This window comes from Arachis hypogaea, chromosome 6 (genome assembly GCF_003086295.3).
Source record: "Arachis hypogaea cultivar Tifrunner chromosome 6, arahy.Tifrunner.gnm2.J5K5, whole genome shotgun sequence".
Taxonomy (NCBI): domain Eukaryota; kingdom Viridiplantae; phylum Streptophyta; class Magnoliopsida; order Fabales; family Fabaceae; genus Arachis; species Arachis hypogaea.
In genome coordinates this window covers 50,577,376-50,865,733 of record NC_092041.1, presented here as the reverse complement: position 1 = coordinate 50,865,733, position 288,358 = coordinate 50,577,376, and positions in this window count along the sequence as shown.

Below are 288,358 nucleotides of genomic sequence, written 5' to 3'. Positions count from 1 at the left end.
GAGTGGCATAAGATTTATGCCTGACCCCAGGTCACACAGAGCCTTGTTAAAGGTCATGGTGCCTATGGTACAGGGTATTAAGAATTTAACAGGATCTTGTCTCTTTTGAGGTAAAGTTTTTTGAACCCATGTAACTAGTTCACTAATGAGCAAGGGAGGTTCACCTTCCCAAGTCTCATTACCAAACAACTTGGCATTTAACTTCATGATGGCTCCTAGATATTGAGCAACTTGCTCCACAGTCACATCTTCATCCTCTTCTGAGGAAGAATAGTCTTCAGAGCTCATGAATGGCAGAAGGAGATTTAGTGAAATCTCTATGGTCTCTATATGAGCCTCAGATTCCTTTATGTCCTCAATAGGGAACTCCTTCTTGTTTGAGAGACGTCCCAGGAGGTCTTCCTCACTAGGATTTTCGTCCTTCTCCTCCCTTCTGCATTCGGCCATATTGATTACATCAATGGCCTTGCACTCTCTTTTTGGATTTTCTTCTGTATTGCTTGGGAGAATACTAGGAGGAGTTTCAATGACTTTCTTACTCAGCTGGCCCACTTGTGTCTCCAAATTTCTGATGGAGGACCTTGTTTCACTCATGAAGCTTAAAGTGGCCTTAGACAGATCAGAGACTAAATTTGCTAAATTAGAGGGGCTCTGCTCAGAATTCTCTGTCTGTTGCTAAGAAGATGATGGAAAAGGCTTGTTATTGCTTAGCCTGTTTCTTCCACCATTATTAAAGCCTTGTTGAGGCTTTTGTTGATCCTTCCATGAGAAATTTGGATGATTTCTCCATGATGAATTATAGGTGTTTCCATAAGGTTCACCCATGTAATTTACCTCTGCTATTACAGGGTTCTCAGGATCATAAGCTTCTTCAGAAGCTGCCTCTTTAGTACTGTTGGATGCATTTTGCCATTCATTCAGACTTTGAGAAATCATGTTGACTTGCTGAGTCAATACTTTGTTCTGAGCCAATATGGCATTCAGAGCATCAATTTCAAGAACTCCCTTCCTCTGAGGCGCCCATTATTCACGGAATTCCTCTCAGAAGTGTACATGAATTGGTTATTTGCAACCATGTCAATAAGTTCTTGAGCTTCTGCAAGCATTTTCTTTAAGTGAATGGATCCACCTGCAGAATGGTCCAATGACATTTTGAAAAACTCAGATAGACCATAATAGAATATATCTAATATGGTCCATTCTGAAAACATGTCAGAAGGACACTTTTTGGTCATCTGTTTGTATCTTTCCCAAGCTTCATAGAGGCATTCACCATCTTTTTGCTTGATGGTCTGAACATCCACTCTAAGCTTGCTCAACTTTTGAGGAGGAAAGAATTTATCCAAGATGGTCGTGACCAGCTTATCCCAGGAGTCCAGGCTATCTTTAGGTTGTGAGTCCAACCATGTTCTAGCTCTGTCTCTTACAGCAAAAAGGAAAAGCATGAGCCTGTAGACTTTAAGATCTACTCCATTTGTCTTGACAGTCTCACAAATCTGTAAGAACTCAGTTAAAAACTGATAAGGATCTTCAGATGGAAGTCCATGAAACTTGCAGTTCTGTTGCATCAAAGCAACTAATTAAGGTTTCAGCTCAAAATTGTTTGCTCCAATGGCAGGAATTGAGATGCTTCTTCCATCAAACTTGGACGTTGGTTTAGTGAAATCACCAAGCATCCTCCTTGCATTATTGTTGTTAGGTTCGGCTGCCATCTCCTTCTCTTGTTCGAAAATTTCAGAAAGGTTGCCTCTGGATTGTTGTAATTTAGCTTCTCTTAGTTTCCTCTTTAGAGTCCTTTCAGATTCAGGATCAGCTTCAACAAGAGTGCATTTTTCTTTGTTCCTGCTCATATGAAAGAGAAGAGAACAAGAAAAGAAGAGGAATCCTCTATGTCACACTAAAGAGGATCCTTATTATTAGTAGAAGAAGAATAGAATGAAGAAAGAGAAAAGAAAAATTCAAACACAGAGGAGAAGAGGGGGTTCGAATTTTAAGATGAAGAGGAGTGTTAGTAGATAATTAAAATAAATAGAAGGAGATGAGGGGAGAAAAATTCGAAAACAATTTTGAAAAATGGGTTAGTAATTTCGAAAATTAAAGATGAGATAGAATTAAAATTAAAATTTAAAACAATTAGTTAATTTAAAAAGAATTTTGAAAAAGGGATGAGATATTTTCAAAAATTAGAGAGGAAAAAGTTGTTAGGTGGTTTTGAAAAAGATAAGAAACAAACAAAAAGTCAAAGAGTTAGTTGAAAAAGATATTAAAGTAAAATTTGAAAAGATAAGAAGATAAGAAGTTGGATAAGATATTTTGAAATCAAATTTTTGAAAAAGATAAAATTTTGAAAAAGATATGATAAAAAGATAAGATAAAAAGATATGATAAAAAGATATGGTTGAAAAAGATTTAATTTTTTTTAAAATTAAAATTAATTACTTAACTAACAAGAAACTAAATATAAGATTCTAGAATTTAAAGATTGAACATTTCTTAACAAGAAAGTAACAAACTTCAAATATTTGAATCAATCATATTAATTGTTAGCATAATTTTCTAAATTAAAGATAAAATTAAGAAAAAGATTTTTGAAAAAAATTTTAAAGAATTTTTTGAAAATTAATAAGAAAAATGATAAAGTTTTAATTTTTGAACAAGTTTTAAAAGATAAGATTTTTAAAATTGAAAATTTGACTTGACTTGTAAGCAACAACTGATTTTAAAAATTTTTGACTAAGTCAACTCAAATTTTCGAAAATTATGAGAAAATTAAGGAAAAGATATTTTTTGATTTTTGAATTTTTAATTATGAGAGAGAAAAACACAAATATGACCCAAAACATAAAAATTTTGGATCAAAACACAAGATGCATGCAAGAACACTATGAATGTCAAGATGAACACCAAGAACACTTTGAAGATCATGATGAACATCAAGAACATATTTTTGAAAAATTTTTTATGCAAAGAAAACATGCAAGACACCAAACTTAGAAATCTTTAATGCATGGACTCTAACAAACGAAAAATTCATATGAAAAACAACAAAAGGTACAAAAGAAGAAAATATCAAGATCAAACAAGAAGACTTACCAAGAACAACTTGAAGATCATGAAGAACACTATGAATGCATGAATTTTTCGAAAAATAATGCATAAATTTTTAAAAACATGCAATTGACAACAAACTTAAAAATTGACTCAAGACTCAAACAAGAATCACAAAATATTTTTTATTTTTATGATTTTATTATTTATTTTTTTTATTTTCTTACTAAATTTTTCGAAAACATATTTTGGAAAAAGGAAGTAATGAATTCATAGTCCTCAATCAAAATCCTATGAGTTAGACATGGCTTAATAGCCAGCCAAGCTAAAACATGTTTCATGAAACACTAGAATTCATTCTTAAAAAATTTTGAAAAATTTTCGAAAACAAAGGGAAAAATTTTACAAAATATTTTTTTGAAAACTTTTTGAAAAGAAAAATAAAAAGAAAATTACCTAATCTGAGCAACAAGATGAACCGTCAGTTGTCTATACTTGAACAATCCCCGGCAACGGCGCCAAAAACTTGGTGGACGAAATTGTGATCATCAACAATGGCTCCAAAGGCTTGGTGCTATCAAACGTAAATCACACTTTGTCACAACTCCGCACAACTAACCAGCAAGTGTACTGGGTCGTCCAAGTAATACCTTACGTGAGTAAAGGTCGATCCCACAGAGATTGTTGGTATGAAGCAAGCTATGGTCATCTTGTAAATCCCAATCAAGCGGATTTAAATGGATTAAGAGATTATTGGTTTAAATAATGATAATAAAATAAATAGAAAATAAAGATAAAGTTACTCATGTAATCCAATGGTGGGAATTTCGGATAGGTGTATGGAGGTGCTGTGTTCCTTCTGAATCTCTGCTTTCCTACTTCTTCCTTCTAGTTTTTCATCACTCCTTTCTATGGCAAGCTGTATGTAGGGCATCACTGTTGTCAATGGCTACATCCCATCCTCTCAATGAAAAAGGTCCAAATGCTCTGTCACAGCACGGCTAATCATCTGTCAATTCTCAATCAGGTTGGAATAGAATCCAGTGATTCTTTTGCATCTGTCACTAATGCCCAGCCTTCAGGAGTTTGAAGCTCGTCACAGTCATTCAATCCTGGAATCCTACTCGGAATACCACAGACAAGGTTAGACTTTTCAGATTCCCATGAATGCCGCCATCAAATCTAGCTTATACCACGAAGATTCTGATCAAGGAATCCAAGAAATATGCGCCCGGTCTAAGGTAGAACGGAAGTGGTTGTCAGTCACGCGCGTTCATAGGTGAGAATGATGATGAGTGTCACGGATCATCACATTCATCAAGTTGAAGTGCAACGAATATCTTAGAATAGGAATAAATCGAATTGGATAGAAGATAGTAGTAATTGCATTAAAACTTGAGGTACAGCAGAGCTCCACACCCTTAATCTATGGTGTGTAGAAACTCCACCGTTGAAAATACATAAGTGAAAGGTCCAGGCATGGCCGAATGGCCAGCCCCCAGATCTAAGAAATAAACATCCAAAGATTGAATAATACAATCAAAGATATATAATAAACTAGTAAAAAGTTCTATTTATACTAAACTAGCTACTAGGGTTTACAGAGGTAAGTAATTGATGCATAAATTCACTTTCTGGACCCATTTGATGTGTGCTTGTGCTGAGCTTGATCTATCCACGAGCTGAGGCTTCTCTTGGAGTTGAACGCCAAGTTGTAATGTGTTTTGGGCGTTCAACTCTGGTTCGTGACGTGTTTTTGGCTTTTGACTCCAGAATGCAGCATGGAACTGGCATTGAGCGCCAGTTTACATTGTCAAATCTCAAATAAAGTATGAACTATTATATATTTCTGGAAAGCTCTGGATGTATACTTTCCAACTCCGTTGAGAGCGCACCATTTGGAGTTCTGTAGCTCCAGAAAATCTATTTTGAGTGCAGGAAGGTCAGATTCCAACAGCATCAGCAGTCCTTTGTCAGCCTCCTATCAGAGTTTTGCTCAGGTCCCTCAATTTCAGCCAGAAAATACCTGAAATCACAGAAAAACACACAAACTCATAGTAAAGTCCAGAAATGTGAATTTAGCATAAAAACTAATGAAAACATCCCTAAAAGTAACTAGATCATACTAAAAACTACCTAAAAATAATGCCAAAAACCGTATAAATTATCCGCTCATCATCTACCTCATTAAACTATAAAATTTTATTTTCTAAACTTTTAGATTAATAATTAAATTTTTGGCTGATCATTTACTAATTTCGTAGGTTTTACAAATTTCATTTCCTTGGTTCCATATTTTTGTAGGAAAATGTTAGAAAAAGAGAAGCAAAAGCACAAGGAGGAACCAATAATTGAAGACAAGTGCAAAGAAAATTCATGGATGCTATCAACCCTGACCTCTTCACACTCTAATGAGCATAACATAAGCTATAGAGGTCCAAAAGATGTGTTTTTAGAGGCATTAGAAAGCCAACTGCCAGCGTTTTCCAATGATATATAATAGTTCATGCTTGCTCTTTGGAATCATGGTACTATACGTCGTGACATTGGTGTTTAGCGCCAAACCGCATCCCACTCACCATTCCATGTGAGAGTCTCGGTGCCACACGCCAGAAATTGACACTAAACGCCAGACGGGCAGTAAGGAGTGCACGAATTACATCAAAACTGGCACCAAACACTACCTAGCCGGCGTTTAGCACTGGCAGCGTATCTAGGGTGGTCCCCATGTGTTCAACAAGTATCACGGGAGTTTCTATTGGAATTTTTTTATCAAAAAAATTATTAGAAAATATACTCTTAAGTTTTGAATCAATTAGGATTAGAACTATAAATAGGGAGGAGATTTATCCTAAAGGATTTACTTAATTTCTTTTCTCCTAATTTTCATTCTACACTTTTACAGTTTTCTCTACTAGTTTTTTTTCACACCATGAGCAACTAAACCTCCATTGTTAAGGTTAGGAGCTCTGTTTACTTTGATGGATTAATAATTATTCATTCTTCTACTCTTGATTAAGGCATTGATTTACGTTTAAGAATTGGCTTCGTTCTTTATTCTACGAATTAGTGTGTATTAGAAAAGAACTCTAATCTAACTTGAATTCTATTAAATCTTGGAAAATCTATATCATTAAATTACAGCTTGAAACCACTTTCTCACAAATTCTTAATTATCTAGATTTAATGTGGTATATGACGTATAACTACATCATTATTGGGTTTTTAGGATTTGTGTGGCTTTAAAATCAAAAATTGCACTTAACTCTTTAATAAAACTGATTGATCAAGGAATTGACGGTTGGTTAGATTAGAGGAGATTGGATTGCATAGGAATAGGAATTCAAGTACTAGGTTTTGCCATAAACTTAATCTTTTCATGATCAAAGTAGCAATAATAGTTAAACCTGAAATTTGAATATCTCTTACACCGTAGCTATCTTTACCATATTATTTCCTTAATCAATTTTAGTTTGCTTTTATTTGTTTCTCTTTTTTCATGTTATATACTATTCAAACACTTAATTTTGATTGTCTGACTAGAATAATTAATTGACCATCGTTTGCTTAATCCGTTAATCCTCGTGGGATCGATACTCACTTATCGTGAGTTTATTACTTGGTATGACCGGGTGCACTTGCCGGTAAGCTGTGGTTTGAAATTCTGCACCAATGTTTTGGTGGCGTTACCGGGGATTAATTGTGATTAACAATTACTAGTTGATTGATTACCGAGATTATACTTTTTTTCATTTTTTTTGTTTTCTGATGCGTGAGCATGATTTCTTTATTTCCTTATTATTTTAGGTACGAATTTATTAAGTTTTACTGAGATTTTAGTGTTTGAAGCCTGTTTGGATACTACTTTGAGGCACAATGTGGTTTTATTTGTTTCAGAAAAAATCTAGGCAATTTTGGCAGAGTTTGTGCAGAAGAAAAAGAAGAAAAAGTGAAGCTGCCAAGCTGACGCCAAATGCTGAGCCTGGCGTTTAGCGCCATGCGTCTCGTGATGTGATGCATTCGCATTTTTATTTAGATTAGCTAGTCAGTTTAAGTAGTTTTAGCTTAATTTCATGCATTTTATTCAAATAAATAGGCACTTGAATAGAGTTCTCATTATACTTTAATATGTTACATGCTAAGTGTTTTTATGGTTGATTCTATGCAAATGACAAAAGAAGAGTGTTGAATACTCAAATTATGGATGCAGAGCTTTGACGAGATGTTGTTTTGTGATTATGGCAGGGGAGAAGAGTGCTATGCTCATTTGGAGAATGCTACGTTCTCCTTCAGCATGACTGGCGTTACGCTCTATTTGAAAGAATGCTACGCTCTTCAGCGACACGTACGCGTATATGACGCGTACGCGTGGAACATGCATCTTCAGCATTCTTCAGCCACGAGCGTTATGCTTTCTTTCAACGAGCGCTTGCAACAACTCTCAAAGTTGGAATCAAAGTTTTGCTATCGACGCATACGCATCCATTACGCGTACGCGTGGATGTGACATTTGGGAAAAGGCATGCAAACGCGTGGATGGAGCAGCAGCGCGGAAGTGACATATTGTAATCCACGCGTACACGTGAATGACCGGTACGCATGGAAGAGCACTCTTAACACGAACGCTACACTTTCAAAGAGAGCGTTGCAAAGGACGTGTACACGTATAGCACATGCACGTGTAGAAGCGCAAAAAGCCCAAGGACACGTACGCGTAGGAGACGTGTACGCGTTGGTATACGAGCGCTCCGTTCTCCTGGAGTGGGGCATCTTTTTCCAGGTACATACTGAAAAGCCCAATTGAAGCAATATGCAATTACACCTTAAGCAGCCACTTTACTAGTATAAATAGTTGGCACAATGAATCATTAGGGGACTTTTTGACACTTTTAGAATTGAGACTTCTTCTAGATCTTCCACTTTTATTTTCTTTTTGTACTTTGGCAATTTTAGATTCTAATTTCTCTACACTTTTTCTTTTCTATTTACTGGAGCAATGATAAACTAAACCCCACTTTCATTAGGGGGAGGAGCTCTATTGTAATAATAATGAATCAATAAAATTCTTCTTATTCTCAATTTATTTAGGTAGCTATTGGATATCTTCTATTTTGTTTGTGAATTATTCACAATAGAAGGAGGTTTAACTCAATTGAATGCTTGTGTGAGCCTCTGAAGGGGAATCACTTGCATTAGAATTGGAGCTCTATCCTTCACTACGCTCTTGATCAACACTATTCGGAAGGAATTGAGATCTTGAGAGTTAGTGTGGCTTATGGATGAGAGACTTGCACTTAACATCTTATGACAATTAGATCAAGAAATTGGCATGATTGATTGTGATTAGAGAGATTGGATTGCCAAGGAATTGGGATCCAATCAATTTCAATCTGCCATAGATCTACTCACATGATTGAGAAAGGAGTTGAGACCCACTTGATTCATGATGGATTATGATATCTCCAATCCTTGATGAATCATTCTCTTTAATTTTCTTCACTTTAGATTTCTTTAATTTAACTTCAATTTAAATTTGTTCATTACTGTTTTGATTTCCTGCACCCACCTCTCTTTATAATTCATGCAATTTCAGTTTTCCTACAATTTAAATTATGCAGTTTTATTTCCGTGCACTTTAAGATTCAGTTATCTACAATTTTTGCAATTTAAGATTCAGTTCTTTTAATTTCATGCTCTTTAGAATTCTTGCAATTTATTTTCTATGATCTAATTTCACTCAAATCATAAATTTTCACTTAACTAGATTAATTACTTATCTAAAAATTGCTTGATCCATCAATCCCTGTGAGATCAACCTCACTCCGGTGAGTTTTACTACTTGATGCGACCCGGTATACTTGCCGATTAATTTGAGCGGAATTCAATTTTCCCTCATAAAGTTTTTGGCGCCGTTGTTGGGGATTGATTTAGATTGACAATGATTAAGTAGGTGATAATCTAGATTAAGCATTTTTTTGTTTTTGTTTTTGCCCACTAACTGATTGAGATTTTGTCTCTGCTAACATTAACTTCAATCTAGCAATAGAGTGCTCTGCTTGTGTTTTTGGTTTGTTTGTGTTGTATGTCAAGAGCAAGGAGAGAAGCATCCACCTCTTTTGACTCTGAGCGTGAAAGAGCCCTCCGGAGACTTAGAAGAGAGGCAAGAGGGAAGGGGGTAGTTGGTGAAGAGAATTCAGAAGAGGAAAATCAAGTAATGGAGGACAATATGCCCAATCCACCAGAGGATGTGGCCCATAACAATGGCCAATCTCAAAGGAGAGTTCTAGCTTCTTACACCATCCCCAATCCAAGAAACTGTGGGAGTAGTATCCTAACTCCTAATGTCCATGCTAATAATTTTGAACTCAAACCCCAACTAATCACTCTAGTTCAAAATAATTGCCAATGTGGAGAGAGTGTTGCTGAAGATCCAAACCAACATCTCTCAGTATTCTTGAGAATTTGTGACACTGTCAAAACCAATAGAGTCCATCCTGACATCTATAAGTTGTTGCTGTTCCCATTTTCACTAAGGGACAAGGCCACCCATTGGCTAGAAACCTTCCATAAAGAAAGCATCACCAATTGGGATGATTTGGTTATCAAATTCCTAGCCAAATTTTGCCTTCTCAAAGAGTCATTAAGCTGAAAACTAATGTGCAAACTTTCAGACAACTAGAGGGAGAATCATTGTATGAATCCTGGGAGAGGTATAAAGCTTTGATTAGAAGATGTCCAGAGGGAATGATCAGTGAATAGGTTGAGCTCCAAAATTTCTATGAAGGCTTATCCATGAGTTCAAGGAAAGCCTTAGATTATTCTTCAGGAGGATCATTGCAGATGATGAAGACTGCTCAAGAAGCACATGATCTTATAGACATGGTGGCCAATAATGAGTATTTCTACTCCTATGAAAGATAAGTAGGCCCAAGAGAGGAGTATTTGATCTTGAAGGAGTTGATACAATCTTAGCTCAAAACAAGATGATGCATCAGCAATTACAACAACAAATAGAGTTGATGTTAAAAAGGATAGATGGACTACAACTTGCTGCTGTGAGCACATCCAATCAGCCACATATTGTGTGGGGTCAACAAGAAGAAAACTATGAAGAGCAACAACCTGAACAGGTTCAGTATATGCACAACCAAGGTGCTGGACAGAATGAGTTCCATAGAAACACTTACAATTCATCATGGAGGAACCACCCAATTTGAAGTGGGGAGAAAACCAGCATTCTTGCTAAAGAAACTCCAACCAAAGCACTTCTCGCAACATAAACCACCAAAACCATCAGAACACTAACCAAAATCCATACAGAAAACCGTAAAATAATCATCCTCCATCCACATACTATCCACCAAATAACCTATCAACTAACCACAATAATCGTCATCCACCATCTACATTCCACACTCAACCACAACCACCCCAAGAATCACAAAGAATCTCCAACTTGGAGATGATGATGGAGAAAATGATAAAGCACCAAGAATTGGCCAATAAGAATCATGAGGCCTCACTGAGAAACCTGGAAAGACAAATTGGGCAATTATCCAAGCAGACAGCTAAAAGACCAAACAATGCTTTCCCAAGTGATACTATTCCCAATCCCAACGAAGAATGCAATGCCATTCAATTAAGGAGTGGAAAGACTTTGGAGAATGACAAAGGTGCTAACAAGAAACAAGTAGAGGAGGACAAGCATGACAAAAAAGAGCCAAAGAAAGAGGAGGAACCACAAACCTCAAAGAAAGGAAAGCAAGTCATGGAAGAGCAACCACAAAAGCAGAAAAAAGAGGTGATTCCTTATATCCCTCCTCTTCCATACCCTCATAGGCTACAAAAAGAGCTCAATGACCAGTAATTTCCCAAGATCCTAGAGGTTTTCAAGAAGCTAGAAATTAACCTCCCACTTGCTGAAGCATTGGAGCAAATGCCTTTATATGCAAAATTTCTCAAGGAACCCATTAACAAGAAGAGAAGCTGGAATTAAAAGGAGACCGTGATCTTAACCTAAGAGTGTAGTATAGTAATTCAAAGAGGCATTCTACCAAAACTCAAAGACCCAGCAGGGAGCTTCATCATATCATGCACCATAGGAAACATGACCTTGGAAAGAGTCCAGTGTGATTTGGGTGCTAGCATCAATTTGATGCCTCTTTCAATGATGAAAAAGCTTGCAATAGAGGAGGTTAAGCCCACTAGGATGTCACTTCAAATGGCGGATAGATCACTCAAGATACCCAATGGGGTTGTGGAGAACTTATTGGTGAAGGTTGGGGAATTCATCTTTCCTGCCGATTTTGTCATTTTGGATATGGAAGAAATGGGACACAACTCAATTATCTTGGGGCCACCTTTCTTAGCCACAGCAAGGGCCATTATTAATGTGGAAAAAGGTGAGATGATCCTCAGGGTGCATCATGAGCAGATGATCATAAATGTTTTTAAAGCAATACAATATCCCCCTGAGAAAAAAAAGCCTTAGTGGAAATGATAGAAGACTTAGTGGAAGAAGTGCTTGAAACCAACGGTCAGGAAGAACAAGAAGAAGAAATAGAAGCTGGTCAAGAAGTCACAGAGGAACAAGTAATTGAAATCTCCTTTGAAAGCAAGACAAAGGAGGTGCCAAAGCAAGAATTGAAACCCCTTCCCCCTCATCTCAAATATTCATTCCTAGGTGGGGAGGATAGCCTTCCAGTAATCATCAATTCATCCTTGAGCACACAAAATGAAGCCAAACTGATTGAGGTGCTAAAAACTCACAAGACAGCTTTAGGATGGACAATTGATGACATCAAGGGAATGAGCCCCGCTATTTGCATGCATAAGATCCTACTGGAGGAGGACTCAAGACCTGTGGTGTAACTTCAAAGAAGGCTTAATCCAACCATGAAGGAAGTAGTTCAAAAGGAGGTAATGAAGTTGTGGAATGCTTGAATGATATACCCAATTTCTAACAGCCCTTGGGTGAGTCTAGTTCAAGTAGTACCAAAAAAAAGGGGCATGACTATCATCTTCAATGAGAAAAATGAACTCATCCCTACAAGGATAGTGACCAGATGGAGGATGTGCATTGATTATAGAAGATTGAATGAGGCTACAAGGAAAGACCACTTTCCTCTCCCTTTTATTGATCAGATGCTAGAAAGATTGGCTGGCCATGCTTACTACTGCTTCTTAGATGGGTATTCTGGATAAAACTTCCTTCACATGTCCATTTAGAGTCTTTTCCTATAGGAGGATGCCCTTTGGGCTATGTAATTCCTCAGCAACATTCTAAAGGTGTATGCTCTCCATCTTCTCTGACATGGTAGAAAAATTTTTAGAGGTTTTTATGGATGATTTTTCTGTCTTTGGTAACTCTTTTGATACTTGTCTGCATCATCTAACCCTTGTTTTGAAAAGATGTCAAGAAACGAATTTGGTTTTAAATTGGAAAAAATGTCATTTCATGGTACCAGAAGGAATTGTTCTTGGGCATAAGGTTTCAAGCTAGGGTATAGAAGTTGACGGAGTTAAGATAGAGATCATAGAAAAATTGCCTATGCCAGTCAATGTGAAGGCAATGAGAAGCTTTCCTGGGTATGCTGGTTTTTATAGGAGATTCATCAAAAAGTTTTCAAAAATAGCTAAACCACTAAGCAACTTGCTAGTGGTTGACAATCCTTTTGTCTTTGATGAAAATTTCAAGCATGCTTTTGAGACCTTAAAAAATAAACTCAGTGTAGCACCAATCATCACACCCCCAGAATGGAGACTTCCTCTTGAACTCATGTGTGATGCAAGTGATGTTGCAATTGGTGCTGTACTAGGACAAAAAAAAGATAAGTTGCATCATGTTATATACTATGCAAGCAAAGTGCTAAATGAGACACAGAAAAATTATACCACCACAGAAAAAGAACTCTTGGCAATTGTGTATGCATTTGATAAATTTAGACAAAACTTGATTGGTTCAAAAGTTATAGTATATACTGATCATGTTGCTCTCAAGTATCTAATGTCTAAATAGGATGCCAAGCCAAGACTTATCAGGTGGGTGTTGTTGCTACAAGAATTTAATGTTGAAGTGAGGGATAGAAAAGGAAACGAGAACCAAGTTGCAGACCATTTGTCAAGATTACCACAAGAGACCAACCAAGCGGAACCACAACCAGTAAATGGTGGTGGTAATTTTTCAATTACCTCTACCTTAGCTTGATCCACCTCTATTCCTCTGTTCGAGATTTTGTGCCCAAGGACAATTCCTTCAGTCACCATAAAGTGACATTTCTCCCAGTTTAAAACTAGGTTGGTTTCTTGGCATCTCTTTAGAACAAGTGCTAGATGGTCAAGACAGGAGCTGAATGAGTCTCAAAATACTGAAAAGTCATCCATGAAGACTTCTAGAAATGTTTCCACCATATCAGAGAAAATTGAAAGCATGCACCTTTGAAAGGTTGCAAGTGCATTGCACAAGCCAAATGGCATCCTTCTGTATGCAAATACTCCGGATGGACATGTGAATGCCGTTTTCTCTTGATCTTTTGGATCTACTGCAATTTGATTATAACCTGAATATCCATCCAGGAAGCAGTAGTATTCATGACCTGCTAGTCTTTCTAGCATCTGGTCTATGAATGGTAAAGGAAAATGATCCTTTCTGGTAGCTGTATTGAGCCTTCTATAATCAATACACATATGCCACCCTGTAACTGTTCTTGTAGGAACCAGTTCATTTTTTTCATTATGAACCACTGTCATGCCACCTTTCTTAGGGACGACTTGGACAGGGCTTACCCAGGGGCTATCAGAAATAGGATAAATAATCCCAGCCTCTAGTAATTTAGTGACCTCTTTCTGCACCACTTGCTTCATGGCTGGATTCAGCCGCCTTTGTGGTTGAACCACTGGCTTGGTGTCACCCTCCAGTAAGATCTTGTGCGCATCTGGCTGGGCTAATGCCCTTGAGATCACTGATGGACCACCCAAGAGCTGTCTTGTGTGTCCTTAGCACTTGGATTAGTGCTTCCTCTTCCTGTGGCTCTAAGGTAGAGCTTATGATTACAGGAAAGGTATCACCTTCTCCCAGAAATGCATATTTCAGGGATGGTGGTAATGGTTTAAGCTCGGGTTTGGGAGGTTTCTCCTCTTCCTGAGGGATTTTCAGAGGTTCTATTATTTTCCCTGGTTCCTCTAGATCAGGCTCAACATCTTTAAAAATATCCTCTAGCTCTGATTTGAGATTCTCAGCCATATTGACTTCTTTTACCAGAGAGTCAATAATATCAACGCTCATGCAGTCGTTTTGGGTGTCTGGATGCTGCATGGCTTTGACAACATTCAACTTAAACTCATCCTCATTGACTCTCAGGGTTACTTCCCCTTTTTGAACATCAATGAGGGTTCGGCCAGTTGCTAGAAAAGGTCTTCCCAGAATGAGAGTTGCACTCTCGTGCTCCTCCATTTCCAGCACCACAAAGTCAGTGGGAAAGGCAAATGGCCCAACTTTGACAATCATGTCTTCAATCATGCCTGATGGGTATTTAATGGAGCCATCAGCAAGTTGAAGACATATCCGGGTTGGTTTAACTTCATCAGTCAAACCAAGCTTTTCGATAGTAGCTGCAGGTATTAGATTAATACTTGCCCCAAGATCACATAGAGCTTGCTTGGTACAAGTACCTTCTAATGTGCATGGTATCATAAAGCTTCCCGGATCTTTAAGCTTCTCAGGTAAGCTTTTCAGAATGATTGCACTACATTCTTCAGTGAGGTAAACTTTCTCAGTTTTCCTCCAATCCTTCTTATGACTTAAGATCTCTTTCATGAACTTGGCATAAGAGGGTATTTGCTCAAGTGCCTCTGCAAACAGAATCTTTATTTCAAGAGTCCTGAGATAGTCTACAAAGCGGGCAAATTGCTTATCCTGTTCCGCTTGGCAGAGTTTCTGAGGATAAGGCATTTTGGCTTTATATTCCTCAACCTTAGTTGCTGTAGGTTTATTGCCTACAGATGTAGGTTGAGAAGCCTTTTTAGAGGGGTTGTTATCAGCACTTGTATGTGTCTGATCTCCCACTGGCGTTTGAATGCCAGGGGTGGAAGCAGGAGTGGCGTTAGATGCCAGCTCCTTATCTGTTTCTGGCATTTGAACGCCAGAACTGTGCTTCTTTTGGGCGTTCAACGCCGATTCATTGCTTGTTTCTGGCGTTGAACGCCAGAACTGAGCATGGTCTGGGCGTTCAGTGCCAGCTTTCCACCCATTTTCTAGCTTTTGAACGCCAGAGTTATTCCTCTCTGGGCTTTGACTATCTTCAGATGGATTTTGGGTGGTTTGCTCATTTCTTAGCTTCGTGCTACCTTGAAGTGAGGTATTTAATATATTTCCACTTCTTAATTGAACTGCTTGACATTCTTCTGTTATTTGTTTTGATAACTGCTGTTCTGTTTGCTTCAACTGTACTTCCATATTTTTGTTAGCCATTCTTGTTTCTTGTAGTATCTCCTTGAATTCGGCTAACTGTTTTGTTAGAAAATCTAATTGCTGATTGAATTCAGCAGCTTGATCTGCAGGACTGAGTTCAGCAGTTACTGTTTTAGCTTCTTTGTTGATGGAAGATTCCCTGCTTAGGTACAGATGCTGATTTCTGGCAACTGTATCAATGAGCTCTTGAGTTTCTTCTATTGTCTTCCTCATGTGTATAGATCCACCAGCTGAGTAGTCTAGAGAAATCTGAGCTCTTTCTGTAAGCCCATAGTGGAAGATGTCTAATTGCACCCATTCTGAAAATATTTCAGAGGGGCATTTTCTTAGCATATCTCTGTATCTCTCCCAGGTATCATAAAGGGATTCATTATCTCCTTGTTTGAAGCCTTGGCTGCTTAGCCTTAGCTGTGTCATCTGTTTTGGAGGAAAATAGTGATTCAGGAATTTTTCTAACAGCTGTTTTCATGTCTTTATGCTGTCCTTAGGTTGGTTATTTAACCACCTCTTAGCTTGGTCTTTTACAGCAAATGGGAACAGTAATAGCCTGTAGACATCCTGATCTACCTCCTTATCATGTACTGTGTCAGCAATTTGTAAAAACTATGCCAGAAACTCTGTAGGTTCTTCTTGTGGAAGACCGGAATACTGGCAACTTTGCTGCACCATGATAATGAGCTGAGGATTCAACTCAAAACTACTAACTCCAATAGAGGGTATACATATACTAATCCCATATGAAGTAGTAGTAGGGTTAGCATATGACCCCAGAGTTCTTCTGGACTGTTCCTTTCCACTTAGTTCCATGATGGAGCAAGGGAGATGATATGTATGTTGATATTATTTATTTTATTAAAAATAAAAATTTATTTTCGAAATAATAAAACAAAATAAAAGGAAATAAATAAAAAAAAAAGAAATTGAAAATGTTTTGTGAACATTTTCAACAAATTTGAGAAAAAAGAGAAAGTGGTTAGGATATTTTTGAAAAAGATAATAAAATATATATATATATTAAAAATATTTTTATTTATTTATTATTTTTTTAAAAAAAAATCTTAGGAGGATAAGATTTGAAAAAAAAATTAAAATTGAAATCTGAATTTTTATAAAAAATTTCGAAAAAGTAGCTTAAAAATAGTTAGAAAAGATTTTTTTTTGAATTTTGAATTGTATGATGGAGGAAAACACATAAAAGACACAAGACTTAAAATTTTTGGATCTAATGCTCCTTGTTTTCGAAAATTTTGGAGGGAAAACACCAAGGAACACCAAACTTAAAAATTTTAGGATCAAAACACAAAGAAGACTCAAGAACACTTTGAAGATTAACAAGAACACCAAGAACAAAAGAAAGAACACCAAACTTAAAAATTTTAGAAAATCAAAGTAATTTTCGAAAATTATATTAAAATTAACAAGAAAACACCAAACTTAAAGTTTGGCACAAGATTAAATCAAGAAAAATTATTTTTGTAAAAGATTTTAAAAAGAAGATACCCAATTACCAAGAACATAGACCAACGCTCTAGCCAATTGGGCAGTAAATGTAACACTTGTTCTGAATAGGTATATTCCTTTTGGAAGACTAATGTTTTGGAAAAACACAAGTGAAACAAGAAAAGACACAGAACAAGAAAAATTAAAGATCAACAAGAAAAATCAACAAGAACAACTTGAAGCTCAACGAGCACAAATTCGAAAATTTAAAGGGAAAATATAAAATATGTAATTGACACCAAACTTAGAACAAAACACTAAACTCACGAAAAATTAAAATTGTGATAAAGGAAAATAATTTTTTTGAAATTTTTTTTTTGAAAAGGGAATAAAGGACTCAGAATTTAATAACTCTATAGCAAAAAAATAAATTATTCCTAATCTAAGCAATAAAATAAACCTTTAGTTGTTCAAACTCGAACAATCCCCGACAACGGCGCCAAAAACATGGTGCATGAAATTTTAATCCCAATATCAAAATCAAGATTTCTTATGATCTCGTACCGCTAACCAGCAAGTGCACTGGGTCTTCCAAGTAATACCTTACGTGAGTAAGGGTCAATCCCACGGAGATTATTGGTTTGAAGCAAGCTATGTTTATTTTATTATTCTTAGTCAGGATATCAATTAAAATTATCAGTTTGACTTATTAGAAAAATAAAAGAGCATAAAATAAATAATTGTTACTTTAATAATGGAGAATATGTTGGAGTTTTTGGAGATGCTTTGTCTGCTTTATTTCAGCTTTTCTTTTGTAATCCTCTTCCCACACGCAAGGCTCCTTCCATGGCAAGCTATATGTAGGGTGTCACTGTTGTCAATGGCTACTTCCCATCCTCTCAGTGAAAATGGTCCAAATGCTCTGTCACAGCACGGCTAATCAGCTGTTGGTTCTCGATCATGTCGGAATAGAATCCATTGATTCTTTTGCGTTTGTCATCACGCCCAACACTCGCGAGTTTGAAGCTCATCACAGTCATCCAATCCCAGAATCCTACTCGGAATACCACAGACAAGGTTTAGACTTCCCGGATTCTCATGAATGCCGCCATCAATTCCAGCTTATACCACGAAGATTCTGATTAAGGAATCTAAGAGATACTCATTCAATCTGATGTAGAACGGAGGTTGTTGTCAAGCACACGTTCATGGAATGAGGAAGGTGATGAGTGTCATGGATCATCACCTTTTTCATAGTTAAGTGCGAATGAACATCTTAGATAAGAACAAGCGTGTTTGAATGAAAAACAGAAGTAATTGCATTAATTCATTGAGACGCTGCAGAGCTCCTCACCCCCAACAATGGAGTTTAGAGACTCATGCCGTCAAAGAGTATATAATTCAGGTCTGAAAATGTCATGAGATACAAAATAAGTCTCTAAAAGTTGTTTTTATAGTAAACTAGTAACCTAGGTTTACAGAAAATGAGTAAACTAAGATAATTGGTGCAGAAATCCACTTCTGGGGTCCACTTGGTGTGTGCTGGGGCTGAGACTTAAGCCTCTCACGTGCTTAGGCTGTTTCTGGAGTTGAACGCTAGGTTGTAACGTGTTTTGGGCGTTGAACTCCAACTTGTAACCTGTTTCTGGCGCTGGACGCCAGACTGCAACATGGAACTGGCGTTGAACGCCAGTTTACGTCATCTATCTTTGCGCAAAGTATGGACTATTATATATTGCTGGAAAGTCCTGGATGTCTACTTTCCAACCCAATTAAGAGCGCGTTAATTGGACTTCCGTAGCTCCAAAAAATCCATTCCGAGTGTAGGGAGGTCAGGATCCAACAGCATCAGCAATCCTTTTTCAGCCTAACTCAGATTTTTGCTCAGCTCCCTCAATTTCAGCCAGAAAATACTTGAAATCACAGAAAAATATACAAACTCATAGTAAAGTCCAGAAATATGATTTTTGCCTAAAAACTAATAAAATTCTATTAAAAACTAATTAAAACATACTAAAATCTACATGAAATTACCCCCAAAAAGCATATAAAATATCTGCTCATCAATACACATCCTCCACCCTGTCACTATCCTTGTGGGAATGAGTTCATTCTTCTCATGAATTGATCTGGATTCACCCAACGGCTGTCAGAGATTGGATATATAATTCCAACATTCCACAACTTCATCACCTCCTTTTGAATCACTTCCTTCATGGTTGGGTTAAGCCTTCTTTGAGGTTGCACCACTGGTCTTGAGTCCTCTTCTAGTAGGATCTTATGCATGCAAATGGCAGGGCTTATGCCCTTAATATCATCAATTGTCCATCCTAAAGCTGTCTTGTGAGCTTTCAACACTTCAATAAGCTTTAATTCATCTTCCATATTCAAGGATGAATTGATAATTACTGGCAGGGTCTCCTCTCCTCCAAGAAATGCATACTTGATATGAGGAGGGAGAGGCTTCAATTCTTTCTTTGGCACCTCTTCTTTCTCGCCTACAAAAGAGATTTCAGCTACTCTTTCTCTTATGACAACTTCTTCTGCTTCCATTTCTTCTTCTTGTTCCTCCTGACCTTGGGCTTCAAGTACTTCCACCAAGTCTTCTACCATTTTCACTCTCATATGCTTTTCCTTCTCAGGGGGGGTATTGCATGGCTTTAAAAATATTGATGATCATTTGCTCATCATGCACCCTGAGGATCATTTTACCCTTCTCTACATCAATGATGGTCCTTGCTATGGCTAGAAAAGTTCTTCCCAATATGATGGAATCATTCCATTCTTCATCTAAATCTAGGATCACAAAATCTGCTGGAAATATGAAATTTTCTGCCTTAACTAGGAGATTCTCTACCACTCCACTGGGTCTGATAAGTGACCTATCGGCTAGTTGCGAAGACATTCTTGTAGGCTTCACCTCTTCAATGGATAGCCTTCTCATCATGGAGAGTAGCATTAAGTTGATGCTTGAGCCTAAATCGCACAAGGCCTTACCAATTGACATGTTGCCAATGGTACATGATAGAAAGAAACTTCCAGGATCCTTAAGTTTTGGTGGTAGGCTGTGTACGAAATTGTAAATCACACTTTTCACAACTCGTACAACTAACCAGCAAGTGCACTGGGTCATCCAAGTAATACCTTACGTGAGTAGGGGTCGATCCCACGGAGATTGCCGGCTTAAAGCAAGCTATGGTTATCTTGTAACTCTTAGTCAGGAGATTAATGATAAAAAGGGTTTTGTTTGCAGAAAGTAAAAGAGCATGAAAAGAATTATACTTGTTAATCAATGATGGAGAACATGTTGAGATTTTAGAGATGCTCTGTCTTCTAAATCTCTGCTTTCTTACTGTCTTCTTCTCCCAAATACGCAAGTTCCCTTCCATGGCAAGCTATATGTTGGTGGATCACCGTTGTCAATGAAAATGGTGGAAAATGGTCAAAGTACAGTTTCTATACGGCTAATCATCTGTCGGTTCTCACTTGTGTCGGAACAGGATCCCTTGATCCTTTTGCGCACTGTCACTGTGCCCAACATTCGTGAGTTTGAAGCTCGTCGCAGTCATTCTGTCCCAGATCCTACTCGGAATACCACAGACAAGGTTTAGACTTTTCAAATCTCAGGAATGCCACCAATTGGTTCTAACCTATACCACGAATTTTCGGATCTCACGGATTCGAATGATCTATTGTCAAGAGATGCATTTCAAACTCGTGGATCGAAAACCTAAGAGATACACACTCAAGCTGTCGCCCAATGACTACGTTGAGCTCATATAGAATGGAAGTGGGTGTCAGTCACGCCTTCATAGATTTGAGAATGATAATAAGTGTCATGGAACATCACATTCTTCATATTAGAGTACGAATGAGTATCTTAGAACAGAAACAAGCGTGATTGAATAGAAAACAGTAGTAATTGCATTAATCCATTGAAACACAGCAGAGCTCCTCACCCCCAACCATGGAGTTTAGAGACTCATGCTGTAGAGAATACAATAAGAGATGTGAAATGTCATAAGTCCCTAAATGAATCTCTAAAAGTAGTTTTTATACTAAACTAGTAACCTAGGTTTACAAAAAATGAGTAACTAAGTGCAGATAGTGCAGAAATCCACTTCTGGGGTCCACTTGGTGAGTGTTTGGGCTGAGCTTTGAAGCTTTCATGTGCATAGGCCATTCTTGGAGTTAAACGCCAGCTTTGGTGCTAGTTTGGTCGTTTAACTCTAGTTTTAGTGCCAGTTCAGGCGTTTTACGCCAGAAAAGGGTTTCTGGCTGGCGTTAAATGCCAGTTTGGGCCATCAAATCTCAGGCAAAGTATGAACTATTATACATTGCTGGAAATCCCAAGATGTCTACTTTTCAACGCAATTGAGGGCACACCAATTGAGCTTCTGTAGCTCTGAAAATTCCATTTCGAGTGAAGGAGGATCAGAATCTAACAACATCTCCAGTCCTTTCTCAGCCTCTGAATCAAATTTTTACTTAGGTCCCTCAATTTCAGCCAGAAATACCTGAAATTATAGAAAAATACATAAACCCATAATGCAGTCCTGAATTGTGATTTTTGAATAAAAATTAATAAAAACACAACAAAAAGTGAATAACACATGCTAAAAACTATATGAAAACACTAGCAAAAGGCGTATAAAATATCCGCTCATCACAACACCAAACATAAACTGTTGCTTGTCCCCAAGCAACTAGACAAATAAAATAGGATAAAAAAAGAAGATTATGGTGTAGTAACATCTCAGAGACTTTAACGAAGCTCAAATTCAACTTAGATGAGCGGGGCTTAGAGCTTTTTGCTTCTGAATAGTTTTAACATCTCATTTTATCCTTTGAAGTTCAGAATGATTGGCATCCATAGAAACTCAGAATTCAGATAGTGTTATTGATTCTCCTAGTTAAGTATGTTGATTCTTGAACACATCTACTTATGAGTCTTGGCTGTGACCCTAAACATCTTATTTTCCAGTATTACCACCGGATACATAAATGCCACAGACACATAACTGAGTGAACCTTTTCAGATTGTGACTCAGCTTTGCTAGAGTCCCCAGCTAGAGGTGTCTAGAGTTCTTAATCACACTCTTTTTCTTTGGATCACGACTTTAACCACACAGTCCCAAGCTTTTCACTTGGGCCTTCATCACACAAGCACATGGTTAAGGACAGCTTGAATTAGTAGCTTAGGCCAGGATTTTATTCCTTTGGGCCCTCCTATCCACTGATGCTCAAAGCCTTGGATCCTCTTTACCCTTGCCTTTTAGTTTAAAGGGTTACTGGCTTTTTCTACTTGCTTTTTCTTTTTCTTTCTTTTCTTTTCACCTATTTTGTATTTGTTCACTGCTTTTTCTTGCTTCAAGAATCAATTTATGATTTTTTTAGATTATCAATAACATTTCTCTTTTTTCATTATTCTTTCAAGAGCCAACAATTTTAACATTCATAAACTTCACTATAAAATGTGCACTGTTCAAGCATTCATTCAGAGAGCTAAAGTAATGCCACCACATATAAATAATTTGAATTGTTCTTATTTTGTACTCAAAATATTTGCACCGTTGCTCTTCTAAAAAATATACTATTTTAGTCATGTTTGATGATTATAAGAGGAGTAAATTATACCCAAATTGATAAAAATAATACTAATACTCATGCAACTCTAATACTAATACTCATGCAATCCTAAAATAGGTCTCTAATAACAGAAGTTATCACAGAGTTAGGACTCAACAACCTTTATTTTGAGAGAGAGGTGCTCCCTCAATCTGTGGGACGGCTAGCTCATCACAGGACAACTTCTGGCGCTTTAGCTCCTGTATCTCACTCCCTTGCTTCTCCTGTTCTTTGAGCAGTTTGCAAAGCATGCTGTTCTGATTCTGTTACTCTTCTTTAAGTTGATCCATTATTTCTTGTAGCTTGGTGACAGATGCTTCTAAGCGGGCCCAATAGTCAAATTAAGGAATTTCTGGGAGGAGCTCATGTGCCCTCCTCTTGATGAGGTTGTCTTGAACTTGAGGTCCATCCATTACCTTTTTGGTTATTAGGTGTTCAACTGAGATATACTCATCCGCACCTATGTTTACCGCTGCATCTTTACATAACAGACTAATCAAGCTTGGGTAGGCCAATCTGGCCTTAATGGATTCCTTGTTCGCAAATATGTAAATTTCACAAGGAATCAGCTGATGAACCTCTACTTCTTTCCCCAACATAATACAATGAATCATCACTACTCTTTTGACAGTGACTTCAGAGTGGTTACTGGGGGGAATTATAGAATGCCCAATGAAATCCAGACAGCCTCTAGCAACTGGTTTGAGATCTCCTCTCTTTAGTTGGTTTGGAACACCTTTTATATTAGTTATCCACTTGGTTCCAGGGAGGCAAATGCCCTCTATAACTTGGTCTAACCTTTTATCTTTGGCCATTCTCCTATTAAAGGATTCTAGATCATCTTGTAGTTGAGGAAGCTTGAGAACTTCTCTCACTTTGTCAAAGTGGAAGTTAATCTTCTTCCCTCTAACCATAGTCTGAAAGGAGTAGAAAGCATTTCCTTATTTTCTTTGCTTATCCGTCATCCACAGATTTGCATAGAATTCTTGGATCATGTTTCTTCCAACATGTATCTCAGGATTAGCCAGGACTTCCCAGCTCCTGTTTTGAATCTACTCTTGGATCTCCGGGTATTCGTCTTCTTTCAAATTGAACATAACTTCTGGGATCACTGATCTTCTGCACACAACTTTTAAGAAGTGGTCTGTATATTCTTAGGTTAAGAACCTCTCATGTATCCAAGCTGGTTTCAGATTGTTTTCTTTCTTGCCTCTTGAAGTGGGTTATTTTCCTTTAGGGGCCATGATCTCAGCCTGTTTTAGCTCAGTGATCACGGAAAATCACACCAAACTTAGAGGTTTGCTTGTCCTCAAGAAAACGAAAAGAAAGAAGAGGAATAGAGGGAGAGAAAGATTCGAATGATGGTTCAAGGATGGAGGCCGAAGGTCTATTTAAAAGGGAGGGGGAATGGGTTTCAAATTCTTTTGAAAAAAGATAAGATAGAAAGATATGATTGATAAAAGATAAACATGATATGAAAAAAGATAAGATTTTAAAATTTTTTAAAAGAATGAAAGAGATATTAGGAAGTTAAATCTGAATTTTTGTTAATGCATCTAAGAAAGAAAAGATAATATAGATGAATGAAAAAAGATTTGAAAAGAAATTGGAAGGATAAATAAGTTTTAAAAATGTTTTAAAAAGGAATTGAAAAAGAATTAAAAATAATTTATAAGATTATTAATTTTTTAAAATGGAAATTGAAAGATGACTATTTATAACATTTTTATGTAGAAAATTATGAATTAAAACATGAAAATTCGGAAAAAATTGAATTGGAAAGAAGATTACCTCCCCCTTGCTGTTCTGGTGTTAACGCCCAGAATGCTGTCCATTCTAGTGTTTAATGCCCAGAAAGATACCTTTACTGGCGTTAAACGCATAGAATGATAGCCATTCTGGCGGTTAGGGTTTAACACCCAGATTGGCTCTTTACTAGCGTTTTCACACCTGCGAGCTCTGTTTCTTTGTGATTCTTCCGCTTTTATGTTCTGAGCCTTCATTTCTCTGAATTATTTACTGAAATGTATTATCAAGTATAAATCACAAAATTAAATAAACTCATATAATTGTTATAAACATCTAATTTTTTCTAATGGCTGGGTTGCCTCCCAGCAAGCGTTTCTTTACTGTCTTTAGTTGGACTTTACTGAGCTTTAATCTAGTCTCAGTCTTGAGCATTCTTGCTCATCATGGCCTTTAAGATAATGTTTGACTCTCTGTCCATTAAAAATGAACTTTTTGTCAGAGTCAATATCTTGAAGCTCTACATATCCATATGGTGACACACTTGTAATCACATATGGTCCCCTCTACCAGGATTTCAATTTCTCAGGGAACAATCTGAGCCTAGAGTTGAACAGTAAAACCTTCTGTCCTGGCTCAAAGACTCAAGAGGCCAGCTTTCTGTCATGCCACCTTCTTACTTTCTCCTTGTAAATTTTAGCATTTTCAAAAGCATTGAGTCTGAACTCCTCTAGCTCATTCAACTGGAGTAATTGTTTCTCTCCAGCTACCTTAGCATCAAGGTTTAGGAATCTGGTTGCCCAGTAAGCCTGGTGTTCCAGTTCCACTTGCAAATGGTAGGCTTTTCTATACACAAGCTGGTATGGAGATGTCCCTATATGAAACTCGAATGCGGTTATGTATGCCCACAGAGCATCATCCAGACTTCTTGCCCAATCCCTTCTACGGGTACTTACAGTCCGTTCCAGGATTCGTTTTAGTTCTCTATTTGAGACTTCAGCCTGCCCATTTGTCTGTGGATTATATGGAGTTGCCACCTTATGGTTAATTCCATATCAGACCAGAGCAGAGTCAAGCTATTTATTGCAGAAATGAGTGCCTCTATCACTGATCAGTATCCTAGGGACACCGAACCTACTGAAGATATGATTCTAGAGGAACTTTATCACTGTCTTAGTATCATTAGTGGGTGTTGCAATTGCCTCTACCCATTTAGTTACATAGTCTACTGCCACCAGAATATAAGTGTTTGAATATGATGGTGGGAAAGACCCCATGAAGTCAATACCCCATACATCAAACAACTCAATCTCTAAGATCTCTTGCTGAGGCATGGCATAACCGTGAGGCAGATTACCAGCTCTCTGGCAACTGTCACAGTTACGTACAAACTCTCAAGAGTCTCTATAAAGAATAAGTCAATAGAAGCCACATTGGAAAACCTTTGTGGCTGTTCACTTACCTCCGAAATGTCCTCCATGTTGTGATCCATGGCAATGCCATAGGATCTTCTGTGCCTCTTCTCTAGGCACACATCTACGGATTATTCCATCTACACGTCTCTTAAAGAGATATGGTTCATCCTAAAGGTAGTACTTTGCATCAGAAACCAATTTTTTGTTTGCTGCTTACTGTACTCTTTGGGTATGAATCTCACAGCTTTATAGTTTACAATGTCTACAAACTACGGTACTTCCTGAATGGCAAAGAGTTGCTCATCCAAAAAGGTTTCAGAGATCTCAGTAGGATGGAAGGATGCTCCTGTTACTGGTTCTATCCGGGACAGGTGATCAGTTACTTGGTTCTCTATCTCTTTTCTGTCTCTTATTTCTATATCAAACTCTTACAGAAGCATCGCACATCTTATGAGTCTGGATTTTGAATCCTGCTTTGTGAGGAGATATTTTAGAGTAGCATGGTCAGTTTACACAATCACTTTTGATCCTACTAAATAAGATCTGAACTTGTCAATGGCATAAACCACTACAAGCAACTCCTTTTCTGTGGTTGTGTAATTCTTCTACACGTCATTTAAAACACGACTAGCATAATAAATGACATGCAGAAGCTTGTCATGCCTCTGTCCCAGTACTGCACCAATGGCATGGTCACTGGCATCACACATTAGTTCAAATGGTAATGTCCAGTCTTGTGCAGAAATAACTGGTGATGTGACCAGTTTAGCTTTCAGAGTCTCAAACGCCTGTAGACACTCTGTGTCAAAGACAAATGGTATATCAGCAGCTAGCAGATTGCTCAGAGGTTTTGCAATTTTTGAAAAATCCTTTATAAACCTCCTATAGAATCATGCATGCCCCAGAAAGCTTCTGATTGCCTTAACATTGGCAGGTGGTGGTAATTTTTCAATTACCTTTACCTTAGCTTGATCCACCTCTATTCCTTTGTTCGAAATTCTGTGCCCAAGGACAATTCCTTCAGTCACCATAAAGTGACATTTCTCCTAGTTTAAAACCAGGTTAGTCTCTTGGCACCTTTTAAGAACAAGTGCTAGATTGTCAAGACAGGAGTTGAATGAGTTTCCAAATACTAAGAAGTCATCCATGAAGACTTTCAGAAATTTCTCTACCATATCAGAGAAGATGGAGAGCATGCATCTCTAAAAGGTTGCAAGTTCATTGCACAGACCAAATGGCATCCTTCTATAGGCAAATACTCAGATGGACATGTGAATGTTATTTTCTCTTGGTCCTGGGGATCTACTGCAATTTGGTTGTAACCTGAATAGCCATCCAAAAAGCAGTAGTATTTATGACCTGCTAGTCTCTATAGCATCTGGTCTATGAATGGTAAAGGAAAATGATCCTTTCTAGTGGCTGTATTGAGCCTTCTGTAGTCAATACACATACGCCACCCTGTAACTGTTCTTGTAGGAACCCGTTTATTCTTTTCATTGTGAACCATTGTCATGCCTCCCTTTTTGGGGATAACTTGGACTGGACTCACCCAGGGGCTATCAGAAATAGGATAAATAATCCCAGCCTCTAGTAACTTAGTGACCTTTTTCTGCACCACCTCCTTCATGGCTGGATTCAGCCGCCTTTGTGGTTGAACCACTGGCTTAGCATCGTCCTCCAACAGGATCTTGTGCATGCATCTGGCTAGGCTAATGCCCTTAAGATCACTTTAATCCACCCAAGAGCTGTCTTGTGCGTCCTTAGCACTTGATTTAATGCTTTCTTTTCCGGTGGCTCTAAGGCAGAGTTTATGATTACCCAAAAAGTGTCATCTTCTCCCAAAAATGCATATTTCAGGGATGGTGGTAGTGGTTTAAGCTCGGGTTTAAGAGGCTTCTCCTCTTCCTGAGGAATTTTTAGAGATCCTTCTACTTTCTCTGGTTCCTCCAGATTAGGCTGGACATCCTTAAAAATGTCCTCTAGATCTGATTCGAGACTTTCAGTCATATTGACCTCTTCCACCAGGGAGTCAATAATATCAACGCTCATGCAGTCTTCAGATGTGTATGGATGCTGCATAGCTTTGACAGCATTCAACTTAAACTCATCCTCATTGACTTTCAGGGTTACCTTCCCTTTTTGGACGTCGATGAAAGTTCATCTAGTTGCTAGGAAAGGACTTCTTAGAATGAGAGTTGCACTCTTGTGCTCCTCCATTTCCAGCACTACAAAGTTAGTGGCAAAGGCGAATGGCCCAACCTTGACAATCATGTCCTCAATTACGCCTGATGGAAATTTAATAGAGCCATCAGCAAGTTGGAGACATATTCAGGTTGGTTTGACTTCTTCAGTCAAACCAAGCTTTTTGATAGTGGATGCAGGTATCAGGTTGATACTTGCTCCAAGATCACATAAAGCTGTCTTTGTACAAGCATCCTCTAATGTGCATGGTATCATAAAGCTCCCAGGATCTTTAAGCTTCTCTGGTAAGCTTTTTAAAATGACTGCACTGCATTCTTCATTAAGAAAAACTTTTTCAGTCTCTCTCTAATCCTTCTTATGATTTAAGATCTCTTTCATGAACTTAGCATAAGAGGGTATTTGCTCAAGTGCCTCTGCAAATGGAATCTTTATTTCAAGAGTCCTGAGATAGTCTGCAAAGCAGACAAATTGTTTATCCTATTTCACTTGGCAGAGTTTCTGAGGATAAGGCATCTTGGCTTTATATTCTTCAACCTTAGTTGCTGCAGGTTTATTTCCTACAGAAGTGGTTGGAGAAGCCTGCTTAAGGGGGTTGTTATCAGCACTTGCAAGTGTTTGATCCCTCATTGGCATCTGAACACCAGAATGGGGTGCTGTATGGGCGTTTAATGCCAGGTTGCCACCCTTTTTTGGTGTTTGAACGCCAGAATTGGCTGCAGTGTGGGCGTTTAACGCCGACTTCTTACTCTTTTCTGGCATTTGAACGCCAGAATCATTCTTCTCTGGGCTCTTACTGTCGTCAGAGGGATTTTGGGCAGTGAATTGGTCATCTTCTTTCAGTTGTTCCTTTCTTGGCTTTTTGTTGCTTTGAGTTAAAACATTCAATGTCTTCCCAGTCCTTAATTGAACAACTTGACACTCTTCTATTTTTTGTTTAGATAACTGCTATCTTGTCTGATCCAATTGTGCTTCCATATTCTTGTTAGCAACTATTGTATCTTGTAGCATCTCTTTAAATTCCCCTAACTGTTTTATTGGAAAAATCAATTGCTGATTGAGTTCAGCAACTTGTTCTAGAGGACTAGGTTCAGTGGATACTGCCTCAGCCTCTTCTTTTATGGAGGACTCACTACTTAAGTACAGATGCTGATTTCTAGCAACTGTATCAATAAGCTTTTGAGCCTCTTCAATTGTTTTTCTCATGTGTATAGATCTACCAGCTGAGTGGTCTAGGGATATCTGGGCTTTTTCTGTAAGCCCGTAGTAGAAGATGTCTAACTGCACCCATTCTGAAAATATTTCAGAGGGGTATTTCCTTAGCATCTCTCTGTATCTCTCCCAGGCATTATAAAGAGATTCATTATCCTCTTGTTTAAAGCCTTGGATGTCCAGCCTTAGTTGTGTCATCCTTTTTGGAGGGAAATATTGATTCAGGAATTTGTCTGATAGTTGTTTTCATGTTCTTATGCTGGCTTTGGGTTGATTGTTTAACCACCTTTTAGCTTGATCTTTTACACCAAATGGAAACAGTAATAATTTGTAGACATCTTGATCTACTTCCTTATCATGCATTGTGTTAGCAATTTGCAAGAACTGTGCTAGAAACTCAGTAGGTTCTTCCTGTGGAAGACCGAAATTCTGGCAACTTTGCTTCACCATGATAATGAGCTGAGGGTTTAGCTCAAAATTGTTGGCTCTGATGGGGGGTATACAGATACTACTCCCATATGAAGTAGTAGTGGGATTTGCATATGACCCTAGAGTCCTTCTGGACTGTTCATTTCCACTTAGATCCATAATGGAGAAAGGGAGATGATGTGGATTGTAGATAAAAAATAATTTATTCCCCTTCCCTCATTTATTTTGAAATTAAAGGAATTAAAATAAAGTAAGTAAAAAAAATTTATACAAGTTTCGAAAATTAAGAAAAGAAAAGGGAATAAAAGAAATTAGAAAACTAAATTAATTAATTAATTAAAAAGATTTTGAAAAATTTTATAAAAAAAAGATTTTCAAAAAATATATAAAAAAATTGAAAAAGAATTTGTTTTGAAAGAGATTTAAAAATATAAATTTTAAAATTGAAATTTTGACTTGACTAACAAGAAACTAACAAATTTAAAAATTTTGACTAAGTCAACTTAAGGAACAAAACAAAAGACACCAAACTTAAAACATGAAGCTAAACTCAAACAGAAGACTCAAAGAAAAATTGAAGATTAATAAAGAAAAATAAGATTTTTGAAAAGGAAACAAAAGACTCAAATTTAGTGACTCTAAACCAAAAAGATAAATTCTTCCTAATCTAAGTAACAAGATGAACCGTGAGTTGTTGAAACTCGAACAATCCCCGGCAACTGTGCCAAAAACTTGGTGTACGAAATTGTAAATCACACTTTTCACAACTCGTACAACTAACCAGCAAGTGTACTGGGTCTTCCAAGTAATACCTTATGTGAGTAAGGGTCGATCCCACGGAGATTGTCGGCTTGAAGCAAGCTATAGTTATAATGTAACTCTTAGTCAGGAGATTAATGATAAAAAGGGTTTTGTTTGCAGAAAGTAAAAGAGCATGAAAGAATGATACTTGTTATTCAATGATGGAGAACAGGTTGAGATTTCGGAGATGCTCTGTCTTCTGAATCTCTGCTTTCCTACTGTCTTCTGAATCTCTGCTTTCCTACTGTCTTCTTCTACCAAACACGTAAGTTCCCTTCCATGGTAAGCTATATGTTGGTGGATTACCGTTGTCAATGGCTACCATCCGTCCTCTTAGTAAAAATAGTCCAAGTACAGTTTCTGTACGGCTAATCATCTGTCGGTTCTCACTTGTGTCGGAATAGGATCCCTTGATCCCTTTGTGCACTGTCACTACACCCAACATTCATGAGTTTGAAGCTCGTCATAGTCATCCCATCCTAGATCCTTCTCGGAATAGCACAGACAAGGTTTAGACTTTCCGAATCTTAGGATTGCCGCCAATTAGTTCTAGCCTCTACCACGAAGGTTCTGATCTCACGGATTCAAATGATCTGTTATCAGGAGATGCAATTCGAACTCGTGGATCGAAAACCCAAGAGATACGGACTCAAGCTATCGCCCAATGACTACGTTGAGCTCATATAGAATGGAAGTGGGTGTCAGGCACACGTTCATAGATTTGAGAATGATAATGAGTGTCACGGATCATCACATTCATCATATTAGAGTACGAATGAGAATCTTAGAGCTAAAACAAGCATGACTTAATAGAAAATAGTAGTAATTGCATTAATCCATTGAAACACAGTAGAGCTCCTCACCCCTAACCATGGAGTTTAGAGACTCATGCCGTAGAGGATAGAATAAGAGATGTGAAATGTCATAAGTCCCTAAATGAATCTCTAAAAGTAGTTTTTATGCTAAACTAGTAACCTATGTTTACAAAAAATGAGTAACTAAGTGCAGATAGTGCAGAAATCCACTTCCGGGGTCCACTTGGTGAGTGTTTGGGCTAAGCTTTGAAGCTTTCACGTGCATAGGCCATTCTTGGAGTTAAACGCCAGCTCTGGTGCCAGTTTGGGCCTTTAACTCCAGTTTTGGTGCCAGTTCTGGCATTTTATGCTAGAAAAGGGTTTCTGGCTAGCGTTAAACGCCAATTTGGGCCATCAAATCTCGGGCAAAGTATGAACTATTACATATTGTTGGAAAGCCCAAGAGGTCTACTTTCCAACGCAATTGAGAATACGTCAATTTGGCTCATATAGCTCTAGAAAATCCATTTGATTTGAAGGAGGGTCAGAATCCAACAACATCTGTAGTCCTTTCTCAGCCTCTGAATCAGATTTTTGCTCAGGTCCCTCAATTTCAGCCAGAAAATACCTGAAATTACAGAAAAACACACAAACCCATAGTGAAGTCCAAAAATATGATTTTAGAATAAAAATTAATAAAAAACAACAAAAAGTGAATAAAACATGCTAAAAACTATATGAAAACACTACCAAAAAGCGTATAAAATATCTGCTCAACACAGGCCTTTCTGAATCACAGCATTGCACTCTTGGGTTAGGAACACAGTTTCTTTTTCATCCTAGTTTCTCTTCTTGTTGATGAGTTCCTTTAGAAATTTTGCATATAGAGGCATCTGGTCTAATGCTTTAGCAAGTGGAAGATTGATTTACAGCTTCTTGAAAATCTCTAGGAACTTGGAAAATTGCTGATCCTTGAGCTCTTTCTGAGCATTTGAGGATATGGCAGATAAGGAGTATAAGGCTTCACCTCCTTCTTCTGCGACTGTGGTTGCTCTTTGGTGCACGAAAATGCAATCACACCTAACCAGCAAGTGCACTGGGTCGTCCAAGTAATACCTTACGTGAGTAAGGGTCGAATCCCACGGAGATTGTTGGCTTGAAGCACGCTATGGTTATCTTATTATTCTTAGTCAGGATATAATATCAATAATAATTTTTAGTTTTAATTGTAAAAAGTAAAAGAGCATAAAATAAATACTTATTATGCAGTAATGGAGAATATGTTGGTGTTTTAGAGATGCTTTGTCCTCTGAATTCCTGCAACATAATGGTTTCTCACTTTCATAAATGCAATGCTTCTTCCATGGCAAGCTGTATGTAGGGAATCACCGTGGTCACTGGCTACTTCCCATCTTCTCAGTGAAAATGGTCCAAATGCTTTGTCACAGTACGGCTAATCATCTGTCGGTTCTCGATCATTTCAGAATAAGATCCAATGATCCTTTTGCGTCTGTCACTACGCCCAACACTCGCGAGTTTGAAGCTCGTCACAGTCATCCAATCCTTGAATCCTACTTAGAATACCACAGACAAGGTTTAGACCTTCCGGATTCTCAAGGATGCTGCCAATGGATTCTAGCTTATACCACGAAGATTCTAATTAAGGAGTCTAAGAGATATTCATTCAATCTAATGTAGAACGGAGGTGATTGTCAGGCACACGTTCATGGATTGAGGAAGTTGATGAGTGTCACGGATCATCACCTTCTTCATAGTGAAGCACGAATGAACATCTTAGATAGGAACAAACATGTTTGAATGGAAAACAGAAATAATTGCATTAATTCATCGAGACGCTGCAGAGCTACTCACCCCCAACAATGGAGTTTAGAGACTCATGCCGTTAAAAGGTACAAAGTTCAGATCTAAAAATGTCATGAGATACAAAATAAGTCTCTAAAAGTTGTTTAAATACTAAACTAGTAACCTAGGTTTACAGAAAATGAGGAAACTAAGATGGATAATGCAAAAATCTACTTCTGGGGCCTACTTGGTGCGTGCTGGGGCTGAGACTTAAGCTTCTGACGTGCCTAGGCTGTTTCTGGAGTTGAACGCCAGGTTGTAACCTGTTTCTGGCATTGAACTCCAACATGCATCCTGTTTCTGGCGCTGAACGCCAGACTACAACATAGAACTGGTGTTGAACGCCAGTTTACGTCATCTATCTTCGCGCAAAGTATGAACTATTATATATTGCTGGAAATCCCTGGATGTCTACTTTCCAACCCAATTGAGAGCGCGCCAATTGGACTGCTGTAGTTCCAAAAAATCTATTCCGAGTGCAGGGAGGTCAGAATCCAACAACATCAGCAGTCCTTTTTCAGCCTGAATCAGATTTTTGCTCAACTCCCTCAATTTCAGCCAGAAAATACCTGAAATCACAGAAAAGCACACAAACTCATAGTAAAGTCTAGAAATATGATTTTTGCCGAAAAACTAATAAAAATCTACTAAAAACTAACTAAAACATACTAAAATCTACATGAAATTACCCCTAAAAAGCGTATAAAATATCCGCTCATCATAACACCAAACTTAAACTTTTGCTTGCCCCAAGCAACTAGATAAATAAAATAGGATAAAAAGAAATTAAGAAGCAATGATATCTCAGAGTTTTAAGTGAAGCTTAGATTCCAATTAGATGAGCGGGACTAGTAGCTTTTTGCTTCCAAACAGTTTTGGCATCTCACTTTATACTTTGAATTCAGAATGATTGGCATCCATAGGAACTCAGAATTCAGATAGTATTATTGATTCTCTTAGTTTAGTATGTTGATTATTGAACACAACTATTTTATGAGTCTTGGCCGTGGCCCTAAGCACTTTGTTTTCCAGTATTACCACCGGATACATAAATGCCACAGACACATAACTGGGTGAACCTTTTCAGATTGTGACTTAGCTTTGCTAGAGTCCCCAATTAGAGGTGTCCAGAGTTCTTAAGCACACTCCTTTATTTTGTATCACGACTTTAACCACTCAGTCTCAAGCTTTTCACTTGGACCTGCATGCCACAAGCACATGGTTAGGGACAGCTTGATTTAGCCGCTTAAGCCTGAATTTATTTCCTTGGGCCCTCCTATCCATTGATGCTCAAAGCTTTGGATCCTTTTCACCCTTGCCTTTTGGTTTTAAGGGTTGTTGGCTTTTTCTTTTTCTTTATCCAATTATTCCTCTTTGTTTTTTTTTTCTTTTTTTTGCTTTTTCTTGTTTCAAGAATCAATTTCATGATTTTTCAGATCATCAGTAATATTTCTCTTGTTCATCATTCTTTCAGGAGCCAATACTTTTAACATTCATGAAATTCAATATAAAAAATATGCTTTGTTTAGGCATTCATTCAGAAAACAAAAAGTATTGCCACCACATCTAAATAATTAGAGTTTTTTTTATTAAGAACTCGAAAATAAATTGCCTCTTTATTCTAGAAATCTACTATTTTATTCATGTTTGATGATGATGAGAAAAATAAATTATAACTTAATTGGAAATAAAAATCAAAATAAATATACTAATTACTACTACTCATATATAACTTTTAAGGTAAATTCCTATAAGAACAATTATCACAAAGTTAAAGCTAAGATTAGGACTCAACAACCTTTATTTTGGGAAGTGGATGGTCCTCTAGTCTGTGGGGTGCTTGGTCCTTCAAGAGATAATTTCTGACGCTTCAGTTCCTTCAAGTCATGCCTTTGCTCTTCTTGTTCCCCAAGCAATTTGCAAAGCATGCTATTTTGATTATTCTGCTCTTCCTTTATTTGGTACATAGCTTCTTGCAACTTGGTAATAGATGCTTCAAGGTGCTCCCAGTATTCAATTTGATGGATTTCCGGGAGGAATTCATGTGCTTTCCTCTTGATGGGGTTATCCTGCACTTGTTGTTTTTCCATTGATATTTTAGTGACAGGTCGCTCAACTGAGATGTACTCAGTTATTCCCATCTTCACTCCAGCATCTTTACATAGCATAGAGATTAAGCTTGGATAAACCAATTTGGCATCTTTGGAGTTCTTGTTTGCAATTTTGTAAAGTTCACACGAAATCAGCTGATGAACTTCCACTTCTCTTCCCAACATAATGCAGTGGATCATCACTGCTTTTTTAATGGTGACTTCAGAGCGGTTGCTAGTGGGCAGTATAGAATGCCCAATGAAGTCCAGCCAGCCTCTGGCGACTGGTTTGAGATCTTCTCTCTTGAGTTGATTGGGGACGCCCTTGGTGCTGGTGGTCCACCTGGTTCAAGGGAGGCATATGTCCTCTAGAATCTTGTCCATGCCCTTATTTGTTCTCATCATTATCCTATTAAAGTTGTGTGGGTCATCTTTCAGCTAGGATAGCTTAAAGATCTCCCTCATTTTGTCAGGGTGGATGTGAACAATCTTTCATCTGACCAAGGTTCGATAGTCATAGAGGGCAGCTCCAGATATTCTCTGCCTGTCTTTTTGCCACAGATTAGCATAGAATTCTTGAACCATGTTTCTTCCCACCTTTGTTTCAGGATTAGCTAGGACTTCCCAGTTTCTATTTCGAATTTGCTCTTGGATCTCGGGATATTCGTCTTCTTTCAGATCAAATTTAACTTTTGGGATCACTGATCTTAGACCCATTATTTTGTAGTAATGGTTTGAATGTTCTTTGGTTAAGAACTTCCCTTGATTCCAAAGTGGTTTTGGAATACTCTCTTTCTTGCCTCTTGGAGTGGGTTGTTTTCCTTTAGGAGCCATGATCTTAGTGGGTATGGTTTAGTGATCACGGATAAACACACCAAACTTAGAAGTTTGCTTGTCCTCAAGAAAAAAGAAGGAAAAAGAGGGATAGAAGGAGAGCTAGTATCAAATGGTAGATGAGAGGAGGGAGGCCGAATGTGCATTTAAAGGGAGGGGGCAGGTTTTTTGAAAATCTTGAGGAAAGATAAGATAGAAGATATGATTTGTAAAAGATAAATATGATAGGAAAAAGATATAAGCTAAAATTAAAAAGTTGTGAAAGATATTTGAAAAGGATAAATCTGAATTTTTATTTTGAAAAAGATTGAAGATGAATTTGAAAAAGATAATTGAGTTTTGAAAAAAATTGTTGAAAAGAAGTGGATGGGATTTGAAAAGGATTTGTGTTTATGAATTAAGAAACATGTGTTTGTCCGTGATCAATTTCTTTGATTGCTGCCTACTGTACTCTTTGGGTATGAATCTCACTGCCTTGTAGTTTGCAATGTCTACAAACCATGGCACTTTCTGGATGGTAAAGAGTTGCTCATCCGGAAAGTGTTCAGAGATCTCAGTAAGAGGGAGGGACGCCCCTTCTACTGGTTCTATTTAGGATAGGTGATCTGCTACTTGATTCTCTGTCCCTTTTCTGTCTCTTATTTCTATATCAAACTCTTGCAGAAGCAACACCTATCTTATGAGTCTGGGTTTTGAATCCTGCTTCATGAGTAGATATTTAAGAGCAGTATGGTCAGTGTACACAATCACTTTTGATCCTACTAAGTAGGATCTGAACTTGTCAACAACGTAAACCACTGCAAGTAACTCTTTTTCCGTGGTTGTGTAGTTCTTCTGTGCGTCATTTAGAACACGACTGGCATAGTAAATGACGTGCAGAAGCTTGTCATGCCTTTGTCCCAACACTGCACCAATGGCATGGTCACTGGCATCACACATTAGTTCAAATGGTAATGTCCAGTCTGGTGCAGAGATGATTGGTGTTGTGACCAATTTAGATTTCAGAGTCTCAAACGCCTGCAGACACTCCTTATCAACGATAAATGGGGTGTCAGCAACTAGCAGATTACTGAGAGGTTTGGCAATTTTTGAAAAATCTTTTATAAACCTCCTATAGAATCCTGCATGCCCAAGAAAGCTTCTGATTGCCTTAACGTTGGCAGGTGGTGGTAATTTTTCAATTATCTCTACCTTAGCTTGATCCACCTCTATTCCCTTGTTTGAAATGTTGTGCCCAAGGACAATTCCTTCAATCACCATAAAGTGACATTTCTCCCAGTTTAAATCCATGTTAGTCTCTTGGCACCTCTTTAGAACAAGTGCTAGATGGTCAAGACAGGAGCTGAATGAATCTCCAAATACTGAAAAGTCATCCATGAAGACTTCCATAAATTTTTCCACCATATCAGAGAAAATAGAGAGCATGCACCTTTGAAAGGTTGTAGGTGCATTGCACAGACCAAGTGGCATCTTTCTGTATGCAAATACTCCGGATGGACATGTGAATGTTGTTTTCTCTTGATCTTGGGGATCTACTACAATTTGATTATAACTTGAGTATCCATCCAGGAAGCAGTAGTATTCATGACCTGCTAGTCTTTTTAGCATCTGGTCTATGAATGGTAAAGGAAAATGATCCTTTCTGGTGGCTGTATTGATCCTTCTATAATCAATACACATACGCCACCCTGTAACTGTTCTCGTAGGAATCAGTTCATTTTTTCATTATGGACCACTATCATGCCACCTTTCTTAGGGACGACTTGGACAGGGGCTTACCCAGTGGCTATCAGAAATATGATAAATAATCCCAGCCTCTAGTAATTTAGTGACCTCCTTCTGCACCACCTCCTTCATGGCTGGATTCAGCCGCCTCTGTGGTTGAACCACTGGCTTAGCGTCACCCTCCAATAGGATCTTGTGCATGCATCTGGCTAGGCTAATACCCTTAAGATCACTGATGGACCACCTAAGAGCTGTCTTGTGTGTTCTTAGCACTTGAATTAGTGCTTCCTCTTCCAGTGGCTCTAAGGTAGAGCTTATGATTACAGGAAAGGTATCAACTTCTCCCAGAAATGTGTATTTCAGGGATGGTGGTAACGGTTTGAGCTCGGGTTTGGGAGGTTTCTCCTCTTCCTGGGGGATTTTCAGAAGTTCTATTATTCTCTCTGGTTCCTCCAGATCAGGCTGAACATCTTTAAGGATATCCTCTAGCTCTGATTCAAGACTCTCAGCCATATTGACCTCCTTTACCCGAGAGTCAATAATATCAACGCTCATGCAGTCATTTTGGGTGTCTGGATGTTGCATAGCTTTGACAACATTCAACTTAAACTCGTCCTCATTGACTCTCAGGGTCACTTCCCCTTTTTGGACGTCAATGAGGGTTCGTCCAGTTGATAGGAAAGGTCTTCCTAGAATGAGAGTTGCACTCTTGTGCTCCTCCATTTCCAACACCACAAAGTCAGTGGGAAAGGCAAATGGCCCAACCTTGACATCATGTCTTCAATTACGCCTGATGGGTATTTAATGGAGCCATCAGCAAGTTGGAGACATATCTGGGTTGGCTTAACTTCATCAGTCAACCCAAGCTTTTTGATAGTAGCTGCAGGTATTAGGTTAATACTTGCCCTAAGATCACATAGAGCTTACTTGGTACAAGTACCTTCTAATGTGCATGGTATCATAAAGCTTCCTGGATCCTTAAGCTTCTCAGATAAGCTTTTCAGAATGATTGCACTACATTCTTCAGTGAGGTAAACTTTCTCAGTTTCCCTCCAATCCTTCTTATGACTTAAGATCTCTTTAATGAACTTAGCATAAGAGGGTATTTGCTCAAGTGCCTCTGCAAACGGAATCTTTATGTCAAGAGTCCTGAGATAGTCTGCAAAGCGGGCAAATTGCTTATCCTGTTCCGCTTGGCAGAGTCTCTGAGGATAAGGCATTTTGGCTTTGTATTCCTCAACTTTAGTTGCTGCAGGTTTATTGCTTACAGCCGTAGGTTGAGAAGCCTTTTTAGAGGAGTTTCTATCAGCACTTGTATGTTTCTGATCCCCCACTGGTGTTTGAATACCAGGGGTGGAAGCTGGAGTGGCGTTAGACACCAGCTCCTTGCCTGTTTCTGGCATTTGAACGCCAGAACTGTACTTTCTTTGGGCATTCAACGTCAATTCCTTGCCTGTTTCTGGTGTTGAACGCCAGGACTAAGCATGGGTTGGGCATTCAATGCCAGTTTTTCACCCCTTTTCTGGCGTTTGAGCGCCAGAATTATTCCTCTCTGGGCTCTGACTTTCCTCAGAGGGATTTTGGGTAGCAGTTTGTTCATTTCTTGGCTTCCTTCTGCCTTGTAGTGAGGTATTTAATGTTTTCCCACTTCTTAATTGAACTGCTTGGCATTCTTCTGTTATTTGTTTTGATAACTGCTGTTCTGTTTGCTTCAACTGCACTTCCATATTCTTATTAGCCATTCTTATTTCTTGTAATATCTCCTTGAATTTGGCTAGCTGTTTTGTTAGAAAATCTAATTGCTGATTGAATTTTGTAAATTGTTCTGCAAGACTGAGTTCAGCAGTTACTGTTTTAGCCTCTTCTTTCTTGGAAGATTCACTGCTTAGGCACATATGTTGATTCCTGGCAACTTTATCAATGAGCTCTTGAGCTTCTTCAATTGTTTTTCTCATGTGGATAGATCCACCAGTTGAGTGGTCTAGAAAAATCTGAGCTCTCTCTATAACCCCATAATAGAAGATGTCTAACTGCACCCACTCTGAAAACATTTCAGATGGGCATTTTCTTAGCATCTCTCTCTATCTCTCCCAAGCATCATAAAGGAATTCATTATCTCCTTGTTTGAAGCCTTGGATGCTCAGCCTTAGCTGTGTCATCCGTTTTGGAGGAAAATAGTGATTCAGGAATTTTTCTGACAGCTGTTTCCATGTCTTTATGCTATCCTTAGGTTGGTTATTTAACCACCTCTTAGCTTGGTCCTTTATAGAGAATGGAAATAGTAATAATCTGTAGACATCCTGATCTACTTCCTTATCATGTACTGTGTCAGCAATTTTTTAAAAACTGTGCTAGAAACTCTATAGGTTCTTCTTGTGGAAGACTGGAATACTAGCAACTTTGCTGCACCATGATAATGAGCTGAGGATTTAACTCAAAGCTACTGACTCCTATGGAGGGTATACAGATACTACTCCCGTATGAAGCAGTATTGGGATTAGCATATGACCCCAGAGTCCTTCTGGACTGTTCATTTCCACTTAGGTCCATGATGGAGAAGGGGAGATGATGTGGATTTATTTTATAAAGAGAAAAATTATTTTCAAAATAATAAAATAAAATAAAATAAAAACCGAAATGAAAATAAAAATAAAAATTTGAAAATATTTTATGAGGATTTTTGAAAAAGTGAGGAGAGAGAAAGTGGTTAGGATATTTTTGAAAAAGATGTGATTTGAAAAATTTTGACCAAGTCAACCCAAGTAATTCAAAAATTATGAGAAATTTGAGGAGAGGATAATAAATTTTTTTTTTGAATTTTATGATGAAAGAGAAAAACACATAAAAAACACATGATTTAAAATTTTTAAATCTAATGCTCCTTGTTTTCGAAAATTTTGGAGGGAAAACACCAAGGAACACCAAACTTAAAAATTTTAAGATCAAAACACAAAGAAGACTCAAGAACACTTTGAAGACTCACAAGAATAACAAGAACAAAAGATAAAACACCAAACTTAAAATTTTTAGAAACCACAATAAATTTTTGAAAATTAAAGAAAATTAACAAAAGAACAACAAACTTAAAGTTTGGCACAAGATTTAATCAAAGAAAAATTATTTTTGAAAAATTTTAAAAAGAAGATACCCAATTGCCAAGAACATAAACCAACGCTCTAGCCAATTGAGCTATAATTTTAACGTGTTTTAATATTGTATAAAAATTAATATTTTTGAAAACTGATATTTTGAAAAAGCACAAGGAGAACACGAAAACACACAGAACAGGAAAAACCAAAGATCAAACAAGAAAAATTGACAAGAACAATTTGGAGATCAAGAGAAAAATAAAGAACATGCAATTCGAAAATTGAGAGACAAAGAAAAGCTTGCAATTGACACCAAACTTAGAACATGACACTGATCTCATAAAAAAAATGAAAATTCAATTAAAGAAAAATAATATTTTTGAAAAATTTTTAAAAGGAATAATAGAAGATACAATCCTAGTGACTCTAAACCAAAAAGACAAATTTTTCCTAATCTAAGTAACAATCCCCAGCAACGGTGCCAAAAACTTGGTGCACGAAATTACAATCACACTTTTGCAATCCGCACAACTAACCAGCAAGTGCACTGGGTCGTCCATGTAATACCTTACGTGAGTAAGGGTCGAATCCCACAGAAATTGTTGGCTTGAAGCACGCTATGGTTATCTTATTATTCTTAGTCAGGATATAATATCAGTAATAATTTTTAGTTTTAATTGTAAAAAGTAAAAGAGCATAAAATAAATACTTATTATGCAGTAATGGAGAATATGTTGGTGTTTTGGAGATGCTTTGTCCTATGAATTCCTACAACATAATGCTTTTTCACTTTCATAAATGCAATGCTTCTTCCATGGCAAGATGTATGTAGGGAATCACCGTTGTCAATGGCTACTTCCCATCCTCTTAGTGAAAATGGTCCAAATGCTCTGTCACAGCACGGCTAATCATCTGTCGGTTCTCGATCATGTCGGAATAAGATCCATTGATCCTTTTACGTCTGTCACTACGCCCAACACTCGCGAGTTTGAAGCTTGTCACAGTCATCCAATTCTTGAATCCTACTTGGAATACCACAGACAAGGTTTAGACCTTCCGGATTCTCAAGGATGCCGCCAATGGATTCTAGCTTATACCACGAAGATTCTGATTAAGGAGTCTAAGAGATATTCATTCAATATAATGTAGTACGGAGGTGATTGTCAGGCACACGTTCATGGATTGAGGAAGGTGATGAGTGTCATGGATCATCACCTTCTTCATAGTGAAGCACGAATGAACATCTTAGATAGGAACAAGTATGTTTGAATGGAAAACAAAAATAATTGTATTAATTCATCGAGACGCTGTTGAGCTCATCACCCCCAACAATGGAGTTTAGAGACTCATGCCGTCAAAAGGTACAAAGTTCAGATCTAAAAATGTCATGAGATACAAAATAAGTCTCTAAAAGTTGTTTAAATACTAAACTAGTAACCTAGGTTTACAGAAAATGAGTAAACTAAGATGGATAGTGCAGAAATCCACTTCTGGGGCCCACTTGGTGCATGATGGGGCTGAGACTTAAGCTTCTCACGTGCCTGGGCTGTTTTTGGAGTTGAACGCCAAGTTGTGAACTATTTCTGGTGTTGAACTCCAACTTGCAACCTGTTTCTGGCGCTGATCGCGAGACTGCAACATGGAACTAGCGTTGAACGCCAGTTTACGTCATTTATCTTCGCACAAAGTATGAATTATTATATATTGCTGGAAATCCCTGGATGTCTACTTTCCAACCCAATTGAAAGCGCACAAATTGGACTGCTGTAGCTCCAAAAAATCTATTCTGAGTGCAGGGAGGTCAGAATCCAACAGCATCAGCAGTCGTTTTTCAGCCTAAATCAGATTTTTGCTCAGCTCCCTCAATTTCAGCCAAAAAATACCTGAAATCACAAAAAAGCACATAAACTCATAGTAGAGTCCAGAAATATGAGTTTTGCCTAAAAACTAATGAAAATCTACTAAAAACTAACTAAAACATACTAAAATCTACATGAAATTACCCGCAAAAAGCGTATAAAATATCCGCTCATCACTCTTCCATGACTTGTTTTCCCTTCTTTGAAGCTTGTGATTCCTCCTCATTGGACGTCTCTTGATCATGCTTGTCTGATAAACCCCGATTTTGTGGTTTATTTTGTGCTTATTTTGAGGGATTTATTCACCTTTTCCCACATTTATTCAATGAAATAGCATGGTTTTGTAATTCTCTCTTGAATTGTGCTTGAATGTAAAAACATGCTTTTTAGGCCTTAAATTGGTGATTTTAATTCACTTTAATCCCATTCGATGCCTTGATGTGTTTGTTAAGTAATTTCAGGTCCATAAGGCAAGTATTGGATGGAAAAAAATGAAGAGAAAAGCATGCTAAAAGGAGAATGCATGAAGAAACAAAGATTTGGAATGCACCAAAGGACGCGCACGCGTACATACCGCTTCTGCACGGATGAGGATTTGCCAATCGATGCGCACGCGCACATGGCGCGCGCGCGCCGATACTCTTACTTGGCCCACTTATAGGCAAATCGCTGGGGACGATTTCTGAGCAGCCCAGGCCCAATTCCAACTTGTTTCTGAGTGTATTTCATGCAAAATTGAAGTCAAAGCAAAGGGGGAGCAATTATTTTAGCCAACATGAGCCTTTAGTTAGTTTTCTAGAGAGAGAAGGTCCCTCTTCTCTCTAGAATTAGGTTAGGTTAATTTTCATCTTAGATCTAGGTTTAATTCATGCTTTGATTTACTTTTCTTTTATAATTCCTTGTTCCTCTACTCTTTCTCTCTTTAATTTTGTATCTCATTCATGTAATTCTCTACTTTTATGTTGATGCATTTTTGTTCTTCTATTTTCAATTCAATGCAATTTATGATTCATGTTCCTTTATTGTTGATTTGGATTTTTTGTTGTTTAATTCATTGCAATTGAGTAGTGTAGATTTACATTCCTTGCAATTTTACTATGCTTTCCTTGTATGCCTTCCAAGTGTTTGATAAAATGCTTGGTAGGATGTTAGAGTAGATTTTGAGCATTCTTGGCTTGGAAAGAGTAATTGGGCAATCTTGAGTCATGAAAACCCAACTTATGTTGGTGATCTAGAGTTGTTAGCTAATATTGTTTCCATTGACGCTAATCTTTTGCTAATTAAATTAGTGAATTGGTTAGGACTTTTGGAATATTGTTTCCATTGACGCTAATCTTTTGCTAGTTTAATTAGTAAGTCGATTAGGACTTTTGGATTGAGATTAGCTAGTCTCGTTAGACTTTCTCCCTATTTGTTGGAGTTGACGTAATGAGATAAATTCTTGTTTATCATTGTGATATGATTGATCATCTTGTTTGACATTCTCCCTATTTGTTAGAGTTGACTAAATAAGATGAATTAATCATGCATGACTAGGATAGAAAGCCTATGATCTCAATCCATTGCCATGAATATCTCTCTTTATTAATTGATTTCTTTAATTACTTGCTCAATTTACTTTTCTCGTCTTTTTTTTTATTTTAGTTGCCCCTCTAATCAACCAAAACCTCCTATACCCCTCATAGCCAATAAGCATACACTTCATTGCAATTCCTCGTGAGACGACCCGGAGTCCAAATACTCCGGTTAATTCTTATTGGGGTTTGTACATGTGACAACTCAAAATTTTTGCATCAGAGGACTCTTTGTTGGTGTAGAACTATACTTACAACGAGAATTCATTCATTTGAAAAAAATTCTATACCACACAAAAAGTCGTCTCATCATTGTCCTCCTTTATTTGCTTCTTCCTGCTAATGTCATTCTCCAATGTTCTTCCACTTCTAAGTTGAATTACTTTAAATTCTTCCTTGGGAATTGGAATGGTATCACTTGGTAATGCATTGGTTGGTCTGTCAGCTACTAGTTGCTTAGACAATTGTCTAATTTTTCTCTCCATGTTCCTCAGTGAAGCTTCATGGATCTTATTGGCCAATTCTTGATGCTTTATCATGTTCTCCATTATCATCTCCAAGTTGGAGATTCTTTGGGATTCTTGGGGTGGTTGTGGTTGAGTGTAGGATGTAGATGGTAGATGATAGTTATTTTGGTTATTTGATGGATTATTGGGTGGATAGTAAGTTGATGCAGGGTGATTATTTTGTGGTTTTCTGTATTGGTTTTGGTTAGTGTTTTGATGGTTTTGATGGTTTGCATTTTGGGAGTTATTTTGGTTGGAGTTTCTCTGCCAATGCTGCTGGTTTTGGTTCTCTCCCCACCTTAAATTGGGATGGTTCCTCCAAGATGAGTTATAGGTGTCTCCATGGAACTCATTCTGTCCAGCTCCTTGATTATGCATGTATTGCACTTGTTTAGGCTGCTACTCCTCAAAGCTCTCTTCTTGTTGTCCCCACACCACTGATGGTTGATTTGTAGTGCTCACTGTTGAAAGTTGTAGTCCATCCATTCTCTTTGACATCATTCCTATTTGTTGTTGAAGTTGCTGATGCATAATCTTGTTTTGAGCCATGATTGTATCAACTCTTTCAAGCTCAAATACACCTCTCTTTGGAGCTGCTTGCCTTTTAGAGGAGTAGAAGTACTCATTGTTGGCCACCATGATATAAAATTTGTCATATGTTGCTTCGCGTGTAGGGGCGCGTACGCGCCATTTACGCGTGTGTGCCGATTGAGCACGTGGTTCACTAAAGTGAAATCGTGGCCAGTGATTTCTAGAGCTTTTTGGGTCCAACCCAACTCATTTCCGATGCTATTTCATGCAGAATTCAAGCTCGGGCAAGGGGAGAGCAATTGTTTTATGTTTTGGCATCATGTAGGTTAGTTTCTATAGAGAGAAGCTCCCTCTTCTCTCTAGAATTAGGTTAGGTTAGGTTAATCCATCTTAGATCTAGGCATGATTTCTTGATTTCATCTTGTTTCCTTTACAATTTATTGTTTCTACTACTCTATTTTTCTTAGTTCTCTTGTCAATTTTACTTTTATGTCTCTTTTATGTTTATGAATTCTCATGTTGGATTTTGTTTAGATTTAATGAAATTTGATGATTGATGTTCTTTTATTGATGATTTGAGTTGTGGTTTTACTTACCTTGCAATTGGTTGTTGGTAGATTTATTATTCTTGCATATTTACCATTCTTTCCATTTACACCCACCAAGTGTTCGACAAAATGCTTGGTGGGGCTTTAGAGTAGATTTTGAGCATTCTTGGCTTGGAGAGAGTAATTAGGTAATCTTGAGTTATGAAAACCCAACTCATGTTGGTGATCTAGAATTGTTAGCTAATATTATTTTCATTGACTCTAATCTTTTGCTAATTTAATTAGTGAGTTGATTGGGACATTAGGATTGAGATTAGCTAGTCTTGTTAGACTTTCTTCGAGTGTGAAGATAATATGATACCTTCTTCCATCTTCGAGGATGACGTAATGAGATAGACTCTTGTTATTATTGTGATATGATTGATTAGTCTTTTTTGACATTCTCCCTATGTGAAGATAACATGATACCTTCTTCCATTTGTTGGAGTTGACTAAATAAGATGAGTTAATCATTATATGACTAGGATAGAAAGCATATGATCTCAATTCTTGCCATGAATGTCTCTCATTATTACTTGCTTTCTTTAGTTATTTTCTTGATTTACTTTTATTGTCATTTAATTTCTTGCCCTCTTATCAATCAAAACACCCCTTACATCCTTTATAGCCAATAATTATACACTTCATTGCAATTCCTTGAGAGACGACCCGGAGTCATAATACTTCGGTTAATTCTTATTTGGGGTTTGTTACTTGTGACAACCAAATTTTAATTTGATTCGAGGATTGATTATTGGTTTGGACTATACTAACAACGGAATTATTTTGTGAAATTCCGAACTGGTACCAATTCTCGCTATCAAATTAATGGCGTTGTTGCCGGGGAGTTGCAATGGTGTTATATTATTGGCTATTGTGAATATGTGAATATGCTTGCCTTTTGCTTATTTGTTAGTTTTTGTTAGGCTTAGGACTTGTTGCTTATTTTTGTAGCTTTTGTTTTTATTTGCTATTATGAATTGTCATCCTCACTTTGGCTATGAGTTTGGCTCAAATTATGTTATAGGAAATGGGAGCTACCATGACAATATGCATCAGGGATGGAACAATCAAAGGTGGAAGGAGCCTCAAAGGATTGATCACCCTTCTTGGCAACAACAACCTCTGGATTCTTATGGGTATAACTCTCATCCTAATGCATATCAATCTAATGGATGTGGTGACCCTTATTGTGATTGTCAACAACCACCACCACATGCCTTTGAAAAACCTTCTCAACATGATTTTGAACCACCTTACTCACAAGCCCCATACCAGCAAACACCTCATTATGACCCTAATCCTTACCCACCATACCAACCACCTTATGAGCCATATGAACCATGTGTAGAACCACCCCAATTCCACCACCAATACCCTTAAGAACCACCACATCCATACTATTACCAAGATGAATCACCTCCCATGTACGATGACTTTCAACCACAAAATGAATTTCCCTTTTCACCACAAACCTTCATGGAAGAACACCCATATCCATCCATCCAAGAGCAATATGATCCTACTTATAATAGCCAAGTGGAACAAATGGATCGTCTCAAGGAAGAAATGGATCGGCTTAAAGCAATCATCCGTCAAAAGGAGCAAGAGGAAGCCCAAAAGAGACATGAAGCTATCGAGGCTAACATTGCCAAAATTAAAGCCACCTTGGACTCATGGGACTCATGCAACAAGCAAAGCATCTCCACGGATGAATGTGAGAAATCAACCGAAGAAAGGAGCACGAAGGAGATTTTAGAATCTCAACATGAGGACAAGGAGTGGGGCATGTCTTGCAACAAGTCGAGGAGGAAGAGATTGTTAAAGAAGAAGAAGTGGTTGAAGAGCTATGCGAAATTGAACAAGAGGTAGATTTTAAGCTTGAAGACATTTCCACACCAAGTGATGTTGTTGATGACTTTGTGGAAGTTGTTGAACTTTCTTCCGTTGAATTTGAAGATGATGTTAAGGAGTGTAATGCACAACCTCCTAAGCATATAATGAATGATGAAGAATTAGAAGAAGGTGAGCAAACAACAAATCTTCCTTTTAAAGATGATCCTACACCAACACATGATCCTTTGGTATTTGAGGAACCTTCTCTTATTGATATTGGGATAAATGTTGAGATAAGTTCCACATTACCTCCATGTTGTGACATGAAGAGTGGGGAAGAGCTAGAAGAAGTTGGTGAAGAAGTGGTTGAATGTGAAGAACTTTGTCAAGAGGAAGAGGTTGAAGTTGAAGAAACTTGCCAAGAGGTAGTCAATGAAGAGCACAAGGGAGTGGAACTTGCAAGATCATTAGGACCATCCCTTCCTAAGTCACCGTCCAACACAACATTCAAGTGAGTAAAATTTTTATCCCTAAGCTTTAATTTCTCACTTGAATATGGTTTGCTTGAGACGGATGGGAAACTTAGAGCTCTTTGTGGAGTCAAGAGTAGGAAAGAATTGGTTAGTGGGTGAAAATGCCAATCAAGGTTCCCTATGGTTAGAAACTCAAAGTCTAAGTATAATGGTTGGTATAGTTCTCAATTGAAAGGGTCTAGGACGATGCTTTGTTGTTTACTTGAGAATTTGAATCACTTGTCACCCAAATGGAATTATCTTGATCAACTTGAAGATGGGTGTAGAAACAAGATTTGGGATCCGGGTACATATATGAGGATCAACTTTGGGAACCCTTAACTTGTGAAGGACTCCATCAAGATTTGGTGAAACTTATTGGAAATCATGGAGCACAATGGAGAACCAAGCATTAGTGGGAGTTCCAAGATGAGTTCAAGCATAAGCCACCAAGACAAGGAGCTTCCCAAATATCCAACTTAAGGACTTAAAATAAAAGTGCTAGGTGGGAGACACCCCACCATGGTAAATTCCTTTCATTTTTCCCTTTTGTACATATTGGTAATTAGTTAATTTCGTGTTTTGTTGAGTTTGTTGAATATAATTGGTAGTTTAGTAGGTTAAATAAGGTTTATAGCGTTTCGGTAGCTGTTTGGAGGTTAAGAATGCTTAGATTGGTGCGAAAACATAGAAAAAATTTGAAAAACAGAGCACCATCCACGCGTACGCGTGGATTAAGCATTTTAACCCCTCCACGCGCACGCGCCATGTGCGCGTATACGTGGATTGAAAAATTTCATCCCTCTATACATTGACCCGAGAGTTGTGCCTACATTGCCCAGCACCATACCTGAGGCACAATTCAACCTGCGTGTACACGCACCTCGTGTGTACGCGTCCTTGATGCTGATTGCGCAATGCATGCGCCCGCACGCTGTGCACGTGCGCGCTGATAGTGCCACCCGCCCTCCTGGTACATGTTCCAGAGAGTTGGGCCAACCTTGGGCCAACACTGTGCCCCGCACATAAACTCACCCACGTGTGCGCGCACCTGGCGCGTATGCATCCTTCGGCCAAAATGCACATCGGCGCGTAAGCGTGCATGACGCATCCGCACCGGTATAACAAAAGAGTTTTTTTTCTCATCTTCCATTTTCTTTGTTCCATTGCATTCGCACACTTTTATTCTTTGCATTTTCATTTTGTTTTTATAGCTTGTTTTTACTTTCTTTTTTGAGACTCTTATTTGAATAATGGTGTTGACATTTCCTCACTCAATTGTTGAGAATTTCTTGGTTAATCTTGGTGCTTCTTGACTTGTTTGATATTGTTAGGTGATGAAACTTTTAAATCAATGCTTAATCTTGTATGACTCTTATACTCTTTGTGCATTGATATGAACTTGCATGTCTTTCATGACCCATTATTTCTAGTCGAACTTGATGCTTTTGAATGCTCTTCATGCTTTGACTATACTCTTGCATCAAGTATTAGTTAGTATGCCTTTGCTTGAATTGCTTTCTCACTCACATGCGTAGCTAACATGTAGTGAGAACCCTACTCTTATTTGGCAATAGCCCCCGCCTATGTTCTATATGCTTTGCTATCTTTGTTTTAGGCTTAATTTTCTTTCTTTTTCTCTCCTTTGATGTTGGCCATCAAGAAGAAAAGGAATGGAAAAGCTTCAAATGGGGCAACAAACAAGTTCACCCACACAACCCTTTGAAGAAACTCATCAATTGTAGCTACCCATCCACCTTGTTCTTCTTTGCATGCACCGAGGACGGTGTAAATTTCTAAGTGTGGGGAGGTCGTCTGACTGACCTCCATGGGTAACAACTTCCTTTTTCAACACCAATTTTTAATTTTTGTCTTTGTTAGTTAGTTGTTGCATTGCAAGATAGGTTGCATGTTAGTTATAATTTGTATATATTCTATCATTTCTTTTTATGTTAGGACTACTTGGTTAGGGTAATGATTTCTTTTCCAATAAACTGATTTTAGGCCACCCTACCAATTTTAAAAAAATTCTGTTGAACTTGCTTGAAGAATTTATTTTGGAACATGGTTTTTGAGCTAAGAACACAAGCATGTGAGTTTTGAGCCTAATTGCGTGGTTACATCTTATAACCACTTATTTTCTATTCTTGTGTGCATTGTTCTCTTTCTATGATTATAATCTTTGATTTGTTTGATTCTTTATGTCCATAATTCCATGTATACATGCATTTATATGATTGAGGGCATCATTTTATTTAGCTCACTTAGCCAATTAGCCTACCTTTTATCAACCATTGTTAGCTAAATTTGAGCCTATTTAATCCCTTTTGTTCATAATTTTAGCACATCACTACCCCTAAGTGAAAAATAATAAATGTCCTTAATTTAGATCTTTGATTAGCTTAGGCTAGTGAGGATGTATCATTTGGGTATGGGAAACTTGGGGCATTGGTTGAGATAAAAGTGTAATTTTTATTTTTGTTAAAAATATTGGGAATTGGGTACATATTCATCCACTATATGTAAAACCATATGCATTGATACGTTTGTATATATTTTTGAAAAAAACAAAAAAATGTGAAAAAAATGATAAAGAAAAAAAAAATATATATATATATAGAAAAAGAAAAAAAGAAAAAAAGAAATAAAAAGGGGACAAAAATGCCCCAAAGTAAAGTTCAATAAAAGTCAATGCATATAGAATGTGAATTAAAAAGAATGCATGAGTATGTGAAAAAGTGGGAATCATGGGTAGCTAGGTTATGTATTAGAGTTGTATAGGTTGTTATATGTGTTTGGTGAGAGCTTAGGTTAATCAAAGATTCAAATTCTAAACTCACTTGATCATATGCATCCTACCTTGACCCTAGCCCCATTACAACCTATGAATAAGTCCTCATGATGAATGTATGCATGCATTGAATAATTGTTGATTGTTAGATGAAAAACAAATCTTGGAAAGCATGAGTAGAAGAGAATTGAGTGGATCAACCCTATACACTAGAGCGACTAGAGCGGATATACTTCCGGTGAGGGTTTGATGCTCAATTCCTTGTTCCCGGCTTTCATGAGCTTTCTTCTTGCAAGTCTATTTGAACCTCATTTTGATATTTGAATTGGTAGGATTCATGAATCATTATATAATCTTAGCCCAACTTGTTCATACATGCTCCTGGAGATTGATTTGCTTTTGACCAAGTAGGTAGAATCATTTTGCATTTAGTTGCATTCATATAGATAGGTGCATATAGTTTCTTTGCATTGAATAAATGTTCATACCCTTTTCTTGTCCTTCTTTATTCTTAGCATGAGGACATGATTGGTTTACGTGTGGGAAGATTTGATAAACCCTAATTTTGTGGTTTATCTTGTGCTTATTTTGGGGGATTTTATCACTTTTTCTCACATTTATTCAATGAAATAGCATGGTTTTGCAATTCTCCCTTGATTTGTGCTTAAATGTGAAAACATGCTTTTTAGGCCCTGGAATAGCTAAATTTAATTCACTTTAATTCCATTCGATGCCTTGATATGTTTGTGATGTGTGGAAAACAATCCAACACAAAACTCACCGACAAGTGTACCGGGTCGCATCAAGTAATAAAACTCACGGGAGTGAGGTCGATCCCACAGGGATTGAAGGATTGAGCAATTTTAGTTTAGTGGTTGATTTAGTCAAGCGAATCAATTATTGATTGAGTGATTTTGTATCCAAGAGTAAGTAAATAGCAGGAAATGTAAAGGGAGAGGATAATTTGCAGAAATTAAAGAGACTTGAAAGTAAAGGCACTGAATCTTAAAGAACAAGAAACTAAATGACTGAAACTTAAAGTGCAAGAAATGTAAATTGCAGTAACTTAAAGTGCAAGAAATATAAATTTCTTGAATGGAAAAGGGAATTGAGGACTGGGAATTCAAAATTTAAGCAAGGGAAATTAAATTGCAACAATTAACTAAACAAGAGATAAATTGAAATTGACTAGATCTTCAAACAAACATGGAAATTTGAATACAGCAGTGGTTCAGCAGAAGAACCTAAAAGAGAAAATCAGATCTCAAGACTTCAGAGACTAGATAGTAGAGTCTAGATCTCAATTTCCTTCCCAGATCCAAGTTCACAAAGTAATTAAAGAGAAATTAAAGATTGCAGCAGTGAAGGAAATGGAATTTAACTCAATTATGCAGTAAGAAAAATCAAAGAGATCTTGGATGGAGATTGAGAAAGAAGTTCCTCAATTCTTCACACTCAAGACTCAACAAAACCCAGTAAAGAAAACAAAACGAGCAGAGGAAGAAGAAGTGAATTCTCTCCTCCAATTCTCAAGACAAGTTTGCAGAAAAATAGAAAAAAATGGAAAGTGCTCTCAAGTGACTAAGGATGAAAATTCAAAATGAAATAAGCTCACAAAACACCCCAGAACTCCCATCTAATCCTAACTAACACCTATTTATACACTTTATATTTTGGATCTAAGAATTTTGAGTGGGCTTTTTTATTTGGTGAAGAAATGAATTTAGTTGGATTTTTGAGTGAAATTCAGCCCATGTTGCTCCCAGGAGGCTGCCCTGCCCTTGTGGAGGGCAGAGCAGAAAAATTGTGTGATGAGGCAATCAGGATGCTGCCCTGCCCTTGTGGAGGGCAGGGCAATATTGCCATGGTGCGCCTTGCCTCCCTGCCCGTGCGTACAAGCTGCGCGCGCCCAAGATTCTGGCCGTGCCAATTTGTGTGCCATGCACCAAGAAATGCTGCCCTGCCCTCCACAAGGGCAGGGCAGCGCAGGCTTTCCTTGTCCTTGGGTGAGGTCCCAGGTTCGAACCTTGCTGGATGGCTTTTTGTTGCATTTCTTCCTTGGGTTCCTTGGCACCAAAGTAGCGCCTAGTTCTTTGCTTCCTCAAGGTGCTATGTTCGATCTTTGGAGGTTGAAAACAAACCAATTTTTGCTTGTTTTCCTTGTATTTGAGCGCTACTTCTTTCCTTCTTGTTCTTGGGTTCGAAACCCATGGATGGCACTTGGAGACAATCTCCCTTGATTTATTTTGGTGATAGCCCGATATTGCTCTTGAGGGGGGCAGGGCAGAATTTTTCCTTTCTTTGTTTCTTGGCCTAGAATTGTGCTCCGCCCTCAAGGAGGGCAGGGCAGTGAAGCCTTGAATGCTTGGTTCATTGTTGTGCTCCCTTGGAGGGCAGTGTGCTCTCGTGGAGGGCAATGTGGCTTCCTCCCTTCTATGCGCTACATTCTTTTCTTCCTTGGGCCACGCTTTCTTAGACCACGCTTCCTTCTTTTCTTTTTTTTCTTCACCTACAAATAATCAAATCAACCAATCAAAGTATCACTAAATTCACAAGGTTTATAAATCAATTAAAATTTAATTAAATTTAGCTTAAACCTCATGATTTAGCATCAATTAAGTGGTGGTTGATTGATTCAAATAAAACATGCAATTCCACTCTAAATTGCTTACTTATGGTGCAAGAAAGTGCATAAAAACTAGTGAAATAAGTGAAATTAGCTTGAGAAATGGGTATATGATGACTTGTTATCACAACACCAAACTTAAATCTTGCTTGTCCCCTAGCAAGCATCAAAATTAAGAGGAAATGAAATGAAAATAAAGAAAAGCATGCATATCCTTATTAGGCATATAGCAGAACTTGGTTCATGGAGTTTTTATGCAGACAATGATAACTCAGTTATTGTTTGCTGTTACATAATGTACACTTTTCCTCAAAGGCTTACTAAACTTGCTGTTGTAAGGTTTACTTTTTACTTGCTCCCTTGCTAACTTTTCTTTTCTTATTTTGCTTAACAAGCTTATTATTCTTTGAAGGCTTGGTGTCAAATGTTGTAGTAGCCTTTGGCTTTATTTTTACTCAACATCTCTTTACCACAGACACATGGCTCACTATTTCCTCCTAGGATCATTGATGCCCAGCATCTCTTTGGATAACTAAATGTTCTGTAGCTAGGTTGCTCTTTATTGTGGACTTTCAATTGGCCATCCCAAATCAGTTGATCTAAGTGGTCAAGTTTTGAAATACCCCTTAGAATTTACTTATCCAAGCATATCCTAGTACAAGAACACCACAGGCACGTGTCCTAGGGTCCAAGCTATTGGTGCCCAGCCTTTATTCTTTGTTTTTCTTGCCACATTGGCTTTTTCTTCTTCTTTTTCTTTCTGTTTTATTTTGTTCTCAAGGGATTTTTTTCTTTACTGATAGGAACCTTTATGACAGCAAGCTAGCTCACACTTCAATGAAAATGACATTATGCAGCAATTATTTCATGAATTATGCATTTAATCAAACACATATACCACCATTAACTTCCATTCTAACTTATGCAACATTGGATATTTACTTTCTAATTCAAACATTTCTCTTTTATTCAAGCATATGGGAAACAAAACAAAATCTAAAGCTAAGTGATGAATGACAAGCATTATGCAGACTAACATACTTAATCAAACAACTCCACTTGCAACTAGATAAACACTTTAGCAAGATATATAAGGGTTCCCAGATTCAAAACAATTTATAGCAGCAAGGATTAAGTCTAGATACAACCTTTGAAGTTGTAGCCCTTTGATTCTTCCTTCTGTTGTATCCCTTTTGAGTCACAATGCAAATTGTCTTCAATTGTTGGCTGATTTCCTGCATATTTCTCAAAAGTTGCTTGCTTCTAAAGCCTTTGTGCAATTGGTTAGTCTAAAAATGATTATGGCTTTTTGAACTTACTTTGATATGTGAACACCAAACTTAGTTCCTTGCCACTATTTTTCATGCATCAACTTAACCATATGTGAAACCTTGTGTCCTTGCTAAAGGTTATGGAATTAAAACTAGAAAGCAGTTAAGTAGTTGAATAATCTGTCTGCTTGCTTGGAGCTAGTATTGTTCAGGAAGTGAGAATGTGCTTTTAAATGAGATTTTGGTGGGACACCAAACTTAGAATCTTTCATTCCCCCTTAAATTGTTTTGATGTGCAACACCAAACTTAGCTCCTTACAATGCATACCAATTATTCAACAAATTTTTTTTATTGAAAAAGCTATGAAAAGAAAACTACCTCAGGTTGGGTTGCCTCCCAATAAGCGCTCTTTTAATGTCACTAGCTTGACATCTTTCATTTTTACTTCAAGAAGGCTGTAAGTTCTGAACCTCCTTTTCCTTGTCCCATTGTCCTCCTAGGTACAGCTTTGCTCTGTGACCATTTGCTGTGAATTGATTCTTTGTTGCTTCGTCTAGTAATTCAATACTCCCATAAGGAAAAACCTTAGTTACCAAATATGGGCCAGTCCACTTAGATTTAAGCTTGCCAGGGAACATCTTGAGTCGTGAATTGTACAAGAGTACTTGTTGCCCAGGTTTGAATTCTTTCTTCAAAATCCTCCTGTCATGCCACCTTTTGGCTTTTTCCTTGTATATCTTGGCATTTTCATAGGCTTCTAGCCTAAATTCATCCAGCTCATTTAGCTGCAACAATCTTTTATCCCCTACTGTTTCAGAGTCAAGGTTCAAGTGTTTGGTAGCCCAAAAAGCTTTGTGTTCAAGCTCTACAGGGAGGTGACAAGATTTGCCATACAATAGCTGAAAGGGGGACTTCCCAATGGGAGTTTTGAAAGCTGTCCTGTATGCCCAGAGTGCATCTTCCAACTTCCTAGCCCAATCCTTTCTTGTGCTTCCTACTGTCTTCTCTAGGATCTTCTTCAATTCTCTGTTTTCTAGTTCAGCTTGCCCATTAGTCTGAGGGTGGTATGGTGTGGCTACTTTATGAATAACTCCATATTTATGAAGTAGTTTCTCCATTTGTTTGTTACAAAAATGACTACCACCATCACTAATAAGACCTTTGGGTACTCCATATCTAGTGAAAATGTGCTTCTTGAGGAATTGGAGGACAATTTGTGCATCACAGGTAGTTGTAGCTATGGCTTCCACCCACTTTGAGACATACTCCACTGCTACTAAGATATATCTGAAAGAATAGGAAGGGGGGAAGGGTCCCATGAAGTCAATTCCCCATAGATCAAATAATTCTAATTCCAAAATGAAATTCTGCGGCATCTCATTTCTTCTTGTCAATCCTCCTGCTCTCTGGCATTCATTACATTGGTGAACAAATTCTCTGGCATCTTTGAAGATAGTTGGCCAATAGAAGCCACTCTGCAGTATCTTTGCAGCTGTTCTTTCTGGACCAAAGTGTCCACCATAAGCTGAACCATGGCAATGCCACAATATATCCCTTATTTCACTCTCAGGGACACACCTTCTAATTACTCCATCAGAACATCTCTTGAACAGGAAGGGTTCATCCCACAAGAATTTCCTTGCTTCATTGATTAACTTCTTCACTTGTTGCTTAGAGAACTCTTGAGGTATCTTCCTCCCCACTTTGTAGTTTGCTATGTCAGCAAACCAAGGTACTTGCTGGATCTGCAAGAGGTGTTCATCTGGGAAGCTTTCATTCACGGGTTGGGAGGTTTTTTAAATTGTTTCTTGTGGTAGCCTCGACAAATGATCAGCAACTTGGCTTTCAATGCCCTTCCTATCCTTTACTTCAATGTCAAACTCTTGTAGGAGCAATATCCACCTGATAAGTCTTGGTTTAGCATCCTGCTTTGACATCAAATACTTAAGGGCAGCATGGTCAGTATAAACCATAATTTTGGATCCTATCAAGTATGATCTAAACTTATCAAATGCATAAACTACAGCTAATAATTCCTTCTCTGTTGTGGTGTAATTTTTTTTAGCCTCATTCAGCACCTTACTTGCATAATATATGACATGATGCAAGCTTCCCTTCTTTTGTCCAAGCACAGCACCAATTGCAATATCACTTGCATCACACATGAGTTCAAAAGGGAGTCCCCAATCCGGGGTTGTAATGATTGGTGCTGTTGTGAGTTTGTTTTTTAAAGTTTCAAAGGCATGCTGGCAGTTCGCATCAAAAGCAAAAGGATTATCAATCATTAACAGATTACTCAAAGGTTTGGCTATTTTAGAAAAATCCTTAATAAACCTTCTATAAAATCCTGTATGCCCCAAGAAACTTCTAACAGATTTCACATTAGTTGGTGGAGGGAGCTTCTCTATGATCTCCACTTTTCCCTTATCAACCTCTATCCCTTTTCTTGAAACTTTGTGACCAAGAACAATCCCCTCGGGCACCATGAAATGGCACTTTTCCCAGTTTAAAACCAAATTAGTTTCTTGGCACCGTTTCAAGACAAGAGTTAGATGTTTCAGGCAAGCATTGAAATTGTCACCAAAAACAGAAAAGTCGTCCATGAAAACCTCTAAAAACTTTTCGACCATATTTGAAAAAATGGAGAGCATACGCCTTTGAAAGGTGGCTGGGGCATTGCATAGCCCAAACAGCATCCTTCTATAGGCAAAAACTCCAAATGGACATGTGAATGAGGTCTTTTCTTGGTCCTTTGGATCTACCACTATCTGATTATACCCAGAATAGCCGTCCAGGAAGTAATAGTAAGCATGGCCGGCCAATCTTTCAAGCATCTGGTCAATGAAGGGAAGTGGAAAATGATCTTTGCGTGTGGCGTCATTCAGCCTCCTATAGTCGATACACATCCTCTATCCTGTCACAGTTCTTGTGGGAATGAGTTCATTTCTCTCATTAACAATGACTGTCATCCCACCCTTCTTTGGTACCACTTGAACTGGGCTTGTCCATGAGCTACCAGAGATAGGATAAATTATCCCTGCATTCCATAACTTCATTACTTCCTTCTGGATAACTTCCTTCATTGTGGGATTTAGCCTTCTCTGAGGTTGAACCACTGGTTTGAAATTGTCCTCCAAGAGGATTTTATGCATACACACTGCAGGGCTAATGCCTTTCAGGTCATCAATGGCCCATCCTAAAGCATCCTTGTGAGCTCTGAGTACATCAAGAAGTTCTCCTTCTTCCTTTTTTGTCAGGGATGAATTGATGATTACTGGGCATCTTTCTAATGTGCCAAGGAATGCATATTTGAGATGGGTGGGTAATGACTTCAGTTCTTGTTTTTGTACTTCTTCCTTCTTCCTTGGTTTCACCTCCTTGTCAATAGAGATTTCAGCTGCTTGTTCCTCCATTGTATCTTGGTTATTAGTGTCTAACATTTCTTCCACCAGGCTCTCTATCATGTCCACTCTCAGGTAATCCTCTTGCTCATGAGGGTGTTGCATTGACTTGAAAACATTTATGACCATTTGCTCATTGTATACTCTGAAGATCATCTCTCCCTTTTCCACATCGATAATAGCTCTTGCAGTTGCTAGAAATGGTCTTCCCAGGATGATTAAATTATTTTCTTCCTCTTCAGTGTCCAAGATCACAAAATCCACAGGGAAGATAAACTCCCCAACCTTTACTAACAGATTCTCCATTATTCCATTAGGTGTCTTAATTGATCTATCAGCCATAACTAGTGACATCCTAGTAGGTTTGAGTTATTCTATTGCAAGCTTCCTCATCATGGACACGGGCATTAAGTTGATACTAGCTCCAAGATCACAAAGAGCCTTGTCTAATGTTATTTTGCCTATGGTGCAAGCAGCTACAAAACTCCCTGGATCTTTAAGCTTTGGTGGGATTCCCTTTTGAAGCACAGCGCTACATTCTTCAGTGAGCAGCACAGTCTCCTTCTCCAGCCAACTTCTTTTCTTGTTGATGAGCTCCTTTAAGAACTTGGCATACAAAGGCATTTGCTCCAATGCCTCAGCCAAGGGTATGTTGATCTCTAGCTTCTTGAAAGTCTCAAGGAATTTGTGGAAATGTTGATCCTTTGCTTCTTTGTGGAATCTCTGTGGATAAGGTAGTGGAGGTATAAGACTCTTCTCCACTTGCTGCTGTCTTGGACTTGGTTCTTCCATGATCTGCTTTCCCTTCTTTACATTCTGTGGTTGGTTGTTCTCTTCTGTGAGCGCTTTTGGGACATTCTTACTTGTTATGTCCTTGTTGTTAGCTCCATCTTTCTCTGTTGGCTCTTTGTCACTCTCCATGAGCTTCTTGGTTGCCCCTTTGTTACTATCTACCAATGTCTTCCCACTCCTTAGTTGTACAGCTTTGCATTCTTCTTTTGGATTAGGAATGGTGTCGCTTGGTAGTGAGCTTGAAGGTCTCTCAATAGAAATCTGCTTGGAGATTTGCCCAATTTGCCTCTCTAGGCTCCTCATGGATGCTTCTTGGTTCTCTGTTGTCATTTCTTGGTTCTTCATCATCTTTTCCATGAGCATCTCCAGATTAGTAATTCTCTGAGCGTCTTGTGAGGTTGGCTGGTTTTGGGGTGTTGATGGATGATGGTAAGTTTTTTGGTTAGTTGGTTGGTTATTGGATGGATAATGGTTGGAGTTGGGGTAATTGTTTTGGGGTTTTCTGTAAGGATTTTGGTTAGTTGGCTGCTGGTTGTGATTTTGGTTGTTTCTTGGAGTGTTTTGAGCTGAGTTCCTTTGCCATGGTTGTTGGTTTTGATTATGATTGTCTCCCCACCTAAGGTTTGGGTGGTTCTTCCAAGATGGATTGTAGGTGTCACCATACACCTCATTTGATCCAGAAGTTTGGTTGTGCATATAGTGCACTAGCTCTTGTTGCTGTTCTTCTTGGTTCTCTTCATTTTGCCCCCAAGGAGTCGATGGTTGGCTTGTGGCACTCACTGATGCAACCTGAAGGCTATCAATTCTCTTGGCCATTTGCTCAAATTGTTGCTGAATCTGTTGCTGCATCACTTTATGTTGAGCCAGAATTGTATCCACTCCTTCCAATTCTAACACTCCTTTCCTCTGTAATGGTTGGCGTTGCCTTTGGTGAGCAAAGAAGTATTGGTTGTCGGCCACCTTATCAATGAGGTTTTGAGCTTCCTCTGCAGTTTTCATCAATTGCAATGATCCTCCAGCTGAGTGATCAAGTGCCTCTTGAGCCTTCAGAGTAAGTCCTTCATAGAAGTTCTGTAGCTTGTCCCACTCAGTGAACATCTCTGGTGGACATTTCCTCAACAGAGCTTTATATCTTTCCCATGCTTCATATAGATTTTCAGCATCCATTTGGGTGAATGTCTACACCTCAGTCTTCAACCTTATGATCCTTTGAGGGGGATAAAATTTGGCAAGAAACTTGCTCACCAAATAATCCCAACTGTTGATGCTCTCCTTTGGAAATGTTTCTAGCCATTGAGTGGCTTTGTCCCTGAGAGAAAATGGGAATAACAGCAGCTTGTATATGTCAGGGTGCACTCCATTGCTTTTAACTGTGTCACAGATCCTCAAGAAAGTGGATAGATGTTGGTTCGGGTCCTCCAATGGTCCTCCTCCAAAAGAGCAGTTGTTTTGGATCAATGTGATGAGTTGTGGCTTTAGTTCGAAGTTGTTTGCATTGACATTAGGGGTAAGAATGCTACTTTCACAATGTCTAGCATTTGCAAATGTATAGGAGGCCAGTACTCTCCTCTATTGTGGGTTATTGTTGACCCCTCCTTCTGGCTGATTGAGATTAGATGGATTTCCTTCCATCTCTTAGAATTCTTCCTCAGATTCTTCCTCTCCAACAATGTTTTTCCCTCTTTCAACTCTTCTTAATCTCCTGATGGTTCGTTCGTCTTGTTCATGAAAGGTGGGTATAGCTCTTCTTGTACCTGACATACAAACACACAACAAGAAACACTCAGAACCAGAAAACCAGTGAAACTTCAATCTATTGCTAGAATGAAGTTTTAGTTAGCTTAAGCAAAAATTCAAACAGTTAGTGGTTAATTAAAAATTAAAGAAACAGAAAAGAAAAAAGTGCTTGATCTAGACCTCCACTTCACTTAATCATTGTCAATCTATTTCAATCCCCAGCAACGGCGCCAAAAACTTGATGTGTGGAAAACGATTCAACACAAAACTCACCGGCAAGTGTACCGGGTTGCATCAAGTAATAAAACTCACAGGAGTGAGGTCGATCCCACAGGGATTGAAAGATTGAGCAATTTTAGTTTAGTGGTTGATTTAGTCAAGCGAATCAAGTATTGGTTGAGTGATTTTGTATCCAACAGTAAGTAAATAGTAGGAAATGTAAAGGGAGAGGGATAATTTGCAGAAATTAAAGAGACTTGAAAGTAAAGGCACTGAATCTTAAAGAACAAGAAACTAAATGACTGAAACTTAAAGTGTAAGAAATGTAAATTGCAGTAACTTAAAGTGCAAGAAATATAAATTGCTTGAATGGAAAAGGGAATTGACGACTGGGAATTCAAAATTTAAGCAAGGGAAATTAAATTGCAACAATTAACTAAATAAGAGATAAATTGAAATTGACTAGATCTTCAAACAGAAATAGAAATTTGAATGCAGCAGTGGTTCAGCAGAAGAACCTAAAAGAGAAAATCAGATCTCAAGACTTCAGAGACTAGATAGCAGAGTCTAGATCTCAATTGCTTCCCAGATCCAAGTTCACAAAGTAATTAAAGAGAAATTGAAGATTGCAGTAGTGAAGGAAATGGAATTTAACTCAATTATGCAGTAAGAAAAATCAAAGAGATCTTGGATGGAGATTGAGACAGAAGTTCCTCAATTCTTCACACTCAAGACTCAACAAAACCCAGTAAAGAAAACAAAACGAGCAGAGGAAGAAGAAGTGAATTCTCTCCTCCAATTCTCAAGACAAGTTTGCAGAAAAACAGAGAAAAATGGAAAGTGCTCTCAAGTGACTAAGGATGAAAATTCAAAATGAAATAAGCTCTCAAAAACACCCCAAAACTCCCATCTAATCCTCACTAACACCTATTTATACACTTTCTATTTTGGATCTATGAATTTTGGGTGGGCTTTTTGATTTGGTGAAGAAATGAATTAAGTTGGATTTTTGAGTGAAATTCAGCCCATGTTGCTCCCAGAAGGCTGCCCTACCCTTGTGGAGGGCAGAGCAGGAAAATTGTGTGATGAAGCATGTTGTGTGCTAAGTGTGGGTGAGGCAATCAGGATGCTGCCCTGCCCTTATGGAGGGCAGGGCAATGTCGCCATGGTGCGCCTTGCCTCCCTGCCCGTGCGTCCAAACTGTGCGCGCCCAAGCTTCTGGCCGTGCCAATTTGTGTGCCATGCACCAAGAAATGCTGCCCTGCCCTCCACAAGGGCAGGGCAGCGCAGGCTTTCCTTGTCCTTGGGTGAGGTCCCAGGTTTGAACCTTGCTAGATGGCCTTTTGTTGCATTTCTTCCTTGGGTTCCTTGGCACCAAAGTAGCGCCTAGTTCTTTGCTTCCTCAAGGTGCTATGTTCGATCCTTGGAGGTTGAAAACAAACCAATTTTTGCTTGTTTTCCTTGTATTTGAGCGCTACTTCTTTCCTTCTTGTTCTTGGGTTCGAAACCCATGGGTGGCACTTGGAGACAATTTCCCTTGATTTATTTTGGTGAGAGCCTGATATTGCTCTTGAGGGGGGCAGGGCAGAATTTTTCCTTCCTTTGTTTCTTGGCCTAGAATTGTGCTCCACCCTCAAGGAGGGCAGGGTAGTGAAGCCTTGAATGCTTCGTTCATTGTTGTGCTCCCTTGGAGGGCAGTGTGCTCTCGTGGAGGGCAATGTGGCTTCCTCCCTTCCATGTGCTACATTCGTTTCTTCCTTGGGCCATGCTTTCTTAGGCCATGCTTCTTTCTTTTCTTCTTTTCTTCACCTACAAATAATCAAATCAACCAATCAAAGTATCACTAAATTCACAAGGTTTATAAATCAATTAAAATTCAATTAAATTTAGCTTAAACCTCATGATTTAGCATCAATTAAATGGTGGTTGATTGATTCAAATAAAACATGCAATTCCACTCTAAATTGCTTACTTATGGTGCAAGAAAGTGCATAAAAACTAGTGAAACAAGTGAAATTAGCTTGAGAAATGGGTATATGATGACTTGTCATCAGTTTGTTGAGTGACCTCAGGTTCATAAGGCAAGTATTGGATGGAAGAAGTGAGGAGAAAAGCATGCAAAGTGGGAGAACTCATGAAGAAATGAAGGAACCGTAAAGCTATCAAGCCTGACCTCTTCGCACTTAGTTGACCATAACTTGAGCTACAGAGGTCCAAATGAGGTGATTCTTCTTGTGTTGGAAAGATAACATCTGGGGCTTTGAAATGATAGAAAATTTGCCATATGTTGCTTCGCGTTTAGGGGCGCGCACGTGCCATGTACGCGTCAATGCCGATTGAGCATGTGGTTCACTAAAGTGAAATCATGGCCAGTGATTTCTAGAGCATTTTGAGCCCAACCCAACTCATTTCCAATGCTATTTCATGCAGAATTCAAGCTTGGGCAAGGGGGAGCAATCGTTTTGTGTTTTGGCATCATGTAGGTTAGTTTCTAGAGAGAGAAGCTCCCTCTTCTCTCTAGAATTAGGTTAGGTTATGTTAATCCATCTTAAATCTAGGCATAATTTCTTGATTTCATATTGTTTCCATTACAATTTCTTGTTTCTACTACTCTATTTTTCTTAGTTCTCTTGTCAATTTTACTTTTATGTCTCTTTTATGTTTATGAATGCTCATGTTGGATTTTGTTTACATTTAATGAAATTCGATGATTGATGTTCTTTTATTGATGATTTGAGTTGTGGTTTTACTTTCCTTGCAATTGGTAGTTGGTTGATTTATTATTCTTGCATATTTACCATGCTTTCCATTTACACCCACCAAGTATTTGACAAAATGCTTGGTGGGGCTTTAGAGTAGATTTTGAGCATTCTTGGCTTGGAGAGAGTAATTAGGTAATATTGAGTCATGAAAACCCAACTCATGTTAGTGATCTAGAATTGTTAGCTAATATTATTTTCATTGACTCTTATCTTTTGCTAATTTAATTAGTGAGTTGATTGGGACATTTGGATTGAGATTAGCTAGTCTTGTTAGACTTTCTTCGAGTGTGAAGATAATATGATACCTTCTTCCATCTTCGAGGATGACGTAATGAGATAGACTCTTGTTATTATCGTGATATGACTGATTAGTCTTATTTGATATTCTCCCTATGTGAAGATAACATGATACCTTCTTCCATTTGTTGGAGTTGACTAAATAAGATGAATTAATCATTATATGACTTGGATAGAAAGCCTATGATCTCAATTCTTGCCATGAATGTCTCTCCTTATTACTTGCTTTCTTTAGTTATTTGCTTGATTTACTTTCCTTATCATTTAATTTCTTGCCCTCTTATCAATCAAAACACCCCTTACATCCTTCATAGCCAATAATCATACACTTCATTGCAATTCCTTGTGAGACGACCCGGAGTCTTAATATTTCGGTTAATTCTTATTTGGGGTTTGTTACTTGTGACAACCAAGTTTTAATTTGATTCAAGGATTGATTATCGGTTTGGACTATACTAACAACGGAATTATTTTGTGGAATTTCAAACCGGTACCAATTTTCGCTATCTGTGATATTGTTAAGACCAATGGGGTTGATTCTGAGGTCTACGGACTTATGCTTTTCTCCTTTGCTATAAGAGACAAAGCTAGGACATGGTTGGACTCACAACCTAGTGAAAGCCTGAACTCTTGGGATAAGCTGGTCAATGCTTTCTTGACTAAATTCTTTCCACCTCAAAAGATGATTAAGCTCAGAGTGGACGTCCAAATCTTCAGACAGATGGAAGGTGAATCCCTCTATGAAGCTTGGAAAAGATACAAGCAATTAACCAAAAGGTGTCCTTCTGACATGTTTCCAAAATGGAGCATCATATGTATATTCTATGATGGTCTGTCTGAAATGTCAAAGATGTCATTGGACCACTCTGCTGGTGGATCCCTTCATCTAAAAACACCTATAGAAGCCCAAGAACTCATTGAAATGGTTCCAAATAACCAATTCATGTATACTTCTGAAAGAAATCCTGTGAATAATGGGGTGACTCAAAAGAAAGGAGTTCTTGAGATTGATACTCTGAATGCCATATTGGCTCAGAATAAAATATTGACTCACCAAGTCAATATGATTTCTCAGAATCTAACTGGATTGCAAGCTGCATCCGGCAGTGCTAAAGAAGCCTCCTCTGAAGGAGAAGCTTATGACCTTGAGAATCCTGCAATGGAAGAGGTGAATTACATGGGAGAATCCTATGGAAACGCCTATAATCCTTCATGGAGGAATCATCCAAATTTCTCATGGAAGGATCAACAGAAGCCTCAACAAGGCTTCAATAACAATAATGGTGGGAGAAACAGGTTTGCCAATAGCAAACCTTTTCCATCATCTTCTCAGCAACAGACAGAGAATTCTAAGCAGAGCATCTCTGGCTTAGCAAATGTAATCTCTGATCTATCTAAGACTACTCTGAGTTTCATGATTGAGGCACGATCCTCCATCAGAAATTTGGAGGCATAAGTGGGTCAGCTGAGTAAAAGAGTTACTGAAACTCCTCCAAGTACTCTCCTAAGCAATACAGAAGAGAATCCAAAAAGAGAGTGCAAGGCCATTACTATAACCAACATGGCCGAACCTATAGAGGAGGAAAAGGCAGTGATTCACAGTGAGGAAGCCCTCATGGGACATCCACTGGCTAATAAGGAATTCCCTATTGAGGAACCAAAGGAGTCTGAGGCTCATACAGAGACCATAGAGATTCCACTAAACTTCCAATTACCATTCATGAGCTCTGATGAGTATCCTTCCTCTGAAGAAGATGAAGTTATTGCTGAAGAGCAAGTTGCTCAGTATCTAGGAGCAATCATGAAGCTAAATGCCAACTTATTTGGTAATGAGACTTTGGAGGATGAACCTCCATTGCTCATCAATGAACTAAATGCTTTGGTTCAACTGAAGTTACCTTAGAAGAAAGAGGATCCTGGAAGGTTCTTAATACCTTGCACCATAGGCACCATGACCTTTGAGAAGGCTTTGTGTGACCTAGGGTCAGGTGTAAACCTCATGCCACTCTCTGTAATGGAGAAACTAGGGATTTTTGAGGTACAAGCTACAAGAATCTCACTAGAGATGACAGACAAATCAAAGAGACAGGCTTATAAACTTGTAAAAGACATCTTGGTAAAGGTTGAAAGCCTTTACATCCCTGCTGACTTCATAATCCTAGACACTAGGAAGGATGAGGATGAATCCATCATCCTTGGAAGACCCTTCCTAGCCATAGCAAAGGTTGTGATTGATGACAGAGGAGAGTTAGTCCTTCAAGTGAATGAGGACTACCTTGTGTTTAAGGCTCGAGGATCTTCCTCTGTAAATATGGAGAAAAAGCATGAAAAGCTTCATCCAATTCTCTCCATGAAGAGTCAAGAAAAGCCCCCACATTCAAACTCTAAGTTTGGTGTTGGAAGGCCACAATCATGCTCTGAGCATCTGTGAAGCTCTGTAAGAGCTTCCTGTCAAGCTATTGACATTAAAGAAGCGCTTATTGGGAGGCAACCCAATTTCATTTATCTATATTAATTACTCTTTCATTTTATTTTCCATTGTTATTATATGTCTTCTTTAGGTTGATGATCATGTGGAGTCACAAAAACAGCTCCAGAATTAAAGCAGAAATCAAAAACAGCAAAAAAAATTAACACACCCTGGAGGGTGAGCTTAGTCGCGTTTAAACGCCAGTAAGGCTAGCAAAGTGGGCGTTTAACGCCCAATCTGGCACCATTCTGGGCATTAAACGCCAAAAATGGCACACAGACTGGCATTTAACACCAGAAAAGAGTGTCTGGCATCTGGCTGCCGTTAAACGCCAGTAAGGGTAGTAGAATGGGCGTTTAACGCCCAGTCTAGCAGCATTCTGGGTGTTAAACGGCAGAACTGGCAGCCGGACTGGCGTTTAAACGCCAGAAAAGGGCAGCAGACAGGCGTTTAATGCCAGAAATGCCACGCATAGGGTGTTTGAACGCCAGAAAGGTGCAGGGATGAGAAATCCTTGACACCTCAGGATCTGTGGACCCCACAGGATCCCTACCTACCCTAACTCATTCTCACAACTCTTCATACCTTTCCATAACACCCTTCTCCAAACACCATTCATCTATCAAATCCTACCCTCTTCCCCATAACCTCTTCACCACTCACATCCATCTACTATTTCCCATCTTACAACCTACCTACCCCCTCCCACTCAATTCAAATATTTCCCTCCCAAACCCACCTCTTCTCACACGAATAAACTCCCCCTCTTACCATATAAATACCCCTCCTTACTCCTTCATTTTCACACATCACATACACTCAAAACCACCCTTGGCCGAACCACTCCTCCACATCCATCTCCTCTATTTTTTATTCTACTCCTTTCTTTCTTCTTTTGCTCGAGGACGAGCAAACATTTTATGTTTGGTGTTGGAAAAAGCTTTGCTTTTTTATTTCAATAACCATTAATGGCACCTAAGGCCGGAGAAAGCTCTAGAAAGAGGAAAAGAAAGGCAATTACTTCCACCTTGGAGTCATGGAAGATGGAGAGATTCATCTCAAAGGTCCATCAAGACCACTTTTATGAAGTTGTAGCCAAGAAGAAGGTGATCCCCGAGGTCCCCTTCAAGTTCAAAAAGGGCAAATATCCGGAGATCCGACAAGAGATTTGGAGAAGAGGTTAGGAAGCTCTCACCAACCCCATCCAATAAGTCAGAATCTTAATGGTTCAAGAATTCTATGCTAATGCATGGATCACTAAGAACCATAATCAAAGTATGAACCCGAACCCAAAGAATTGGCTCACCATGGTTCGGGGGAAATACTTAGATTTTAGTCCGAAAAATGTAAGTTGGAATTTAACTTGCCAATGATGCAAGGAGATCTTCATCCTTTCACAAGAAGGGTCAACTTTGATCAAAGGTTTGACGAAGTCCTCATAGACATCTGTGTGGAAGGAGCTCCGTGGAAGAGAGACTCCAAAGGCAAGCTGGTTCAACTGAGAAGGCTTGACCTCAAACCAACAGCTAGAGGATGGTTAGAGTTCATCTAATGCTCTATTATACCTACTAGCAATCGATCTGAAGTAACTGTGGATCGCGCTATCATGATCCATAGCATCATGATTAGAGAGGAAGTGGAAGTTCATGAGATCATACCTCTAGAACTGTACAAAATGGCTGAGAAGCCCTCCACTTTGGCAAGGTTAGCCTTCCTTCATCTCATTTGTCACCTATGCAGTTTAGTGATGACAAGTCATCATATACCCATTTTTCAAGCTAATTTCACTTGTTTCACTAGTATTTATGCACTTTCTTGCATCCTAAGTAAGTAATTTGGAATGAAAATGCATGACTTCTTTAAATCAAACAACCACTATTAAATTGATGCTAAATCATGAGGTTTGAACTAAAATTAATTGATTTTTAATGAATTATAAACCTTATGAGTTTGGAGATACTTTGATTGGTTGCTTTGGTTTCTTGTAGGTGAAGAAAGGAAGAAAGGAAGAACAGAAGAAAAACGTGGCTTAAGAAGTGTGGCCATGGAAGGAGAAGTGTGGTGCAACATAGAAGGAGGAAGCAAACACTGCTCTCCACAAGAGCACATTGCTCTCCAAGAGAGCAGCATAATAAACCAAGCCTCCAAAATATCACTGCCCTGCCCACAATAAGAGCGGAGCACAATTCTATGCCAAAGACCAAAGGAAGCAAAAATTCTGCCCTGCCCTCCTCAAGAGCAATATCGGGCTTCATCCAAGAAAAATTCAAAGGAAATTGCTCTCCTAGTGTTACCCATGGGTTTCGAACCCAAGAACAAGGAGGAAAGGAGTAGCGCTCAAGTGCAAGGGAAACAAGCAAAATTTGGCTTGTTTTCAATCTCCAAGAATCGAACACAAGACCTTGGGGAAGCAAGGAACTCGGCGTTACTTTGGTGCCAAGAAAACCAAGGAAAAAGGGGGCAGCGTGTGCTTCCACCCGGTTTCGAACCTGGGACCTCACCTTTGGTTGCCTTGCTGCGCTGCCCACAAGAAGAGCAGAGCAGCAATTCTTGGCACGGGCAGCGATTCATGGTGCACGGCCAGCGCACAAATTGGCACGGGCATGAGCACTTGTCACGCAGCAAGCACGCACGGAAGGCAAGCATGCATGCACACTGCCCTGCTCTCTGCAAGGGCAGGGCAGCATCTTGAACGCCCATCACACACAGCACGAGTACGCAATGAGGCCGCATGCTCCATTTCCCTGCTCTGCTCTCCACAAGAGCAGAGCAGCCTCCTGGAAGCTAAATTCTTCATGGGCTGAAAATTGGATTAAAAATCCAATTTAATTCATTTCTTCACCAAATCAAAAGCCCATCCAAAATCCAAAATCCAAGAATAGAAAGTGTATAAATAGGAGATAGTTTGATGTAATTGGGACCTTTCTTTTGATTTTGGAATTCTTACATTTGGGAGACTTCATTTTCTTTGAGAGCTTGGAACTGAGATCTGAGAGAATTGGGAAGGAGAATTGATCTCTCTTCTTCCTTGTTCTTGCTTGAGCATTTTTACTTTTCTTGTTTGAGTCTTGGGTGTGAAAGATTGAGCAATTTCTGTCTCAATCTCCATTTAAGATCTCTTGGATTTTTCCTACTTTATAAATTGAGCTAAATTTCATTTCCTCACTGCTGCAATCTTTAATTTCTTGTTAATTGCTTTGTGAACTTGGATCTGGGAAGGCAATTGAGGTCTAGACTTTGCTATCTAGTCTTTGGAGTCCTGAGATCCACTTTTCCTTTTGGTTCTTCTGATGAACCACTGCTGCAATTTGAATTTCCATTTGCTGTTTGAGATCTAGTCAATTTCAATTCATCTCTTGTTTAGTTAATTGTTGCAATTTAATTTCCCTTGCTTAAATTCTGAATTCCCAGTCCTCAAATCCCTTTTTCTATTCAAGCAATTTATATTTCTTGCACTTTAAGTTACTACAATTTACATTTCTTGCATTTTAAGTTTCAGTCATTTAATTTCTTGTTCTTTAAGATTCAGCACCTTTACTTTCAGTTCTCTTTAATTTCTGCAATTTATCCCTCTCCCTTTACATTTTCTGCTATTTACTTACTGTTGGATACAAAATCACTCAACCAATACTTGATTCGCTTAACTAAATCAACCACTGAACTAAAATTGCTCAATCCTTCAATCCCTGTGGGATCGACCTCACTCCCGTGAGTTTTATTACTTGATGCGACCCGGTACACTTGCCGGTGAGTTTTGTGTTGGATCGTTTTCTACACATTAATTTTTTGGCGCCGTTGCTGGGGATTGAAATAGATTTACAATGATTAAGTGAAGTGGTGGTCTAGATTAAGCATTTTTTCTTTATTTTTCTTTATTTTTACCATGCGCATTAACTGTTTGACACATTGAGTCACCTAACCCTCTAACCACATTCTGGCACTAGAATGTCCATGTTTCATTTGGTTTATTTGTGATTTTTGCAAGTCATGGAGGCTGAGGTGCGTGAAGAGGGAGTGAGCAACAATACCCAGCCTGTAAGAAGGTTGTTGGCCTCTTACACTATCCCCAATACCAGACATTATGGGAGCAGCATCCTCACCCCAAACGTTCAGGCAAATGACTTTGAGTTGAAGCCTCAACTAATCACCTTGGTACAGAACAATTGTGCTTATGGAGGTGGCCCTCTTGAAGACCCCAACCAACATTTGTCCGTTTTCTTAAGGATTTGTGAAACGGTCAAGACAAATGGGGTTCATCCTGAAATTTACAAATTACTTCTGTTCCCATTTTCCTTGAGGGGCAATGCTACTCAATGGCTGGAAACCTTTCCCAAAGAGAGCATCAACAATTGGGATGAATTGGTGAGCAAATTCCTAGCAAAGTTTTACCCACCTCAGAGGGTCATCAAGCTAAAAACAGAGGCGCAAACATTCATTCAAGTGGATGGAGAGTCGCTGTATGATGCCTGGGAGAGATATAAGGACTTAATCAGGAAGTGTCCCCTAGAAATGTTTAGTGAGTGGGATAGACTCCAAAACTTCTATGAAGGGTTGACCCAGAAAGCTCAAGAAGCATTAAATCATTCAGCAGGAGGCTCATTACAGCTAATGAAGACAGCAGAGGAAGCCCAAAACCTTATAGAGATGGTGGCAAACAATCAATACTTCTTTGTTCATCAAAGACAACGCCAACCAACCCAGAGAAGGGGTGTACTGGAGTTGGAAAGTGTGGATACCATCTTCAAAGTGATGGCTCAACAAATTCAGCAACAATTTGAGCAGATGGCTAAAAAAATTGATGGACTGCAAATCGCTGCAGTAAATACACAAAGCCAATCTCAAACCTCACATGGGTGGAAGCAATCTGAAGAAAGTTTTGGGACATTCAATTATGAGCAACAAAGCCCTGAGCAGGTGCAATGCATGAATAACACCTCAAGTTCATCTCAACACAATTTTTATGGTGATGCACACAAGACACCCTGGAAGACTCATTCTAATTCAAGGTGGGGTGAGCATAAGAATCAAGGACAAAGGGACTTCAACTCTGGCAGCCTCAGCAACACAAACAACCATAACCATTCATCCAATAATACTAATCAAATCAAAAATTCACAAAACACATATCACCAACCCCATAACATCTCACAAAATCACCAGAACAACTTTTCCACATCCACATTCCACCTACAAAGTACCCCCACAATTAATTCAAATAACTTCCAGCAACAACCATCTCATTTCACACAACCACAACCAAATCTAGACTCTCAAAGAATCTCAAGTCTAGAGAAAATGATAGAGAAACTCATGAAAAATCAAGAGATGGCTAGACAAGATCAGGAAGCTGCAAGGAAAGACCAGGCCCTGGCATTCAAAAACCAAGAGACCTCAATCAGAAACCTTGAGAGACACATGGGTCAAATGGCTAAGTGATGGTGTTTTTGTGGAAAAATGAATTTCCAACACACAAATCCAACCGGCAAGTATACCGGGTCGCATCAAGTAGTAATAACTCACTTAGAGTGAGGTCGATCCCACAGGGATTGATGGATCAAGCAACTTTAGTGGGTGATTAGTTTAGTCAAGCTAACATTGAGTGAATTGTGTGAAGTTGATCAACAGAAAGTAAATTGCAAGGAATTTAAAAGATGCAAAAAATAAAATTGCAAGTAACTTAAATAACAAGAAAGTAAAATAGCTGAAACTTATATTGCAAGAAATATAAATTGCATCAAATGTAAAGGGGGGCTGGGGTGCTAGAAATTAAATGAAAGCAGTAGATCCAAGCTTAGAACAATTGCAAGGAAATTAAATTGCAGGAAAAGTAAATTCAAGGTCACAGTAGCTTAAATGTAAATTGCAGAAGAACACAAGTGCAGGAAAATTAAATTGGGAGCAATGGGATGCAACAAAGAGACATAGATCATTTTTCAAGTCTCAAGGTGAAACTAACAATTTCAATGAAACAGTAAAAACAGAAGGAAAGCCAAGAGCTCAATTGCTCACTTGACCAAGACAGAAACAAAATTCAACTCAATTGTGAAACTCAGAAAAGAAATTCAAGATCTCAGGGAATCAATGAGACTAGAGAACAAGTCTAGATCTCAAGCCCTTCCTTGATCAATTCAGAGAACAATTTGCAGAAGAAAGAAGAAAAATGAATTGCAGAATTAAAGAGAAGATGAAGCAGTATGTGAATTTCAATTATGCAGAAAAAGTAAACAAGAGATCTCAAGGTGAGATTGAAACAGAATTTCTTCAATTCTCTACCCAAGATTTAAAGCAGAAAGGAAAACTTAAAGGAGAGAGCTCTCAAATCCTAATATTCCCTAGTGGGTCTCGCCTCCTTTACAAAGATGGAAATGATGCCTTATATAGGCTTTACAAAATGAAAAATGAAAATGAAATTAAAACAAATTACAAAAATAAAAATCCTAATTTAATTGATCCATGTGCCTTTGAGTCATGTTGAGTGGGCTTTGCTTGCTTTGGATTTGAGGGAAATGGGTCTTGAATGGCCTTGGTTCAATTGGTGAAGATTTGAGTTCAAAGGGAATTTGAATTGAATTTTGGCCCATGGGTGTTCCCAGGAGGCTGCCCTGCCCTTGTGGAGGGCAGGGCAGAAAATTGTGCATATGGTGTGTGCGTGTGGTGCATTGATGTGTGCAGGACGCTGCCCTGCCCTTGTGGAGGGCAGGGCAGAAATTTTTGGTGCACCAGATTTTGCTTGTGCGTGCGTGTTGATGCTGCCGAAGCTTCCTTGGTGCGCCAATCTGGTGTGCTGGCCGTGCACCACAAAATGCTGCCCTGCCCTCGCGGAGGGCAGGGCAGTGTTTCCAAAAGATGAAGTTCCAAGTTCGAAACTTGGTGGATGCACACGCTACTCCTTTTCCTTGGTTTATTTTCGCTTATTTTTGGCCCTTAAAGATGACTCTCGTTCCTGCCTCAATTGTACGCCAAATATGGATTGCTATATATCGTTGGAAAGCTCTGAATGTCAGCTTTCCAACGCAACTGGAAGCACATCAATCGGACGTCTGTAGCTCAAGTTATAGCCCTTTGAAGTAGGCATGGTCATGGTGTGAGCAGCCAGATTTTAACTTAGCGAAAATTTGCTCCAACCTCACTTTGTTTCATCATGATTCTGTCCTGGCAGTGTGCGTGCTGGTGGTTTTCTCCTTTGATTTGGTCATGGGCCACGCTTTTAAAAGCGTGGCCTAAGGCTCCAAAGTGTACCCCAACTTCAAAGTGTACCCCAAAGCTCTTTTTTTCTCCTTTTTTTGTGCTTCTTTGCTTCTTTTTCTTCTTATTTCCTACAAGATTTATAAAATTAAAAGATCAAGGAAATCTTCCAATTAAGTACACAAGAGGACAATATTTAAGCACTAATCATCAATTTCTTGTATGAAAAAGCATAGAAAAATAGGTATATGATGACTTGTCATCACTAAGCAAGTTTCATAGTTGAGCGAGAAGCAACAAAATGCATCCCCCAGTACCACTGAAGACTATCCAAGGAACAAAGGAAAAGCCACGAAATGGGAGGAGTGCAAAGCAATTATAGTGGAAAGTGAAGAGACTAGGGAGAAGGAAGCCATCAATCAAGAAGAACACAACAGAGAAGTTCCACAAGAAGAAATAGAGGAGAAAAGTGAAAAGGATCAGACAACTAAGAAGGCACAAATCTCAAAGGGAGACAAGAACATCCTTGAATCACAACTACAAGAGAAGTGGGAAGAAGTGAATCCTTGTGTCCCCAAACTTCCATACCCTCAGAGGTTTAAAAAAGAAAATGAGGATAAGAAATACTCAAAATTCCTGGACATATTCAAGACGCTCAGCATCAATATTCCTTTCTTGGAAGTACTTGAACATATGCCACTATATGCCAAATTCATGAAGGAAGTGCTGACAAAGAAAAAACCCCTAAAGGAAGGACAGATTGTTGAGATGATAAAGGAATGTAGTGCTATCCTCCAAAGAGAGTTGCCAGAGAAGAAAGATGATCCTGGGAGTTTTTACATACCTTGCACCATAGGAAACATAACAATTGAGAAGTCATTCTGTGATCTCGGTGCAAGCATAAACTTGATGCCTTTGTCTCTAATGAGGAAACTTCAAATTTCTGAGCTGAAGTCCACACGAATATTTCTCCAAATGGCTGACAAATCCATTAAACAAGCACTGGGAGTTGTGGAGAATGTGTTGGTAAAAGTGGAAAAATTCTTTCTCCCTGTTGACTTCGTTATCTCAGATATAGAAGAGGACCCTAACACTCCCATCATCCTGGGGAGGCCTTTCCTAGCTACGGGCAGAGCATTGATAGATGTTGAAAAAGGGGAATTGTTGCTGAGAGTGCATGATGAGCACCTAGCATTCCATGTTTTTGAAACCCTGCATGAGCCTACTTAAGAAGAAGATTGTATGAAGGATAAGGCCAGAAATCAAAGCCTGAAGGAGGCAGTCAATGAGTTAACTCCAAGACTTCTAAATCCATGCTTGAAAGCAGTAGAGATGGTGCAAAAAACCAAAGAAATTAAGGAGGAACAAGATCCAAAGCCCCCAGATGAGAAATTTAACATCCCAGATAAAGAACCACCAAGGCAGGGAATATCTTTTGAGAAAGAAAAAAAGAAGAGGCCAAGAGGGTGGAGAAACAAGAAGATTCCCACTGAAGGCTTCTCACCAGGGGATAAAGTGATGTTAAACACCCAACCAATAAAGGTGTCTCCACAAGTGTCTAAATACTACACTGTGAACCGGGTCCTTTCACTTGAATACCTAGAGATCATCAAAGAGGAGACCGGAAGGAAGTTCACAGTAAGAGGTGAAAAGCTGAGGCACTATGATTTTCAGCCTCCATGATCAAAGAATGGAGGATGTCAAGCTAATGACAATAAAGAAGCGCTTGTTGGGAGGCAACCCAACCGGAGGTAGTTTTCTTTTCATAAGCTTTTTCAATAAAAAGGTTGTATGATTGGTATGTATTACAAGAAGCTAAGTTTGGTGTTCCACACCAAAACAAATTAAGAGAGAATGAAGCATTCTAAGTTTGGTGTTCCATCAAAATTTGATCTAAAAACACGTTCTCACTTTCTGCCTAATGCTAGCTCCAAGAAATCAGACAAATCATTTAACCATTTAGCTGTTTTCTAGTTCATAGTTACATAACCTTTGGCAAGGCTAAGAGAATCTATAATTGGTTAACTTGTTGCATCAGAGGCAGTGGCAAGCAATTAAGTTTGGTGTTTCTACACCAAAATTAATCCAAAAGACACACTCAATCTATGCATACTAACCATTTATTTAAGGGCTTGAGAAGCAAACAACTTTTGAGAATTATTCAAGAAATTAGCCAACAATTGAAGACAATTTGCATTGTAACTCAAAAAGGATACAACAAGAGGAAGAATGAAAAGCTGCAACCCAAAAGGTTGTATCTACACTTGATCCTTGTTGTTGTGAAAAGTTTTAATTCAGGAATTCTTGTATGTCTTGCTAAAGTGTTCATCTAGTTGCAAGTGAAGTTGTTTGATTAAGTATGTTGATCTGCATAATGCTTGTCATTCATCACTTAGCTTTAAATTTTGTTTTGTTTCCCATATGCTTAAATAAAAGAGAAATGGTTGAATTAGAAAGTAAATATCCAAAGTTGCATAAGTTAGAATGGAAGTTAATGGTGCTATATGCGTTTGATTAAATGCATAACTCATGAAATAATTGCTGCATAATGTCATTTTCATTGAAGTGTGAGCTAGCTTGCTGACATAAAGGTTCCTATCAGTAAAAAAAATAATATCCCTTGAGAACAAAATAAAACAGAAAGAAAAGGAAGAAGCAAAAGCCAACGTGGCAAGAAAAACAAAGAATAAAGGCTGGACACCAATAGCTTGGACCCTAGGACACATGCCTGTGGTGTTCTTGTACTGGGATATGCTTAGACAAGTAAATTATGAGGGGTATCTCAAAACCCGGTCACTTAGATCAACTGATTTGGGATGGCCAATTGAAAATCCATAATAAAGAGCAACTTAGATACAGAACATTTAGTTATCCAAAGAGATGCTGGGCATCAATGATCCTAGGAGGAAATAGTGAGCCATGTGTCTGTGGTGGAAAGATGTTGAGTAAAAATAAAGCCAAAGGCTACTGCAACATTGGACACCAAGCCTTCATAGAAGAATAACCTTGTTAAGCAAAATGAGAAAAGAAAATAAAGAGTAAACCTTATAAAAGCAAGTTTAGTAAGCCGTTGAGGAAAAGTGTATATTATGTAACAGCAACCAATAACTGAGTTATCATTGTCTGCATAAAAACTCCATGAATCAAATTCTGCTATATGCCTAATAAGGATATGTATGCTTTTCTTTTTTCATTTCATTTCCTCTTAATTTTGATGCTTGCTTGGGGATAAGCAAGATTTAAGTTTGGTGTTGTGATGACAAGTCATCATATACCCATTTTTCAAGCTAATTTCACTTGTTTCACTAGTATTTATGCACTTTCTTGCATCCGAAGTAAGTAATTTGGAATGAAAATGTATGACTTCTTTAAATCAAACAACCACCATTAAATTGATGCTAAATCATGAGGTTTGAACTAAACTTAATTGATTTTTAATGAATTATAAACCTTATGAGTTTGGAGATACTTTGATTGGTTGCTTTGGTTTCTTGTAGGTGAAGAAAGGAAGAAAAGAAGAAAAACGTGGCTTAAGAAGTGTGGCCATGGAAGGAGAAGTGTGGTGCAACATAGAAGGAGGAAGCAAACACTGCTCTCCACAAGAGCACGCTGCTCTCCAACAGAGCAGCATAATAAACCAAGCCTCCAAAATATCACTGCCCTGCCCACAATAAGAGCGGAGCACAATTCTATGCCAAAGACCAACGGAAGCAAAAATTCTGCCCTGCCCTCCTCAAGAGCAATATCGGGCTTCATCCAAGAAAAATTCAAAGGAAATTGCTCTCCTAGTGTTACCCATGGGTTTCGAACCCAAGAACAAGGAGGAAAGGAGTAGCGCTCAAGTACAAGGGAAACAAGCAAAATTTGGCTTGTTTTCAATCTCCAAGAATCGAACACAAGACCTTGGGGAAGCAAGGACTAGGCGTTACTTTGGAGCTAAGAAAACCAAGGAAAAAGGGGGCAGCGTGTGCTTCCACCAGGTTTCGAACCTGGGACCTCACCTTTGGTTGCCTTGCTGCGCTGCCCACAAGGAGAGCAGAGCAGCAATTCTTGGCACGGGCAGCGATTCTTGGTGCACGGCCAGCGCACAAATTGGCATGGGCATGAGCACTTGGCACACAACAAGCACGCACGGAAGGCAAGCATGCATGCACACTGCCCTGCTCTCCGCAAGGGCAGGGCAGCATCTTGAACGCCCATCACACGCAGCACAAGTACGCAATGAGGCCGCATGCACCATTTCCCTGCTCTGCTCTCCACAAGAGCAGAGCAGCCTCCTGGAAGCTAAATTCTTCATGGGCTGAAAATTGGATTAAAAATCCAATTTAATTCATTTCTTCACCAAATCAAAAGACCATCCAAAATCCAAAATTCAAGAATAGAAAGTGTATAAATAGGAGATAGTTTGATGTAATTAGGACCTTTCTTTTGATTTTGGAATTCTTACATTTGGGAGACTTCATTTTCTTTGAGAGCTTGGAACTGAGATCTGAGAGAATTGGGAAGGAGAATTGATCTCTCTTCTTCCTTGTTCTTGCTTGAGCATTTTTACTTTTCTTGTTTGAGTCTTGGGTGTGAAGGATTGAGCAATTTCTGTCTCAATCTCCATTTAAGATCTCTTGGATTTTTCCTACTTTATAAATTGAGCTAAATTTCATTTCCTCACTGCTGCAATCTTTAATTTCTTGTTAATTGCTTTGTGAACTTGGATCTGGGAAGGCAATTGAGGTCTAGACTTTGCTATCCAGTCTCTGGAGTCCTGAGATCCACTTTTCCTTTTGATTCTTCTGATGAACCACTACTGCAATTTGAATTTCCATTTGCTGTTTGAGATCTAGTCAATTTCAATTCATCTCTTGTTTAGTTAATTGTTGCAATTTAATTTCCCTTGCTTAAATTCTGAATTCCCAATCCTCAAATCCCTTTTTCTATTCAAGCAATTTATATTTCTTGCACTTTAAGTTACTACAATTTACATTTCTTGCATTTTAAGTTTTAGTCATTTAATTTCTTGTTCTTTAAGATTCAGCACCTTTACTTTCAATTCTCTTTAATTTCTGCAATTTATCCCTCTCCCTTTACATTTTCTGCTATTTACTTACTGTTGAATACAAAATCACTCAACCAATACTTGATTCGCTTGACTCAATCAACCACTGAACTAAAATTGCTCAATCCTTCAATCCCTGTGGGATCGACCTCACTCCCGTGAGTTTTATTACTTGATGCGACCCGGTACACTTGCCGGTGAGTTTTGTGTTGGATCGTTTTCCACACATCATTTAGCTGGAATTGTCATAGAGGAAGACATCCTCATTGAAGAGGTCAAGCCCATCACTAAAAAAAGGATGGAGCAAACAAGAGAGCCCACTGATGGACCTCAATAAGCGCATGAGGAAGTCTCTCATCAAGAAATCCCTGAGATACCTCAAGGGATGCATTTTCTTCCACACAACTATTGGGAGAAACTCAACACCTCTTTAGTGGATTTGAGTTCCAATATGGATCAACTAAGGATGGAGCACCAAGAGCATTCCATCATCCTCTATGAAATTAGAGAGGACCAAAGAGCCATGAGGGTGTAGCAACAAAGGCAAGGAACAGACATTGAGGATCTCAAGCACTCCATATGATCTTTATGAGGAAGAACTAGCCGCCATCACTAAGGTGGACCCGTTCTTTAATTTCCTTGCTCTTATCTCTCTGTTTTTCTATTTTTATGCTTTATGTTTTGTCTATGTTTATGTCTTTACTACATGATTATTAGTGTCTAATGTCTATGCCTTGAAGCTATGAATGTCCCATAAATCCTTCACCTTTCTTAAATGAAAAATATTTCTATATGCAAAAGAACAAGAAGTACATGAATTTTGAATTCCATTTTGAAATTAGTTTAATTATTTTGATGTGGAGACAATAATTTTGTTTTCTAAATGAATGCTTGAACAGTGCATATTTTTTATAGTGAAGTTTATGAATGTTAAAATTGTTGACTCTTGAAAGAATGATGAACAAGGAGAAATGTTATTGATAATCTAAAAAATCATAAAATTGATTCTTGAAGCAAGAAAAAGAAGTGAAAAATACAAAGCTTGCAAAAAAATGGCAAAAAAATAAAGAAATAAAGAAAGAAAAAGAAAAACCAAGCAGAAAAAGCCAATAGCCCTTTAACCCAAAAGGCAAGGGTAAAAAGGATCCAAGGCTTTGAGCATTAATGGATAGGAAGGCCCAAGGGAATAAAATCCTGGCTTAAGCGGCTAAATCAAGTTGTCCCTAACCATGTGCTTGTGTCATGAAGGTCCAAGTGAAAAGCTTGAGATTGAGTGGTTAAAGTCGTGATCCAAGGCAAAAGAGTATGCTTAAGAACTCTGGACACCTCTAACTGGGGACTCTAGCAAAGCTGAGTCACAATTTGAAAGGGTTCACCCAGTTATGTGTCTATGCCATTTATGTATCCAGTGGTAATACTGGAAAACAAGATGCTTAGGGTCACGACCAAGACTCATAGGTAGCTGTGTTCAAGAATCAACATATTGAACTAGGAGAATCAATAACACTATCTAAATTCTGAGTTCCTATGGATGCCAATCATTCTGAACTTCAAAGGATAAAGTGAGATGCCAAAACTGTTCAGACGCAAAAGGCTACTAGCCCCGCTCATCTAATTGGGACTAAGTTTCATTGATATTTTGAGATTTATTGTATCTTCTCTTCTTTTTATCCTATTTTGTTTTCAGTTGCTTGGGGACAAGCAACAATTTAAGTTTGGTGTTGTGATGAGCGGATAATTTATACACTTTTTGGCATTGTTTTTACATAATTTTTAGTATGTTTTAGTTACTTTTTAGTATATTTTTATTAGTTTTTATGAAAAATTCACAATTTTGGACTTTACTATGAGTTTGTGTGTTTTTCTGTGATTTTAGGTATTTTCTGGCTGAAATTGAGGGACCTGAGCAAAAATCTGATTCAGAGGCTGACAAAGGACTGAAGATGCTGTTGGATTCTGACCTTCCTGCACTCAAAGTAGATTTTCTGGAGCTACAGAAGCCCAATTTGTGCGCTTTCAATTGCGTTGGAAAGTAGAAATCATGGGCTTTCCAGCAATGTTTAATAGTCTACACTTTGCTCGAGATTTGATGGCCCAAACTGGCATCCAAACGCCCATCAGAGACCCTTTTCTGGCGTAAAACGCAAGAACTAGCACCCAAGCTGGCGTTTAAACTCCAAGAAGAGCCTATACACGTGAAAGCTTCAACGCTCAGCCCAAGCATACACCAAGTGGGCTCCAGAAGTGGATTTCTACACTATCTACACTTAGTTACTCATTTTCTGTAAACCTAATTTACTAGTTTAGTTACTCATTTTCTGTAAACCTAATTTACTAGTTTAGTATAATTTCTACACTATCTTTAGACTTATCTTTAGATCATTTTGCATGTCTGGGAGGCTGGCCATTCGGCCATGCCTAGACCTTTTGTTCTTATGTATTTTCAACAGTGGAGTTTCTACACCTCATAGATTAAGGTGAGGAGCTCTACTGTTCCTCATGAATTAATGCAAGTACTATTGTTTTTCCTTCAATTTACACCTACTTCTTCTCCAAGATATACTCTTGTACTTAATTCAGTTAAGCCAGACTGAAGGGGTGACCCGTGGCAATCACCCACTATCTTCAGTACTCGCTTAGCCAAGATCAGAACCTTCGTAGTATAGGTTAGAACAATTGACAGCATTCTTGAGATCCGAAAAGTCTAAACCTTGGCTGTGGTATTTCGAGTAGGATCTGGGAGGGGATGATTGTGATGAGCTTCAAACTCATGACTGTTGCGCGTAGTGACAGTGCATAAAAGGATCAATGGATCTTATTCCGACACAAGTGAGAACCGACAGATGATTAACCCTGTGGTGAGAACTATAGCCAGACCATTTTCACTGAGAGGACGGATGGTAGCCATTGACAACAGTGATCCAACAACTTACAGCTTGCCATGGAAGGGAGGATGCATGATTGGAGAAAGACAATAGGAAAGCAGAGATTCAGAAGCAACAAAGCATCTCCAAATGCTTACCTGAAATTCCCACCAATGAATTACATAAGTATCTTTATCTTATTTTATGTTTTATTTATATGTTAATTATTAAAACCTCATAACCATTTGAATCCGCCTGACTGAGATTTACAAGATGACCATAGCTTGCTTCAAGCCAACAATCTCCCTGGGATCGACCCTTACTCATGTAAGGTATTACTTGGATGACCCTGTGCACTTACTGGTTAGTTGTGCGGAGTTGTGAAAAGTGTGAATCACAATTTTGTGCACCACCACCTAAAAGTCTAACCGAATTAGGAGCAGCAAAACCCTGTAGGGTGTGACAAAATTAATCTTGATTATATGTGTTTAAGTTGTGTGAATGTTGTATGATTTGGCTGTACTAAAAATTGGTTGCATATATGATTGATTCTTGGTAAAAAATTGGTGAAATTTTGATGAAATTTAATTAAATTCAACCTGAGTTCATGTTTTTGAAGCTGTTGGAAAATGAAACCCTAACCCTTAAATTGGGGTTCAATTTGTGTTAAAATCATGTAGAAAAGATGGGGTTTTAGTTGCTACTAATTTATTTTGAATTATGGTAAAAATCAGTTGCTGAAAAAACTGAAAAATGGGTAAAAATAGAGAAAGAATCTGAAGAATTTATAAAGAACACGAAGAACACTTTGAGTGTGATGAAGAAAAATGAAGAATAGGCTTTAGATCTTTAAAAGGGCAAGGAAGTAAAATTTTTGGAGTTTAAGGGGTTATTTGGTAATTTCTGAAAGTTAGGGAGGTTAAAGTAGAAATATTAAAAGTTACGGGTGGTAAAAAGTAAATTTTAAAGGTTAAAGGTTAAAGTGGGGTAATTTTCGAAAATAGAGTAATAAAATAATAAATAATAATAAAATATTAAATAATAATATTTAATTAAAAATAATATTTTAATAAAAATAAGAAAATAATGCGGAAAAGGCAGTTTTCTGTAAAAGCCTTAGAAAGACAATTTTAGGCACAAAATCTCATAATTACCTTCACAAAACACTTAGGTAGTGGTAAGAACATATTAGAGAGGCAAAGATAAAAGAAAGATAAAAAGCTAAAGAAAAGATAAAAACCAAAGAAAAGTCGGTAAAGTCTTAACAACAAAAAAATAGACAAAGACTAGCGAACGAACTAGGGCAACATAGTTAGTCCTTGAGTTGCGACTAATGCTAGGTACAATATGAAAAGTTAAACTGTTTCAGTATAGACTTAATGAACCTATACTTGGGATAGGCTAACTATTCATACTGAAATTTACATAGCTTTAAATACACATGTTAAACAGAGAAATCAGAGCAGAGAAAAGGGACTAAGAGCAGAGGACTTATTGAAAAGTTATTTGTTGCTTGAGGCAACCCAAGAGATATTGTTCGCTTATTTGTTGCTTAATGCAACCCAAGAGATAATGTTTATTTATCTGTTGCTTAAAGCAACCCAAGAGCTTCTGTATGGAAACTAGGATACCTACAGCAATTTTTCATTCCCAAGAGTATATTTCCTGCTAGTAGAAAGCAGAGGATGTCTCAATTGAGCTACTAATAATTATATGCGCATTTATTTGAACGGAAAATCATATCCGGGAAATCGTGAACTCGTGACCGGATAAATGTCGGGTATGCAGGTGCTAACCGACACATGAGCTCTTGCCTATACTAGGGCTAGACATGATCGTATCCGGGAAATTGGGAACTAGTGACCGGATAAATGTCGGGAATGCAGGTGCTAACCGACACATGAGCTTGTGGCCTTTACTAGGGCTAGACATGCATCATTCTTGTCTGTGTATCATTCTCTATTATATTCCATCTTGTTTATGATCTATTCCTTTATGTTTGTCTGCTTGTGTGCCATATATGTGCTTTATTTTCTTGTATTTTTCTGTTTGTGTTCCACTTTCTATTTTTCTATCTATTTTTAACTTCTGTTTACTACTTTACTGTATTCCATTATTCCTCTGCTAATTGAAACCAAATAAATGAATGTAACTACTAACCTCGGCCCTACTAAGGACTCCCCAGTTCTAAACTCCTTTTCTCCCTTTCTCCCCTTCAAATGGAGACGGGCGTGATATTCTATGAGTTCGAGGACCCTTACGTCTACGAGGATCCAGTACATCACAGTTACTTCATTATGGGATTGGAGCCTCATATTAGACAATATGCGGTACCTAATCGAGCTTTTCAACATCCTCTGTCTAGCCCTCATTTTGACCCCGATGCTCCTTACGACTTTCCCTTTTCCTAGTTACATCCTGATGCAACTAGGCATCCTTTTCCTGATGGTCCCGGACACCCTATACCAGCTCAACCTTTGAATGTGGTGGAACCTGAGCCTATCATTCCTGATGAGCTCGAGTTAGCTGGTGACTACGTACCTGTGATACCACTAGAGTTGGACTTTTCGCCTGAGCTGATCCCTGACTTTCCATAGCCTGAAGGGCCGGCACTACCAGACAATGGGATAGCTCCTATATACATGAACGGACCTGTGCTGGCGAATGGTTTTGTACATAGTGACAGAAGTGTTTCTGGTGGATCTGAGGGTACAGCTGTAGCTGCGGACGAGGAGGAGGAGGATCCTAAGATAGAGATAGAGCAGGATGAGGAGATGGATGAGTCTCACGACGATTCTCCGAATGGTCACGAGTAGATATAGTTTCATAGCAGTAGCGGTATTCTTTTAATGACACTCTAGTCTGATATTATCTGTTAGTTAGTTTCTCATTTGTGTTAGTACACCCGAGAGCTAGGAGCTATAGAGTGGTTAGGCTAGCCTGGGCGCCAATTTAGCGGCTTTCTGTTTGGGCCTAGCCCTGGGAGTGTTGTGTATATATTAGCTACGTAGGATGACGAGGATGTAAACTGACTTGATCTTGTGTAAACGCTACATGTTTTGTTATAGTGTACATGATGTATATTATCAGTTGTATTCTATGTTTCTTTATGCTTCCTTTTTATTTCTCTTAATGTATGCCTGTTTATTTTACCTTATCGTCTGCAACGTATAAAAAAAAGTTACTCGTAAAACTGGCATCGCTCTAACAAGGAACAGGCTCATATACTAAATAATAGTTAATAATTAGGAGGGATAAGTTAGTAACACTTAGCTTCTTGTATGACCATTGCATACTAGGAGTTGAGTCATTACAATTTGGTATCAAAGCAGTTCGTTCCCAATAGAGCCTGGGGAGTGGACTGATTGTGCTTCATTATATACTCTGCTGTGTGTCTCATGCTTATAGGATATCTATATGATATGTGTTGCATGATTGTCACTGTGTTTTCATTCTGGGAATGTTCACACTTGACTTGAAGTGTTAAGACTTATCACCTTAATAATGATTATTTGGTGTGAATAGGACAATAATGGGTTCACAGAGACGAGGCGTACGGGAAGGAATTCCTAATGCTAACCACGAGAGGGAACAGGAAACATTTATGACTACCATGAACACTGTGACTGAGGAAGTGCGTGAGGCTGCAGTAGCAGCGACTAGGGCTGTTGAACGTCTTGGGGTGAGAAACGGGAATGATAATGAACATGGAGAAGATAATGGGAATGATGAGAATAACTTGGGGCATCTTGAAAGACCTATGACCCTTGTGACTTTTCTGAAGGTTAAACCGCCTAAGTTTAAAGGTACACTCGTTGCGACCGATGCTGACAATTGGTTTCGAGGTATCGAATGATCACTGCAAGCGCAGCATGTTTCAGAAGGCCAACACGTGGAGTTCACTACTTATATGCTGGAAGGAGAAGCTGAGCATTGGTGGCAGGGGATATAGTGACTGTTGCAACAAGATGAAGGCGATAATCCTTGGGATACTTTTAAAGATGAATTTTATAAGAAGTATTTTCCAAGGGCAGCTCGTGATGCTAATGAAATGGAACTTATGCAGCTGAAACAGGGTAACACAACTATTGCAGAATATGCCCGTAAGGTTGATTACTTGAGCCGTTTCTCCAAGATTTGTCAAGGGAATCCTGTTGACTTTGAGAAATGGAAGTGCTTGAAGTTCGAAGGGGGTCTTCGTGAGGATCTGATGAGTTTGGTAGTTCCATTGGAGATACAAAATTTTGCTGAGCTGGTTAATAAGTCTAAGTTAGTGGAAGAATGCGCTAAGAAGGTAACTGCATCTAAAGCAAGTCGTCAAGGATTTCTACCAAGGAACTACAATAGTTATAATTGGCAACCATGAAGGACAAACTTCAAGACACCTGGTGTGCCACAACGAAGGGATCCACAAGCTGGTAACGTTCTTGCTGATGTGTGGAAAACGATCTAACACAAAACTCACCGGCAAGTGTACCGGGTCACATCAAGTAATAAAACTCACGGGAGCGTGGTCGATCCCACAGGGATTGAAGGATTGAGCAATTTTAGTTTAGTGGATGATTTAGTCAAGCAAACAGAGATTGAATTGCGTGATTTTGTATCCAACAATAAGTAAATAGCAGGAAATGTAAAGGGAGAGGGATGTTTTGCAGAAATTAAAGAGAATTGAAAGTAAAGGTACTGAATCTCAAAGAACAAGAAATTAAATGACTAAAACTTAAAGTACAAGAAATGTAAATTGCAGTAACTTAAAGTGCAAGAAATATAAATTGCTTGAATGGAAAAGGGATTTGAGGACTGGAAATTCAGAATTTAAGCAAGGGAAATTAAATTGCAGCAATTAACAAAGCAATAGATGAATTGAAAGTAACTAGAATTCAAACAGAAAGTGAAAATGTGATTGCAGCAGTGGTTCAGTCGAAGAACCAAAAAGAAAATCAGATCTCAGGATTCTAAAGACTAGATAGCAGAGTCTAGATCTCAATTGCCTTCCTAGATCCAAGTTCACAAAACAATTAAAGAGAAATTAAAGATTGTAGCAGTAAAGGAAATGGAATTTAACTCAATTATGCAGTAGGAGAATTCAAGAGATCTTAAATGGAGATTGAGACAGAAGTTCCTTAATTCTTCACACTCAAGACTCAAACAAAACCCAGTAGAGAAAACAAAAAGATCAGAGGAGGAAGAAGTGAATTCTCTCCTCCAATTCTCAAGCTAATTGCAGTCCAAAAATAAAAATTCAAGATCAAAAGTTCTAAAGCAGAAAAATGGAAAGTGAGCTCTCAAGTTGACTAAGGATGAAAATTAAAAATGAAAGCTCCCTTCTAATTCTAACTATCACCTATTTATACACTTTCTATTTTAGATCTAAGAATTTTGAGTGGGCTTGAAAGATGGGTGAAGAATTGAATTAAATTGGATTTTTAATTGAGTTTCAGCCCATGTTGCTCGCAGAAGGCTGCTCTGCTCTTGTGGAGAGCAGAGCAATGAAGCCTTGCATGGGGATCCAATTAGCGCGCCATGTGTGGAAAGGGCACCAGGGGATTGCCCTGCCCTTGTGGAGAGCGGGGCAGCAGTGTCATGGTGCGTCCTTTAAATATTTTTCTGTGCCAAGTCTTGGACATCATCAGGGTAGCGCTCAAGTGGTGCTAAGAGCACAGCTTCCTTGCTTTGTTAGTGAAGCCTCCGTGTTCAAGACTTGCTGGGAGCATTTTGGCCAATTTTTGGTTTATTTTCCTTTGTGAGTAGCGCATAATGCTTTCAAGGAGGGTAGGACAGAATTTTTCCTTCCCTTGTTTCTAGGCCTAGAATTGTGCTCCACTCTCAAGGAGGGCAGGGCAGTGAAGCCTTGAATGCTTGGTTCATTGTTGTGCTCCCTTAGAGGGCAGTGTGCTCTTGTGGAGAGCAGTGTGGCTTCCTTCCTTCATTGTGTCACACTCTTTTCTTCCTTTGGCCATGCTTTCTTAGGCCACACTTTCTTTTTTTCTTCTTTTCTTTACCTAAAAATAATCAAAACAACCAATCAAAGTATCACTAAATTCACAAGGTTTATAAATCAATTAAAAATCAATTAAATTTAGCTTAAACCTCATGATTTAGCATCAATTAAATGGTGGTTGTTTGATTCAAATAAAACATGCATTTTCACTCTAAATTACTTACTTATAGTGCAAGAAAGTGCATAAAACCTAGTGAAACAAGTGAAATTAGCTTGAAAATGGGTATATGATGACTTGTCATCACCTGCTCGCCCTACGGGTGGAAACGGAGGTAGAATAAGGCAGGATAATGGTAAACGACCTCAATAGGCACAAGTGAATACTGAATGTAGGCAGTGTGGGAAAGGTCATGGTAATAGACCCTGCTTGTTTGGAACATTCAAGTGTTATATTTGTAATGAACCAAGGCATATGGCTAAGAATTGCCTAAAGAGGTTTACTCAGAATTTAACGTGAACCCAGCAACAAGGTCGAGTGTTTGCGATGACTGCTGATGATGCTATGCAATCAGACGCCTGATCCAAGGTCAGTGTTATGTTAAAAATCGATTTCTAACTGTACTATATGAGTCGAGTGAATCACATTCCTTTATATCTTTAACTGTTGCTCGTGAGTTGGGACTAAATTTCTCTGAGTTAAACTTTGATCTAATTGTTTATACACCTGCATCCCAAAATGCTTTGACTAGTTTAGTATGCCTGCAAGTACCATTCACTATTAGGAACAGGACTTTTATACATGATCTAATCTGTTTGCCTCTATGTGGTTTAGAAGTTATTCTATGATTAGATTGGTTATCTAAGTATCATATTTTCCTTGATTGCCATGAAAGAACTATTGTTATTCCATCCGATTGTTTAGATATTAAACCATTTCTGTCTCATACTTTATATCTGAATTTCATAAGAGATACCTTAGACGGGAGTGATTGTGAAGGGTACGTTCTGTTAGCGGCAAGCTAGAATGACGGTGAACTAAGCTTAGATCAAATCCGAGTGGTGAAGGAATTTCCTGATGTTTTCCCGGATGACATACCTGAGTTTCCTCCTCAGCAAGAGATAGAATTCAGCATTGAACTAGTACTTGGAACCAGACCGATTTCCATAGCACCGTACCGGATGTCACCACTGGAACTTGCAGAGTTGAAGAAGCATTTGGATGAGCTACTTGGAAAGAAATTTATTCGTCCCAGTGCATCACCTTGGGGAGCTCCAGTACTGCTAGTAAAGAAGAAGGATGGTGGAATAAGACTTTGCATAGATCATTGACAGCTAAATAAAGTCACTATCACGAACAAGTATCCACTTCCACGGATAGATGATTTGATGGATCAGTTGAAAGGAGCAACTGTGTTCTCGAAGATTGTTTTGCGATCAGGCTATCACCAGATTCGAGTGAAAGAGTCAGATATACCAAAGACTGCATTTAGAACTTGATATGGTCACTATGAGTATACGGTTATGTCATTTGGAATAACTAATGCTCCTGCGGTTTTCATGGATTACATGAATCGTATTTTCCATTCGTACCTTGATCAGTTTGTAGTAGTTTTCATAGACGATATTCTCATCTATTTGAAGACAGAAAGAGAGCATGAAGAGCATCTAAGGACTGTATTGCAGATACTGAGGACTCGGAAGTTATATGCTAAACTATCAAAGTGTGAATTCTTGACAGAGAAGGTAGCATTTTTGGGACATGTTATATCACAGGGAGAAATTGCAGTGGATCCTTCAAAAATTGAATAAGTAGTGTAATGGGAACCACCTACGACCGTTACAGAAGTTCAGAGTTTTCTTGGACTTGCTGGCTATTACCGGAGGTTTATCAAAGGGTTTTCACATATAGCCTTACCTTTGACTTACCTTACACGAAAGGAAGTTCCGTTTATCTGGACAGCGGAGTGTGATAGAAGCTTCAGGATGCTTAAGGAAAAGCTAATAACTGCACATGTATTAGTACTACCCGACCCGTAGAAACCTTTTGAAGTATATTGTAATGCCTCACATAAAGGACTTGGGTGTGTGCTGATGCAAAACAAAAATGTGGTGGCTTATGCTTCCCGGCAGCTAAGATCTCATGAACAAAATTATCCGACGCATGACCTGGAGTTGGCTGCAGTGGTGTTTGCTCTGAAGATCTGGAGGCACTATTTGTATGGCGCTCAACTAGAAGTTTTCTCCGATCACAAAAGTTTAAAGTATATCTTTGACCAGAAGGATCTTAATATGCGACAGCGAAGGTGGATGGAATTCCTGAAGAACTATGATTTCAAGTTAAGTTATCACCCAGGGGAAAGCGAACGTGGTAGCAGACGCCTTGAGCAGGAAGAATCTGAGTATCTCTTGGATTATGATAAAAGAAGAAAAGCTACTCGCAGAATTTAAGGACCTTAAGTTGGACATGACTGAGACGTCAAGTGGAGTTCATTTGGCGCAGTTGCATATAACACTAGAATTTAGATTAGTATTTAGCAAGCACAAGCACAGGACTTAGAAATGATGATGCTGAGACAGATGAAAGCAGAGGAACCAGAAGCTGTAAGACAAGATCGTAGTGGTCTCTGGAGATACAAGAATAGAATTTGTGTGTCCAGCTCTGGAGATTTGCGACAAAGGATTCTTGCAGAAGCCCATCAAAGTAGATTTTCTATGCATCTTGGAGTGACAAAGATGTATCAAGATTTGAAACAAATATTTTGGTGTCTGGGTTTAAAGAAAGAGGTAGCTGATTATATTTCAAAATGTTTAACCTGCCAGAAGGTGAAGGTGGAACATCAGAAACCGTCAGGAACCCTACAACCCTTAGAAATACCACAATCGAAACGAGAGCGGATTATTATGGATTTTGTTACGGGATTGCCAAAGACCTCAACAGGACACGATGTCATCTGGGTAATTGTGGACAGGTTAACAAAGTCAGCGCACTTACTTCCGATTCGAGTTGATTATACATTAGAAAGGCTGGCGTAGATATATATTCAAGAAATCGTACGATTGCACGGGATACCTTCGTCAATTATTTCAGATCGAGATCCGAGGTTTACTTCCAGATTCTGGGGAGCTTTTCAAAAAGCTTTGGGAACAGAGCTGCATATGAGTACAGCATACCATCCTCAGACAGACAGACAATCAGAGCAGACAATCCAGACCTTAGAGGACATGCTAAGATCTTGTGTGATAGATAACCAAGGCAGTTAGGATAAATATTTACCGTTGATCAAGTTCGTCTACAACAACAGTTACCAACAAAGTATCGGGATGGCACCATATGAAGCTCCTACGGAAGAAGATGTCAGACACCATTGTGTTGGAATGACGATGGAGAAGCTAGTGTCTTAGGTCTAGACATGGTGCAAGAAACTACTGAGAAGATAAAGGGGATCCGTCAGAAGATCCAGACAGCACAACGCCATCAAAAGAGCTATGTCGGTAATAGACGTAGACACTTAGAGTTTAGTGAGGGAAACCATGTCTTTCTAAAAGTATCCCCGACTACTGGGATAGGAAAAGCCCTTAAGACTAAAAAGCTTAACCCTCGATACATAGGACCTTTCCAAATACTTAAAAAAGTCGGTCTAGTAGCTTAACAAGTAGCCCTTCCTCCATATCTGTCAAACCTTCATGATGTTTTTCATTTCTCACAACTTAAGAAATATATTCCCAACAAGAGTCACATTTTTCAACCAGAAACAATACAGTCATGAAATGATTTGACATATCAAGCATCACTAGTTCAAATCATAGAAATAAGTAATAAGCAGCTAAGAGGCAAGATTGTTCGTTTATTCAAAGTTGTTTGGGGACAGAAAGGAGAAGAAGAGCACACATGGGAACTGGAAGATAAGATGAAAGCTGATTACCCGCATCTATTCTCAGGTAACTGAAATTTTGAGGACAAAATTTTCTTTTAGGAGGGTAGAATGTAACAACCCCGGTTTTCGAGTACGCGAAATCTTTTCTGAAAGTATGGATTTCTCCGAAAGATCATCAAGTATCTCAATCCTCATTGTCATTATGACATCTCTAAGCTAGAACCTTTTTTGAGGCAAGCTCGATAACGCAGTCACGGAGAACCTAGTTTTTAAACCGTATCGGTTAGGAGTTTTGATTCTGATTTTCGTAAATAGTCTCAGTTTAATTAACCAGACTCGGTTCATGAGAGAAGAGAGATAATAGGATAATATTATCATTATATTAGTATTAGAAGCTTCTTGAATGATATTATAAGGTTACCTGGTTAGTTTTAGTTAAAAATAGAAAATCGGTTTAACTAGGTTCACAGTTTACTGGTGCAGCTTAGCACCAGCACTCTCTGATGACTTTAGCAATACTAAGGCCTCATTATACATCTTTTATTCTCATGATAAATATTTTACTAGTGTCAATTATTCTAGTAGCTCAGAAAATAATTTTTAGGGATGTTTTTACAAGTGTTCTGATACATCTAGTTTTAGTAGTTATACACCTGAGATATTTTAAATTATTTTAACCGACCTCCAAGCCAACCAATCACAACACACCCTACATCCCCAAAATCCCCAAGGCTGGTTCATTTTCACTCTGTGGCCCAAATTTCCAAGAGAGAAAAAGAGAGAAAAGTTCTTAGTTCCAAATCTTCAAAACTTGATTTCTGCTGAACTAAAACTTAAATCAAAATTCCAATCCAACCAAAATGATTCTCTCTTCTTTCTCTACATGATCATATGACTTATCAAGGCTGGAATCAAGGTGAGTTGGCTGCACCATCTCCCTTTTGATCCGGTTTCAAGGAAACATGCTTAAACATGTGTTTTCTTGATGTTCTTCCTTAGGAATCATGCTTAACTTGACTTGATGGCCAAGAAGCATTAATTTCCAAAAAGTCTAAGGTGAGAAATCCCTTCCTAACATGCTGAGAGATATTCGGTCAGTTGAGGATTTTTGGATTTAAAGTTGTTCTTGATGTGATTTAGGAGGAAAAAGTGCTTAAGGACCACCTAAAAGTCTAACAGAATTACGAGTAGCAAAACCAGGTAGGGTGTGATGATATTAATCTTGATTATATGTCCTTAAGTTGTGTGAATGTTGTATGATTTGGCTTTGCTAAAAATTGGTTGCATATATGATTGATTCTTGGTGAAAATTTGGTGAAATTTTGATGAAATTTGATGAAATTCAAGCTTTGAGTTCATGATCTTGAAGCTTCTGGAAGATGAAACCATAATCCTTAAATTGGGGTTTAATTTGTGTTAAAATCATGTTGAAAAGAAGGAGTTTTAGTGGCTGCTAATTTATTTTGAATTATGGAAAAAATCGGTTGCTAAAAAGACTGAAAAACAGGTAAAAATATAGAAAGAATCTAAAGAATTTACGAAGAACACGAAGAACACTTTGCGTGTGATGAAGAACAATGAAGAACAGGCTTTAGATCTTTAAAAGGGCAAGGAAGTAAAATTTTTGGTGTTTAAGGGGTTATTTGGTAATTTCTGAAAGTTAGGGTGATTAAAGTAGAAATATTAAAAGTTACGGGTGGTAAAAAGTAAATTTTAAAGGTTAAAGATTAAAGTGGGGTAATTTTCGAAAATTTAATTAATAAAATAGTAAATAATAATAAAATGTTAAATAATAATATTTAATTAAAAATAATATTATAATAAAAATAATAAAATAATGCGGAAAAAGGTAGTTTTCTGTAAAAGTTTTAGAAAGATAACTTTAAGTGCAGAATTTCATAATTACCTTCATAAAACACTTAGGGAGTGGTAAGAATATATTAGAGAGGCAAAGACAAAAGAAGGATAAAAAGCTAAAGAAAAGATAAAAACCAAAGAAAAGTCGGTAAAGTCTTAACAACCGAAAAATAGACAAAGTATAGCGAACGAACTAGGGCAACATAGTTAGTCCTTGAGTTGCGACTAAGGCTAAGTACAATATGAAAAGTTAAACTATTTCAGTATAGACTTAATGAACCTATACTTGGGACAGGCTAACTATTCATATCGAAATTTACATAAGCTTTAAATACACATGTTAAACAGAGAAATCAGAGCAGAGAAAAGGGACTAAGAGCAGAGGACTTAGTGAAAAGTTATTTGTTACTTGAGGCAACCCAAGAGATATTGTTTACTTATTTGTTGCTTAATGAAACCCAAGAGATAATCTTAATTTATCTGTTGCTTAAAGTAACCCAAGAGCTTCTGTATGGGAAACTAGGATATCTACAGTAATTTTCCGTTCTCAAGAGTATATTTCATGCGAGTAGAAAGCAGAGGCTGTCTCAATAGAGCTACTAATAATTATATGTGTGTTTATTTGAACGGAAAATCGTATCCAGGAAATCGTGAACTCGTGACCAAATAAATTTCGGGAATGCAGGTGCTAACCCATACATGAGCTCATGGCCTGTACTAGGGCTAGACATGTATCATTCTTGTCTGTGCATCATTCTCTCTTTCATTCCTTTTTGTGTATGATCTATTTCTTTATGTTTGTCTGCTTGTGTGCTATATCTGTGCTTTATTTTCTTGTATTCTTCTATTTGTGTTCTGTTTTCTGTTTTCCTATCTATTTTTAAATTTTGTTTACTACTTTATTGTATTCTATTATTCATCTGCTAATCAAAACCAAATAAATAAATATAACTAATAACCCCGACCCTACTAAGAACTCCCCAGTTCTTATCCCCCTTCTCTCCCTTCCTTCCCTTTAGATGGAGACGGGCGTGATATTCCATGAGTTCGAGGACCCTTACATCAACGAGAATCCGGTATATCACAGTTACTTCATTATGAGATTGGAGCCTCATATTAGATGATATGCGTTACCTAATCTAGCTTTTCAACATCCTTTGTCTTGCCCGCATTTTGACCCTGATGCTCCGTACGACTTTCCCTTATCCTGGTTACATCCTAACGCACCTGGACATCCTTTTCCTGATGGTCTCGGACACCCTATACCAGCTCAACCTTTGAATGTGGTGGAACCTGAGCCTATCATTCCTGACGAGCCCGAGTTAGCTGGTGACTACGTACCTGTGATACCACCAGAGTGGAACTTTCCCCCTGAGCCGATCCCTGACTTTCCACAGCCTGAGGGGCTGGCACTACCGGACAATGGGATAGCTCCTATATACATGAACGGACCTGTGCTCACGAATGGTTTTGTAAATATTGACAGCAGTGCTTCTGGTGGATCTGAGGGTATAGCTGTAGCTGCTGACGAGGAGGAGGAGGATTCTGAGATAGAGATAGAGCAGGATGAGGATATGGATGAGCCTCACGACGATTCTCTGAATGGTCCCGAGTAGATATAGTTAGACAGCAGTAGGGGTATTCTTTTGATAACACTCTAGTCTGACATTATCTGTTAGTTAGTCTCACATTTATGTTAGTACAGCCGAGAGCTAGGAGCTATAGAGTGGTTAGGCTAGCCTGGGAGTGTCGTGTATATATTAGCTACGTAAGATGACGAGGATGTAAACTGACTTGATCTTGTGTAAACACTATATGTTTTGTTATAGTATACATGATGTATATTATTAGCTGTATTTCTATGTTTCTTTATGCTTCCTTTCTATTTCTCTCAATGTATGCCTGTTTATTTTACCTTATCATCCGTAACGTATAAAAAAAAGTTACTCGTAAAACTGGCATTGCTCTAACAAGGAACATGCCCATATACTAAATAATAGTTAATAATTAGGAGGGATAAGTTAGTTGAGGTTGAGATAGTAAGGTTTTGGTTTGTTTTAAAAGGGTTTGAAAGTGTATGATTGAAAATTGGAGATTTTGTGAATTTTTGTGAAAAATGAATTTTTGATGAACTTCAACGAATCATATCTCAAGCTATTTTTTTGGAATTTGATGATTTTTATGACAAAAGAAAGATAATTTCATAAGCTTTAAAATGGTTTAAATTTGGTGGAAATCTAATTTTTATGGAAGGAGATATGATCGTTGGAAGTTTGGGCCAAAAATCTGAATTCTGCAAATTCTCCAGAATTTGTGATTTCTGGTTTGTGTGCGCATGCATAGCCCTGTGCGCACGCACACCTGGCGGGATTTTGAACCTGTGCACACACACACCCTTGTGCGTATGCACACGCGGGGACATGGTTACTGATGGGAGCGCTAGCATGCCATGTGCGCACACACAACCAACGAAGGTTTGCGAGCTGTGCGTACGCACAGGCCTGTGCTCATGCACACGTTGGGAATGGCATTCGGTTGACGGCGCTAGCACCCCTTGTGCACGTACTCATCCTTGGAACCTTAACTTTCTATGTGTATGTACAAGCCTGTGCGCACGCGCATGCACACTTTCTAAAAATGCTTCTGGGCGTGCGCACGCACACCCCTATGCGTACGCACGCGACCCAATTCTTTTCTAAAGATTTTGTTTTCAAGTCTTTCGCATTCCCAACAAGCTTGTAACCTTCCGAAGTGTTATTTCACACTTATAAACCCCCAATTTCATCCCTTAATTGTTAAATCAAAGTAGAATGCTGGTAGGCAAAATTGTTATCACCAGGCATGGCTCCAGAAACTTGGTGCACAATACCATGATTCACATGCCTCTTCACAACTTCACACAGCTGACCAGCAAGTGCACTGGGTCGTCCGAGTAATACCTTACGTGAGTAAGGGTCCATCCCATGGATATTGTCGGCTTGAAGCAAGCTATAGTCATCTTGTAAATCTCAGTTAGGCGGATTCAAATGGTTATGGGATTTTGATAATTAAAAGATAAATAAACATAAAACAAAGATAGAGATACTTATGTAATTTATTGGTGGGAATTTCAGATAAGCGTATGAAGATGCGTTATTCCTTCTGAATCTCTGCTTTCCTACTGTCTTCATTCAATCATTCATACTCCTTTCCATGGAAAGCTGTATGTTGGGGATCACCATTGTCAATGGCTACCTTCTATCCTCTCAACGAAAATGGTCCTCTAAGGTTTCTGTACGGCTAATCAACTGTCGGATTTCTCGTCTCGGATGAAAAATACCAGGCATAGCTACCGCATGGATAATCAGCTGTCAGTTCTCGATCGTGTCGGAATAAGATCCAATGATCCTTTTGCGTCTGTCACTATGCCCCACATTCGCGAGTTTGAAGCTCGTCACAGTCATCCCTTCCCAGATCCTACTCGGAATACCACAGACAAGGTTTAGACTTTCCGGATCTCAGGAATGCTACCAATTGTTTCTAGCCTATACCACGAAGATTCTATTCTCGGATTCAGATGCCCCATTGTCAGAGGGGAAACGATGTGAATCGTTGATCAGAGACCCAAGAGATATACATTCAAGCTTGTTTTCATGAAGAACGGAAGTGTTTGTCAGGCACGCGTTCATAAGTGAGAATGGTGATGAGTGTCGCATGATCATCACATTCATCATGTTCTTGTATGTGAATGAATATCTTAGAATAAGAATAAGCTTGTATTGAATAGAAGAACAATATTACTTTGCATTAATACTTGAGAAACAGCAGAGCTCTACACCTTAATCTATGGGGTTTAGAAACTCCACTGTTGAAGATACATAAGTGATGATGGTCCAGGCATGGCCGTGAGGCCAGCCCCCAATGTCTAAGGACTAAAAATGATCTAAAGATATTCTCAAAAATGATCTTGAGATAATCCAAGGATGTCTAATACAATAGTAAAAGGTCCTACTTATACTAGACTAGTACTAAGGTTTACAGAAATAAGTAAATGATGCAAAAATCTACTTCCGGGCCCACTTGGTGTGTGCTTGGGCTGAGCATTGAAGATTTCATGTGTAGAGACTTTTCTTGCAGTTAAACGCTAGCTTTTATGCCAGTTTGGGCGTTTAACTCTAGCTTCTATCCTGTTTATGGCGTTTAATGCAAGAATAGGACAGGAAGTTGGCCTTTGAACGCCAGTTTGCGTCATCAAAACTCAAGCAAAGTATGGACTATTATATATTTCTGGAAAGCTCTGGATGTCCACTTTTCAACGCAATTAAGAGCGCCCCATTTGGGTTTCTGTAGCTCCAAAAATTTCATTTCGAGTGCAGGGAGGTCAGAATCCAACAGCATCAGCAGTCCTTTTTCAGCCTCTAAATCAGATTTTTGCTCAGGTCCCTCAATTTCAGCCAGAAAATACCTGAAATCATAGAAAAACACACAAACTCATAGTAAAGTCCAGAAATGTGAATTTTTCTTAAAAACTAATAAGTATTTACTAAAAACTAACTAAATCCTACTAAAAACTACCTAAAAATAATGCCAAAAAGCGTATAAATTATCCGCTCATCACAACACCAAACGTAAATTGTTGCTTGTCCCCAAGAAACTGAAAACAAAATAGAATAAAAAGAAGATAATATACAATGAATCTCACAATATCAGTGAAACTTAGTCCCAATTAGATGAGCGGGGCTAGTAGTTTTTTTCTTCTGAACAGTTTTGGCATCTCACTTTATCCTTTGAAACTCAGAATGATTGGCAACTATAGGAACTTAGAATTTTAGATAGTGTTATTGATTATCCTAGTTCATTATGTTGATTCTTGAACACAGCTACTTTATGAGTCTTGGTCGTGGCCCTAAGCACTTTGTTTTCCAGTATTACCACCAGATACATAAATGCCACAGACACATAATTGGGTGAACCTTTTCTGATTGTGACTCAGCTTTGCTAAAGCCCCCTATTAGAGGTGTCTAAAGTTCTTAAGCACACTCTTTTGCTTTGGATCACGACTTTAACCACTCAATCTCAAGCTTTTCACTTGGCCATTCATGACACAAGCACATGGTTAGGGACAACTTGATTTAGCCGCTTAGGCCTGGATTTTATTTCCTTTGGAGATGCTCCATCTTCTGAATCTCTGCTTTCCTACTGTCGTCTTCTTCAAGCACGCAAGTCTCCTTCCATGGCAAGCTGTATGTAGGGTTTCACCGTTGTCAATGGCTACCTCCCATCCTCTCAGTGAAAACGATTGCTAATGCTCTGTCACAGCATGCGGAATTCATTTGTCGGTTCTCGGTCAGGCCGGAATAGAATCCAGTGATTCTTTTGCGTCTGTCACTAACGCCCCGCCTGCTAGGAGTTTGAAGCACGTCACAGTCATTCAATCATTGAATCCTACTCAGAATACCACAGACAAGGTTTAGACCTTCCGGATTCTCTTGAATGCCGCCATCAATTCTAGCTTATACCACGAAGATTCCGGTTAAAGAACCCAAGAGATAACTACTTAATCTAAGGTAGAACGGAGGTGGTTGTTAAGCACGCGTTCATAGTTGAGAATGATGATGATTGTCACGGATCATCACATTCATCCGGTTTAAGAACAAGTATTATCTTGGAATGGAAGCAAACATGATTGAATGAGAAACAGTAGTAGTTGCATTAATCCATCAAGACACAGCAGAGCTCCTCACCCCCAACCATGGGGTTTAGAGACTCATGCGGTGGAAAGTACACAAAGAAAACGTGTAAAGTGTCATGAGGTACAGATACAATGTCAAAAGATCCTATTAATAGTAAACTAGTAGCCTAGGGTCTACAGAAATGAGTAAATGACTTAAAAATCCACTTCTGGGTCCACTTGGTGTGTGTTTAGGCTGAGCAATGAAGCATTTTCATGTAGAGAACTTTTCTGGAGTTAAACGCCAGCTTTCATGCCAGTTTGGGCGTTTAACTCCAAGTTTTATGCCAGTTCCGGCGTTTAACGCTGGAATTTCTGAGGGAGACTTTGAGCGCCGGTTTGGGCCATCAAATCTTGGGCAAAGTATGAACTTTCCCAGGATGTCTACTTTCCAACGCCGTTGAGAGCGCGCCAATTGGGCTTCTGTAGCTCTAGAAAATCCACTTCGAGTGCAGGGAGGTCAGAATCCAACAACATCTGCAGTCCTTTTTGGTCTCAGAATCAGATTTTTGCTCAGGACCCTCAATTTCAGCCAGAAAATACCTGAAATCACAGAAAAACACACAAACTCATAGTAAAGTCCAGAAAAGTGAATTTTAACTAAAAACTAATAAAAATATACTAAAAACTAACTAGATTATACTAAAAACATACCAAAAACAATGCCAAAAAGCATACAAATTATCCGCTCATCATAACACCAAACTTAAATTGTTGCTTGTCCCCAAGCAACTAAAAATCAAAATAGGATAAAAAGAAGAGAATATACTATAGACTCCAAAATATCAAGGAAACATAGCTCCAATTAGATGAGCGGGACTAGTAGCTTTTTGCCTCCGAACAGTTTTGGCATCTCACTCTATCCCTTGAAGTTCAGAATGATTGGCATCTATAAGAACTCAGAACTCAGATAGTGTTATTGATTCTCTTAGTTGAGCATAATGATTCTTGAACACAGCTAGTGTATGAGTCTTGGCTGTGGCCCAAAGCACTCTGTCTTCTAGTATTACCACCGGATACATACATGCCACAGACACATAATTGGGTGAACCTTTTCAGATTGTGACCCAGCTTTGCTAAAGTCCCCAATTAGAGGTGTCCAGGGTTCTTAAGCACACTCTTTTTGCCTTGGATCACAACTTTATTTCTTTCTTTTTCTTTTTCTTTTCTTCTTCTCTTTCTTTTTTTTTCGAAATTTTTTTTTGTATCCACTGCTTTTTCTTGCTTCAAGAATCAATCTAGTAATTTTTAGATCCTCAATAACAGTTCTCTTTTTCCTCATTCTTTCAAGAGTCAACAATTTTAACATTCTCAAAACAACAAATTCAAGAGACATATGCACTGTTCAAGCATTCATTCAGAAAGCAAAAAGTATTGTCACCACATCAAACTAATTCAACTAGTTTCAATGATAAATTTCAAAATCCTGTACTTCTTGTTCTTTTGTGATTAAAGCATTTTTCCTTTAAGAGAGGTGATGGATTCATAGGACATTCATATCTTTAAGGCATAAAATTTCAATTTTATTAATTATGAATTAAGAACAAGACTCAAAAATAGATATAAGACTAAAAAATAAAAATAGAAAACAAAACAAAAGAAAAAAGAAAAAACGCAAAAACATAGGCTCCTAATGATAGAGATTTTCACAGAGTTAGGACTCAACAACCTTGATTTTGAGAAGTGGATGCTCCCTCAGCTTGAGAGGAGAGCTTTTGGCGTTTCAACTCTTGGAGTTCACGCCCCTGCTTCTCTTGTTCCTTCAGCAATTTGCAGAGCATGCAGTTCTGATTCTGCTGTTCTTCCTTCAGTTGCTCCATAGTCTCTTGCAACTTGGTGATAGATGCTTCTAGGCTGGTCCAGTAGTCAATTCTTGGAAATTCAGGGAGGAATTCCTGCGCCCTCCTCTTGATAGAGTTGTCTTGCACTTGTCCTTCCATTGACTTCTTGGTGATTGGGTGTTCAATGGGTATGAACTCATCTACTCCCATCTTCACCCCAGCCTCTTTACAGAGCAAGGAGATCAGGCTTGGATAAGCCAATTTGGCTTCAGTAGAATTCTTATTTGCAATTGTGTAGATCTCACAAGCAATCACATGATGGACCTCCACTTCTTTTCCAAGCATAATGCAATGAATCATCATTGCTCTCTTGATGGTGACCTCAGAACGGTTGCTAGTGGGCAATATGGAACGCCCAATAAAGTCTAGCCAACCTCTTGCAATTGGTTTGAGGTCTCCCCTCTTGAGTTGGTTTGGGACACCCTTTGAATTGGTTATCCACTTAGTCCCAGGGAGGCATATGTCCTCTAGAACTTGATCCAACCCTTTATCTACTCTCACCATCCTCCTATTGAAGGAATCAGGATCATCTTGCAGTTGAGGTAGTTTGAAGATTTCTCTTATTTTGTCCAGATGGAAGTACATAACTTTCCCTCTGACCATGGTTCTGTAGGTATGGTAAGCAGTTCCAGTCATTCTTTGCTTATCTGTTAGCCACAGATTAGAGTAGAATTCTTGAACCATGTTCCTTCCAACCTTTATTTCAGGATTGGTCAGAACTTCCCATCCTCTGTTTCGAATTTGCTCTTGGATCCCCGGATATTCATCTTCTTTCAGATCAAATTTAACTTCCGGGATCACTGACCTCAGACCCATTATTTTGTGATAATGGTCTTCATGTTCTTTGGTTAAGAACTTCTCTTGATTCCAAAGATTCTTTGGATTATTCTCTTTCTTTCCTCTTAAATTGGTTTGCTTTCCTTTAGCAAAAAGAAAAGAAAGAAGAGAAGAGAGAGAGGAGAAGAGGAAATTCGAATGGTATGGGGAATGAGGGGTGGCAAATGTTTATTTATTGAGTGGGGGGGAGAGAGGAGATATGGAAAGAAATTGAAAGAAGGGTGAGTTTTTGAACAAAATTTGGGAATGATTTGAAATTTTTGAAAATTTGAAAGTGAATGATGAGAGATTGAAATGTATTTTTGTAGAAAAATATGGGTGAGAAAAGGAAAGTTTGAAAAAATCTGATTTGAAAACAAAATTGTGGTCCCCCCACCTTTCTGGCGTTAAACGCCCAGAATGGCACTCATTCTGGCGTTTAACGCCCAATTGGCACCCCTTTTGGGCGTTTAACGCCCAGCCAGGTGCCCTGGCTGGCGTTAAACGCCAGAAATCCTTTAGCACTGGGCGTTTTTCTGAACGCCCAGGATGCGGCACACCTGGCGTTAAACGCCCAGAATGGTGCCCATTCTGGCCTTTAACGCCCAAAATGGCACCATTCCTGGCGTTAAACGCCCAGAATGGTACCCATTCTGGCGTTTAACGCCCAAAATGCCCCTTACTGGCGTTTTTTCGCCAGTAAGCTCTTTTTCTCTGCTTTTTGAGCTGAATCCTTCTGTAACTCTGTGAATTCCTTCATTTTTGATACTTGCCTCTGTAAAAACAAATCATACAACCTACTAATGACTGGGTTGCCTCCCAGCAAGCGCTTCTTTACTGTCTTTAGCTGGACCTTCACTGAGAATCACTCAAGTCTCAGTTTTGAGCATTCCTGCTCAAAGTTTCCTTCAAGATAATGCTTGATTCTCTGTCCATTAACAATGAACCTTTTGTCGGAATCAGTATCCTGAAGCTCAACATATCCATATGGTGACACTCCTGTAATCACATACGGACCCCTCCACCGGGATTTGAGTTTTCCTGGAAACAGTCTGAGCCTAGAGTTGAAGAGCAGGACTTTTTGTCCTGGCTCAAAGACTCTGGTTGACAACTTCTTGTCATGCCATTTCTTTGCCTTTTCCTTATAAATTTTTGCATTTTCAAAGGCATTAAGTCTGAACTCCTCTAGCTCATTTAGCTGGAGCAATCTTTTTTCACCAGCTAACTGTGCATCCATGTTTAGGAATCTGGTTGCCCAGTAGGCTTTATGTTCCAGTTCCACAGGCAAATGACAGGCCTTCCCATACACCAATTGGTATGGAGAGGTTCCTATAGGAGTCTTGAATGCTGTTCTGTATGCCCACAGAGCATCATCCAAGCTCTTTGCCCAATCCTTTCTTCGGGCCATCACAGTCCGTTCCAGGATTCTCTTTAGTTCTCTATTAGAGACTTCAGCTTGCCCATTTGTCTGTGGATGATACGGAGTTGCCACTTTGTGGCTAATTTCATATCTAACCATAGCAGAATATAGCTGTTTGTTGCAGAAATGAGTGCCTCCATCACTGATTAGTATTCTGGGAACGCCAAACCTGCTGAAATTGTTTTTCTGGAGGAATTTCAGCACGGTCTTAGTATCATTAGTGGGTGTAGCAATTGCTTCTACCCACTTAGATACATAGTCCACCGCTACCAGAATGTAAGTGTTTGAGTATGATGGTGGGAATGGCCCCATGAAATCAATTCCCCATACATCAAACAATTCTATCTCTAGTATCCCTTGTTGAGGCATGGCGTATCCATGAGGCAAGTTACCAGCTCTTTGGCAACTGTCACAGTTACGCACAAACTCTCGGGAATCTTTATAGAGAGTAGGCCAGTAGAAGCCACATTGGAGGACTTTAGTGGCTGTTCGCTCACTTCCAAAATGTCCTCCATACTGTGATCCATGGCAGTGCCATAGGATCCTTTGTGCTTCTTCTCTGGGTACACATCTGCGGATCACTCCGTCAGCACATCTCTTAAAGAGATATGGTTCATCCCAGAGGTAGTACTTGGCATCTGAAATTAATTTCTTTCTCTGCACGTAGCTGTACTCCTTGGGAATGAACCTCACAGCTTTATAATTTGCAATATCTGCAAACCATGGAGCTTCCTGAATGGCAAAGAGTTGCTCATCTGGGAAAGTCTCAGAAATCTCAGTAGAAGGGAGGGACGCCCCAGCTACTGGTTCTATTCGGGACAGATGATCAGCTACTTGGTTCTCTGTCCCTTTTCTGTCTCTTATTTCTATATCAAACTCTTGCAGAAGCAACACCCATCTTATAAGCCTGGGTTTTGAATCCTGCTTTGTGAGTAAGTATTTAAGAGCAGCATGGTCAGTGTACACAACCACTTTGGACCCCACTAGATAGGATCTAAACTTGTCAATGGCATAGACCACTGCAAGTAACTCTTTTTCTGTGGTTGTGTAGTTCTTTTGTGCGTCATTTAGAACACGGCTGACATAGTAAATGACGTGCAGAAGCTTGTTATGCCTCTGTCCCAACACTGCACCAATGGCATGGTCACTGGCATCACACATTAGTTCAAATGGTAATGTCCAATCTGGTGCAGAGATGACTGGTGCTGTGACCAGCTTAGCTTTCAGGGTCTCAAATGCTTGCAGACACTGTGTGTCAAACACAAATGGTGTGTCTGCAGCTAACAGGTTACTCAGAGGTTTTGCAATTTTCGAAAAATCCTTTATAAACCTTCTGTAGAATCCTGCATGCCCCAGAAAACTTCTGATTGCCTTAACATTGGCAGGTGGTGGTAATTTTTCAATTACCTCTACCATTGCCTTATCCACCTCTATCCCCCTGCTTGAAATTTTGTGCCCAAGGACAATCCCTTCAGTCACCATAAAGTGACATTTATCCCAGTTTAAAACCAGGTTAGTCTCTTGGCATCTTTTCAGGACAAGGGCTAGGTGATTAAGACAGGAGCTGAATGAGTCTCCATATACTGAGAAGTCATCCATGAAGACTTCCAGAAATTTCTCTACCATATCTGAGAAGATAGAGAGCATGCACCTCTGAAAGGTTGCAGGTGCATTGCACAGACCAAAAGGCATCCTCCTATAGGCAAACACGCCAGAAGGGCAAGTGAATGCTGTTTTCTCTTGGTCCTGAGGGTCCACTGCAATTTGGTTGTAGCCTGAATAGCCATCCAAAAAGCAGTAATAATCATGGCCAGCTAGTCTTTCTAGCATTTGGTCTATGAATGGTAAAGGAAAATGATCCTTTCTGGTGGCTGTATTGAGCCTTCTGTAGTCAATACACATGCGCCACCCTGTGACTGTCCTAGTAGGAACCAGTTCATTTTTTTCATTATGAACCACTGTCATGCCTCCCTTTTTGGGAACAACTTGGACAGGGCTCACCCAGGGGCTATCAGAAATAGGATAAATAATCCCAGCCTCTAGTAATTTAGTGACTTCTTTCTGCACCACCTCCTTCATGGCAGGATTTAGCCTCCTCTGTGGTTGGACCACTGGTTTGGCATTATCCTCCAATAGGATCTTGTGCATGCATCTAGCTGGGCTAACGCCCTTAAGATCACTTATGGACCACCCAAGAGCTGTCTTGTGTGTCCTTAGCACTTGAATCAGTGCTTCCTCTTCCTGTGAATTTAAAGCAGAGCTTATAATCACTGGAAAAGTGTCACCCTTTCCCAGAAATGCATATTTCAGGGATGGTGGTAGTGGTTTGAGTTCAGGCTTGGGAGGCTTATCCTCCTCCTGAGGAATTTTCGAAAATTCCTTTGCCTCCTCTAGTTCTTCTTGATCAGGTTGAGCATCTTTGAAGATGTCCTCAAGCTCTGATTCTAGGCTTTCAGCCATATTGATCTCTTCTACCAGAGAGTCAATAATGTCAGTGCCCATGCAGTCATTTGGTGTGTCTGGATGCTGCATAGCTTTTACAGCATTCAACTTGAACTCATCCTCATTGACTCTTAAGGTTACTTCCCCTTTTTGTACATCAATGAGAGTTCGTCCAGTTGCTAGGAAAGGTCTTCCTAGAATGAGGGTTGCACTCTTGTGCTCCTCCATTTCCAGCACTACAAAGTCAGTGGGAAAGGCGAATGGCCCAACCTTGACAATCATGTCCTCAATTATTCCTGATGGGTATTTAATGGAGCCATCAGCAAGTTGGAGGCATATCCGGGTTGGTTTGACTTCTCCAGTCAACCCAAGCTTTCTGATAGTGGATGCAGGTATTAGATTGATGCTTGCTCCAAGGTCACATAGAGCTGTCTTGGTGCAAGCACCTTCTAATGTGCATGGTATCATAAAGCTCCCTGGATCTTGAAGCTTTTCTGGTAAGCTCTTTAATATGACTGCACTGCATTCTTCAGTGAGAAACACTTTTTTAGTTTCTCTCCAATCCTTCTTATGACTTAAGATTTCTTTCATGAATTTAGCATAAGAAGGTATTTGCTCAAGTGCCTCTGCAAACGGAATCTTTATTTCAAGAGTCCTTAGATAGTCTGCAAAGCGGGCAAATTGCTTATCCTGTTCCGCTTGGCGGAGTTTTTGAGGATAAGGCATTTTGACTTTATATTCTTCAACCTTAGATGCTGCAGGTTTATTCCTTACAGAAGTGGTTGAAGAAGCCTTGTCAGAGGGATTACTGTCAGTACTCTCAGGTGTCTGATTCTCCCCAGGCGTCTGAACGCCAGGATTGGGTGGAAATTGGGCGTTTAACGCCAATTTTTCCCCCTTTTCTGGCGTTTGAACGCCAGAACTGGGCAAGGAATGGGCGTTTAACGCCAGCTTTCCTTCCCTTTCTGGCGTCTGAACACCAATGACATTCCTCTCTGGGCTCTTACTGTCCTCAGAGGGATTTTGAACAGTGGTTTGGTTGTCCTCTATCAATTGTTCCTTGTTTGGCTTTTTATTCTTTTGAGCAGTGTTATTCAGGGTCTTCCCACTCCTCAATTGAACTGCTTGACATTCCTCTGTTATCTGTTTAGATATTTGCTGTTTTGCTTGATTTACCTGCAGTTCTATGCTCTTGTTAGCAACTTTAGTTTCATGGAGCATCTCTTTAAAGTCTGCTAACTGTTCTGTCATCAGGAGCAATTGTTGATTAAGCTCGGTTATCTGTTCTTGAGGACTAGGGTCAGTGACTACTGCCATGACTTCCTCTTTTGGAGAGAACTCATCGCTAGAGTACAAATATTGGTTTCTAGCAACAGTGTCTATAAGCTCTTGAGCTTCTTCAATTGTCTTCCTCATGTGTATAGATCCATCAGCTGAGTGGTCTAAAGACATCTGAGCTTTTTCTGTAAGCCCATAGTAGAAAATGTCTAACTGTACCCACTCTGAAAACATTTCAGAGGGACATTTCCTTAGCATACCTCTATACCTCTCCCAGGCATTATAAAGGGATTCATTATCCTCTTGTTTAAAGCCTTGGATGTCCAGCCTTAGCTGTGTCATCCTCTTTGGAGGGTAAAAATGATTCAGGAATTTGTCTGACAACTGTTTCCATGTCTTTATGCTTGCTGTAGGTTGGTTATTCAACCACCTTTTAGCTTGATCTTTTACAGCAAATGGAAATAATAATAATCTGTAGACATCCTGATCTACCTCTTTATCATGTACTGTGTCAGCAATTTGTAAAAACTGTGCCAGAAACTCAGTGGGTTCTTCCTGTGGAAGACCAGAATATTGGCAGTTTTGCTGCACTATGATAATGAGTTGAGGGTTTAGTTCAAAGCTGCTTGCTTTGATGGGAGGTGTACAGATGCTACTCCCATATGCAGCTGTAATGGGGTTAGCATATGACCCCAGAGTCCTTTTGGACTGATTAATCCCACTTAGGTCCATAATGGACAAAAGGGAAATGATAATGATTGCAAGGGGATAAATTTTGTTTTTTTTTTTTTTTGAATTTACGAAAAAAATAGAATAAAACAAAATAAAATTAAAATAAAAATTTGAAAATCAAAAAGAAAATAAGATCAAAGCAAATTGAAAACTGAATCAATGAGTTAATCAAAAAGATTTTGAAAACAGCAATTAAAAAGATATGATTGAAAAATTTTTATGAAAAAGATTTGATTTTGGAAAGAGGAAAGAGAAAAACACAAAAAGACACCAAACTTAAAATTTGTAGAAAATCAAACACACAGTTTTCGAAAATTTTTAAGGGAAAAACACAAAGAGGAAACCAAACTTAGAATTTTTATAAATCAAAAAGGGACTAAGAACATGCAAAAATCGAAAATTAAAAGAAAAAATAAAAGCATGCAATTGACACCAAACTTAGAATATGAGACTAGACTCAACTAAAAGACTCTAAACCAACAAAAATAAAACAGTCCTAATCTAAGCAACAAGATAAGCCGTCAGTTGTCCAAACTCAACAATCCCCGGCAACGGCGCCAAAAACTTGGTGCACGAAATTGCAATCAAACTTTTGCAACTCCGCACAACTAACCAGCAAGTGCACTGGGTCGTCCAAGTAATACCTTGCGTGAGCAAGGGTCGATCCCACGGAGATTGTCGGCTTGAAGCAAGCTATGGTTATCTTGTAAATCTTAGTCAGGATATCAGAAATTATCAGGATTGATTGTGAAAAGCAAAAGAACATGAAATGATTACTTGTTTTGCAGTAATGGAGAATAGGTTGAGGTTTGGAGATGCTCCATCTTCTGAATCTCTGCTTTCCTACTGTCTTCTTCTTCAAGCACGCAAGTCTCCTTCCATGGCAAGCTGTATGTAGGGTTTCACCGTTGTCAATGGCTACCTCCCATCCTCTCAGTGAAAACGATTGCTAATGCTCTGCCACAGCATGCGGAATTCATCTGTCGGTTCTCGGTCAGGCCGGAATAGAATCCAGTGATTCTTTTGCGTCTGTCACTAACGCCCTGCCTGCTAGGAGTTTGAAGCACGTCACAGTCATTCAATCATTGAATCCTACTCAGAATACCACAGACAAGGTTTAGACCTTCCGGATTCTCTTGAATGCCGCCATCAATTCTAGCTTATACCACGAAGATTCCGGTTAAAGAACCCAAGAGATAACTACTTAATCTAAGGTAGAACGGAGGTGGTTGTCAAGCACGCGTTCATAGTTGAGAATGATGATAATTGTCACGGATCATCACATTCATCCGGTTTAAGAACAAGTATTATCTTGGAATGGAAGCAAACATGATTGAATGAGAAACAGTAGTAGTTGCATTAATCCATCAAGACACAGCAGAGCTCCTCACCCCCAACCATGGGGTTTAGAGACTCATGCCATGGAAAGTACACAAAGAAAACGTGTAAAGTGTCATGAGGTACATATACAATGTCAAAAGATCCTATTAATAGTAAACTAGTAGCCTAGGGTCTACAGAAATGAGTAAATGACTTAAAAATCCACTTCTGGGTCCACTTGGTGTGTGTTTGGGCTGAGCAATGAAGCATTTTCGTGTAGAGACCTTTTCTGGAGTTAAACGCCAGCTTTCATGCCAGTTTGGGCGTTTAACTCCAAGTTTTATGCCAGTTCCGGCGTTTAACGCTGGAATTTCTGAGGGAGATGTTGAGCGCCGGTTTGGGCCATCAAATCTTGGGCAAAGTATGGACTATCATATATTGCTGGAAAGCCCAGGATGTCTACTTTCCAACGCCGTTGAGAGCGCGCCAATTAGGCTTCTGTAGCTCCAGAAAATCCACTTCGAGTGCAGGGAGGTCAGAATCCAACAGCATCTGCAGTCCTTTTTGGTCTCGGAATCAGATTTTTGCTCAGGACCCTCAATTTCAGCCAGAAAATACCTGAAATCACAGAAAAACACACAAACTCATAGTAAAGTCCAGAAAAGTGAATTTTAACTAAAAACTAATAAAAATATACTAAAAACTAACTAGATTATACTAAAAACATACCAAAAACAATGCCAAAAAGCATACAAATTATCCGCTCATCAACTTCCCATGAGGTCTTTCTCACTGGGATTCACGTCCTCCTCTTCCCCTCTAGATTTGGCCACGCCAAGTAAGGTTATGGCCATGCACTCTCTTTTTGGATTCTCTTCTGTATTGCTTGGGAGAGTACTAGGAGGAGTTTCAGTGACTCTTTTACTCAGCTGGCCCACTTGTGCCTCCAAACTTCTAATGGAGGACCTTGTTTCATTCATGAAACTTAGAGTGGCCTTTGATAGATCAGAGACTATGATTGCTAAGCTAGAGGGGCTCTGCTCAGAATTCTCTATCTGTTGCTGAGAGGATGACAGAAAAGGCTTGCTATTGCTAAACCTGTTTCTTCCACCATTATTAAAGCCGTATTGAGGCTTTTTTTGATCCTTCCATGAGAGATTTGGATGATTCCTCCATGATGGATTATAGATGTTTCCATAGGCTTCACCCATGTAATTCACTTCTGCCATTGCAGGGTTCTCAGGATCATAAGCTTCTTCTTCAGAAGATGCTTCTTTAGTACTATTGGATGCATTTTGCAATCCATTCAGACTCTAAGAAATCATATTGACTTGCGGAGTCAACATTTTGTTCTGAGCCAATATGGCATTCAGAGCATCAATTTCAAGAACTCCCTTCCTCTGAGGCGTCCCATTATTCACAGGATTCCTTTCAGAGGTGTACATGAACTGGTTATTTGCAACTATTTCAATGAGTTCCTGAGCTTTTGCAGGCATTTTCTTCAGGTGAATAGATCCACCTGCAGAATGGTCCAATGACATCTTAGACAATTCAGACAGACCATCATATAATATATCCAGGATGGTCCATTCTTAGAGCATGTCAGAATGACACTTTTTGGTTAGTTGCTTGTATCTTTCCCAAGCTTCATAGAGGGATTCACCTTCTTTCTGCCTAAAGGTTTGAACATCCACTCTAAGCTTGCTCAGCTTTTGAGGAGGAAAAAATTTGGCTAAGAAAGTTGTGACCAGCTTATCCCAAGAGTTTAGGCTATCTCTAGGTTGAAAGTCCAACCATATTTTAGCTCTGTCTCTTACAGCAAAAGGAAAAAGCATAAGCTTATAGACCTCAGGATCAACTCCATTGGTCTTAACAGTATCACAGATCTACAAAACTTCAGTTAAGAACTGAAAAGGATCTTCTGATGGAAGTCCATGAAACTTGCAATTCTGTTGCATCAGAGAAACTAATTGAGGCTTTAGCTCAAAGTTGTTTGCTACAATGGCAGAGATTGAGATGATTCTTCCATGGAAATTGGAATCTGATGGAGAGAAGTCACCAAGCATCTTCCTTGCATTATTGTTCGGCTCGGCCATTACTTCTTTTTCGAGATTCTCTGTAAGGTTTTCTCTTGATTGTTGTGCTTTAGCTTCTCTTAGCTTCTTCTTCAGAGTCCTTTCAGGTTTAGGGTCAGCTTCAACAAGAATGTCCTTGTCCTTGTTCCTGCTCATATGAAAAAGAAGAGAACAAAAAAGAAGAAAAATCCTCTATGTCACAGTATAGAGATTCCTTTTTGTAAGTAGAAGAACAGAAGAATAAGAATGAAAAAAAATTCAAACATAGAGAGAGAAGAGAAGAGGGTTCGATTTATGAGAAGAAGAGAAGAGTGTTAGTTGATAAACAAATAGAAAGAGAAGAGAGAGAGAGAGTTTTCGAAAATAATTAAAAGAAAGAGGAAAATATTTTTGTTTTTATTTTAAAATTTAGTTAGAATTAAAAAATTAAGAAAGGGAATGAAATTAAAAGTTAAAACAATTAGTTAAATAAAAAGATTGTTTAAAAAAAGGAAGGTGATTTTCGAAAATTAGAGAGAGAAAAGTAGTTAGGTGGTTTTGAAAAAGATAAGAAATAGTAAAACAAACAAAAAGTCAATTATTTAGTTGAAAAAGATTTGAAAATCAATTTTGAAAAGATAAGAAGTTAGAAAAGATTTTGAAATTGATTTTGAAAAAGATATGTTTGAAATTTATTTTGAAAAAGATTTGAAAATGAAATTTAGAAAGATTTGATTTTGAAAATAAAGTTAATGACTTGACTAACAAGAAACTAAAAGATATGATTCTAGAATTTAAAGGTTGAACCTTTCTTAACAAGAAAGTAACAAACTTGAAATTGTTGAATCAATCACATTAATTGTTAGTAAAGTTTTTGAAAATTTGAAATGAAATTAAGAAAAAGATTTTGAAAAACAATTTTTTAAAATTTTCAAAAAACATGAAAGAAAAGATGAAAAAGGTTTGATTTAAGAAAAAGTTTTGAAAAGATAGGATTTTTGAAAACTTGGTAGGCGAAATTGTTATCACCAGGCATGGCTCCATAAACTTGGTGCACAATACCATGATTCACACGTCTCTTCACAACTTCGCATAGCTGACCAGCAAGTTGGAGCGCGAAATTGTGATCATCAACAATGGCGCCAAAAACTTGGTAGCGCTTTCAAACGTGAATCACACTTAGTCACAACTCTGCACAACTAACCAGCAAGTGCACTGGGTCATCCAAGTAATACCTTACGTGAGTAAGGGTCGATCCCACGGAGATTGTTGGTATGAAGAAAGCTATGGTCATCTTGTAAATCTCAGTCAGGCGGATAATAAATGGTCATGGAGTTTTCAAATAATAATAATAATAAATAAACAGAAAATAAAGATAGAGATACTTATATAGATCATCGATGGAAATTTCAGATAGGCGTATGAAGATGTTATGCTCCTTCTGAATCTCTGCTTTCCTACTACCTTCATCCAGTCCTTCTTACTCCTTTCCATGGCAAGCTGTATGTAGGGCATCACTGTTGTCAATGGCTACATCCCATCCTCTCAGTCAAAAAGGTCCAAATGCTCTGTCACGGCACGGCTAATCATCTGTCGGTTCTCGATCATGCTGGAATAGAATCCATTGATTCTTTTGCGTTTTTCATCACGCCCAACAATCGCGAGTTTGAAGCTCGTCACAGTCATTCAATCCCGGAATCCTTCTCGGAATACCACAGACAAGGTTTAGACTTTCCGGATTCTCATGAATGCCGCCATCAATTCTAGCTTATACCACGAAGACTCTGATCTCACAGAATGGAAAGCTCGGTTGTCAGGCGAGGGCAACCATGCGTCGTGCATCAGGAATCCAAGAGATATACACTCTAGCTTTCACTTGTAGAATGGAAGTGGTTGTCAGGCACGCGTTCATAAGGATGGATGATGATGAGTGTCACGGATCATCACATCCATCAGGTTGAAGTACGAATGGTATCTTAGAACATGAATAAATCGAATTGAATAGAAAATAGTAGTAATTGCATTAAAACTTGAGGTACAGCAGAGCTCCACACCATTAATCTATGGTGTGTAGAAACTCCACCGTTGAAAATACATAAGTGAAGGTCCAGGCATGGCCAAATGGCCAGCCCCCAAAATGTGATATGAATTCGAAAATAGGGAGAAGGACTGAAGAGCTGAAGATTGATGGTTCAGAAGTTATAGTAAACTCTCGTTGTAAGTATAGTTACTAAACCAAGCAATCAACCTTTCTTACAAACATTTTGGTTGTCACAAGTAACAAATCCCTAAATAAATTGATAACTGAAGTATTCAAACCGCGGGTCGTCTTCTCAAGGAATTGCAGGGAGGTATGTTCTTATTATTGGTTATGAGTCTTGTAAATTGGGGGTTTTGAAAGTAAGAAAGAAGTAAATTAAATGACAAATAAAATAAATAATTAACTATAAAATAAACTCTTGGCAAGATATGAAAATTCGGAAGTCCTATCCTAGTTACTCCTATGAGAATGGAAGTTAATCCCACTTAGTTAACCTTTGCGTAAGCAAGGGAAAGTCAAATGAACCAATTGGTTGATTTCCCAAGTCCTAGCCAACTCCTAAGGAAAGACTAGAGTTAGTGGAATTTCAATTAATCAGCCGACATAATAATCAATCCTGAATAGTTGATAACTCAAGAGCTTCCAGTTAATCAATTAAAGCCAATAATATAAAAAGCTAAATAAGAATTATAAATATCTGGAATACCTCAAATAACATTCATTCAAAGCAGTCAAATCTAACATGGAAAATATTCATAAGCCAATTGGGCAGTATAAATCAAACATAAATAAAAGCATTAAAGTATCTCAAAGTAGAAGAGAGATAAAAAGTAAAAGGAATATTGAACATGTGATGAAGAAGAAAAATTGGGAGTTGAAATAATAAAAATTCCTAATTTCTAAAAATCCTAATCCTAATCCTAAGAGAGAGGAGAGAACCTTTCTCACTAAAAACTACATCTAAAATTACAAATTATGAGCTGATGATTATGAATGAATGGATTCTCCCACTTTGTATTTTATGGGCCGCAAACTGGGTCAAAAACAGCCCAGAAATCGCTGGAGAAGAAATCTGCCACGCTGATTTTCGTCACTGCGACGCGCCCGCGTGGAGCACGCGTTCGCGTCACCTATCTGTACGGCCACTATAGCAAATTATATATCAAATCGAAGCCCCAGACGTTAGCTTTCCAACGCAAGTAGAACCGCATCATTTGGATCTTTGTAGCTCATGTTATGATCGTTTTAGTACGAGAGGGTCAGGCTGACAGCTTTGCAGTTCCTTCAACTTCTTGTATTCTTTCCACTTTTGCATGCTTCCTTTCCATCCTCCAAGCCATTCCTACCCTGTAATATCTGAAAACACTTAACACACATATCAAGGCATCTAATGGTAATAAGAGAGGATTGAAGTTAGTAATTTAAAGGTCAAAGAAGCATGTTTTCAATCATAGCACAAAATCAGGAAGGAAAACGTAAAACATGCGAATAGTATGAATAAGTGCGTGAAGAGTTGATAAAAACCACTCAATTGAGCACAAGATAAACCATGAAATAGTGGTTTATCAACCTCCCCACACTTAAACATTAGCATGTCCTCATGCTAAGCTCAAGAGAAGCTATAAAAGTGAAGAGGAATGGTAGAATGCATGAAATGCAACCTATGAATGTAACTACATGCTAAATGCTTTTACTTACTTGGTTAAGAGTAAATAAGTTCTTCAAGACAAAAGTAATTCAAATTCCACTAATTCAAATCATACAATAAAAAGCAAGTAAACTTGTAAGAAGATAGCTCATGAAAGCAGGGGACATAGAATCAAGCACTGAACCCTCACTGGTAGTGTATATGCACTCTAATCTCTCAAGTGTATAGGGTAATTCACTTTACTCTTCTCTAATCATGCTTTCTAAACATTGTTCTTCATTTAACCAATCAACATGTATTTAATGTACCAATGCAAACATCATGAGGTCTTTTCAAGGTTATAATGGGGCTAAGGTAAGGGTGAGGACATATGTATGGCCAAGTGAGCTATAATATGAATCTTTAATTAACCTAAACTTCCACCTAACATACGTATACTCTATATAATTCTAATTCATGCCTAGCTACCCATAATTTTCCCACTTTTGCATATTTCACATACTCATGTATCAACTTTTCTCTTAACTTGTATCACATATGCATTGATTTTTCATTAGACTTAACATTGGGGTAATTTTGTCCCCTTATTTATTTATTGAATATATATATATATATATATATATATATATATATATTCTCTCTCTTTTTTTTTCTTCTTTTTTTTTTGAAAAGTAAAAACTGAAATATCATATCAATGCATATGAAATTTTTGATTTTCTGTTTTGCATGAGTAGGTTTCCAAATTTCTCAATCTTCAAAATTAGCAACATGATACATTTCCTTTATTAACCCATGTTCCCACAGTTTTCCCACACTTAGTTGATACATAATCTCTATCTTAAGCTAACCAAAGATTCAATTTGGGATTTTTACTTTTGTTTTTCTGCTTAAGGCTAGTGATGTGGTTATAGAACAGCAGGGGATTAAAAGGATCAAGGTGGCTAACAAGGGTGATGTAAAGGGTAGGCTTATTTGGGATAAGTGAGCTAAAATCAAATAATGACCTCAATCATATGCAAACATGTAAATACACAAAATATTGGACATATAGAATGGAACAAAATAAAGTTTGCAATCATAGAGAAGTAAAACACACAAGAATAAAATATCATGGTTAAATAATGTAACCATATAAATAAGCTCAAAATCTCACGGGTTGTGTGTTCTTTGGCTCAAAAACCATGTTTCAAATACAACTTCAAACAAATTTAACAAAAAAATTTCAATTTAAATTAGTGAAATACTATAAAAATTTCTTGAAAAAGAAAATATTACTTCAACCAAGTAGTGACTAAATGCATAAAATCAAACAAACATGCAGATGCAACAATTAACAAATTAACATTGGTGTTGCGAAGGGACTAACTAACACGTGGAGATTGGTATCGACCTCCCCACACTTAAAGATTGCACCATCCTCGGTGCATGCTGAGATGTGCAGGTGGATGGGGGTTGTGGTTCCTCAGCTGATGCTCTTTTTTGTTTCTTTCCTTGCCGGTGGTTTGGGAGTAGCTTTCTCTCTACCCTTCTTGGTGGCCATCCTAAAAAAGGGAAGAAAAAGTAAATTAAATCTAAAGAGATAGAGCAAGGAAGAGGATTTGAATGAGTGATAATCAGTGCACGGTAAAGATGAATGAAGTGAACACATGGTCATGACAACATGTGAAAAGTTCATCAAAGGGAATAGAACAAGTGCACGATAGGGTAAGTAGATGCAAGATGTTTATTGGCATGCTGGCAAGGGCATGAGTAGCATAGATCAAGCATCACCTCGTAACAAATTATCACGTTTGTATTGACAATTAAATTCAATTAATACAATAGTAAAGGAAATTTGTGAAAAGCAGGCATTGAATAGTAGAATAGAATAATGTAGAAAAGTGCATGATGCCATATGGGCTTTTTCACAGACACATAGTATGCATGGTAAATAATCCAATGAAAATAATAAATTGAACAGGCAAGCAACCCTTAAAAAATATAATTGCCAAACAATTTTGCAACAATCCACAATGACCAAATAAATTTCCAACACCAACATAAAAATGCATGAAAATAAAAAAAAAGGAAGGAGAAAGAAGAAAGAAGGAGGAAGGGAGAAAATAAGAAAGGAAAAGAAAAACTAGGATTTGGGGAAGAAAAAGATAAGATATTTTGGCAGAGTAAGATAAGTTGTGCGCCGCCGGTAATGCGGACGTGTGCGTGACACGGTCGCATGGGGCGCGGTGTTCTCAAGTGACGCGGACGCGAGTGTAACTCCGCGTTCGCACAACTCTCTGTTTAAATGCATATTTGCCAAAACTTTGGGTGACGCGGTCACGTGGGTGACGCGATCGTGTGGATGGCCTATTTGAAAAATGACACGGACGCGTGGGGCACGCATTCGCGTGGTAGGGCTTGTGCTTCTAGCACGAGTCCAGCCCAATTCTAGCTCAACTTTCGGCCATACACCCTTTTTACGTCGAATTCGAGGCACGCGTTCGCGTGGGTGACGCGGACGCGTGGGAGGCATTTTTCCCACATGATGCGGATGCATCAGCGACGCGGTCGCGTGGATCAATTTGTGCCAAAGGCATGCCTCCAGCCATGCTCTCGCGTGACTCTCTGTTCAATTATCCTTTCTTCAAAACGCACTGGTGATGCGGATGCGTCAGCGACGCTCGCGTCGCATGCGGATTTTTTTTTTGCAGTATGCAGAATGAAAAATGCAATGAATGATATGCAAAAATTCCAGGTTCAATCAAAATTCAAAAATAGACAAAAATTCAAACTGAAGAAATAACGATCATACCATGGTGGGTTGTCTCCCACCCAGCACTTTTAGTTAAAGTCATTAAGTTGGACATTTGGCGAGCTTCTTGTTATGGCGGCTTGTGCTTGTATTCATCCAAGAATCTCAACCAGTGTTTGGAATTCCAACAGTCTCCGGGGTCCCAAACTAGGCGCAGAGAGCCTTCAAGCAAGCTAAAGCAAGTAACAAGGCCCCAAGAGTATTGATTTCTAGATTGAATCCCGGGGTCCCAAACCTTGCTTTTGCACCCGTCTTCTTGTTGAGCAATATTGTTCCATCTGGGTGGTAAGCAGTCTGAATTCTCACTGAAGTAGCTAAACAACTTCTAGACCTATTCAGCTGAGCTCTATACCAACCTTTGCATTTAAACTTTGAGCTTCCAACCATAATGAACCTTGCAGGACAATTCTTACCACTGACCATCTTCCTCTTACTCTTAATGCCACAAAGAGCTCTAAGTTGACCATCCATCTCCAGTAGCCCATATTCAAGTGGAATTAGAAAGCTAAGGGATATGAATTTTACCCACTTGAATGTTGTGAAGGATGATGGCAACTTAGGGGGAGGTGTTTCTAATGAACGTGTGATGCATTTGCATATCTGCTATATTAGCTAGTTAGTTTAGTTGGTTTTAGCTTAGTTTCACTCATTTTCTCTAAATAAACAAGTATTTTTATGAGTTTTGTCTTCATGCATGAGAACACCAAGGATCATGTTGATTGTAGCCAAATTCATGCAAATGATTTAAGGAATACATAAATGAATGAGTATGAATGAATCTTATGAAATTGATTACATGGATTGGTAAGACTTTGAAGCAATTTCCCTTGTTAATGATAGGTGATGAAACAAGAAAGCATTGAAGCAAGAATGAAGCAAGCAAGTGGCTAACAACTCTTTCAAGAATAACAAGATGCACGTTGCTAACTTGGGATTCAAGTTGGCAACGCCATTGGAACCTTACTTCAGGAAGAGAACAAACAACCTTGCAAGAAAGTGGTCTTCTGTGAGAACTATGCACGTTGCTAACTTGGAGCTACAATGGAGTGCTTGGCAGCAACGCCAAGAAGCAAACTGGGCAAGAAGAAGAGGAGTTGTTGGCATTGCCAACTTGGAGAAAGGGTGAGTGTTTGAAGGCAACGCCAAGCTACATTGGAATGCACATTTGGGCGTTGCCAACTTGGAGAAAGGGTGAGTGTTTGAAGGCAATGCCAGGCTACATTGGAGTGCACTTTTGGGCGTTGCCAACTTGGGCCAGGGAGGAGCTTCGACGGCGTTGCCAACGTGGGGAGTATAGGCGTTGTTCAAGGCAATGCTGAGCTAGAAGAACTTGCCCAGGGAAGAAGCTCGAGCACGTTGACAACGTGCAACTTCATTGGAGTGTTCCTTGGCAACGCAGACAAGCAAGGCTTGTCCCAGGAAGGGGAGACGTTGGCGTTGCCAATGCCAAGAATTAGACTTCATGGGACCTTTCCCTCCATCCTACACATTCAAATACATTTTGGTAGCAGTGGAGTATGTCTCAAAATGGGTAGAAGCGATAGCCACCACCACATGTGATACCAACGTGGTTTTGCAATTCCTAAAGAAGAACATCTTCACTAGATTTGGAGTGCCTAAAGGACTTATAAGTGATGGGGGAAGCCACTTCTGCAACAAGTAACTGAATTCCCTACTCCACAAATATGGTGTTACTCATAAAGTGGCCACACCGTATCACCCACAAACCAATGGACAAGCTGAACTTGCCAACAGAGAGCTAAAGAGGATTTTGGAGAAAACTGTGGGGACAATAAGAAAGGATTGGGTTAGGAAGCTGGATGATGCACTTTGGGCATACAGGACAGCCTTCAAGACACCCATAGGAAAATCTCCATTTCAGCTGGTGTATGGAAAGGCATGCCACCTCCCTGTGGAGCTTGAACATAAGGCCTTTTGGGCTACCAAACTTCTGAATTTAGATGCTCAAGCAGCAGGAGAAAAGAGGTTGTTACAACTCAATGAATTGGAGGAGTTCATATTGGAGGCATATGAAAATGCTAGAATATACAAAGAAAGAGCAAAAAAGTGGCATGACAAGAGGATCTCCCAAAGAACATTCGAACCAGGCCAAAAGGTGTTGCTATTCAACTCGAGATTGAAGATTTTTCCTGGGAAGCTGAGGTCTAGATGGATTGGTCCATACACCATCACCAAAGTATCCCCTCATGGCTATGTAGAATTATTTGATGAAGCCTCAAAACAAACCTTCACAGCCAATGGACATAGGGTGAAGCATTATCTTGGTGGTCCCTGGAGCAAGGAAGAGAGTGTGCAAATGCTAACATGAGCAAGGAAGTTGCATTGTCAAGCTAAGGACAATAAACAAGCGCTTCATGGGAGGCAACCCATGCACAGGAGTTTTCTTTTATTTTCATGCTCTAGTAGTAAAAAAAAAACGAGAAAAAGAGATTCAAATAGCATACAATGTAGGTAAGACACTAAGTTTGGTGTGGCCATCTTTGGAGTAGATGGAAAATGTTAACTTCATAGAACACTTAGTCATAAACTAAGTTTGGTGTCTTCACATACATAAATAATGCTAGATAAAGTAAGAGAGTGTAGTTGTTGGTATAGAATAGGGAATCAATTCATAAATTTTAATTTTTGCCTAGTCAACTTTACATAAGAATATCATCATAAGTTGCTAGCTAGTAAGGTCACTTTAAGAATCTCAAGATTTTGGAATTTTGTTGCAGGGAAGTGAAAGAAAGAAGTGATGGGGAATCTTAGAAGAGAAGTCACGGACACAAGGAAGAGGAAGTCACATGAGTCTTGAACTTTGTGCATTGGAAAAAAGCAACTCAACATGCATTGGGCACGAAGAAGCATGCTCCCCATGCTATGACCGAACCATCACTTAACCATGCCCCCACCACAAACATCACTTTAAATACTTCAACCATATTCATCAAATCTCACTTTATCCTCACTCATATTTACACCTCTCCATCACCCCATTTCATCAACCGAATTCACACTCAACTTCCAAATCATTCTTGCTTTACAAATTCTAGCTTTGGACCTATGTTTTGCTCAACAAAACTCATGATGCACCACTTCTCCCAACATACCTGAACCACCCCCTTCCCTCTCACCATCATTTTCTAGCTTGTCTAATTTACCTTGTCATCATATCTCTCTACACCCCCTTCATAAACATTTTCTTTATGCTTGAGGACAAGCATTCATCTAAGTTTGGTGTGGGAGATTCGACCCTTGCAAGTGAATCTCAATGGCCTCATCATCAAGAGATAGGAGGGACAAGCAACCCATAGAAGATGAAGGACAAAACACCTTTGATCGAAGAAGATTCAAATCCAAACACAATGAGCGCATCTTTAGTTGGATGTCAGGCAAAGATGTTGTTCCGGAGTTACCTTTCAAGCTAAGAAAGGAAGAATACTTTGAGATACAAAAAAAAATCAGGAAGAGGGGATGGGAGCTTCTTTGTAACCAACCTCAAGAAGTGAGCATGCTTCTCATTCATGAGTTCTACACTAATGTGATAAGAGAATTTGAGGATGAAGAGCCATACATGAGCTATGTAAGAGGGGTGACTGTTGACTTTAGTCCAAACGCCATCAACAGGGTGCTAAAGGTCAAACCAAAACGGTTCAAACAAGCTAGCTATGAGGAAAGGGTTGAAAATGACCCAAGATATATGGATGTGTTAAGTGACTTATGCAGAGTAGGCACGGATTGGGTGTTGGATTCACATGGACAACCTCTCAAACTTCAGAGAGGTGATCTCATACCTCAATCAAAAGGATGGCATGACATAGTGAGGAGATCATTGATCTCTACTTCAAATAATTCTGAAGTAACAGTGAATAGAGCAATAATGATCCACTGCATAATGAAGGGAGGGGAGATCAATGTTGGAGAAATTATAGCCAACAACATCATTGACATAGCTCAAAAGGTCAAACAGGACAGCTGGCAAGGATATCCTAGTACTATTCTTCGCTTATGTGAAGAAGCTAGAGTGCCTCTGGAAGAATTTGAAGAAACTGACGTGGTCTCTATTGGAAAACCTCTCACCAGGGAAAGGTTGGAATTTGTCACCACAACCCAATTGGAAAGGCAACCTTTAGCAAGAAGAAAGAAAAGGAAAGAAGCAAGACAAGAGGAGGAGCCTCAAGAAATGGAAGAACCCCATTCCTTAAACATGAATCAACTCCAAGCCGCCTTGGAAGGAATCTCTGGGCAATATTCACAAATTCAAAGAAGCCAAGAGGAACAAGCTCAGCAACAAAGGGACCTTTGGCAGTTGATGGATCAACAAAGAGGGGTTCAAGTTCAATGGATGAGCCAACAAAATGAATACCAAACACACATGATGGAACTACAATAAGAACAATATGCCAAGATGCATGAAGCCATCAACAATTCAACTGCTGAATATGAAAAAGCCATGGAGAAAGTAATACAAGAACAAGCTCAACTAAGGAAAGAGCAAGCTCAGCAAAGGGAGCTTCTCCATAGGTTGGATGCTAGACATGATACATTTCACAGAGAATTCAATGAAAGCAGAATGTTCAGGGAAGCCATGCATAAGGACAGACTCGACTATGATATATGCACCCAAGAAAAGCTCAGTTACCTTTGTGGAGCACCTCCATTACTCAACCCACAAATCAAAAGTTTTAATGAAGCTCGCAAGATATTTGAAGAGCAGGAACTTGCAAGGGTGAGATTCAATGCTCAGAGGCTAAAGGAAACAATGATAAGCTCAGGAGTATGGCAAAGAGAAGAGGGGACTCAACAACAAAACAACAAGGAGAACTGAGAAGGAAAAGAAAGAAGATCCAAAGGGGACTCAACAACAAAACAACAAGGAGAACTGAGAAAGAAAAAGAAAGAAGATCCAAAGGGCAAAGGAAAGCAAGGAGAATCGAGCAAAGAAAAAGGGACATGAAGACTAAAGGTGGTGAAGTTCCTTTGTTTTTCTTTATGCTTTATTAAATAAAGAAGATGTATGTCTGAAATATGGTATACCTTCTAGGTCGCTCTCTTGTATGCATTTTCTTTTATGTTTCCCATTCCATGCATCACCACTCACAGGTTTGGAATGGTTGCTTGTCTTAAGTACTTTCACTTGTCAATGGAATAAAAGATGTAGATTGAGCAAGAACAGAGAGAAATCTAGCTTAGAAAGAAGCATGTTGTCCCATAGAAAAGTGCTAGTATTTATACATTCATTGTAAAAGAATCAGGGCTCAAGAAATTCAAAAGAATGCTTGCTTATACAAGACTAGTCGGTTAAGGGTTACAAGACTTTAGAAGTAAAAGCACAAATAACCTTGACAACAAAGAAAACAAAGAACAAAGAATGAAAGGCTAGGCATCAATGACAAAATTTGGATATGTGTCTGTGGTGATTGGTGTTAAGAGACATACTTGGGCTAGTAAATCCGAGGGGTGCTTCATCACCCGATAACTTGAGTTAACTAACTCGGGATTATCGATTGAAAACTCACAATCAAGAGTAGCTCTATAACAGAACATTTAGCAACCCAAAGAGGTGCTGGACACCACTATCCAAACAAAATTTCAATGTTATATGCTGATTGAATGTGTTAAGGAGAGAGGCTTGAGTTAGTAAATCTTTAAGAGTGTCTCAACACTTAACAACTTAAACCAACTGGTTTGGGATTGTTGATTGAAAGCTTATGCTAAAGAGCTGCCTTAAGACAAGATTTCGAGCTCAATTGAAATAAAAGAAATATGAAAAAAAAGAGAATCAAAGAAAAGAATGGTTCAAGGATTATGTGCTAAGGTATAGAAAAAGAAGTCTAGCGAAGTTAACCAATTTACTATTGAAGCAAGCATTTTGATTGAAAATGTTGGTTAGCCGTGTTCATTTGCAATAAATTGATGGCTATACAAATGAGGATGATATGTTCAATGAAAGAATTCTTCTCTGGTAAAACATTCAAGTTTTGCATCTTAGATTCTTGTGACAAAGTCTTTTATCTTTTGCTTGAGGACAAGCAACACTTCAAGTTTGGTGTTGTGATGCATTTGCATATTTGCTATATTAGCTAGTTAGTTTAGTTGGTTTTAGCTTAGTTTCACTCATTTTCTCTAAATAAACAAGTATTTTTATGAGTTTTGTCTTCATGCATGAGAACACCAAGGATCATGTTGATTGTAGCCAAATTCATGCAAATGATTTAAGGAATACATAAATGAATGAGTATGAATGAATCTTATGAAATTGATTGCATGGATTGGTAAGACTTTGAAGCAATTTCCCTTGTTAATGATAGGTGATGAAACAAGAAAGCATTGAAGCAAGAATGAAGCAAGCAAGTGGCTAACAACTCTTTCAAGAATAACAAGATGCACGTTGCTAACTTGGGATTCAAGTTGGCAACGCCATTGGAACCTTACTTCAGGAAGAAAACAAACAACCGTGCAAGAAAGTGGTCTCCTATGAGAACTATGCACGTTGCTAACTTGGAGCTACAATGGAGTGCTTGGCAGCAACGCCAAGAAGCAAACTGGGCAAGAAGAAGAGGAGTTGTTGGCGTTGCCAACTTGGAGAAGGGGTGAGTGTTTGAAGGCAACGCCAAGCTACATTGGAATGCACATTTGGGCGTTGCCAACTTGGAGAAAGGGTGAGTGTTTGAAGGCAACGCCAGGCTACATTGGAGTGCACTTTTGGGCGTTGCCAACTTGGGCCAGGGAGGAGCTTCGAGGGCGTTGCCAACGTGGGGAGTATAGGCGTTGTTCAAGGCAACGCTGAGCTAGAAGAAATTGCCTAGGGAAGAAGCTCGAGCACGTTGCCAACGTGCAGGTTCATTGGAGTGTTCCTTGGCAACACAGACAAGCAAGGCTTGGCCCAGGAAGGGGAGACGTTGGCGTTGCCAACGCCAGGAATTAGAGGCGTGTTCCAAGGCAACGCAGCAAGCCTTGGATCTCTAACCACGTTGCCAACGCCAGGAAACATAGGCGTGTTCAAGGACAACGCCAAGCAACAAAATTGGAGCCTTGAGGAAGGCTCGAGCACGTTGCCAATGCCAGCTTCCAAAGGTGTGTTTGGGGGCAACGTAGCAAGCAAAGCCAAGCTAGGATGCAGCCCTGGAGAGACTCACTCGAGCACGTTGCCAAATTGAGGATGTATTGGCATGTCCAATGCCAACGCTAGGCAAGAAAGCTTGCCCAGGGGAAGAAGCATGCACGTTGCCAATGCCAGCTTCCAAAGGCGTGTCCCAAGGCAACGTGACAAGCAATTTTGAGAAGCAATCCATTTACTCGAGCACGTTGCCAACGCCAGCTTCTAGAGGCGTGTTCCAAGGCAACGTGACAAGCAAAATTGAAGGCTAGAAAGCAGCCCTGGAGGGGAGCACGGGCACGTTGCCAACGTGCCAACAAAGGGGCGTGTTTGAGGACAACGCCAGCCCCATGTTTTAGCCTTGGGAGGCATGGCACGTTGCCAACTTGAGAAGAAAGGGGCGTGTTCGACAACAACTTGGCAGCCTGACCTTACCTTCTTTGAGGAAGCATAACTTGAGCTACAAAGCTTCAATTAAGATGATTCCAAATGCATTAGAAAGAAGACACTCTGAGCTTTCCAATGATGTATGATAGTCCATATTGAAGCAGAGGATTGATACTCAATTTTTGGGAAACATTAAGCATGAATGTAGAGTCAAGAAGAAGGAAAACAAGTTGTTAGCAACAACTTGGGCTAGCAACGCCCAAGTCTCAAAGCTCACTCCGAGGAAAACACAATGCACATTGCCAACATGCATTAAGGCTAGCGTTATTGGTAAAAATGCCAAGCCATTGGGCCAGAAGCATCATGAATGAACTCCTCCTTCCATGTCTAGCAACACTTCTTCCATTGAGCCAAGAATTCAACAAAGAGGAAGCCCACATTGCTAGCCCAATTGAAGATCTTTGAAGGAGTTTTAGGACTAATATAAATAGAGAAGGAGTTTGTACTTAGGGGGACATTTTTTGGACACTTAGATTTCTAGACTTTTAACACTTACTAGCACTTTTACTTGAAGAACTCTCTAGCATTTCTGGGAGGATACCCGGAGAGCTATTTTGGTTCTTCTTGGAACTTTTCCTCTTGATTTTGGAGTTTTTAAGCATTTTATTCTTCTTCTTCATCCTTCTTGACACTTAGTTGAATTTTCATTTTATGGCAATTGTTGTTGAAATTGGAGCTATGATTCACTAAACCCCACTTTCATTAGGGGGAAGAGCTCTGCTTGTTTGAATGCATTGATAAATCATCTTTTCCTTCTCAATTCAAGTGGTTAATCCAAGAGGAAATTCTTGTTCTTCAAAGATTCAACCACCATCGAGAGAGGGGTTAATCTATATGAATTATGTGGTGAATTTGAGAAATGAACCACATAATTCAGTTTAGAGTTCATCCTTTCATAATCTCCTTAATCAATACACTTTGGTTGGTATGTGAGATGTAACCTCCCTAAGTTGAGATTCTGGAAATTGTGTGGCTTGGATTAGAAATTGAGCTTCATCTCTTCTCATGAACAATTAGATCACGAGAGTGGCAATTGGTTATGTTGAGAGAAATTGGATCACCAAGAGATTGGGATTCAATTACCCACTTGCCATGGATCTATACCCATGATTGAGAAGGAATTGATCAACATCAATTCATGAGAATTTGCATCTCTGATCCCTAATGATTCTCTCTATCATTAATTTTCATTTCTTTTGCTCTTAGTGTTTTAATACCCACTGCCCAATTCCCTTCTACACTCTTGCAATTTATTATTCTTGTCATTTACATTCTGTTTCTCTATTTCTTGCTATTTACTCTTTTGCTCTTTAGAATTCAGCACTTTACTTTCTTGCAATTTACTTTTGATGTCATTTAAGTTTCTTGCAATTTAAGTTTCCATTATTTACTTTCGGTCATTTTAATTGCTTTCCTTACTTTAGCTCTTAAATTTTCTTGTCATTTAATTCCTTGCAATTTCCTTTAAGCATTCAAAACTCATGAAATCAAAACCATGTTTGTTTAACTAAATCTATCATTTAACTAAAGTTGCTTAATCTACCAATCTCCGTGGGATCGACCTCACTCTTAGTGAGTCTTATTACTTGATACGATCCGGTATACTTGCCGGTTATACGTAGAATCAAATTTTTACGTATCAACGTGCAAGCTCCATTCCCTTGTGCTCTTCTTTGACATCTTCTACCTCTTTTCAAGCTTCTTCAATATCATCCTCTTTCTCTTGGTAGATTTCTTCTGATTTAATTTCTTCTTCATTGTTCACCAAGGGCATGGGAGGTTGTGCCTCTTCTTGAATCTTTATCTCTTGATCAACCTCTTCCAAGTCTTCAACCATGACATGCCTTGGGGGTTGTACACCCTCCTTAACAATAAATTCAAACTCCTTAGAAGAGGGTTCTGTGACTCGAGGTTCCCGTGGAGGTTCTTCATTTCCTAAATCTTCAACCACTTCTTCCTCTGTAACTATTATGGTTTTCTCCACTTGTTCCAGTACAAAGTCATGCTCCTTATTGTCCACTGAAGTCTCTAGTGTCTCCTTCATGCTACGTTCTTCATTAGATTCTTCAAATGAAGCCATGGGGGTTCCTTGAGTGTCCGAACATCTAGAAGGTAATTGATTTATTGCTTGCTCCAATTGATGAAGGGTTGCATGAAATTGATCTACTGTTTCCTTGAAATGACCCCTTGACTCTTGTTCCTCCTTGATGATTACCTTTCCATGACAACTCCCTTCAATTACTCCTTCATCTTCAAGGGTCTCTTCTACCTTCACCTTTAGTGCCTCCTCTAGCTCCTTATGAAGTATGGATTCGCGAAGATGATCCCTTCTCTCTTGTTCCATGTCAATAACATCATTGGGATCATGTTGCTCTTGGATTGATGGATGTGGGTGCTCTTCCATGGATGGTGGTGATGGGATGGGTGGATCATTATGTGGTTGAGATAGAAGTGCATTGGAGCTTGAGGGTTGAATATTGAAGGTATTTGGTGGTTCGATTTGGTTGACGAGAGCTTGTATAGTAGAGTTTAGATCGGCAAATGCTTTCTCCATGGAGGTTTAGGGTGGATAGGACGGTTCATTTGTTGGGAGAAAGGGTTCATGGTAGGAAGGTGGTTCATCTTGATACTGATAAGGAGATGGTGTATATTGAGGTGGTGGTTCTGTGTATGGTTCATTTGGCTCATAAGGTGGTTGGTAAGGTGGATATGGGTTAGGGTCATATGGAGGTGAATGGTGGGAAGGGGCTTGTGAGTATGGTGGTTCAAAATTATATTAAGGAGGAGGGGGTTCATAGGCATATGGTGGGTCTTGTTGGTAACTACAAGGAAGTCCACCATATCTATCATCTTGGTATGCATTGTAGAATGGTCTTTGTCCATGATATCCTGGAAGGTGTTGTTGCCTAAAGGGTTGATCAGATCCTCTTGGCGCCGTCCATCTTTGATTGCTTTGACCTTGATGCATATTCCTGTTATAGCTTCCTCTTCCTGCAATATAGTTGTAACCAGACTCATAGCCAGAGGGGTGAGAGTTCATAGTAGTAGGAGAAAATAGAAACAAAAACTAACAAAAAGAAAATATTTTGAAAAAGATAAGATTTTGAAAAAGATAAGATAGGATTTTGAAAAAGATATGATTTTTGAAAAAAGATTTGAATTTTGAAAAATAAGATAAGATAAGATAAAAAAATTTTAAAATCCGAATCTTTTTTTTTTGAAAAATATTTACAATAACCAATAATAAGGCACACGTTTGCGATTCCCGGCAACGACGCCTTTTTGAAGAATTGAAGATTGATGGTCCAGAAGTTATAGTAAACTCTCGTTGTAAGTATAGTTACTAAACCAAGAAATCAACTTTTCTTACAAACGTTTTGGTTGTCACAAGTAACAAATCCCTAAATAAATTGATAACCAAAGTATTCAAACCTCGGGTCGTCTTCTCAAGGAATTTTAGGGAGGTATGTTCTTATTATTGGTTATGAGTCTTGTAAATTGGGGGTTTTGAAAGTAAGAAAGAAGTACATTAAATGACAAATAAAATAAATAGTTAACTATAAAATAAACTCTTGGCAAGATAAGAAAATTCGGAAGTCCTATCCTAGTTACTCCTATGAGAATGGAAGTTAATCCCACTTAGTTAACCTTTGCGTAAGCAAGGGAAAGTCAAGTGAACCAATTGGTTAGATTTCCCAAGTCCTAGCCAACTCCTAAGGAAAGACTAGAGTTAGTGGAATTCCAATTAATCAGCCGACATAATAATCAATCCTGGATAGTTGATAACTCAAGAGCTTCCAGTTAATCAATTAAAGCCAATAATATAAAAAGCTAAATAAGAATTATAAATATCTGGAATACCTCAAATAACATTCATTCAAAGCAGTCAAATCTAACATGGAAAATATTCATCAGCCAATTGGGCAGTGATGAGCGGATAATTTGTACGCTTTTTGGCATTGTTTTTAGTATGTTTTTAGTATGATCTAGTTAGTTTTTAGTATATTTTTATTAGTTTTTAGTTAAAATTCACTTTTCTGGACTTTACTATGAGTTTGTGTGTTTTTCTGTGATTTCAGGTATCTTCTGGCTGAAATTGAGGGACCTGAGCAAAAATCTGATTCAGAGACTGAAAAGGACTGCAGATGCTGTTGGATTCTGACCTCCCTGCACTCGAAGTGGATTTTCTGGAGCTACAGAAGCCCAATTGGCGCGCTCTCAACGGCGTTGGAAAGTAGACATCCTGGGCTTTCCAGCAATATATGATAGTTCATACTTTGCCCAAGATTTGATGGCCCAAACCGGCGTTTAAAGTCACCCTCAGGAATTCCAGCGTTAAACGCCGGAACTGGCACCAAAATGGGAGTTAAACGCCCAAACTGGCATAAAAGCTGGCGTTTAACTCCAAGAAGAGTCTCTACACGAAAATGCTTCATTGCTCAGCCCAAGCACACACCAAGTGGGCCCGGAAGTGGATTTTTATGTCTTTTACTCATCTCTGTACACCCTAGGCTACTAGTTTTCTATAAGTAGGACCTTTTACTATTGTATTGAGATAATCCTGGTAGCTATCTTCATTTTTATGCTATCTTAGATCATTGGGAGGCTAGCCATTCGGCCATGCCTAGACCTTGTTCTTATGTATTTTCAACGGTGGAGTTTCTACACACCATAGATTAAGGTGTGGAGCTCTGCTGTACCTCGAGTATTAATGCAATTACTATTGTTCTTCTATTCAATTCCGCTTGTTCTTGTTCTAAGATATCACTTGTTCTTCAACCTGATGAATGTGACGATCCGTGACACTCATCATCATTCTCACCTATGAACGTGTGACTGACAACCACCTCCGTTCTACCTTCGATTGGGTGAATATCTCTTGGATTCTTTAACCGGAATCTTCGTGGTATAGGCTAGAACTGATGGCAGCATTCAAGAGAATCCGGAAGGTCTAACCTTGTCTGTGGTATTCTGAGTAGGATTCAATGATTGAATGACTGTGACGTGCTTCAAACTCCTGAAGGCGGGGCGTTAGTGACAGACGCAAAAGAATCACTGGATTCTATTCCGGCCTGATCGAGAACCGACAGATGGATAGCCGTGCCGTGACAGGGTGCGTTGAACATTTCCACTGAGAGGATGGGAGGTAGCCACTGACAACGGTGAAACCCTTGCTTAAGCTTGCCATGGAAAGGAGTAAGAAGGATTGGATGAAGACAGTAGGAAAGCAGAGAGACGGAAGGGAAGGCATCTTCATACGCTTATCTGAAATTCCTACCAATGAATTACATAAGTATCTCTATCTTTATCTTTATGTTTTATGCGTTTATCACTATACCCATTTGAGTCTGCCTGACTAAGATTTACAAGGTGACCATAGCTTGCTTCATACCAACAATCTCTGTGGGATCGACCCTTACTCGCGTAAGGTTTATTACTTGGACGACCCAGTACACTTGCTGGTTAGTTGTGCGAAGTTGTGTTTATGCCATGGTATTGAACACCAAGTTTTTGGGTTCATTACCGGGGATTATTTGATTTGTGAAAATTATTGATCACAATTTCGCATACCATGTTTTTGGCGCCGTTGCCGGGGATTGTTGAATTTGGACAACTGACGGTTCATCTTGTTGCTTAGATTAGGTACTTTTCTTTAGAGTTCTTAAGAATGAATTCTAGTGTTTCAAGGTGATGTTCTTATCATCACCAAAGCTGATTGGTCTTCATCAATTTAACTCTTGAATGCAATGTTTTGCTGAAGCTTGGCTAGCCATGTCTAATTCCTTTAGACTAAAGCTTTAGACTAACATTGCATGATTCCTGGGATTCTCATTAAGAATTTTGATACCTTTATTTTCTTTTTCCACTTAATTTTCGAAAAAAGCACAAAAAAAAGTTACAAAACCATAAAATCCAAAAATTTCTTGTTTGAGTCTAGTGTCTCATGTTAAGTTTGGTGTCAATTGCATGCATTCATTCATGTGTCTTAGTGATCTTCAAGATGTTCTTGATGATTTCTTACTCTAATATTTAAATTCTCTTGACTTGAGTGTTTTGTGTGTCTCATATGCATTCTCATTAGTGTCAGTAGTATACAAACTGCTAAGTTTGGTGTCTTGCATGCATTGTTATTTGATTCTTGTTGAATTTTGACTTTTCCTTATTATTAAAAATCTAAAAATATTTTTAATTTGTGTCTTTTCAAGTCAATAATACAGAGAATTGAAGATTCAGAACATACAGCAGAGGAATTGCACAGAAAAAGCTGGGCGTTCAAAACGCCCAGTGAAGAATGACAGACTGGCGTTTAAACGCCAGCCAGGGTACCTGACGCCCAAAAGGGTATAGTTTTGGGCGTTAAACGCCAGAATGTGCACCATTCTGGGCGTTTAACGCCAAGATGGCACAAGAGGGAAGATTCTGTTTTCAATGCAAATTTTTTTTCAAGTTTTCAAAGTTTTTCAAAATCAAATCTTTTTCAAATCATATCTTTTCAATCATATGTTTTCAAAATCAATTTCTTTCTATTTTTTAAAAAAAATACTTGCTATCAATTAATGATTTGATTCAACATTTCAAGTATGTTGCCTTTTCTGTTGAGAAAGGTTTAATGTTTGAATCATATCTTTTCTTGTTAGCCAAGTTTTTAATTTTCAAAATCAAATCTTTTTAAAATGTTTTTCAAATCATATCTTCTCAATCACATCTTTTTAAAACTAATCATATCTTCTTAACCACATCTTTTTCAAAATAGTTTTCAATCAAATCTTTTTGATTTCTAATTTCAAAATCTTTTTCAAAAATCACTTGATTTCTTTTCCACTTTCATTTTCGAAAATCAATTAGTGTTTTTCAAAAATGTTTTCAAACTCTTTTACTAAATTTTCGAAAATTACTTCCCTTCTTCTCACATCCTTCTATTTATGGACTAACACTATCTTCGAACTCCATCTTCTTTGATAAGTTCGAATTTTCTACTTCTGTCTTCTACTTTTCTTTTCCTCTGACACCTAAAGGAATCTCTATACTGTGACATAGAGGATTCCACATTTTCTTGTTCTCTTCTCCTTCTTATGAGCAGGAGCAAGGACAAAAGCATTCTTGTTGAGGCTGATCCTGAACCTGAAAGGACCTTGAAGAGAAAGCTAAGAGAAGTCAAAGCACAACTCTCTGTAGAGGACCTAACAGAAATCTTCAAAGAAGAAGAACAAATGGCAGCCGAAAACAACAACAATGCCAACAATGCAAGGAAGGTGCTGGGTGACTTTACTGCACCTACTCCCGACTTTTATGGGAGAAGCATCTCTATCCCTGCCATTGGAGCAAACAACTTTGAGCTTAAGCCTCAATTATTTTCTCTAATGCAACAGAATTGCAAGTTCCATGGACTTCCATTGGAAGATCCTCATCAATTTTTAGCTGAGTTCTTGCAAATCTGTGACACTGTCAAGACTAATGGGGTTGACCCTGAGGTCTACAGACTTATGCTATTCCCTTTTGCTGTAAGAGACAGAGCTAGAACATGGTTGGACTCTCAACCTAAAGAAAGCCTGGACTCTTGGGAAAAGCTAGTCAATGCCTTCTTGGCAAAGTTCTTTCCACCTCAAAAATTGAGTAAGCTTAGAGTGGAAGTTCAAACCTTCAGACAGAAGGAAGGAGAATCCCTCTATGAAGCTTGGGAAAGATACAAACAATTAATCAGAAAGTGTCCCTCTGACATGCTTTCTGAATGGAGCATCATAGGTATTTTCTATGATGGTCTCTCTGAACTGCCCAAGATGTCTTTGGATAGCTCTGCTGGAGGATCTCTTCATCTGAAGAAGACGCCTACAGAAGCTCAAGAGCTAATTGAAATGGTTGCAAATAACCAATTCATGTACACTTCTGAAAGAAATCCTGTGAACAATGGGACTAGTCAGAAGAAAGGAGTTCTTGAGATTGACACTCTGAATGCCATATTGGCTCAGAACAAAATATTGACCCAACAAGTCAATATGATTTCTCAAAGTCTGTTTGGAATGCAAAATGCACCAAGCAGTACTAAGGAGGCTTCATCTGAGGAAGAAGCCTATGATCCTGAGAACCCTTCAATAGAAGAGGTAAATTACATGGGAGAATCCTATGGAAACACCTATAATCCTTCATGGAGATATCATCCAAATCTCTCATGGAAGGATCAACAGAGACCTCAACAAGGTTTCAACAACAATAATGGTGGAAGAAACAGGTTTAGCAATAGCAAGCCTTTTCCATCATCTTCTCAGCAACAGACAGAGAGTTCTAAGCAGAATACCTCTGACTTAGCAACCATGGTCTCTGATCTAATCAAAATCACTCAAAGTTTCATGACTGTAACAAGGTCCTCCATTAGAAACTTGGAGGCACAAGTGGGTCAGCTGAGCAAGAAATTTACTGAACTCCCCCCTAGTACTCTCCCAAGCAATACAGAAGAAAATCCAAAAGGAGAGTGCAAGGCCATCAACATGGCCGAATTTTGGGAGGAAGGAGAGGCAGTGAACGCCACTGACGAAGGCCTCAATGGACGTCCACTGGCCTCCAATGAGTTCCCTAATGAGGAACCGTGGGAATCTGAGGCTCAAAATGAGACCATAGAGATTCCATTGGACTTACTTCTGCCATTCATGAGCTCTGATGAGTATTCTTCCTCTGAAGAGGATGAGTATGTCACTGAAGAGCAAGTTGCTAAATACCTTGGAGCAATCATGAAGCTAAATAACAAGTTATTTGGAAATGAGACATGGGAGGATGAACCCCCTTTGCTCACCAAGGAACTAGATGACTTGTCTTGGCAGAAACTGCCTCAAAAGAGACAGGATCCTGGGAAGTTTTCAATACCTTGTACCATAGGCACCGTGACCTTCAAGAAGGCCTTGTGTGACTTAGGGTCAAGTGTAAACCTCATGCCTCTCTCTGTAATGGAGAAGTTAGGGATCTCTGAGGTGCAAGCTGCAAAAATCTCACTAGAGATGGCAGACAATTCAAGAAAACAAGCCTATGGACTTGTAAAGGATGTTCTGGTTAAAGTTGAAGACCATTACATCCCTACTGATTTCATAGTCCTAGAGACTGGGAAGTGCATGGATGAATCCATCATCCTTGGCAGACCCTTCCTAGCCACAGCAAGGGCTGTGATTGATGTTGATAGAGGAGAGTTGATCATTCAAGTGAATGAAGAATCCTTGGTGTTTAAGGCTCAAGGATATCCCTCTGTCATCATGGAGAGGAAGCATGAAGAGCTTCCCTCAAAACAGAGCCAAACAGAGCCCCCACAGTCAAACTCTAAGTTTGGTGTTGGGAGGCCACAACCAAACTCTAAGTTTGGTGTTGAACCCCCACATTCAAACTCTAAGTTTGGTGTTGGGAGGTTCCAACATGGCTCTGAGCATTTCTGAGGCTCCATGAGAGTCCTCTGTCAAGCTAATGACATCAAAGAAGCGCTTGTTGGGAGGCAACCCAATGTTTTATAATTAACTATTTTCCTTTGTTATTTTATGTCTTTTGTAGGTTGATGATCATGAGAAGTCACAAAATCAATGAAAAAAGCAAAAACAGAATGAAAAACAGGAAGAAAAACAGCACACCCTGGAGGACGCACCTACTGGCGTTTAAACGCCAGTAAGGTTAGCAGATGGGCGTTTAACGCCCAGTCTGGCACCATTCTGGGCGTTTAACGCCAGAAAGGGGCACCAGACTGGCGTTAAAACGCCAGAAAAGGGCAAGAAGCTGGCATTAAACGCCAGAAATGGGCACCAGCCCGGCGTTTAACGCCAGAATTGGCACAAAACGAGATTTTGTTTGCCATTTGGTGCAGGGATGACTTTTCCTTGACACCTCAAGATCTGTGGACCCCACAGGATCCCCACCTACCTCACCACTCTCTCTCTTCTTCACCCATTCACCAATCACCTCAACACCTCTTCCCCAAAAACCCTTCACCTATCAAATCCCATCTTTCTCTTCACCACTCACATCCATCCTTCATAAAATCCCACCTACCTCACCATTCAAATTCAAACCACTTTCCCACCCAAACCCACCCTCACTTGACCGAACCCTACCCTTCCCCCTCTCCTATATAAACCCATCTTCACTCCTTCATTTTCACACAACATACACACCACTTCTCCCCCTTTTGGCCGAACACAAAGCCATTCCCTTCTTCCTCATTTCTTCTTTTTCTACTCTCTTCTTCCTTCTTTTGCTCGAGGACGAGCAAACCTTTTAAGTTTGGTGTGGTAAAAGCATTGCTTTTAGTTTTTCCATAACCATTTATGGCATCCAAGGCCGGAGAAACCTCTAGAAAGAGGAAAGGGAAGGCAAAAGCTTCCACCTCCGAGTCATGGGAGATGGAAAGATTCATCTCAAGGGTGCATTAAGACCACTTCTATGAAGTTGTGGCCTTGAAGAAGGTGATCCCCGAGGTCCCTTTTTCACTCAAAAAGAGTGAATATCCGGAGATCAGACATGAGATCCGAAGAAGAGGTTGGGAAGTTCTTACCAACCCCATTCAACAAGTCGGAATCTTAATGGTTCAAGAGTTCTATGCCAATGCATGGATCACCAAGAACCATGATCAAAGTGTGAACCCGGATCTCAAGAATTATCTTACTATGGTTCGGGGGAAATACTTGGATTTTAGTCCGGAAAGTGTAAGGTTGGCATTCAATTTTCCCATGATGCAAGGAGATGAACATCCTTACACTAGAAGGGTCAACTTTGATCAAAGGTTGGACCAAGTCCTCACAGTCATATGTGAAGAGGGCGCCCAATGGAAGAGAGATTCAAGAGGGAAGCCGGTTCAATTGAGAAGGCATGACCTCAAACCTGTGGCTAGGGGATGGTTGGAGTTTATCCAACGCTCAATCATTCCCACTAGCAACCGGTCCGAAGTTACCATAGACCGGGCTATCATGATTCATAGCATCATGATTGGAGAAGGAATAGAAGTTCATGAGGTTATAGCTCAAGATATCATGGTTCAGTTTATGATTGTTTCTTTTTATTATCCCCAATCTGAAGATATTGTTATTCTAGTAGATTTAGTTTTTTCCCTTTTGGCCTTGGTTAAATAATTGGTGACTCTTGAGTTATCAAACTCATTGTTAGTTGAGAATTAGAATTAATTCATCCACTTAACTTAACTTCATAGTTAGAGGTTAACAAAATGGGAGAAAAATCCAATTCTCATCACAATTGATAAGGATAACTAGGATAGGACTTCCAGTTCTTACACCTTGCCAAGAGTTTATTTTACAGTCATTCATTTACTTTTATTACTTTGAAAATATACCTGTGCCCATTGCCCAACTAACCTTTTTCCTTAATCCAAAAACCCCAAACACACTTTTTCATAACCAATAATAAGAACATACCTCCCTGCAATTCCTTGAGAAGACGACCCGAGGTTTAAATACTTCGGTTATCAATTTATTTAAGGGTTTGTTATTGTGACAACCAAAACGTTTGTACGAAGGGATTTCTGTCGGTTTAGAGACTATATCTACAACGTGACTGTTTTTATGAAATTCTTTACTGGCAAAAATCCTAACGTCAAAATGGCGCCGTTGCCGGGGACTTGCAAACGTGTGCCTTATTATTGGTTATTGTAAATATTTTTCAAAAAAAAATAATATATATATTTTTCTTTTACTTGTTTATTTGTTTTCTCTTTTTCCCCCTTATTTCTGATAGCTATTATGAATTCCCACCCCTCTCGCTTTGAGTTTAGTTCTAACTTTGTTGAAGGAAATAGAAACCACAGCAGGAATATGCATCAAGGTCAGACCAATCAAGGATGGATGGAGTCAAGAGGATCTAATCAACCCTTTAGGCAACAACACCCTCCAAGATGTCATGGACAACGACCATTCTACAATGCATACCTAGCTGAAAGATATGGTGGACAACCTTGTAACTACCAACAAGCCCCACCCCCGTGCCTATAGACCATCCTCTCAACATGACCTCAAACCACCACACTCACAAGCTTCTTTTCGTTATTCGCCACCATACGATCCTTATCCGCCCCAATACCAATCCAATTACTCCCAAGAACCACCACTCCCCCATACACATAACCCATATCCATCAAAGTCAGAATCACGGGTCAGCCTCGAAGAATCAATGAAACAATGTACCGCACTCCTTCATCAACTGGAGCAAGCAATGGTGGAGAAGTTAAAACAATTATCTTCCAGACACTCAGCCCCTCAACAGACTCCCATGGCTTTATGTAGAGAACCCAATGAAAAACTCAGTACAAAGGAGATGCTGGAAGCTCCAGTGAACAGCATAGAGCATAACTTCATACTAGAACAAGCAGAGAAAGCTGTCGTTGCAGAAGAAGAAGAGTCGGTTGTCGTGGAGAACTCCGTCAAGGATGTTACAATTGACGCTGAGGAGGATTTTGCACCGCCTCCAATGCAAATATCTTATGAAGAACTGAACAGAATAACCCAGGACACAGGTTTCCTTGATGATGATGATCACGAGTCCTGTTCTCTTAGCGGTGAACTTGCATCCACAAGTGATTTCTTTGAGACAGAAGAATCTTCCCTGAGTGAATATGAAGATGATGCTAAGGTAGATCTTTCTCAACCTCCAATATATGACTTGAGCGATGATGAGGGAGAAATTGATGGCTCTGATCAAGAGATGGTTGAAGTGGAAGAATTCACAGAAGCTTATAAGGGAGTAGAACTTACAGAACCACTGGAAACACTATCCCAAGGCCGTTACCGCCCACCACAAACTACAAGTGGGTAAAATCCTTGTCTTTTATCTTCAATATTCTACTTGAATATGGTTTGCTTGAAACAGATGGCCAGCTTAGAGCTCTCTGCGGCTTCAAGGGTAAAAGGGAAATGGCTCATACTCAGAGCCGGTGCACAAGGTTCAATAAGGTTCCACGCTTCAACTCGAAGTGCAAGGATTGGTATCATGCTCAATTGAGTGGATCACGGAGAATGTTTGGTCACCGTGGTGAGAATCTAATTTCCAAACTGCCCAAATGGAAAAGTATAGATCAAAACGAAAGCGGATTTGGAACCAAAGTTTGGGATCCCGAAAAATATTCTGATATTCATGACCCCGGGAGCCTGAAAATCTGTTTGAAGCTGCTCAGAATCTTCACATGCCTAGTTTGGGACCCCGGAGGCTATTGGCATTCCAAGCATTGGTGGAGATTCCTGGATCAATACAAGCACAAGCCACCCTAGCAAGAAGCTCATCAAATGTCCAACTTAAGGACTATAACTAAAAGTGCTAGATGGGAGACAACCCACCATGGTATGATCGTTCATTTTTCATTTTTATTTAGTTTTATTTGCTTTTGAGTTTTATTTTATTTTATTATATTGAACCTGGAGTTTTGCATAACATTCATATTAGCATTGCATACTGCATACTTGCATATATATATATATATATATATATATATATATATATATATATATATATATGTATATATATAAAGGGGCCACGCGACGCGACCGCATCAGCGACGCGTCCGCGTAGCAAGGAGATGGGAGAAAATAAAAACGAATAAAGAGTCACGCTAGAGCGTGGAAGAAGGCGTGCCAATGGCATAAATCACCCCAAGCGACCGCGTCGCTGATGCGACTGCGTCATATGGGAATAATGGCTTCCTACGCGACCGCGTGACCAAGATTTCGACGTAAAAGGGTACACAACCAATTATTGTGCTAGAGTGGTGCCGGATTGGTGCTGAACGCACAATTCTATCCACGCGGCCGCGTGACCCACGCGACCGCGTCACATTCTTCTAGAGGCATGCGATCGCGTCACTTAAAATTTGGAACTAACAATAATTTGAACAGAGAGTTGTGCGAGCGCGAGGCTGCTCTCGCGCCAGTAGCATGAATTGTGTCACGCGACTGCGTGACTGACGCGATCGCGTCAATCAATATCAGCGCCAGTCACACGATCGCGTGTTCCACGCGTCCGCGTCGCTTGCGACGCACAGCTTATCCTAATTTTCCAAATATCTTATCTTTTCTTCCCAATCCTAATTTCTTCTATCTTTTCTTCTTTCTTCTTTCTTTCTTACTTTACTTCTTTCCCTTCTCATTCTTCTTATCTTTTATTTTATTTTACTTAATTTATTTGCATATCTCATTCATCGCATCTTAATTTTGTGCATATTGTTTTTATTTTCTTTTCTGAATTTTTTTTATTTTTCTATTGGTGTTAAAAAAAATTTCTTATTCTACTGTTGCATCTTTTCTTAAATTTATTTTGGTAACTTGTTTTACACTGTGGGATGATATTAATTATCTACCAATGCCAATCTTTTATGATACTTGCACTCCATTTGCATTGGCATGAACTTGTATTGATACTTCCATTTCCCACTCTCCTCCCCTATGTTACAAATTTTATACCACTGGTATGCCATGACTTCTATTGTTTTCTCACGTACATGTTGAAGCTTCCATGTAAATGAGACCCTTATCATTTGGCATTAACCCACCCATACTTTATTTATTTTCTTATCTTTATTTCTGGGTTACTTTTCTTCCCTTTTTCTTTCAGGATGGCCACCCGGAGGGGAACCGGAAGACGTTTACATGGGGAGACAGACAAGTCCATCTGCAAAATCTTGAAGAAAAGCATCAGTTGGAACAACCCATCCACCTGCACATCTCAGCATGCACCGAGGACGGTGCAATCTTTAAGTGTGGGGAGGTCGATACCGATCTCCATGGGTTAGTACTTTCTTGTCTCAAACACCAATGTTTAAATTTTCTTTGTAGATTAGTTGTTGCATTTGCATACTTGTTTGATTTTTGCATATTTTACCACTTGGTTAAAGTAATATTTTCTTTTTCAAGAAATCTTTTAGAGCATTTCGCTAATTTGAATAAAATTTAATGTTACACTTGTTTGAAGAAATATTATTTTGGAACATGGTTTAGAGTTCGGACACACAAAACCTGTGAGATTTTGAGCCTATTTGAATTGGTTGCATTTTATCAACCAAAATTTTGTTTTAGTGTGTATTTTTCTCTCTAAAATTGTGATCTTTGTCTTGCTTAATTCTATATTTCCATTATTTGATGTATGCATGCACTTACATGATTGAGGCATTTGTTTCACTGAGCTTACATACCCATATGGCCTTACCTTTCATTATCCCTTGCAAACCAATGTTGAGCGTATTATACCCCTTTATTCTTTACTTTAGCACATCATTAACTCTAAGCGGAAAACAATAATATCCTTAATTTGAATCCTTGGTTAGCTTAGACTAGTGAGAGTGCTCATTAATTGTGGGGAAGTGAATTTGGAAACATTTGGTTTGAGAATTGAGTATGTTAGAATTTTCTGAAAATGTGAAAGAAATGTTTAGGACATGATTCATGCATCCAATAATTTAATCATATGCATTGAAAAAAAAAGAAGATAAGAAGAGCAAATAAGAAAAAGGGGACAAAATGCCCCAAAGTAAGTAGTAAAGGCAATGCATATGTACTGTACTTGAAATTGGAATGCATGAATATGTGGAAAACATGGTTAATGGATGGTTAGATGTTGTATTATGATTACATGGATTGTTTAAGTTAGGTGGGAAAGTTTCAGTTAATTAAGGATTCAGATTTTAGTCCACTTGGCCAAATACAATCCTACCTTGACCCTAACCCCATTACAACCCTTAAAAGACCTCTTGATATGTGCATTTATGCATTAAATTTTTGTTGATTGGTAGAAGAAAAACAAGCCTTAGAAACCAAGGTTAGTAGAGAATTGAGAGAATCGAACCTTAAACACTTGAGTGATTAGAGTGTATACACTACCAGTGAGGGTTCGATGCTTAATCCCTTGTTCCCGGCTTTCATGAGCTATTTTCTCCCTGCAAGTCCACTTGTACTTCATTTTTATGATTTGAATTAGTGAAATCCAGTTCATATATGTTCTTAAAAGAATTGTTTACTTTTAACCAAGTAGGTAGAAGCATGTTGCATTTAGTTGCATTCATAGGTTGCATCTCATACATTCTATCATTCCTCTTCATCTCTTTATAGTTTCTCTTGAGCTTAGCATGAGGACATGCTATTGTTTAAGTGTGGGGATGTTGATAAACCACTATTTTATGGTTTATCTTATGCTCAATTGAGTAGTTTTTATCAACTCTTTACTCACTTATTCATACAATTCGCATGTTTTACATTTTCCTTCCTGATTTTATGCTATGATTGAAAACATGCTTCTTTGATCTTATATTTGCTTATTATTAATCCTCTCTTATGACCATTAGATACCTTGATATGTGTGTTAAGTGTTTTCAGATATTATAGGGCAGGAATGGCTTGGAAGATGGAAAGGAAGCATGCAAAAGTGGAAGGAATACAAGAAGTTGGAGAAACTGCAAAGTTGTCAGCCTAACCCTCTCGCACTAAAACGACCATAACTTGAGCTACAGAGGTCCAAATGACGCGGTTCCAGTTGCGTTGAAAAGCCAACGTCCGGGGCTTCGATTTGATATATAATATGCCATAGTAGCCCTGACGCTAGGTGACGCGACCGCGTGCTCCAGGTTTAATGTTCCTTTCTATTTAATTTTGTTTCTATTTTTATTCACCTTGGTACTTTAATTGAAATTTATCTTTTGAATTTGGCTTGTGACTTTCATGTTAGGATTTTCTTAATTAATGTTATTCGAGATATTTCAGTATGATTGTTTCTTTTTATTATCCCCAATCTGAAGATATTGTTATTCTAGTAGATTTAGTTTTTTCCCTTTTGGCCTTGGTTAAATAATTGGTGACTATTGAGTTATCAAACTCATTGTTAGTTGAGAATTAGAATTAATTCATCCACTTAACTTACCTTCATAGTTAGAAGTTAACAAAATGGGAGAAAAATCCAATTCTCATCACAATTGATAAGGATAACTAGGATAGGACTTCCAGTTCTTACACCTTGCCAAGAGTTTATTTTACAGTCATTCATTTACTTTTATTACTTTGAAAATATACCTGTGCCCATTGCCCAACTAACCTTTTACCTTAATCCAAAAATCCCAAACACACTTTTTCATAACCAATAATAAGAACATACCTCCCTGCAATTCCTTGAGAAGACGACCCGAGGTTTAAATACTTCGGTTATCAATTTATTTAGGGGTTTGTTACTTGTGACAACCAAAACGTTTGTACGAAGGGATTTCTGTCGGTTTAGAGACTATATCTACAACGCGACTGTTTTTATGAAATTCTTTACTGGCAAAAATCCTAACGTCAGTATCGCTCTCAAACGTGAATCACACTTAGTCACAACTCCGCACAACTAACCAGCAAGTGCACTGGGTCGTCCAAGTAATACCTTACGTAAGTAAGGGTCGATCCCACGGAGATTGTTGCTATGAAGCAAGCTATGGTCATCTTGTAAATCTTAGTCAGGCGGATAATAAATGGTTATGGAGTTTTCGAATAATAATAATAAAATAAACAGAAAATAAAGATAGAGATACTTTTGTAGATCATCGATGGGAATTTCAGATAGGTGTATGAAGATGATGTGCTCCTTCTGAATCTCTGTTTTCCTACTGCCTTCATCCAATCCTTGTTACTCCTTTCCATGGCAAGCTGTATGTAGGGCATCACCGTTGTCAATGGCTACATCCCATCCTCTCAGTGAAAAAGGTCCAAATGCTCTATCACGACACGGCTAATCATCTGTCGGTTCTCGATCATGCTGGAATAGAATCCATTATTTCTTTTGCATTTTTCATCACGCCCAACAATCGTGAGTTTGAAGCTCATCAAATCAATTCTAGCTTATACCACGAAGACTCTGATCTCACGGAATGGAAGGCTCGGTTGTCAGGCGAGGGCAACCATGCATCGTGCATCAGGAATCCAAGAGATACACACTCTAGCTTTCGATTGTAGAACAGAAGTGGTTGTCAGGCACGCGTTCATAAGGATGGATGATGATGAGTGTCACGGATCATCACATCCATCTGGTTGAAGTATGAATGGTATCTTAGAACAGGAATAAATCGAATTGAATAAAAAATAATAGTAATTGCATTAAAACTTGAGGTATAGCAGAGCTCCACACCCTTAATCTATGGTGTGTAGAAACTCCACCGTTGAAAATACATAAGTGAAGGTCCAAGCATGGCCGAATGGCCAGTCCCCAAAATGTGATATGAATTCGAAAATAGGGAGAAGGACCAATGGTCAAAATACGACGAATACAATAGTAAAATGTCCTATTTATACTAGACTAGCTACTAGGGTTTACAGAAGTAAGTAATTGATGCAGAAATCCACTTCTGGGGCCCACTTGGTGTGTGCTTGGGCTGAGCTTGAGCTTTACACGTGTAGAGGCTTCTTTTGGAGTTGAACGCCAAGTTGTAACGTGTTTTTGGCGTTCAACTCTGGTTCATGACGTGTTTCTGGTGTTTGACTCCAGAATGCAGCATGGAACTGGAGTTGAGCGCCAGTTTACGTCGTCTAATCACGAATAAAGTATGGACAAAGATTCTAATCTCGGATTCAGATGCCCCATTTTCAGTGGGGAAACGATGTGAATCATTGATCAGAGACCCAAGAGATATACATTCAAGCTTGTTTTCATGAAGAACGGAAGTGTTTGTCAGGCACGCGTTCATAAGTGAGAATGGTGATAAGTGTCACATGATCATCACATTCATCATGTTCTTGTATGTGAATGAATATCTTAGAATAAGAATAAGCTTGTATTGAATAGAAGAACAATAGTACTTTGCATTAATACTCGATGAATAGCAGAGCTCCACACCTTAATCTATGGGGTGTAGAAACTCCACCGTTGAAGATACATAGGTGATGATGATCTAGGCATGGCCGTGAGGCCAGCCTCCAATGTCTAAGGACTAAAAATGATCCAAAGAAATTCTCAAAAATGATCTCGAGATAATCCAAGTATGTCTAATACAATAATAAAAGGTCCTATTTATACTAGACTAGTTACTAGGGTTTATAGAAATAAGTAAATGATGCAGAAATCCACTTCCGGGCCCACTTGGTGTGTGCTTGGGCTGAGCATTGAAGCTTTCATATGTAGAGACTTTTCTTGGAGTTAAACGCCAGCTTTTATGCCAGTTTGGGTGTTTAACTCCAGCTTCTATCCTGTTTCTGGCGTTTAACGCCAGAAAAGGGCAGGAAGTTGGCATTTGAACGCTAGTTTGCATTGTCAAAACACGAGCAAAGTATGAACTATTATATATGGCTGGAAAGCCCTGGATGTCTACTTTCCAAAGAAATTGAGATCACGCCATTTGAGTTTCTGTAGCTCTAAAAATTACATTTTGAGATCAAGGAGGTCAGAATCCAACAACATCAGCAGTCCTTTTTCAGCCTCTGCATTAGATTTTTTCTCAAGGCCCTCAATTTCAATCAGAAAATACCTGAAATCACAGAAAAACACAGAAACTCATAGTAAATTCTAGAAATGTGAATTTTGTTTAAAAACTAATAATTATTTACTAAAAGCTAACTAAATCCTACTAAAAACTACCTAAAAACAATGCCAAAAAGCGTATAAATTATCCGCTCATCAAATTCCTAGTGAATGAGAGTAAGCTAGGGGAGAGGATAACTTGTGGATGAAGAAAGGGGATGTTATGATGAGTTATGAGGAAAGATGATGACATTATGAGTTGTTGAGGAGGATAGTGGAGTGCTGTGTATATGAAATGTTCTGAATGGCTGTGTAAATGATATGAGTCGAATGGCTACATGTGATGATGGTTTATGGCTAGTTATGAATTGTTCTTTCAAGTGGGATGGCTATGATAAATTGTAATTTATGGCTGGAAATGAAAATATGTATTTGAATGATTGTCGTATCTAGAGCTCTCTTTCTCGAAAGTGCGACCCCAGAGAGATGGTGGAAGGTGAGGATCCCCTTTCTTGTTCCTCCTAGTATTGTAAAATCGCCCCCAGCGAGATGGTGGGAGGTTAGGATCCCCTCCTTGGTTCCTCCTGGGCATATGAGAACGTACCTCCTGGGTAGATGCAAGGGTTGTGGTTTCGCCTACTTCTTCCAGTTTGGTTAGCATAGAGGCTCCCCGGGTGGACGCAAGGGTTGTGGCTTCATCCCACTTGCCCCGGGTTATGATGAGTGATGATATGGTCATAAGGAATGATTATGGAATGTGTATGGATGGATGTGAAATGATTATCTGAAAAATGAGTTTCCCTAGATGAAAGCAGTGACTAGCCACCACATGCTCCAGGTTGAGACTCGATACTCTGCTGACCCTATGTCGTATGTTTGGCCGGACACTATGAAAGGTTTGGATGAGCTCACCCCCTTGATAAATACCAAGAGTGGATATTGTATGATTATGATTATGATTATGATTGTGGTTATGAATATGTTATGATTGAGAATTACTCAAGTCGGGGATGCACGATAGAGGGACCGTCCAATGGTTAGCTACCAGGACTTGTCGGGTTGGCTCTATAACCGACAGATGAGAATTACCCCCTTGATAGGCATGCATCATATGCATCTATATGTCTTGTTTGGATTGCCTAAGTGATTGCATAATTAAATGCTACTTGATTATCTGCTATACTTGAATCCTATTTGTAATTTATCTGTTTGTAATAACTGTGTTTGTTGCATTTGGTTCCGCTGGTGGTTGGGAGGTTTGGAGGAGTTGGAATGAGGAGTTTTAGATAGTTCTAAAGACCCTTAGCTAGTAGTCTGTTTTATCCTTATGGTTTAGTTATGTTTTAAGCTTTATTTACCTGTTGGAAGTTCTAGGATTGCCTTCAGCTTTCCCAGGAAATTGTATGTTAGATATGTGGGCACTGTTACCATGCTGAGAACCTTTGGTTCTCACCTATGTAGATTTTGTGATTTTCAGATGCAGGACAGGCAGCACCTCGTTGAGGCATGTTAGAAGCTTCTGATATTGCGAAGATCTTCATCTTTTGGGTTTATTTTGGTTATTTGTATTTACTTAGATAATTATTGTCTCCACCTTATATATATATATATATATATATATATATATATATATATATATATATATATATATATATATATATATTGCTGTATTAATTCCTCTTTGAGGTGATTTTGGAGACTCGGGTTTTGTAACTCTGTATTTTGGGCTTTCTTTTGGGGTTTTCCTATATATCTATATATGTATAACTATGTAGTTAAATGGTAGATTTAGTCAAGCAAACATAGTTTTGATTTCATGAGCATTTTGATTTTTGAGCATAATGGCAAGAATTTAAATGGCAAGAATGTAAATGATACAGAATGTAAAGAGCTAGAAGATAGAAATAAAGTGAAAGTAAATAACGGAAACTTAAATTGCAAGAAACTTAAATGACATCAAAAGTAAATTGCAATAAAATAAAGTGCTGAATTCTAAGGAGCAAGAGAGTAAGAAATAAAGAAACAGAATGTAAATGACAAGAATAATAAATTGCAAGAATGTAAAAGGGAATTGGGTTGTGGGGAATTAAACAACTAGAGGCAATAGAAATAAAAATTGATGGTAGAGAAGATCATTAGGGATCAGAGATGCTAGTTTTCATGAATTGATGTTAGTCAAAATCCTTCTCAATCATGGGTATAGATCCATGGCATGTGGGTAATTGAATCCCAATCTCTTGGTGATTCAATTTCTCTCAACATAACCAATTGCCACTCTCGTGATCTAATTGTTCATGAGAAGAGTTGAAGCTCAATTTTAATCCAGCCACACAATTACCAAAATCTCAACCATGGAAAGTTACATCTCACATACTAACCAAGGTATATTGATTGAGGGAATCATGAAAGGATGAACTCTAAACTGAATCATGTGGCTCATTCCTCAAATTCACCACATAATTCTCATAGATTAACCCATCTCTCGATGGTGGTTGAATCTTTGAAGAACAAGAGCTTCCTCTTTGGATCAACCACATGAATTGAGGAGGAAAAGAGGGGTTCATCAATCCATTGTAACAAGCAGAGCTCTTCCCCCTAATGAAAGTGGGGTTTAGTGAGTCATTGCTCCAATTTCAACAACAATTGCCATAAACAAAAGTTAAACTAAATTGCAAAGAAGGATGAAGAAGAAAAATGAAATGCTTAAACCTTAAGGAAAAATGAAGAAGAGAAGTTCCAAGATGAACCAAAATTAGCTCCCCGGGTCTCCTCTCGGAAGTCCCAAAAGAGTTCTCCAATACAAGTGCTAAAAAGTGTAAAAATGTCTAAGTGTCAAAAAGTAAAGTAAAAAAAAAGTCCTCTAAAGTACAAACTCAATCTCTATTTATACTAGTCCTAAAACTCTTTCAAAGATCTTCAAGTGGGCTAGCAATGTGGGCTTTCTCATTGTTGCATTCTTGGTTCAATTGAAGAAGTTTTGGCCTTTGTGATGAATAGGGGAAGTAGAGCAAGTTGGCACCAATTCTGGCCCATTGAGGGGCGTTGTTGGCAATAACTCCAGGCATAATGCACGTTGGCAATGTGCATGGCATTTTCCTGGGAGGTGAGCTTTGAGATTTGGGCGTTGCTAGCCCAAGTTGTTGCTAACAACTTGCTATTCCTCTTCTTGGCTCTATTTTCATGCTAAATATAGCCCAGAATTTGAGTGTCAATCCTCTGCTTCAATATGGACTATTATACATCATTGGAAAGCTCTTGATGTCTTCTTTCTAATGCCACTGGAATCACCTCATTTGGACTTTCCTAGCTCAAGTTATGCTTCCTCAAAGAAGGTAAGGTTAAGCTGCCAAGTTGTTGCCAAAAACGCACCTTCAATCCCAAGTTGGCAACGTGCTCGTGCCTAGCCTCCCAAGGCAGGGGCTTGGGGCTGGCGTTGTTGCAAAACACGCCCCCTTAATGCACGTTGGCAACGTGCTCGTGCCCCCCCTCCAGGGCTCATCTCTAGCTCCCTTGAATTTCACTTCATGTTCTTGTTTTTAGGGTCTAAAGATGACTCTGGTTTGGCTTCAATTTTGTGCTCCACTATAGACTATTATATATGGTTGGAAAGCTCTGAATGTCAGCTTTCCAACGCAACTGGAAGCACTCAATTTGGATCTCTGTAGCTCAAGATATCTTCCATTGAAGTGGACATGGTCAGGCTGCCTTGTTGGAGTTGTTGTGAACAACGCCCCATATATTCCAAGTTAGCAACGTGCATTACAATTTCCTGGCGTTGTTGATGAACACTCCTTCTCTTCAGCACGTTGGCAACGTGCTCGAGCCTTTCTCAAGGCTCCAAGTTTGCTTCCTGGCGTTGGCAACGTGCATAGCAAGGCTAATGGGCGTTGGCAACGTGCATGGTGCCTTTCCTGGCGTTGGCAACTTGAATGGTGCCTTTCCTGGCATTGGCAACTTGAATGGTGCCTCTCCCTGGCGTTGGCAACGTGAATGGTGCGGCTCATGGGCATTGGCAACTTGGCTGGCACCAAGACTTGGTGCCTAGCCAAGCAACCATTCCTGGCGTTGTTGCCAAACACGCCAATGCTTCCTAGCTCAAACAACGTGCTCGAGCTCCCCTTTGGTGCCAAAATTGCTTGTGTGTGGCGTTGGCAACGCCCTCCTCAAGTTGGCAACGCCAGCTCCTTTTCTTCCAGGGCCAAGCTTGATTGTGTGGCGTTGTTAGCCTGCGTTGTCCTCAAACACGCCCCTTATCTCTAGGCTGGCAACGTGCTCGAGGCTCCAAATTAGCTCCCCAAGATTGCTTGGGTGGGCGTTGGCAACGCCCATCTAGAGTTGGCAACGCCAGCTCTTCCTCCAGGGCCAAGTTCCTTGTGTGGGCGTTGGCAACGTGGTTCTAGAGTTGGCAACGTGCTTCACTTCATCCAGGGCCAAGCTCCTTGCTTGTGTGGGCGTTGGCAACGTGGTTCTAGAGTTGGCAACGTGCTTCACTTCATCCAGGGCCAAGCTCCTTGCTTGTGTGGGCGTTGCCTTCAACAACTCAGCCTATTCTTCAAGTTGGCAACGCCAACTTTGCTTCTTGGTTGCCTGGCGTTATGCTCAACAACGCACCACATTCCTCAAGTTGGCAACGCCAACTTTGCTTCTTGGTTGCCTGGCGTTGTCCATAAAAACGCCCCCTTTTCCCAAGTTGGCAACGCCAACTTCTTGCCTCCATGCTTCCTTGTTTCATCACCTATCATCAACAAAGGAAATAGCTTCAAAGTTTTACCAATTCATGCAATAAATTCCATGAGATTCATTCATACTCATTCATGTATATATTCCTTATATCATTTGCATGAATTTGGCTAGAATCAACATGTTCCTTAGTATTCTTATGCATGAAAACAAACTCATAAAAGGACTTGTTTATTTAGAGAAAATGAGTAAAATCAAGCTAAAATCAACTAAACTAACTAGCTAATATATCAAATATGCAATTGCATCACAACACCAAACTTAAAGTGTTGCTTGTCCTCAAGCAAAATATAAAAGCTTTGTCTCAAGAATCTAAGATGTAAGACTTGAATGTTCTACCAGAGAGTAATTTTTCATTGAGCATGTCATCCTCACTTGTGTGATCATTAATTTATTGTAATTGAACACAGCTACTCAACTTTCTCAATTAAGATGCTTGCTTCAATACTAAATTGGTTAACTTCACTAGACCTTTTCTATTATCACAGCACATGATCCTTGAACCATTCTTTACTTGATGCTTTTTTCCTCTTTTTTATATTCCTTCTCATTTCAAACAAGCTCGAAATCTTGTCTTAAGGCGGCTCTTTAGCATAAGTTTTCAATCAACAATCCCAAACCAGTTGGTTCAAGTTGTTAAGTGTTGAGACACTCTTAAAGATTTACTAACTCAAGCCTCTCTCCTTAACACATTCAATCACAGGCATATAACATTGAAATTTTATTTGGATAGTGGTGTCCAGCACCTCTTTGGGTTGCTAAATGTTCTGTTATAGAGCTACTCTTGATTGTGAGTTTTCAATCGATAATCCCGAGTTAGTTAACTCAAGTTATCGGGTGATGAAGCACCCCTCGGATATACTAGCCCAAGTATGTCTCTTAACATCAATCACCACAGACACATATCCAAATTTGTCATTGATGCCTAGCCTTTCATTCTTTGTTTTGTGTTTTCTTTATTGTCAAGGTTATTTGTGCTTTTACTTATAAGGTCTTTGTGATCCTCAACCAAACTAGTCTTGTATAAACAAGCATTCTTTTGAATTTCTTGAGCCTTGGTTCTTTCACAATAAAAGGACTAGCACTTTTCTTATGGGACAACATGATCCTTCTTAAGCTAGATTTCTCTCTGTTCTTGCTCAAACTACATCTTTTATTCCATTGACAAGTAAAAGTACTTAAGACAAGCAACCATTCCAAACTTGTGAGTGGTGATGCATGGAATGGATAACATAAAAGAAAATGCTTCAAAAAGAAAAAAAAATGCATCTTAGAAGGTATACCATATTTCAGACATACATCTTCTTTATTCAATAAAACATAAAGAAAAACAAAGGAACTTCACCACCTTTAGTCTTCATGTCCCTTTTCCCTTGCTTGATTCTCCTTGCTTTCCTTTGCCCTTTGGATCTTCTTTCTTTTTCTTTCTCAACTCTCCTTGTTGCTTTGTTGTTGCATCTCCCTTTGGATCTTCTTTCTTTTTGCTTCTCCGTTCTCCTTGTTGTTGTGTTGTTGCATCCCTCTCTTCTCTTTGCCACACTCCTTGGCTTATCATTGTCTCATTTAGCCTTTGTTGATTAAATCTCACCCTTGCAAGTTCCTGCTCTTCAAATATCTTGCGGGCTTCATTAAAGGTTTTAATTTGTGGGTTGAGTAATGGGGGTGTGGAGCAGAGGTAACTGAGCTTTTCTTGGGTGCATATATCATAGTCAAGTCTGTCCTTGTGCCTGGCTTCCCTGAACATTCTGCTTTCATTGAAATCTTTGTGAAATGCATTATGTCTAGCATCCAATCTATGGAGAAGTTCTCTTTGCTGAGCTTGCTCTATCCTTAGTTGAGCTTGTTCTTGTATTACTTTCTCCATGGCTCTTTCATGTTCCATGGTTGAATTGTTGATGGCTTCCTGCATCTTGGCATATTGTTCTTGTTGTAACTCCATCATGTGTGCTTGGTACTCATTTTGTTGGTTCATCCATTGAACTTGAACCCCTCTTTGTTGATCCATCAATTGCCAAAGGTCCCTTTGTTGTTGAGCTTGTTCCTCTTGGCTTCTTTGAATTTGTGAATATTGCCCAGAAATTCCTTCCAAGGCGGCTTGGAGTTGGTTCATGTTCAAGGCATGAGGTTCTTCCATTTCTTGAGGCTCCTCCTCTTGTCTTGCTTCTTTCCTTTTCTTCCTTCTTGCTAAGGGTTGCCTTTCCAATTGGGTTGTGGTGATGAACTCCAACCTTTCTCGAGTAAGAGGTTTTCCAACAGAGACCAAATCAGTTTCTCCAAATTCTTCCAGAGGCACTCCAGCTTCTTCACATAGGCGCAGAATGGTACTAGGATATCCTAGCCAGCTGTCTTGTTTGACTTTTTGAGCTATGTCAATGATGTTCTTGGCTATAATGTCTCCAACATTGATTTCTCCTCCTTTCATTATACAATGGATCATTATTGCTCTATTCACCATTACCTCAGAATTATTTGAAGTGGACATCAATGATCTCCTCACTATGTCATGCCATCCTTTTGCTTGAGGTATGAAATCACCTCTCCGAAGTTTGAGTGGTTGTCCATGTGAATCCAGCACCCAATCCGTGCCTATTCTGCATAAGTCACTCACCACATCCATATATCTTGGGTTATTTTCAACCCTTTCTTCATAGCTAGCTCGTTTGAACTGTTTTGCCTTGACCTTTAGCACCCTGTTGATGGTGTCCGGGCTAAAATCAACACTCACATCTCTTACATAACTCATGTATGGTTCTTCATCATCATATTCTCTTATCACATTAGTGTAGAACTCATGGATGAGAAGCATGCTCACTTCTTGAGGTTGGTCACAGAGAAGCTCCCATCCCCTTTTTCCGATTATTTTTTGTATCTCAGGGTATTCATCTTTCTTTAGCTTGAAAGGTAACTCCGGAACAACATCTTTGCTTGACATCCAACTAAAGATGCGCTCATTATGCTTGGATTTGAATCTTCTTTCATCAAAGGTGTCTTGTCCTTCATCTCCTCTCCTATCCCTTGATGATGAGGCCATTGAAATTCACTTGCAAGGGTTGAATCTTCCACACCAAACTTAGATGAATGCTTGTCCTCAAGCACAAGGAAAATGGTTGTGAATGGGAGAGATGTATGGCCACAACGTGACTTGGGTAGGCTAGAAAATGATGGTGAGGGGAGGTGGAGTGTTTCGGTTATGTGAGGGGTTGTAGTGCTTCATGAGTTTTGTTGGGTAAAGATGAGGTTCAAGGCTAAAATTTGTGAAACATGGAATAGGTTGGAGGTTGAGTATGAGTTCGGGTAGTGAAATGAGGTTATGGGGGTAGAAGAATGAGTGATGAAGAATGAGGTTTGATGAATGTGGTTGAAGTATTTAAAGTGAACTTTGGTGAGGATGCATGGTTCTAATGGCATTTAAGGCTCGGTCATGGCATGGGGAGCATGCTTCCTTGTGCCCAATGCATGTTGAGTTCACATCTTTCCAATGCACAATGTTCAAAACTCATGTGACTTCCCTTCCTTGTGTATCCGTGACTTCACTCACCAAGATTTCCCATCATTTCTTTCTTTCTTTCATTATGTGCTTCCAAGATTCCCCATCACTTCTTTCTTTCTTTCCCGCAACAAAATTCCAAAAGGTTGAGATTCTTAAAGTGACATTAATAGCTAAAAGCTTATGATGATATTCCTATGCAAAATTGACTAAACTAAAATTAAAAATTTATGAATTGATTCCCTAATCTATTTTTTCTAGCATTAATAATGTAAGTAAAGACACCAAACTTAGTTTGTGACTAAGTGTTCTATGGAATTAGTTCCAAAGATAGCCACATCAAACTTAGTATTTTACCTTCATTACATGCTATTTCACGTTTTTTTTTTTTTAACTAAAATAAATGACTATGCTTTCATAGTCTAGCATTTTCGTGTATGTATGGACACCAAACTTAGTTTGTGGCTAAGTGTTGTGGAACACATATTTGCCATTACTTCAAGGTTGGCCACACCAAACTTAGTGCCTTGCATACACCATGTACTAGTCTACTTAATCATTATTGGTTACTCAAATATGAAAATAAAAGACTCCCTGTGCATGGGTTGCCTCCCATGAAGCGCTTTGTTTATTGTCCTTAGCTCGACATTGCAACTTCTTTGCTCATGTTAAGAGTTGCACACTCTCTTCCTTGCTCCAAGGGCCACCAAAATAGTGCTTCACCCTATGTCCATTAGCTGTGAAGGTTTGCTTTGAGGCTTCATCAAGTAATTCAACATAGCCATGAGGTGATACTTTGGTGATGGTGTATGGACCAGTCCATCTAGACCTCAGCTTCCCAGGAAAGATTTTCAATCTTGAATTGAATAACAACACCTTTTGGCCTGGTTCAAATGTTCTTTGAGAGATCCTCTTATCATGCCATCTCTTTGCTCTCTCTTTGTATATTTTGGCATTGTCATATGCCTCCAATCTGAACTCCTCAAGTTCATTGAGTTGTAGCAACCTCTTCTCTCCTGCTGCTTGAGCATCTAAATTCAGAAGTTTGGTGGCCCAAAAGGCCTTATGTTCAAGCTCCACAGGGAGGTGGCATGCCTTTCCGTACACCAGCTGAAATGGAGATTTTCCTATGGGTGTCTTGAAGGCTGTCCTATATGCCCAAAGTGCATCATCCAGCTTCCTAACCCAATCCTTTCTTGTTGTTCCCACAGTTTTCTCCAAGATCCTTTTTAGCTCTCTGTTGGCAAGTTCAGCTTGCCCATTGGTTTGAGGGTGATATGGTGTGGCCACTTTGTGAGTGACACCATATTTGTGGAGTAAAGAATTGAGTTGCTTGTTGCAAAAGTGGCTTCCCCCATCACTTATAAGTCCCTTGGGCACTCCAAATCTAGTGAAAATGTTCTTCTTGAGGAATTGCAAGACCACGTTGGTATCACATGTGGTGGTGGCTATTGCTTCTACCCATTTGGAGACATACTCTACTGCTACCAAGATGTATTTGAATGTGTAGGATGGAGGAAAAGGTCCCATGAAATCTATTCCCCACAAATCAAAGAGTTCCACTTCCAAAATGAACTTCTGAGGCATCTCATTTTTCTTTGACAAACCCCCTGTACTTTGACATTCATTGCAATGGCTCACAAACTCTCTAGCATCCTTGAAGATTGAAGGCCAATAGAAGCCACTTTGAAGGACCTTTGCAGCCGTTCTTTCAGCTCCAAAATGACCACCATAACTAGAGTTGTGACAATGCCATAGTATGTTCTTCATCTCATCCTCTGACACACATCTTCTTATCATTCCATCTGGGCATCTTTTGAACAAGAATGGTTCATCCCAAAAGAAGAACCTAGCCTCATGCAACAGCTTCTTAACTTGTTGTCTTGTGTACTCTTGTGGAATGATTCTTCCTGCCTTGTAGTTGGCCATGTCTGCAAACCAAGGGACATGTTGAACGTGCAAGAGGTATTCATCTGGAAACTCTTCATTTATTGATGGAAGGTTGTCTTAGCATGCATCTTGTGGTACCCTTGATAAGTGATCAGCAACTTGATTTTCACTGCCCTTCCTATCTTTGATCTCAATGTCAAACTCTTGTAGGAGTAGCACCCATCTGATTAGCCTTGGTTTGGCATCCTGTTTTGACATAAGATACTTAATAGCAGCATGGTCAGTATACACTAAGACTTTAGATCCAATCAAATATTGTCTAAACTTATCAAAAGCATATACCACGGCTAGTAACGCTTTCTCTGTTGTGGTGTAGTTTCTTTGAGTTTCATTCAATACCTTACTTGCATAGTAGATAACATGAAGCTTCTTTTCCTTCCTCTGCCCCAACACAGCACCAATTGCAAGGTTACTTGCATCACACATGAGTTCAAAAGGTAGTCCCCAACTTGGGGGTGTGATGATTGGTGCTGTGGTGAGCTTAGCTTTTAGAGTTTCAAAAGCATGTTTGCATTCATCATCAAAGATAAAAGGATTATCTACCACCAGCAAATTGCTTAGTGGCTTTGCTATTTTGGAAAAATCTTTGATGAATCTCCTATAGAATCCAGCATGCCCTAAGAAACTCCTAACGGCTTTCACACTAGTTGGCAAAGGAAGTTTTTCTATGATTTCTACTTTTGCCTTGTCAACCTCTATACCCTTTCTTGAAATTTTATGACCAAGAACAATGCCTTCGGGTACCATGAAATGGCACTTCTCCCAATTCAAAACTAAATTGGTTTCTTGGCACCTTTTCAAGACTAGGGTAAGATGATGCAAGCAAATATTGAAGGAATCACCAAAAACAGAGAAATCATCCATAAAGACTTCAATGAATTTTTCTACCATGTCTGAGAAGATTGATAGCATGCACCTTTGGAAGGTAGCTGGGGCATTACATAGTCCAAATGGCATTCTCCTGTATGCAAAAACTCCAAAGGGACAAGTAAAGGAAGTCTTCTCTTGATCCATAGGGTCAACCACAATCTGGTTATACCCTGAATATCCATCAAGAAAACAGTAATAGGCATGGCCAGCCAACCTTTCAAGCATCTGGTCAATGAAAGGTAGAGGAAAATTATCTTTCCGTGTGGCATCATTCAGCCTCCTATAGTCTATGCACATCCTCCACCCTGTCACTGTTCGTGTTGGAATAAGCTCATTCTTCTCATTAACAATGACAGTCATGCCTCCTTTCTTAGGTACTACTTGCACTGGACTGACCCATGGGCTGTCAGATATAGGGTAGATGATCCTGCACAACTTCAGGACTTCCTTTTGAACAACCTCCTTCATTGTGGGATTCAATCTTCTTTGGGGTTGTACCACTGGTTTGGAATTCTCCTCTAAAAGTATCTTGTGCATGCATACAGCAGGGCTTATGCCTTTCAAGTCATCAATGGTCCATCCCAACGCCTCTTTGTGAGCTTTCAACACCATAAGGAGCTTTTCTTCTTCCTCTGCATTCAATGTGGAATTGATGATCACTGGGAAGCTATCCTTCTCACCAAGAAATGCATATTTAAGATGAGGGGGTAGTGGTTTCAACTCTTGTTGTGGTGCCTCTTCTTTCGTAGCTTCACTTGGTTCCTTTGATGCTTCCAATTTGTTCCCTTCTTGGTCCTTGATGTTATGGACTTCCTCTTGTTTCATTTGATGATTTGTGTCAAGCACTTCTTCAACCAAAGAATCTACTACATCAACCCTCATGCAACTTTCTTTCTCAACAGGGTGTTGCATTGCTTTGAAGACATTTATGGTCATTTGCTCATCATGCACTCTGAAAATCATCTCTCCCTTTTCCACATCAATGATTGTTCTAGCTGTAGCCAAAAAGGGTCTACCAAGAATGACTGAATTGTTTCCCTCTTCATCCATGTCTAGGACCACAAAATCAGCTGGAAATATGAAGTTTCCCACCTTCACCAAGAGGTTCTCAACTACTCCATTTGGTATTTTGATGGATCTGTCAGCAAGTTGGAGTGACATCCTTGTGGGTTTAAGCTCTTCAATCATCATTTTCTTCATCATGGTAAGGGGCATTAAATTAATGCTTGCTCCCAGATCACAAAGTGACTTGTCAACGGCCATGCTCCCAATCGTGCAAGGTATGAGGAAGCTGCCAGGGTCTTTGAGTTTTGGAGGTAACCCTTTTTGAATGATGGCACTACACTCTTGATTGAGAATCACCGTTTCTTTTTCTTGCCAACTTCTCTTCTTGGTGATCAATTCCTTAAGAAACTTTGCATATAATGGCATCTGTTCCAAAGCTTCTGCCAATGGGATGTTGATTTCAAGTTTCTTGAAGATTTCTAAGAACCTTGGGAATTGTTGGTCCTTTGCTCCTTTGTGTATCCTGGTTGGGTATGGAAGCTTGGGTACATAAGCTTTCACTCCTTCATTTTTGTTTTCTTTTTGTGGATTCATACTCTCCTTGCCATTACGGTTGCCTCCTTGACTTGGTGGATTGCCTTGTGGCTTGACAACCTCCTTGCCTTTGTTAGATGTTGAAGCCTTTTCTTCATCTTGCCTCTCCACTGTGTCTTGCTCTTTGGGTTTTGTTGCTTCTTTATTTGAACTTTCACCAACTACCTTGCCACTCCTTAACTGCAGAGCCTTACATTCTTCTCTTGGGTTGGGTATTGTATCACTTGGGAGGACATTGGTTGGTAGCTCAGCTTGTTTGGCTAATTGTCCCACTTGTCTCTCAATGTTCTTCATGATGACCTCATGTTCCTTGTGTCCCTTAGCTAAGGCTTGAGTGGTTTGAGCAAGTGCTTGCAAGGTTGCTTCAAGACTTGAGATTCTTGTCTCATGATGGTCAATTGGGGGTATGATGGGGGTTGATTGTTGTTGGAAGTTGTTGGGTGGATTAGTGTGGTAATTCTGTGAGTTGGATGCTGGTGCAGAGAAGTTATTTTGGTGAGTTTGTGAGTTATGATGGGGTGGTTGATATGTGTTTTGTGTTTTTCTATATTGGTTAGTGTTGTTGGCATGGTGATTTTGGTTGTTTGGGTTACGGGTTTGATTGTGGTTGCTATTCTTTTGCCAATGATTTTCACCCCACTTTAGATTGGGATGATTTTTCCAAGATGGGTTGTATGTATCTCCATGAAATTCATCATGAGAATTTGAAGTATTCTGCATGTACTGGACTTGTTCTTGTGGTTGTTCAACATTGGTCCCTTCACCTTGGTTCCATTCAAGCAATGGTTGGTTCGTTGTGTTCACTGCTGCAAGTTGCAAACCATCCATTCTCTTTGTTATCATCTCCATTTGTTGTTGGATTTGTTGGTGCATTAACTTATTTTGTGCCAAGATAGCATCAACACCTTCAAGCTCCATTACACCTTTCTTTGGGGTCGGATTGTGCTGCCTCTCTGATGAGTAATAATATTGATTGTTTGCCACAATCTCAATGAGGTCTTGGGCTTCCTCGGCAGTTTTCATCATGTTGAGTGATCCTCCAGATGAGTAATCTAGTCCCTTCCTTGCTTCGAAGCTTAAGCCTTCATAGAAGTTTTGGAGCTTAACCCAATCACTAAACATGTCAGGGGGACATCTTCTCATTAGTGCTTTATACCTTTCCCAGGCTTCATACAATGACTCCCCTTCCATTTGCCTAAAAGTCTGAACCTCTGTCTTCAACTTGATGATCTTTTGAGGTGGGTAGAACTTTGCTAGAAATTTACCCATCACTTCATTCCAATCATTGAGGCTTTCCTTGGGGAATGATTCTAGCCATTGAGTGGCTTTATCCCTCAAAGAGAACGGAAATAGCAACAACTTGTAGACATCTGGATGCACTCCATTTGTCTTCACTGTATTGCATATCCTTAGAAAAACAGAGAGATGTTGATTTGGGTCTTCAAGAGGTCCCCCTCCATAAGAGCAATTGTTCTGTACCAAAGTGATGAGCTGAGGTTTTAACTCAAAGTTATTGGCCTGAACATTTGGTGTAGCAATACTGCTTCCACAATGTCTTGGATCAGGGATAGTGTACGAGGATAACACCCTTCTAGCTTGTCCACCATTATTGTTGACCCCTCCAGGAGGGTTTTGCATCTCATCATCCATGACTTGATCTTCTCCCTCTGATTCCTCTGACCCTTCTTCACCAACTATGAACTTTCCTCTTTCTGCTCTCCTTATCCTTCGGAGGGTTCTCTCGTCCTCAATATTACGTCTACTAGCTCCTGACATACACAAACAAAACCAAAATCACAAGTGAGACACTCTAGAACTAGAGTGAATTTGGGGTTAGTGAAACAAAGTATCAAACAGTTAGTGGGCTTAACAAAAACACTAAAAAAAATGCTTAATCTAAACCACCTTTCACTTAATCATTGTCAATCTTTCCAATCCCCGGCAACGGCGCCAAAAACTTGATACGTAAAATTTAGATTTCACGTATAACCGGCAAGTATACCGGGTCGTATCAAGTAATAAAACTCACAAAGAGTGAGGTCGATCCCACGGAGATTGGTAGATTAAGCAACTTTAGTTAAATGGTAGATTTAGTCAAGCAAACATAGTTTTGATTTCATGAGCATTTTGATTTTTGAGCATAATGGCAAGAATTTAAATGGCAAGAATGTAAATGATACAGAATGTAAAGAGCTAGAAGATAGAAATAAAGTGAAAGTAAATAACGGAAACTTAAATTGCAAGAAACTTAAATGACATCAAAAGTAAATTGCAATAAAATAAAGTGCTGAATTCTAAGGAGCAAGAGAGTAAGAAATAAAGAAACAGAATGTAAATGACAAGAATAATAAATTGCAAGAATGTAAAAAGGAATTGGGTTGTGGGGAATTAAACAACTAGAGGCAATAGAAATAAAAATTGATGGTAGAGAAGATCATTAGGGATCAGAGATGCTAGTTTTCATGAATTGATGTTAGTCAAAATCCTTCTTAATCATGGGGAAAGTGAGTTTGCGATATACTTAGTGCCAGAAGCCGGTATCGTGCCATAACTAAAAACACCATTATAATCGGTAGAATCTAGGATCGAGTTGAAAGGAGTATTAGAAGAGAAAACTGTCCGACTAAGTGTTTTTCCTGTGAGGAGTGCTAGTTATGCCAGTGAAGAAGGAAGAGAACAGCAGAAGGCTTTATGCGAGAGGGAGTGTGCCAACGGAATCTGTGCAAATGGATCTAACCTTCTTTTGAAACCTGCATTGAAACTCTATCCGGAATCCTTCTTAAATGACTTGATCATCTTTCTAGTTTTACTCATTATGCACACGAATATTATTTCTTCTAGGATAATCTTGAACTTGCTTCGGTATAACCTCGTAGTTCTTGAATCTTGGGAACTCACGGTGAGTAGAGTTACTCTCATTCGCAAATCATATTCTTCAAAATCAGCTGAGACTTTTTTGACTCTATACACTCTGTTCTTTTTACCAAAGGTTCTTGAATTGAGCGCTCTTTTCCTGAGATGCACCTTGATTCTTCTTCTTGTGCATTTCATTATTTTGGTACCACTCTGTTTGATCATATACAAGACTTTCTTTTGATTTCTTGTGAACACCCTTTGTGTTGTTCCTTCGTCATTTTGAACATAACATCCTTTCGAAAATTAACTCATCCTGAATTTTTCATCGAGTACAACTCCTAGATGAAACCATTAACATGCTAATTCCCTAGAACAAGACTTTTAAACACGAAAAATATGCCTGTGGCACTACAAAGAATTTTAGAGCCTTAATTCTTGACAACCATATTATTTGCGATTAAGTTAACACCTTGGAATGTACCTTTCGTTGGATACCTAGGTACGACGGAAACTTTAAAACCTTGAAGGGAAGATTAAATCAGCGCCCATATTCATGATGCCCGAACTTAATTAAACTACGTGAAGTGATTGCGATACATTGCAAAAGAGGGCTTAGGATGCGTGCGAACACAATTTCAGGAAGCGGTGACGGAGCAGTGAGCAGGAAATCTCTGAGTATTGCTTGTAGGACAAAGGAGGATAAGGAGCTATCAAGGATATTGTAGTCTATCAAACAAGAAAATCAAGAAGGGATCGAGGAAGACAAGAAAGAAATTAGGAGGAATGAAGAGACAAAATTGAAAGTATGGGCAGAGGTTAGTATGCCTAGTGTCAAAAGTTGGCACATGAACCGTTGTCTGAAGCTCACAAGAGCGAATTCTTGATTCACCTTGTAATTACTGAAACATGCATGAGTTTAAAGAAGATGTTTTGGGTGGCTCGATGAGACGACGTGGTGGCGCGTGTGATCATGTAGTTGACATGTTAGAAAGTAAAAAGTGACCAACAGAAGCCATTCGTAATACTACAACCATTGAAGGTTCTACACTGAAAGTGAGAAAGGATAGCCATTGATTTCGGAGTAGGTTGTCGAGGTCTAGAACAGAAGGTGATACTGCTAGATAATCGTGGAACAAGTGACCAAGTCCATTCCGTCCATCGGAGCAAACTAATTATTGGAGATATTAACGAGACTATACACCAATGAGAAGATTGGATTTCATGGTGCGCTAGACACCTTTGTATTGATCTGAGAGTAAAAGTACTAAATATCTTAGACCCTGAGTGTTGTTGGGGAACGATTAAGGAGAAGGAAACATTAAGTAAGGTTGTAGTCAAAAGCTGGATGTTAAGGCAGCAGCAAGAGATATTAGACAGAATTGGTTGTGAATTTTTTAAGGAGTTGTAAGGCCGAGAGTTCGATAAGTGCGGTAAGAGGATAAAGAGCTACTAAGAATGTGAAGCAAGTTGAACAAGAGAATCAAGCATCTTAGGTTCAGAACTAATAGCCGAAAACAATGAGGAAAGATTGAGCAAAAATTCAGTTAAGGTTCTAACCGCACAAGCCGACCTAAAAGTTATACAGACAAACGGAGTGATCCTAGAGAGTTAAAAGAGAGAGAGTTGTGTATTCCTGGGACTACTTCGGCGACCGATAAGAGAAGAGCAATCGACGTGCATGAGTTTATTTCAAGGATGATAGGCTGCCTGACGTGCTAGAACAATTTGAACCAGTTTAATTCAAAGAGGGTATGAATTTTCGAGTGACCCCAATCAGGATTGATAACATAAACATTAAGAAACTCTGAGGAAAAGAAGTCTTATTAGAGAGTGACTTGGGAATCAAGTCAGAATGGAGAAGCACCCCGAAGAACTTGAATTAGAAATGGGGACAGACTACCTGCACCTGTTTTCAGGTGGCTGAACTCGAATTTTATGGCCAAAATGACCAATTAGGTGGGTAGAATGTAAAACCCGATTAATTACTGACTAATTAACCCATACATTAAAATATATTCAAGAAAGTGAGGAATGAGGTTTTAATGGTTTAATGTGATAGAGAAATTTAAAACGAGAATTTCGACACCAAATTTAAAGAAATCGGCCCAAGATTGGGCCGTACGGGCCAAACCGGACCAATCGGACCAAAACCGGGCCCGTGGGCCCCACCCCCTCACTTAATTAAATGAGCTCAGCTCATTTCTCTCTCCTGTTTCATGCCATTCACACTGCTGGTTGATGATTAGATTCTTGATGGTTTAGAATTCATCTAATGGAGTCTCGTTGTAAAGTATAGTTTCCAAACCAATCAATAATCCTTTCATGCAAAAATTTTGGTTGTCACAAAGAACAAACCCCAAATAAGAATTAACCGGAGTATTCGGACTCCGGGTCGTCTCACAAGGAGTTGCAATGAAGTGTATGATTATTGGTTTTGAGGTATTTTGGGGTTTTTGAGATTTTGGACAAGAAATGTAAATGGCAAAGAAAATAGACTAGAAACTAACAAAATTCTTGGCAAGTTATGAAAATTTGAAGTCTTATCCTAGTTATCCTCCTTAATTATGACCACAAATTGTTTATTGCTACCACTTCGTTTACCTCTAACCAAGGAGGAAAGTCAAATGGATGAATTAACTTGATTCCACAAGTCCTAGCCAACTCCCAAGGGGAAGACTAGCATTAGTGGTATCCAAATCAATTATCAACTTCCAATTGTAAATCAATCAAAGGAATTAGATAACTCAAGCATCACTAATTACTCCACCTAGGCCAAGAGTAAAGATAACTACTCAAAAACTATAGGAAACATTTTATCAAACACCTAGTGTGCGAGAAAAGTAAACATAACAAAATGCAAGAATTAAATGAAACCCATAACTATCAATAGCAAGAAATCAATAATAGTAAGCAAGATTAACATAAAAGAACATGGAAACATAAAATTTCATTAAAGAAAATTAAGATCCAACAATTGTTCATAAACATAAAAAAATGGCAAAATAAAGGAATTGACAAGTAAAACTAGTAGAATAGATATGTAATAACAAGAAATTAAAAGGAAGAACTAAATCAAAACAAGAATTATAACTTGGATCCAAGAAGAATTAACTAAAACTACCATAAAATCTAGAGATAGGAGAGAGTCTCTCTCTCTAGAATTCTAGCCTAAAACATGATGAAAACTCAACTATGACTACTTGGTTCATTCCCACCTCAATCCTTGGGTTCAATAGCATCAGAAATGAGTTGGATTAGGCCCAAAATGAGCTAGAAATCGCTGGCCACGAGTTGCTCTTTAGTGGGTCACGTGCTCCATCGGCACGTCTGCGCACATTGCGCGTGCGCGCCCCTATACGCGAAGCAACATATGGCAAACTTTATATCATTTCGAAGCCCCGGATGTTACGCAACTAGAACTGCCTCATTTGGACCTCTGTAGCTTAAGTTATGGTCGATTGAGTGCGAAGAGGTCAGGCTTGACAACTTTACGGTTCCTTCATTTCTTCACGAGTTCTCCCACTTTGCATGCTTTTCTTCTCACTTCTTCCATTCAATACTTGCCTTATGAACCTAAAATCACTCAACAAACATATCAAGGCTTCAAATGGAATTAAAGTAAATTAAATTTAGCTATTTTAGGACCTAAAAAGCATGTTTTCACATTTAAGCACAAATCAAGGGAGAATTGCAAAACCATGCTATTTCATTGAATAAATGTGAGAAAAGGTGATTAAATCCACAAAAATAAGCACAAGATAAACCACAAAATCGGGGTTTATCAAATCTTCTCACACTGAAACTAAGCATGTCCTCATGCTAAAATCAAGAAAGAAGCAAAGGGACATCAACATTTATTCAATGCAAACTAACTACATGCAACCTATCTATATGCAATCTATCTACATGAATGCATCCACTTAGTCAAAATAAATAAATTTCTAAGAATACATGTACATCCACTTAGTCACTCAACCCATAATTGAATTGAATCATTGAAAGATTTTACAAACTTGCAAGAAAAGATGAACATGGGTGGAGACATGTAATTGAGCGATCGAACCCTCACCGGATGTGTATCCGCTCTAAGCACTCAAGTGTATAGGGTTGATTCACTCAATTCTCCCCTAATCATGCTTTCTAGGTTTTATTTTTCATCTAACAATCAACAATTATTTCATGCATGCATACAAATATCATGAGGTCTGTCCCATAGGTTGTAATGGGGCTAGGGTCAAGGTAAGGATGCATATGGTCAAGTGGACTAGAATTTGAATCTTTGACTAACCTAAACTTCCCACCTAACCTATGACAACCTATACAATTCAAAGCTAACCTAACTACCCATTCTTCACTTTTCACACACACTCATGCATTCTCTTTTTGATCACCACACATATGCATTGATTCTTATTAAGCTTTACATGGGGCATTTTGTCCCCTTCTTATTGCTTTTCTTTTTCTTTCTTTTCTATTATTTTTTTCTTTTGATATATATATTTTTCTTTATTTTATATTATTTATTTTTTTCTTTTTGCAATAAAGTATATACAAAAGTATCAATGCATATGGTTTTACATTCAATGCATGAGTATGTACCCAATTTTTGAAAATTTTGACAAAATGCAAAAATACACTTTCATCCCAACAAATGTTCCCAACTCTTCCCAAACTTGAATAATAAACACTCTCACTAGCCTAAGCTAATCAAAGATCCAAACAAGGCACTTTTATTGTTTTTCACTTTAGGCTTGTAATATGCTACAATAAAGAACAATTGGGTTAAGCATAGGCTTAAAATTGGCTAACAATGGAGAGTAAAATGTAGGCTATTTGGATAAGTGAGCTAATGAAACAATGGCCTCAATCATATAAGAGCATGTATACATAAAATAATAGACATATAGAATCAAACAAATCAAAGATCATAATCATAGAGAGAGAATAATGCACACAAGAATGAAAATAAGTGGTTATATGATGTAACCACACAATTAGGCTCAAATCTCACATGTTTGTGTTCTTAGCTCAAAAACATGATCCCCAATTGTATAATTCAAGCAAGTTCTAAAATTTTTTTTCAATCAATTGGGGTGCCTTATAGATAAAATTCTTGAAAAATTTCGTTATTTTGACTAAGCTTAATATATACATATGCAATGCAAGAAAATGCAACTAAAAATCCTAAAATGAAATGCAAAAGTGTTGGGATTAGAAACTTGTTACCCAAAAAACGCCAAGTGGTCGGACGACCTCCCTACACTTAAAAGTTTGCACCGTCCTCGGTGCATCCAAAGATGAGCAAGTGGGTACGGTGACTTTCCTAGTTGCTACCTTCAGCTGGTAGGTCAACCGGTTGCTGCGTGTTCTTCTCCCGCTTCTGTTTTTTGCTTATGGTGCATTAATCATGAAAAATGGACTAAACACCGTAAGATGAGAAAATACAAAAGCAAGGAAGCGTGAATTGTTGGAATGAGGTAAATCACTAGAATTGAGTGAGTGAATTGGTGTGACTGATGAAAAATAGTTGTGTGGGTTCTAACTTGCATGTGGTTTAGATCTCACACCATAGTATTTAAAAATCATGTCACAATTATACAAAAGAGAACATACACTTCACTCATTCTAGTGTGCTTGAGATACTTTAAAAGATTTGTAGGCTAAAACAACCCAACAAGTAGTGAAGAAGCATAAACGCATTCAAGCAAAAATCAAGCAGTTGTGAAATTGGATAGTGCATGGACATTGATTAATCTGTAAGTAAATTTGATGAACAAAATGGTATACAGAGCTCACACATCAAACAATGACACATATTGAAGTTGTTGCAATACCTAAGTGACATAGAGGTGAAACACATGGATGCTATGGAACTTAGGGAAAAGAATATAGAAGTCAAAATTAATCACATAGCAAACATGGTCCACAAAGCTTAGAAAGCTCAAAAATATGTCGCTAGGCAAGCTTTCGATCTAATTCCATAATTTCACAATCTCAATGCATGAAATAGGTGATGATCAATTAGAACAAGCATCCTAAAAAAATGCATTGATAATGTATAATTGCCTAACAATGGATGATGAATGCATGGTGGCCAAAAGATGCAATTTAAGGAGGTAAGATACATGAAGGCAATGTAACAACTACTTGGTATTCACAAATGTTAAGCATGGAAAGTTCTATACCAAGTAACCAAATACAACCTCAACAAAGGAATCCAACAATGACAATTAACAACAATGATGTTAAAGTAACATCCTATCAATAAGCAGTAGCAGTAAACAGTAAAAAAGATTAGTAATCCAACACTTATAATGAGAAACAAAAATTAAACTAACGAACTAACTAAAAGAAATGGTGTTACATGATATTTGGTAATGATGGATGATGTTTGAATGGTGGAAAGAAAAGAAGAGAAGAGAGAAGAAGGAAAGAAATGGGAAGAAGAGAAGAAAAGAAGGTGGGTGAAACAGAGCAATCCACGCATGCGCGTCAGCCACGCGTAAGCGTAGATTGATGAAATAGAAGCGACGCGTATGCGCGGCTGACGCGTACGCGTGCATGGCAAAGCAGAGAGTCGACGCGGGTGCGCAAGTTACGCGTGTGCGTGCCTTTGGGCACAAAGTTGGCACACTTCAGGCACAACTCTTAGGTGAATGTATGGGAAGTGGAAAATTCAATCCACGCGTACGCGTATATGGCGCGTCCGTGTGGATGGTCGAAAATGCTTGAGGCGCGCGTACGCGTAGAGTGCGCGTGCGCGTGGATGGTGCTCTGTTTTTCAAAATTTTTCAATGTTTTTGCACCAATCCAACCATTCCAAACCTCCAAACAGCTACCAAAACATCATAAAACCTTATTTAACACACTAAACTCCCAAATAAACATATCTAACTAATGAGCGGATAATTTATACGCTTTTTGGCATTGTTTTTAGGTACTTTTTAGTAAGTTCAAGCTACTTTTAGGGATGTTTTCATTAGTTTTTATGTTAAATTTACATTTCTGGACTTCACTATGAGTTTGTGTGTTTTTCTGTGATTTCAAGCAATTTCTGACTGAAATTGAGGGACTTGAGCAAAACTCTGAAAAAGGCTGACAAAAGGACTGCTGATGCTGTTGGAATCTGACCTCCCTGCACTCGAAATGGCTTTTCTGGAGCTACAGAAATCCAAATTCCGCGCTCTCAACAGCGTTAGAAAGTAGACGTCCAGAGCTTTCCAGCAATATATAATAATCCATACTTAATCCGGAAATTGACGACGTAACTTGGCGTTGAACGCCAAGTACATGCTGCTGTCTGGAGTTAAACGCCAGAAAAACGTCATGATCCGGAGTTGAACGCCCAAAACACGTTATAACTTGAAGTTCAAATCCAAGAAAAGTCTCAGCTCGTGGATAGATCAAGCTCAGCCCAAGCATACACCAAGTGGGCCCCGGAAGTGGATTTATGCATCAATTACTTACTCTTGTAAACCCTAGTAGCTAGTATAGTATAAATAGGATAAGTTACTATTGTATTAGACATCTTTTGACAGTTTAATCTCTGGACGCCTAGTCCTTAGACCATGGGGGCTGGCCATTCGGCCATGCCTGAACCTTTCACTTATGTATTTTCAACGGTGGAGTTTCTGCACACCATAGATTAAGGGTGTGGAGCTCTGCTGTACCTCAAGTTTCAATACAATCACTATTATATTCTATTCAATTCTCTTTTATTCTTATTCCAAGATATACGTTGCACAACACTTTGATGAATGTGATGATCCGTGACACTCACCATCATTCTCACCTATGAACGCGCGTGATTGACAACCACTTTCGTTCTACTCTAGGCCGGGCGCATATCTCTTAGATTCCCCAACAGAATCTTCGTGGTATAAGCTAGATAGATGGCGGCATTCATGAGGATCCGGAAAGTCTAAACCTTGTCTATGGTATTCCGAGTAGGATTCTGGGATTGACTGACTGTGACGAGCTTCAAACTTCTAAAGGCTGGGCGTGATGACAAACACAAAAGAATCAAGGGATTCTATTCCAACCTAATTGAGAACCGACAGATGATTAGCCGTGCTGTGACAGAGTATAGGACCATTTTCACTGAGAGGATGGGATGTAGCCATTGACAACGGTGATGCTCTACATACAGCTTGCCATGGAAAGGAGTAAGAAGGATTGGATGAATGTAATAAGGAAGTAGAGATTCAAGAGGAGCACAGCATCTCCATACGCCTATCTGAAATTCCCACTATTGATTTACATAAGTATTTCTATCCCTTTTATTTTCTATTTATTATAAATTTTCGAAATCATAAACCAATTTAATCTGCCTAACTGAGATTTACAAGGTGACCATAGCTTGCTTCATACCAACAATCTCTGTGGGATCGACCCTTACTCACGTAAGGTATTACTTGGATGACCCAGTACACTTGCTGGTTAAGTTGAACGGAGTTGTGGAAAGAAAAAGCTTCTCTAACAGTACCTGGAACTCTTGTATTACAATTTCGTCCACCAAGTTTTTGGCGCCGTTGCCGGGGATTGTTCAAGTATGGACAACTGACGGTTAATCTTGTTGCTCAGATTAGGTAATTTTCTTTTCAAAAATCTTTTTCAAAATTTTTCTTTTCTTTTTCGTTTTTCCAAACTTTATTTTCGAAAAAATTAATAAAAATCCAAAAAAATTAATAAAATCATAAAAACTAAAAATATTTTGTGTTTATTGTTTGAGTCTTGAGTCAATTTTGAAGTTTGGTGTCAGTTGCATGCTTTAAAAATTTTTCTTGCATTTTTCGAAAATTCCATGCATTCATAGTGTGCTTCATGATCTTCAAGTTGTTCTTGACAAGTCTTCTTGTTTGATCTTGATGATTTCTTGTCTTGTGTTGTTTGTTGTTTTTCATGTGCATCTTTGCATTCATATTTCCCAAGCATTAAAGATTTCTAAGTTTGGTGTCTTGCATGTTTTCTTTGCATAAAAAATTTTTCAAAATTATGTTCTTGATGTTCATCATGATCTTCAAAGTGTTCTTGGTGTTCATCTTGACATTCATAGTGGTCTTGCGTGCATTGTGTGTTTGATCCAAAATTTTCATATTTTAGGTCATTTTTATGTTTTTCTCTCTCATAATTAAAATATTCAAAAATAGAAAAATATATCTTTTCCTTATTTTTCTCCAAATTTTCAAAAATTTGAGTTGACTTAGTCAAAAATTTTAAAAATTAGTTGTTTCTTACAAGTCAAGTCAAATTTTCAATTTTTAAAATCTTATCTTTTCAAAATCTTTTTCAAAAATTATATCTTTTTCATTTTTTTCTATTTTTCGAAAATTTCAAAAATCTTTTTCAAAATCTTTTTCTTATCTTTATATCAAATTTTCGAAAATTAGCTAACAATTAATGTGATTGGTTCAAAAATTTGAAGTTTGTTACTTTCTTGTTAAGAAAGGTTCAATCTTTAAGTTCTAGAATCTTATCTTGAAGTTTCTTGTTAGTGAAGTAAGTAATTTTAAAATTTTTGAATTAAATCTTTTTATCTTTTATCATATCTTTTTCAAAAATTTTATCTTTTTCAAAATTTGATTTCAAAATATCTTATCTAACTTCTTATCTTCTTATCTTTTTCAAATTTGATTTTAATATCTTTTTCAATCAACTAACTAACTTTTTGTTTGTTTCCTATCTTTTTCAAAACCAACTAACTACTCTTCCCTCTCTAATTTTCGAAAACACTTCTCTCTTTTTCAAAAATTCTTTTTGTTTTAAATTTTAATTTTAATCTTATCTTATCTCTAATTTTCAAAAATTACTAACCCTTTTTCTAAAATTATTTTCGAATTTTCTACCTCTTTTCTTATTCTATTTAATTATTTAATTACTAACACTTCACTTCACCTCTCTCCATCTAAATATCCGAATCCCCTCTTCTTCATTCTTCTCCCCTTTCTTCTTCTACTAACATAAAAGAATCTTTATACTGTGACATAGAGGATTTCTCTTCTTTTCTTGTTTTCTTCTCTTTCATATGAGCAGGAACAAGGAAAAAGGCACTCTTGTTGAAATTGATCCAGAACCTGAAAGGACTCTGAAGAGAAAATTAAGAGAAGCTAAGTTACAACAATCTAAAGGTAACCTTTCAGAAATATTAGAACAAGAGAAGGAGATGGCAGCCGAAAATAATAATAATGCAAGAAGAATGCTTGGTGACTTCACAAAGCCAACATCCAAATTTGATGGAAGAAGCATCTCCATACCTGCCATTGGAGCCAATAATTTTGAGCTGAAACCTCAGCTAGTTGCCTTAATGCAACAAAACTGCAAGTTTTATGGACTTCTATCTGAAGATCCTTATCAGTTTTTAACTGAGTTCTTGCAGATCTGTGAGACTGTAAAGACGAATGGAGTTGATCCTGAAGTCTATAGACTCATGCTTTTCCCTTTTGCTATAAGAGACAGAGCTAGAATATGGTTGGATTCACAACCCAAGGATAGCCTGGACTCCTGGGATAAGCTGGTCACTGCCTTCTTGGATAAATTCTTTCCTCCTCAAAAGCTGAGCAAGCTGAGAGTGGATGTTCAAACCTTCAAACAAAAAGATGGTGAATCCCTCTATGAAGCTTGGGAAAGATACAAGCAGCTGACCAAAAGATGTCCATCTGACATGTTTTCAGAATAGACCATATTAGATATATTCTATTATGGTCTATCTGAATTTTTGAAAATGTCATTGGACCATTCTGCAGGTGGATCTATTCACCTAAACAAAACGCCTGAAGAGGCTCAAGAACTCATTGACATGGTTGTAAATAACCAATTCATGTACACTTCTGAGAGGAATTCCGTGAATAATGGGATACCTCAGAAGAAAGGAGTTCGTGAAATTGATGCTCTGAATGCCATATTGGCTCAGAACAAAGTGTTGACTCAACAGGTCAACATGATCTCTCAAAATCTGAATGGATGGCAACATGCATCCAACAGTACTAAAGAGGCGACTTCTGAAGAAGCTTATGATCCTGAGAACCCTGACATGGTAGAGGTTAATTACATGGGTGAACCTTATGGAAACACCTATAACTCATCATGGAGAAATCATCCAAATTTCTCATGGAAGGATCAACAAAAGCCTCAACAAGGATTTAACAATGGTGGACGCAATAGGCTGAGCAATAGCAAGCCTTTTCCATCATCTTCTCAGCAACAGATAGATAATTCTGAACAAAACACTTCTAATTTAGCCAATCTAGTCTCTGATCTATCAAAAGCCACTTTCAGTTTCATGAGTGAAACAAGATCCTCCATCAGAAATCTGGAGACACAAGTGGGCCAGCTGAGTAAGAAAGTCAGTAAAACTCCTCCCAGTATTCTCCCAAGCAATACAGAAGAGAATCCAAAAGGAGAGTGCAAGGCCATTGATGTAATCAATATGGCCGAATGAACAAGGGAGGAGGAGGACGAAAATCCTAGTGAGGAAGACCTCCTGGGACGTCCTTCAAGCAAGAAGGAGTTTCCTATTAAGGATCCAAAAGAATCTGAGGCTCATATAGAGACCATAGAGATTCCATTAAATCTCCTTCTGCCATTCATGAGCTCTGAAGACTATTCTTCCTCTGAAGAGGATGAAGATGTGACTGGAGAGCAAGTTGCTCAATATTTAGGAGCTATCATGAAGCTGAATGCCAAGTTGTTTGGTAATGAGACTTGGAAAAGTGAACCTCCCTTGCTCATTAATGAACTAGATACCTGGATTCAGCAAACTCTACCTCAAAAGAAACAAGATCCTGGCAAGTTCTTAATACCTTGTACCATAGGCACCATGACCTTTGAAAAGGCTCTATGTGATCTGGGGTCAGGGATAAATCTTATGCCACTCTCTGTAATGGAGAAGCTGGGGATCATTGAGGTACAACCTGCCTTGTTCTCATTACAATTGGCAGAGAAGTCATTGAGACAAGCTTATGGAATAGTGGAGGACGTGTTAGTAAAGGTTGAAGGCCTTTACATCCCTACTGATTTCATAATCTTAGACACTAAGAAGGAAGAGGATGAATGCATCATCCTTGGAAGACCTTTCCTAGCCACAGCAGGAGCTGTGATAGATGTCAATAGAGGTGAATTAGTCCTTCAATTGAATGGGGACTACCTTGTGTTTAAGGCACATGGCCATCTCTCTGTGACAAAAGAGAGTAAGCATGAAGAGCTTCTCTCAATTCAGAGTCAAGAAGAGCCCCCACAGTCAAACTCTAAGTTTGGTGTTGTGAGGCCACAACCAAACTCTAAGTTTGGTGTTAAGATCCCATATCCAAACTCTAAGTTTGGTGTTGGGACTATACAACATTGACCTGATCACCTTGTGGCTCCATGAGAGCAACTGTCAAGCTATTGACATTAAAGAAACGCTTGTTGGGAGGCAACCCAATTTTATCTAATTGTTATTTTATATTATTTTATTTTTATTTTGTGTTTTATTAGGTACATGATCATGAGGAGTCACGAAAAAATATAAAAATTAAAAACAGAATCAAAAAAATAGCAGAAGAAAAATCACACCCTGGAGGAAGCACAGGCTGGCGTTCAACGCCAGAACAGAGCATCAACCTGGCGCTGAATGCCAGAAACAAGCAACATTCTGGCGCTGAATGCCAGGAATGTGCCTAGAGAAGAAAAGCTGGCGCTGAACGCCAGTAACAAGCATGAAACTGGCGTTCAACGCCAGAAACATGCTTTACATGGGCGTTGAACGCCCAGAATGTGCACCACTTGGCGTTTAAATGCCAGAATGGTGTGCAAAGGCATTTTACATGCCTAATTGGTGCAGGGATGGAATTCCTTGACACCTCAGGATCTGTGGACCCACAGGATCACCTTAGGATCTGTGGACCCCACAGGATCCCCACCTACTATATTCCCACCTTACCTCCTAATCCTATTTTGTGATGAGTATTCCCCATGTCACACTTCCCAACACTCTTCACCAATCACCTTCAACATCCATCCACTCTTCCCTATAAACCCCATCTACCTTCAAAAATTCAAAACCATTTTCCCACCCATTCCCACCCTAAATGGCCGAATATACACTCCCCTCTCTCCGTATATATACCCTTCCATTCTACTTCATTTTCACACAACACAACCCCCTCTTCTTCACCTTGGCCGAACCTACATCTCTCCCTCTCTACAATATTCTCTTCTTCTTCTTCTTCTCTTCTTTCTTCTATTGCTCGAGGATGAGCAATATTTTAAGTTTGGTGTGGTCAAAGCACAATCTTTTTTGTTTTCCACTACCATCAATGGCACCTAAGGCCGGAGAATCCTCTAGAAAAGGAAAAGGGAAGACAAAAGCTTCCACCTCCGAGTCATGGGAGATGGAAAGATTCATCTCCAAAAGCCATCAAGACCATTTCTATGATGTTGTGGCAAAGAAGAAGGTGATCCTTGAGGTCTCTTTCAAGCTCAAGAAAAATGAGTATCCGAAGATCCGACATGAAATCCGAAGAAGAGGTTGGGAAGTCTTAACCAACCCCATGCAACAAGTCGGAATCTTAATGGTTCAAGAGTTCTATGCCAATGCATGGATCACTAGGAATCATGATCAAAGTATGAACCCGAATCCAAAGAATTATCTCACAATGGTTCGAGGGAAATACTTAGATTTTAGTCCAGAAAATGTGAGGTTGGCATTTCACTTGCCCATGATGCAAGGAGATGAACGCCCCTACACTAGAAGGGTCAACTTTAATCAAAGGTTGGACCAAGTCCTTACGGACATATGTGTGGAAGGAGCTCAATGGAAGAGAGACTCCAAGGGCAAGCCAGTTCAACTAAGAAGACTGGACCTCAAGCCTGTGGCTAGAGGATGGTTGGAGTTCGTTCAATGCTCCATCATTCCCACTAGCAACCGATCTGAAGTTACTGTGGATCGGGCCATCATGATTCATAGCATCATGATTGGAGAGGAAGTAGAAGTTCATGAGGTCATTTCCAACGAAATCTACAAAATAGCCGACAAGCCCTCTACCATGGCAAGGCTAGCTTTTCCTCACCTTATTTGCCATCTATGTTACTCAGCTGGAGTTATCATAGAAGGAGACATCCCCATTGAAGAGGATAAGCCCATCACCAAGAAGAAGATGGAGCAAGCAAGAGAGACCCCCCACGGATCTCAAGAGATGCATGAGGAAGCTCATCATCAAGAAATCCCTGAGATGCCTCAAGGGATGCACTTTCCTCCCAACAACTATTGGGAACAACTCAACACTTCCTTAGAAGATTTGAGCCACAATGTTGAACAATTAAGGGTGGAACATCATGAGCACTCCATCATTCTCCATGAAATAACAGAAGACCAAAGAGCAATGAGGGAGGAGCAATGATGAGCGGATAATTTGTACGCTTTTTGGCATTGTTTTTAGTATGTTTTTAGTATGATCTAGTTAGTTTTTAGTATATTTTTATTAGTTTTTAGTTAAAATTCACTTTTCTGGACTTTACTATGAGTTTGTGTGTTTTTCTGTGATTTCAGGTATTTTCTGGCTGAAATTGAGGGACCTGAGCAAAAATCTGATTTAGAGACTAAAAAGGACTGCAGATGCTGTTGGATTCTGACCTTCCTGCACTCGAAGTGAATTTTCTGGAGCTACAGAAGCCCAATTGGCGCGCTCTCAACGGCGTTGGAAAGTCGACATCCTGGGCTTTCCAGCAATATATAATAGTCCATACTTTGCCCAAGATTTGATGGCCCAAACCGGCGTTCAAAGTCACCCTCAGAATTCCCAGCGTTAAATGCCGGAACTGGCACCAAAATGGGAGTTAAACGCCCAAACTGGCACTAAAGCTGGCGTTTAACTCCAAGAGGAGTCTCTACACGAAAATGCTTCATTGCTCAGCCCAAGCACACACCAAGCGGGCCCGGAAGTGGATTTTTATGTCATTTACTCATCTCTGTAAACCCTAGGCTACTAGTTCTCTATAAGTAGGACCTTTTACTATTGTATTGATATATCTGGGTAGCTACCTTTGTTCTTATGCTATCTTAGATCACTGGGAGGCTGGCCATTCGGCCATGCCTAGACCTTGTTCTTATGTATTTTCAACGGTGGAGTTTCTACACACCATAGATTAAGGTGTGGAGCTCTGCTGTACCTCGAGTATTAACGCAATTACTATTGTTCTTCTATTCAATTCCGCTTGTTCTTGTTCTAAGATATCACTTGTTCTTCAACTTGATGAATGTGATGATCCGTGACACTCATCATCATTCTCACCTATGAAAGTGTGACTGATAACCACCTTCGTTCTACCTTCGATTGGGTGAATATCTCTTGGATTCCTGATACACGATGCATGGTTGATCGCCTGACAACCGAGCCGGCCATTCCGTGAGATCAGAGTCTTCGTGGTATAGGCTAGAACTGATGGTGGCATTCAAGAGAATCCGGAAGGTCTAACCTTGTCTGTGGTATTCTGAGTAGGATTCAATGACTGAATGACTGTGACGTGCTTCAAACTCCTGAGGGCGGGGCGTTAGTGACAGACGCAAAAGAATCACTGGATTCTATTCCGGCCTGATCGAGAACCGACAGATGGATAGCCGTGCCGTGACAGGGTGCGTTGAACATTTCCACTGAGAGGATGGGAGGTAGCCACTGACAACGGTGAAACCCTTGCTTAAGCTTGCCATGGAAAGGAGTAGGAAGGATTGGATGAAGATAATAGGAAAGCAGAGAGACGGAAGGGACAAGCATCTTCATACGCTTATCTGAAATTCCTACCAATGAATTACATAAGTATCTCTATCTTTATCTTTATGTTTTATTCGTATATCACCATACCCATTTGAGTCTGCCTGACTAAGATTTACAAGGTGACCATAGCTTGCTTCATACCAACAATCTCTGTGGGATCGACCCTTACTCGCGTAAGGTTTATTACTTGGACGACCCAGTACACTTGCTTGTTAGTTGTTCGAAGTTGTGTTTATGCCATGGTATTGAACACCAAGTTTTTGGATTCATCACCGGGGATTATTTGTGTTGTGAAAAGTATTGATCACAATTTCGTCCACCAAGTTTTTGGCGCCGTTGCCGGGGATTGTTGAGTTTGGAAAACTGACGGTTCATCTTGTTGCTTAGATTAGGTATTTTTCTTCAGAGTTCTTAAGAATGAATTCTAGTGTTTCAAGGTGATGTGCTTATCATCACCAAAGCTGATTGATTTTCATCAATTTAGCTCTTGAATGCAATGTCCTGCTGACGCTTGTTCAGCCATGTCTAATTTCTTTAGACTGAAACTTTAGACTAACATTGCATGATTCCTGGAATTCTCATTAAGAATTTTGATACCTTTATTTTCTTTTCCACTTAGTTTTCGAAAAAAACCAAAAATATTTCTTTTTTTGAGTCTAGAGTCTCATTTTAAGTTTGGTGTCAATTGCATGTTTCTATTTTTCTTGCATTCATGCATGTGTCTTCATTAATCTTCAAGTTGTTCTTGATGATTTCATTGCTTTGATCTTTGAATTCTCTTGACTTGAGTGTTTATGTGTCTCATATAGTGTCAGTAGTATACAAACTGCTAAGTTTGGTGTCTTGCATGCATTGTTATTTGATTTTAGTTGCATTTTGATTATTCCTTATTATTAAAAATCCGAAAATATTTTTAATTTGTGTCTTTTCAAGTCAATAATACAGAGAATTGAAGATTCAGAACATATAGCAGAGGAATTGCACAGAAAAAGCTAGGCGTTCAAAACGCCTAGTGAAGAAGGACAGACTGGCGTTTAAACGCCAGCCAGGGTGCCTGGTTGGGCATTTAATGCCCAAAAGGGTAGATTTTTGGGCATTAAACGCCAGAATGTGTACCATTCTGGGCGTTTAACGCCAGGATGGCACATGAGGGAAGATTTTGTTTTCAAATCAAATTTTTTCAAGTTTTCAAAATCTTTTCAAAATCAAATCTTTTTCAAATCATATCTTTTCAATGAAATCTTTTTTCAAAATCAATTTCTTTCTATTTTCAAAGATACTTGCTATCAATTAATGATTTGATTCAACATTTCAAGTATGTTGCCTTTTCTGTTGAGAAAGGTTTAATGTTTGAATCATATCTTTTCTTGATAGCCAAGTCATTAATTTTTAAAATCAAATCTTTTTTTTTTAAATATTTTTCAAATCATATCTTCTCAATCACATCTTTTTAAAATCAGTCATATCTTCTTAACCACATCTTTTTCAAAATAGTTTTCAATCAAATCTTTTTTATTTCTAATTTCAAATTCTTTTTCAAAAATCACTTGATTTCTTTCCCACTTTTATTTTCGAAAATCAATTAGTGTTTTTCAAAATGTTTTCAAAATCTTTTACTTAATTTTCGAAAATTACTTCCCTTCTTCTCACATCCTTCTGTTTATGGACTAACACTATTCCTTAATGCAAAATTCGAACTCCATCTTCTTTGATAAGTTCGAATTTTCTACTTCTGCCTTCTATTTTTCTTGTCCTCTTCTCTTTCTTATGAGCAGGAGCAAGGACAAAAGCATTCTTGTTGAGGCTGATCCTGAACCTGAAAGGACCTTGAAGTGAAAGCTAAGAGAAGCTAAGGCACAATTCTCTATAGAGGACCTAACAGAAATCTTCAAAGAAGAAGAACCCATGGCAGCCAAAAACAACAACAATGCCAACAATGCAAGGAAGGTGCTGGGTGACTTTACTGCACCTACTCCCGACTTCTATGGGAGAAGCATCTCTATCCCTGCCATTGGAGCAAACAACTTTGCGCTTAAGCCTCAATTAGTTTCTCTAATGCAACAGAATTGCAAGTTCCATGGACTTCCCTTGGAAGATCCTCATCAGTTTTTAGCTGAGTTCTTGCAAATCTGTGACACTGTCAAGACTAATGGGGTTGACCCTGAGGTCTACAGACTTATGCTATTCCCTTTTGCTGTAAGAGACAGAGCTAGAATATGGTTGGACTCACAACCTAAAGAAAGCCTGAACTCTTGGGAAAAGCTAGTCAATGCCTTCTTGGCAAAGTTCTTTCCACCTCAAAAATTGAGTAAGCTTAGAGTGGAAGTCCAAACCTTCAGACAGAAGGAAGGAGAATCCCTCTATGAAGCTTGGGAAAGATACAAACAATTAATCAGAAAGTGTCCCACTGAATGGAGCATCATTGGAATTTTCTATGATGGTCTCTCTGAACTATCCAAGATGTCTTTGGATAGCTCTGCTGGAGGATCTCTTCATCTGAAGAAGACGCCTACAGAAGCTCAAGAGCTGATTGAAATGGTTGCAAATAACCAATTCATGTACACTTCTGAAAGGAATCCTGTGAACAATGGGACCAATCAGAAGAAAGGAGTTCTTGAGATTGACACTCTGAATGCCATACTGGCTCAGAATAAAATATTGACTCAACAAGTCAATATGATTTCTCAAAGTCTGTCTGGAATGTAAAATGCACCAAGCAGTATTAAGGAAGCTTTATCTGAAGAAGAAGCTTATGATCCTGAGAACCCTTCAATAGAAGAGGTGAATTACATGGGAGAACCCTATGGGAACACCTATAATTCTTCATGGAGAAATCATCCAAATTTCTCATGGAAGGATCAACAGAGACCTCAACAAGGTTTCAACCATAATAATGGTGGAAGAAACAGGTTTAGCAATAGCAAGCCTTTCCCATCATCTTCTCAGCAACAGACAGAGAGTTCTAAGCAGAATACCTCTGACTTAGCAACCATGGTCTCTGATCTAATCAAAACCACTCAAAGTTTCATGACTAAAACAAGGTCCTCCATTAGAAATTTGGAGGCACAAGTGGGTCAGCTGAGCAAGAAAATTACTGAACTCCCTCCTAGTACTCTTCCAAGCAATATAGAAGAAAATCCAAAAGGAGAGTGCAAAGCCATCAACATGGCCGAATTTGGAGAGGAGGAAGAGGCAGTGAACGCCACTGAGGAAGACCTCAATGGACGTCCACTGACCTCCAATGAGTTCCCCAATAAGGAACCATGGGAATCTGAGGCTCAAAATGAGACCATAGAGGTTCCATTGGACTTACTTCTGCCATTCATGAGCTCTGATGAGTATTCTTCCTCTGAAGAGGATGAGTATGTCACTGAAGAGCAAGTTGCTAAATACCTTGGAGCAATCATGAAGCTAAATGACAAGTTATTTGGAAATGAGACTTGGGAGGATGAACCCCCTTTACTCACCAAAGAACTGGATGACTTGTCTAGGCAGAAACTACCTCAAAAGAGACAGGATCCTGGGAAGTTTTCAATACCTTGTACCATAGGCACCATGACCTTCAAGAAGGCCTTGTGTGACCTAGGGTCAAGTGTAAACCTCATGCCTCTCTCTGTAATGGAGAAGCTAGGGATCTTTGAGGTGCAAGCTACAAAAATCTCACTAGAGATGGTAGACAACTCAAGAAAACAAGCTTATGGACTTGTAGAGGATGTTTTGGTAAAGGTTGAAGACCATTACATCCCTACTGATTTCATAGTCCTAGAGACTGGGAAGTGCATGGATGAATCCATCATCCTTGGCAGACCCTTCCTAGCCACAGCAAAGGCTGTGATTGATGTTGATAGAGGAGAGTTGATCATTCAAGTGAATGAAAAATCCTTGGTGTTTAAGGCTCAAGGATATCCCTCTGTCACCATGGAGAGGAAGCATGAAGAGCTTCTCTCAAAACAGAGCCAAACAGAGCCCCCACAGTCAAACTCTAAGTTTGGTGTTGGGAGGCCACAACCAACTTCTAAGTTTGGTGTTGAACCCCCACATTCAAACTTTAAGTTTGGTGTTGGGAGGTTCCAACATTGCTCTGAGTATTTCTGAGGCTCCATGAGAGCCCTCTGTCAAGCTACTGACTTTAAAGAAGCGCTTGTTGGGAGGCAACCCAATGTTATATTTTATCTATTCTCTTTTGTTATTTTATGTTTTCTGTAGGTTGATGATCATGAGAAGTCACAAAATCAATGAAAAAAGCAAAAACAGAATGAAAAACAGAAAGAAAAACAGCACACCCTGGAGGAGAGCGTGCTGGCATTTAAACGCCAGTAAGGCTAGCTGTTGGGCGTTTAACGCCCAGTCTGGCACCATTCTGGGCGTTTAACGCCAGAAAGGGGCACCAGACTGGCGTTAAACGCCAGAAAAGGGCAAGAAGCTGGCGTTAAACGCCAGAAATGGGCACCAGCCCGGCGTTTAACGCCAAAAATGGCTAAAAACGCATTTTTGCATGCCATTTGGTACAGGGATGACTTTTTCTTGACACCTCAGGATCTGTGGACCCCAAAGGATCCCCACCTACCCTACCACTCTCTCTCTCTTCTTCACCCATTCACCAATCACCTCAACACCTCTTTCCCAAAAACCCTTCACCTATCAAATCCCATCTTTCTCTTCACCACTCACATCCATCCTTCATAAAACCCCACCTACCTCACCCTTCAAATTCAAACCACTTTCCCTCCCAAACCCACCCATACATAGCTGAACATCAACCCTCCCCCTCTCCTATATAAACCCTCCTTCACTCCTTCATTTTCACACAACATACACACCACTTCTACCCCTTTTTGGCCGAACACAAAGCCATTCCCTTCTTCCTCATTTCTTCTTCTTCTACTCTCTTCTTTCTTCTTTTGCTCGAGGACGAGCAAACCTTTTTAATTTTGGTGTGGTAAAAGCATTGCTTTTTGTTTTTCCATAACCATTTATGGCATCCAAGGCCGGAGAAACCTCTAGAAAGAGGAAAGGGAAGGCAAAAGCTTCTATCTCCGAGTCATGGGAGATGGAGAGATTCATCTCAAGGGTGCATCAAGACCACTTCTATGAAGTTGTGGCCTTGAAGAAGGTGATCCCCGAGGTCCCTTTTTCACTCAAAAAGAGTGAATATCCGGAGATCCGACATGAGATTCGAAGAAGAGGTTGGGAAGTTCTTACCAACCCCATTCAACAAGTCGGAATCTTAATGGTTCAAGAGTTCTATGCCAATGCATGGATCACCAAGAACCATGATCAAAGTGTGAACCCGGATCCAAAGAATTATCTTACTATGGTTCGGGGGAAATACTTGGATTTTAGTCCGGAAAATGTAAGGTTGGCATTCAACTTGCCCATGATGCAAGGAGATGAACATCCTTACACTAGAAGGGTCAACTTTGATCAAAGGTTGGACCAAGTCCTCACAGTCATATGTGAAGAGGGCGCCCAATGGAAGAGAGATTCAAGAGGGAAGCCGGTTCAATTGAGAAGGCATGACCTCAAACCCGTGGCTAGAGGATGGTTGGAGTTTATCCAACGCTCAATCATTCCCAATAGCAACCGGTCCGAAGTTACCATAGACCGGGCTATCATGATTCATAGCATCATGATTGGAGAAGAAATAGAAGTTCATGAGGTTATATCTCAAGAACTTTATAAGGTGGCGGACAAGTCTTCTACCTTGGCAAGGTTAGCCTTCCCTCATCTCATTTGTCACCTCTGTTATTCAGTTGGAGTTGACATAGAGGGAGACATCCCTAATGATGAGGACAAGCCCATCACTAAGAAGAGGATGGAGCACACAAGAGACCCCACTCATCATGAGATCCCTGAGATACCTCAAGGGATGCACTTTCCTCCACAAAACTATTGGGAGCAACTAAACACCTCCCTAGGAGAATTGAGTTCCAACATGGGACAACTAAGGGTGGAGCACCAAGAACACTCTATTCTCCTCCATGAAATTAGAGAAGATCAAAGAATCATGAGAGAGGAGCAACAAAGACAAGGAAGAGACATTGAGGAGTTCAAGCACTCCATAGGATCTTCAAGAGGAAGAAAGAGCCGCCATCACTAAGGTGGACCCGTTCTTTAATTTCCTTGTTCCTTATTTTCCTGTTTTTCAAATTTTAGTGCTTATGTTTGTCTATGTTTGTGTCTTGTGATCATTAGTGTCTTAGTGTCTATGCCTTAAAGTTATGAATGTCCTATGAATCCATCACCTTTCTTAAATGAAAAATGTTCTTAATTGAAAAAGAAAAGAATTGCATGAATTTTGAATTTTATAACAGTTTAATTATTTTGATGTGGTGGCACTACTTTTGTTTTCTGAATGTATGCTTAAACAGTGCATATGTCTTTTGAATTTGTGGTTCATGAATATTGGTTCTTGAAAGAATGATGAAAAAGGAGGCATGTTACTGAGGATCTGAAAAATCATAAAAATGATTCTTGAAGCAAGAAAAAAGCAGTGAATACAAAAAAAAAATTTCGAAAAAAAAGAGAGAAAGAAAGAAACAAAAGTTGCGATCCAATGCAAAAAGAGTGTGCTTAAGAACCCTGGACACCTCTAATTGGGGACTCTAGCAAAGCTGAGTCACAATCTGAAAAGGTTCACCCACTTATGTGTCTGTGGCATGTATGTATCCGGTGGTAATATTGGAAGACAGAGTGCTTTGGGCCACGGCCAAGACTCAATAAGTAGCTATGTTCAAGAATCATCATACTTAACTAGGAGAATCAATTACACTATCTGGATTCTGAGTTCCTAAAAAAGCCAATCATTCTGAATTTCAAAGGATAGAGTGAGATGCCAAAACTGTTCAGAGGCAAAAAGCTAAAAGCCCCGCTCATCTAATTAATACTGATCTTCATAGATGTTTTTGGAATTCATTTGCATATTCTCTTCTTTTTTATCTTGTTTGATTTTCAGTTGCTTGAGGACAAGCAACAATTTAAGTTTGGTGTTGTGATGAGCGGATAATTTGTACGCTTTTTGGCATTGTTTTTAGTATGTTTTTAGTATGATCTAGTTAGTTTTTAGTATATTTTTATTATCTTTTAGTTAAAATTCACTTTTCTGGACTTTACTATGAGTTTGTGTGTTTTTCTGTGATTTCAGGTATTTTCTGGCTGAAATTGAGGGACCTGAGCAAAAATCTGATTTAGAGACTAAAAAGGACTGCAGATGCTGTTGGATTCTGACCTTCCTGCACTCGAAGTGGATTTTCTAGAGCTACAGAAGCCCAATTGGCGCGCTCTTAACGGCGTTGGAAAGTAGACATCCTGGGCTTTCCAGCAATATATAATAGTTTATACTTTACCCAAGATTTGATGGCCCAAACCGGCGTTCAAAGTCACCCTCAGAATTCCCAGCGTTAAACGCCGGAACTGGCACCAAAATGGGAGTTAAACGCCCAAACTGGCACTAAAGCTGGCGTTTAACTCCAAGAGGAGTCTCTACACGAAAATGCTTCATTGCTCAGCCCAAACACACACCAAGCGGGCCCGGAAGTGGATTTTTATGTCATTTACTCATCTCTGTAAACCCTAGGCTATTAGTTCTCTATAAGTAGGACCTTTTACTATTGTATTGATATATCTGGGTAGCTACCTTTGTTCTTATGCTATCTTAGATCACTGGGAGGCTGGCCATTTGGCCATGCCTAGACCTTGTTCTTATGTATTTTCAACGGTGGAGTTTCTACACACCATAGATTAAGGTGTGGAGCTCTGCTGTACCTCGAGTATTAATGCAATTACTATTGTTCTTCTATTCAATTCCGCTTGTTCTTGTTCTAAGATATCACTTGTTCTTCAACTTGATGAATGTGATGATCCGTGACACTCATCATCATTCTCACCTATGAACGTGTGACTGACAACCACCTTCGTTCTACCTTCGATTGGGTGAATATCTCTTGGATTCCTGAAACACGATGCATAGTTGATCGCCTGACAACCGAGCCAGCCATTCCGTGAGATCAGAGTCTTCGTGGTATAGGCTAGAACTGATGGCGGCATTCAAGAGAATCCGGAAGGTCTAACCTTGTCTGTGGTATTCTGAGTAGGATTCAATGACTGAATGACTGTGACGTGCTTCAAACTCCTGAGGGCGGGGCGTTAGTGACAGACGCAAAAGAATCATTGGATTCTATTCCGGCCTGATTGAGAACCGACAGATGGATATCCGTGCCGTGACAGGGTGCGTTGAACATTTCCACTGAGAGGATGGGAGGTAGCCACTGACAACGGTGAAACCCTTGCTTAAGCTTGCCATGGAAAGGAGTAGGAAGGATTGGATGAAGACAGTAGGAAAGTAGAGAGACGGAAGGGACAAGCATCTTCATATGCTTATCTGAAATTCCTACCAATGAATTACATAAGTATCTCTATCTTTATCTTTATGTTTTATTCGTATATCACCATACCCATTTAAGTCTGCCTGACTAAGATTTACAAGGTGACCATAGCTTGCTTCATACCAACAATCTCTGTGGGATCGACCCTTACTCGCATAAGGTTTATTACTTGGACGACCCAGTACACTTGCTGGTTAGTTGTGCGAAGTTGTGTTTATGCCATGGTATTGAACACCAAGTTTTTGGATTCATCACCGGGGATTATTTGTTTTGTGAAAAGTATTGATCACAATTTCGTCCACCAAGCAACAAAGGCAAGGAAGGGACATAGAAGAGCTTAAAGACATTGTTGGTCCTTCAAGAAGAAGACGCCACTAAGGTGGATTCATTCCTTGTTATTATTTCTTTCTGTTTTTCGGTTTTTAATGTTGTGTTTATCTATGTTTTGTGTCTGTACTTCATGATCATTAGTATGTAGTAACTATGCCTTAAAGCTATGAATAAAATCCATTAATCCTTCACCTCTCTTAAATGAAATATGCTTTAATTCAAAAGAACAAGAAGTACATGGATTTCGAAATTATCCTTGAATTTGATTTAATTATATTGATGTGGTGACAATACTTTTTGTCTTCTGAATGAATGATTGAACAGTGCATATGTCTTTTGATATTGTTGTTTATGAATGTTAAAACTGTTGGCTCTTGAATGAATGATGAACAAAGAGAAATGTTATTGATAATCTGAAAAACTCATGAAATTGATTCTTGTAGCAAGAAAAAGCAGTGAAAAAAAAGCAAAAGCTGGCGAAAAAAAAATAATAGAAAAAGAAAAAGCAAGCAGAAAAAGCCATTAGCCCTTAAAACCAAAAGGCAAGGGTAAACAGGATCCAAGGCTTTGAGCATCAATGGATAGGAGGGCCCAAGGAAATAAAATCCAGGCCTAAGCGGCTAAATCAAGCTGTCCCTAACCATGTGCATGTGTCATGAAGGTCCAAGTGAAAAGCTTGAGACTGAGTGGTTAAAGTCGTGATCCAAAGCAAAAAGAGTGTGCTTAAGAGCTCTGGACACCTCTAACTGGGGACTCTAGCAAAGCTGAGTCACAATCTGAAAAGGTTCACCCAGACATGTGTCTGTGGCATTTGTGTATCCGGTGGTAATACTGGAAAATAAAATGCTTAGGGCCACAGCCAAGACTCATAAGTAGCTGTGTTCAAGAATCAATTTGCTTAACTAGGAAAGTCAATAACACTATCCGACATTCTAAGTTCCTAGAGAAGCCAATCATTCTAAACTTCAAAGGAAAAAGTGAGATGCCAAAACTGTTCAGAAGCAAAAAGCTACAAGTCCCGCTCATCTAATTATAATTAATATTCATTGATATTCTGGAATTTATAGTATATTCTCTTCTTTTTATCCTAATTGATTTTCAGTTGCTTGGGGACAAGCAACAATTTAAGTTTGGTGTTGTGATGAGCGGATAATTTATACGCTTTTTGGCATTGCTTTTAGGTACTTTTTAGTAAGTTCAAGCTACTTTTAGGGATGTTTTCATTAGTTTTTATGTTAAATTCACATTTCTGGACTTTACTATGAGTTTGTGTGTTTTTCTATGATTTCAGGCAATTTCTGGCTGAAATTGAGGGACTTGAGCAAAACTCTGAAAAAGGCTGACAAAAGGACTGCTGATGCTGTTGGAATCTGACCTCCCTGCACTCGAAAAGGATTTTCTGTAGCTACAGAACTATAAATGGCGCGATCTCAATGGCGTTGGAAAGTAGACATCCAGAGCTTTCCAGCAATATATAATAGTCCATACTTTATTCGGAAACTGATGACGTAACTTGGCATTGAACCCCAAGTATATGCTGCTGTCTGGAGTTAAACGCTAGAAAAACGTCATGATCCGGAGTTGAACGCCCAAAACACGTTATAACTTGGAGTTCAACTCCAAGAAAAGCCTCAGCACGTGGATAGATCAAGCTCAGCCCAAGCATACACCAAGTGGGCCCCAGAAGTGAATTTATGCATAAATTACTTACTCATGTAAACCCTAGTAGCTAGTATAGTATAAATAGGATAAGTTACTATTGTATTAGACATCTTTTGACAGTTTAATCTCTGGACGCCTAGTCCTTAGACCATGGGGGCTGGCCATTCAGCCATGCCTGAACCTTTCACTTATGTACTTTCAACGGTGGAGTTTCTGCACACCATAGATTAAGGGTGTGGAGCTCTGCTATACCTCAAGTTTCAATACAATCACTATTATATTCTATTCAATTCTCTTTTATTCTTATTCCAAGATATACGTTGCACAACACTTTGATGAATGTGATGATCCGTGACACTCATCATCATTCTCACCTATGAACGCGCGTGATTGACAACCACTTCCGTTCTACTCTAGGCCGGGCGCATATCTCTTAGATTCCCCAACAGAATCTTCGTGGTATAAGCTAGATAGATGGCGGCATTCATGAGGATCCGGAAAGTCTAAACCTTGTCTATGGTATTTCGAGTAGGATTCTGGGATTGAATGACTGTGACGAGCTTCAAACTCCTGAAGGCTGGGCGTGATGACAAATGCAAAAGAATCAAGGGATTATATTCCAACCTGATTGAGAACCGACAGATGATTAGCCGTGCTGTGACAGAGCATAGGACCATTTTCACTGAGAGGATGGGATGTAGCCATTGACAACGGTGATGCCCTACATACAGCTTGCCATGGAAAGGAGTAAGAAGGATTGGATGAATGTAATAAGGAAGTAGAGATTCAAGAGGAGCACAGCATCTCCATACGCCTATCTGAAATTCCCACTATTGATTTACATAAGTATTTCTATCCCTTTTATTTTCTATTTATTATTAATTTTCGAATTCATAAACCAATTTAATCTGCCTAACTGAGATTTACAAGGTGACCATAGCTTGCTTCATACCAACAATCTCTGTGGGATCGACCCTTACTCACGTAAGGTATTACTTGGATGACCCAGTACACTTGTTGGTTAAGTTGAACAGAGTTGTGGAAAGAAAAAGCTTCTCTAACAGTACCTGGAACTCTTGTATCACAATTTCGTCCACCACTAACCAAACAAAACATAAAATTAAACTAATTATTAGCAATATTTACAAAAAGGAAAAAGGAAAGATGTTACCATGGTGGGGTGTCTCCCACCTATCACTTTTATTTTAAGTCCTTAAGTTGGACATTTAGGAGGCTCCTTTCAAGGTGGCTTATGCTTGTATTCATCCTTGAACATCCACCAATGCTTGAATCTCCAATAAGCTCCATTCTTCAATTTTGATATCTTCAAGATTTGATGGAGTTCTTCACAAACCATGAGCTCCCAAATTTGATTTTCCTTGTGCGATCCGGGATCCCACACTTTGTTTTGACACCCATCTTCAAATTGATCATCATGATTCCAATTGGGTGGCAAGTGATTCGAATTCTCATGTGAGCACCAAAGCATTCTCCTAGACCCATGCAATTTGGTTCTACACCGACCATTGCTATTTAACTTTGAGCATGCAACCATAGGGAACCTTGATTGCCATTTCCACCCACTAACCAATTCTCTCCTACTCTTGACTCCACAAAGAGCTCTAAGTTGCCCATCATTTTCAATCAAACCATATTCAAGTGAGAAAGTAAAGCTTAGGGATAGAAATTTTACCCACTTGAATATTGTGTTGGATGGTGTTCCGAGGGTTATCTGAAACTGTAGGTCGATCTCGGACGAGATCTTCTGTACTGGTCAGAGCTGTTGTGTCCGACTTGTTGATGGTGGCTGGAGCCGCCGTGTCTGACTTGTTGGACTTGGTGGTGGTGCTGATCCTTCGTCCCCGGAGGGTGGGGGGTACCTGCAAGGGACTCCAATGCTTAAGTTAGCAAGGGTATTAAGCAGGTATTGAGTAGAATCAGAGTATGAGTTATATCTGGGTGCTCTAGCGTATTTATAATGGTGTTGAGTGACCTTTCTAGATAAGATAAGTTAGTTATCTTATCTTATCTTATCTTATCTTTTGGGTGAGGTCAACTTATCTTCAAAGGAACCGCTTCATCTTTCTGGGCTCTGACCGCCTTTAGATTTGGGCTGTGCTCCTTCGTTTTGGGCCTACTTTGGGCTCCTATGGCAATTTGGCCGAGCTCTTTGTGAAGAGGTCGGGCATTGGCCGAGCTCTTTGAGAAGAGGTCGGTCAGCTTGTCGCTAAACATCCCGGGTCGGACAGCTTGACCTAGGGTATGAACAGTGCCCCTGTTTGAGTTCGATCTTTCCATAAGATCGTGCTTTTCAGAGCTTCGATCTCTTTGGAAGTCGTGCTCAAGCATCTGTCTGGCTTGTTTCTTCATTGCTTTGTAATCTTTGCAGATTTTCTAGAGGTTTGGTACTTCACAGTCCAACCTGTTTTGAGCGATAGTGTGGGTTTTCTACCCTTGCCTTCTGGATCACGCCTTGCTTTAAGTTTGTGTTGACAACCCTCTGCTTTGGCGAAGTTATCCTTGCGGCTTGATATCTGGGCTTTTAGTGACTTGTCCAATGACTTTTTAGTGTTCTTTATATAGAACCTTTTTTAGTTCCGGATGACGTTCGTAGTCCTGTTTGAGATTGTGCCTTCTTTGAGTGGAATTGTATCCCTTTTGGCTAAGCACCTTTGAGCCTTAAGTTGTTTCCCAACTTTTTGGCTTGTTCTTTTTTGAGATCGTACTTGCACCTTTTCTTTAGCTGGCGTCGACCTCTATGACTTTGCTCCTGCTTGAGTTCGGATCTTTTCGTGAGATTGTGCTTTCAGAGCTTCAATCTTTTTGAGGAAGTCGTGCTCAAGCATCTTGACTTTGGTCGATCTTGAGTAGTTTCTCCTTTGTGTGAGTCTGGTATTACTCTTTTTATTTTGTTGAAAGGTCTTTTCAGCCTTCTTCCGACTTTGTTTGTCTTCACTGCTCGGGCTTTTTAGTCATAATCCAACAACTTTTTAGGTAGTGTTCCGATGGGAGAACCTTTTTATAGTCTTTTTGGATGACTTTTTAGCGCCGTTTTGATTTGTGCTTTTGCCTTTTAAGTAGTGTCTTTTTTCAAGACTTCGTACTTTCTAGCAAAGCATTTCTGGCCTTCCTCCGGCCGTTGCGAGATGTCTTTGTCCCCTTTGTGGATCTTTGTAGAGTGTCGGTACTTTGTTGTCCGACCTCTTTTCATCACTCCTAGTTTTGTCCACATTCTACTTGGTCGAGGTGGTCCTTAGGGCTAACTTGTCTGACGACTTTTTAGTGTTCTTGTAGAACTCTTTTTAGTCAGTCTGAACAATTTTGATAGCCTTGTCGTGGAGGCGTGGCTTTTTTGGGCGGAGCTATGTCCGTTTTAGCGCACGTTTTTCGTTTGTCCAACTTCTCTTGTCGATCCTTCTTTAGCTTTTGTTGGTTAGACTTCTCCTTGTCGGTCCAAGCTATAGCTTTTGTTGGTCCGACTTCTACTTATCGGTCCAATTTGTAGCTTTTGTTGGTCTGACTTCTTCTTGTCGGTCCAAGCTGTAGCTTTCGTTGGTTCGATTTCTTCTTATCGGTCCAATCTGTAGCTTTCGTTGGTCCAACTTCTTCTTGTCGGTCCAAGCTGTAGCTTTTGTTGGTCCGACTTCTTCTTGTCAGTCCAATCTGTAGCTTTCCAAGTTATCTCCTCTTTCTTGGACCTTGTTCAGGTCTCTTTCAGGGATTACTTTTATAACTTTTGTGTTGTGGGCCGACTTTCGTCGTGTCGGGGCTCTCCTGAGTTATTTCTGTAATCCTCTTTCTTGGACCTTGTTCAGGTCTTGTTCATACCCTGGGTCGAGCTGTCCGACCCGGGATGTTCTACAGACAAAGCGACTGACCTCTTCAGGTCAGGACAACCCGACCTCTTCTCAAAGAGCTCGGCCAAGTCACAGGAAAGCCCAAACAAAGGGCCCAAATAGAGGAACACGTCCTAAATCCAAGGGCAGCCCAAAGCCCATAGAGATAAAGGCGGTTCCCTTAAAGATGACCTCACTTAAAGATAAGATAAAAGATAAGATAAGATAACTAACTTATCTTATCTAGAAAGGTCACTTCTCACCATTATAAATACACTGGAGCACCCAGGTATAACTCATACTCTGATTCTACTCAATACCTGCTTAATACCCTTGCTAACTTAAGCATCGGAGTCCCTTGCAGGTACCCCCCACCCTCCGGGGACGAAGGATCAGCTCCACCACCAAGTCCAACAAGTCAGACACTCCAGCTCCGGCCGCCGTACACCTGCCGGACGCGTCGGCTCCGACCAACCTAGAAGATCTCATCCGAGATCGACTTACAGTTTTAGGTAACCCTCGAAACATTGGCGCCGTTGCCGGGGACCTGGAAGTCATCCCATTAACATGGCAGATGACCATGACAACGACCACTATTCAGGTTTGGAAGACAGAACGCCGCATAAAAACGCGGACACGATACTCAAAAATACTCCAGAAACCAACGGAGACAAAAATCCATCAAATCCAGGAGTAATAGAAGCACTTCAAAATCGATTGGAGCAACTTGAGAAAGAAGCCCAGCATCAACTTGAAAAAGAAGAGGATCTACACCGGGAAATAAGGCGATGCCGAGAATTAGAAGATAAGCTCATAAAACTCGAAACTGATCTCAAAACCAAAGCCACTCGACCATCCACAGAGGATAGTTTTCAGAAAGATCAAGATCCATTTACTAGAGAAATTATGAAGACCAAAATTCCAAAGGATTTCAAGCTTCCGGATATGACTCCATATGACGGTACCTCCGACCCTAATCATCATCTCAGCAATTTCAGAAGTAGAATGTACCTCACCGATGCTTCAGATGCAGTTCGTTGCAAAGCCTTTCCAACAACTCTCACCAAGACAACCATTAAATGGTTCGACAACTTACCTCCAAAATCCATTTCAAGTTTTGACGACTTGGCCAAGAAGTTCCTGGCCCGATTCTCCATACAAAAGGATAAAACCAAATACGCGCCTAGCCTACTAGGGATCAAGCAAGGAGATCGCGAAAGTCTTCACAACTACATAGAGAGATTCAACAAAACATGCATGGACATACAAAATCTACCAACAGAAGCTGCCATCATGGGCCTTATAAATGGCCTGCGAGAAGGACCATTCAGCCAATCTATATCAAAGAGATACCCGATGATGACAAGTCATAATATACCCATTTTTCAAGATAATTTCACTTGTTTTATTAGTCTTTATGCACTTTCTTGCATCCTAAGTAAGTAATTTGGAATGAAAATGCATAACTTCTTTAAATCAAGCAACTACCATTAAATTGATGCTAACTCATGAGGTTTGAGCTAAATTTAATTGATTTTTAATTGATTTATAAGCCTTGTGAATTTAGTGATACTTTGAGTGGTTGTTTTGATTATTTGAAGGTGAAGAAAAGAAGAAAAGAGGAAGCGTGGCTTAAGAAAGCGTGGCCCAAGAGATAAGAAGTGTGGCGCATAGAAGGAGGAAGCAAACATTGCCCTCCACAAGGGCACACTGCCCTCCAGGAGGGCAACATAATGAAACAAGCCTTGAGAAGCAACAATTCCCTGCCTACAACAAGGGCAGAGCACAATTTGAAGCCAAGGACCAAAGGGAACAAAAACTCTGCCCTGCCCTCCTCAAGAGCAATATCAGGCTCATCAAAGAAATAAATTCAAGGAAAAAGCTTACCAATGCTTGCCACAAGGATCGAACTCGGCACCATGAGGAAGCAAGGAACTAGGCCTTACTTTGGTGCCAAGAAAACCAAGGAAAAGAAGTAGCGTGTGCTTCCAACGAGCTTCGAACGCGGGGCTTCACTTTTGGAAACATTGCCCTGCCCTGGCAGCATTTTGTGGTGCACGCACGCACGGGCAGAATCTGGCACACTAAGGGGGTCTCGGCAGCATCAGCACGCACGGGCAGCAAAATCTGGCGCACCAAAAAACTCTGCCCTGCCCTCCACAAGGGTAGGGCAGCATCCTGCAGCACCACACACACCAACACGCACGCACAAGGGCCGCACGCACACTTTCCTGCCCTGCCCTCCACAAGGGCAGGGCAGCCTCCTGGAAGCCAATTTTCCATGGGCTGAAAATTGGATCAAAAATCCAATTTAATTCATTTCTTCACCAAATCAAAAGCCCATCCAAATCCCTATATCCAAGAATAGAAAGTGTATAAATAGGAGATAGTTTGATGTAATTAAAAAATCTTTCTTTTGAGCTTTTGAACTTTTACTTTACTTTGAGCTTTTGAACCTTCTCTTGGAGACTTCATTGAGAGCTAGAAACTGAGATTTCAGAGAATTGGGGAGGAGAATTGATCTCTCTTCTTCCTCGTTCTTGCTTGAGCATTTTTTACTTTTCTTGTTTGAGTCTTGGGTGTGAAGAATTGAGGAATTTCTGTCTCAATCTCCATTCAAGATCTCTTTAATTCCTCTTCTGCATAATTGAGTTTAATTACATTTCCTTTTCTGCTTCTTCTTCAATTTCTTGTTAATTGCTTTGTGAACTTGGATCTGGGAAGGCAATTGAGATCTAGACTTTGCTATCTAGTCTCTGGAGTCCTGAGATCTCATTTTCCTTTTGGTTCTTCTGTGAACCCCTGCTGCAATTTAATTTCCATTTCTGTTTGAGATCTAGTCTATTTCAATTCATCTCTTGTTTAGTTAATTGTTGCAATTTAATTTTCCTCGTTTGAATTCTGAAATCCCAGTCCTCAAATCCCTTTTTTCATTCAAGCAATTCATATTTCTTGCACTTTAAGTTATTGTAATTTACATTTCTTGCACTTTAAGTTTCAGTCATTTAATTTCTTGTCCTTTAAGATTAAGCATCTTTTACTTTTCTGCTCTTTAATTTACTGCAATTATCCCCTCTCCCTTTACATTCCAAGCAATTTAGTTTCTGTTAATGATAAACCACTCAACCAATACTTGATTCGCTTGACTAAATCAACCACTAAACTAAAATTGCTCAATCCTTCAATCCCTGTGGGATCGACCTCACTCCCGTGAGTTTTATTACTTGATGCGACCCGGTATACTTTCCGGTGAGTTTTGTGTTGGATCGTTTTCCATACATCAAGTTTTTGGCGCCGTTGCCGGGGATTGAAATAGATTAACAATGATTAAGTGAAGTGGAGATCTAGATTAAGCACTTTTTCTTTTCTGTTTCTTTAAGTTTTACTAACACACTAACTATTTGAATTTTTGCTTAAACTAACTAAAACTTCATTCTAGCAATAGATTGAAGTTTCACTGGTTTTCTGGATCTGTGTGTTTATTGTTGTGTGTTTGTATGTCAGGTACAGGAAGATCTTCCCCCATCCTCTCTGAAATTGACCAAAGAACTCTTCGAAGAATAAGAAGAGCTGAAAGAGGGAAGAACATCGTTGGAGAGGAAGAATCTGAGGAGGAATTTCAAGAGATGGAAGGAGATCCATCAAATCCCAATCAACCAGAAGGAGGTGTTAACAATAACCCACAACAAAGAAGAGTACTGGCTTCCTACACATTTGCAAATGCTAGACACTGTGGGAGTAGCATTCTTACTCCTAATGTCAATGCAAACAACTTTGAACTAAAGCCACAACTCATCACTTTGGTCCAAAACAACTGCTCCTTTGGAGGAGGGCCATTGGAGGACCCAAATCAACACTTATCTACCTTCTTGAGGATTTGTGACACTGTCAAAACCAATGGTGTGCCTCCTGACAGCTACAAATTCCTGCTCTTCCCATTCTCTCTCAGGGACAAAGCCACTCAATGGCTAGAAACATTTCCAAAGGAGAGCATCAACACTTGGGATGATTTGGTGAGCAAGTTTCTTGCCAAATTTTATCCCCCTCAAAGGATCATAAGATTGAAGACTGAGGTGCAGACATTCACTCAAATGGATGCTGAAAATTTATATGAAGCATGGAAAAGATATAAGGCACTGCTGAGGAAATGTCCACCAGAGATGTTCACTGAGTGGGACAAGCTGTAGAACTTCTATGAGGGACTTACTCTGAAGGCTCAAGAAGCACTTGATCATTCAGCCGGAGGCTCATTACAACTCATGAAAACTACAGAGGAAGCTCAAAATCTCAATGATATGGTGGCTAACAACCAATATTTCTTTGCTCACCAAAGGCAACGCCAACCATCACAAAGGAGAGGAGTAATGGAGTTGGAAGGAGTGGATTCAATCTTAGCTCAAAACAAAATGATGCAGCAGCAGATTCAGCAACAATTTGAGCAAATGGCCAAAAGAATTGATGGCCTGCAAGTTGCATCAGTGAGTGCCACAAGCCAACCATCAACTACTTGGGGGCAAAATGAAGAAATTCAAGAGGAGCAACAGCAAGAGCAAGTCCAATACATGCACAACCAAAATCCTGGAACAAATGAAGTCTATGGTGATACTTACAACCCCTCTTGGAAAAACCATCCCAACCTCAGATGGGGAGACAACCACAATCAAGCTCAGCAGCCATGGCAAAGGAACTCAACTCAAAACAATTGGAGAAACACAAACCACAACAACCAGCCAAACACTAACCAAAACACATACAGAAAACCACAAAACACTTATCCCAACTCTAACCATTATCCACCCAGTAACCACCCAACTAACCAAAACACCTATCATCATCCACCAACACCCCAAAACCAACCAATCTCACAAGATTCTCAGAGGATTACTAATCTAGAGATGCTCATGGAGAAGATGATGAAGAACCAAGAATTGACAACAAAGAACCAAGAAGCTGCCATGAAGAGCCTAGAAAGGCAGATTGGACAAATCTCCAAGCAGATTTCTGTTGAAAAACCATCAAGCTCACTACCAAGTGACACCATTCCTAATCCAAAAGAGGAGTGCAAGGCAATACAATTAAGGAGTGGAAAAATCCTGCTGAAAAATGAAGAAGCCACCAAGAAGTCCAAGGAAAGTGACAAGAAACAAGTTGAAAAAGAGGCAGCCAAGGATGAAGATGCAACAGCAAGCAATCACCCTCAGAATCAATCTCAAGAAAAAGAAGATAGACCATAAAATCTGAAGAAAGGAAAGCAGATCATGGAAGAACCACATCCAAGACAACATCAAGTGGAGAAGAGCTTGACACCTCCACTGCCTTATCCCCAAAGGTTCCACAAAGAGGTTAAGGACCAACACTTTTCTAAATTCCTTGAGATTTTCAAGAAGCTAGAGATCAACATACCCTTGGCTGAAGCATTGGAGCAAATGCCTCTGTATGCCAAGTTCCTAAAAGAGCTTATTAACAAGAAAAGGAGTTGGATTGAAAAAGAGACTGTGCTGCTCACTGAAGAATGCAGTGCATTAATCAGAAAAGGGCTCCCCCCAACCTTGAAGATCCTGGAGGTTTCTTCCTGCCTTGCACTATTGGACGCCTATGTATCAACAAGGGGATGTGTGACTTAGGAGCAAGTATAAATCTAATTCCATCTTCTTTAGTGAAAAAGCTTGGCATAGGAGAAGTGAAACCAATACAGATGTCCTTGGAATTGGTGGACCAATCAGTGGTGTATCCTAAAGGGTTGATTGAAAACCTTTTAATTAAGGTTGACAAGTTCATCTTTCCTGCAGACTTTGTGATCCTAGATTCAACAGAGAATGAGAATGACTCCATAATACTTGGTCGACCATTTTTGGCCACTGCTAGAGCCATTGTAGATATAGAGCAAGGAGAGCTAACCCTCAGGATGCATGAAGAAAGTATCACCCTGAAAGTATTTCCAGAATCACAAAGTAAAGAAGAAACAAGCAAGACAAGTAGTGACTTTCTTCCAGGGCAAGCAACCAACAACACAGTAGAACAGAAAAATGAGCAGGTGCAAGAAGGAGAAGGAATTCAAAAAGAAGTCGAGATAATAAACAAACAGGAAGGTATCACAACTCAAGTCACTGTCAAGGAAGAAAGATCAATAAGAAAGAAAAAGATGAAGAACAAGAAGAAGGCTTACAAAGGGTGGAAAAATAAGAAAATCCCAACTGAAGGATTTTCCAAAGGTGACAAGGTGCAACTAGTATATCAACAGCTGGGAACAGAAGATCATTACACTGTCAACCAAGTACTCTCTCTGGAGCATATTGAAATTGAGCATCAAGGCACACAGAGAAAGCTTATAGTGAGAGGGGACAAATTGAGACACCACCAGCATCACCTGCCCTAAAGGGAGTTCAATGTCAAGCTAGTGACAATAAAAGAGCGCTTCATGGGAGGCAACCCATGATTTAAGATTTCTGTCTTTTCTTTTATCCAATAAGCTATGATCACCTGCGCATGATTTTGAACTTTCATATTTGATAAATGCATACATTGTTTTAGAGCATAAGTCAGACTTCTAAGTTTGGTGTACCTTACAGCACACCCAATATTTGCTTTTCAAAAGAAGGGGGGCTATTCTTAGAACATATGTAAAATCATTTTGATGAAGCATATGACCAAACACTAAGTTTGGTGTCTGCATATGTAACACTGTTCAGCAGATCATTTCCTATTCATGGAATCAAAACCATACAGAAAGGGATCATGCATCATTATTTTTTTTTTTTGAAATATAAAATACATCAATTGTGAAGAATGATTTGCATTGCTAAGCCATCCCCTCAATAAGAGATAAGTTTGGTGTTCACCAACTTTTAGCATCTCTAATTAAGGGACACAATTGATCACTAAAAAAGAAAAAAATATATATAAACAAAACAAAACAACTTTCTTCTTTATTGCAAATCACTTGCCAACGTCTATATTAATGTTCTAAGGCTAGCTGTTTTGGTTTATTTAGGAGGAAGAGATTGCAACAAATGCAAGGAGGGGCCACGGCTAGGACAAGCTAAGTGAGGAATGGTTTATTTAGGAGGAAGAGATTGCAACAAATGCAAGGAGGGGCCACAGCTAGGACAAGCTAAGTGAGGAATGGTCACATGTGCCTAGAGAAATGCGCTCCTTGGGAAGCAAAATTTGCATGCATGCATCATCGAACACCTAAATGCATGCAACCAATGAGAAGAGAATCCTCGTCAAAGCCTCAACAAGGCATGCAGACCGTTCAATCCATGAACCTTCTGTATGATCAACTCAATCTCAACCCTTCATGAGCACCAACGAACTCCTTCCTCATTCATTATGGTTTTGTTAGAAAGTTTGAAGAATTTGCCTATAAATAGCCGTTAGCACTAAATGGCTTACACATTCATACAAACCACTTTCACTTGTAAACCATAATCTCCTCTACTCCCGAAACTAAAACCAACATTTCTTTTCTCTTACACAACAAAACCGAGCATCATCCCAAACACAACACATTCTTCTCTTACTTCTATTTTTCCCTCCTTTTCACTTCAAATCTAATGGCCTCCTCAAGTTCAAAAAGAAGGCCAGGAAAGGAACCAATGGTGACCGAGCCTCCATCATACGATACAAGAAAATTTAGATCCCAGTTCCATGAAGGGAGATATCATAGATTCATGAAGACAAAGAATGTTATCTATGAGAAGGGCCTTGAGTTGAAGGACGGGGAATACCCCATCATGAGGCAAATCACTAAAGAAAGAAGGTGGGAACTTTTATGTGCTCCTCTCGTTGACATCAGTGCAGTCATGATCAGGGAGTTCTATGCAAATGCTGTAAAAGAGAACAAAGATAGTGTCCCCTACACAAGTTATGTCAGAGGAGTTGAAGTGAATTTCAGTCCAGCAGCCATCACTAGAGCCCTAAAGTTGAGAACCATAACTTATGCAGAGCCTAGTTATGAGACCAGATTGCAGATGGAAAACAATCCTGATGAGATCTTGCAAGGGTTATGTGTGGAAAATACAGACTAGGAAAGAGATTCAAAAGGAGTTCCAAGCCACTTGAGGAGAATAAATCTTACTCCTGTGGCCAAAGGATGGTATGAGATAGTAAGGAGGTCTATCCTCCCTACTGGAAACGCCTCTTGGGTCACAATCAAACGAGCACTCTTGACATACTGCATCTTACATGGAGGTGAAGTCAACCTCGCACAACTTATAACCGACAGTATTCAAGAGATGGCTAACAGCACAAGTAAATCAAGTGGTCTTGGACATCCAAGTACCATCCTTAGGCTATGCAACAAAGCTGGAGTGATCTTTGAAGATGAGGACACAGAAAAAATGAAAAGAGGGAAAGGAATCACCAAGAAGAGTATGGAAGGAATGAATGAAGAAGATGATCAAGAGGGGGTGGCAGCTCCCAGACAAAGGAGATCACAAAGAGAGGAAGGATGAAATCAAGCTCATAGTGCCAAAGACATGAGCCAGCTACAAAGAACAATTGAAGAGCTATCTCAGCAACTCATGCAAGCTCAACAAGACCAAAATCAGGGGCGCCAAGAGCAATATCTAGAGCCCCATCCAGAGTTTAGGGAGCAATATTTGAGGGATAAAGAGGAACGAGAAGCTTGGCAGTGTCAAATGGAGGAGAAGCAAGAGAGATGGCAACAACAAATGATGACTCAGCAGCAAGAATTTCAAGCACAGATTCTTGAAGGACAAAAAGAGCAATACAAAGAATTCAAAGAATCATATGATAAGCTGTATTTTAGTCAAGCTAAAGCAGGGGAATATAGTCACAACCTGTATCAATGGAAGAATATTCATCACACTATGGAAGAAATTAGATATGTGCAAAGAATGGAGAGTGATGAAAACATGCAAGCAAGGTTGGAGTATTTAACCCAAAATTTGCTAACACTCAATCCACAGATCAAGCCATTTGAGCAATGCCCTGAATTTGAAGCCAAGCAAAAAGCAAGGTCTCATCATTATACGGAGTTAACACTTAATAGATTGGAAGAAGTTGGACTCTCAGGGCTCTTAGATTCTGTCTGGGATAGAAGATGCCCTGGTGAAGAAGTCTGAGACTACTCCAAGCTAGGGAAGAAAAAGAAGAAAAAGGGAGAATCAAGCAGCAGCCACAATCATTAGAAGGTGGCAAAGTTCTTTCATACTTCTTCCTTCATACCCTTAATAAGGAGATGCATGTCTAAAACATGATATGCCTCCATTGTTTATTTCTTTTACTTCATGCATTTTTTTTATTTTCTTTTGTCACTTAATAAATAGCTAGAGAAATGCTAAATCTGAATTCTGCTTGTCATCCATCACCTAGCTGAATTTTGTTATATTTCCCACATGCTTGAATAAAAGAGAATTGTTTGAATTGGAAAGTAAATATCCAATGTTGCATGAGTTAGAATGGAAGTTAATGGTGGTGTATGTGTTTGATTTAATGCATAACTCATGAAATAATTGCTGCATAGTATCATTTTCATTGATGTGTGAGCTAGCTTGCTGTTATAAAGGTTCTTATCAATAAAGAAAAAGCCCTTGAGAACAAAAATAAAACAGAAAGAAAAGGAAGTAGAAAAAGCCAATGTGGCAAGAAAAACAAAGAATAAAGGCTGGACACCAATAGCTTGGACCCTAGGACACATGCCTGTGGTGTTCTTGTACTAGGATATGCTTGGATAAGTAAATTCTGAGGGGTATTTTAAAACTCGGTCACTTAGATCAACTGATTTGGGATGGCCAATTGAAAGTCCACAATAAAGAGCAACTTAGATACAGAACATTTAGTTATCCAAAGAGATGCTGGGCATCAATGATCCTAGGAAGAAATAGTAAGCCATGTGTCTGTGATGGAAAGATGTTGAGTAAAGAAAAATAAAGCCAAAGGCTACTACTGCAACATTAGACACCAAGCCTCCAAAAGAATAATAAGCTTGTTGAGCAACATAAGAAAAGAAAAGTTAGCAAGGGAGTAATTAAAGAGTAAACCTTATATCAGCAAGTTTAGTAAGCCTTTGAGGAAAGGTGTATATTATGTAACAGCAAACAATAACTTGGGTTGTCATTGTCTGCATAAAAACTCCATAAATCAAGTTCTGCTACATGCCTAATAAGGATATAATTGCTCTCCTTGTTCATTTCATTTTCTCTTAGTTTTGATGCTTGCTTGGGGACAAGCAAGATTTAAGTTTGGTGTTGTGATGACAAGTCATCATATACCCATTTTTGAAGCTAATTTCACTTGTTTTATTAGTCTTTATGCACTTTCTTGCATCCTAAGTAAGTGATTTGGAATGAAAATGCATAACTTCTTTAAATCAAGCAACTACCATTAAATTGATGCTAACTCATGAGGTTTGAGCTAAATTTAATTGATTTTTAATTGATTTATAAGCCTTGTGAATTTAGTGATACTTTGAGTGGTAGTTTTGATTATTTGAAGGTGAAGAAAAGAAGAAAAGAGGAAGCGTGGCTTAAGAAAGCGTGGCCCAAGAGATAAGAAGTGTGGCGCATAGAAGGAGGAAGCAAACATTGCCCTCCACAAGGGCACACTGCCCTCCAGGAGGGCAACATAATGAAACAAGCCTTGAGAAGCAATAATGCCCTGCCCACAACAAGGGCAGAGCACAATTTGAAGCCAAGGACCAAAGGGAACAAAAACTCTACCCTGCCCTCCTCAAGAGCAATATCGGGCTCATCAAAGAAATAAATTCAAGGAAAAAGCTTACCAATGCTTGCCACAAGGATCGAACTCGGCACCATGAGGAAGCAAGGAACTAGGCCTTACTTTGGTGCCAAGAAAACCAAGGAAAAGAAGTAGTGTGTGCTTCCAACGAGCTTCGAACGCGGGGCTTCACTTTTGGAAACATTGCCTGCCCTCCGCGAGGGCAGGGCAGCATTTTGTGGTGCACGCACGCACGGGCAGAATCTGGCGCACCAAGGGGGTCTCGGCAGCAGCAGCCCGCACGGGCAGCAAAATCTGGCGCACCACACCCACCAACACACACGCACCACACGCACCACACGCACCAACACGCACGCACAAGGGCCGCACGCACACTTTCCTACCCTGCCTTCCACAAGGGCAGGGCAGCCTCCTGGAAGCCAATTTTTCATGGGCTGAAAATTGGATCAAAATTCCAATTTAATTCATTTCTTCACCAAATCAAAAGCCCATCCAAATCCCAAGATCCAAGAATAGAAAGTGTATAAATAGGAGATAGTTTGATGTAATTAAAAAACCTTTCTTTTGAGCTTTTGAACTTTTACTTTACTTTGAGCTTTTGAACCTTCTCTTGGAGACTTCATTGAGAGCTAGAAACTGAGATTTCAGAGAATTGGGGAGGAGAATTGATCTCTCTTCTTCCTCGTTCTTGCTTGAGCATTTTTTACTTTTCTTGTTTGAGTCTTGGGTGTGAAGAATTGAGGAATTTCTGTCTCAATCTCCATTCAAGATCTCTTTAATTCCTCTTCTGCATAATTGAGTTTAATTACATTTCCTTTTCTGCTTCTTCTTCAATTTCTTGTTAATTGCTTTGTGAACTTGGATCTGGGAAGGCAATTGAGATCTAGACTTTGCTATCTAGTCTCTGGAGTCCTGAGATCTCATTTTCCTTTTGGTTCTTCTGTGAACCCCTGCTGCAATTTAATTTCCATTTCTGTTTGAGATCTAGTCTATTTCAATTCATCTCTTGTTTAGTTAATTGTTGCAATTTAATTTTCCTCGTTTGAATTCTGAAATCCCAGTCCTCAAATCCCTTTTTCATTCAAGCAATTCATATTTCTTGCACTTTAAGTTACTGTAATTTACATTTCTTGCACTTTAAGTTTCAGTCATTTAATTTCTTGTCCTTTAAGATTCAGCATCTTTTACTTTTCTGCTCTTTAATTTACTGCAATTCTCCCCTCTCCCTTTACATTCCAAGCAATTTAGTTTCTGTTAATGATAAACCACTCAACCAATACTTGATTCGCTTGACTAAATCAACCACTAAACTAAAATTGCTCAATCCTTCAATCCCTGTGGGATCGACCTCACTCCCGTGAGTTTTATTACTTGATGCGACCCGGTATACTTGCCGGTGAGTTTTGTGTTGGATCATTTTCCACACATCACCCGACATCCCTAGATGAAGTACCAGAGCGAGCGCAGAAGTACATTAACATGGAGGAAAATTCTCGACTTGGCGAAGCCTCAAGGTCCGGTCCTGCCTACCAAGATAAAGAATCCAAGAAAAAGGAAGACCGCCCCGGAGAGAAAATCAAGAAATATCACAACTACACCCCTCTTAGGGTATCCTTGGTAGACGTTTACAAAGAAGTCTGCCATACGGAAAAAATCCCCCCAGCTCGGCCACTTAAAGGCAAAAGAGGAGGGGGAAATCGGAATGAGTACTATGAATATCACCGACTCCGAGGGCGTTCCACCAACGAATGTTTCGACTTGAAAAATGTCATAGAAAAATTAGTTCGAGAAGGAAAGTTAGATCGGTTCTTGGCCAGCCGGGACGAAGAACCAAGGAAAAGAAGGAGAGATGAGGACGTCGGACGACCTGAACGATCACCTCGCACACCAGAAAGGCATGTCCATGTGATACATGGCGGATTTGCTGGGGGAGGAATCTCCAAATCATCCCGCAAGTGACACCTCAATGAGGTATACCATGTCGAAGGACAGAAGGAGACGCTAGACATCCCCGCAATCACGTTTACTAAAGAAGATGCGTCTGGAATCATCTCGGGACATGACGACCCCATGGTCATCACGATCATATTGGCAAACGCCAACCTCCATCGCACACTAATCGACCAGGAAAGCTCTGCCAATATCTTATTCAAAACTGCCTTCGACAAACTCGGCCTAGAAGAAAAAGAGCTAAGAGCATACCCAAACAGTTTGTTCGGACTGGGAGATGTCCCAGTTCAACCACTAGGATACATATCGTTGCATACAACCTTTGGAAAGGGGAACCAATCTGGAACACTCAAGATAGACTACATCGTGGTCGACGTAAGCTCAGCCTACAATGCCTTAATAGGTCGAACAACGTTAAATCAACTCGGTGCAATAGTTTCAACTCCACATCTATGTATGAAATTCCCAACTGCGGAAGGGATAGCTACGATAAAGGCAGATCAAAAGATGGCACGTCGCTGTTATAACGAAAGCCTAAACCTCCGAGGTGAAGGAGGGGAGTTCCACACAATCGAGCTCGGTGGAGTTCAGAGGCGAGAAGAACTCCGACCACAACCCGAAGGAGAAGTAGAAAGAATCCAGATCGGAGATACCCCGGATAAAACAACTAATATAGGCACGATCCTAAAAGAAGACATAAAGGAATCACTAATACGGTTCCTACGAGACAATATTGATCTCTTTGCATGGAAAGCCGCCGACATGCCAGGTATTGATCCCGAACTAATGAGCCACAAATTGGCAGTCTATCCGGGATCCTGGCCGGTACAACAAAGACGGAGAAAGCTTGGACCAGAACGAGCCCAGGCTGTAGAAGAACAAATACAAGCACTACTTGAGGCCGGGTTCATAAGGGAAGTCAAATATCCACTATGGCTAGCAAACGTCGTCTTGGTAAAAAAGTCAAATGGGAAGTGGCGAATGTGCACCGACTACACCGACCTCAACAAAGCCTGCCCGAAAGACCCTTACCCACTCCCAAGCATCAACGCTCTAGTAGATGCTTCATCGGGATACAAGTATCTCTCATTCATGGACGCCTACTCAGGGTACAACCAGATACCCATGTATCCGCCAGACCAAGAAAAAACCTCATTTCTTACACCTAAGGCAAATTATTGTTACATTGTGATGCCTTTCGGCCTGAAAAACACAGGAGCCACTTATCAAATGCTAATGAATAAAGTCTTCTCAGATCACATCGGAAAAATCATGGAGGTCTACGTAGATGATATGTTGATAAAGACGCAAAGTGAAGAGACATTGCTAACCGATCTGATTCAAGTATTCGATACCATAAGGAAACATGCCATGCGACTCAACCCGGCTAAATACACCTTCGCAGTAGAAGCAGGTAAATTTTTAGGATTTATGCTCACACAAAGGGAAATCGAGGCAAATCCAGATAAATGCCAGGCCATACTTAACATGAAGAGCCCAACTTGCGTCAAAAAGGTACAACAGCTCAATGGAAGGTTGGCAGCCTTGTCTAGATTCCTAGCAGGATCAGTGATAATATCCCTCCCTTTCTATGCTACCTTAAAGAAGGGAAAGAACTTCGAATGGATAACAGAATGTGAACAAGCCTTCAACGACTTCAAAAGATTCTTAGGGCAACCACCTATCCTATCTCGACCACAAGAGGGAGAATCGCTCATACTATACCTCCCAGTAGGAAGTCGGGCAATAGCCTCAACGCTGATTCGAGAAGACGAAAGAGGACAGCAACCCGTCTACTTCATTAATAAAGCACTACAGGGATCCGAGTTGAACTACCAGAAAATAGAAAAATTTGCCTACGCTCTGATCCTCACATCCCGGCGGCTTCGCCCATATTTCCAAGCACATACCATTAAAGTTCGAACCAACCAACCCATAAAAAGGATATTGCAGAAAACAGATCTAGCAGGAAGAATACTACAATGGGCAATCGAGTTATCCGAATTCGACCTAAAATACGAGGCACGTACAGCAATCAAATCGCAGCACCTGGCTGACTTCATCGTAGAATTTACAGACATCCCGGAAATCCCCAAAGAGTGGAACATATATGTGGACGGTTCCTCGAATAAAACAGGAAGCGGTGCGGGTGTGATAATTGAATGCAATCAAGGAACTCAACTTGAGCTCTCCCTTAAATTCGGATTTCCGGCCTCAAACAACCAAGCAGAATACGAAGCACTACTAGCTGGTCTGAAGCTGGCTAGGGAGGTTGGAGCTCGGAAACTCAACATCTACAGTGACTCATAAGTCATCACCTCACCAATAACGGGAAGCTACCAAGCCAAAGATCCGACCATGAAAAAATATTTGGATAAAACCAAAGAACGGCTCGGACAGCTCGGGGAATATAGGATCCACCACATACCTTGTGAGCAAAATGCCCGAGCTGACGCCCTTTCAAAATTAGCCAGCACCAAACCAGGGGGCAACAACAGAAGCCTCATCCAGGAGGTACTACAGAAACCGTCAATAGCGGAAGAAGAAAGAATCCTAGCCATAATAGGTCGGGATCAAGGATGGATGACACTCATAATAAACTACCTCAAAACGGAAGAACTCCCTACAGATGAAAAGGAGGCGAAGAGGCTAAAAAGGGAGGCACAGTACTACACCATCATAAACAACACGCTGTACAAAAGAGGGATATCAACACCTTTACTAAAATGCGTACCAACTTCCAACACAAAAGAAGTCTTGGAGGAAGTACACAGCGGCATTTGTGGTAATCATCTCGGAGCGCAAGCTCTCACCAAAAAGATACTCCGGGCGGGATTCTATTGGCCAACTCTACAAAAAGAGGCTACAGAATTCGTAAGGACATGTCCACCATGCCAGAAGCATGCCAACTTTCACATCGCCCCACCAGAAAAGCTCATCAGTGTGACCTCACCCTGGCCATTTGCAAAATGGGGACTCGACCTTCTCGGACCCTTCCCACAGGGATCGGGACAAGTAAAATTCCTCATAGTAGGAGTAGATTATTTCACAAAATGGATCGAGGCAGAACCCCTGGCCAACGCCACCGCTCAAAGAAGTCAAAAATTCCTATATAGGAACATTATTACGAGGTTCGGGGTACCATACTCCATCACCACGGACAACGGTACCCAATTTACAGAGGCAGGCTTCATAAAACTGGTGGCCGACTTGAACATAAAACACCAGTTCACCTCCGTTGAACATCCCCAAGCTAATGGACAAGCCGAAGTGGCCAACAAAGTTATATTGGCCGGATTAAAGCGGAGGCTACAAGAAGTAAAGGGAGCTTGGGCTGAGGAACTTCCACAGGTCCTATGGGCATATCGAACAACCCCTCATTCCACTACAAACGAATCACCATTCCGACTAGCATACGGAGCGGAGGCAATGATTCCAATAGAAATCAAAGAAGGATCTCCCCGAGTAGTCCACTACAATGAACAAGCAAACTCCCAACTCCATAGAGAAGAGCTCGACTTGTTGCCCGAAATCCAAGAAAGAGCTCGAATCAGGGAAGAAGCCCTAAAGCGACGAATGGCTTCCAGATATAATCAAAAGGTAGTACCGAGAAATTTTGTAGAGAATGATCTCATCTTAATCAGAAATGACATCGGAACAGCTCGACCCGGAGAAGAAAAGCTGGCAGCAAACTGGAAAGGACCCTACCGAATCATTGAAGTACTGGGGAAGGGATACTACAGACTGTCCGAGCTCGATGGATGAGAGCTTCCTCGATCATGGCATGCCTGCAACCTAAGAAGGTACTACAGTTAGAAAAGGTAAAAGATCTCACTAAATGGATGCGCTCTTTTTCCTGAAAAGGTTTTTTAATGAGGCACCATATCGAGACTTAGATCGTACCCAACTTAAAGGGACAAGGAAATTCCCACATGTACATATTTGCACTTTTCCCTTTGAATAAAGATTATTAAGATATTCTACAAGATGTCAAGACGCATTAATCTGAAGTATTCATCGTCCGATTATAAAGCAACAGGTCGGCAGAAAGTGAAAAACAAATTCACTGCGCGACCATGAAAAAGACAATCGTCCGATAAAAGTGAAAACGCGATTCACCCGAAAGACGATCTAAAGACGCCAACCATTTTCTACAAATCGGCAAAGATGAACACAGAATAATGTAAGAAGTTATCGAAAGCAATCCAAAAAAGAACCTGATGAGGTCTTACGGATAGCTAATATAATAACTTAAAAGATTGGCCGACATTTAGAAATCGGACCAAGTCAACCCAAGTTATAAGTAAACCCTGGAAAGAGGTCTGGCCAACCCTATTAAAGAGGATTACTTTAACTTAGAAGGGCCTGACATAACAAAGTCAGCCCAAAACTAAAAAGTTATACAAGTAGTCCCTGAAAGAGATCTGACAAATATCCAAAAAAGAGGACTACGAAAAATAACTTAAAAGAGACCGACACAACCAAGTCGGACTCCTACCATCGGAAAAGTTATACAAGTAGTCCCTGAAAGAGATCTGACAAAGATCCAAAAAAGAGGACTACGAAAAATAACTTAAAGGAGACCGACACAACCAAGTCGGACTCTTACCATCGGAAACGTTATACAAGTAGTCCCTGAAAGAGATCTGACAAAGATCCAAAAAAGAGGACTACGGAAAAATAACTTAAAGGAGACCGACACAACCAAGTCAGACTCTTACCATTAGAAAGTTATCAACATAATCCCTGAAAAAGACCAAGTAAAAGCCTAGAAAAGGGGATCATAAAATAACTTTTGAGGGGGACCAACATAAAGAAATCGGTCATAAGGTGTCAAAAATACAAACAAAGAGCGAGGAAATCGAAGAAAAAAATCAGACCCCCCACATGCATGACCTCAAAAGGATCCGAGCTACAAACGATAAAGCACGCAAACAACCTAAAGAGGTCAGAACAGCAAAATTTCAAACAGATATCATGCATAATACGATAAAAGCTTCAAGAGATCACCACAAAATCAACCTCAGAAGCTACTTTTTGTTTTTCCAAAAAAGTTGCAAGACAACTAGAAGTGTCAAACAAAACAAAAGTTTAAAAACCCACAAAACGGGCTACTTACATAAAATGTCCAGAAAAAGATCAGCTAAAGGTCGGGAGCTTTCCCAACAGCATCAGTATGAGGAGAAGGAGGACGAGTCTGAAGGGGCACGGCATCCACGGTTCCATCATCTCGGTTCAGAATCTGGCAATCCGGATCAGATGTGACGGGAAGAACAGAGGAGGTCGACACTTTAAGAGAAGGCACCAGGGGAGGATCAGTCTCTTCATCATCCTGGTCATCAGGGACAATCTTACCATCTCTCACAATATTATCCAGACTGATGAGAGTCAAGTCGGCATCAGGAGCAACAACCTGGAACTGCTCCATCAGGTTCTCGGAGGCAGCAGTTACGCTACCCACAAGATGACCCTGAAGCTCACTATAGTTAGTCCGAGCTATCTCCACCTCCTCCCCGAAGACGCATCAATTCCCTATAAGCCGAGACATAGCTATCCTTATGTTTCAAAGCCATGTCTTCGGCCAGCTTCAGAGAAGCGGCAAGGGCAATAGAGCTCGCCTTCTCACCCTCCAGTTCCTTCTCCACCTTGGCCAACTTCACCACCAACTCCTCCTTCAGACCCTTGATTCGATCAAACTCTGACTTGGCCTCCTCCATAAAAGATTTGGTAGCATGAACCGGAATCCCCTGAATTGTTCGAAAAATAGCCGCACCCATGTGGGCCATCTTCACACTATTTTGGGTAATAAAGTACAAATGCTTTAAAAGAGACACATCGTCCATGGAAAGCCCATCATAGGGGGGCAATTTGCTGGTCAACAAACTCAATGGCATCAAAGTCCAGAGCATCCAAATTAAAGGGTTCAGATGTTTTTTGTTTTTTCACAAGAGGGGCACCAGAAGCAGCAGCAGAAGTTTGAGGAGGATCGACCTGATGAAACTGGGGAGTAGGAATCACTTTCCTCGGCCCAAAGGAACTCAGCACAGGGGGCTTCAGGGGGACCTGTGAAGACCCCTCGCTGGCCACCTTGGCCGAGATGTTCAGAGCAGCAGTTTCCTTCTTCGCCTTCTTGAAGGCCTTCATGGAGTCATTGTTTTTAGACATCTCTGCAAACACAAAAACAACCAAGACAAAGAGTCACGAAAGAGGAACAAAAAAGAAATAAATATAGAGGCCCAAAGCAGGCCGAACCAAGGACGGATCATTCAGAAAACTCTTTGTATCCAGATGGGGAGGTTTTCCCCACAAATCTTCAAGAACAACTACAAAAGCCCGCTCAACCTCACTAAGCATTTCCCATGTGTAACGTGGCACTCTTACATTCTTTTGCCACTCTAGAGGAAAAGCAGGCTCGTCATTTTCATCAAGAAAAAAGGGGCGGGCCCCCTCAACAGCTCGAACTTTAAAAAAGTAGTTTTTGAAGTCCTTAAAAGACTCATCATACATCGCAAACACTTTATGGCCCTGGGCGGACCGGAAAGAAACCCAAGAAGCTTTCTTCTTTGAAGAGCCGCCAGGCTTGGCAGAAACAAACAAGTAAAGAAACAAATTCTAGGAAGGTGTTACATCTAGTTCATGACAGAGAAGTTGGAAAATTTTAATAAAACCCCAGGAATTAGGGTGAAGCTGGGATGGAGCAATATTACACGACCACAACAGGTCGGTTTCAAAAGCAGTGAAAGGAAAAGTAACATTCAATTGGCTGAAAAAGTATTCATAGGCATAAAATAAAGGACGCTCCCCCTCGATGGAAGTCGGAAAGCAAACCCTCTCGTCAGAATCAGGAGCAACAAGCTCGTAATCCCCTCGTGAGCATTGTTCCCACAAATCCTATGATGCTTCCTCAGCTCTGTGCAGAACTCAGCATCCACAACGGAAACACACAACAAAACAAGGGAGTCCAGCCAATCGGACATCCCCTCGGGAACTCTGGAAGACATCTCTACAATGTTATTGTGAGACGACATGAGGCCAACTAAATCCTACAAAGTAAGAAAAAAGATAGGGGTTACTACAAACATCTCGGATAGGGAGAAAACAACTCGGCCAAAACTTCTCAGGCGATGAAAACACGAAAAAGAAAACCCCAAAACTCAAACCAAAGTCCTGGGGCATCCTTTGGAGGCAGTAACAAAGCAAGGTTTCCACAAATACTCTACAGTTTACATCCTAGCATTACTCAAAAAGGATTTAAAAAAACAAATGCCTTTCGCCAAAGAAAAACACAGCAAATCATTACAAGCCTGCCAAGAAATCCCAAACATCAAACAACGACAAGCGGAGACCATTAAAAGACGCAACCTTTTTTGAAAAAGATCAGACAGGAAGCAATCTCCAAAAGTAAGAAACAGATACAGATCTTTTACCAGTATCAAAAGCAACCAGAAAGCAACAGTAAAACCCCAGAAAGTCTCAACAGAAATTCCAAAGAAAAACCACAAGAAGGAAGATAAGAAAAGCATATCACAGCAACGAGTAAAAGATCACAAAAGATCCAAACTTTCAAAACATGCAAAACCAGAACTTCACCAAAATCAAAGACGAAGCCACGAAGAAGACGAGAAAAGTTATTACCAACCTGGGAAGAACAAGCGAGCTTCAACAAAAACCAAAGGAGGAAGACAAAATCCGGGAATGCGAACGAGAGCAATAAGAAACACAAAGACCTCAAGCTCCGACGCCAAATGACGCTGCACCACAAGGAAAACAGAAATGCAAACAGAGAGTGGAGAGAACTAAGAAAAGAAGTTACGAAAGAAGCAAAAGAAGAGAAACCGTTTTCGGGGTTTCAAAATCCAAAGTAAAAGAGCCTAAAGGAAACGGGGCAATTAATGCTCAAAATTAAAAAGCATTAAACCCTTGCACTGGCATAAAAGCGCGCGTCTTTTAGAAGAAAACGTTCTACATTCAAAAAGGACTCTACAAAAAGGGAATCGACAAAATGCTTGAGTTCGGCTTCACCAAAAGAGGGACCGAAGTCAAAGACTCGGCCTTAAAAAAGAAGACCTAGCTCAAGTAGGGGCACTGTTCATACCCTGGGTCGAGCTGTCCGACCCGGGATGTTCTACAGACAAAGCGACCGACCTCTTCAGGTCAGGACAACCCGACCTCTTCTCAAAGAGCTCGGCCAAGTCACAGGAAAGCCCAAACAAAGGGCCCAAATAGAGGAACACGTCCTAAATCCAAGGGCAGCCCGAAGCCCATGGAGATAAAGGCGGTTCCCTTAAAGATGACCTCACTTAAAGATAAGATAAAAGATAAGATAAGATAACTAACTTATCTTATCTAGAAAGGTCACTTCTCACCATTATAAATACACTGGAGCACCCAGGTATAACTCATACTCTGATTCTACTCAATACCTGCTTAATACCCTTGCTAACTTAAGCATCGGAGTCCCTTGCAGGTACCCCCCACCCTCTGGGGACGAAGGATCAGCTCCACCACCAAGTCCAACAAGTCGGACACTCCAGCTCCGGCCGCCGTACACCTGCCGGACACGTCGGCTCCGACCAACCCAGAAGATCTCATCCGAGATCGACTTACAGTTTCAGGTAACCCTCGGAACAGGTCTCGTTCAAGGATTACTTTTATAATTTTTTTATCGTTTGGGCTGACTTTGTCATGTCGGGCTCTCCTGAGTTATTTCTGTAATCCTCTTTCTTGGACCTTGTTCAGGTCTCTTTCAGGGATTACTTTTATAACTCTTTTGTCATTTGGGCTGACTTTGTCATGTCGGGCTCTCCTTAGTTATTTCTGTAATCCTCTTTCTTGGACCTTGTTCAGGTCTTTTTCAGTGATTACTTTTATAACTTGTTTTGTAGGAAACCGACTTCGTTAGGTCGATCTCTTCTAAGTTATTTTTGTAATCCTCTTTCTTGGACCTTTGTTAGATCTCTTTCAGGTATTACTTTTATAACTTGTTTTGTAGGAAACCGACTTCGTTAGGTCGATCTCTTCTAAGTTATAGCAATTTCTCTTTAATAGGGTTGGCCAGACCTCTTTCCAGGGATTCGCTGATAACTTGGGTTGACTTGGTCCGACTTTTTAGTGTCGGCCAGTCTTTTTAAGTTATTATATAGCAATCCATAAGACCTCGTCAGGTTCTTTTTGGGATCACTTTCGATAACTTCTTGCATTATTCTGTGTTCATCTTTGCCGATTTGTAGATGGTGGTTTCTGTCCCAGTTTGATCGTCCTTTAGCTGAATCGCGTTTTCACCTTTGTCGGACGATCATTCCTATCGAGATCGTACAGTGAATCTGTTCTTCACTTTCTGCCAATCTGTTGCTTTATAATCAGACGATGAATGCTTCAGATTAATGCGTCTTGATTGAGCAGTGAATTTGGTTTTCACTTTGTCGACCTTTGTCGAAATCAAACGGTGAATTCGGTTTTCATCGTGGTCGGGGTGTGAAGTTGGTTTTCACCTTGCCGACCTGTCGCTTTGTAATCGGACGATGAATTTGGCTTTCATCTTGCCGACTTTGTCGTGATCGGGCGGTGAATTTGGTTTTCACCATGCCGACCTTTGTCGTGATCGGGCGGTGAATTTGGTTTTCACCTTGCCGACCTGTCGTAATTAGATGTCTTGGTAGGAAACTTTTTAGGGAATCTGCGAACTTTTAAACAATAAAATGAGGATATGAATAAGAGTGTGTACATGTTAGTGCTTACCCTTCTAGGTCAGGCAATCTTTTAGATCTCGGCCTGGCACCTTTTGCAGGCATGCCATGACCTTGGTATCTCTCGCCCCTCGAGGTCGGACACTTTGTGGTGACCTTTCCCCAGTACTTCTGTTACTTGCCAGGGTCCTTTCCAATTTAGCTACTAGCTTTCCCTATCCCAGTCGACTTGTTTCGATATTTAGGATGAGCTTTTTCATTGTAGAGGATCATTTTGGAAGATCCTTCTTCGACTTCTACCGATATCATTGCCTCCATTCCATAAGCCAGTCGGAAAGGTGATTCCTTTGTGGTGGAATGTGGAGTTGTCCGATATGCCCATAGGACTTGTGGGAGCTCTTCAGCCCAAGCTCCCTTTGCGTCCTGTAGCCTCCGTTTTAACCCGACTAGTATGACCTTATTGGAAGCTTCTGCTTGTCCATTAGCCTATGGGTGTTCTACGAGTGTGAATTGGTGCTTTATTTTCAAGTCGGCTACCAACTTTCTAAAGCCTACGTCTGTGAATTGAGTGTCATTATCTGTGGTGATGGAGTAAGGAACCCCACACCTTGTAAAAATGTTTCTATATAAGAATTTTCGACTTCTTTAAGCAGTGGCATTAGCTAGGGGCTCTGCCTCAATCCATTTTGTGAAGTAATCCACCCCTACAATGAGGAACATGACTTGTCCTGATCCTTGGGGAAGGGGTCCGAGGAGGTCGAGTCCCCATTCTGCGAACGGCCAAGGTAATGTTACATTGATGAGCTCCTCTGGTGGGGCAATGTAGAAGCTAACATGCTTTTGATGTAAAGCTTTAGACTTTGTATTTGGGTTTTTGCTCTCTTGTTGCCTCCAAAGGGTGCCCCTGGACTTTCGTGTGAGTCTTGGGGTTTCCCTTTTACTGTTGTGTCTGACACTTGATGTTTTGCTATTATTGTCCGAGTTGTTTCCTTATTTGTCCGAGTTGTTTGGTAATAACCACATGGTTGACCTATGTCTTCTTAAAAAAATATTGCTGAGATGTCTACTAAGATCCCGGACGGCATGTCTGATTGACTGGATTCCATAGTTTTAATGCGTGTTACTGTGGCTGACCCTGAGTACTGTGTGCGACTTAGGAGGTTCCGTAGAATGAGTTGGTGTCGCCGGACCCCGAGGAGAGGGTTTGTTTCCTTCCTTGTTGTGGTCTTGTAATGTTGCCTGGATGAGAATTCTGTTATTGCCCCCTGGTTTGGTGTTGGCTAGTTTTGAAAATGCATCAGCTCATGCATTCTGCTCCCGAGGTATGTGTTGGACTTTATATTCCCCGAAATGTCCGAGCTGTTTTTTGTTTTTGTCCAGGGTCCCCCGAATTGTCCGAGCTGTTCTCTAGTTTTGTCCAGGGTCCCCCGAATTGTCCGAGATAATTTTTCATGGTCGGATCCTCAGCTTGGTTGCTCCCTTCTATTTGTGAGGTGACTACTTGGGAATCGCTGGACACGGTAAGCTCCTACCTTCTTAGTTAGCATTAACCCAGCCAGTAGTGCCTCGTATTCAGCTTGGTTATTTAGCTTGATTTGGCTTCTAATGCACGAAATTATGATCAATACTTTTCACAACTCAAATAATCCCCGGTGATGAATCCAAAAACTTGGTATTCAATACCATGGCATAAACACAACTTCGCACAACTAACCAGCAAGTGTACTGGGTCGTCCAAGTAATAAACCTTACGCGAGTAAGGGTCGATCCCACAGAGATTGTTGGTATGAAGCAAGCTATGGTCACCTTGTAAATCTTAGTCAGGCAAACTCAAATGGTTATGAATGATGAATAAAACATAAAGATAGAGATAGAGATACTTATGTAATTCATTGGTGGGTGATGACATGTTATCATATACCTATTTTTCTATGCTTTTTCATACAAGAAATTGATGAATTGTGCTTAAATATTGAATGCTTTTGTACTTAAATGATATATTTTCTTGATATTTTAATTTTATAAATCTTGTAGAAAATAAGAAGAAAAAGAAGCAAAGAAGCATCAAAAAAAAAGGAGAAAAAAAGAGCTTTGGGGTACACTTTGAAGTTGGGGTACACTTTGGAGCCTTAGGCCACGCTTTTAAAAGCGTAGCCCATGACCAAATCAAGGAAGGAAGCTGCCAGCACGCACACTGCCCTGCTCTTGCCAAGGGCAGGGCAGAATCGTGATGCACATTGAGGTTGGAAGCAAGATTTTCGCTAAGTTAAAATCTGGCCGCTCACAGCATGACCATGCCTACTTCAAAGGGCTATAACTTGAGCTACAGACGTCCGATTGATGTGCTTCCAGTTGCGTTGGAAAGCTGACATTCAGAGCTTTCCAACGATATATAGAAAATCAATATTTGGCGTACAATTGAGGTAGGAACGAAAGGCATCTTTAAGAGCCACGAGGAAGCAAGAAACTAAGCTTCACTTTGGTACCAAGAAAGCCAAGGAAAAAGGGTAGCGTGTGTAGCATCCAAGTTTTGAACTCGGGACGTCAAAGTGGAAACACTGCCCTGCCCTCCGCGAGGGCAGGGCAGCATTTTGTTGGTGCACAACTCTGGCGCACCAAGGCTCAATTCTGGCGCACCACGGCATGATTCTGGCAGCACCAGCACGCACCAAGGCACATTTCTGGCGCACCAATTTTTTCTGCCCTGCCCTCCGCGAGGGCAGGGCAGCATCCTGCGCACCACACCAATGCACCACGACCGCACCAAGGCTGCACGCACCAATTTTCTGCCCTGCCCTCCACAAGGGCAGGGCAGCCTCCTGGGAGCAACATGGGCCAAAATTCCATTTTAATTCAATTCCTCTCCAAATTGAATCAAGGCCATCCAAGACCCATTTTCCCTCAAATCCAAAGCAAGCAAAGCCCACTCAACATGACTCAAAGGCACACAGAGAAGCTAGATTAGGAATTTCATTTTGTGAATTTGTTTTTAATTTCAATTTCATTTTATTTTCATTTTGTAAAAAGCCTATATAAAGGCATCACTCTCATTTCAAAGGAGGAGCTCCATTAGAAAGAGGCGAGACCCACTAGGGAATATTAGGATTTGAGAGCTCTCTCCTTTAAGTTTTCCTTTCTGCTTTAAATCTTGGGTAGAGAATTGAAGAAATTCTGTTTCAATCTCACCTTGAGATCTCTTGTTTACTTTTTCTGCATAATTGAAATTCACATATTGCTTCATCTTCTCTTTTAATTCTGCAATTCATTTTTTCTTCTTTCTTCTGCAAATTGTTCTCTGAATTGATCAAGGAAGGGCTTGAGATCTAGACTTGTTCTCTAGTCTCATTGACTCCCTGAGATCTTGAATTTCTTTTCTGAGTTTCACAATTGAGTTGAATTTTGTTTCTGTCTTGGTCAAGTGAGCAATTGAGCTCTTGGCTTTCCTTCTGTTTTTACTGTTTCATTGAAATTGTTAGTTTCACTTTGAGACGTGAAAAATGATCTATGTCTCTTTGTTGCATCTCATTGCTCCCAATTTAATTTCCTGCACTTGTGTTCTTCTGCAATTTACATTTAAGCTACTGTGACCTTGAATTTACTTTTCCTGCAATTTAATTTCCTTGCAATTGTTCTAAGCTTGGATCTACTGCTTTCATTTAATTTCTAGCACCCCAGCCCCCTTTACATTTAATGCAATTTACATTTCTTGTCATTTAAGATTCTTGCAATTTTATTTTCTTGTTCTTTAAGTTACTTGCAATTTTACTTTCTGCACTTTAATTTTCCTTGCCATTTACTTTCTGTTGGTTACACTTCATCCAAATTCACTTCAATGTTAGCTTGACTAAACTAATCACCCACTAAAGTTGCTTGATCCATCAATCCCTGTGGGATCGACCTCACTCTAAGTGAGTTATTACTACTTGATGCGACCCGGTATACTTGCCGGTTGGATTTGTGTGTTGGAAAATTCGTTTTCTGCAAAAACACCATCAAGTTTTTGGCGCCGTTGTCGGGGATTGATTAGATCAACAATGATTAAGTGGGTGAGAAGTCTAGATCAAGCATTTTTTTTTTGTTCTCTGTTCTAGGTTGAAACCAAGGTGTTTGTGTTTTTGCCTCACTAAGCAAAACTCATTTCTGATATGAGTAATTCCAATTTTCATTGGTGTTGTGTTTTACAAAATTTAAATGGAGTTCAACTCATCTTGTGATCAAACAAATTTTATGGGATATTACCCACCATCACCAATCTCTAATGGTGGTTGGGAATATCACCAAGAAATCACAGATTCTGAGCACTCCAATCCATGGAGATTTGCTTCACAGATACAAGATGAGCAAGAAAATCATATGGTATATTTTCTTCCACCACAAAATGATGGTAGTCATGATTCTAATGGTGGCTGGGAAGGAAATTCTAATGCTCCATATGATATTCATCCAAAGATATCATCACTTGACCATGCTTCAACAGAAAGCCTCTATCAAAATTCACCACCCACACAAACTTCCATGAACCAAAGCCTCTCAAAGCTTGAGACCATGATTGAAAAATATGAGAGGGAGGCACAGATAGCCTGGAACGAGCAAGAGAATTCATTCAAAAACATGGAAATAATGTTAGCTCAAGTGGTGAGTGCAACAAGGAAAGAGGAAGGGCCAGATGAGGAAGCCTCTGTGTCAAGTAAAATCTCAATGAAAAAAGAGGTGGTGGAAATATTTGAACCTGAAACTGCACTTGAGATGACAAGAGCACATGACAACTCACAACTCTCACAAACTTCCCTTGACCAAAATACCTCAACACTTGAATCCATGATTGAAAGGTATGAAGAGGAGATGAAGAAAGCTTGGGAAGATCAACAAACCTCCTCCATGAAAGAGCTATTAAAGCAAATGTTGAGTGTAAAAGAGGAAGTGGAAAAACAAGCTAGTGAGGAGGACAATCAAGAACGTCCAAACTCAAGGGAAACAGAGAGGCACATGAAGGACAAGCTCATTGAACCACCAATTCAAAAGGCTCTGGATGAAGATCAAACTCCAAAAATCACACAGCAACCATGTCTTAACATCAAAGAAGTGAAGGCAACTAACAAGAGCACCAATTCTGTCCCTAAGTCAGCAAGCAAGCTCAACCAAGCCAATTTCAAAAGAAAGCTTGCTGAGAGGAAACCAAGAAAGGGGACAAAAGCTGAAACTTCTCCCCTCTTGAAGTCATTCCTCTTAACCAATTGGAAGAAGAGGAAGAAAGTGAAGAACAACATGTCAAGCTAATGACACTAAAAGAGCACTTGTTGGGAGGTAACCCAACCATAGGTATAATTTCTTCTCTGCTTTGTTTTCGTTCTTTACTTTGTTTAAATTCAATAAATGGGCATATGGTTACATTCTAAGTTTGGTGTTGTCTTGCAACAACTTGTTTTCAAACTTTTTGGATGATTGCATCAAATCAAAAATGGAAGTGACACACTAAGATTCTAAGTTTGGTGTGCCAATTAATTCTCTATGCAATTCATTAAGCAACACCACTTGTCTGCATAATCATAAGGCCTTTGCAGTGTTGTTTTTCTTTTGGTTTGACACTTTATTATTCTGTTTACTTTAGTTATTTCTTTATTTTTAATACTTCCACTTATTTTGCTTCTTAACTGTTTTTGTTAATATATCACCAATAGATCCTTATTCATGACATATTCTTGGCTTGGTGATTGTATTTAACATATAACAGTTTCTTTTGTTTAGTTTTAATTCAAATAAATTGATATATGGTTGTATTCTAAGTTTGGTGTTGCTATGCAACAAAATTTGGTTCAATGTTTACTAGATACTTGCATCAATTCCAAGTGAGAGTGTCACACTAAGTTTGGTGTGCCACTTATTTCTTTTATGCAATGTATCATGCACACCATCCTATGTTTGCAATCATAATGTTTCTGTTTATCTGTGCCTTGATAGTTACTCTTAATCTTGCTTGCCTAAACACATATGCTACTGACATCCTTTTGTGTGAGACATTCATGATCCATTTTAGACCCCACCACCATTGTTCTAATTGTTGCTTGAGGAAAAGCAAGCATTCTGATTTGGTATGGGAAGGAGAAGAATGGGAGGAAAATGACAACAATAGAGAAGATGGACTACAAGGTTGTAAAGTTCCTTTTCCTCTCATTTATCTCCAGCACTTTAAATTGCATGATTGTCTTTATATTTTCTGTATACATGTGTGGTATGACTAAGCATAGCTTGAATTTGTTTTGAAATATGTTTTTGTGACATTATGACTACCAACTTAAATCCTGTGAGTTCAAAAGCAATAAAGCATCATGATCATAAACAAACAAGGCATTAAAGAAGATTTTAGCATGTGCATACAAGTATTGGAAAGCTAGTATGATTAATTGTTGCTCAATTGCATTGGATTTTATTTAATTGAAGTTTTTCATCTTGTACATTTTGTGAAATCTTTTGAAATCATGAAAACCTTGAAGAAGCAAATACAATTAAAGCAAGAAAAGAAAAAGGGAAAGAATGAGAAAGCTGAAGGCTCTGAGTACCAATGGCAATTTATTTGTTAAGTGCTTGTGGTGTTTATGTATCAAGCCAAATGCTTGAAAACAAAACACTTAGAAGTTAAGGCTAGGCTCAAGTGCAAAAGCACTCCCTCAAAGCTCAAGGCTCTGAGCATCAATGATTAGAGAGTCAAGAAAAAAAAATGAGCTTAATGAAGTCCTCTAATTAAATGCTTGTGGTGCTTATGTATCAAGTGGTAATACTTGAAAACAAAGCATTTAGAAGTCGTAGCTTTGTTATCAACTCATGGGGCAAAGCACCCAAAAGGAGAAGCTAAAAAAAAAAAAGAAGAAGAAAAAAAAATTTTCAAAAGCTTGTTTCAAGGAAGAATTATAAGAAAAAGATTTCATAAAATAAGCTAGATAGAAGCATCAATCATTTACATCTCTTTTGTAATTGTAGCATGCATAGAAAACTAGCTTGCCATGAACATTGAGTTGCTATTCTTCTTACCTTGGATTGTCAATTTCTATTGCATGATTCTTTTCTTGCTTGGGGACAAGCAAGGTTTAAGTTTGGTGTTGTGATGACATGTCATCATATACCTATTTTTCTATGTTTTTTCATACAAGAAATTGATGAATTGTGCTTAAATATTGAATGCTTTTGTACTTAAATGATATATTTTCTTGATATTTTAATTTTATAAATCTTGTAGAAAATAAGAAGAAAAAGAAGCAAAGAAGCACAAAAAAAAGGAGAAAAAAAGAGCTTTGGGGTACACTTTGAAGTTGGGGTACACTTTGGAGCCTTAGGCCACGCTTTTAAAAGCGTAGCCCATGACCAAATCAAGGAAGGAAGCTGCCAGCACGCACACTGCCCTGCTCTTGCCAAGGGCAGGGCAGAATCGTGATGCACATTGAGGTTGGAAGCAAGATTTTCGCTAAGTTAAAATCTGGCCGCTCATAGCATGACCATGCCTACTTCAAAGGGCTATAACTTGAGCTACAGACGTCCGATTGATGTGCTTCCAGTTGCGTTGGAAAGCTGACATTCAGAGCTTTCCAACGATATATAGAAATCCATATTTGGCGTACAATTGAGGCAGAAACGAAAGGCATCTTTAAGAGCCACGAGGAAGCAAGAAACTAAGCTTCACTTTGGTACCAAGAAAGCCAAGGAAAAAGGGTAGCGTGTGTAGCATCCAAGTTTTGAACTCAGGACGTCAAAGTGGAAACACTGCCCTGCCCTCCGCGAGGGCAGGGCAGCATTTTGTTGGTGCACAACTCTGGCGCACCAAGGCTCAATTCTGGCGCACCACGGCATGATTCTGGCAGCACCAGCACGCACCAAGGCACATTTCTGGCGCACCAATTTTTTCTGCCCTGCCCTCCGCGAGGGCAGGGCAGCATCCTGCGCACCACACCAATGCACCACGACCGCACCAAGGCTGCACGCACCAATTTTCTGCCTTGCCCTCCACAAGGGCAGGGCAGCCTCCTCGGAGCAACATGGGCCAAAATTCCATTTTAATTCAATTCCTCTCCAAATTGAATCAAGGCCATCCAAGACCCATTTTCCCTCAAATCCAAAGCAAGCAAAGCCCACTCAACATGACTCAAAGGCACACAGAGAAGCTAGATTAGGAATTTCATTTTGTGAATTTGTTTTTAATTTCAATTTCATTTTATTTTTATTTTGTAAAAAGCCTATATAAAGGCATCACTCTCATTTCAAAGGAGGAGCTCCATTAGAAATTGGCGAGACCCACTAGGGAATATTAGGATTTGAGAGCTCTCTCCTTTAAGTTTTCCTTTCTGCTTTAAATCTTGGGTAGAGAATTGAAGAAATTCTGTTTCAATCTCACCTTGAGATCTCTTGTTTACTTTTTCTGCATAATTGAAATTCACATATTGCTTCATCTTCTCTTTTAATTCTGCAATTCATTTTTTCTTCTTTCTTCTGCAAATTGTTCTCTGAATTGATCAAGGAAGGGCTTGAGATCTAGACTTGTTCTCTAGTCTCATTGATTCCCTGAGATCTTGAATTTCTTTTCTGAGTTTCACAATTGAGTTGAATTTTGTTTCTGTCTTGGTCAAGTGAGCAATTGAGCTCTTGGCTTTCCTTCTGTTTTTACTGTTTCATTGAAATTGTTAGTTTCACTTTGAGACGTGAAAAATGATCTATGTCTCTTTGTTGCATCTCATTGCTCCCAATTTAATTTCCTGCACTTGTGTTCTTCTGCAATTTACATTTAAGCTACTGTGACCTTGAATTTACTTTTCCTGCAATTTAATTTCCTTGCAATTGTTCTAAGCTTGGATCTACTGCTTTCATTTAATTTCTAGCACCCCAACCCCCGTTACATTTAATGCAATTTACATTTCTTGTCATTTAAGATTCTTGCAATTTTATTTTCTTGTTCTTTAAGTTACTTGCAATTTTACTTTCTGCACTTTAATTTTCCTTGCCATTTACTTTCTGTTGGTTACACTTCATCCAAATTCACTTCAATGTTAGCTTGACTAAACTAATCACCCACTAAAGTTGCTTGATCCATCAATCCCTGTGGGATCGACCTCACTCTAAGTGAGTTATTACTACTTGATGCGACCCGGTATACTTGCCGGTTGGATTTGTGTGTTGGAAAATTCGTTTTCTTCAAAAACACCATCAGTGGGAATTTCAGATAAGCGTATGAAGATGCTGCGTTCTTCCGTCTCTCTGCTTTCCTACTGTCTTCATCCAATCCTTCTTACTCCTTTCCATGGCAAGCTGTATGCAAGGGTTTCACCGTTGTCAGTGGCTACCTCCCATCCTCTCAGTGAAAATGTTTAACGCACCCTGTCACGGCACGGCTATTCATCTGTTGGTTCTCAATCAGGTTGGAATAGAATCCAGTGATTCTTTTGCGTCTGTCACTAACGTCCAGCCTTCAGGAGTTTGAAGCTCGTCACAGTCATTCAATCATTGAATCTTACTCAGAATACCACAGACAAGGTTTAGACCTTCTGGATTCTCTTGAATGCCGCCATCAATTCTAGCTTATACTATGAAGATTCCGGTTAAAGAATCCAAGAGATATCCACCCAATCTAAGGTAGAACGGAGGTGGTTGTCAGGCACACGTTCATAGGTGAGAATGATGATGAGTGTCACGGATCATCACATTCATCAAGTTAAAGAACAAGTGATATCTTAGAACAAGAACAAGCGAAATTGAATAGAAGAACAAGAGTAATTGCATTAATACTCGAGGTATAGCAGAGCTCCACACCTTAATCTATGGTGTGTAGAAACTCCACCGTTGAAAATACATAAGAACAAGGTCTAGGCCTGGCCGAATGGCCAGCCTCCAAACGTGATCAAAAGATCTAAAGATCAAAAGATTCCAAAGATCCAAAGAGGAAAATACAATAGTAAAAGGTCCTACTTATAGAGAACTAGTAGCCTAGGGTTTACAGAGATAAGTAAATGACATAAAAATCCGCTTCCGGGCCCACTTGGTGTGTGCTTGGGCTGAGCATTGAAGCATTTTCGTGCAGAGACTTCTCTTGGAGTTAAACGCCAGCTTTTGTGCCAGTTTGGGCGTTTAACTCCCATCCTTGTGCCAGTTCCGGCGTTTAACGCTGGCAATTCTGATGGTGACTTTGAACACCGGTTTGGGCCATCAAATCTTGGGCAAAGTATGGACTATCATATATTGATGGAAAGCCCAGGATGTCTATTTTCCAACGCCGTTGAGAGCGCGCCAATTAAGCTTTTGTAGCTCCAGAAAATCTACTTCGAGTGCAGGGAGGTCAGAATCCAACAGCATCTGCAGTCCTTTTTAGTCTCTGAATCAGATTTTTGCTCAGGTCCCTCAATTTCAGCCAGAAAATACCTGAAACCACAGAAAAACACACAAACTCATAGTAAAGTCCAGAAAAGTGAATTTTAACTAAAAACTAATAAAAATATACTAAAAACTAACTAGATCATACTAAAAACATACTAAAAACAATGCCAAAAAGCGTACAAATTATCCGCTCATCAGCTTCCCTGATCGCTCTCTATAATTACACCTGCACCACTCCCCATTTTATTTGAAAAGAGTCGTCCATGTAGAGATTTCATTTTGTAGGAGTTGCCGGGGTGTACCCTGTGATGAAGTCAGCCAGATATTGTGATTTGATGGTTGTCCAAGCTTCATGTCGAGGATCGAATTCTGATAACTTGATTGCCCACTATAGGATTCTTCCAGCTAAGTCTGTTTTCTGTAGAATGCCTTTTATGGATGGGTTGGTCTGAACTCTGATAGTGTGAGCTTGAAAGTATGGTGGAGTTGTTGAGAGGTGAGTATGAGGGGGTTTATTGAACTTTTTCTATCTTTTGATAGTTTAGTTTGGCCCCTTGTAGAGCTTTGCTGATGAAGTAGACGGGTTGTTGCCCACTTTCATCTTCTCTGACTAGTGGTGAGGCTATTGCCCGATTTTCCACTGCGAGGTATAATATGAGTTCTTCACTTTCCCATGGTCTGGGAAGAATGGGTGGTTGCCCCATACTAACTTTTGAAATCTTGGAAGGCTTGTACGCACTCCGTTGTCCTTTTCAAACATCTCTCCCTTCCTTAATATACCTCTTTGAGGTGTCTTTTGTGAGATGATTTAGAGATCCCTCCTCCTGTGAATCTTCCACAAACATGTCTCTCAGGGGTGTGAGGTAGATGTTCAACTCGTCCGACCTCTTTGGCGTGAGACACTCAACTCGTCCGACTCGTTCGACTTCTTTGGCGTGAGATGTTCAACTCGTCTGACCTCTTTGGTGTGAGGTGGACCTTCATCTCGTCTGACCTCTTTGGGGTGAGGTGGACCTTCAACTCGTCCGACCTCTTTGGGGGTGAGGTGGACCTTCAATGCGTCTGACCTCTTTGGTGTGAGGTGAACCTTCAATGCGTCCGACCTCTTCGGTGTGAGGTGGACCCACAACACGTCCGACCTCTTTGGTTTTGGATTGGGCGAGGTGGTGGGATCTTCTCAGTATTGCATATTTCTTGGTAGACATCCACAAGAGACACCCGAAGGGGTGTAATTGTGGTATTTACTAGGCTTCTCTCCATGTTGATCTTCTTTTTTCTTGGACTCTTTATCCTTATCCCGAGAGGAGTAGGAATGTTCGGTTTTTGAGATCTCTCCTAGTCGAGAGTTTTCCTCCATGTTGATGTACTTCTCTACTCATTCTTGTACCTCGTTTAGAGATGTTTGGGTGCTTCTTGAATATTGAGTGGCTAAAAGGTCTGTTCCGAGGGTTACCTGAAACAGGAGGTCGATCTCAAATGAGATCTTCTGTGCTGGTCGATGCTAACGTGTCCGGCTGGGGGGAGACGGCCGGAGCTGTTGTGTCCGACTTGTTGGACTTGGTGGTGGTGCTGATTCCTTTGTCCCCGGAGGGTGGGGGGTACCTACAAGGGACTCCGATGCTTAAGTTAGCAAGGGTATTAAGCAGGTATTGAGTAGAATCAGAGTATGAGTTATACCTAGGTGCTCCAGTGTATTTATAATGGTGAGAAGTGACCTTTCTAGATAAGATAAGTTAGTTATCTTATCTTATCTTATCTTATCTTTTGGGTGAGGTAAGCTTATCTTCAATGGAACCGCCTTTATCTCTGTAGGCTGGGATTGCCTCTGGATTTGGGTCGTGTTCCTCTATTTTGACCCTTTATTGGGCTTTCCTGTCGATTTGGCCGTGCTCTTTGAGAAGAGGTCGGATAGTCTGACCTGAAGAGGTCGGTCGCCTTGTCGCTAAACATCCCGGGTCGATCAGCTCGACCCAGGGTATGAACAGTGCCCCTGCTTGAGCTCGATTCTTCCTTTGGAGGTCGAGTTTTTGACTTCGGTCTTTCTTAAGTGAAGTCGAACTCAAGCATTTTGTCGATTCCTTTTCTTTGTAGAGTCTTTTTTGAATGTAGAACGTTTTTCTCTAAAAGCGCGCGCTTTTGTATTAGCGCTTTTTTGGAAACGCAAGCGGTTTTAACATCCGCATTTAACTGGCATTTAATTGCCCCATTCTCTCTTGGCTTTTATTTTGAATCCCTCAATCAAAAAAACGGTTTCTCTTCTTCACTTCTTCTCCGTAACTCCTCCCTTTACTCTCTCGTTTTTCTGTTTCTCTCATCTGCTCTCTGTCTTTCGCTTGCTCCTCTACTTTCTTGTGTTTGTGGCGTCGCTTGGCGTTCTTCTGGGCAGCCTTTATCTCTATGCTTCCACTCTTCCTCGAAGCTTTTTTAGTCTTCAGGTTAGTCCCATTTCGTATTTTGTTTTTAGCTTTTGGGGTGAAGTTTTCCCTTTGATCTTCTTTTTTGGAGAAAGTTTGGATTTTTCTGTTTTTATCGTGCTTGACTTGGTTTGCATGCTCTGGAATTTTTTGGTGTGAAACTTTTTCTTGTTGCTTGAATCTTTTTCTTCTGCATGTTGCCGCCATTTCTGTTTGTGCCTTGGCTGATGATTTTGTGCTTGATTTTGAAAAGTTTGTGCCTTTGCTGTTTTCCATTTGGTCTTTTTGGTGTTCTGATAAACTGTAGCAGTAGTGTTGGTAAACTGTAGGAGCAATGCTTTTATTAATAAACTGTAGAAGGGTGGACCTTTTGCGTTCTTTGCTTCCCTTGCTTTCTTTTCTGGATTTTATTTTGATGAGTGCCGAGATGTAGACTGTAGAAATATTTTTGAAGACCCTTCTTATTTACTGCCTCCAAGGGATGCTCCAAGACTTCTTCTCTTGAGTCTTGGGGTTTTTCCCTTTTTGGTATATCCTTCCGTCGAGATGTTTTGACCCATGTCCGAGATGTTTTTAAGTAATCCACTCTTCTTTTCTTTTGTAGGATTTAGTTGGCCTCATGTCTTCCCAAAATAACGTTGTAGAGATGCCTTCCCAGGTTCCTGCGGGTATGGCCGATTGGGTAGACTCCACGGTTCTCCTGTGTGTCTCGCTGGCTGATTCTGAGTTTTGTGCTCAGCTTAGGCAGTTTCATAGTGTCTGTAGCAATTCTGGTGATGAGAAGAACTATGAACTTGTCCCTCCTTCTTTTGACGAGAGAGTCTGTTTTTCAACTCGGGTTGTTGATGGTCGCCCTTTCTTTTATGCTTACGACTTTTTCTTCGGTCAGCTTGGTATCACCCTTCCTTTTACTCAATTTAAAATCGACCTGTTATGGTCTTGTAATGTTGCCCCTTCTCAACTTCACCCCAACTCCTGGGGTTTTATAAAAATTTTCCAATTGTTGTGTAATGGCTTTGGTATTCCTGCTTCCCAATCTCTCTTCTTCTACTTGTTTGTCTTGACTAAGCCTGGAGTGTTGAAAAAGAAAGCAGCTTGGGTCTCATTTCGTTCCACCCAGGGAAAGAAGGTTTTTTCCATGTTTGACGAGTCATTCCGCGATTTTAAAAACTACTTTTTCAAGGTCCGAGCTGTTAAAGGAACTCGGCCTTTTTTTCTGGACGAAAATGATGAGCCCGCCTTTCCCCTGGAATGGCAAAAAGATGTGAGGGTCTCCAGGTATTCTTGGGACATGTTGGACGAGGCTGAGCGAGCCTTTTTGACTATTTTGTAAGAACGCTGGGGTCAAGCTCCCCATCTTGATACAAAGAAATTTCTAACCAATCCTTCTCTTCTTCAAACTGAACTGGGTATCTTGTGTTTTCTTTGCTGTTTGTTTATGTTACTTGTAGCTGTATTTCCGACTTGTTCGATTTGTAGCTTGACTTCTGTTTTATTTGCAGAGTCAGTGAAGAATAATGAATCTATGAAAGCTTTTAAGAGGGCGCAGAAGGCGACTGCTGCCAGGAATATTGCCGCCAAGGAGGCTGGGGAGGGGTCATCCCAAGTGCGCGAGAAGCCATCAGTGCCGAGTTCCCCCATGGTGAAGAAAGTGATTCCGACACCTCGGGTCCGCTTGGTGGATCCTCACCCTACTTCTGCCGTTCCATCTGCTGTCCCTCCAAGTAAGAAGCAAAAGACGGTTGAGCCTTTCGACCTTAATGCCCCTGACTTCAATGCCATTGCGTTCATAGATCAACAAATTGGGCCCTATGGTACCCTCTTGATGGACGATGTGTCCATCCTCCACCATTTGGAATTTATGGCCTAGAATCACGTGCAGATGGCGTTTATGGCGGCCGTTATACACCGGACTGCTCAAAGTCTCCCTCTTCATGCCACCAAGGCATTTATGGAGAAGGCAAAGCAAGAGTTTGACCAGATGAAGGGGCTGAAGGAGGAGCTCGAATTAAAGGTGACCAAGTTAGAGAAGGATCTAGAGAATGAGAAAGCGAGTTCCCTTTCATTGGCGGCTTCTTTACGGTTGGCTGAGGACACAGCCCTGATGCATAAAGATAGTTATGTTACAACTTATCGGGAGGTGATGCATCTGAGGGGGGAGTTGGACAGTGCTCAGGAGGATTATTCTGAGCTCCAAGGTCATCTTGTTGGCAGCGTGACTGCTGCTTACGAGAACTTGAAGGAGCATGTTCGGGTCATTGCTCCCGAGGCCGATCTCACCCTTTTCAGTTTAGACAATGTTGTCAGAGATGGCAAGACTGTCCCTGATGACGACGGTGATGATGATGCTGATCCTCCTCCTGTGTCCTCTGCCAAAGTGTCGACGTCTTCTGTTCCTCCGGTTGCACCTGATTCAGATTGCCAAGTTATGAACCGAGAGGACGGAACTATAGATGCCGTGCCTATTCAGACTCGTCCACCTTCTCCTTGTCCTGATGATGCCACGAAAGTTCCTGAAGCTTGTTGATCTGTAGCTGGCCCGGCTTGTGTGCTTTTGAAACTTTTTTATTCAATTGCTGACTCTTCTTAGTTGCTTTATCTAGCAACTTTTATATTTTGAACAATAGCTTACGGTCTTTTGATAGTAGGTTTTGGTGGCCTTTCACGGCCTTTAAAAACAAGGTAGTCTTTTGACTTGGCATCTTCTTGCTGATGTTTGAAATCTTGAAGCTTGACCTCCTCGGATTGTTTTATTTTATCGTTTATAGCTTTGATCCTTTGAGGTTGTGACTCAGGGGTCCAACTTGTTTCTTGATGGGTCTTTTGCGCTGGTCCCTCTTTTAGTTATTTCTGTAATCCTCTTTTTTGGACCTTTGTTAGGTCTCTTTTCAGGGATTACTTTGATAACTTTGAAGTGGTAGGAGTCCGACTTGGTTTACGTCGGTCTCCTTTAAGTTATTTTTTGTAGTCCTCTTTCTTGGATCTTTGTCAGATCTCTTTCAGGGACTACTTTGCATAACTTTTAGTGGTAGGTGTCCGACTTGGTTATGTCGGTCTCCTTTAAGTTATTTTTGTAGTCCTCTTTCTTGGATCTTTGTCAGATCTCTTTCAGGGACTACTTCGCATAACTTTTAGTGGTAGGAGTCCGACTTAGTTATGTCGGTCTCCTTTAAGTTAATTTTGTAGTCCTCTTTCTTGGATCTTTGTCAGATCTCTTTCAGGGACTACTTCGCATAACTTTTAGTGGTAGGAGTCCGACTTGATTATGTCGGTCTCCTTTAAGTTATTTTTTGTAGTCCTCTTTCTTGGATCTTTGTCAGATCTCTTTCAGGGACTACTTGTATAACTTTTTAGTGATAGGAGTCCGACTTGATTATGTCGGTCTCCTTTAAGTTATTTTTTGTAGTCCTCTTTCTTGGATCTTTGTCAGATCTCTTTCAGGGACTACATGTATAACTCTTTGTCAGATCTCTTTCCAGGGTTTACTTATAACTTAGTTTGACTTGGTTCGTTCGACCAGTCCTTAAGTTATTATTTTAGCGATCCGTAAGACCTCGTCAGGTTCTTTTTTAGATCACTTTCGATAACTTCTTACATTATTCTGTGTTCATCTTTACCGATTTGTAGAAAGTGGTTGGCATCTTTAGATCGTCCTTTGGGTGAATCGCGTTTTCACCTTTATCGGACGATTTATCTTTATCGTGGTCGTGCAGTGAAATTGTTTTTCACTTTCTGCCGACCTGTCGCTTCTTAGGTTGCAGGCGTGCCATGACCTAGGAAGCTCTCATCCATCGAGTTCAGACAGTCTGTAGTAGCCCTTTCCAAGTACTTTTACAACTCAGTAGGGTCCTTTCCAATTTGCTGCCAGCTTTCGTTCTCCTGGTCGAGTTATTCCAATATCATTTCGGATTAGGATGAGATCATCCTCTACAAAACTTCTCGGCACTACCCTTTGATTATATCTGGAGGCCATTCAGCGCTTTAGAGCTTCTTCCCTGATCCGAGCTCTTTCTTGGATTTCGGGTAGTAAGTCGAGCTCTTTTCTCTGATGTTGGGAGTTCGCTTCCTCATTTTAGTGAACTACTCTGGGCGATCCTTCTTCGATTTCTACTAGAATCATTGCCTCCATTCCGTATACTAATCGAAAAGGGGATTCCTTTGTGGTGGAATGTGGCGTCGTTTGGTATGCCCATAGAACCTGTGGAAGCTCCTCTGCCCAGGCTCCATTTGCATCTTGTAATCTCCGTTTTAATCCGGCCAATATGACTTTGTTAGCGGCTTCAGCCTGTCCATTGGCTTGTGGATGTTCAACGGATGTGTACTGGTGCTTTATATTCAAGTCAGCCACTAGTTTTCTGAAGCCTGCATCTGTGAATTGAGTGCCATTGTCTGTGGTTATTGAATATGGAACCCCGAACCTTGTGACAATGTTTCTATATAAGAATTTCCGGCTTCTCTGAGCGGTGGCATTGGCTAGGGGCTCTGCCTCGATCCACTTTGTAAAGTAATCTACCCCTACTATGAGGAATTTAACTTGTCCTGATCCCTGTGGGAAGGGGCCGAGAAGATCGAGTCCCCATTTTGCAAACGGGCAAGGCGAGGTCATGCTAATGAGCTCTTCTGGCGGGGCGATATGAAAGTTGGCATGTTTCTGACATGATGGACATGTCTTTACAAATTCTGTAGCTTCTTTCTGTAGAGTTGGCCAATAAAATCCCGTCCGGAGTACGTTTTTGGCGAGAGCTCTTGCTCCGAGATGATTGCCACAAATGCCGTCGTGTATTTCTTCTAGAACTTCCCTTGTGTTGGAGGTCGGCATGCATTTTAGTAAAGGTGTTGAGATTCCTCTTTTGTACAAGATGTTGTTTATGATGGTGTAGTACTGTGCCTCCCTTTTTAACCTCTTTGCCTCCTTTTCTTATGCGGGGAGCGTTCCTGTTTTGAGGTAGTTGATTATGGGGGTCATCCATCCTTGGTCATGACTTGTTATAGTCAGGACTTTTTCTTCTTCCGAGATTGACGGGTTTTGCAACATTTCCTGGATGAGGCTCTTATTGTTGCCTCCAGGTTTGGTGCTAGCTAGTTTTGAGAGTGCATCAGCTCGGGCATTTTGCTCGCGGGGTATGTGGCAGATTTTATACTCCCCGATTTGTTCGAGCTGTTCCTTGGTTTTAACCAAATATTTTTTCATGGTGGGATCTTTGGCTTGGTAGCTCCCTGTTATTTGTGATGTAACCACTTGTGAATCACTGTAAATGTTGAGTTTTTGAGCTCCGATCTCTATATCCAGCTTCAAACCAGCTAATAATGCTTCATATTCTGCCTGGTTGTTTGAGGCCGAGAACCCCAACTTGAGGGAGAGCTCAACTTGGGTTCCTTGGTCGCTTTTTATTATCACGCCCGTGCCGCTGCCAGTTTTATTTGAAGAACCGTCCACGTAAAGATTCCATTCTGTGGGGGTTTCTAGGGCATCTGTGAATTCTGCGATAAAGTCAGCCAGATACTGTGATTTGATGGCCGTCCGAGCTTCATATTGGAGGTCAAATTCTGACAAGTCGACTGCCCATTGTAGAATTCTGCCTGCCAAATCTATTTTCTATAATATTCCTTTTATGGGCTGATTAGTTCGAACCTTAATGGTGTGAACCTGGAAGTACGGGCGAAGTCGTCGAGATGTTAGAATGAGGGTATAAGCAAATTTTTCTATTTTCTGGTAGTTCAGCTCGGATCCCTGTAGTGCTTTGCTAATGAAGTAGACGAGTTGTTGCCCATGTTTGTCTTCTCTGACTAGTGCTGAGGCTATTTCCCGGCTCCTTACTGCGAGGTATAATATGAGCGGTTCTCCTTCTTGTGGTCGAGATAAGATAGGTGGCCGTCCTAAGAACTCCTTGAAGTCTTGGAAGGCTTGCTCACATTCTGTCATCCATTCGAAGTGTTTTCCCTTTCTTAAAGTAGCATAGAAGGGGAGAGATCTTATCACAGCTCCTGCTAAGAATCGGGATAGGGCGGCCAACCTCCCGTTGAGTTGTTGTACTTCTTTGACTCTAGTTGGGCTCTTCATGTTGAGTATGGCTTGACATTTGTCTGGGTTTGCTTCAATTCCTTTTTGCGTGAGCATGAAGCCTAAGAATTTGCCTGCTTCGACTGCGAAGATGCATTTTGCGGGATTGAGCCGCATGTTGTGCTTCCTTATAGTGTAAAACACTTGAGTCAAGTCGGATAATAACGTATCTTCGCTTTGTGTCTTTATCAACATGTCATCCACATAAACTTCCATGATTTTTCCGATGTGATTTGAGAAGACTTTATTCATTAGCTTTGATAAGTAGCTCCTGCGTTCTTGAGACCGAAAGGCATCACAATGTAGCAGTAGTTTGCTTTCGGTGTTAGGAACGAGGTATTTTCTTGATCTGGTGGATACATGGGGATTTGATTATACCCCGAGTATGTGTCCATAAACGAGAGATATTTGTATCCGGAGGAAGCATCTACTAGAGCGTTGATACTTGGGAGTGGGTATGGATCTTTTGGACAAGCCTTGTTGAGATCGGTGTAATCGGTGCACATTCGCCACTTCCCATTTGATTTTTTCACCAAGACAACGTTGGCTAGCCACAGCGGGTATTTGACTTCTCTTATGAATCCGGCTTCCAGTAGTGCCTGTACTTGCTCGTCAACAGCTTGGGATCGCTCTATCCTAAGTTTTCTTCGTCTCTGCTGCACCGGTCGAGATCCCGGATAGACCGCCAACTTGTGACACATTAGCGTCGGGTCGATACCTGGCATGTCTGCGGCTTTCCACGCGAAGAGATCGACGTTATCTCGCAAGAATTGTATTAGTAATTCTTTTAAATCTCCTTTTAGGATTGTGCCGATATTGGTTGTTTTTTCCGGGGTGTCTCTGATCTGAATCTTTTCTATCTCGCCTTCTGGCTGGGGACGAAGTTCTTCTCGTCGATGAACTCCGCCCAGCTCGATTATGTGGAACTCTTCTCCTTTGCCTCTGAGGTTTAGGCTTTCGTTATAACAGCGACGTGCCGTCTTTTGGTCTGCTTTTATCGTGGCTATCCCTTTTGAGGTTGGGAACTTCATACATAGGTGTGGGGTCAAGACTATTGTGCCGAGTTGGTTGAGTGTTGTCCGTCCTATGAGAGCGTTGTAAGCTGAACTTACATCGACTACGATGTAGTCTATTTTGAGGGTCCTGGATTAGTCCCCTTTTCCGAAGGTTGTATGTAGCGGTATGTATCCGAGTGGTTGAACCGGGGTATCTCCTAGCCCAAACAGGCTGTTTGGATATGCTTTAAGTTCTTTTTCTTCCAAGCCGAGCTTGTCAAAGGCTGTTTTGAATAAAATGTCGGTAGAACTCCCTTGGTCTATCAAGGTACGGTGTAGGTTGGCGTTTGCTAATATGATGGTGATAACCATGGGATCATCATGTCCTGTGATGACGCCATATGCGTCCTCTTTAGTGAATGTAATTGCCGGAATGTTGACTGCTTTCTCCTCTCCCTCGACATGATATACTTCTTTGAGATATCTTTTGCGAGAGGATTTGGAGATCCCACCTGCTGTGAATCCGCCGTGTATCATGTGAACATGTCTTTCTGGTGTCCGAGGTGATCGTTTTGTTCGTTCGGTATCTTCATCCCTTAGAACTCCCTTAGTCTATCAAGCTGCGGTGTAGGTTGGCGTTTGCCAATATGATGGTGATAACCATGGGATCATCGTGTCCTGTGATGACGCCGGATGCATCCTCTTTAGTGAATGTAATTGCCGGAATGTTAAGTGCTTTCTCCTCTCCCTCGACATGATATACTTCTTTGAGATATCTTTTGTGAGAGGATTTGGAGATCCCACCTGCTGTGAATCCGCCGTGTATCATGTAGACATGTCTTTCTGGTGTCCGAGGTGATCGTTCTGTTCGTTCGGTATCTTCATCCTTAGAACTCCCTTGGTCTATCAAGGTACGGTGTAGGTTGGCGTTTGCCAATATGATGGTGATAACCATGGGATCATCGTGTCCTGTGATGACGCTGGATGCATCCTCTTTAGTGAATGTAATTGCCGGAATGTTGAGTGCTTTCTCCTCTCCCTCGACATGATATACTTCTTTGAGATATCTTTTGCGAGAGGATTTGGAGATCCCACCTGCTGTGAATCCGCCGTGTATCATGTGGACATGTCTTTCTGGTGTCCGAGGTGATCGTTCTGTTCGTTCGGTATCTTCATCCCTTCGTCTATTTCTTTGATCATCATCCCGGGTGTCCAGGAATCGATCTAATTTTCCTTCTCTCACCAATTTTTCTATGATGTTTTTTAGGTCGAAGCATTCGTTTGTGGAGTGTCCTCGGACTCGATGGTATTCACAATATTCCTTTCGGTTTCCTCCTCCCCTTTTGCCTTTGAGTGGCCATGCTGGGGAAATTTTTTCTGTATGGCAGACTTCTTTGTATATCTCGACCAGAGATGCCCTGAGAGGGGTGTAGTTATGGTATTTTTTTATTTTCTCCCCTTGTCGATCTTCTTTTCTTTTGGATTCCTTGTCTTTGTCTCGGTAGGAGGCCCCCAATTTTGAGGTTTCTCCTAACCAAGCGTTTTCCTCCATGTTGATAAACTTTTCTGCCCGCTCATGCACTTCGTCTAAGGAGGTCGGGTACTTTTTTAATATAGATTGGCTGAAAGGTCCCTCTCGTAGGCCATTGATGAGTCCCATGATGGCAGCCTCCGTTGGTAAACTTTGTATGTCCATGCATGTTTTGTTGAATCTCTCCATGTAGTTGCGGAGGCTCTCCCGATCTCCTTGTTTGATCCCCAGTAAACTGGGGGCGTGCTTGGCTTTATCTTTCTGAATGGAGAATCTGGCTAGGAATTTTTTAGCTAAGTCATCGAAGCTTGAGATGGACTTCGGGGGTAGATTGTCGAACTATCGGATTGCTGTCTTTGTAAGAGTTGTTGGAAAGGCTTTACAGTGAACAGCATCTGGGCCGTCGGTAAGGTACATTCTACTTCTGAAGTTGCTGAGGTGATGGTTGGGGTCCGTGGTGCCATCATACAGGGTCATATCCAGGAGTTTGAAGTCTTTGGGAATTTTGGTTTTCATGATTTTCCTAGTGAACGGGTCTTGCTCTTTGTGTGAATTTTCCTCGAGATTATCCCGGGTGGCTTTTGATTTGAGATCGGCTTCCAATTGCTGTAGTTTTTCTTCCAACTCCCGACGTCGCTGCACCTCTCTTTGGAGATCTCTTCCAATTTCCCGTTGTTGTTGGGTTTTTCTTCCAGTTGTTTTAGGCGATCCAGGAGCGCTTCCATTGCCCCTGAATTTGGTGAGTCTTTGTCTTTGTTGGTTTCCGGAGTGTTTTGTAGCGTGACATCTGCGTTTTTTGTGCGGTGTCCGATCCTCCAGACCTAAATCGTGGTCGTTGTCATGGTCGTCCGCCATGGTGATGGGATGACGTCCAGGTCCCCGGCAACGGCGCCAATGTTCCGAGGGTTACTTGAAACTGGAGGTCGATCTCGGATGAGATCTTCTATGCTGGTCGATGCTAATGTGTCCGGCTGGAGGGAGACGGCCAGAGCTATTGTGTCCGACTTGTTGGACTTGGTGGTGGTGCTGATTCCTTTGTCCCCGGAGGGTGGGGGTACCTGCAAGGGACTCTGATGCTTAAGTTAGCAAGGGTATTAAGCAGGTATTGAGTAGAATCAGAGTATGAGTTATACCTGGGTGCTCCAGTGTATTTATAATGGTGAGAAGTGACCTTTCTAGATAAGATAAGTTAGTTATCTTATCTTATCTTATCTTATCTTTTGGGTGAGGTCAGCTTATCTTCAACGGAACCGCCTTTATCTCTGTAGGCTGGGATTGCCTCTGGATTTGGGTCGTGTTCCTCTATTTGGACCCTTTATTGGGCTTTCCTGTCGATTTGGCCGAGCTCTTTGAGAAGAGGTCAGATAGTCTGACCTGAAGAGGTCGGTCGCCTTGTCGCTAAACATCCCGGGTCGGTCAGCTCGACCCAGGGTATGAACAAGGTCCTTCTCATAGACCATTGATGAGGCCTCTGATAGCTGCTTCTGTTGGCAGACTTCGTATGCCCAGACATGTTTTGTTGAATCTTTCCATGTAGTTACGAAGGCTTCTCTCGATCTCCTTGCTTGATTCCTAATAGGCTCGGTGCGTGTTTGGCTTTGTCCCTCTGGATGGAGAAAAACGGATTGCATCTGAGGCCTCCGTGAGATACATCCTGCTCCTGAAATTGCTAAGATGATGGCTTGGATCTGATGTGCCGTCGTACGGAGTCATGTCTAGAGCTTTGAAGTCCTTTGGGACCTTTAGCTTTCATGATCTCTTTGGTGAATGGATCTTGGTCCTTGTAGGAGCTATCCTCATGAGAGGATCGATTAGCTTTGACCTTGAGATCGGCTTCGAGTTTTACGAGTTTGTCCTCTAATTCCCAGCATCGCTTTATCTCCCATTGTAGGTCTTTTTCAGCCTTTCGTTGATGTAGGGCTTCTTCTTCTAGTTGTATTAAACGGTCTCGAATCGCCTCCATGGCTCTCGCATTTGGAGAATCCTTTTCGTTGTTAAGTTGATGAGTATCCTTTAGTGTAGTGTCCGCGTTTTTGTGTGGCGTTTTATCCTCTAGATCTGAATCATGGTCGTTGTCATGGTTGTCCGCCATGGTGGTGGGATGACTTCCAAGTTCCCCGGCAATGACGCCAATGTTCCGAGGGTTACTTGAAACTGTAGGTCGATCTCGGACGAGATCTTCTGTACTGGTCGGAGCTGTTGTGTCCGACTTGTTGATGGTGGCTGGAGCCGCCGTGTCCGACTTGTTGGACTTGGTGGTGGTGCTGATCCTTCGTCCCCGGATGGTGGGGGGTACCTGCAAGGGACTCCGATGCTTAAGTTTGCAAGGGTATTAAGCAGGTATTGAGTAGAATCAGAGTATGAGTTATACCTGGGTGCTCCAGCGTATTTATAATGGTGTAGAGTGACCTTTCTAGATAAGATAAGTTAGTTATCTTATCTTATCTTATCTTATCTTTTGGGTGAGGTCAACTTATCTTCAAGGGAACTGCCTCATCTTTCTGGGCTCTGACCGCCTTTAGATTTGGGCTGTGCTCCTTCGTTTTAGGCCTACTTTGGGCTCCTATGGCGATTTGGCCGAGCTCTTTGTGAAGAGGTCGGGCATTGGCCGAGCTCTTTGAGAAGAGGTCGGTCAGCTTGTCGCTAAACATCACGGGTCGGACAGCTTGACACAGGGTGTGAACAGATGGTGACTTAGGAAGGGGTGTCTCCAATGGTCTTTCAAGTTCCACTCCCTTGTGCTCTTTCTATATTATCTCCACCTCTTCACAAGCTTCCTCAATTTTAACCTCTTCCTCTTGGTAGCTTCCTTCCAATTCAACCTCTTCTTCATTGCTTACCAAGGGCTTGAGAGGTTGTGCATCTTCTTCTTTGATCTTAATTTCAAGCTCAAGAGGAGAGAAATCAATTGTAGATAAGAAATTCTCAATGATTGAATCTATCTCTTGATCAACTTCTTCCAATATTTCATCACTCATATTATGCCTTGGAGGTTGCGCATTATCCTCCTCAACATCAAATTCAAGCCCATTGGAAGAAGGCTCAACAGCTTCCATAAAATCTTCAACAACATCACTTGGTGTGGAAGTGTTCTCAAGTTTGAAATCCACCTCTTGTTGAACTTCGCCTAGGTCTTCAGTCACTTCTTCTTCATTAACAATCTTGTCCTCCTCCACTTGTTGCAAGACATACCCCATCTCCTTGTCCTCATGTTGAGATTCTAAAATCTCCTTCATGCTCCTTTCTTTGGTTGATTTCTCACACTCACCCGTCGAGATGCTTTGTTTGTTGCATGAGTCTCATGAGTCCAAGCTAGCGGTAATATTGGCAAACTGAGCCATGATTTTTTCAAATATGAGAGGTGATCCACCTTGTGGTTGAGAGTTCTCATACATTGGATGTGGTTCATCTTGGTAATAGTATGGAGGTGGTGGTTCTTGAGGGTATTGTGGGTTGAATTTGGGTGGTTCTTCTTGTGGTTCATATGGTTCAAAAGGTGGTTGGTATGGTGAATATAAGTTGGGGTCATATGGAGGTGTTTGGTGAAAAGGGGCTTGTGAGTAAGGTGGCTCAAAATCATGTAGAGGGGATAGTTCATAGGCATGTGGTGGTGGTTGTTGACAATCACAATAAGGGTCACCACATCCATTAGATTGATATGCATTAGGATTAGAATTATACCCATAAGAAACCGGAGGGGGTTTTTGCCAATAACGTTGATTAATCCCTTGAGCTCTTCCCACCTTTGATTGTTCCATCCTTGATGCATATTGTCATTGTAGCTCCCATTTTCTACAACATAATTTGAGCTAAACTCATAGCCATAGTGATGAGAATTCATAATAGCAAAGAGAAACAAAAACTAACAAAACTGAGAAACAAAGTCCTAAACCTAACAAAAACTAACAAACAAGCAAAAGACAAACATATTCACATATTCACAATAGCCAATAATGTAACACCATTGCAACTCCCCGGTAACGGCGCCATTTTGATGATCGGATTCTTGATGGTTTAGAATTCATCTAATGGAGTCTCATTGTAAAGTATAGTTTCCAAACCAATCAATAATCCTTTCATGCAAAAATTTTGGTTGTCACAAAGAACAAACCCCAAATAAGAATTAACCGGAGTATTTAGACTCCGGGTAGTCTCACAAGGAGTTGCAATGAAGTGTATGATTATTGGTTATGAGGTATTTTGGGGTTTTTGAGATTTTGTACAAGAAATGTAAATGGCAAAGAAAATAGACTAGCAACTAACAAAACTCTTGGCAAGATATGAAAATTAGAAGTCCTATCCTAGTTATCCTCCTTAATTATGACCACAAATTGTTTATTGCTACCACTTCGTTAACCTCTAACCAAGGAGGAAAGTCATGTGGATGAATTAACTTGATTCCACAAGTCCTAGCCAACTCCCAAGGGGAAGACTAGCGTTAGTGGTATCCAAATCAGTTAGGAACTTCCAATTGTCAATCGATCAAAGGAATTAGATAACTCAAGCATCACTAATTACTCCACCTAGGCCAAGAGTAAAGAGAACTACTCAAAAACTAGAGGAAACATTTTATCAAACACCTAGTGTGCAAGAAAAGTAAACATAACAAAATGCAAGAATTAAGTGAAACCCATAACTATCAATAGCAAGAAATCAATAATAGTAAGCAAGATTAACATAAAAGAACATGGAAACATAAAATTGCATTAAAGAAAATTAAAATCCAACAATTGTTCATAAACATAAAAAATGGCAAAATAAAGGAATTGACAAGTAAAACTAGAAGAATAGATATGTAATAACAAGAAATTAAAAGGAAGAACTAAATCAAAACAAGAATTATAACTTGGATCCAAGAAGAATTAACTAAAACTACCCTAAAACCTAGAGAGAGGATAGAGCCTCTCTCTCTAGAATTCTAGCCTAAAACATGATGAAAACTCAACTATGACTACTTGGTTCATCCCCCCTCAATCCTTGGGTTCAATAGCTTCAGAAATGAGTTGGATTGGACCCAAAATGAGCTAGAAATCGCTGGCCACGAGTTGCTCTTTAGTGGGTCACGTGCTCAATCAGCACGTCCGCGCACATTGCGCGTGCGTGCCCCTATACGCGAAGCAACATATGGCAAAATTTATATCATTTTGAAGCCCCGGATGTTACGCAACTGGAACCGCCTCATTTGGACCTCTGTAGCTTAAGTTATTATTAATTGAGTGCGAAGAGGTCAGGCTTGCCAGCTTTACGGTTCCTTCATTTCTTCATGAGTTCTCCCACTTTGCATGCTTTTCTCCTCACTTCTTCCATTCAATACTTGCCTTATGAACTTGAAATCACTCAACAAAATATCAAGGCATCGAATGGAATTAAAGTGAATTAAATTTAGCTATTTTAGGGCCTAAAAAGCATGTTTTCACATTTAAGCTCAAATCAAGGGAGAATTGCAAAACCATGCTATTTCATTGAATAAATGTGAGAAAATGTGATAAAATCCCCTAAAATAAGCACAAGATAAATCACAAAATCGGGGTTTATCACTGGTGCAGAAAGAGGGGAAGAACCCCAATTTCCAAACTCAAACCCTCATCTGATCTTCAATCCTTGATAACTTTTGATCCGGAGCTCCGATTGACACACTGTTTGTGATCACGCAATCACGACGTTGAGCTCTACAAAGCCCACAACTTTATTTAGGAGGTAAGTCACGAATTCATAACAGTTTCTCCAGCCCTTGAGTTTGAATTTTTGGGTAAAAAGTGTTGAGATTTTGGGCTCTTTGATGTTATAGGATCCAAATAGCTTGAAGAGAAGGCTCAATCTAACCCCTTTGATTCTTGGGTAGGGTAAGAACCTTAACCCTAAGTGAAACACTTAAGATTTTGTGATTTGTGATTGAGTTGGTATATGTGGGTGCATGTTTTGTGTATTAGGATATGTATGTATAAATATTGAAGCTTGATTGAGGTATTGGAAAGCTTGGAGTGGGCTTGTGCTGCTGGAAATCTGAATTGGAGGTGATAGAGCCTTGAAAATTGAGGAAAAAGTGATATTGAAAGTGTTCCAGGTTGAGCGGGAAATCAGATGGTTTCGGTTTTCTGTATCTAAAATATAATATGGTTGTGAAAACTTAAGCTAGTGACCCATAGGATAGGTATTGAATTTGTGATGATGGTTGATTGGTTGTTGGAATTATTATATGATTATGTGATTATTGGTTTTTGGAGGGTATGATTCAAGTTCTTGATTTATGATGTATGTGAGTTTCATATGATGATGATACTTGGTATATATGAAGGTTGAAGTAAAGTTGAAATTTGTGCTTGAATTGGACAATTGGTCTTGTATGTTGATCATTGTGGAATTAGAATCTTTGGTGGTGGAGGTTGATGAAAATGAAAGGTTGGTATTTGGTGATGTGTATTGTGGATTACGAACTTGGGCTATTGATTTAAAAGTGATGAATTAGATAATTTATGTGTTGTGGAATGAATATAGAAGTTGGAAACGTGGTTGAGGTTGAGATAGTAATGTTTTGGTTGGTTTTAAAAGGGTTTGAAAGTGTATGATTGAAAATTGGAGATTTTATGAATTTTTGTGAAAAATGAATTTTTGATGAACTTCAACGGATCATATCTCAAGCTATTATTTTTGGAATTTGATGATATTTATGACAAAAGAAAGATAATTTCATAAGCTTTAAAATGGTTTAAATTTGATGGAAATTTTGTTTTTTGTGGAAGGAGATATCATCGTTGGATGTTTGGGACACAAATATGAATTCTGCAAATTCTACAGAATTTGTGATTTATGGTTTGTGTGTGCACGCACAGCCGTGTGCGCACGCATAGCCCTGTGCGCTGGCACACCCTGCGGGATTTTGAACCTGTGCGCACGCACAGTCTTGTGTGTATGCACATGCGGGACAGGGCTACTGATGGGGGCGCTAGCACGCCTTATGCGCACACACATCCAATGAAGGTTTGCAAGTTGTGCGCATGCACATGTTAGGAATGGCATTCAGTTGATGGCGCTAACACACCTTGTGCGCGCACTTAACCCTAGAACTTTAACTTTCTGTGCGTTTGCACAAGCCTGTGCGCACGCACACTTTCTGAAAATGCTTCTGGGCGTGCGCACGCACACCCCTGTGCATACGCACGTGACCCATTTCTTTTCTAAAGATTTTGTTTTCAAGTCTTTCACATTCCCAACAAGCTTGTAACCTTCTGAGGTGTTATTTCACACTTATAAACCCCCAATTTCATCCCTTTAGTCTTAAATCAAAGTAGAATGCCTAGCGAATGAGAGTAAGTGGTGCACGAAATTGCAATCACACTTTTGCAATCCGCACAACTAACCAGCAAGTGCACTGGGTCGTCCAAGTAATACCTTACGTGAGTAAGGGTCGATCCCACGGAGATTATTGGTTTGAAGCAAGCTATTTTTATTTTATTATTCTTAGTCAGGATTTCAATTAAAATTATCTGTTTGAATTATTAGAAAAATAAAAGAGCGTGAATTAATTACTTGTAATGCAGTAATGGAGAATATGTTGGGGTTTTGGAGATGCTTTGTCCTCTGAATCCCTGCAATATAATATTCAACTCAATAACATAATTGCAAAGTTTCTTCCATGGCAAGCTCTATGTAGGGTGTCACCGTTGTCAATGGCTACTTCCCATCCTCTCAGTGAAAATGGTCCAGATGCTCTGTCACAGCACGGCTAATCATCTGTCGGTTCTCAATCAGGCTGGAATAGAATCCAATGATTCTTTTGCGTCTGTCACTAACGCCCAGCCTTCAGGAGTTTGAAGTTCATCACAGTGATTCAATACCGGAATCCTACTCGGAATACCACAGACAAGGTTAGACTTTTCGGATTCTCATGAATGCCGCCATCACTCCGGCTTATACCACGAAGATTCTGATTAAGGAATCTAAGAGATATTCATTCAATCTGATGTAGAACAGAGGTGGTTGTCAGACACACGTTCATGGGTTGAGGAAGGTGATGAGTGTCACGGATCATCACCTTCTCCATAATTAAGCGCGAATGAACATCTTAGATAGGAACACGCATATGTGAATGGAAAAATATAAGTAATTGCATTAATTCATCGAGACGCTGCAGAGCTCCTCACCCCCAACAATGGAGTTTAGAGACTCATGCCATCAAAGAGTATGTAGTTCAGATCTGAAAATGTCATCAGGTACAAAATAAGTCTCTAAAAGTTGTTTAAATAGTAAACTAGAAACCTAGGTTTACAAAAAATGAGTAAACTAAGATAATTGGTGCAGAAATCCACTTCTGGGGCCCACTTGGTGTGTGCTGGGGCTGAGACTTAAGCCTCTCACATGCTTGGGCTATTTCTGGAGTTGAACGCTAGGTTGTAACGTGTTTTGGGCGTTGAACTCCAACTTGTAACCTGTTTCTAGCGCTGGACGCCAGACTGCAACATGGAACTGGCGTTGAATGCCAGTTTACGTTGTGTATCTTTGCGCAAAGTATGGACTATTATCTATTGCTGGAAAGCCCTGGATGTCAACTTTCCAACCCAATTGAGAGCGCGTCAATTGGTCTCCTGTAGCTCCAAAACATCCATTCCAAGTGCAGGGAGGTCAGGATCCAACAGCATCAGTAGTCCTTTTTCAGCCTAACTCAGATTTTTGCTCAGCTCCCTCAATTTCAGCCAGAAAATACCTGAAATCATAGAAAAATAAACAAACTCGTAGTAAAGTCCAGAAATATGATTTTTGCCTAAAAACTAATAAAATTCTATTAAAAAATAATTAAAACATACTAAAATCTACATGAAATTACTCCCAAAAAGCGTATAAAATATCCGCTCATCACAACACCAAACTTAAACTGTTGCTTGTCCCCAAGCAACTAGAAGAATAAAATAGGATAAAAAGAAGTTAAGAAGCAATAATATCTCAGAGTTTCAAGTGAGGCTCAAGTTTTAGTTAGATGAGCGGGGCTAGTAGCTTTTTGTTTCTGAACAGTTTTGGCATCTCACTTTATCCTTTGAAATTCAGAATGATTGGCATCCGTAGGAACTCAGGATTCTGATAGTATTATTGATTTTCCTAGTGTAGTATGTTGATTCTTGAACACAGTTACTTTATGAGTCTTGGCCGTGGCCCTAAGCACTTTGTTTTCCAGTATTACCACCGGATACATAAATGCCACAGACACATAATTGGGTGAACCTGTTCAGATTGTGACTTAGCTTTGCTAAAGTCTCCAATTGGAGGTGTCCAGAGCTCTTAAGCACACTCTTTTGCCTTGGATCACAACTTTAACCACTCAATCTCAAGCCTTTCACTTGAACTTGCATGCCACAAGCACATGGTTAGGGACAGCTTGATTTAGCCGCTTAGGCCTTGAATTACTTCCTTGGGCCCTCCTATCCACTGATGCTCAAAGCCTTGGATCCTTTTCACCCTTGCCTTTTGGTTTTAAGGGCTATTGGCTTTTTTCTTTTTCTTGATCCAATGATTCCTTGTAAATTTTTTTTTTCACTGCTTTTTCTTGCTTCAAGAATCAAATTCATGATTTTTCAGATCATCAATAATATTTTTCGTGTTCCTCATTCTTTCAGGAGCCAACATTCGCAAAATTTAAGATACAAATTATGCACTGTTCAAGCATTCATTCAGAGAACAAAAGGTATTGCCACCACATATAATTAATTATAATTTTTATTATTAAGAACTCGAAAAATATAAATTACTTCTTTATTCTAATTATCTACTATTTTATTCATGTTTGATGATGATGAGAAAAATAAATTATAACTTAATTAGAAATAAAACAGAATAGATATGCTAATTACTACTACTACTGTATAACTTCTAAGGTAAATTCCTATAATAACACTATCACAGAGTTAAAGCTAAAATTAGAACTCAACAACCTGTATTTTGGGAAGTGGATGTTCCTCTGATCTGTGGGGTGCTTGGTCCTTCAAGGATTAATTTCTGGCGCTTCAGCTCCCTTAAGTCACGCCCTTTCTCTTCTTGTTCCCTAAGCAATTTGCAAAGCATGCTACTTTGATTGTTTTGTTCTTCCTTTATTTGGTTCATAACTTCTTGCAACTTGGAAACAGATGCCTCAAGATGTTCCCAATATTCGAATTGAGGAAGTTCTGGGAGGAATTCTTTTGCTCTCCTCTTGATTGGATCATCCTGCAGCTGTTGTCTTTCCATTGATATTTTAGTGATTGGCCGCTCAACTGAGATATACTCAGTTATTCCCATCTTCACTCCGGCATCTCTGCAGAGCATAGAAATTAAGCTTGGATAGGCCAATTTGGCATCCTTGGAGTTTTTGTTTGCTATTTTGTAGAGTTCACACGAAATTAGTTGATGAACTTCTACTTCTCTTCCCAACATGATGCAGTGAATCATCACTGCTCTTTTAACAGTAACTTCAGAACGGTTGCTGGTGGGCAATATAGAACGCCGAATAAAGTCCAGCCAGCCTCTGACAACTGGTTTGAGATCTTCTCTCTTGAGTTGATTTGGGATGCTAGTGGTGCTGGTGGTCCACCTGGCTCCAGGGATGCATATATCCTCTAGAATCTTGTCCAGGCCTTTGTTTACCCTCATCATTCTCCTATTAAAGGAGTCTGGGTCATCTTTTAGTTGAGGAAGCTTAAAGATCTCCCTGATTTTGTCAGGATGGATGTGAACAATCTTTCCTCTGACTAAGGTCCGATGGTCATAGAGGGCAGCTCCAATTATTCTTTGCCTGTCTGTCTGCCACAGATTAGCATAGAACTCTTGAACCATATTCCTTCCCACTTTTGTTTTAGGATTTGTTAGGATTTCCCAGTTCCTATTTCGAATTTGTTCTTGGATCTCCGGATATTCATCTTCTTTCAGATTGAACTTGACTTCCGGGATCACTGATCTTAGACCCATTATTTTGTAGTAATGGTCTGAATGTTCTTTAGTCAAGAACTTCCCTTGATTCCAAAGTGGTTTTGGAATACTCTCTTTCTTGCCTCTTGGGGTGGGTTGTTTTCCTTTAGGGGCCATGATCAAAGTGAATATGTTTTTGTGATCACGGATAAGCACACCAAACTTAGAGGTTTGCTTGTCCTCAAGCAAAAGAAAAAAAAGAAGAGGGATAGGAGGAGAGCAAATGTGGAATGCTGGATGATGAGAGGGGCGCCGAATGTGGATATAAAGGGAGGGAGGGTGGGTTTCGAAAATAAGAAGAAAAGATAAGATAGAAGATATGATTTATAAAAGATAAATATGATAAGAAAAAGATATAATTAAAAAATTGTTAATGATATTTGGAAAAGATAAATTTTAATTTTAATTTTGAAAGAAGATTTTTAAAAGATAATTGAGTTTTGAAAAACTTAAAAAAAAAGTTGGATTGGATTGGAAAACAATTTGTCTTTATGGATTAAGATGCATTTAATATTTTTGAAACAGGATTTTAGAAATTAGGGTTTTTAGAAATTAGGATTAAAATTTTTGGAATTGAAGGATGATATTTTGAAACATGTTTATGCAAGAAATCATGAATTGAAATATAAAAATTAGAAAATTTGTGAAGAAAAACGAATTTTACCTCCTCCCCACCATTCTGGCGTTAAACGCCCAAACGCTGCATGTTTTGGGCGTTTAACGCCGAATTGCTGCTTTTCCTGGGCGTTCAACGCCCAGCTGTTGCTTCTTTCTGGCGTTGAACACCAGAAGGTGCTTCTTTCTGGCGTTCAACGCTCAGAAGATGCACCTTTCTGGCGTTTAACGCCCAGATGGCTACCCTTACTGGCGTTGAACGCCCAGTGGGTGCTTCTTTTGGGCGTTCAACGCCCAAACTGTTTCTTACTGGCTTTTTCATGCCAGTGAGCTTCCAAATTCCCTTGTAACTTTGTGAATTCAAGCAATTGCTATTTTACCTTAAAGATACTTTGACATATACCTGTAAAAATCAATTATTTAACAAATAAACTTTGTAAATGGCTGGGTTGCCTCCCAGCAAGTGCTTCTTTACTGTCATTAGCTGGACTATTACTGAGCTTTAATCAAGCCTCAGTTTTGAGCATTCTTGCTCAAAATTTCCTTCAAGATAATGTTTGACTCTCTGTCCATTAACAATGAACTTTTTATTAGAATCATTATCCTGAAGCTCTACGTATCCATATGGTGATATGCTTGTGATCACATATGGACCTCTCCACTGGGACTTCAATTTCCTGGGGAATAATTTGAGCCTAGAATTAAATAGCAGAACTTTCTGCCCTGGCTCAAATACTCTGGATGACAATTTCTTATCATGCCATCTTTTTGCTTTCTCTTTGTATATTTTTGCATTCTCGAAAGCATTGAGTCTAAATTTCTCTAGCTCATTTAACTGGAACAATTGTTTTTCTCCAGCTAACTTGGCATCAAGGTTCAGGAATCTGGTTACCCAGTAGGCCTTATGTTCCAGTTCCACTGGCAAGTGATATGCCTTTCCATACACAAGCATGTATGGAGAGGTCCCTATAGGGGTCTTGAATGCTGTTCTGTATGTCCACAGAGCATCATCCAAGCTTCTTGCCCAATCCCTTCTACGATTAATTACAGTCCGTTCCAGGATTATTTTGAGTTCTCTATTTGAGACTTCAGCTTACCCATTAGTCTGTGGGTGATATGGAGTGGCCACCCTGTGGCTAACTCCATAATGTACCAAAGCAGAATAGAACTGTTTATTGCAGAAATGAGTGCTCCCATCACTAATTAGTACTCTAGGGGTGCCAAATCTACTGAAGATGTATTTTTGGAGGAATTTTAACACTGTCTTAGTGTCATTAGTGGGTGTAGCAATAGCTTCTACCCATTTGGATACATAATCCACTGCCACCACAATATAAGTGTTTGAGTATGATGGTGGGAAAGGTCCCATGAAGTCAATACCCCATACATCAAACAACTCAATCTCCAAGATCCCTTGTAGAGGCATGGCATAACTGTGAGGCAGATTGCCAGATCTTTGGCAACTGTTGCAATTAAGCACAAACACTCGGGAATCTTTATAGAGAGTAGGCCAGTAGAAGCCACATTTGAGGACTCTTGTGGCTGTTCGCTCACTTCCAAAATGTCCTCCATACTGTGATCCATGGCAATGCCATAGGATCCTCTGTGCTTCTTCTTTAGGCACACATCTACGGAGTACCCCGTCTGCACATCTCTTGAAGAAATATGGTTCATCCCAAAGATAGTACTTTGCATCCGTGATCAACTTCTTTGATTGCTGCCTACTGTACTCTTTGGGTATGAACCTTACTGCCTTGTAGTTTGCAATGTCTGCAAACCATGGCACTTCCTGGATGGCAAAGAGTTGCTCATCCAGAAAGGTTTCATAGATCTCAGTAAAAGGGAGGGACGCCCCTTCTACTGGTTCTATTCGAGACAGGTGATCTGCTACTTGGTTTTCTGTCCCTTTTCTGTCTCTTATTTCTATATCAAACTCTTGCAGAAGCAACACCCATCTGATAAGTCTGGGTTTTGAATCCTGCTTTGTGAGTAGATATTTAAGAGCAGCATGATCAGTGTACACAATCACTTTTGATCCTACTAAATAGGATCTAAACTTGTCAATAGCGTAAACCACTGCAAGCAGCTCTTTTTCTGTGGTTGTGTAATTCTTCTGTGCGTCATTTAAAACACGACTGACATAGTAAATGACATGCAGAAGCTTGTCATGTCTCTGTCCCAACACTACACCAATGGCATGGTCACTGGCATCACACATTAATTCAAATGGTAATGTCCAGTCTGGTGCAGAGATGACTGGTGCTGTGACCAACTTAGCTTTCAGAGTCTCAAACGCTTGCAGACACTCCTTATCAAAGATAAATGGCGTGTCAGCAGCTAGCAGATTACTTAGAGGTTTGGCGATTTTTGAAAAATCCTTTATAAACCTCCTATAGAATCCTGCATGCCCAGAAAGCTTCTGATTGCCTTAACATTGGCTGGTGGTGGTAATTTTTCAATTACCTCTACCTTAGCTTGATCCACCTCTATTCCTCTGTTCGAGATTTTGTGCCTAAGGACAATTCCTTCAGTCACCATAAAGTGACATTTCTCCCAGTTTAAAACTAGGTTGGTCTCTTGGCATCTCTTTAGAACAAGTGCTAGATGGTCAAGACAGGAGCTGAATGAGTCTCTAAATACTGAAAAGTCATCCATGAAGACTTCCAAAAAATTTTCGACCATATCAGAGAAAATTGAGAGCATGCACCTTTGAAAGGTTATAGGTGCATTGCACAAGCCAAATGGCATCCTTCTATATGCAAATACTCCGGATGGACATGTGAATCCCGTTTTCTCTTGATCTTTTGGATCTACTGCAACTTGATTATAACCTGAATATCCATCCAGGAAGCAGTAGTATTCATGACCTGCTAGTCTTTCTAGCATCTGGACTATGAATGGTGAAGGAAAATGATCCTTTCTGGTAGCTGTATTGAGCCTTCTATAATCAATACACATACGCCACCCTGTAACTGTTCTTGTAGGAACCAGTTCATTTTTTCATTATGAACCACTGTCATGCCACCTTTCTTAGGGACGACTTGGACAGGGCTTACCCAGGGGCTATCAGAAATAGGATAAATAATCCCAGCCTCTAGTAATTTAGTGACCTCTTTCTGCACCACCTCCTTCATGGCTGGATTCAGCCGCCTTTGTGGTTGAACCACTGGCTTGGCGTCACCCTCCAGTAAGATCTTGTGCATGCATCTGGCTGGGCTAATGCCCTTGAGATCACTGATGGACCACCCAAGAGCTGTCTTGTGTGTCATTAGCACTTGAATTAGCGCTTCCTCTTCCTGTGGCTCTAAGGTAGAGCTTATGATTACAGGAAAGGTATCACCTTCTCCCAGAAATGCATATTTCAGGGATGGTGGTAATGGTTTGAGCTCGGGTTTGGGAGGTTTCTCCTCTTCCTGAGGGATTTTCAGAGGTTCTATTATTTTCTCTGTTTCCTCCAGATCAGGCTGAACATCTTTAAAGATATCCTCTAGCTCTGATTCGAGACTCTCAGCCATATTGACTTCTTTTACCAGAGAGTCAATAATATCAATGCTCATGCAGTCGTTTTAGGTGTCTGGATGCTGCATGGCTTTGACAACATTTAACTTGAACTCATCCTCATTGACTCTCAGGGTTACTTCCCCTTTTTGAACATCAATGAGGGTTTGGCCAATTGCTAAGAAAGGTCTTCCTAGAATGAGAGTTGCACTCTTGTGCTCCTCCATTTCCAGCACCACAAAGTCAGTGGGAAAGGCAAATGGCCCAAATTTGACAATCATGTCTTCAATCACGCCTGATGGGTATTTAATGGAGCCATCAGCAAGTTGAAGACATATCTGGGTTGGTTTAACTTCATCAGTCAACGCAAGCTTTTCGATAGTAGCTGCAAGTATTAGATTAATACTTGCCCCAAGATCACATAGAGCTTGCTTGGTACAAGTACCTTCTAATGTGCATGGTATCATAAACCTTCTCAGGTAAGATTTTCAGAATGACTGCACTGCATTCTTCAGTGAGGTAAACTTTCTCAGTTTCCCTCCAATCCTTATTATGACTTAAGATCTATTTCATGAACTTGGCATAAGAAGGTATTTGCTCAAGTGCCTCTGCAAACGAAATGTTTATTTCAAGAGTCCTGAGATAGTCTGCAAAGCGGGAAAATTGCGTATCCTGTTCTGCTTGACAGAGTTTCTGAGGATAAGGCATTTTGGCTTTATATTCCTCAACCTTAGTTGCTGTAGGTTTATTGCCTACAAATGTGGGTTGAGAAGCCTTTTTAGAGGGGTTGTTATCAGCACTTGTTTGTGTCTGATCTCCCACTGGCGTTTAAATGCCAGGGGTGGAAGCAGGAGTGGCGTTAGACGCCAGCTCCTTATTTGTTTCTGGTGTTTGAACGCCAGAACTGTGCTTCCTTTGGGCGTTCAACGCCGATTCATTGCTTGTTTCTGGCGTTGCACGCCAGAACTGAGCATGGTCTGGGCGTTCAGCGCCAGCTTTCCACCCATTTTCTGGCTTTTGAATGCCAGAGTTATTCCTCTCTGGGCTCTGACTGTCCTCAGATGGACTTTGGGTGGTTTGCTCATTTCTTAGCTTCCTGCTACCTTGAAGTGAGATATTTAATATCTTTCCACTTCTTAATTGAACAACTTGGCATTCTTCTATTATTTGTTTTGATAACTGTTGTTCTATTTGCTTCAACTGTACATCCATATTTTTGTTAGCCATTCTTGTTTCTTGTAGTATCTCCTTGATTTGGCTAACTGTTTTGTTAGAAAATCTAATTGCTGATTGAATTCAACAGCTTGATCTGCAGGACTGAGTTCAGCAGTTACTGTTTTAGCCTCTTTGTTGATGGAAGATTCCCTGCTTATGTACAGATGCTGATTTCTGGCAACTATATCAATGAGCTCTTGGGCTTCTTCTATTGTCTTCCTCATGTGTATAGATCCACCAGCTGAGTGGTCTAGAGAAATCTGTGCTCTTTCTGTAAGCCCATAGTAGAAGATGTCTAATTGCACCCATTCTGAAAATATTTCAGAGGGGCATTTTCTTAGCATCTCTCTGTATCTCTTCCAGGCATCATAAAGGGATTCATTATCTCCTTGTTTGAAGCCTTGGATGCTTAGCCTTAGCTGTGTCATCCATTTTGGAGGAAAATAGTGATTTAGAAATTTTTCTGACAGCTGTTTCCATGTCTTTATGCTGTCCTTAGGTTGGTTATTTAACCACCTCTTAGCATGGTCTTTTACAGCAAATGGGAACAGTAATAGCCTGTAGACATCCTGATCTACCTCCTTATCATGTACTGTGTCAGTAATTTTTAAAAATTGTACCAGAAACTCTGTAGGTTCTTCTTGTGGAAGACCGGAATACTGGCAACTTTGCTGCACCATGATAATGAGTTGAGGATTCAACTCAAAACTACTAACTCCAATGGAGGGTATACATATACTACTCCCATATGAAACAGTAGTGGGGTTAGCATATGACCCCAGAGTCCTTCTGGACTGTTCCTTTCCACTTAGTTCTATGATGGAGCAAGGGAGATGATATGTATGTTGATATTATTTATTTTATTAAAATAAAAATTTATTTTCGAAATAATAAAATAAAATAAAATGAAATAAATAAAAAAAGAAATTGAAAATGTTTTGTGAAAATTTTCGAAAAATTTGAGAAAAAAGAGAAAGTGGTTAGGATATTTTTGAAAAAGGATAATAAAATATATATATATATTAAAAATATTTTTATTTATATTTTTTTTAAAAAAAAAGAAATCTTAGGAGGATAAGATTTGAGAAAAAAAATTAAAATTGAAATCTGAATTTTTATAAAAAAATTTCGAAAAAGTAGCTTAAAAATAGTTAGAAAAGATATTTTTCTTTTTTTTTTAATTTTGAATTTTATGATGAAGGAGGAAAACACATAAAAGACACAAGACTTAAAATTTTTGGATTTAATGCTCTTTGTTTTCGAAAATTTTGGAGGGAAAACACCAAGGAACACCAAACTTAAAAATTTTAGGATCAAAACACAAAGAAGACTCAAGAACACTTTGAAGATTAACAAGAACACCAAGAACAAAAGAAAGAACACCAAACTTAAAAATTTTAGAAAATCAAAGTAATTTTCGAAAATTATATTAAAATTAACAAGAAAACACCAAACTTAAAGTTTGGCACAGGATTAAATCAAGAAAAATTATTTTTGAAAAAGATTTTAAAAAGAAGATATCCAATTACCAAGAACATAGACCAACGCTCTAGCCAATTGGGCAGTAAATGTAACACTTGTTCTGAATAGGTATATTCCTTTTGGAAGACTAATGTTTTGGAAAAACACAAGTGAAACAAGAAAAGACACAGAACAAGAAAAATTAAAGATCAACAAGAAAAATCAACAAGAACAACTTGAAGCTCAACGAGCACAAATTCAAAAATTTAAAGGGAAAATATAAAATATGTAATTGACACCAAACTTAGAACAAATCACTAAAGTCACGAAAAATTAAAATTGTAATAAAGGAAAATAATTTTTTTGAAAATTTTTTTTTGAAAAGGGAATAAAGGACTCAGAATTTAATAACTCTATAGCAACAAAAATAAATTATTCCTAATCTAAGCAATAAAATAAACCTTTAGTTGTTCAAACTCGAACAATCCTCGACAACGGCACCAAAAACTTGGTGCACGAAATTGCAATCACATTTTTGCAATCCGCACAACTAACCAGCAAGTGTACTGGGTCGTCCAAGTAATACCTTACGTGAGTAAGGCTCGATCCCACAGAGATTATTGGTTTGAAGCAAGCTATGTGTATTTTATTATTCTTAGTCATGATTTCAATTAAAATTATCAGTTTGAATTATTAGAAAAATAAAAGAGCGTGAATTAATTACTTGTAATGCAGTAATGGAGAATATGTTGGGGTTTTGGAGATGCTTTGTCCTCTGAATCCCTGCAATATAATATTCAACTCAATAACATAATTGCAAAATTCCTTCCATGGCAAGCTCTATGTAGGGTGTCACCGTTGTCAATGGCTACTTCCCATCCTCTCAGTGAAAATGGTCCAGATTCTCTGTCACAGCACGGCTAATCATCTGTCGGTTCTCAATCAGGTTGGAATAGAATCCAATGATTCTTTTGCGTCTGTCACTAACGCCCAGCCTTCAGGAGTTTGAAGTTCATCACAGTCATTCAATACCGAAATCCTACTCGGAATACCACAGACAAGGTTAGACTTTCTGGATTCTCATGAATGCCGCCATCACTCCAGCTTATACCACGAAGATTCTGATTAAGGAATCTAAGAGATATTCATTCAATCTGATGTAGAACAGAGGTGGTTGTCAGACACACGTTCATGGGTTGAGGAAGGTGATGAGTGTCACTAATATCACCTTCTCCATAATTAAGCACAAATGAATATCTTAGATAGGAACACGCATATATGAATGGAAAAATATAAGTAATTGCATTAATTCATCGAGACGCTGCAGAGCTCCTCACCCCCAACAATGGAGTTTAGAGACTCATGCCATCAAAGAGTATGTAGTTCAGATCTGAAAATGTCATCAGGTACAAAATAAATCTCTAAAAGTTGTTTAAATAGTAAACTCGTAACCTACGTTTATAGAAAATGAGTAAACTAAGATAATTGGTGCAGAAATCCACTTCTGGGGCCCACTTGGTGTGTGCTGGGGCTGAGACTTAAGCCTCTCACATGCTTGGGCTGTTTCTGGAGTTGAACGCCAGGTTGTAACGTGTTTTGGGCGTTGAACTCCAACTTGTAACATGTTTCTAGCGCTAGACGCCAGACTACAACATGGAACTGGCGTTGAACGCCAGTTTACGTCGTCTATCTTTGCGCAAAGTATAAACTATTATATATTGTTGGAAAGCCCTGGATGTCTACTTTCCAACCCAATTGAGAGCGCGTCAATTGGAGCCCTGTAGCTCCAAAAAATCCATTCTGAGCGCAGGGAGGTCAGGATCCAACAGCATCAGCAGTCCTTTTTCAGCCTAACTCAGAATTCTATTAAAAACTAATTAAAACATACTAAAATCAACATGAAATTACCCCCAAAAAGCGTATCAAATATCCGCTCATCAGTAAGCTAGGGGAGAGGATAACCTATGGATGAAGAAAGGGGATGTTATGATGAGTTATGAGGTAAGATGATGATGTTATGAGTTGTTGAGGAGGATAGTGGAGTGCTGTGTATATGAAATAAGCCGAATGGCTATGTATATGATAGGAGCTGAATGGCTGCGTATGATGATGGTTTATGGCTGGTTATGAATTGTGCTTTTAAGCCGGATGGCTATGATAAATTGTAATTTATGGCTGGAACTGAAAATTTGTATTTGAATGATTGTTGTATCTAGAGCTCTCTTTCTCGAAAGTGCGACCCCAGAGAGATGGTGGAAGGTGAGGATCCCCTTCCTTGTTCCTCCTTATATTGTAAAATCGCCCCCAGCGAGATGGTGGGAGGTTAGGGTCCCTTCCTTGGTTCCTCCTGGGCATATGACAACATACCTCCTAAGTAGATGTAATGGCGTGGAAATAAATCTCCACACAATCTAACCAGCAAGTGCACCGGATCACATCAAGTAATGATAACTCACAAGAGTGAGGTCGATCCCACAGAGATTGATGGATTGGGTAACTTTAGTTAGGTGATGAATTTAGTTAAGATAATTTTGATGAATTGGATTGACAGAATGTAGATTGCAAGAATTCTAAATGCAGAATGTAAACTGACAAGAAAGTAAATGGCAGAAAGCTAAATTGACTGAAACTTAAAGTGTAAGAAATTAAAAGGAGTTGAATCTTAAACACAAGGAAAACAAATAATTGGAGCTTAAAATGCAGAAATTAAAAGTACAGAAATATTAATTGGCAAGGAAACTTAAATTGCATGAATAATAAAGAGATTTGGGTTTGGAGAATTAAAACAGAACTAAACAGCATGAAATTTAAATAGGTGCAAAGGAATTTAAGTGAAAGAAATTTAAAGAAAGTGATTTATCAGGGATTGGAGATACTATAATCCTTCATGAATCAATTTGGTCTCAACTCCGTTCTCAATCATTTAGTAGATCTATGGCGGATTAAAATTGATTGGATCCCAATTCCTCAGCAATCCAATCTCTCTAATCACAGTCAATCTTGCCAATTCCTTAATCTAATTGTCATGAAAAGAGGTTAAGTGCAAATCTCTCATCCATAAGTCACACTAACTCCCAAGATCTCAATTCCTCCCAAATGGTGTTGATCAAGAGGGTAGTGAAGGATAGAGCTCCAATTCTAATGCAAGTGATTCCCCTTCTAAGGCTCACACAAGCATTCAATTGAATTCAACCTCCTTTCGGAGTGAAGAATTCTAAATCAACACAGAAAATCTCCAATAGCTACAAAAATGAATTGAGAAGAAGAAGAATTTCATTGATTCATTGGAATTACAATAGAGCTCCTCCCCTAATGAAATTGGGATTTAGTTCATCATTGCTCTAGTACCAAAACAGAAATGAAATTTTAGAAGAAGATGAAGAACAGAAAGGAAAAATAAAACCAGATCTAAATTTTTCAAGGAAAACTAAAAGAAAGCTAAAAGGAAAATATGAGAAGAGAATCCAATTCCAAAAAGCCCCCTCTGAAATCAAATTTTCTTCTATTTATACACTTACTAACTCAGTCCTTAAGAGCTTGGAATGGGCTTCTTGTCCTTCTGACGAAGTGAGTCCAAAATTGGTGCTTCCATGTAGCATCAGGTGAACGTAGCATTCTCAGATTGAACGTAGCATTCTTTCACCGATGGTGCATGCGCGTCCCTTGCATTTTTGACCATCGACACGTGCGCGTACTGCGTGCGTGCGCGTTGATTCTATCTTCTGTCTTAACCATGCTTGTGCATGTCATGTGTGTGTGCGTGTCCTTTGAGAGTGTTCATTGACTGAACGCAACGTTCGCGCCACGAACCCTCTTCACGCGTACGCGTCCTATGCGCGTGCGTGATGAGCGGATAATTTATACGCTTTTTGGCATTGTTTTTATATAGTTTTTAGTGAGTTTAAGCTACTTTTAGGGATGTTTTCATTAGTTTTTATGTTAAATTCACATTTCTGGACTTTACTATGAGTTTTTGTGTTTTTCTGTGATTTCAGGTAAATTCTGACTGAAATTGAGGGATTTGAGCAAAACTCTGAAGAAGGCTGACAAAAGGACTGCTGATGTTGTTGGAATCTGACCTCCCTGCACTCGAAATAGATTTTCTGGAGCTACAGAACTCCAATTGGCGCGCTCTCAACGGCGTTGGAAAGTAGACATCCAGGGATTTCCAGCAATATATAATAGTCCATACTTTATTCGAAGAATGACGACGTAACTTGGCGTTAAACTCCAAGTTCATGCAGCTGTCTGGAGTTAAACGCCAGAAAAACGTCATTATCCGGAGTTGAACGCCCAAAACACGTCATAACCTGGAGTTTGACGCCAAGAAATGCCTTAGCTCATGGAATGATCAAGCTCAGCCCAAGCATACACCAAGTGGGCCCCGGAAGTGGATTTATGCATCAATTACTTACTCATGTAAACCCTAGTAGCTAGTCTAGTATATATAGGACATTTATCTATTGTATTAGACATCCTGGATTGTAATTTTGAATCCTGTGATCACGTTAGAGAGGGTTGGCCATTCGGCCATGCCAGAACTCTTTGCTTATGTATTTTCAACGGTGAAGTTTCTGCACACCATAGATTAAGGGTGTGGAGCTCTACTGTACCTCAAGTATTAATGAAGTTCTATTTTCTTTTATTCAAATCTCTCTTATTCTTATTCCAAGATATTTATTCGTACCCAAGAACATGATGAATGTGATGAGTTAGATTACCCTCATTATCATTCTCACTTATGAACGCGCGTGATTGACAACCACTTCCGTTCTACATGCAACAGAGCTTGAATGCGTATCTCTTAGATTCCCCAACAGAATCTTCGTGGTATAAGCTAGATAGATGGCGGCATTTATGAGGATCCGGAAAGTCTAACCTTGTCTGTGGTATTCCGAGTAGGATCCTGGGAATCCGGAAAGTCTAACCTTGTCTGTGGTATTCCGAGTAGGATTCCGGTAATGAATGACTGTGACGTGCTTCAAACCTGTAACCTGCTGGGCGTTAGTGACAGACGCAAAAGAGGGATTCTATTCCAGTAGGGGAGGGAACCAACCGGTGATTAGCCGTACTGTGACAGAGTGCGTGAGCATTAGTTTTCACTGCGAGGATGGGATGTAGCCATTAGCCATGGGTGATGCCTCTAGACTGGTTAGCTGTGCGAGTGACAGCCGCATAGGATATTTCCCCGAGAGGATTGAAAGTAGCCACAGTTGATGGTGAACCCCTAAACAAAGCTTGCCATGGAAAGGAAGTAAGAAGGATTGAGTAGAAGCAGTAGGAAAGCAGGCGTCCCTGGGCTCTACAGCATCTCCATCCGCTTATCTGAAATTCCCACCAATGAATCTGCATAAGTGTTCTATCCCTTTTATCATTCCTTTTTATTATTAATTATTCTAAAAAATCATAAACCAATTTAATCTGCCTAACTGAGATTTGCAAGGTGACCATAGCTTGCTTCATACCAACAATCTCTGTGGATTCGACCCTTACTCACGTAAGGTTTATTACTTGGACGACCCAGTACACTTGCTGGTTAGTTGAACGGAGTTGTGAAAATAAACAGTGCCCTAAGAGTAAATATATGCTAAAGCTCAAAAGATAGAAACCACAATTTCGTCCACCAAGTTTTTGGCGCCGTTGCCGGGGATTGTTCGAGTATGGACAACTGACGGTTCATCTTGTTGCTCAGATTAGGTAATTTTCTTTTCAAAAATCTTTTTCAAAAATTTTTCTGTTATTTTTCGTTTTTCCAAAAATGTTTTTCGAAAAAAAAATTTTTAATAAAAATACAAAAAAATCATAAAATCATAAAAATCAAAAATATTTTGTGTTTCTTGTTTGAGTCTTGTGTTAAATTTTTAAGTTTGGTGTCAATTGCATGTTTTTAAAATTTTTCTTGCATTTTTCGAAAATCTCATGCATTCATAGTGTTCTTCATGATCTTCAAGTTGTTCTTGACAAGTCTTCTTGTTTGATCTTGATGATTTCTTGTTTTGTGTCTTTTGTTGTTTTTCATGTGCATTTTTGCATTCATATTTTTCATGCATTAAAGATTTCTAAGTTTGGTGTCTTGCATGTTTTCTTTGCATCAAAAATTTTTCAAAAATATGTTCTTGATGTTCATCATGATCTTCAAAGTGTTCTTGGTGTTCATCTTGACATTCATAGCATTCTTACATGCATTCATTGTTTTGATCTAAAAATTTCATGCATTGAGTATTTTTGTTGTTTTTCTCTTTCATAATTAAAAATTCAAAAAATCAAAAAATATCTTTTCCTTATTTTCCTCCAAAATTTCGAAATTTTGGGTTGACTTGGTCAAAAATTTTTAAAATTTAGTTGTTTCTTACAAGTCAAGTCAAAATTTCAATTTTAAAAATCTTATCTTTTCAAAATCTTTTTCAAAAATCATATCTTTTTCATTTTTTTATAAATTTCGAAAATTTCAAAAATCTTTTTCAAAATATTTTCAAAATCTTTTTCTTATCTTTTTATCAAATTTTCGAAAATTAAGCTAACAATTAATGTGATTGGTTCAAAAATTTGAAGTTTGTTACTTTCTTGTTAAGAAAGGTTCAATCTTTAAATTCTAGAATCTTATCTTGTAGTTTCTTGTTAGTTAAGTAATTTTCTTAAAATTAAATCTTTTTCAAAATATCTTTTTCAAATATATCTTTTTATCTTTTATCTTATCTTTTTCAAAAATTTTATCTTTTTCAAAATTTGATTTCAAAATATCTTGTCTAACCTCTTATCTTCTTATCTTTTTCAAAATTTGATTTCAAATCTTTTTCAATCAACTAACTAACTTGTTGTTTGTTCATTATCTTTTTCAAAACCACCTAACTACTTTTCCCTCTCTAATTTTCGAAAATTCTCCCTCTCTTTTTCAAAAATTCTTTTTGTTTTAAATTTTAATTTTAATTATATTTTGTCTTTAATTTTCGAAAATCACTAACCTGTTTTCAAAAATTATTTTCGAAAATCCTCTCCCTCTCCTCTCTTCTTCTATTTAATTATTTAATTACTAACACTTCTCTTCACCTCTCTTTATCTACGAATCCATCCTTCTTCTTTCTTCTACCCCTTTCTTCTTCTACTAACATAAAGGAATCTCTATACTGTGACATAGAGGATTCCTCTTTCTTTTCTTGTTTTCTTCTCTTTCTTATGAGCAGGAACAAGGATAAAGGCACTCTTGTTGAAGCTGATCCAGAACCTGAAAGGACTCTGAAGAGAAAATTAAGAGAAGCTAAATTACAACAATCCAGAAATAACCTTTCAGAAATTTTCGAACAGGAGAAGGATATGGCAGCCGAAAATAATAATAATAATAATGCAAGGAGAATGCTTGGTGACTTCACAAAGCCAACATCCAAGTTTGATGGAAGAAGCATCTCCATTCCTGCCATTGGAGCCAATAACTTTGAGCTTAAGCCTCAACTAGTTGCTTTAATGCAACAAAACTGCAAGTTTTATGGACTTCCATCTGAAGATCCTTATCAGTTCTTAACTGAATTCTTGCAAGTATGTGATACTGTAAAGACGAATGGAGTTAATCCTGAAGTCTACAGACTCATGCTTTTCCCTTTTGCTGTAAGAGACAGAGCTAGAACATGGTTGGATTCACAACCTAAGGATAGCCTGGATTCCTGGGATAAGCTGGTCACTGCCTTCTTAGATAAGTTCTTTCCTCCTCAAAAGCTGAGCAAGCTGAGAGTGGATGTTCAAACCTTCAAACAAAAAGATGGTGAATCCCTCTATGAAGCTTGGGAAAGATACAAGCAGCTGACCAAAAGATGTCCATCTGACATGTTTTCAGAATGGACCATGTTAGATATATTCTATTATGGTCTCTCTAAATTTTCAAAAATGTCATTGGACCACTCTGCAGGTGGATCCATTCACCTAAAGAAAACGCCTGAAGAGGCTCAAGAACTCATTGACATGGTTGCAAACAACCAGTTCATGTACACCTCTGAGAGGAATTCCGTGAATAATGGGGTCCCTCAGAAGAAAGGAGTTCTTGAAATTGATGCTCTGAATGCCATATTGGCTCAGAACAAAATGTTGACCCAACAGGTCAACATAATCTCTCAAAATCTGAATGGATTGCAACATGCATCCAACGGTACTAGAGAGGCAGCTTCTGAAGAAGCTTATGATCCTGAGAACCCTGCCATGGTAGAGGTTAATTACATGGGTGAACCATATGGAAACACCTATAACCCATCATGGAGAAATCACCCAAATTTCTCCTGGAAGGATCAACAAAAGCCTCAACAAGGCTTTAACAATGGTGGACGCAATAGGCTGAACAATAGTAAGCCATATCCATCATCTTCTCAGCAACAGACAGAGAACTCTGAACAAAACAACTCCAATTTAGCTAATATAGTCTCTGATCTGTCAAAAGCCACTTTCAGTTTCATGAATGAAACAAGATCCTCCATTAGAAATTTGGAGGCACAAGTAGGCCAGCTGAGTAAGAAAGTTATTGAAACTCCTCCCAGTATTCTCCCAAGTAATACAGAAGAGAATCCAAAAGGAGAGTGCAAAGCCATTGATTTAATCAAAGTGGCCGAATGCACAAAGGAGGAGGAGGACGAAAATCCTAGTGAGGAAGACCTCCTGGGACGTTCCTCAAACAAGAAGGAGTTTCCTATTAAGGACCCTGAGGAATCTGAGGCTCATACAGAGACCATAGAGATTCCATTAAATCTCCTTCTGCCATTCATGAGCTCTGAAGACTATTCTTCCTCTGAAGAGGATGAAGATGTGACTGGTGAGCAAGTTGCTCAATATCTAGGAGCTATCATGAAGCTGAATGCCAAGCTATTTGGTAATGAGACTTGGGAAAGCAAACCTCCCTTGCTCATTAGTGACTTAGATACTTGGAATCAGGAAACTCTACCTCAAAAGAAACAAGATCCTGGCAAGTTCTTAATACCTTGCACCATTGGCACCATGAGCTTTGAAAAAGCTCTATGTGACCTTGGGTCAGGGATAAATCTGATGCCACTCTCTGTAATGGAGAAGCTGGGAATCATTGAGGTACAACCTGCCTTGTTCTCATTACAATTGGCAGACAAGTCAGTGAGACAAGCCTATGGAACAGTAGAGGTCGTGCTAGTGAAGGTTGAAGGCCTTTACATTCCTGCTGATTTCATAATCCTAGATACTAGGAAGGAAGATGATGAATGCATCATCCTAGGAAGACCTTTCCTAGCCACAGCAGAAGCTGTGATAGATGTCAACAGAGGAGAGTTAGTCCTTCAATTGAATGGAGAATACCTTGTGTTTCAAGCACATGGCCATCCCTCTGTGGCAAAAGAGAGTAAGCATGAAGAGCTTCTCTCAGTTCAAGGTCAAGAAGAGCCCACACAGTCAAACTCTAAGTTTGGTGTTGTGAGGCCACAACCAAACTCTAAGTTTGGTGTTCAAATTCTATATCCAAACTCTAAGTTTGGTGTGGAGACAACACACTAAATTGACCTGATCATCTTGTGGCTCCATGAGAGCCACTGTCAAGCTATTGACATTAAAGAAGCGCTTGTTGGGAGGCAACCCAATCTTATTTATCTAATTTTATTTTATTTTGTTTTAGTGTTATTTTTGTGTTGAATTAGGTACATGATCATGAGGAGTCACGAAAAATTCAAAGAAATTAAAAACAGAGTCAAAAACAGAAGAAAAAAATTTTTCACCCTGGGGCAGCGCAGACTGGCATTCAACGCCAGTAAGATGCATCTGGCTGGCGTTCAACGCCAGAACAGAGCATCTTTCTGGCGCTGAACGCCCAAAACAAGCAACAACCTGGCGTTTAACGCCAGGATGTGCACACAGAGGGCAATCTGGCGCTGAACGCCAGAAACAAGCTTGAAACTGGCGTTCAACGCCAGAAACAAGCATTACATGGGCGTTTAACGCCCAGAACATGCACCAATGGGCGTTTGAACGCCAGAATGGTGCATGAAGGCAATTTACATGCCTATAGGGTGAAGGAATGGTATTTCTTTTCACCTCAGGATCTGTGGACCCCACAGGATCCCCACCTACCTTTTCTTTTAATCATTCACCATCAATGGCACCCAAGACCGGAGTTTCTTCAAGAAAAGGAAAAGGGAAGGCAAAAGCTTCCACTTCCGAGTCATGGGAGAAGGAGAGATTCATCTCCAAAAGCCACCAAGACCACTTCTATGATGTTGTGGCAAAGAAGAAGGTGATCCCCGAGGTCCCTTTCAAGCTCAAAAAGAATGAGTATCCGGAAATCCGACATGAGATCCAAAGAAGAGGGTGGGAAGTCATAACCAACCCCATGCAACAAGTCGGAATATTGATGGTTCAAGAGTTCTATGCTAATGCATGGATCACTAGGAACCATGATCAAAGTATGAACCCAAATCCAAAGAACTATCTCACAATGGTTCGGGGAAAATACTTAGATTTCAGTCCGGAAAATGTGAGGTTGGCGTTTCATTTACCCATGATGCAAGGTGATGAACGCCCCTACACAAGAAGGGTCAACTTTAATCAAAGGTTGGACCAAGTCCTTGCGGACATTTGTGTGGAAGGCGCCCAATGGAGAGTAGACTCCAAAGGCAAACCAGTCCAACTAAGAAGATTGGACCTCAAACCTGTAGCTAGAGGATGGTTGGAGTTCATCCAAAGATCCATCATCCCTACAAGCAACCGATCTGAAGTTACTGTGGATCGGGCCATCATGATTCATAGCATCATGATTGGAGAGGAAGTAGAGGTTCATGAAGTCATCTCTAATGAACTCTACAAAATAGCTGACAAGCCTTCATACATGGCACGGCTAGCCTTCCCCCACCTCATATGCCATCTATGTTATTCAGCCGGAGTTATCATAGATGGAGATGTCTCCATTGAAGAAGACAAGCCCATCACCAAGAAAAGGATGGAGCAAACAAGAGAAGTTCCTCACGGCCCTCAAGAAGAACATGAGGAAGTTCATCATCAACAAATGCCTCAAGGAATTCACTTTCCTCCCGACAACTATTGGGAGCAACTTAGTACCTCTTTGGAAGACTTGAGCCATAATGTTGAACAACTAAGGGTGGAACACCATGAACACGCCCTCACTCTCCAAGAAATAAGAGAAGATCAAAGAGCAATGAGAGAGGAGCAGCAAAGGCAAGGAAGGGACATAGAAGAGTTGAAGAACATCATTGGTCCTTCAAGAAGAAGACGCCACTAGAGGTGGATTCATTCCTTGTTCTTTATTTCTTTCTGTTTTCGGTTTTTAAGTATTATGTTTATCTATGTTTTTGTGTTTCTACTTCATGATCATTAGTGTGTAACCATGCCTTAAAGCTATGAATAAAATCCATTAGTCCTTCACCTCTCTTAAAAGAAAAATGTTTTAATTCAAAAGAACAAGAAGTACATAATTTTCGAAATTATTAGCGAATTTAATTTAATTATATTGATGTGGTGGCAATAATTTTTGTTTTCTGAATGAATGAATGAACAGTGCATATGTCTTTTGATCTTGTTGTTTATGAGTGTTAAAATTGTTGGTGCTTGAAAGAATGATGAACAAAGAGAAATGTTATTGATGATCTGAAAAACATCATGAAATTGATTCTTGAAGCAAGAAAAAGCAGTTCAAAAAAAAATGGCGAAAAATTTTAAAGCAAGGATCCAAGGCTTTGAGCATTAATGGATAGGAGGGCCCAAGGAAATTAAATCCAGGCCTAAGCGGCTAAATCAAGCTGTCCCTATTCATGTGCTTGTGTCATGAAGGTCCAAGTGAAAAGCTTGAGACTGAATGGTTAAAGTCGTGATCCAAAGCTAAAGAGTGTGCTTAAGAGCTCTGGACACCACTAACTGGGGACTTTAGCAAAGCTAAGTCACAATCTGAAAAGGTTCACCCAGTTTTGTGTCTGTGGCATTTGTGTATCCGGTGGTAATACTGGAAGACAAAGTGCTTAGGGCCACAGCCAAGACTCATAAAATAGCTGTGTTCAAGAATCAACATGCCTAACTAGGAAAGTCAATAACACTATCTGAAATTCTAAGTTCCTAGAGAAGCCAATCACTCTAAACTTCAAAGGAAAAAGTGAGATGCCAAAACTGTTCAGAAGCAAAAAGCTACAAGTCCCGCTCATCTAATTAAATTAATATTCATTGATATTTTGGACTTTATAGTATATTCTCTTCTTTTTATCCTATTTGATTTTCAGTTGCTTGGGGACAAGCACCAATTTAAGTTTGGTGTTGTGATGAGCGGATAATTTATACGCTTTTTGGCATTGTTTTTATATAGTTTTTAGTGAGTTTAAGCTACTTTTAGGGATGTTTTCATTAGTTTTTATGTTAAATTCACATTTCTGGACTTTACTATGAGTTTGTGTGTTTTTCTGTGATTTCAGGTAAATTCTGACTGAAATTGAGGGATTTGAGCAAAACTCTGAAGAAGGCTGACAAAAGGACTGCTGATGCTGTTGGAATCTGACCTCCCTGCACTCGAAATGGATTTTCTGGAGCTACAGAACTTCAATTGGCGCGATCTCAACGGCGTTGGAAAGTAGACATCCAGGGCTTTCCAGCAATATATAATAGTTCATACTTTATTCGAAGAATGACGACGTAACTTGGCGTTAAACGCCAAGTTCATGCAGCTGTCTGGAGTTAAACGCCAGAAAAACGTCATTATCCGGAGTTGAACGCCCAAAACACGTCATAACCTGGAGTTTGATGCCAAGAAATGCCTTAGCTCGTGGAATGATCAAGCTCAGCCCAAGCATACACCAAGTGGGCCCCGGAAGTGGATTTATGCATCAATTACTTACTCATGTAAACCCTAGTAGCTAGTCTAGTATATATAGGACATTTATCTATTGTATTAGACATCCTGGATTGTAATTTTGAATCCTGTGATCACGTTAGAGAGGGCTGGCCATTCGGCCATGCCAGAACTCTTTGCTTATGTATTTTCAACGATGGAGTTTCTGCACACCATAGATTAAGGGTGTGGAGCTCTGCTGTACCTCAAGTATTAATGAAGTTCTATTTTCTTTTATTCAAATCTCTCTTATTCTTATTCCAAGATATTCATTCGTACCCAAGAACATGATGAATGTGATGAGTTAGATTACCCTCATTATCATTCTCACTTATGAACGCGCGTGATTGACAACCACTTCCGTTCTACATGCAACAGAGCTTGAATGCGTATCTCTTAGATTCCCCAACAGAATCTTCGTGGTATAAGCTAGATAGATGGCGGCATTTATGAGGATCCGGAAAGTCTAACCTTGTCTGTGGTATTCCGAGTAGGATCCTGGGAATCCGGAAAGTCTAACCTTGTCTGTGGTATTCCGAGTAGGATTCCGGTAATGAATGACTGTGACGTGCTTCAAACCTGTAACCTGCTGGGCGTTAGTGACAGACGCAAAAGAGGGATTCTATTCCAGTAGGGGAGGGAACCAACCGGTGATTAGCCGTACTGTGACAGAGTGCGTGAGCATTAGTTTTCACTGCGAGGATGGGATGTAGCCATCAGCCATGGGTGATACCTCTAGACTGGTTAGCTGTGCGAGTGACAGCCGCATAGGATATTTCCCCGAGAGGATTGAAAGTAGCCACAGTTGATGGTGAACCCCTAAACAAAGCTTGCCATGGAAAGGAAGTAAGAAGGATTGAGTAGAAGCAGTAGGAAAGCAGGCGTCCCTGGGCTCTACAGCATCTCCATCCGCTTATCTGAAATTCCCACCAATGAATCTGCATAAGTGTTCTATCCCTTTTATCATTCCTTTTTATTATTAATTATTCTAAAAAATCATAAACAAATTTAATCTGCCTAACTGAGATTTGCAAGGTGACCATAGCTTGCTTCATACCAACAATTTCTATGGATTCGACCCTTACTCACGTAAGGTTTATTACTTGGACGACCCAGTACACTTGCTGGTTAGTTGAACGGAGTTGTGAAAATAAACAGTGCCCTAAGAGTAAATATATGCTAAAGCTCAAAAGATAGAAATCACAATTTCGTCCACCAGTGCGCGTGGATGATAAAACTTCACATCTGCGCCCCAGCATCATGTACGCGTTTGCACCTATCACTACTTTGTCACATCGACGCGTGCGCGTCATGCACGCGAGCGCGTCGATGCTCATCTTCAAATTCAAATTCTGAAAGTATCGCAGGCGTTCACTCAAAGTGAACGTAGCGTTCGCTGTTGGTGAACGCTGATCCACAATCCACGCTTGCGCGTCATTCGTGCATACGCATGGATTTCCAAATTACTCACCCACATAGAGGCGTCTTGTACGCGTGCCCGTCGCGTATGAACATAGCGTTTATCAAATGAACATAGCCGTCATCAACACCTTGTTTTTCTCTCTCCATCCTTGCACCTGTCATCAATTAAACAAGCAATCAAAGTCTCACCAAAATCACAAGAGTTTGCATCATTCATAATAATAAACTAAATTGTGCATAAATCTCATGATTTTGTATAATATCAACCATGTTTGATTGAACCAAAATAAATATGAAATTCTACTCTAATCACTTACTTAGTGTGCAAGAAAGTGCATAAAACCTAATAAAAGCAAAGAAAACTACTAGTAAAACTAGCATAAGATGACTTGTCATGACAACACCAAACTTAAACCTTGCTTGTCCCCAACGAGATGGTGGGAGGTTAGGATCCCCTCCTTGGTTCCTCCTAGGCATATGAGAACATACCTCCTGGTAGATGCAAGGGTTGTGGTTTCGCCCCACTTCCTCCAGGTTGGTATAGAGGTTCCCCGGGTGGACGCAAGGGTTGTGGTTTCGTTCCACTTGCTACGGGTTATGATGAGTGATGATATGGTCAAAAAGGAATGATTATAGAATGTGTATAGATGGATGTAAAATGATTATCTGAGATATGAGTTTCCCTGAATGAAAGCAGTGACTAGCCACCACTTGCTCCAGGTTGAGACTCGATACTCTGTTGACCCTATGTCGTAAGTGTGGCCGGACACTGTGAAAGGTCCGGATGAGCTCACCCCCGTGATAAACACCAAGAGTGGGTGTTGTATAATTATGATTATGATTGTGGTTATGAATATGTTATGATTGAGAATTACTCGAGTCGGGAATGCACAACAGAGGGACCGTCCAATGGTTAGCTACCAGGACTTGTTGGGTTGGCTCTATAACCAACAGATGAGACTCATCAGCCTGATGCACCACTATTTCGTGGTACATTTTGTGCTTAATTTAGGTGGATCTTATTCCCTTTTCCAATATTTATTCATGTAAATAGCATGGTTTCATAATTTTCTCCTAAATTGTGCTTAAGTGTAAAAACATGCTTTTTAGGCCCTTAAATTGTTAATTTTGATTCACCTTTGATCCCACTAGATGTCTTGATGTGTTTGTTAGTGAATTCAGTTTGAAAAGGCTAGGAATGGTCATAAACCCCATTTTTAGGGTTTATCTTGTGTTGAATTTAGAGGGTTTTGTCAACTTTTCACCTATTTATTCACTAAAATAGCATGGTTTTGTAAATTATCCTTTAATTGTACTTAAGAGTGAAAACATGCTTTTTAGGTCTTAAAATAGCTAAATTTAATTCACCTTAATTCTATTAGATGCCTTAATATATTTGTTAAGTGATTTCAAGTTTAGGAAGCAAAGATTGGATTGAGGGAATGAAGAAAAAGTATGTAGAAATGGAGAACTCATGAAGAAATGAAGGAATCGCAAAGCTATGAATCCTGACCTCTTCACACTTAATCGATCATAACTTGAGCTACTAAGATTGAAATGAGACGGTTTTAGTTGCGCTGGAAAGCTAACATCCGGGGCTTCAAAATGATATAAAATTTGCCATAGTTGCCTAGCGTTTAAGGACGTGTACATGTGATGTACGCGTACCCATGGGAAGCTGCACGTGACTCACTAAAGACAACTCGTGGCTAGCGATTTCTGAAGCATTTTGGGCCCAATCCAACTCATTTCTGATGCTATTTAACTCAAGGAATGAAGGGGTTGGGTAACTTAGTAATTAGGTAGTTTAGAATTAGTGAGAGTTTAGTTTTCATCATGCTTTAGTTAGTTTCTAGAGAGAGAAGCTCTCTCCTCTCTCTAGATTAGGGTTCTTAGTTCTTAGATCTAGATCTACTTCTTCTTCTCTTCTAATTTCCTCTTTTATCTTTAATTGTTCCCTTGTAGTTGTAGCATTCTACTTCCCTTGTAGTTTCTTTGTATTGTTAGTTGTAGTTTATGAATTCTTTTCTAGATCTACATTTCTTCTTCAATGCAATTGGTAAGTTCTTTGTTGTTTCATAATTGTTTTGCCTTTCTATTGTTAATCTCTTGATTTTGTAGTTGTAGATTCCTTTAATTCTTACAATTAATAATGTTTGCCTTTATTTCCTTCTATGTGTTTGTTAAAATGTTTCTTCTAGTTATGAGGTAGATTTTGTTCCTCTTGGCTTTGGTTGAGTAATTGGTGACTCTTGAGTTATCTAATTCCTTTGTTGATTGATAATTGGAAGTTGCTAATTGACTTGAATGTCACTAAAGATCATCTAGATTTGGCTAGGACTTGTGATATCAAGTTAATTCCTCCACTTGATTTTCCTTCATAGTTAGAGGTTAACTAAGTGGGAGCAATATACAATTCTCATCTCAATTGATGATGATAATGAGGATAGGACTTTCACTTCTCATTCCTTACCAAGAGCTTTGTTAGTTGTTAGTCTATTTCTTTTGTCATTTACAATTCTTGTTTCTTATCTCAAAAACCCCAAAGATACTTCATAGCCAATAACAAGAACACTTTATTGCGATTCCTAGGGAGAACGACCCGGGGTTTGAATACTTCGGTTTTTTTTTATTACGATTTGTACTTGTGACAACCAAATTTTTTATTGAAGGAAGGTTGTTTGTTGGTTTAGAACTATGCTTACAATAAGATTTCATTAGTGAAATTCTTTACCGACATCAATTTCTCTTTATCAAAATGGCGCCGTTGCCGTGGAATTGCAATGGTGTTATGTTATTGGCTATTGTGAATATGTTCATATTGTGAATATCTTACTTTTTGGCTATCTCTTGGTTTTGCTAGTACTTAGGAGTTTATTTCTTTTTTATTTCTTTTTGATATACTTTGTTTTGAATTCCTCTTTTCCATATGAATTCTCATCCTTGTGGTTTTGGATATGGTTATGACTATGTTGTAGATGATGAAAACTTTAATAATGGCTCACATTATGGGAGAGATGAATTATTGAGAAGGGAGCCACATCCATATGGGCAATCAGCATGGCAACCTCCTCATTCAAGCTACTATGATGGTAATCCCTCCTATAATGCATATCATTCCAATGGATATGATGGTTCTTATCATGATTATGCCACTCAACCACCATCATTCCATGCACCATACTCTCAACATAGTCCTCAAACACCATCATTCCAACCACCATATTCCCAATCCACATCCTATGCCCACCAATTACCTCTACACAATCCTAATCCATATTTCCCCTATGCATATCCTTGTGATAATTATGAACAAGAAACCATTGAATCACCACCACTCCAATATCTTTACTCTTCCAACCAAGCCCCTATGATGACAAACTTGGTATCATTTCTCAAGAGCAAGAAGAGCTCCAAACCGCACTCACCGGTTTCACCTCTACCCTCCAAGAACTTATGTTCCATATACTTTCATCTTCTACCAACAACCAGAACACCTTCCAACCTCCATGCTTTGATGAACCTCCTTTCCAACCACATGATGAATTATCCTTTCCATCACAACCCTCCATGGAAGAATATTCATGTCCATCAATCCAAGATCAATATGATCCTACTTATGTTAGCAAGGTGGAACAAGAATCAAAGGATCATCTCAAGAAAGCAATGGATCGGCTTCAAGTAACCATCCGTCAAAAGTTAGACTCATGGGATTCATGCCACAAGCAAAGCAATTCCATGGATGAATCTGAAAAATCAACCGAAGAGAGGAGCATGAGGGAGATTCTAGAATCTCAACATGAGGACAAGGAAATGGAATGTGTTTTGCAACAAGTGGAAAGGATGGAGATTGTTGAAGAAGAAAAAGAAGTGGTTGAAGACCTACACATATTATGGAAGTTGTTGAATACTCTTCCATTGAGCTTGAAATTGATGTTGAGGAGGATAATATGCAACCTCCTACACATATTATGGAAGATGGAAAATTGGAAGAAGTTGAGCAAGCAATAAGTCCTGTTGTAGAAGTTGATTCTACACCAACTAATGTGCTATGTGAGATTGTGAAATTAATGTTGAGGAGATTAGTGCACAATCTCTGACACATGACTTGGGCATTGAGGAATGTATAGAAGAAATTGGTGAACAAGGAATTGACATTGAAGAATCTTGCCAAGAGGTGGAGGTAGTCAAAGAAGAGCACAAGGGAGCGGCACTTGCAAGATCATTAGGACCACCCCTTCCTAAGTCACCATCCTACACAACATTCAAGTGGGTAAAATCCTTATCTCTAATTTTTACTTTCCCAGTTGAATATGGTTTAATTGAAACGGATGGTCAACTTAGAGCTTTTGTGTGGATTGAAGAGTAAGGGAGAGTTGTGTAGTGGTTGGCAAAATGAGGTTAGGCTCATTAAGGTTGAACCCTCAAGTCGTAGGTTCTATGGTTGGAATCATGCTACATTGAATGGGTCTAGGAAGATGATTTCGTGCTCACATGAGAATTCTAATCACTTGCCACCCAAATGAAATTGTCTTGATCAACTTGAAGATTGGTGTAGAAACAAGATTTGGGATCCAGGCATATATAAGGATCAATTTTGGGAGCCCTTAGCTTGTGTGGAACTTCATCAAAGCTTGGCACCATTGATTTTGAAATTTGGAGTTTACTTGAAGTCCAAGCATCGGTGGAAGTTCAAGGATGAGTACAAGCACAAGCCACCATGACAAGGAGCTCACCAAATGTCCAACTTAAGGACTTTAAATAAAAGTGCTAGGTAGGAGACACCCCACCATGGTAAACCTTTTCCATTCTCTTGTAGATATAATTAATGAATGAATTGAGTTGCCATTGTTAGGTAGTTTTCTTCTTTGCATGTTCTTATTTTAGTGTTTTGGTTGTTAGATTGTTTGAGTAGATTTATGCTTTAGGTTGTACGTTTGTTGGTTTTGAATTGCATTTTGCTTGAAATTCAAGTTTTCTTTGTTTTGTCTTTGAAAATTTTCAAAAACTTAAAGATTTTTATTAAATTTGGATTTTGGGTGATTTAGAATGTTTATAGGTTAGGATAGTGTTAAACTCCATTTTAGGCTTCTAAAAAAAAACAAAAAAAAAAGAGGGTCAATCCACGCGTATGTGTGGACGACGCATATGCGTCGATTGCACTTCTGCAACTCTTGGTACAAAAACCCGAGAGTTGTGCGAGAATTGGGGTGGAGGTATGCCTATAGGACAATTTGGACCCATGCGTACGCGTGGGCAATGTTACGTGTCGCTTGTCCCTGCTGCAAGCGCCCTGTTTTCTCTTTTCTTCTTCTTTCTTCTTCTCTTTTTCTTCTTTCCTTCTTCTTTCTTTCTACCCTTCCTCTTCTCTCCTCTTCCTTTCTTACTTTATTCTTTTCCCTCTCAAAAAAAAAGAGTTTTTTTCTCATCTTTCATTTTCTTTTATTTATTGCATTTGCATACTTTTATTCTTTGAATATTAATTTTGTTCTTATAGGTTGTTCTTCTTTTCTTTTCTAAGTTTCTTATTTTAATAACGATGTTGAATTCTCTTACTCAATTGTTGAGAATTTCTTGCATTATTTTGGTGCTTCTTGACTTATTTGATATTGATGGGTGATGAAACTTTTAAATCAATGCTTAATATTTTATGACTCTTGTATCCCTTGTGCATTGATATGAACTCATATTGTTTTTCATGATCCACTTTTTCTTATTCGAACTTGATGCTCAATATGCTCTTCATGCTTTGACTCTACTCTTGCATCAAGCATTAATATGCCTTAGCTTATATTGTTCTCTCACTCACATGCTTAGCTACCATGTAAATGAGAACCATACTCTTATTTGGCATTAGCCCAGCCTATATTCTATTGCTTTGATATCTTTGTTGTAGGCTTAATTTTCTTTCTTGTTCTTTCCTTTTAGGTTGGCTACCAAAAGAGGAAAAGGATAAGCTTCTAAATGGGGCAACAAACAAGCCATCCGCACAATCTTTTGATGGAGCTCATCAATTGTTTCAACCCGGCCATCTTGCCCTTCTTTGCATGCACCGAGGACGATGCAATCTTCAAGTGTGGGGAGGTTCAGTCGATGGCCGATCTCCATGGGTAACCATTTTCTTTTCGACACCAACTCTTAGTTTTCCTTGTTAGTTAGTGGTTGCATTGCATGATAGGTTGCATGTTAGTTAGAATTTGTACATATTTTTACCACTTCTTTCTTATTAGGACTACTTGGTTAGGGTGATGATTTATTTTCCAAGGAATTGTTTTTACGGCAACCTACCAATTTGAAAGAAAAAATATTTTGTTGAACTTGCTTGAAAGAATTTATTTTGGAACATGGTTTTTGAGCTAAGAACACAAGCTTGTGAGTTTTGAGCCTAATTACGTGGTTACATCTTATAACCACTTATTTTCCCTTCTTGTGTGCAATTGTTCTCTTTCTATGATTGTGATCTTTGATTTGTTTGATTCTTTATGTCCAATATTCCATGTATACATGCATTATTATGATTGAGGCCATCATTTCATTTAGCTCACTTACCCAAATAGCCTACCTTTTACCTACCGTTGTTAGCCAACTTTGAGCCTACGATTAACCCACTTTATTCTTTAATTTAGCACATTACAAGCCTTAAAGCGAAAAATAATAAATGTCCTTTATTTGGATCTTTGATTAGCTTAGGCTAGTGAGTGTGAGTATCATTCAAGTGTGGGGAAACTTGGGACATTGGTTGGGATAAAATGGTGTTTTGTGTTTTCATCGGGAATTTATGGAATTGGGTACATTCTCATGTATTAATTATATGTAAAACCATATGCATTGATTCCTTCGTATATACCTTATGGTGAAAAATAAAAAAAAATGATAAAGAAAAAGAAAAATATATATGAATAAAAAGAAAAGAATATAGAAAAAGAAAAGAAAAAAATAAAAAAAGCAATAAAAGGGAACAAAATTCCCCAAAGTAAAGATTAATAAAGATCAATGCATATGTGTCATAATCAAAAGAAAATGCATGAGTATGTGAAAAAGTGAAGAATGGGTAGTTAGGTTAGCACTTAAATTGTATAGGTTGCCATAGGTTAAGTGGGAAGTTTAAGTTGATCAAATATTCAAATTATAGTCCACTTAACCATATAAAATCCTACCTTGACCCTAGCCCCATTACAACTTATGAAAAGATCTCAAGATGAATGTATGCATTCATTGAATAATTATTGATTGTTAGATGAAAAATAAATCTTGGAAAGCATGATTAGGGGAGAATTGAGAGAATCGACCCTATACACTTGAGTGACTAGAGTGCAAACACTTCCGGTGAGGGTTCGATGCTCGATTCCCTGATTCCTGGCTTTTATGAGCGTTCTTCTTGCAAGTATATTTGAACTTCATTTTTATACTTGAATTTGTAGGATTCATGAATCGTCATATGACCTTATCCCTACCTGTTTATACATGCTCTTGGAGGATTGATTTTTTTTTAACCGAGTAGGTAGAATCATTTTGTATTTAGTTGCATTCATTTAGTTGCATTTAGTGGGAAGCTGCACGTGACTCACTAAAGACAACTCGTGGCCAGCGATTTCTGAAGCATTTTGGGCCCAATTCAACTCATTTTTTATGTTATTTAACCCAAGGATTGAAGGGGGTTGAGTAACTTAGTAATTAGGTAGTTTAGAATTAGTGAGAGTTTAGTATTTGGATAATAGGTAGTTTCATGCATTTTTTAGGCAATAAGTAAGTATTTGGATGAGAAATTCATGATTACCTTGATTCATTCAAACATTGTTAATTTTGTGCATTTTCATGAGATTTATGCAAAGACTTGTTTGATGCTATGAAAAATGCATTATCTTGTGATTAAGGCAATACTTTGATGCATTTTGTTTGGTTGATGATAGGTAAGAAGAAGCTAAGAAAAGGGATGGCAAAGGAGCAACAAGAAAGCCATGAAAGGAAGCAAAGAGAAGCAACGTTGGAGCCAAAGTTGGGGCTCCAACGTTGCTGGAAATGTTGCTCCTCACACCCTGAAGGGGCATACTTCAAACAAGAATAACTTGAGCTACAAAGCTCCAAATGAGGTGATTTCAAAAGAATTGGAAAGTATGAATCTAGAGCTTTCCAAGCATAAATGGCACTGCATGGTGGATACTTAATCTGAGGGAGAAAACTTGCCCCGAAAGTGCAAAGATGAACATAGTATCAACATGTAGAAAGGCCAGCTGACCTCGACATCTTCCATGGCGTATAACTCGAGTTGTAGAGCTTCAAAATACGCGCTCTCAATGGCAATAAAAAGTAGACATTCAGGGCTTTTCAACAATATATAATAGTATGGAGTGGACAATGCGTTTGAGCTCCATAATTTGGTGTTTTCGACCACGTTGGTGTGCCAATGTTGCCTCCAACATTGCACACCGACGCCAGCGACCCTGTCCCCTTCAAAGGAGCATAACGTGATTTTCAAATGTCCAATTGAGGTGATTTTAGTTGGGTTAAAAAGCTAACATTCAGAGCTTTCCAACCATATATAATAGTCTATAGTGGGCAAGAAATTGGCAACATTGACAAGAGGACAAAGTAACGTCCCAAGGCTTGATGTGCAACATTTAGTTTTGGAATTTAAGAATTCAGCATCCACGTGCACGCGTAAGTGACGCACACGTGTGGATGTGCCAACATTGGAGAGAGCGTTTGTAGTCCAATGCTAAGGCCAACGTCTGCGATAAGCTTTCAAAAATTGGAGTTGGGAAATTTGCATCGACACGTACGGGTCAGTGGACATACTTTTTCAGCCAAACCGCGCACACGTATGCGTGGCCCACGTATACGCATGAATGGTCAAATTTGCCATTCCACATGTGCGCGTGCCCTATACACGTCGCTGACCCGTACACGTGGACATACTTTTTCAGCCCAACCGCGCACACGTATAGGCCACGCGCACGCGTGGAATGGCAAATTTGACCATTCACGCTTATACGTGGGCCACACATACGCGTGATTGCAAGAACGTTGGCACTCCAACGTTGAGTCAAACATTGATGACAACAACTAGAACCCATTTTTCAAAGTGACGTTTGGCTCAACGTTTGCCCAAAAACATTGACTCCAATGTGGATACTAGAACTCTGCAATTGAGCAATCTCTCTTCTCTGCATCATTGAGAATCACTCCTAACTGCTTCAGCCAAGGCCCATATTCAAATACTTGATCCACTTGACGATGAGAATATGTTTATAGATAGAAGAATTGTTGAAGATTAAGGAGCTCTCTAGGAGGCCCTGAAGGGGGGATCTAGGAGTTCAGGGGGGCCAGATTTTAATTAGGGACTTTTCTTTTATTTTCCTTTGGTACTTTCTTACTTTTCTGCATTTTCATTTTCTCTGTAATTTGAATTGAGCTATGAACAACTAAACTCCTTTCATTGGGTTAGGAAGCTCTATTGTAATTCAATGAATCAATAGTAGTTTTCTTATTCTTCTTCTTTCTTTTCTCTTGGTTTTTGTTAAAAAGCTTTTGGTCTTAATTCAATTGGCTAGTTGTCTTGAGAGAGAAGCTATCCATAATTGGAATTCTTCAGATCCTTGAGAGAGGGATGAAGAATTCAAGCTAGAATTGCTTTCTCACATTGGATTAGATTGGGGGTTGGATGGATATAGTGACATGTAATCCTACCAATACTTTGATATATGAATCCCCTACTCTGATCTTACCCATTCTTTTACATTATGCTTCTTTAATTTTCATGCTAATTCCCTGGTGCACGAAATTGTAAATCACACTTTTCACAACTCGTACCACTAACCAGCAAGTGCACTGGGTCGTCCAAGTAATACCTTACGTGAGTAAGGGTCGAATCCCACGGAGATTGTTGGTTTGAAGCAAGCTATGGTTATCTTATTAATCTTAGTCAGGATAACAATAGGATTCTTTAGCCTCGATTGTAAAAGATAAAAGAGCATGAAATAAATACTTATTATGAAATAATGGAGAATATGTTGGAGCTTTGGAGATGCTTTGTCTTCTGAATTTCTGTAACATAATGCTTCCTCACTTTCAAAAGTGCAAAGTTCCTTCCATGGCAAGCTGTGTGTAGGGTGTTACCGTTGTCAATGGCTACTTCCCATCCTCTCAATGAAAATGGTCCAAATGCTCTGTCACAGCACGACTAATCATCTGTTGGTTCTCGATCATATCGGAATAAGATCCATTGATCCTTTTGCGTTTGTCACTACGCCCAACAATCGCGAGTTTGAAGCTCGTCACAGCCATTCAATCCTTGAATCCTACTCGAAATACCACAGACAAAGTTAAGACTTTGTGGATTCTCATGAATGCCGCCATCAATTCTAGCTTATACCACGAAGATTCTGATTAAGAAATCTAAGAGTTACTCATTCAATCTGGTGTAGAACGGAAGTGGTTGTCAGGCACACGTTCGTGGATTGAGGAAGGTGATGAGTGTTGTTCATACCCTGACCGAGCTCCCCAAAACCGGTCAAGATCATAGAAGGCCCGACCTCGTCCCAAGGCCCAAGCCTGAGGTCGGACCTCGGACAAATAGGCTAAGAAGGCCCATCAAAAGGAACGAAGCCCAAAACCTAAAGGCCGAAAAGGCCTGGGAAAGGCGGTTCCGCAAAGATAGAGATAAAACTCCCAAAAGATAAGATAAGATAAGAATATCTTATCCAGGGAAGATCACGACCAACTACTATAAATACACTGGAGCACCCAGGTATAACTCATACTCTAATTCTACTAAATATCTGCTTGGACCCATGCTAACTTAAGCATCGGAGTGTCATTGCAGGTACAACCACCAGCCGCTCGGCTCATCAAGCTCGGGTCACAGAACCCTCACCTCGGGTCTTGCCAGACGACCGAGCTACGCGTTTCAGGTAACCCTCGGAACATTGGCGCCGTTGCCGGGGACCTGGAAGTCATCCCTCTACCATGGCGGACGATCCTCCCAACAATAACCACGCTACCTCAGAACAAGAGGAGGAAGTTGACACCGGAGAACGACCGGACAGCCCTCTATCACCGCACACTCCAGGAGGAAACAAACAGAATCGCCCAAAGACACCACTCCCAAACAAAGATCCACCAAATCCCGAGAAGGAAACTGAACAAGATCTGAGAAGAGAAGCAGTTCGGGCACAGCAAAACCGGCTGAAACAACTCGAAGAGGACATAAAAAAGCAGAAGGAAACTGAACAAGATCTGAGAAGAGAAGCTCGCAAGCGCAGAGAATTAGAAGAAAAACTGCGGAAAATAGAGGCCAACCTGAAAGACCAAACGGAACGCGGCACCACCCCCGAAAACAATCATGATCCCTTCACACAAGAGATCATGAAGGAAAAGGTACCGCGAAACTTCAAACCACCAGATATGGATCTCTACGACGGCACCACCGATCCAAGTCACCACCTCAGCAACTTCAGAAGCAGAATGTACCTGGTCGACGCCTCCGACGCGATTCGGTGCAAAGCCTTCCCCACCACTCTCACCAAGTCAGCCATGAAGTGGTTCAACAACCTGCCACCAAGATCAATCACCAGCTTCGAAGACCTAACCAAAAAATTCCTAACAAGGTTCTCCATTCAAAAGGACAAGGCAAAACATGCCCCCAGTCTACTCGGGATCAAACAAGGAAACCAAGAAACCCTCCGAGAATACATGGAGCGATTCAACAAAGCCTGCCTGGACATACAACACTTGCCCACAGAAGCGGCCATCATGGGACTGGCAAACGGCCTAAAAGAAGGACAATTTAGCCAATCCCTATCCAAACGATACCCGACCTCCCTATACGAGGTGCAGGAGCGAGCAGAAAAATATATTAACATGGAGGAAACCTCCCAGCTAAGAGACTCTTCTAGGAAGGAATCAACCTACCCGCTCCGAGATCGAGATCGGGAACAGAAGAAGAAAGAAGAATCCAACTCGGACAAGCCACGGAAGTACCATAGCTACACTCCCCTCCGAGTTTCCCTGGTAGACATCTACAGAAAGGTGTGCCACACCGAAAAGATCCCACCACCCCGACCTCTAAAACATAAGAGAGCGGGGAGAGATCGGTCTGAGTACTGTGAATACCACAAACTCTACGGTCATTCTACTAACGACTGCCACGACCTAAAGAACGTTATAGAAAGGCTGGCCAGAGAAGGAAAAATCGACAGATACATAGCAGAAAAGGGAGAAGAGACCAAAAAGAGAAGGAGGGGAGATAACGAAGATCGGGCTGAGCAAACCCCGCGAACCCCTGAAAGGCACGTTCACATGATAAATGGGGGTTTTGCAGGCGGAGGAACATCCAGATCCTCGCGAAAAAGACACCTCAAAGACGTCTATCATGTCCGAGAAGACAGCCCCCTGCCCGAGTTACCTACTATCTCGTTTACCCGAGAAGATGCTCAAGGGGTAATACCCGGGCACGACGATCCAATGGTAATCACCATCATCCTAGCAAACGCCAACCTACATCGAACCCTGGTTGACCAGGGAAGCTCAGCAGATATCCTGTTCAAAACGGCCTTCGACAAACTCGGGCTTGAAGAAAAAGAGCTAAAGGCCTATCCCACCGACCTATTTGGACTAGGGGACACCCCGATCCATCCCTTAGGATACATCTCGCTACATACCACCTTTGGAAGAGGCGAACAATCTAAAACATTAAGCATCGACTACATCGTAGTCGACGTCGCTTCAGCATACAATGCCCTCATTGGGCGACCAACCCTAAATAGACTAGCAGCTATAGTCTCAACCCCACACCTCTGTATGAAGTTCCCTACCACAAAGGGAATCGCTACCCTAAAAGGCGACCAAAAACTGGCACGGCGATGCTATAACGAAAGCCTGAGCCTAAAAGGGAAAGAGGTCAATACAATAGAACTCGGACGAGTTCAAGCCCGAGAAGACCTTCGGCCACAACCTGAGGGCGAAACCGAAAAAGTCCAGATCGGGAACACGCCTGAAAAAATAACAAACGTAGGAGCAAACCTCGAAGCAGGCCTAAAGGAGGAACTCATAACCCTCTTAAGGGAGAATTCCGACCTCTTCGCCTGGAAAGCCTCCGACATGCCAGGCATAAGCCCCGACCTAATGTGCCATAAGCTATCAGTGTACCCGGGATCCCGACCTGTCCAACAAAGACGCAGGAAGGTCGGGCCCGAACGCATGCAAGCAATAGAAGAACAAGTACAAGCACTACTAGATGCAGGGTTCATTAAGGAAGTAAAATACCCCCTATGGCTCGCGAACGTGGTCCTGGTAAAAAAGCCCAATGGAAAATGGAGGATGTGCGTCGACTACATAGATCTCAACAAAGCCTGCCCCAAAGATCCATATCCACTACCAAATATCGACGCCTTAGTAGACGCAGCCTCAGGCTACAGATATCTCTCCTTCATGGATGCATACTCGGGATACAATCAAATCCCGATGTACGGGCCCGACCAAAAAAAGACCTCGTTCATAACCCCAAGGGCAAACTACTGCTACGTAGTAATGCCCTTCGGGCTGAAGAACGCAGGAGCAACCTACCAGAGGCTAATGAATAAAGTGTTCTCAGAGCACATCGGACTACAGCTAGAGGTGTATGTCGACGACATGCTGGTAAAGACACAAGAAGACAGAAACTTGGTGCCCGACCTCACCAGTGTCTTCGACACCCTCAGGAAGCACAACATGAGACTCAACCCGACAAAGTGCACCTTCGCCGCACAAGCCGGAAAGTTCTTAGGCTTCATGCTGACTCAAAGAGGCATCGAAGCAAACCCGGATAAATGCCAAGCAATACTCAATATGAAGAGCCCGACGTGTGTCAAAGAAGTACAACAACTGAATGGAAGGCTAGCCGCCCTATCAAGATTCTTGGCAGGATCAGCGATAAAATCACTACCTCTCTACTCACTCCTAAAGAAAGGGAAACCCTTCGCGTGGACCCCGGAGTGCGAAAAAGCCTTCCAAGAATTCAAGGAATTCCTCGGGCAGCCACCAATCCTAACCCGACCTTTAAAAAGGGAAGAGCTCGTACTATACCTCTCGGTCGGACATCGGGCAGTTGCTTCAGCATTAATACGAGAAATTGACCAAGGACAACACCCCATATACTTTATAAGCAAGGTACTACAAGGGGCCGAGTTAAACTATCAGAAAATAGAAAAATTCGCCTACGCCCTAGTATTCACAGCCCGAAGGCTCCGTCCCTACTTTCAAGCCCACACCATCAAGGTCCGGACAAACCAACCTATGAGACACATCCTACAAAAAACAGACATGGCAGGACGAATCCTACAATGGGCGGTGGAATTGTCCGAGTTCGACCTCCACTATGAAGCTCGGACTGCCATAAAATCCCAGTATCTAGCCGACTTCATCGCAGAATACACTGAGACCCCTGGAACTCCACTCTCATGGAACCTGTATGTCGACGGGTCCTCAAATAAAACAGGAAGCGGAGCCGGGGTTATACTTGAAAGCGACCAAGGAACACGGATAGAACTATCCCTAAAATTCGAGTTCCAGGCTTCGAACAACCAAGCCGAGTACGAGGCCCTACTAGCAGGTCTAAAGCTAGCCGAAGAGGTCGGAGCCCAGAGAATCACGATCTTCAGCGACTCCCAGGTCATCACATCACAAGTAAATGGAAGCTACCAGGCCAAAGACCCAACTATGAAAAAATACCTGGACCAAACACAGGCACAATTACGCCACTTTTCAGAAGTACAGATCCAGCACATACCTCGGGAACGAAATGCCCGGGCAGACGCCCTCTCAAAGCTTGCTAGCACCAAACCCGGAGGCAACAACAGAAGTCTCCTCCAAGAAACCTTACAATCTCCCTCCGTATTAAGAGAGGAAGAAATACTAAATATATCCGACCAACAACAAGGATGGATGACCCCCATACTCAACTACCTGAAGTCGGGAACTCTCCCCGCCGAAAGAAAAGAAGCTAAAAGGCTTACAAAGGACGCCCAGAATTATACATTAATTCACGGCGTATTATACAGAAGAGGATTCTCAAACCCCCTCCTTAGGTGCGTTCCGACCTCGGAAACAAAAAGCGTCCTCGAAGAAGTCCACGAAGGCATGTGTGGGAACCACCTCGGAGCTCGGGCACTATCCAAAAAAGTAGTCAGAGCCGGGTTCTACTGGCCGACCTTGCAAAGAGACGCAACGGAGTATGTGAAAATATGTCCCCCCTGCCAAAAACACGCCAATTTTCACAAGGCACCGCCCGAAGACCTTATCAGCATCACTGCGCCATGGCCCTTCGCAAAATGGGGACTCGACCTACTCGGCCCGTTTCCCCAAGGACCGGGGCAAGTCAAATACCTCATAGTAGGGGTCGACTACTTCACAAAGTGGATCGAAGCTGAACCCTTAGCCACTATTACGGCTCAGAAAAGCCGTAAATTCCTATACAAAAACATTGTCACGAGGTTCGGAGTCCCCTACTCCATCACAACAGACAATGGAACACAGTTCACGGACACAAGTTTCCAGAACTTGGTGGCCGAACTAAAAATCAAACAGCAATTCACATCGGTCGAGCACCCACAAGCCAATGGACAAGCAGAGGCCGCAAATAAAGTCATCCTGGCCGGGTTAAAAAGAAGACTCCAAGAGGCCAAAGGGGCATGGGCCGAAGAACTCCCCAGGTACTATGGGCATATCGGACAACCCCGCACTCTACAACAGGAGAATCCCCATTCCGACTAGCTTACGGGATGGAGGCAATGATTCCTATCGAAATAGATGAAGGGTCGCCCAGAGTCATCTTCTACAACGAAGGAGGCAACCCTCAGGCACAAAGGGAAGAACTCGACCTCCTCCCCGAGGTCCGAGAAAGAGCCCGAATCCGAGAAGAAGCCTTAAAACGGCGAACGGCCCTCAGATACAATCAAAAGGTAATAAAGCGAAGTTTCTCCATTCACGACCTGATTCTAATCCGAAATGACATCGGAACACAAAAGTCGGGAGAAGGAAAGCTAGCCGCAAATTGGAAAGGGCCCTACAAGGTAACAGAAGTCTTAGGGACAGGCTACTACAAAATATCCGACCTAGAAGGCAATGAGCTGCCCAGGGCCTGGCACGCCTGTAATCTAAGACGATACTACAGCTAGAAAAACTTAACCCGAGGTGTACTCTTTTTCCCTACAAGGGTTTTTTAATGAGACACCCGGTTAAGTAGGACACCCGACCTAGTCAAAGGGTAAACACTCTGTAAATATTCTTTCTTTTTTTTTAATACTAATCAAATTTCTCTATTTTCTTTTCTTCTTCCTCATGATAAAGCAAATCCTAAAGAAAGTACCCCACCAAGGCGCATTAATTTATGCTCGGCAAAACGCAAAAAATCATTTGCCAAGAGACCATACAAGGTCGGCAAAGATAAAGCGACGAGGTTCAAATTAATGTGAGAAGTTATAAAAGTAACTCTGAAATGGCTCGAAAAGCCAAACAAAAAAGAGATTACAAAAATAACTTAAAAAGGCCGACCAGCGACAAAGTCGGACCCAACAAAAAGGAGGTACTTGAGCGCCCGAGGTCCGAGCTTAAAGCTCGGATCCAAGAAAGAAAGCCTTAAAACGGCAAGAACCAAGATTTCGAAAAACGCTTACTAAAAAGTTGCTCTACAAAGGCAACTAAAAAGTACAAGCGAAAAGAACGAAATCAAAGGAAGTCTCAAAACGCTAGCTAAAAAGTTGTTAACCAAAAACAACTAAAAAGCACAAAAGCGGAAACCAAAGGAAGTCTCAAAACGCTAGCTAAAAAGTTGTTAACCAAAAACAACTAAAAAGCACAAAAGCGGAAACCAAAGGAAGTCTCAAAACGCTAGCTAAAAAGTTGTTAACCAAAAACAACTAAAAAGCACAAAAGCGGAAACCAAAGGAAGTCTCAAAACGCTAGCTAAAAAGTTGTTAACCAAAAACAACTAAAAAGCACAAAAGCGGAAACCAAAGGAAGTCTCAAAACGCTAGCTAAAAAGTTGTTAACCAAAAACAACTAAAAAGCACAAAAGCGGAAACCAAAGGAAGTCTCAAAACGCTAGCTAAAAAGTTGTTAACCAAAAAACAACTAAAAAGCACAAAAGCGGAAACCAAAGGTCAAAACGCTAGCTAAAAAGTTGTTAACCAAAAAACAACTAAAAAGCACAAAAGCGGAAACCAAAGGTCAAAACGCTAGCTAAAAAGTTGTTGACCGAAAACAACTGAAAAGCACAAAAGCGGAAACCGAAGGTCAAAACGCGAACAAAACACCGCATAATAAAGTTACTGCAAGTAGCTACATAAAGCGAAAGGTGTCCAAAAAAGCGTTCACAGAAGTCATCCAACAAAAAGCCCACAGGCCGGGCAAACCACTAAAAAGATTACAGGGGATCAAGGTCCTTTCCAGACTCCACATCAACAGCAGGCTCCGGAGGAAACATAGATATCGGGACCGCATCGACAGCAACGTCATCCCGATTCGAAGCTTCCACACCAGATCTATTCCCGACCAAAGGGGAAGTCGGGTTCCCAACCGGAACTTTGGGGTCGGACATCGGGACCTCATCCTCAGCAGGAGCAGGAACAATCTGGACATCCACAACGACGTTATCCGTACTGAACAAGCTCAGATCTAGGTCGGGAGCAAGAACTCGGACCTGAGCCTTCAAATTCTCGAACATGGCATCCATGCCCTTGGCCACATGACCTTCCAGCTCGTAAAACTTGTCCTGCGCAGATTGCAACTCCTCCCTTGTCTCCACAAGCTCGGCATATAGCTTGGTATAATTCTCCGTGGCCGCCTTCGCCATCTCCTCAGATGTCTTCGCTGCCGCCACAGCCGCGGTAGCTTTAGTTTTCTCTTTCTCCAAGGAGGCCTCCAGCTCAGCAATCCGGGCAACCTTCAGTTGACTAATCTTATCAAGCTCGGAACGAGCCTTATCAAGTCGAGAGCTGGTCGCACCAATGGGGGATTTCTTGAACTCCCGGGCAATAGCGGCATGAAGACTAGCCATCCGGACACAGCTCCGCGCCATATATTGAAAATGATGCTCCATAGACGCATCATCAGTAGAAATGAAAGTCTGAGGGAGGATGTGCTGCTCAATCCAACCAAGAGCATCGAAGTCCTTATCATTGAAACCGGCAAGCTCTTGAGAGGTCTTCTGCTTCTTGGGAGGAGGACCCGAGAACGGAGGAGGAGAAGAAGTAACAGAGGTCGGAGGATCCTGGCTTATAGCTCGGAACTGAGGAGTCGGAATAGTCTTCGACCGAGTCTGAACACCCACGGTAGTCTTCTGCGGAGAAGATCGGGCAGAAGCATCCCCGGCCTCGAGATTTCGAGCAGCCACCGACTTCTTAGTCCGACGAAGAAATTTCATGGAATCCGCCTGAGAAGACATCTCTGCAAAGAAATAAAAGGGATTACCACAACAGAAATTCCACCAAAAATAAAAACACAAAGGAAAGGTCGGAATCTCAAAGAGGTCGGGAACTACCTAACTCGGAACGGAGAAGGCTTGGATCTCCCAACATTTTCTTCGTATCCAAGTGAGGTGCCCGACCCCATAAACTGCTTACCACACCCACAAAAGCCTGCTCCACCTCATCTAGACTCTCAAACGTATACTTAACAGACACTACATTCTCCTGCCAACAAAGAGGAAAAGAAGGCTCCCCACTCTCATCTAGAAAGAAAGGTCGGACGTCCCCAGTAGCCCGGACCTTGAAATAATAGTTCTTAAAATCGTGAAAAGACTCATCATACAGGGTACAGAACTTCCTCCCCAGGTTAGCCCTAAAAGAGACCCAAGACACCTTCCCCCCACCCGAACCCGGCTTCGTTAACACAAACAAATAGGAAAAAAGAGAAATAGAGGGAGGGACACCCAAAAACTGGCACAAAAGTTGGAACAGCTTTAAAAATGCCCAGGAATTTGGATGGAGCTGCGTAGGGGCAAGGTTACAGGACCACAACACCTCGGACTCCAGGTCAGTAAAAGGAAGTCGGACACCCAGCTTAGAGAAAAAACAATCATAGGCGTAAAAGAAGAGCTTCTCGGAACTGTCTAAAGGCGGGAAGCAAACTCTCTCCTCGGAATCCGGGGCTACTAACTCATAATCCCTCTCAGACTCCCTATCCTCACATATGCTACATTGCCTACGAAACCTAGCTAAATACTCAGTATCTACCACAGAAGGGACTCTTAAAGGAACAGGATCTACCCAACCAAGACCACTCGGAATCTTGGTCGACATTGCTTGAAGAACCTTTCGAGACATAAAAATCTTGCCTACAAAGAAGAATACAAACAGCAAGGCAAAAATCACATAAAAGCAAAACAGCAAAAGCCCATTCAGCAAAGCAAGAAAACAAAAAGTTCTTTCAGAAGAAAATGCAGCCACTCGAAAACAAAATACCAAAGAGAAAAGAGCCCCCCCACATACAAAATAACCAAAGCAATGGCGGCGCCTCTTTTCGGGGCAACCCAGGCATAGAAGAAAAAGAAACAGAAGCATATGTGTGCAAAGAAAATGAAGACGAGAACAAACCTGAAAAAAAGGAAGAAAGGCGACAAGCTCCGATGCAAGGAGAATGAAAACGGCGGCGCGGAGGAAACCCCGGAAAGACGCACAGAAAAGAATCGGAGAAGAAGAAAACAAAGAAGGAGCGGCGCTCGAAGAAGAGGTGGCGAAAACTCAGAAAAATGAAAAGGGAACAGAATAAACGAAGAAAATGAGGAAAGGGGCAAATAAATAATGCCTTCACAGAGCCCGAACGGAAATCGAGGAGAAACGATAAAGCAATAAATGCTGAAACGGCCATTTTCAAATTTTGAAAAAACTACTATGCCCGAGCTCAACCTCTCATAAAGGACGAACTCGGGCAGGGGCACTGTTCATACCCTGACCGAGCTCCCCAAAACCGGTCAAGATCATAGAAGGCACGACCTCGTCCCAAGGCCCAAGCCTGAGGTCGGACCTCGGACAAATAGGCTAAGAAGGCCCATCAAAAGGAACGAAGCCCAAAACCTAAAGGCCGAAAAGGCCTGGGAAAGGCGGTTCCGCAAAGATAGAGATAAAACTCCCAAAAGATAAGATAAGATAAGAATATCTTATCCAGGGAAGATCACGACCAACTACTATAAATACACTGGAGCACCCAGGTATAACTCATACTCTAATTCTACTAAATATCTGCTTGGACCCATGCTAACTTAAGCATCGAAGTGTCATTGCAGGTACAACCACCAGCCGCTCGGCTCATCAAGCTCGGGTCACAGAACCCTCACCTCGGGTCTTGCCAGACGACCGAGCTACGCGTTTCAGGTAACCCTCGGAACAAGTGTCACGGATCATCACCTTCTTCATAGTGAAGCGCGAATGAACATCTTAGATAGGAACAAGCATGTTCAAATGGAAAATAGAAATAATTGAATTAATTCATCGAGACGCTGCAGAGCTCCTCACCCCCAACAATGGAGTTTATAGACTCATGCCGTCAAAGAGTATAAAATTCAGATCTAAAAATGTCATGATATACAAAATAAGTTTCTAAAGGTTGTTTAAATACTTACAGAAAATGAGTAAACTAAGATGGATAGTGCAGAAATCTACTTCTGGGGCCCACTTGGTGTGTGCTGGGGCCCATGAAGTCAATACCCCATACATCAAACAACTCAATCTCCAAGATCCCTTGTTGAGGCATGGCATAACTGTGAGGCAGATTGCCAGATCTTTGGCAATTGTCACAGTTAAGTACAAACACTTGGGAGTCTTTATAGAGAGTAGGCCAGTAGAAGCCGCATTGGAAGACTCTTGTGGCTGTTCGCTCACTTCCAAAATGTCCTCCATACTGTGATCCATGGCAGTGCCAGAGGATCTTCTGTGCTTCTTCTTTAGGCACACATCTACGAATTACTCCATCTGCACATCTCTTGAAGAGATATGGTTCATCCCAAAGATAGTACTTTGCATCTGTGATCAATTTCTTTGATTGCTGCCTACTGTACTCTTTGGGTATGAACCTCACTGCCTTGTAGTTTGCAATATCTACAAACCATGGCACTTCCTGGATGGTAAAGAGTTGCTCATTCGGAAAGTTTTCAGAGATCTCAGTAAGAGGGAGGGACGCCCCTTCTACCTGTTCTATTCGGGACAGGTGATCTGCTACTTGGTTCTCTGTCCCTTTTCTGTCTCATATTTCTATATCAAACTCTTGCAGAAGCAACACCCATCTGATGAGTCTGGGTTTTGAATCCTGCTTTGTGAGTAGATATTTAAGAGTAGCATGGTCAGTGTACACAATCACTTTTGGTCCTACTAAATAGGATCTAAACTTGTCAATGGCATAAACCACAGCAAGTAGCTCTTTTTCTGTGGTTGTGTAGTTCTTCTGTGCGTCATTTAGAACATGATTGGCATAATAAATGATGTGCAAAAGCTTGTCATGCCTTTGTCCTAACACTGTACCAATGGCATGGTCACTGGCATCACAGATTAATTCAAAAGGTAATGTCCAGTCTGGTACAGAGATGACTGGTGCTGTGACCAGCTTAGCTTTCAGAGTCTCAAACGCCTGCAAACACTCCTTATCAAAGATAAATGGCGTGTCAGCAGCTAGCAGATTACTTAGAGGTTTGGCAATTTTTGAAAAATCCCTTATAAACCTCCTATAAAATCCTACATGCCCCAGAAAGCTTCTGATTGCCTTAACATTGGCTGGCTGGTGGTAATTTTTCAATTACCTCTACCTTAGCTTGATCCACTTCTATTCCCTTGTTCGAAATTTTGGGTCCAAGGACAATTCCTTCAGTCACTATTAAGTGACATTTCTCCCAGTTTAAAACCAGGTTAGTCTCTTGACACCTCTTTAGAACAAGTGCTAGATGGTCAAGACAGGAGCTGAATGAGTCTCCAAATACTGAAAAGTCATCCATGAAGACTTCCAGAAATTTTTCCACCATATCAGGGAAAATTGATTGCATGCACCTTTGAAAGGTTGTAGGTGCATTGCACAGACCAAATGGCATCTTTCTGTATGCAAATACTCCAGATGGACATGTGAATGCTATTTTCTCTTGATCCTGAGGATCTACTACAATTTGATTATAACCTGAATATCCATAAAGGAAGCAGTAGTATTCATGACCTGCTAGTCTTTCTAGCATCTGGTCTATGAATGGTAAAGGAAAATGATCCTTTCTGGTAGCTGTATTGAGCCTTCTGTAATCAATACACATACGCCACCCTGTAACTGTTCTTGTAGGAACCAGTTCATTTTTTTCATTATGAACCACTGTCATGCCACCCTTCTTAGGGATGACTTGGACAGGGCTTACCCAGGGGCTATCAGAAATAGGATAAATAATCCCAGCCTCTAGTAATTTAGTGACCTCCTTCTGCACCACCTCTTTCATGGCTGGATTCAGCCACCTTTGTGGTTGAACCACTGGCTTAGCGTCACCCTCCAATAAGATCTTGTGCATGCATCTAGTTGGGCTAATGCCCTTAAGATCACTGATGGACCACCCAAGAGCTGTCTTGTGTGTCTTTAGCACTTGAATTAGTGCTTTCTCTTCCTGTGGCTCTAAGGTAGAGCTTATGATTACAGGAAAGGTATTACCTTCTCCCAGAATACATATTTCAGGGATGGTGGTAATGGTTTGAGCTCAGGTTTAAGTGGTTTCTCCTCTTCCTGAGGGATTTTTAGAGGTTCTATTATTCTCTCTGATTCCTCCAGATTAGGCTGAACATCTTTAAAGATATCCTCCAGTTCTGATTCGAGACTCTCAGTCATATTGATCTCTTTTACCAGAGAGTCAATAATATCAAT